At 53.8% G+C, this 285,988-nt stretch overlaps 2 protein-coding genes and 2 long non-coding RNA genes across 16 annotated transcripts; 2 read left to right on the top strand and 2 right to left on the bottom strand.

Annotated features, from left to right (window-relative positions):
- Positions 1-69,690: 69,690 nt before the first annotated feature.
- On the top strand, positions 69,691-90,838 carry LOC116743672. Its single transcript, XR_004346847.1, has 4 exons — positions 69,691-69,700; positions 70,714-70,721; positions 85,155-85,160; positions 90,713-90,838. It is a non-coding gene; the product is annotated as an uncharacterized LOC116743672 (long non-coding RNA).
- A 41,900-nt stretch (positions 90,839-132,738) lies between these two features.
- On the bottom strand, positions 132,739-143,969 carry LOC116744712. Of its 3 annotated transcripts, none has more exons than XR_004347131.1 (3): positions 141,017-143,969; positions 140,427-140,565; positions 132,739-137,201 (listed from the first exon to the last, which is right to left on the bottom strand). It is a non-coding gene; the product is annotated as an uncharacterized LOC116744712 (long non-coding RNA). The 3 variants fall into 3 exon arrangements; XR_004347130.1 differs by lacking the exon at positions 141,017-143,969 and having other exon boundaries at positions 132,739-134,560; positions 135,489-137,201; positions 140,427-140,821; XR_004347132.1 differs by lacking the exon at positions 141,017-143,969 and having other exon boundaries at positions 132,739-135,635; positions 136,192-137,201; positions 140,427-140,821.
- An 87-nt stretch (positions 143,970-144,056) lies between these two features.
- On the bottom strand, positions 144,057-248,597 carry BANP (BTG3 associated nuclear protein). 11 transcript variants are annotated; one of them, XR_004346929.1, is made up of 14 exons: positions 248,467-248,597; positions 224,203-224,341; positions 220,711-220,802; positions 216,964-217,163; positions 199,384-199,500; positions 197,819-197,994; positions 188,702-188,941; positions 181,966-182,133; positions 177,383-177,513; positions 175,848-175,919; positions 173,533-173,571; positions 152,475-152,618; positions 149,392-149,632; positions 145,145-145,281 (listed from the first exon to the last, which is right to left on the bottom strand). XR_004346929.1 is itself a non-coding variant. In XM_032613164.1 (13 exons), exons 2-13 carry the CDS (start codon positions 224,270-224,272, stop codon positions 145,249-145,251), a joined length of 1,482 nt encoding a protein of 493 aa, XP_032469055.1. In that variant the 5' UTR covers positions 224,273-224,341; positions 248,467-248,597; the 3' UTR covers positions 144,640-145,248. The 11 variants fall into 11 exon arrangements, 10 of the variants coding, with proteins under 10 accessions (XP_032469059.1, XP_032469055.1, XP_032469051.1 ...); XM_032613164.1 differs by lacking the exon at positions 149,392-149,632 and having other exon boundaries at positions 144,640-145,281; XM_032613160.1 differs by lacking the exon at positions 145,145-145,281 and having other exon boundaries at positions 149,011-149,632.
- Positions 248,598-258,109: 9,512 nt separating this feature from the next.
- Positions 258,110-285,743, top strand: CA5A (carbonic anhydrase 5A). Its single transcript, XM_032613664.1, has 7 exons — positions 258,110-258,330; positions 260,109-260,306; positions 273,936-274,054; positions 276,208-276,303; positions 276,433-276,495; positions 281,569-281,724; positions 285,494-285,743. Exons 1-7 carry the CDS (start codon positions 258,174-258,176, stop codon positions 285,710-285,712), a joined length of 1,008 nt encoding a protein of 335 aa, XP_032469555.1. The 5' UTR covers positions 258,110-258,173; the 3' UTR covers positions 285,713-285,743.
- Positions 285,744-285,988: the final 245 nt, after the last annotated feature.

Below are 285,988 nucleotides of genomic sequence, written 5' to 3'. Positions count from 1 at the left end.
AAACCCCTGGGCACAAAACATGGCCTGGTTGTCACAGTGAGGTGCTGCTTTATGCTCATCCCTCCATCCATCCATCCATCCACCCATCTATTCATCCACCCACCCATCCATCCACTTATCCATCCATCCATCCACCCATCTATTCATCCACCCACCCATCCATCCACCTATCCATCCATCCATCCACCCACCCATCCACCCATCTATTCATCCACCCATCCATCCATCCACTTATCCATCCATCCACCCACCCATCCATCCACTTATCCATCCATCCATCCATCCACCCATCCATCCATCCATCCAAAAAAAATGCAGATGAAGCAGCTACTCTGATCTACTCCCTAAACTTGCCCTGGGAGCACAAGGCTGAATGAAATGCTCCTTCCCTGTGTTCACCTGGAGCCCAGATTGGATGAGATGCGTCTCTCCCTGAGGAGTGCAGTCTCTGGGGGTCTGTCAGCACACAGCTACAGAGCATGGAACAAGCACAAAGTGTGAACACAACTGAGGGGCACCCACTCCACCCAGGGGGACTGAGGGGAACTTCCAGAAGGAGTTGTGTACGTCTTATATCCCAACTGAGGTCCGAAGCCGCTTGCAGACAGGGCCTGGATGCTATCCGTGTGGGCGCAGGACCGCTCAGAGTTCGCAGGCTGTGAACGGACGGGCTGGCACTGGTGTCCATGGTACCAGCACGGTCCGCCTCAGGTGGGTGCCCGGGGACGGAGCGTCCACGTGGAGCCAATGAGTCAGCTGCCGGCCGAGGACACTGCACTGTTTTTCCAGCCTCTGAGAGCCACCTCCTGACATCTTGTGCCATTATAAGCAGTGACTTCAGCATCTGGGGAGCGGATACAGGGGAATGCAGACAGACCAGGCCGGGGCAGGGCCGCGGATGGGGGCAGTGGATGGTAAACATTCCCGGCCCCAGTCAGCGTCTCCCCACGGGGGCTCAGTGAGCAAGTCAAACAGCTTTTGTTCCTTTTGTTTTCGCTCATTCCTTAAAGGGTTTTACTTGACTCGTGATTTCCCGGCTGGCTCCTTCTGCAGCTTAAGAAAGCAGGAGTGAATGACTGCTCTGGCTTCCTGCTTCTTGGGTTTTTTCCTTCATTACAGGAATGTGTAAACACCCTGAGTTTTTAAAGATGGGTTGCCAAACCTCGTGTGTTAGCCGAGTCCACATGCTTTTGGGCAGTGGCTGGCATCCTCACTGGGGAACTGGCCTGACCCTTCTGGCAGGTCGACCCCCACTGAGCCGTCGAGGACCCTGGCCTGGTTAGGGTGGTGGGGGCCACGCTGGAACCTCTAACCCACCTGTTGCAGGCTGAATCATGCACCTCCCCCCCAAATGCATATGTCTGACGTCTTAACCTCCAGGACCTCAGAATGTGACTGTTATTGGAGATAAGGTCTTAAAAGAGGCACTTAAGGTAAGACGAGGTCATTAGGGTGGGGCCCTAACCCAACATGGCTGGCGTCCTCATGAGAAGAGGGGATCAGGACACGGACTCACAGAGGGACGACCACGTGAGGACACAGGGAGAAGACGGCCTTCTAGGGAGGGAGCCAGGCCTCAGGAGGACCCAACCTGCTGGCACCTTGGCCTTGGACTTCCAGCCCCCAGAACTGGCAGAATAAACTTCTGTCGTTGAAGCTGCCCATCTGTGGCGCTTCATTACGGACGTGAGCCTTCCTGCCCCTTCAGCACCCCCACAAATGGGCAGCAACCCCCCAACTGGGCACGGGCATGGCTTACAGGCCCCATGCCCCCACCTTCCCCCCACCCCAGCTCCTGCTCTGGGGTGTAGCCACCCTCTCGACAGCTCTGGGGCGGGGACACGAGGGAGGAGAGGGAGCCCAGCATAATCGCACACGTAGAAAACGGGGGAGGAGGAGGCCGTGTCAGTCTGCCCCCCCGGCTGGACAGGGTGACCGCGCTCTGGAAGGACCCCCACCCTGCTCGCTGGTGTCCCCTGGCTCTCTGCCCACCTCCCTCCCCACCAGAACGCCACCCAGGGCTGCACCAGCCATGAAGGGCACACAAACTGTCCTCCCCTCCAAAGTCACAGCATGAGGGGGCGGCAGGTCCTCCGCGGCACGTCTGAGCTGCGGTGGAGGCCAGACGGAGCCATCCTGGCGGGTCGGTGATGCGCTCTGAGGGCCTGGGAGGTGGGTGCGTGGGCTGGCCGGCTGCTACGGGCGGGGGATGGGCTTCTCCACGTGGTGCAGGGCTTTCCAACCTCGGCACTGCTGACGTTTGGGGGCTGTCATGAACCGTGTCCCCCCCAAAGACGTGCTCAAGTCCTGAGCCTCAGAACCTCCCGGAAGAGGCAGGAAGGATCCTCCCCCAGGGCCTCTGCCCAACATGGTCATCTGGGACTCCGGCCTCCAGACCAAGGGGATAAATTCTGTTGTTTTAAGTCCCTGGTTTGTGGTCCTTTGTTGCGGCAGCCAGAGGAAACTCATAAGGATATAATCCTTTGTGGGGCCGTCCCCTCACTGTGTCCCGCCACTGTGTCCCCTGCCAGGGGCGTGTTGAGAAGCGTCCCTGGCCTCCGCCCACCAGACGCCAGTAGCTCTGACAACAGAAATGCGTCCAGATATTGCCAAGCATCCACGGGGCAGAGCTGTTCTGGTTGTGGCCCCGGGCAGAGGAGGAAGCTGCCCGTCAGCATGGGGGCCATCCTTCAAGGTCAGGGCCAGCCTACCTCCTCTGGAGCTGCCGAGGTTGGTTCTGGGAACCCTCCCCCCCCAGTCTTTGCCCCAAAATGTCTGCCTCTGCCCTGAGTTCCGTGTCTCAGGATGACAGTGGGGTGGGCCTGGGGACACCTGTGCCCAGACTGTGTGCCCCCCTGAGGACAGATGTCCCGCTCCCCGTGGAACCTCAGGCACAGCCTGCCCATGGGGGTCTGGCCACCTTGTATAGGTGGGGCACGCCCGCTGTGGTGACACCCACCTTTCACGAGGCCCACGGTGGGGTATGCACAGACCTCAGGGCACCTGGCCCGTCACGCCTGCCCCCACTGCCTTCCAGCCTCATCTCTGCTCCCCTCCCACCTCGCCCCTCCCAGCCATGCCAGCCTGTATCACGGCACTCAGGGGACCACCTGTGTCACAACTGCCTGGGTGCTCACAAAACATGCTGACTCCGTGGCCCCACCCCAGACACCCCAGTCAAGGAAGTGACCTTGAACTTGCATTTCAACAAGCTCCCCAGGCATCCCTGTGCCCACGGAAGCTGCAGCAAGCTGCTCTCCTTCCCTGCACACATCCTGCTCTAGCCTTCCTGTGCTCTCTACCCAGCAAACTCCTACTCATCCTTCAAAACCCATGTGAACTGTCACCTCCTCTGAATCCTTAGAGGCTCTGCCAGGCATATACTTAATTTTCATTCCGTACTCACCTAACACCTTGCCAACAGCTCTACTAAATCTTACACACTGGTGTATGGACTCTGAGTCCAGTTTGAGTGTGACCTTGTGACTATGTGAGTATGAGTGTGTCCGTGCCATGTCCTTTCAGTAGGGCAAGAGTTCCAAGATGGCTCTGGCCTCGCAGTGGCTCTGTGCGCATGTGCAGGACGCGACTCAGTGCCTGGTGTGTCACTCAGGGATTGTCACGGGCACATCCATCTTTTGGGTCGTGTCCCTGGCCCTCCCCCAGGCCCTGATGAGACGACCCAAGTTCACCTCCGATGACACACGACATCTGGGGCCCACTCTCCTGAGCCTCCCAGGTCCCAGTAAAGAAACTTCTCACAAAGTCACAGAAGCGCTTTTAACCCCTGCCACTGCCCGGTGGATACACATCCACCAGCTTAGCGTGTGAGCCGACATGCAGTGCGCAGACTTGGACATGAGTGGATGAGCGTGTGAGAGGCGTGTGTGAGCACATGTGCCTGTGAGTGCGTGCATGGCGTGTGCACAGGAAGTGCTGGTGGGAGATGTGTGCAGACGTGTGCATGCACAGCTGTTCCAGGGCTGTGAGGAGGCTGGTGCAGGCTGGGTCTGCAGGAGGAGAGGGTCCCTGCCATGGACATGCTGAGGGTCCCTGGTGCAAACCAGGAAGCGGCCACAGGCCAGGGAGCTCTAGGGCTTTCCACGCCCTAATGTCCTTCTTTTTCTAACAGGCCCAGAGTCAGCTAGAGGGAGCCTCATGGCTGCCAGGAGCCAGACAACGCACCGTCTCCCAAATGAGGAAGGGTTCACGCCTCCACCCCGCTGACAGCTCTGGAGTCTGCAGAGACCCCTCTGTGCTGTCCCGCGTTGCCCGTCCCAGCGCTGAAGAGAGTTCGTTAAGCTTTCTGGTTGAGGCCTCTGCATCCCATGGACCCCGAGCGCCAAGCTGCATTTATCACCACACCACCCTCTCAGTCCTGGTCTGCAGGGGGTGTGTAATGGACACTGAGGGCGAGTGGACAGCACACCCTGGATGGCTGACCAGATGTGGGAAACCCCGCATTGCCCCCAGCTGCCAGCTGTGACCCTCCCTCCCAGTCTCTGCCTTCTCATCACACAAGTATTAGAGGAACGTGTTGAATCTCCCCTAATGCTCCTCAAGCAAGGCCTTTCTAAATGTCAGGGCTGGACTGATTGGGCTGGGCTGGGCTGGGCTGACCAGGCGCCAAGACTCACCACTCATAGCACCGTGGGCAGCCGGGTCACCGGCCCAGGGTTGGCAGCGGGCACAGGCCTTCAGCTCCGCTCTGCACGGGAAGCAGACGGCTCGGGAGGATAGGGCAGAGGCCGGTGGGCTCCAGAACAGGCACCTCCTCCGGCCTGTCCAGCGGACCCACCCTTGGTGTACCAGGGCCTCCTAAGACCAGCCACTGGGCCACGTGGAGCCTGAAGGGATGAAGGGGCCATCGAGGACACGTGGAAATTCATGGGCAGACACCACACCGGTACATTCTAAGCCTCATCCGAAGGCAAAGCCGTACACAAAAAAATCCCGTGGTTCTCCGCACACCTGTGTCACAAGTTAACGTTAAAAACGTAAAGAATCCTCTTCTTCTTCTTAACCGCGTAAGAGGTAAAAATGAGACCAACTTAACCACTTCTCAATTTTTTCCTGGCCTACTCAACCAACTCAGCATTCTGGATTGTAACATAAACAAAAACCACGAGGACGTGTAGCAAAGCTCTGAGGATGTGGAGGACCAGATGGCAGAGTCTTGAACGCAACCCCACTGCCCACTTCTGCACCAGGTCAGACCTGTCTAATCCACCACGGAGTGTGGACCCAGTGCTCTGGGCAGCCATTATCAATCGATCCCAGCTGACTTGCAAGATGAAACCTGTCACTCATCCATCATTTGACCCAAATCATCCAAGGTCAGGAAGGGGAGGTGACTCACCAGAGGGGCTGGACCTGTCTCCTGATGCCTGGCCGAGGGCGAGGGCCACAGAGGGGAGCAGTGCCCAGGTCTGTGGAAGACTAACCACGGGAACCCTTGGCCATGTGGTCTTTACCCAACGATTCTGCTACAAAGCAGAGCACCTGGCTTTCCTTGATGAAGGACAACGGGCTTTGGGAGCCCATTTCTGGTGGGGCAGAAACGGCGGAGGCTGACCCCAAGTCCCGTCCATGCCCCGGCCCCGGCCCTGACCCTCTGTTCCTGGAGAAGATTGGGATCTAAGTGGTCTTCAGTGGACCCACAGGAAAATACCAACTTCACTTGGCTGCCCTTGGGTCCCGATTGCTCTGATATGTGCATTTTAAAGAGCTTAAATTGAGTAGAGATTTGCCAACCCCAGGAGATCAGAAGGGTGGCTGTGAGCTGCCAGGGGCCTGGGCAGCGGCCAGAGACTGGTTTGGGCTTCCCGGGCTTCTGTCCATCCTCATGCTTTCCCCACGAACATCACTCACGTGGCTCTGATCCCCACACAGGGACACAAGGGCCGATTCCGCCCTCCCTTCTCACGCCCTCTCTTCACTTCCTCACTGTCGAGCTCAATGATTATTGACGGGACAGCTGCCAGGTGCCCGCCCCGCCCCACACACACAGCAGGGCTGCCGGGCCTACGGACGCCAATAGGCCAAGACCCCTCCCGCGGGAACTCAGTCCGGTGTGGACGACAGGGAGGCGGACAGATGGCAACTGGAAACTGGGGGGTGGCTTCGTTCACAATTGCCCCAAACTAGAAGCAACCAAGGTGCCCTCCTAGGCCAATGGGTAGGTAAGCTGTGCACACCAGAGAGCGGGATATTACTCAGCACTAGAAAGATGTGAGCTGTCCGGCTGTGAAAAGACACAGGGGAAGCTTAAATACATACTACTCAGTGGCCGAATCTGAAAAGGCTGCAGACTGTATGATTCCAGCTCCAAGACATTCTGGAAAAGGCAAAACTATGAGACAGTAAAAGGATCAGTGGTGGCCGGGGGGTCAGGCCACCCGGGGGCCAGGAGGGGTGAACAGGTAGATTTTTAGGGCACTGAAACTACCCTGCTTGAGACTGTAAAGGTGAATACCTGTCATTATACATTTGTCCAAACCCACAGAACGTACACCACCAAGAGTGAATCCTAACGTAAACTGTGGACTGTAGTTAATAATAATCTGTCAACATTGGCTCATACTTATAAAAAACACCACACTAACAGAAGATGTTCATAATAGGGGACAAGGAGTGGGGAAATCCATGGTAAGTTCCCGTCCTTTCTGCTCAATCTCCGGGAGATCTAAAACTGCTCTGAAAAAGAGAATCTATTAATTAAGAAAAAAGTTGGAGGGACGGTGGTTTGCATATAGCTCACTCATCCTGTAAACCCTAACGGTGAACTTTCTCTCCTCAGATACCTAGCTGTTTGGTTTTTTCGTTTGTTTTTAATTAATTTTTATTGGAGCATGGCTGCTTTACAACGTTGTGTTAGCTTCTACCGCACAGCAGAACGAGTTAGCCATACGTATACATACATCCCTTCCCTTCTGGACTTTCCTCCCATTTAGGTCACCATAGTACATGAGTAGAGTTCCCTGAGCTATTATGTTCCCATCAGTTGTCTATTTTATACATGGTATCAAAAAATCTACAAACAATAAATGCTGGAGACGGTGTGGAGAAAAGGGAACCTTTCTACACTGTTGGTGGGAATGTAAATTGATACAGCCACTGTGGAGAACAGTATGGAGGTTCCTTAAAAAATGAAAAACAGAACCACCATATGACCCAGCAATCCCACTACCAGGCATATACCCAGAGAAAACCATAATTCAAAAAGACACATGCACCCCAATGTTCACTGCAGCACTATTTACAATAGCCAGGTCATGGAAGCAACCCAAATGTCCATCAACAGAGGAATGGATAAAGAAGATGTGGTACATGTGTACAACAGAATATTACTCAGCCATAAAAAGGAACAAAACTGGGTCATTTGTAGAGATGTGGATGGACCTAGAGAGTGTCATACAGAGTGAAGTAAGTCAGAAAGAGAAAAACAGATATCATCTATTAACACATATGTGTGGAATCTAGAAAAATGGTATAGGTGACCTTATTTGCAAAGCAGAAATAGAGACACAGATGCAGAGAACAAATGTATGGATACCAAGGGGGAAAGGGGTGAGGCGGGAGAAACTGGGAGACTGGGATTGACACATATACACTATAGATACTGAGCTGTCTGGAACGTTGACCTCCAGAACGCTAATGCAGGTGGCAGAAATTAAAGACAGGGATGGGTATCCTTTGGGCGTCCTTTCTCCCGCTATTGAAAACACCGTGATATCGTTGAAGGAAAAACAGTGTTGGATCTGACAGGGCTGGTTTCAATGTCAGCTTTGCCGTCTTGTCTGGGGTGAACGGATTTGGTCCTTGGAAGAACCAGCAGATGCAAAGACTCCACCTCCAGGCCTGGCTGGGTGGGGAGGCGTCCAGGTCGGGGGGAGGCTGTGAGGGGCCAGCGTCTTCGGGCAACACCTCCCCGGCTGCTGTGTGTGATGGAGGGGTTTGTGGCAACTCGCACGGGGGCGCCTGTGGAAAAGGAGGGAACTGGGGGCCCAAGGTGTGCTCTGAAGCCAGTACTGATAGGAGAAAATCCCCCCAAATGATCTATTTTAAAAAGGAAAGAAATGGGGGCTCGCACCCCAAGTGCCATGGACAGGGAGGAGTATGGCACGTCAGTGAGGGGCTTGAGTGACTCTGGGGCTTGGACGTGGCGAGCAGGGCAGCCATGTCACCTGTGGTGCAGACTGAACACGTGGGCCCCTTACTTCTAAGACTATCGAGACCGTGTGGCAGCACGTCGCTCAGGCCTGGCCCTCCTGTCACGCGCCCACGTCACGAGGCCCTCGACCTTCAGGACCTGCGACCTTGGCTGACCTTCTTTCCCTCCTGGGGTCCTGGGCACATGGCAGGTGTCTTCTCAGAGGGACACTTGGGCGTGCCAAGAAGGGGGAGGGAGGGAGGGCAGGTGCGAGGCCCGAGGGCAGGAGAAGTGGAGGGAAGCACCCCTGTTTTACACCCTCCTTGTGAGTCAGGCGGGATAAACTGCCCTCCGTCCAGATGGTCCAGCCCCTGTGTGTGCAGAACGGGGCTTTGCTTCCAGACCAGCGGGGTTTCTGAGGCTTCAGGACACGGGAAAGATCAACACCAGCGACGACTCGGCTTGCCCTCCCGTCGAGGACAGGGCTGTGGTCCTTTGGAAAACACAACCGCCAACTAACGCAGAGAGGGCTTCATCCAACCTCCTCCAAACAGAGGAGGAGGAGGGGCCCTGGAGGCTGACGCGGTCCCCTGGCACCCCTGGTGGACGCCCCGAGCTGTGCCCCGTGCCCAGCCTGGCTTCTCTGCGCCCTCTCCACCTGTAGGACCCGACCCCACGTCACAGTGTTCCTGGCTCTCGGGAAGGCTGGCCCCGTGGGACGTAAACCCCAGCCCATAAGTAATATTGCAAGTGGAGGGTTCTTAAATCCTTTGGCTCACTCAGGGATGGGGGAGCCAGGACACATCAGCATCTTGGAAATCCACAGGGATGCAGAGGGGCCGAGGCCTCCTCAATCACTGACCGCCCACGGGCACCCGGAGACCCCAGCAGCCCTTGGTTCCACGGCGTGTCCGAGTGTCCGCCTCTGGGTTCAGAGGTACACGGCCCCGCAGATGAACCAGCCCCCCACAAAGCCAGTGATCTCACTCGGTTAGGAAAAAGATAATTTCATGTTTCAGAAAAGCACTTAAACAGCAAAGTTCCTGCAGAAACCACACATGGAAACCCACTGACAAACGGGCCAAATCCCCAAACCGAGGTTCAGACTCGCAGAGGGTGCGCGTGGCGCCGGGGGGTGGCGGCAGGGAATGCGTTAGGCGGGGGGTCCGCCAGACGCAGCCAGCGGCAGCGCGGCACATCCCACGCCGGGCCCCGGCCGGCCGGCCCCTGCGTCCCGCCTCCCCGTCAAGGGACAGGCCCCAGCACGGATGCTGCCGAGCGGTCCCCCAGAAAGCTGTCTGTCTCCTGAGCGTCTGGGCACATCCAGGCCGCAGCCTGGCCGGGCCTCCACTCCCCCGGGAGGAGGGGGCCGATTGGAGGCTCAGGGCTGGGTTCCTGTTTCACACCCGGCCACGCGGAATTGTTTTAAACCTTCATCAACCTCTCTCATCAAAACCAAACTTTCAAGTCACCTGTCGCTGGGGAGACTAACCGCTGTACATCTGGACGCCTGTGCGCACGGCCCTTCCCTCCTGCGCAAACCTCCAGAACGAGGCCTCCAGGGCGTCCCACCACCTTGGGGCCCTTCCAAGGTGGTTGTTACCAATTTTCCAACAGGCGTTCCAGGGAGATTCCAAGAGCCAGACGGGGAAGAGAGCTCAAGGCCAGGCACCCAGTGGACCTGGACCCATCCAGCCTCATCCTCAGGGACGCAGGCAGGGAGGGAGGGAGTTAAGGACCGCTGACCTCGGTGGGGTCATCCCAGCAAGAAGGTCAGGGGTCTCCTCCCAAGACACACGATAAAACAAGCAGAATCGGGCTTCAGGTACAGAGGGTGGGAAGGAGCTGCTGTGTAGACCACCGGGGCAGCGGGAGGCGCTCGCCCAGGCTGCAGCCCGTGGCGACCTCCACCCGTCTGTCACACGGCAGCGTGGGTGGCCTGGCCAGTCTCCGGGACCGGCAGGGGCAGGGCTTCGGGAGGCTGAGCGAGCTCCCGGGTCCAGCAGAGGAGGGCAGGATGGCAGTCAGGGGGCCAGGCCCCAGCCAGCCTGCACTTGGCTGGGAGGTGGCCACGTGGGCCTGCTCTGCTGCCAGGGCCCGAGCCTCGTGCGCCCCAGCTCCCGGCTGTCACTCGTCTAAGAATGGCTGGGACACAGGTAAGTGAGATGCTCAGAGCCTAGAAGAGGGCTCGCAGGGAAAACCACGCTGACCTCGCTCAGGGTCACGCACACTGTACTATGGGCAACGTGGCCAACGTGCCGCCCGGCCGCCGAGGAGAGCGTCCCCCGGGCTCAGCACCGACCACGCGGCCTGCCCACTCTCCAGTGACCCTCTTAGTTCCCAAGAGGGCCTGGAAAGCAACAGGCCAACCCACTCCCCACTGGGGAGAAGGTACCAGACAGCCTCCTAGGTAGGTGTGGTCACGCCCCGGGTCACCTCTTGTCACGGCGAGAAGAGTACGGACCTGGATGGGACTTATTCTTGACAAAAGCGAGACCCGCTTGGGACTGAGGGCAGCTGTGGGTTCACTGCGCTCCTTCCAAACGCGGTGCCCCGATGTCCCGGGAACCGGGAGCTGGTAAAGGACCGCAGAGGCCACGTGGCAGGTGGACAAACTCCTGACGTGACGCTTCCACCAACCAACAGTATTTTGGGGGCTCAAAATCTGTGTTTTAAACGTCGCAATAACAGCTGGTACAGCCAAAATGGCCACGCATGCAAAGCTTTAATTCCACCCTCACGTTCATACTGGGAAGGCAGCGAGGCTGCCCAGACCTGGGCCGCCACCCAGCATGCTCGCTGCCCACAGGAGGGGCCGTCGAGCCTGCGAGGAGGTGCTGGGGGCACAGCCCCCCACAACTGGACGGGAGTTGAGGACAAACGTTAGGCAGCACCTCGGGGTCCCCAGCTGCCCACCGCTGCATCCCGATCGGCCACCAGGCTGCTGGCTCCCTCTCCTCCCAGAGCCGCCAGGGGTCACCTTCCCAAATAAAACTCATCCCCCATCCTCATCCAGGGCCTGGCTGGCTGGCCACCTGCCGCACCAGCTCTTCTCTGCAAACCACCGAACACACCTTTCTGACCTCCTCTAGGTTTCACGGGGAGGTGTGACGACAGTTCTGCCGCCCTCTCCCCACTGAGATCTCGGGGAAAAAACGGTAAGCGGGGCTAAAACCAGAATCACCGTTCTGTTCTCAGTAACGGCGCCTGGAACTCGGAAACACAGCCGTGAAGATCCCTCCCACTTGGAGCGCAGAGCAGGACAGGGGTGGAAAGGACCCCAGAAAGGACACGTGTGGCTGTGGACCCCTGACTCAACCAACGCAGCCCAGAGTCCTCCAGAGTGGAGCATGCCCTCAGGGGAAGGGCCAACCACCCCATCGCTCCTACCAGAGACCCACCAGGGACAGCAGATCAGGGAGTGTGTGACTGGATGGTCACTGGACCTCTTGGGGCCCCCAGAGTAACAGGAAGAAACGGACAGGGACGCCACTGTTGCAGGAAGCAGTGCGCTGGCGAGGTGGCGGGAGGGGAGACGGAAGTCCTGCAACACTACACACATACGTGTGCACACACTACCTACGCTCACCCATACCCACACGGCCACACACACACACACGCCCCCCCTCCCGCGGGCACAGACCCTGCGTCACATGGAGCTCCGTCGCCCACTTGGGAGAGCTCCTGCCAGCCCTGGGCCTGGCTGTGGGCCCTCCCCACAGCAGCAGTGGCTCACGCAGGGACAACTCCTTTCACTGAAAGACAACTGAGGGGGCTTCCCTGGTGGCGCTAGTGGTTGAGAGTCCGCCTGCCGATGCAGGGGACGCGGGTTCGTGCCCCGGTCCGGGAAGATCCCACATGCCGCGGAGCGGCTGGGCCCGTGAGCCATGGCCGCTGAGCCTGCGCTCCGCAATGGGGGAGGCCACAACAGTGAGAGGCCCGTGTACCGCAAAAAAAAAAAAAAAAAAAAAAACCACAACTGAGAACTCAGAACCAGCCGTGGGAGCTGCACCAAATGCTCACAAGCACGTGCCTGCAGGGCTCGCGCCGCCGACTCCTCTGTCCATCTGTGCGTTGACGTCGGTGTTGACGCCCTCCACGGCCAATCCTGCTGGACGCGAGGCCTCACCGCCTCGGGCCGCCTCCTGCTTCCCTCTCCTCCAAGTCCCTGCTGATCACGCCTCTTGCTGTGTGCCCGCAGAAGCTGGCCTGCCCCGCCGATGGGCCATTTGCTTCAGAAGCGATCTGTCCACGGGACGGTGGTTTCGGGGAAGGCTGGGGATTCGCGGCAAACACACTGTTCAGCCAAGGCCCCCTTGAGGAAAACAGTTCTTTCCTCTTGAGGAAAACATGGGGAAATCGGTGAAAATACTTACATCAATTTGATCTCTTTATCCTGGCTTTGACTTTTTATTTTCTTTTTGGTTGATTCATTTTAGTGAAATGCAAAACAAGCCTCTTTGTGTTTGAAGTCTCGGAAAAGACTGCAATACTCAGAGACGTGAGGGGGATGCCGTCTCTCGAGCACAGACTGCAGCTGGTTCGGCTCCCACCTAGACAGACGGCCCGCGGCCCGCCCCTCCCAGCCCACACGCTAACCGCCTTCACACGCAGCCTCAAACCCCTGTCCCACCGGCGCACCAGGACCCACTGCCGAACTCTTTATGTCCTGCCCTGAAAATAAGGCCCATTTACGATACCTGACCAGGCCAAGCCCCCGACGGGCTCTGTCAAAACTGTTCTCGGGGTCAATCTCAACTATTAAAACAACTTGTGGGGGACAAAGAAAGGCCGAAAATAAATACACCAAAACATGAATAATCATTGTCTTTGGGTGTCTTTTTGCCCATTTATCTACGTTTTTATGTTTTCCAAATTTCCTAATGAGAATGGGTTACAAAAAAACAGAAGTTGCAGGTTCAGAAAATTCAGGGTCGACCTCCACAATCCACTACAAAAACGTCTTTTCCCAGAGAGCTCTTCTCTGCTTGAACCAACCACGGAACAGTAAGAGTCAAATGGTCCCTGAGCACCCCCTGCCCTCCCCAGGAATCCTGTGACAACCACACCGGCACCGGGATCCCCATCTTCAGACGAGGAAGACGTGGCTGAAGACACACGGCCGGGCTCCCACGTGGCTCCCACGCGTGCCCTGCACCGGGCTGCAGAGCCCGGGACCGCCGGGGCCCTCGGAGACCCCCGAGGGAACAGGCCCACCACCAACACATTGATGTTGGATTTCTGCCTCCACATGGTGAGAGAATACGTCTCTGTGGTTTGAGGCCCCTCGGTCTGCGGTTCTTTGGTTCCACGGCCCCACGGCCCCACGACACCAACACACTCTCTGTCCCCATGGGCACCTGGTGAGTGAGGCGCTGGGGTCCTGTAGAGGTGCCATTACGAAGTCAGGGCGGAACCCGAGTGGCTTCTGGGGGCCTGCGTCGGCCACCTGGGCCAGGTGCGGGGAAGACGGCGTGGAGCAGGCCAGCCCGAGGCCGGGGCAGCGCTCAGCGCTCGCCCTGCCCTGCCCTGCCCTGCCCTGCCCCGCCCCGCCCCGCCCCGCCCCGCCCGCCCCGCCCCGCCCCGCCCGCCCCGCCCCGCCCGCCCCGCCCGCCCCGCCCGCCCCGCCCGCCCCGCCCCGCCCCGCCGTGCCCCGCCCCGCCCCGCCCCGGCCCGCCGTGCCCCGCCCCGCCCCGCCCCGGCCCGCCCGCCCTGCCCTGCCCCGCCCCGCCCCGCCCGCCCCGCCCGCCCCGCCCCGCCCCGCCCCGCCCCGCCCCGCCCCACCCCGCCCGCCCCGCCCCGCCCCGCCCCGCCCCGCCCGCCCCGCCCCGCCCCGCCCGCCCCGCCCCGCCCCGCCCGCCCTGCCCCGCCCCGCCCGCCCCGCCCCGCCCGCCCCCCCCCGCCCCGCCCCGCCCGCCCCGCCCCGCCCCCCCCCGCCCCGCCCCGCCCGCCCCGCCCCGCCCGCCCCGCCCCGCCCGCCCCGCCCCGCCCTGCCCCGCCCCGCCCGCCCCGCCCCGCCCCGCCCCGCCCCGCCCCGCCCCGCCCGCCCCGCCCCGCCCCGCCCCGCCCCGCCCGCCCCGCCCCGCCCCGCCCCGCCCCGCCCGCCCCGCCCGCCCCGCCCCGCCCGCCCCGCCCCGCCCTGCCCTCCGCAGGTGCGTGCACAACTCCAGCTGTGGGTCAGGCATCGTCCCAGGCCCTGCGGTGACGCACACAAGCCCGGCTCCTGCCTCACGGTCAGGGTTTGAGACACACCCACAACAAGACCTCGCCCCATCACCTGAGCAGCCACTGCAAGGCATGGGGCTCCAGAGACGAGGGAGGGGCCGCGGAGAGGAGCCTTTCCAGGTTCCAAGGACCGGAATCGCGAATTGCAACCCGCTGTGGAACTGCTTCCCAAATGTCCTTTGCTCTGAAAGCACAATTCTGACCTCTAAGGTGAAGTGAGTAGGAATGGGAAATAACCAAAGGCCAAAAGAAAGAGAAGCAAACAAGAAGAAAGCACGTGGGGCTTCCCTGGGGGCGCAGTGGTTGAGAGTCGGCCTGCCGACGCAGGGGACACGGGTTCATGCCCCGGTCCGGGAGGATCCCACATGCCGCGGAGCGGCTGGGCCCGTGAGCCATGGCCGCTGAGCCTGCGCGTCCGGAGCCTGTGCTCCGCAACGGGAGGGGCCACAGCGGTGAGAGGCCCGCGTACCACAAAAAAAAAAAATGGAGAAAGCACGTGGGCAGCGGCGGGCGGCTCCCCTTCTCGGGATGGCCGCACTCATCCATCCACCTAGACCCCGAGCGGATGACAAACATCACCACCAGCTCAGCTCCTGCTTTTCTGAGAGGACTGCCCTGGGGCGGCCGTCACAAATGACCATAGACTGGGGGTCTCAACAACAGAAGCGCGCTCTCTCCCCGCTCTGGAGGCCAGAAGTCCAAACCCAGCATCAGCGTGGCTGGGTCCTCCCGGAGGTTCTGAGGGAGGCCTTGAGTCCCCAGCCTCTGGTGGCTCCCGCGGACCCTTGGCAATCCCTGGTGATCCTGGGCTGGTAGACCCATCACCCCAACCTCTGCCTCATGGCCTCACTCCGTGTGAATTTTCTCCTTTTCTTAAAAGACCCACCCTAAAGACCACCCTAATGCAAACAACTGCAAAGACCCTATTTCCAAACAGAGTCACATGCACAAGTAGGGGGTGTTAGGACTGCACATGTCCTCTGGGGACACAGTTCAACCCACAACCACTGTCCCAAAAGACAGGGTGGAAGGTGTTTAGAACCTTGGACGTGCGCACACACACTCCCAGGAGAACCTCTGGGTGTGGTTTCAGGGATACGAGCCCCGGAGGCAGGATTCTCACAGCAGGCATGCCGCAGCCCCGGGCGCCCCGTCACCAGGCACTGACGAGCACCCCTGCTGTGCTTGCTGGGAGCCCGGCCGCCAGAGCCCCGCAGACCCCTTGGGGAGAGCACGGCAGCTCGCGCTCACCCTCTGCACCCCTTACACTCATCCCCCCACAGAGGCTGGAGCAGACGCCAGTTCCGCCTGGGGAACCTCCCCGGTCCCAGCTCGTCCCTGACCCCGCCCTGCCCACGACTCTCTTCTTCCAATTGGAAAGGGGCCCCTTTACTGGAGCCTCCCTTGAAGTGCCGGCACAGCACAAGATTCTAGGATAAGAGGGAAGGATGTGCCTGCGGTTTAGGCCTTGGGAAGACCTGGGTCCAGCCACTGCGGGCACTCGTCAGAGTGCAGCATCGGGAAATCAGGAGCAGAGCCTCGCAGGGGTGCCATCAAAGGTGAGTTTTTAAATATTTAAAGAAACTCAGGGGATCTGGGCAGGGAGCGGGGAAGGAGGCCGCGGAGTGGGGGTGACGCAGCAGGGAGTCGGGGCCCCTGTGCGGGCACCCCAGGCCCCGAGGTGGGGCGAGCGAGGGGGCCGGTGGTGCAGGCGGTGGAGCCTGGGCCTTGGTCCTGCCTCCCCTCCTGGAGCCACGCGGTCCCGGCCCAGCTCCTGAAGTGACCCCGAACAAAGGGGGAGGAGCAGAGGCCTGCACCCGGGGACCACGTGCACACGCACACCCATGCACACTGACACAGAGTCCCATACACGCTTTCTCTCTCACACACACGCTCTCTTCTCCACCCGCCCCACCCCCCCAGGACATCCCATCATGACGATTTTCCCTAGAACGCTGCACATTTTCTCTGGAACGCCCTCTTTTCTCCAGCCCATGGTGCACCACAGAGCCAGTAACCACACACCACTCGGAGCGGCAGGCGGCCCTGGACCCCCGGCGGGTCCCCCGCCCCACGCCTGCCCAGCCGTTCGCTCGCTCTGTGCCGGAACGTCGCTGTCGCTGTGCGTTCAGGACAGGGTGTCCCGCGTCTGTGTGGTGAAGATGACACGTGGACCCTGAATCTCGGCGCACCCAGCACGTCCTGTGCCTCCGGCGAGGCTCTGTCCCACCCGCGTGAGGGGCTGAGCTGGTGCTCTCTGGGCCCCGGGTCTGCGCGGCCAGCCGGGCTGGGCGGGGGCAGCTTCGGGCCCCTCTCCCACTCTCCCCCGCTCCCACCCCTCATACAGGCCCGCGGCGGCCCAGGTGCCCTTTCTCTGTCTCACGCGCTCCTTTGCTCCGCGGCACGTGGGAGCCCAGCCTGGGTTCAGGCTGTGACGACGTCCCCAGCCCCCGTCTCTCTTATCCGGACCCTAAGGTCAGCTTGTAAATCACTGCTGAGTGAATGAATGAATAAGGATGCCCCAAGGGGACGCTGACCCCATGCCCGGCTGGGGAGGCACCCTTGGGCGGCGGGAAGGGTGCCCCGCTCCGGCCAGGTGAGGCGCCTGCCGTGAAGGGCCCTGGGCCCACTCCCGTGTGGCCTCGTCCACCCCTCACCCTCTCTGAGACGGTGTCCTCCTCACCCCTTACCCGGAGCTGCCACCTTCTCCCCGACCTCACACGCGAGCAGCGCCTCGTCCACGCCACAGTGTCCCCAGGCAGGGGCTTGTGTGTCTGTGGCACGAACTGGAAAGGAAGCCACCTCCATCGCGGTACCCCACCCACGAGGCCCGATTTCCGCGGCATCTGTGCGGCGGTGACACCGAAACAGGAAGAAGCAACTCCTGTGGGGTTACTGGGTCCCTGAGTCCCGGCTCCCTCCGCAGGGCTTGTTGGCGCCAGGCTGCATGCCGCGCCCTTGGGCTCAGGAAAGGACCACCAGCCCGGCGCCAGGGTGGCCACGCGTGTCCAGGGAGTGTGCTCCTCCCGCCTCCCTCTGGCCCGCGGCCTCCGCTTCTCCAGGACAAACTTGGCCCTTTCGACTCCATGGGGCCGTGGCAGGTGCTTCAGCTTTATTCTGTGTAGCTTCAAACATGGAAAAACAAGCCTCACTCTTTCCGTTTGAAAGACAAAGACCCACGTTACAAACGACCAGGCCAGCAGGGAAAGCAATAAAGACACCCACACCACCAAGCGCTGGTCATCAGTCGTCCACAAACACTCCCCGGGCCCTGCGTCTGGGCTCGTGCGGGGCTCCCGGTGGTGGCACACGAGGCACCCACCCTCAGGCCAACCACGTGTGAGGGTGGGGGGAATGGGCAGCGGGAGGGGCAGAGAGAGAACGGCAGGGACAGAGCAGTTCAGGGGAACGCGGGGTTGGCATGCTGGGCGGGTTAGTGGGCGGGGCTTGCCCCTCCCCCACCCCACCCCACCCCCACCCTCCACCCCCGGTCTCTCCCTGAACCGTGCGCTCAGCCACCATCAACAGTGCACTGCGGCCGCGGCTTGGCAAGCAGACACCCTCCCCTAAGTTCTCCACTCGGCACCGTCCGGACCCTTCTCCACGTTTCTAAGCCATTTCCAACCACGGTCGTCGGGTGGGCACAGTGCTCAGGCGGGCCTACATCCCGCATTTCACTCGGCCTCTGGCCCGTCCCTGTTATAAACACCACTGCCTGGCGGCTACCGGCCTCAGTAAGGCGCATGCCGCGGGTTCTACCCCCTTCTCCAGCTGACACGATGCTCTGTGTGGAACCAAGATGCCGGCACCACAGGGAGAGCTTGGGTTCAGACGAAAGCTTGGGTTCGTACGATTCCCATTCGTACGTCGGGAATCACTCAGCGAGTTTGCAACTGAATCGAAGGAAAAGGAGCAGAAGTAGGACAGAAAATACTGCATCACACGGAACAGTCTTGCGTGACACTGTTTCAACTCGTGTGCAGATCATGTTTAGGGTCAAGGTGAAAAAAAGTAGTCCTGGCTGTGAACCCAGTCAAAAAAGTTTGTAAGCGTGATGTGGTGGCTTGAGTGGTGACACCCCCCTCCAAAGAAATGCCCATGTCCCAGAAGCTGTGAATGTGACCTTATCTGGAAAAGAGGTCTTTGCAGGTGTGGTTAAGTCAAGGCTACTGAGATGGGCCCATCCCGGGTTGCGGGGGGGGGGGGGGGGGGGGGCCTGAACTCAAAGTCCTTAGAAGGGAAGGGGGCGGAAGGGACACGGAGAGGCCTGGGGACACCGGGACTGGAGGTGGAGAGACGCGCCTACGTGCTGAGCATCGCGTGCAGCCGCCAGGAGCTGGGGGACAGGCAAGGAGACCCTGACGGAGCCGGGCCTGCCCCCACCTGGATCTCAGACTCGCCCCCAGAGCCAGAGAGGAGAGGCTTCTGTTTTCTCAAGCCCCCCCAGGTTGTGGTCAGCCATGGGAAATGACGACCTAGGCTCTGGGTGACCTCAGAGGGCACACGCTGGGACGCAGCAGGGCGGACAGTGGCCGTCACCTGGGCTGAGGGCCGGGCACGGTCCCCCCTGTGCCACAGTCTGGAGGGAGCATGCGAAAGGCATCCCTTCCCTCCAAGACCGCCACATTCCTGCTCTTCTACGAGGCCCTGGACCCTGGCTCTACAAGCCCTTCCAGGGGAAGTTATCCATGTGACCAGGGGCCTTTGCTGGGCCAGAGCAGGTAACAGCCCAGAGACAGCGTTTCCCAAGTGACAAAGCACTTCCTCTCACGTCATCTCGCAGGGCCCCCAACCATGGGAAGCTGGTTTTATAGATTCGGGGACGAGGAAACCAAGGCCAGAAAGAGACGGCTTCCTGAGGCTGACCCGTCCTCCCCCAAGTCCCCAGTTCTCTGCTGTGAGTCCCACCTTCCCCAGAACACATGAGGGGGCTCCGGGTCTGTGCTCAGAGTCTGAGCATCCCAGGGCCGCACACCCAGAGCCCAGCAGGCACTCGGCCAATCTGGACTCCTGGACCGACACCCTCACCAGGCCATGCAAGGCACAGCACCAGCCAGGCTGGGGGGGTCAGTGAGGCACTGTGGGCAGAGAACGTGGAAGCCAGTGTTTCCAGCTCCAGGGAGCAAGTGGGGCTGGATCTAAATGGAGACAGAGGAGGCAAGAGCTGACCTGGGAGGGCAGGCAGGCAGGAAGGAAGGACTCCCAGGGCGACAGGTTCCGGGGAGCTCGTGGCCCATGTCCACATCGGGAGCTGTGCACCGCAGGGGTGCAAAGCTCAGGCCCTGGAGCCAACAGACCCACTTCCAGTTCCAGCCCTGATCCTTAAAGTAGCCATGCAGCCTCCCTGCCTCATCTTCCTCATCTGTGAAATGGGACCATAACAGTAATGCCTTCACAGCTGTTATCAAAATTGAGATGAACACACAAATCAGTGAGCTCCTGGGGCTCCTTGAGCACTGACTGAGAACACCTGATTCCCCCAAGTCCCGTCACATCATTAAATCCTTCCACCTGGTTTTGGCTGGCCTCCAGGGCACTTTGGTGGGACAGGAAAGCAACCCTGTCGTTCTTACAGCGAGAAGTTAGGGATTCACGGCACTCGCTACGCATTACGGAACCCCCGAAGCATCCGGGCAGAGCCAAGACCCCGGGAGTACTCTATTTATGAGCAGTGCTCTGGGCTTTGCAGCACAGGTGGGGAGTGTGTGACATCTGGCCCACGTGGCAGGTATCTTCCCGTTCTGGCTGAGGGTTGCAAGCATCCAAGGGAGCCCACAGAACCCGCCTGCTTCAGAATCCCGACAGGTTCCAAGTGGCGACAGGAGCCAGCAAGATGCCATCGCTGTTGCTGAGAACAAATAGAAACCTCTGCAGACACAGAATCGTCTGCTGCATCGGGAGCTGCCGGGAATGCAGAGGGCAGGGCCGGGAAGGCGAGCAAACTCCAGCAGCTCCTTTGTCTCGGAGGCATCTGCTGATTGCAGGCGCAGGCGCTTGGAGGAGGCTGAGAATCTCGTGGCTTTGTACCTGGGGGCCACTGGAGGGGGCAGAGGGTCAGCGGAGCTCTTGGTGGAGACGTGGGGGGCCTGAGGGCCTGGCCAGTTTCCCCTCAGGGTCACGCGGTGAATTCTGGGGTTATGTGCAAATGGGATCTATGGAAGGCCCTGGGGAAGCAGAGTCACTGCACAGTTTAGACTTTAGGACCCACCAAAGGGAGGGGAAAAGAACACATCAGGCTCTCAACTGAAACCCTAGAGGACCAGGGGCATCTAGAGGGAGACCGAACTTCCAGCAGAGGGAAGGGCAGACCCTCTTAGAGGAACAAGGGGCTCTACAATGTGCCTTATTCAATGTTTATCATTCAATCAAAATTACTTGTCACGACAAAAGAGAGGACCACACGATCAAGAAACCAAGAGCAAACACAGATCTCAGAAACAGACCCAGAAGTGATCCAGGTATCAGATCTCTTAGGCAAAGCCTTGAAAAGTAACCATGCTGAATAAGTTCAACAAAACAGAGGGGGAGACGGAGAAATCTCCCAGAGGGCGTTCTAGAACTGAAGGAGAAAATACTATGTCTGAAAAGGAAGAAGACGGATTAGACAAAGCAGAAGACAGAATTGGTAAACTGGAAGACAAGTTAATAGAACATAACCAACTTGAAGCAAAAGAAAAAGTAATGAAAAATAGAGAAAAACCTGTTGGAGACAAGTGGGATATGGTTGAAAGGTAAAGACACAGTAACTGGAGTCTCAAGAAAAGAGAAAACAAATGACAAAGGAAATACTTTCCTTATTTGAAAAGATAATGAAAGGAATCAACTGTCCAAACCCTACAAAATCAGAACCATGATAAATACAAAGAAAGTTGCATCTGGGCACATCATATTAAGACCTCTTAAAACCAAAGGCAAAATCTTGGCAATAGCCAGAGAAAAGACTCATCACCTTCAGAGGAACAGCAGTGAGACTGACAGCCAGCTTCTCAGGAGAAATGATGGAGGTGCGGAGGCAATGAAGTGACATCTTTGAAAGACAGTATTGGGACTTCGCTGGTGGCGCAGTGGTTAAGAATCCGCCTGCCAATGTAGGGGACATGGGTTTGAGCCCTGGTCCGGGAAGATCCCACACGCTGTGGAGCAACTAAGCCCATGCACCACAACTACTGAGCCCGCGAGCCACAACTACTGAGCTCACGTGCCACAACTACTGAAGCCCGCACGCCTAGAGCCCGTGCTCTGCAACAAGAGAAGCCACCACAATGAAGAGTAGGCCCCGCTCACTGCAACTAGAAAAGCCCGTGCACAGCAATGAAGACCCAACGCATGTGATAAATTAAAAACAAACAAACAAAAAAATATATATATATGTAAGAAAGGCAGCATCCACCAACTTAGAACTCTGTGCCCACTTAAAATATCCTCCAGAAATGAGGTAAAATAAAGACATGTTCAGGCAAGCAAAAGAAAGAGAGTTCTTCACACAAAAGGAAAATGACCACTGAGAAAAACATGGACTTCCTGGAAGAAACAGAAAGCAACAGAAAGAGTAAATTTATGGATAAATATAAATGAATATCTCCTGAATACTGGCTGCACAAAGCAATGACTGGAGTGAATTGTAGGGTTTAAGGTAGATGCAGAATTAAAATGCATGACCACAAAAACACAAAAAGCAGTAGGGTTTAATGAGTTAAGTTATTCTAAGTTTCTAGCATCATCAAAGAGTGGGAAAGGTAATAATTTGTATTCAACTGTAATAAATAAATGTGCCTGCTTTAATCTCTAGGATAACCACCGAAGGACTAGCAAAAGTTAGTAGAGGGAAGTAGTGAAAAAATAAAATTTTTAATTGATTCCCAAACAAAGGCAAACCACAAGAGAAGGGAGAATACAAGAGATCAGTCAAAAAGAAAAAAGTATAGTAGATATAAATCCACATACATCAGTAATTCATTAAATGCAAATAGACTACTCCAATGTAAGATTATTAGAGACTAGGTAAAGATATAAACACCCAAGTCTACCTATATGCTGATTACAACAAACACACCTTAATCATAAGGGAGGAAGTTTGAAAAATCCAACTATTCAATAAGAAATCATTCAAACAGTAACGAAAATAAAGCCGGTGTAGCTATACTAATATTACATAAATGAAGCTTTAAAGAAGGAAGCAGAGACAAACAGGGACGTTTCCTCATGATAAAATGGTTAACGCACCGAAAAATATTAGAATCCTAGGTCTGTGTTTCTTCATTAAACAGTCAACAGAACTAAAAGGAGAGGTAGAAAAACTACAGTCAGTTGGGGACATTAACACACCTCTTCCAGGATCCCAGGAGTGGTCCTGGTTTCTCTCATACAGAAATGCATATTGAAATGTCTAAAAAGGCCAAGCGAAAAGCGAACCCAGGCTTCAGGGAGGGTGTCCTCCTCTTTGTCTGAAATCCCTGCTGGGAGCCAAGTGCAGATGGGGCAACCATTGAGACAACCCCAGCACGCTCTTGTCGAGAGGGGACGAGGGAGTCCTTTCTAAGGGAACACAGCCTCATTATGGAGTGGGTTACTTTTGAGTGGACACATGCCCCTGGTTTTTCATTCCTGTGCCCAAATTCCTGGCTCTTTTCTTTCAAAGGTAACCTCAGTACTTCCTCAAGGTTACTCACGTCAAGGCGTGAGCAGTTTGCTATAAAGAAGACATGGGCAGGCACTGGGACATTCTGGCCACCAAGGTAACAGCAGCACCTGAATCGAAATCTTTCCAGACATCCTCTAAACTTCACGCAGATCAAGAGCAAAACGACAGGAATTGCACACCTTCAGCGCGTCTACATGACACGGGATACCAAAAAAGTCAAATTATCTGTAGACAGAAAGATAAACGCTGGTTTCCAACACGCCTATTTCGTGAGCTCCCACTGCAGAGAGCTGGGTGGGAGGAGGAAGAGTCTGGAAAAGCTGCATGAACACACAAGTGGAGGCTGAGCTGCAAAAGCACTCCGAGAAAGAGAAAGTGCATCGTAAATGTGAAAACAGAGGAAGAGTCCTAATAAACCAGAGCCCCGACAACAGGAAGGACCCTTAGAAGTGCACGTGGGATGCGAGGAGGCGGCCTCAGAAGGCAACTCTTCTGGGGGGCTCCACGGAGAGGGCACGGTGGCACGGAAACTCAGGAGAGAAATGTGGGATCTCACAAGACATGAACACCTGGCGGGAGAACACAGCCCCTTCGCCACACTCGCCCCAAAGCCTCTTGCTGTCTGAACAAGAGACAGTATTCTTCGACTCAGAATTGTGTAAACAACTCCAACTTGCCAACCCTGCCCATAAAATGCAGATATGTAAGAAGTCTTCAGCTATAAAATGAAGAATTTGACCCCTTCGAAGGGGTCAAACAAAACAAAAAAAGGAATGGTCTAGAAGCCCAGGCTTGTAGATATTCCACTCTCATCCTGCTCAGCTACTTTCAGGGCCACCGTACAGAAATACAGATCTCTCTCTTCATGTGTGTGTCTGTGGATGTGCACGCAGACACACACACACGCTGTGAGATGGAGGGGCTGAGATCTGGGGACAAGAGTAGCAAAAGGAAAAAAAATGGGACTTCCCTGTGCTTCAGTGGTTAAGAATCCGCCTGCCAATGCAGGGGACACAGGTTCGAGCCCTGGTCTGGGAAGATCCCACATGCCGTGGAGCAACTAAGCCCGTGTGCCACAACTACTGAGCCTGCGCTCTAGAGCCTGCGAGCCACAACTACTGACCCCGCATGCCACAACGACTGAAGCCCACACACCTAGAGCCCGTGCTCTGCACCAGGAGAAGCCACCACGATGAGAAGCCCACGCACTGCAACGAAGAGTAGACCCCGCTCACCGCAACTAGAGAAAGCCCGCACGCAGCAACAAAGACCCAACACAGCCAAAAGTAAATAAATAAATAAAATAATAAAATTTATTTTAAAAAAGGAAAAAAACTATTATAACTTTAAAATAACACATGGGTCAAGAAAGAAATCTCAAGAGAAATTTTTTAATGTTTTGAACTGAATAAAAATGAAAACACAACCTAACAAAAGTTGTAGGATGCAGCAAAAGCAATGCTTGGAGGGAAGTTTACAGCATTGAATGCCTACATTAGTAAAGAAGAAAGGCCTAAAATCAATAATCTATGTTTCCACCTTAGGAAATTAGGAAAAGAAGAGCAAATTAAATCCAAAGTAAGCAGAAAAAAAGAAATAATAAGAATTACAGCAGAAATCAATGAAATTGAAAACAGGAAATCAATAGAGAAAATCAACAAATCGAAAGCTGGTTCTTTGAAAAGATCAATAAAACTAACAAGCCTCCAGTCAAGCTAACTAAGAAAAAAAGAGAGAACACAAATTATCAACATCAGAAACGAATCACTACAGATCCCATGGAAACTAAAAGCATAATAAAGAAACACTGTGTTGTTATGAAGCAGAAACTAACACACCATTGTAAAGCAATTATACCCAATAAAGATGGTAAAGGAAAAAAAGGAAACCCTGTGAATAACTCTGTGCTGTACATTCCATAACCTAGATGACATGGACCGATTTCTTGAAAAACACAATCTGACAAAACTCACCCAAGAAGAAACAGACAACTTGAATAGGCCTGTATTGCATTAAAGAAATTGAATCAGTAATTGATAACCTTCAAAAATAGAAAGCATCTGGACCTGGTGGTCCAGTGGTTAAGAATCTGCCTTCCAATGCAGCAGATGCAGGTTCAATCCCTAGTCGGGGAACTAAGATCCCACGTGCCGTGGGGCAACTAAGCCTGTGCGCCACAACTACTGAGCCTGCACACTCTGGAGCCCGTGAACCACAACAAAGATCCCACGTGCCGCAACTCAGACCCAACGCAGCCAAATAAATAAATAGAATTGGGTCTTAAGAATGTGTTAAAAAAAAAAATTAGGGACTTCCCTGGTGTCGCAGTGGTTAAGAATCCGCCTGCCAATTCAGGGGACATGGGTTCGAGCCCTGGTCCGGGAAGGTCCTACAGGCCGTGAAGCAACTAAGCCCATGTGCCACTACTACTGGATCCTGCGCTCTAGAGCCCACGAGCCACAACTACTGAGCCTGTGTGCCACAACTACTGAAGCCTGCGCACCTAGGGCCTGTGCTCTGCAACAAGACAAGCCACCGCAATGAGAAGCCCCGCTCACTGCAACTAGAGAAAGCCTGGGCAGCAACAAAGACCCAACACAGCCAAAAATTTAAAAAGAAAAAAAAATAGAAAGCATCTGGCCCAGATAGGTTCACTGGTGAATTCTACTAAAAACACATAAGGAAGAAATTATATCAATATTCTGAGGACAGAAACAGGGGGAATACTTTCTTACTCATTCTATGAGGCCAGCACTACCCTAATACCAAAACCAAACAAAGACATCGTAAGAAAATAAGTCTATAGACCAATATCTCCCATGAACACAGATGTAAAAATCCTCAACAAAATATTAGCAAAGTAAATCCAACGAAGTATTAAAAGAATTATACACCACAACCAAGTGGGCTTCATCCCAGGTGTGCCGGGCAGGTCCAACATTAGAAATCAGTTAAAGTAATCCATCACATCAATAGGCTAAAAAAGAAAAATATGGGATTATATAAATAGATGCAGAAAAAGCATTTGACAAAATCCGACACCCATGCATGATATAAACGCTCAGTAAAGCAGGAATATAGGGAAACTTTGTCAACTTCATAAACGCTATCAGAATAATCTACAGCGAAAGTATACGAGAGGAGGAGGAACCAAGATGGTGGAGTAGAAGGACGTGCTCTCACTCCTTGCAAGAACACCAGAATCACAACTAGCTGCTAGCCAATCATTGACAGGAAGACACTGGAACTCACCAAAGAAGACCCCCCACATCGAAAGACAAAGGAGAAGCCACAGTGAGACGGTAGGAGGGGTGCAATCACAGTAAAATCAAATCCCGTAACTGCTGGATGGCTGACTCACAGACTGGAGAACACTTATACCACAAAGTCCACCCACTGGAGTGAAGGTTCTGAGCCCCACGTCAGGCTTCCCAACCTGGGGGTCCGGCAACGGGAGGAAGAATTCCTAGAGAATCAGACGTTGACGCCTAGTGGGAACTGACTGCAGGACTTCAACAGGACAGGGGGAAACACAGACTCCACTCTTGGAGGGCACACACAAACTAGTGTGCGCATCGGGACCCAGGGGAAGGAGCAGTGACCCCAGGGGAGACTGAACCGGACCTAGCTGCTGGTGTTGGGGGGTCTCCTGCAGAGGCAGGGGGTGGCTGTGGCTCACCATGGGGACAAGGACACTGGCAGCAGAAGTTCTGGGAAGTACTCCTTGGCGTGAGCCCTCCCAGAGTCTGTCACTAGCCCCATCAAAGAGCCCAGGTAGGCTCCAGTGCTGGGTTGCCTCAGGCCAAACAACCAACAGTGAGGGAACCCAGCCCCACCCGTCAACAGTCAAGTGGATTAAAGTTTTACTGAGCTCTGCCCACCAGAGCAACAGTCAGCTCTACCCACCACCAGTCCCTCCCATCAAGCCTCTTAGATAGCCTCATCCACCAGAGGGCAGACAGCAGAAGCAAGAAGAACTACAATCCTGCAGCCTGTGGAACAAAAACCACATTCACAGAAAGACAGACAAGATGAAAAGGCAGAGGGGCTATGTACCAGATGAAGGAACGAGAGAAAACCCCAGAAAGACAACTAAATGAAGTGGAGATAGGCAACCTTCCAGAAAAAGAATTCAGAATAATGGTAGTGAAGATGATCCAGGACCTCAGAAAAAGAATGGAGGCAAAGATTCAGAAGATACAAGAGATGTTTAACAAAGACCTAGAAGAATTAAAGAACAAACAAACAGAGGTGAACAATACAGTAACTGAAATGAAAACTACACTAGAAGGAATCCATAGCAGAATAACTGAGGCAGAAGAACGGATAAGTGACCTGGAAGACACAATGGTGGAATTCACTGCTGTGGAGCAGAATAAAGAAAAAAGAATGAAAAGAAATGAAGACAGCCTAAGAGACCTCTGGGACAACATTAAACGCAACAACATTCACATTATAGGGGTCTCAGAAGGAGAAGAGAGAGAGAAAGGACCAGAGAAAATATTTGAAGAGATTATAGTTGAAAACTTCCCTAACATGGGAAAGGAAATAGCCACCAAACTCCAGGAAGCACAGAGAGTCCCATAAAGGATAAACCCAAGGAGAAACACGCCGAGACACACAGTAATCAAACTGGCAAAAATTAAAGACAAAGAAAAATTATTGAAAGCAGCAGGGAAAAACGAAAAATAACATACAAGGGCACTCCCATAAGGTTAACAGCTGATTTCTCAGCAGAAACTCTACAAGCCAGAAGGGAGGGGCATGATATACTTAAAGTGATGAAAGGGAAGAACCCACAACCAAGATTACTCTACCCGGCTAGGATCTCATTCAGATTCAATGGAGAAATCAAAAGCTTTACAGACAAGCAAAAGCTAAGAGAATTCAGCACCACCAAACCAGCTCTACAACAAATGCTAAAGGAACTTCTCAAAGTGGGAAACACAAGAGAAGAAAAAGACCTACAAACACAAACCCAAAACAATTAAGAAAATGGTCACAGGAACATACATATTGATAATTACCTTAAACGTGGATGGATTAAATGCTCCAACCAAAAGACACAGGCTCTCTGAATTGATACAAAAACAAGACCCATATATATGCTGTCTACAAGAGACCCACTTCAGACCTAGGGACACATACAGACTGAAAGTGAGGGGATGGAAAAAGATATTCCATGCAAATGGAGATCAAAAGAAAGCTGGAGTAGCAATACTCAAATCAGATAAAATAGACTTTAAAATAAAGAATGTTACAAGAGACAAGGAAGGACACTACATAATGATCAAGGGATCAATCCAAGAAGAAGATATAACAATTATAAATATATATGCACCCAACATAGGAGCACTTCAATACATAAGGCAACTGCTAACAGCTATAAAAGAGGAAATCAACAGTAACACAATAATAGTGGGGGACTTTAACACCTCACTTACACCAATGGACAGATCATCCAAAATGAAAATAAATAAGGAAACAGAAGCCTTAAATGACACAATAGACCAGGTATATTTAATTGATATTTATAGGACATTCCATCCAAAAACAGCAGATTACCCTTTCTTCTCAAGTGCGCACAGAACATTCTCCAGAATAGATCACATCTTGGGTCACAAATCAAGCCTCAGGAAATTGAAGAAAATTGAAATCATATGAAGCAACTTTTCTGACCACAATGCTATGAGATTAGAAATGAATTACAGGGAAGAAAACGTAAAAAACACAAACACATGGAGGCTAAACAATACGTTACTAAATAACCAAGAGTTCACTGAAGAAATCAAAGCAGAAATCAAAAAATACCTAGAGACAAATGACAATGAAAACACGACGATCCAAAACCTATGGGATGCAGCAAAAGCAGTTCTAAGAGGGAATTTTATAGCTATACAAGCCTACCTCAAGACACAAGAAAAATCTCAAGTAAACAATCTAACCCTACACCTAAAGGAACTAGAGAAAGAAGAACAAACAAAACCCAAAGTTAGCAGAAGGAAAGAAATCATAAAGATCAGAGCAGAAATAAATGAAATAGAAACAAAGAAAACAATAGCAAAGATCAATAAAACTAAAAGCTGGTTCTTTGAGAAGATAAACAAAATTGATAAACCATTAGCCAGACTCATCAAGAAAAAGAGGGAGAGGATTCAAATCAATAAAATTAGAAATGAAAAAGGAGAAGTCACAACAGACACCGCAGAAATACAAAGCATCATAAGAGACTACTACAGGCAACTCTATGTCAATAAAATGGACAACCTGGAAGAAATGGACAAATTCTTAGAAAGGTATAAGCTTCCAAGACTGAACCAGGAAGAAACAGAAAATATGAAGAGACAAATCACAAGAAATGAAATTAAAACTGTGATTCAAAATCTTCCAACAAACAAAAGTCCAGGACCAGATGGCTACACAGGTGAATTCTATCAAACATTTAGAGAAGCGCTAACACCCATCCTTCTCAAACTCTTCCAAAACACTGCAGAGGAAGGAACACTCCTAAACTCATTCTATGAGGCCACCATCACCCTGATACCAAAACCAGACAAAGGTACTACAAAAAAAGAAAATTACAGACCAATATCACTCCTGAATATAGATGCAAAAATCCTCAACAAAATACTAGCAAACAGAATCCAACAACACATGAAAAGGATCATACACCATGATCAAGTGGGATTTATCCCAGGGATGCAAGGATTCTTCAATATACGCAAATCAGTCAATGTGATACACCATATTAACAAATTGAAGAAGAAAAACCATATGATCATCTCAACAGATGCAGAAAAAGCTTTTGACAAAATTCAACACCCATTTATGATAAAAACTCTCCAGAAAGAGGGCACAGAGGGAACCTAACTCAACAAAGGCCATATACGACAAACCCACAGCAAACATCATTCTCAATGGTGAAAAACTGAAAGCATTTCCTCTAAGATCAGGAAAAAGAAAACGATGTCCACTCTCAGCACAATTATTCAATATAGTTTTGGAAGTCCTAGCCACAGCAATCAGAGAAGAAAAAGATATAAGAGGAATACAAACTGGAAAAGGAGAAGTAAAACTGTCATTGTTTGCAGATGACATGATACTATACGTAGAGAATCCTAAAGATGCCACCAGAAAACTACTAGAGCTAATCAATGAATTTGGTAAAGTTGCAGGATACAGTGTTAATGCACAGAAATCTCTGGCATTCCTATACATTAATGATGAAAAATCTGAAAGAGAAATTATGGAAACACTCCCATTTAGCATTGCAACAAAAAGAATAGGAATAAACCTACCTAGGGAGACAAAAGACCTGTATGCAGAAAACTATAAGACCCTGATGAAAGAAATTAAAGATGATACCAACAGATGGAGAGATATACCATGCTCTTGGATTGGAAGAATCAATATTGTGAAAATGACTCTACTACCCAAAGCAATCTACAGATTCAATGCAATCCCTATCAAATTACCAATGGCATTTTTTACGGAACTAGAACAAATCATCTTAAAATCTGTATGGAGACACAAACGACCCCGGATAGCCAAAGCAGTCTTGAGGGAAAAAAACGGAGCTGGAGGAATCAGACTTCCTGACTTCAGACTATATTACAAAGCTACAGTAATCAAGACAATATGATACTGGCACAAAAACAGAAACACAGATCAATGGAACAAGATAGAAAGCCCAGAGATAAACCCATGCACCTATGGTCAACTAATCTATGACAAAGGAGGCAAGGATATACAACGGAGAAAAGACAGTCTCTTCAATAAGTGGTGCTGGGAAAACTGGACAGCTACATGTAAAAGAATGAAATTAGAACACTCCCTAACACCATACACAAAAACAAACTCAAAATGGATTCGAGACCTAAATGTAAGACCAGACACTATAAAACTCTTAGAGGAAAACATAGGAAGAACACTCTTTGACATAAATCACAGCAAGATCTTTTTTGATCCACCTCCTAGAGTAATGGAAATAAAAACAAAAATAAATAAATGGCACCTAATGAAACTTCAAAGCTTTTGCACAGCAAAGGAAACCACGAACAAGACGAAAAGACAACCCTCAGAATGGGAGAAACTATTTGCAAACGAATCAACGGACAAAGGATTAATCTCCAAAATATATAAACAGCTCATGCAGCTCAATAGGAAAGAAACAAACAACCCAATCCAAACATGAGCAGAAGACCTAAACAGACATTTCTCCAAAGAAGACATACAGATGGCCAAGAAGCACATGAAAAGCTGCTCAACATCACTAATGATTAGAGAAATGCAAATCAAAACTACAATGAGGTATCACCTCACACCAGTTAGAATGGGCATCATCAGAAAATCTACAAACAACAAATGCTGGAGAGGGTGTGGAGAAAAGGGAACCCTCCTGCACTGCTGGGGGGAATGTAAATTGATACAGCCACTATGGAGAACAGTATGGAGGTTCCTTAAAAAACTAAAAATAGAATTACCATATGATCCAGCAATCGCAGTACTGGGCATATACCCAGAGAAAACCATAGTTCAAAAAGACACATGCACCCCAATGTTCACTGCAGCACTATTTACAATAGCCAGGTCATGGAAGCAACCTAAATGCCCGTCGGCAGACGAATGGATAAAGAAGATGTGGCACATGTATACAATGGAATATTACTCAGCCATAAAAAGGAACGAAATTGAGTCATTTGTTGAGACATAGATGGATCTAGAGACTGTCATACAGAGTGAAGTAAGTCAGAGAGAGAAGAACAAATATCGTATATTAACGCATGTATGTGGAACCTAGAAAAATGGTACAGATGAACGAGTTTGCAGGGCAGAAGTTGAGACGCAGATGTAGAGAACAAACGTAGGGACACCAAGGGGTGAAAGCCGCGGTGGGGTGGGGATGCTGGTGTGCTGAATTGGGCGATTGGGACTGACGTGTATACACTGATGTGTATAAAATTGATGACTAATAAGAACCTGCAGTTAAAAAACACACTAACAAAAAAAAAACTAATACTAAAAAAAAAATAATAATCTACAGCTAACATCAAGCTTAATGGTAAGAAACTTGAAGCTTTCCTGACTAAGGTCAGGAACAAGGCAAGGATGTCCTCTCTCATCGCTCCTTTTCTACGTCATACTGGAAGTTCCAGTCAATGCACAAGAAAAGAAAATTAAGAATATACATATTGCGAAGGAAGAAATAAAACTGTGTTTGTTCACAGATGACATAATTGTCTATGTAGAAAATCCAAAAGAACTGACAAAAAAAACAAACACTGCAGGGACCAATAAGCAATTATAGCAACGTTGTAGAATACAAGGTTAACAGGCCAGAGTCAAGCACTTTCCAATATACCACAACATGCAAGTGGGATTTGAAATTAAAAACACAATACCGTTTACATTAGCACCCCCGAAATGAAATACTTAGGTAAAAATCTACCAAAATATGTAGAAGATCTGTATGAGAAAAACCACAAAACTCTGATGAACAAAATCAAAGAACTAAATAAATGGAGAGATATTCCATGATCATGGATAGGAAGACTCAGTATTGTCAAGATGTCAGTTATTCCCAGGTTGATGTACAGATTCTATGTAATTCCAATTCAAATCCTAGGAAGTTATTTTGTAGATATTGAAAACTGACTGTAAAGTTCACATGGAGAAGCAAAAGACTCAGAATAACCAACTCAATACTGAAGGGGGACTTGAGGACACAGGGAGGGGGAAGGGTAAAGCTAGGACGAAGTGAGAGAGTGGCGTGGACATATATACGCTACCAAATGTAAAACAGAGAGCTAGGGGGAAGCAGTCGCATAGCACAGGGAGATCAGCTCGGTGCTCTGTGACCACCTAGACGGGTGGGGTAGGGAGGGTGCGAGGGAGGAGATATGGGGATATATGTATATGTATAGCTGATTCACTTTCTTATAAAGCAGAAACTAACACACCATTGTAAAGCAATTATACTCCAATAAAGATGGTAAAAATAAACACATAAATAAAAACACCTGTAAAGACAAAAAAAAATATTGAAGGGGAAGAAGGAGATGACCCTACCCAAATTCATGACTCACTCTAAAGCTACAGTAATCAAGACGGCGTGGTACTGGCAAAAGAACAGACAAATAGATCAATGGAACAAAGTAAAAAGCCCCATGTTAGACTCCCATAAATACAGGCAATTGGTCTTTGGTTAAGGAGCAAAGGCAGCACAATGAAGCAAACGTAGTCTCTTCAACAAATGGTGCTGGAACAACTGGACACACACATGCAAAAGAATAAACCTGGACACAGGCCTTACACCCTTCACGAAAATTAGCTCAAAATGGATCACAGACCTAAAAGTAAGATACAAAAATAAAACCTTCTAGAAGATGACATAGGAGAAAACCTTGATACAGATGACCTTGATACAATGCCAAAGGCATGATCTATGAAAGAAATAATAATAAGCTGGACCTCATTAAAATTAAGAACTTCTGCTCTGTGAAAGACACTGTCAAGAGAAGAAGACAAGCTCAGATTGGGAGAAAATATCTGGAAAAGACGCATTAGTAGACAAAGAACTCTTAAAACTCAACAATAAGAAAACAACCCGGGGGCCTCCCTGGTGGCGCAGTGGTTAAGAATCCGCCTGCCAATGCAAGGGACATGGGTTCAAGCCCGGTCCAGGAAGATCCCATGTGTCGCGGAGCAACCAGCCAGTGCACCACCACTACTGATCCTGAGCTCTAGAGCCCGCGAGCCACAGCTACCGAGCCCGCCACAGCTACCGAGCCCACCACAACTACCGAAGCCCGCGCGCCTAGAGCCCGTGCTCCACTACAAGAGAATCCACGACAATGAGAAGCCCGCGCACCACCACGAAGATTAGCCCCCGCTCGCCGCAACTAGAGAAAGCCCATGCACAGCAACGAAGACCCAACGCAGTCAAAAATAAATAAATAAATTTATATATATAAAGAAAACAACCTGTACTCAGCCATAAAAAAGAATGAAATAATGCCATCTGCAGCAACATGGATGGACCCAGAAACTGTCACGCTAAGTAAGTCAGACAGAGAAAGAGCAATATCGTATGACATCACTTACGTGCGGAATCTAAAAAAAGATGATACAAATGAACTTATTTACAAAACAGAAACAGACTCACTTCAGAAACAAACTTGTGGTTACCCAAGGGGACAGCAAGGGTCGGGTGTTGTGGGGGAAGAGATAAATTAGGAGTTTGGAATTAACATATACACACTACTATATATAAAACAGATAACCAACAAGGACCTGCTGTACAGCACAGGGAACTACATTCAATATCTTGTAATAACCTATAATGAAAAGAATCTGAAAAAGAATACGTGTACGTATACACGTATAACTGAATCACCTTGCTGTACACCTGAAACACTGTAAATCAACTCTACTTCAATAAAAAAAACAGAAATTAAAAACAAACTAAAACAACCCAATTAAAGAACGGGCCAAAGGAATTCCCTGGCGGTCCAGTGCTTAGGACTCCGAGCTCTCACTGCCAAGGGCCTGCGTTCAATCTCTGGTTGAGGAACTAAAATCCCACAAGCCGCGCGACAAGCCAGAAGAAATAAAAAATGGACCAAAGACCTGAACAGACCGAACCCTCACCAAAGAAGACAGACAGATGGCAAACAAGCATCTGCGGAGATGCTCCACGTCCTATGTCATCAGGGAACGATGAGACAACAACGAGATGCCACTACACACCTATTAGAATGGCGCAAATCCAGAAACGGACAACACCAAACGCTGGCGAGGGCATGAGGAACAGGAACCCTCATTCATCGCCCGTCAGAACGCAGTGGAGCAGCCGCTCTGGGAGATGGTGGGCAGTTTCTCACAAAACAAACCATCCTCTTATCATATGAGCTAGCAATCGGGCCCCTTGGTGTTTACTCAAAGGGGCTGAAAACTGATGTCCACATACAAACCTGCACATGGATGTTTACAGCAGCTTTATTCGTAACTGCTGAAACTTGGAAGCAACCAAGATGTCCTTCAGTAGGTGAAGGGATGAATAACCTGTGAAACATCCAGGCAGTGGAATATTGTTCAGTGTTTAAAAGAAATGATCCATGAAAAGACACGGAGGAATCTTAAATGCATACGACTAAGTGACAGAAGCCAATCTGAAAAGGCTACAGCCTGCATGATTCCAAGTCTGTGACATTCTAGAAAAGGTAAACTATGGAGACAGTGAAAAGATCAGTGGTGGCCAGGGGTTGGGGGGAGGGAGGGGTGGACAGGTGGCGCGCAGGATTTACAGGGCAGTGAAACTACTCTGCAGGAGACTATAAAGGTGGATACACGTCATTTGTCCAAACCCACAGAACGTTCAACACCAAGAGTGAGTCCTAATGTAGACTTTGGACGCGGGTGGCGATGGCGTGTCAGTGCAGGGTCATCCTCGGTAAATTCTCTGAATATGCTTGTGTGTAGAGTTTTGTGGAACCCAGGCTAATACTGTACGTGTGCAAAAAAAAAAAAGGATGGAGTGAGACTCTCAGCAGATTCTAGACGGAAACGAAAGGAGCAAACCGTGTTTCACAGGAGTGAGACTCTCAGCAGATTCTAGACGGAAACGAAAGGAGCAAACCGTGTTTCACAGGAGTGAGACTCTCAGCAGATTCTAGACGGAAACGAAAGGAGCAAACCGTGTTTCACAGGAGTGAGACTCTCAGCAGATTCTAGACGGAAACGAAAGGAGCAAACCGTGTTTCACAGGAGTGAGACTCTCAGCAGATTCTAGACGGAAACGAAAGGAGCAAACCGTGTTTCACAGGAGTAATGTTCGGGCAGGGAAAACTCACCCACGTAAGTTGTGAACAGCCTTCTGATTAAAGACAAAAAGAAATGTAAACAATATTAAAGTCTGGTTAATAGGTTTGCTTGTCACAGTGGTGTGGGTCAGCAATTTTGAAACTATTTTCTGTGTATTCTGGGATTGAGCACAGAAGTAAATACGTGGAGGCCAATTGAAGCCAGGTTCCTTGCTGTCGGAGGAGGGAGCGGCGAGCGTGGAAAGGGGGGCAGCAAGAGTGCACCGGTGGTTCAGGACGCAGGTGGAGGTGTCGGCGGGAGACGCGTGACGTGTGTGCAAACACTACGGGGAAGTTCGGATGCAGGCGTGTCTTGCCCCTTTCTCTTCTCCTCCCTCTCTTCCTCCCTTCTCTCCTTGCCTCCGTGCAGCCACTGAGAAGCCTTAGAAGCGGACGTACAGTGGCAGCAAGCACGCCCAGCACCAGATCCCGGTTTCCAGATACACCACTCGCCACTAAAGGGAGGCTTCTTGGGGAAAATGCCAGCTTGAAGGGCTGCGACAGAGGACGCCCAAGATGAGCTGGGAATGTCTTTGTTTTTGCCAGAAAATAAGGGAGTGTTTGAAGAACGATGGGAACATGTCAAAGGGACAGAGTCCCACCGGCCAAATCTGCGACAATTTAGGCGTCAAACCGTGTCAGGAATGGATTATAACCCACAAATATATAAAACCCCATGAATCCATACTGATATAAGTATACACATGAAGACATAAGTGGGAGGAAAGAAGACCTCCTCCCCACGGTAGAAACCCCGCTAGTGCATGTCAGAGAAATGACAGAATTGGAAAATCACAGTTTACGAAGTTCAGGACATTTGTACGTTCCCAAAGCATCTCACGAGTAGTTATCCATCACTATGGACAGGCAGGCTAAAGCCTGGCTCCCAAAGACACATCGGGCCCTAACGCCCTCACCTGGGCGTGCATCCTACACAGAGAAAGGGTCTTTGCAGACGCGAGTGAGTGATCTAGAGGTAAGGAGAATTTCCTGGGCCCTGACTACAATCGTTTGTATCATTTGAAGGAGGAGGCACAGCCTGGGGTGATGCGGACGTGAGCCCAGGAACACCTGGACCCCCAGGAGCCGGAAGGGGCGGGAGGGACCCCGCCCTGGATTTCTGACTCTGGCCTCCAGGACTTGGAGGGAGTCGATTCCTACTCTTTTGAGACTCCTTGTTTGTAGCGCTTTGTTACAGCAGCTGCAGAAACCCCATACGACTGCCGCCTCCCAGTGGAGAAACCTGGGGCCCCGTTCAGCAGGTGGCCAGTTACCACGACAGCGAGGGGCCCCCGGGCACCCAGTGCCTCAGGTTGGGGGTCCGGACACACCGAGGGGCGCCGCCTGCCTCACTTGCTGACATTCCCGCCGCAGACGCCCAGCGGAATCTCAGCTCCAGAGGCACCAGGCACGCCAGCGAGCGGCGTCCTACCTGTGAGCCCCCCGCAGAGCCCCCGCGTCCCTGTGTGGAGACAAGGACAGACCGAGGCTGAAGGACGACAAAGGGCCGGGCGACGCGTGTGACACTGGCTCCGGGTCGGTTCCCAGACCAGGAATAACTTCTGTTTTCTTTTTTGCTATAAAGGGCCTTATTGGGACAATAGGCAGGATGTGAACAAGGTCTGTAGATTAGATGTTAATTTTTCAATCTCAAAAGTTGAGCCGTGGTCATGGAAGGGGCTGTCCTTGTGCTGAGGAAACATGCCTGAAGTATCTGGGGGTGAAAATGAACGAAAACTTCCAGGGGAGGCGCCCAGACCTGCGTCCTGTCCTGCTTCCCCCGGGGAGCACATCTGCCCAGGACGCACGCCTGCACCCCTTCCTGGGGCAGCAGGGTCCTTACAGATGCCTGCACCCAGGGCCAGGCAGTGCCCTCACCCCGCCCCCCAAGTGTGGGCTGTGGGGACTGGCGCCCCTCGGCCACCCCGGTGCCCCCCTACCCCCCCAGGACCCTCCACGGCCCCAGTCCCATTCCTCCTTGGAACATTCTTGAGGCTTGGCTCTGCTGCGGACTTTCCTTGGTTTTCAGGCCCGCTTTCCAGATCTGTGTTAAACCCATCATTTATCTGGCCTGTGCGCGCCCCGAGAGACACCACTCTTTCCCTCCACGATGGCTCAGGAGACCCAGCTTCCTCTTCATAGAGAAGGAGGGGCGGTGCATCCCTGAGGCCCCACCCTGGCCACGGCAGGCACTGTGATGGGAATCCCCGCCCCGGACCCGTCGCCTGTTATATGCGGGGCCGGCTCCGGCTGTTCTCTCTCCTTGTGCAAAGTTTTCTGGGGAATTCCAGCATGACCCCAAGGCCCCTGACCTCACCTTTAGGATTGCCACGCCAGTGCTCAGCGCGTTAAACTGATGTGAAGGGAAAGGCCGTGACGCGGGTGGTGGACTGTTAACGGCTGCTGACCAGGGGATTAGAACCCCGAAAAACGGCTCTTGTGAAACAGCCCAAATGGGGGACTCTGGCAACAGATTTCCAGGCACAGAGATGCCCCGGGGAACCTTCTCCGGCTCCCCCCGCCCGGGGGGCCCCTCAGATCTCCCCGAGGACACCGGGAAGTAATCAGGGGCTAGGAGACGCTGACTTTGTCTCAGGAACACTTTCCACTGCGGTTTGAGGTTACGTATTCGGATATGATTTTCCTCGTTCACCATCTATTTCCTTAAAGCAACGCGCTCCCTCAGATTCTCGTGGCCAAGAGCTTCGAGGACGTCAGGGGTGAGATCGGGGTGCTGGGGAGGTTGGAGAGCAGGACAGGGAGAGACTCTGTGCTCTCAGCATGTGCTCCCCACTTTCCATGTTAGAGACCAAGGGCTGGCCCCGCTCCGGTTTCTGTTGGACGCCTGCAGCCCACCGCCCGCCAGCTACCTGGAGGCTGGGAGGCCCGTGCCAGCACCCAAAGTGGAACTCCTTCGCTTCATAGCAACTGCTCCACTGCCCATGTCGGGCTGCTCCAGGTCTGTGGGGTGACGGTGAGAAGCTGCAGGCTTCTGAAAAGCACATGGCGGGCCCTACCCCACGGCCACCAGCTTCCCAGAGCCAAGTCCAATGGAGCGGGGACCGAAGCAGAGACATCTAAACACCCCGAGACAGACCAATCGCCCCACTCTGTCTGCACCTTGTGCCTGCTTCCCTCTTACAAAGGTGGATCCTGAGCTCTGGCCAACGAAGCCTCTTGTCTGTTGGAGAAAATCCTTCAGAAGCTTGAAGCGGAACCTCTCTTCCCTCTTGTCCGCCCGCCTCCCCCTGGGGGGTTTTCTGCCTGAAAGGCAGGAGGGCACTGATGGGAGCGGCGAAGAGAAGCAGAGGGGCCGCACGCAGGCCCACAAAATCCTGCTTGGCTCTGGTTCCCAGGAACCTCAGGGCCAAAGCTCTGGTCGCCTCCAGCCACTCTGAGGGGCTAGGATGTACTTCCTAAAAAATTCTTCTTACTTAGAAATTCATACATGTTACGGGTGGAATTATGTCCCCCCCCCTCAAATACACGCCCAAGTCCTAACCCCCAGCACCTGTGACCGTGACCTTATTTGGACACAGGGTCTTTGCGGACGTGAGGAAGTCGGGACGAGGTCGTCAGGTGGGCTGTAAACCCATGACTGGGGTCCTCATTAGAAGAGGGAGGCTGGGACGTGCAGAGACACAGAGAAGGAGGCCGCAGGAGGACAGGGGCAGAGACTGCAGGGAGGCGGCCACAGGCCAAGGACGCTGGGGCCCCCAGGAGCTGGAAGAGGCAGGAGGGACCCTCCACTGAGCCTCCCGAGGACACTCGGCCCGCTGACACCTTGACTTTGGACTTCTGGCTCCAGGACTGTGAGAGGACAGACTGGTGTTGTTTGAAGCCCCTGGTGCATGGTCATTTGTTATGGTGGCCCCAGGACACTAGCACGAGGACCTGCTCGGTTGAGCTCCCACAAGGACTGAAGACAGTGTGGGTGAGACCTTGGCACACCCAGTGCCCCCAGGCAGCAGGCTGATGGCGGAGGCTCCAGGGGCACGGACGGAGATGGGTAGCCCCCAGCTGAGGCTTTCGGGCATCCGGGCCAGGTCGCAGCCCCTGTGGATGCATCCGCCTCCCCTCCGCCTCCCTTCTCGGCTCTGTGCCTCCCTGGTGGCTGACCTGACCTTCCTCTTGTTCCCAAAAGCATCACTCAGGCTGCCCTTGTCACAGGGCACTTTACCCAGCTGTGCGAGGCTGCAGCACTGCCCAGCGAGGCCCCGTACAGCGCAGGACATGTGCCGCACGCCAAGGGCCACACAGGCAGAGACACCTCCTGGGGCCGTCATCGCACACCCCTGTCCCTGTCACCTCCGCGCCCCGGGTGCTGGCCCAGGGAGACTCCCTCGGGGACAATGTGGGGCCTGAGGACATCTAAGCAGGCAGGAGGATGAGAAATGACACACGCCCCTCGGGGCCGCCGTGGAAGCGCAAGCTCAGCTGTGTTCCCCCAAGTTTCCTCCCCAGAACCGTAAAACCCGTTCTGTGCCTCAGGTGCTAAGAGGAGATGAACCTGGATCCTTCAGGGCCAGAGCAAACGCATCCTGCTGGGTGGCTCCGTTGGGGACAAGGGCACCAGGTGAAGGACGAGACATCACCTGGGGCAGGTACACAGGGCAGCTGGCACCAGCTCGCCCGGTAGAGCTGACCCGACCTCGGGAACCTCGGGGACCCTGAGCGGGGTCACGAGGGCCTCCATGCCTACACGTGGCCGGACGGCCAGAGCCCAGCCCCCAGGCTGCGGCTGCAGGCACCTCCTGAGGGGCAGCGAAGCTCCGTCCTTCTACGTGGCCTCGCCATGAGGGCTTATGGGACGTGATGCCACCCTCACCTCACACGGAATGATACAGCAGCCAATGCACACTGTGGGCCACTGGGCCCCGGGCCCCTGAGCCCTGTTAGGGGCTCCCTGAGGCTGCCCTTCCCTGGGTTAGGCGCTGCCCTCTGGGGACTCTTGAGATGCAAATCTCCCTGGAGGGGCCACTAGTTTGAGGAGTCTGGGGAGAAGGGAGGGGGTGGGGGAGATACCGGAGGAAGGCAGGGAGGGGAGAGCCCAGCGGGCAGGTGGGGTGAGGGCCAGCAGGGTCTGTCGGCCAAGAGCACAGAGCTAGCAGCTTGGGGCTCAGGCAAGAGCCCCGCCCACCAGCCGCCACGGCACTTCTGGGAATTCTTAGCCTTTCCAAGCCTCAGTTCCCTGACTGGTAAAACACGGGGCCAATGCAAGCGACCGAGGGAGCCACGCCCGCCATGCCCGCCGGGCGTCGCGCTGCTCGGGGACTCTGGAGTCCCTCTGAGACAGGCGCTGTTCTCACCCCACTGTCCACTCCAGGGGTTGCAAAACTGCGCCCACGGCCAAGTCTGACCTGTGAACTGACTGCATTTTTAAAGAAAGAAGCAGCAAAGCAAGAATAAGTGGACAAAAAACGTATTTACCCTGTGGCCCTTTCACAGAAAAGAGCTGCTGCCTGGTCCAGACGGGTGAGCTGGGGCACAGAGCAGGCTGGTGGCTCACAGGGCCAGGGAGAAGCGCACTGCTCGCCGGGGACCACTACAGCGCTGGCGCCCGCGGGCGTCTGTGGACACAGCAGGGACACAGAACTGCCCAGGCCCCTGCCCAGTGACAATGTGCTCGGATGGACTGGCCACCTCATCGCACACACAAGGGACTCACTCTGTCCCCAAGGCCAGAGCCACTGGTCCCCCTCCTGCATCTGGAGCAGCTGCTGAGGATGGCGTCAGAGGCGTGGGCCTGAGTGTGGGTGGAGGGCGCCTTCGGGAGAACCCGAGGAGCTGACGGCTGTTCACGCCCAGAGACGAGGCGTCAAGACTCTCAGAAAACTGGAAACACGTCTTGTTTGTTAGGATTTTTCTCCCAAGTCTCATCCCACACCACGGCTTTAACAGTGAGACCAGGCAGAGTAAACCGGCTGCCCTTACCCGGCCGCGCCGTGCCATCCAGCCCTCGGCCATGTTGACGACAAGCAGAGGCACGGCCGGCCGTTCAAAACTACTTCCTTGTATCGTAGGCCATTGGTCCAGTGATGGTGAGAGGGTCTCCCTGCTTAGCTCGGCGCGGGAGCAGAGGGACCGATGGGTACAGAGCACACGCTCTTCCTGGCGGGCCTTCGGTTCCGGTGACAGAGGGCGGGGAGCCACCCTCTCAATGTGGGAGCGACGGGTTCTCGGTCTCCCAGGCTCCAGGGAGGGCTCCTGTCCGAGCCCCAGAGGCAGTGCCTGGACACAGAGTTGCCCCTCTTCCCGGCGCACCCTGGAGAACCAGGCACGTCCCTGCTGGGCCCGCTCCCCGATTCTATCTTCCCCAGGAAAGCCTGCCAGGGTTTGGTGGTGCCTGCGTGGCATGCCTGCCCCATCACCGACCCCTCACGTGGCGCACGTGTCCCTTTCATCCACCTGTCATCCTCCCCACGGGCGGGAACACCTCCCCCTGCTTGCTGACAGTCCCACTGCCGGCGGATGGGACGCGGAGGGGCTGGCTGAAGGGTGTGGTACCAATGGCCAGGTGACGGAGGCGGCCGTGGTGAGCATCGTGTGTGCGCCGCCAGGGACTCAGCCCAGTCGCAGGGCTACCGGGACTGGGAACCTCCTGGGCGCTTCAGCCCGGCCCCTCGCGTCCCACGCACCCCTCTGCCCCCCTCCCTTTTGATTTTTCCACCCAAGAAAGACGAGGACTCTGAGAGCTTGCTCTGGCCAACCAAGAACACGCCCGTGGACCTGCTCGCGGGCTCCCCACCCCCATGGACTCCAGGGCCACGCAGCCCCTCACTGGTCCTGGGCCGAGGCAGCTTCCCAGGGTCAGCGAAGCAACGCAGGAAGGACGGGGTGATCGGAGGGTCTCTAAGGCCCTGAAGCCGTGCTCCGCCCTCCCGTCTGCGCCGTGCTGGAGGCCATGGTCCCTTCCCAGACATCCCAACCCGAGTGTCGCTTGGGGGAAGCAGGAGCCCTGACATCAGATCCTATTTTGCTGTGACAACCTGGGTGGTCACGGGCCGCTCACCAAAGAATGTCCAGGGACAGCAGCAGAAGTAGTCGAGCCCTTCCTCCCCAGCACCGGAGGCTGGCGGCGCCGCTCGCCGCAGCACGCTTGCAGCAGCCTCGAGGCCGGAGGCTCGGGGCGGGATCTTCCCCGGCCAGCCCCCTCCTACCACAGAAGGTGAGGGCACCCCGGGGCTGGGCGGCTTCCGGCCATGACCGCTGCTCTTGTCTGTCAGATACTTGGCCGGCATTGGCTGGATTTTTCCACTGAAAACACCTGTTTTATAATGAAAAGGTCTCATCTTTTCTGGAAGCTCCATCGTCCGCTGTCACATGGGCCTTTCGTCGCGGGGCTGTCGGATGCGGGGACCCAGGGGAGGCCACTGGGGACAAGCTCACAGGTGCAGAGCTGCCCAGGCAGGCCGGGCTGGTGCCCTGCAAGGCTCCCAGACCAAGGAGCCCGGGGCCCCGGGGCCACCGTGCTGTGGCCACGAACCCACAAGCGCGTGCGCCCGGGACCCATCTATGTGCCTGGCAGGTGCACAGCCACTAACAGGCAGCCCTTAGAACGTCATGTGCGGCCACTGCCGAGGAGCTGGCCAGGGTTCCTCGTGCAGCCTGGACCGTCCCTGCGAGGCCAGAGTGGGAAGCCCAGGAGGAGGCACTTTTGGGGGAGAGGGAGGGCCAGGCCTGGGCCATCAGGCCACAGCACAGAACTTGGTGCGCCCCAAAGGCACCAAGGGGAGCCCCTGTGGAACCTGGGCTGACACCGGTCACCGAGGAGACAGCAGTGTTCCTGTAAGTAGAATGAGCGCGATAAAGGGATGGTCCCTCTCCCCAGCCGGCGCTGGCTCGCCCCGAGTTGACATGTACAGAATCTGACCTACGCGGGCTTGTCACCATCACATCTGTGCTTCATGGCACCCCTGAGAAGCCAGCACAGCAATGACTCCTACTCTTAGGAGACTGAGACTTGGTGAGGTTTGGGGACTGGACCCAGCCCACAGAACCACTCGTTAACCACTCGTCCGGAGGCCTGGGCAACTAGCAACCCATTCTGCTCACCACCCATCCATCAAACACCTGTCAGCCCCACCCTCAAAATATACACGGGCTCTGGCCGCTTCTTCCCTCCTCCCATGCTGCCACCTGCGCCCAAGCCACTGTGGACCTGCACTGTCCACCACAGCCACCTTGAACCACAGGTGCGATTTAAGTTGAAAGTCATTAGAATCAAATACATTTTAAATTCACTTCCTCGACTGCACGAGACATATTCCAAGTGATCGAAAGCCACGTGCGAGTGACGGCAGCTGCATCCGTGCAGGTGTAGAACATTTCCACCGTGGCAGTAAGTTCTACTGGACGGCGCTGGTCGGGACACTGCTGGCGCCCCAACTGGTCTCACTGCTTCCACGCTTGAGCCCCAGCCCAGCCTCCCGTCCACCGGCGGCCAGAGCGAGCCTCTGAACACGGGAGGTAGAGACCCACGTGCACCGGCACCTCCTCGCGTTTCTGCGCTAGTGTCAGCCGCCCGAGGCTCCCCTGCCTTCTCCACCCCACCCGCAACACCATCTTACCCGGTCTTCACCCTTTAAACCACACAATCTGGAAAACACCCATGTGCTGTCTGTTCACCCACTGCCATGTGAGTACATGACGGCCACTTACGTCTGCTCTGTCCCCAGAATTGGGGACATAGTGGGTGCTCATTGAGTATTTTTTGGATGAATGAAGAAATTCGCTTTATCTAGCTTTAATGGGCGTGGTGGTTTTAAAATATGCTGTGAAATGCACGGACACTCCTCCCTTTGAAAGGTGGAGCCTAATTCCCTTCCCTTCAGTGTGGGCTCGGCTTAGAGATTCACCCCTAATGAACAGAGGTTGCGCACGTGACGGTATGTGACTTACGAGGTCAGCTGCCAGGTTGTGAGGAAGCTCAAGCAGCCCCGTGAGGACGTCCACATGGCAGGTGACCCCAACAGCGGCCAGCGTGAGTTCCCCAGGCGTGAGCTTGGAGGCGGACCGGGCAGGCCCGGCAGGCCTTCAGGTGACCACCGCACAAGCCCATCTTGACGGAGGGGCTGTGAGGCCAGAGCCACCGTGCCAAGCTGCCATCAGATTCCTGGACGGAAACTGTGAGATGGAGCACAGCTGCTGCATCTTGGGGTCATTTGTTACACGGCAGTGATAACTACCACCATGGCAACGGGCTTTGTCAGAAACGCAAAGCTGGTCGTGTCACCCCAAGACTTCGGCCCACACGCCTTCGGGAAAGACACCCGCCTTGCTTGTGCCTTGAGACACGTGGTGCCTGGGCACAGGCTGTGCGCCCAGCACTGAAAATAGAGAGAGGAGCATCTAGATGGTGGGACGTCCGTGGGAAGAGGCACCCCTGCCAGCTTCTGTTCCGCTGGCCCCAGAGCCTGCTCCCCGCCTCTCTGTACAGGAGGCAGGACCCGAGGCCACGGCTGGTCTAGGCCGCTGTCTCCCCGCTCCCCGCAGCACGGTTCACATAAAGGCCTCGAGAGAGGGAACAGCCAGCCTCCTAGATGGGATGCCCGGTAGTGCTGTCCAAGGCCAGTAAATCACGACCTGATTTACTGGGGCAGCAGCCATGAGGCTCGAGGACTGTCAAAGGCAGAAACCCAGGGACAAATTATGAACAAGATGTTTCTCCTCTAGAGACCCTTGGGACCATGACCCAGATGAGAAGTAACTGGCGAGATGTCCCCTCCAGGACCTCCTGCTGGAGGCACAGGTGGGGCTGACCCTCACTAGGCCGCACGGCCCCCGGGGAAGAGCTCTGCGTGGGGCAGGGCCGCGCCTTCCTGCTGTGAGGCCTTGGGCACCTGGCTGCCCTCTCTGAGTCTCACTTTCCCGTCTAGGATGAATGGTGACACCAGGGTGCAAAGGGCTGTTGTGAGGACCCACGCAGAGAGAGACCGTGAGACAGGCTTCGGGGTCCACGGCGCGTGACCACCCCATGGCCCTCCCCACTCCCTGTGGCATCTGTGCAGCCAGTTCCCAGGGGACCCGCCAATCCCTCCTCCTTCTGTTTAAGCCCCTTGGGCAGAGCCCAGCCTTCCCCAGTCGCAGCGGCGGGCAGACCCAGGGAGAGCTGAATTACGCCGGCCCTTCCGTCTGAGAGTCACAAAACCGTCCCACTCAGAGCCAGCCCCTTACCTGGTCCAGGCAGCAGACCTGACCCTGGACCGGCCCCTCTGAGCTGGTGGCCTACAAGCTTGGGTGCTTTCCAGATGGACCCAGGCTGGGATTCAGGGCACTCGTCTGCTAAGCACAGCTTCACACAGTCAGCGCCCCTCAGCGTGGGCCACGGCCCGCTCTGGGCCTCAGTTTCCCCCCAGACTGAAAGGGTAGGGCTGGCCTCAGAGGTGCCGGCGTTCCGGGTGCAGCCAGGCAGGTGGGGCTGAGTCAGAGCCCAAACCCCAAGTGAGAACAGACTATCGCTGATTTGACCCGAGGCCTCGGGAGAGGCTGTGGATGGCACCGTGGCCTCCTCTGGGCAGGACGGTTCCAGTTTTCCAAATCGATCACTGTGGGACCGGCTATCTGCCCGTCAAATCATCCTCTCTGGTGTTCCATCTCACCTTCCCAAACCCGCAGAGGATGTCCTTGACCAGTTTACTCAGAATATGAATCCCTCGGTAAGAGATTTCTGTTTAGATAGCTCAGGGCATGAAAACCAGTAAGAGAGTCATCAGGCCCTTTCTTGATGTCCACAGCTCTGCTCTCGTTTGAGCCTCTGTGGTACCCCAACGTCCCAGAGCAACTGTCCGTTTCCACCCTTTCTCTAAACAAAATTACACACGCCTCACCCATTCGGTGAGCACCGTCACACTACCTGTGTGTCAGGCCCTGACGATGTGCCAGGGACACCCGCCAAAGCAGCCTGACTTCCAGGATCGAACTGCAACCTCCTTCCTGGACCAGGGAGGGCAGCAGCCGCAGCCTCCACATCCACCCCCGACCAGCTTCTCGCTTTCCCAGAAAACCCTCACACCCACAGCCTCGTACCAAACCATCGGTGTGAACTAAACTGTGGATTTTCAAAAAACCACTGACCACGGCCCCCAGACAGCCCTGGCCCACCCCTCCCGGCTTCCTCTAGCTGTCTCAAGGCTGGGAGATTCGTTTGTACACACTGCAGAAATTCACACTCACCTGAGAGCATGTCCCTGCACACCTTATTTATTGCCGAGATCTGTGTGTGATTACAACACAGCCCAGCTGTGTTCTGAGAATAGACGGTTTGCAACAAGACTGCCACCACGTCTCGAAGCCTGGGCCCCCTTGCCAAACTGGCCCCTGAATGGGGCTCAGAGAGAATTACTTCCTGGGAGAGCAGCGGGGTCTCCCGAAGGAGCATTCCGTGAGGGTCCATGATCGCCTGGCTCCCTCGAACTCCTGAAACCCGACGCTCCCTCCTTTCCAAGGACAGAACAACAGGACGTTTCCCTTCGGCCGCACTGTCCTGGCACCAGAAAGGTGGATTTATGCAAGTCTACTGAAACGCTGACAAACCCCTGGACTGGAAAATAAAGAAGGGCTTAAATCTGCCCCAGAGCGAATCACAATGGGCGGGGAAGGAGGAAAGGACACAGCGTGAAACTGCAGACGTCGCCCCACGCCCGGCGGAGGCTACGTGGTGAGGCCACCCTCTCCAGCAGGAGCTGAGTGCTTCCAGACGCCGGCCGAGCACCTGGTGCCCGAGGCCACCAGGCCTGGGAGCCACAAGGGTCCTGTGGGCAGATGATACCAGTTAACAGACCATTTCTTCCCCATCCCGCTGCCTGGTGTGTGCAGAGCAAGTGACCTCTGCCAAGTCTTGGGACAACCCTGACTGGTGTCCCAGGTCCGCACCCTCCCCCCGGGGCTGGGGCGACCTGACGGGACCCTGAGGTGGTTAAGAGTGAGCTCTGGCGCTGGCCAGCTCAGTGCCATCTGCTGGCCACGTGACCTGGGCAAGTGTCTTCACCTCCAGGTCCCTGATCTCTCACCTAGAAGAGGAGGATAATCAATAACTCCAAGCTCTGCTGATTTGTGAAGGGAAACAACCAGGTAATCAAGGTCAAGAGCCGACAGAGTGGCTGGACCAAAGCCCACGGTCCACAGGTACCGACCCTCAGCATCACCACCGTCAGCATCACCACCACCAACGTCATCAACACCGTCAGCGTGTCACCACCACCATCACCGTCACTGCCGCCACCATCACCACCATCGCCATCACCACCACCATCGCCATCATCACCACCGTCACGACCACGTCAAGCTACCTTCCGAGGCCCCACCTCCAAATGCCACCCCGCTGGTGGCTAGGGCCTCAGTGAATGAATCTGAGGGGGGTGCAAACATTCAGTCCTCTCTCCTTGACAGAGGCAAAACTGACCAGTAACTCACCGCCAAACACAATCACTACTTCCTATCTGCCCATATCCCATGGGAGCAGGACCTGTTATTCCTTTTAAAATTCTCAGCTGGGCCTGTTACCGCGTCTTGGTGTTTGGGGGCTGACGAATGAATGAATGAATAAGGTTCGCCACTCGGCTTCCCAGGAGAGATGCTGGAAGAATTCTGACTTTTGCCCCAGTACATGCCTCTTCTTTTTCCTCTCCCTCAATGCCGCCTCCCCTACTCTTGTTTAGTCAGCTCCCTTGGCCCTTTCTCTCTTCTGCGACCGAACAAAGAAAAATAAATATATTTAAAAAGAGTTCAAAGTACCTTCGGATGCATCTTGTCAATTAATCTTCCCGAAACCCTCGGGGTGGTGACGTCATTACCCCGTTTGCCAGAAGTGAGACAAGGCCACACTGTCGAGGCAGCCTGTGATGGCAAATCCAGATTTTCAGACTCCAAATCCAGTACCCGCCCAACTGCAGGATGCAGTCTGGTCTGTTCACGGCCCAGGAACCCCTGGCCCCAGCTGGAACCTGGGCCGCCTTTGTGCTTTCCGGAAAGAAGCTGGCCTGGCGCCTCAGATGCCGGACGACGCTACAGCAAAAACTAAGGACACGTGGGACGAGCTGGGGCCTCGGGGCCTCTGGGGAGAGGCTGGCCAACCCTAGGACCGCCCACCTCTGTACCTGGCCCCTGAGATGTCAGGTGTCCCGAGGGTCGAGCAGCAGCCGTTGGGCCTTGGGTTTTCGGCAGGCTGGAACCTTTGGTGCGGCCTTCACGCTCCTTCATTACGGTTCGCCCAGCCCAGAGCCCCTTTTCTTAGGCCTGTCCGGCCACGGCCAAGTGCTCAAACCATGGGGGAGCACCCCTCAAGACCTCAGTGCCGGCAGTTCCCAGGGCTGGACTGAAGTTTGTGGACACCAGTCCTGCTGGGGACCTGGTACAGATATTGACAGACATTCTTTCAAAACAGCGAGTACTTCAGGAGGGCTGTTCAGATCCTGACTCCGTCTGTACAACTGGCACTTCTCTTTCTTCCCGTTTGTAACCTTCAGGCTTTTCCTCAAGCAGCCTCCCAAACACTGCTCTACTGACCAAAGGGCATCAGGAGCCCTCAAGGGGATCAGGACAGGAGCCCTCAGGGGAAGCAGGACAGGAGCCCTCAGGGGAAGCAGGACAGGAGCCCTCAGGGGAAGCAGGACAGGAGCCCTCAGGGGAAGCAGGACAGGAGCCCTCAAGGGAAGCAAGATAGGAGCCCTCAGGGACTTGCAGTCAGGTGGAGAGGACTCAGAGCAAAAGCCAACAACCTCTCAGGCAGTCGGGGCTGGGGCCATGGTCATTGCCCCCAGTCCACTAGTGATGGGCTTCCCAGCAACAGCACACACGGTTCTCTCAGGACCCCGTGTCCATATCCCGAGGCCCAGGCCCCAGCCACTGCAGACGGAATGCTCCCCCAGCAGCAGCAGACAGCCCCTCACGTCTCCCTGCCCTTGACGGCCTCCTGGACCCGTGCCGCTTGGCCATCCACGGCCCTCCCACTTGGCGGGACAGCGCCAGCAACACACTGTGCTATTCTTGGCGCGAGCCCTGACACGATGAAGGATGAGTTGGACACCAGCAGCCACGCTGATGCCAAACGAACTGATTTCACAACGCAAGGGCGACCTGCCAGGGCACCTCCACCCCAGCGAGGAGGGCGCCAGCCCCTCGTCCTCATGGTGGGTGCGGGGACAGGGGGGAGGGGACAGCACGATGGCACGTCTGCTCTCAGCGATAACACGCTCGCCTCTGGCAGCGACCCAAGGGTGACCCGCGCCTACCCGGCAGGCCTGCTGCCACAGCCAGAAGGGCACGGAGACCCTGCCGGGAAGCTGGGGTCCAGGGGGCACCTCCGCTCAGCGCACGCGCCATCCACGGCCGCTCTGGTCGGGCAGCTGCCTGGCAAGGAGCTGACGCAGCTGCAGCTCCGGCTGGGTGGGCAGGAACTGAGGGGGGTGCAGGGAGGACTTGCCCCTCCCGCCTTCGCCGTGGCTGGGATGGGGGCCCAGCTTCACCACAGGGGTGAGAGCATCTTCCCCAGACACTTGGGGAGATAGTTCAAGGCACCCAGATCCTGCTCTCCCAGGAGAACTCCTTAAACCCAGCACCTGTGCTAAGCCCACATAACTCTCTCCAGTGTCCAAGGGAACCCGCAGGCTCTCTCCAATCCTACCCTCGGTCCCCTTCGCTGGAAAGGGCCAGCATTTGGGCGCTCGTCTAGAATGATGACATTGTAATTCAGCAGCACACGAGGACATGGAAAAGAAAACGTTGCGATGAAAAAGAGACACCCAAAACACACAGCACCTCGTGCTCTGCCACCTGCCGCTGGGCATCCTCGGACAAGCTGCTGAACCTCTCTGAGCCTCAGTGTCCTCATCAGGATGGGGTTGGTCACACTCCTCCTCAAGGTCATCGAGGATTGGCGAGCAGACGTCTGATGCTCAGCTCGGCGCCTGGCACGTAGCGGATGCTGCGTTCCCTCCCTGCGTGTGATTTGAAGGCTCAAACGCCCACACGTGGGACAGTGATGACCGTGCAAACAGCTGAGGCTTCTTCCCATAAAGTTCAGAACGTCCCTGGTGTCAGAGAGAAACCCGAGCTGCCTGTACACGTGTGATTGCATGCACATGGAGCGCCTTTCTTTTTTTTTCCCAGTGCACGTTTGATGTGGTCACTGGAGTCTTAAATGTTTATAGCTGCTTGCAAACACACTTCTGCCCCACACTTAGGAGGGAACGGCTAAGTGGAAGCTGAGCATGTGTCCCGCAGCTTCGTGTGACACAGACTCCACACAGGCAGGAAGGTCATCCTCTGGTGTGGTCAGAAGGTCTGCCACTCAGGGTCTCAGGACCAAACGCCCCGAGGGTGGAGATCCTCCCGAGGCACAGCCTTCTGTGTGGTCAGCGTGTCAGCCAGGACAGCCACAGCTCCACAGGGTCCGTGCCCCGGCTGCTGGGACGGCTCTTCAGCACCCCCACCCCCACCTCTCCTCGGGTCACGTGGTCTGGGCAGAGCTGACCAGCTCCCAGAACTGCCACGTGATCCAGCCCATCAGAGCAACTGTCGCCTGCTCTCGAGGACTGGCCCAGGGGGCAGTGGCCCGAGTCAGGCCCCTGAGATGAGGTTCGGGGACACGGCTGGGAGCCCCGGAGAAAGGAGCTCGTGCCACACAGGGGTGTGGCCAGACCCTTCCAGACGCCACCCTGCTGTCATGAGGGCCGGCCCTCCTGAGAAGGAAGCAGAGCCTCGAGCCGGACACATGCTCTCAGGGCTCAGGTCAGCAGGTCCGCTTGTGCTGGGGGCGCCCAGGCTGGGTTTCTGTCCTTGCGGCCAAAGGGCCCCGAGTGGTAAACTTCTCTCCTGGCTTCCCCGTGACGCCTCCCCAGGTGGCCCGGCCGGCCTGCTGCCGCGCCTGAAAGCCCTTCCCCTGTGCCGTTTATCAGAGCACAAGGCTTGCATCCGCAAGTGCCGCTGGCTGGGCAACCTGGGGCTAGTCCCTCCCTCCCTCTGAGCCTGTCCTTCCTCTCTCCAGGCCGGAGTGCAGCTGCCTGCCCCTCTCGTGGAATCCTGGGAGGGTCAGAGGTCATGGACATGGAAGCACTTCCCAACGGCAGGTCCAGGCTAGGCCAGGGACCACGGAAGCCCCTTCCAGCTAGCAGGGAGCCAGCAAATGAAGGTGAGCCCTTTGGCCCCATGTGAGGGGCTGGTCTGCGGCCCAGAGACGTCAGGTACTAATCCCTCAACCTGTGGATGCCGTCCTACATGGCAAAGACGCCACGGGTGTGCGTTAAGATGAGATGCTCCTGGATGGCTTGAGTTCAGTCACAAGTATCCTTAAAAGAGGGAGACAGAGGGAGAGAAGAGGAGGCAGGGATGGAGGGATGCAGCTCGGAGCCCCCGGGAGCTGGAAAAGGCAGGAAGGACACCCCGGAGCCTCTGGAGGGAGCTCGGCCCTGCGACACCTGGATTCGGGGGCTTCCGGCCTCCAGGTCTGGGAGAGGACAAATTTCTGTTGTTTAAAGCTCCAAGTCTGTAACAGAGGCAACAGGAAACGAATACTCCACGGAAGGCAAAGCACGACTGCAACAATTTGCAAAATCCCATTTACACGTTTATACACACACTGCCCTCGCTCACGCAACCCCGTCGCTCTCCCGGGCTCTGCACCAGCCTCACCTCGGCCTCCGTCTCAGCCCTGCCAAATCCAACAGGGTTGCTTAGAAAGCACAGTTTTGCCTGTGTTCCTCCCAGCCTAGAGCCTTCAGTGGCTCCCTGTTGCCCTCAGGACGACGACTAATCCCAAACATGCATCTCACGGCTGTGTGTGATCTCATCCTGATCTACTCCAGCTCAATCTCTGCTACCCTCTCCTTCCCCGCCCTCCTCGCTCCAGCTAACACGAGCCTCTGTTCATCTCACCAACATGTCATCTCTTCCACTACGCAAATCACAAGCGTGAGGTGCGCAAAGCGCCCAGCATGGCGCCCAGCATGTGGGGGCCGTGGGGGGGTGGTGTCAGCGCTGGTTCAGCCACTACCCAGGCAGATGCCCAAGGGTCCCTGTTTTCTCCTCTAAAATGTGTCGGTGTTGGACCTGAAATTAGGCTTTAAAGTCTTCCCCACTCTTGTGAGTCTATGCTAATCAAAATGTTTCAGACCAAGAAACAAAAAGACAGACGCCCAGAAAAGTGGGAAGGTTTGGGCCTGACGTATCCAGATTAGCTACATACGTGGATTCGGACCCACCCACCGATCCGAAGCCTGAAGCCCCATGTACGAGCACCCATCTCGCAGCACAAAGGATCAAGATGACGAAACAAGACGGAAACGTCGAGGCAGGACAGGAGGGGGCCGGAGTCAGGGATGGCGCACGAGGCTCTCAAAAGTTCCCTGGAATCTGCTTCCCTCCTGGTTGGTTAGTATTTCTGTGGCTGTTTCTGCACTGACAACTAGTACAGGGAGGGATTCCCCGCCCCCAGGACCCAGCCCAGTGCCCTGCACACAGCAGGGGCACGATAAACCCGTGGTGCGTATGCCCAGTGCTTCCGAGAGGAGCCCCAGGCCTGCGCAGGTACGCGCGTCCACGTGGCCCAACATCCCTCCCCAAGTCAATTCCTCCTTGACCTCACGAGACCTCTGTACCCCACCTACTGCTTGGGTACGGCGTCCAAGCGTTACCACGTTCATCCTTCTGGTGCTATTCTGAGAAGTGCACTCAGACGTTTTTGCTGTCAGAGGTGACGGGGCAGGTATACAGCTTAGAAGGTACAATTGAAGGCGTGCCCTGCCCCCGATCTTATCCACGTTTGCTGAACCTCCAGAGACTTTAAAAAGTGCTGCGTTGGGTTTTCGTTGCTGCGTGCGGGCTTTCTCTACTTGAGGCGAGCGGGGGCTACTCTTGTTGCGGAGCACAGGCTCTAGGCGCGCGGGCTCAGGAGCTGTGGCTCGTGGGCTCTAGGCACGCAGGCTCAGTAGTTGAGGCGCACGGGCTTAGCTGCTCTGCGGCATGTGGGATCTTCCCGGACCAGGGCTCGAACCTGTGTCCCCTGCATTGGCAGGCAGATTCTTAACCACTGCGCCACCAGGGAAGCCCGCCCTTCAGGGTTTTAATAGAGCATCTTCCCCTCACTGGGGACAAGGTTCAGGAAAGAAGGGTCTTCCTTTTCAAATGGGAAAATGAGGCAACACCTGGCTTACAGAGCATCCATCCTACAAGCATGTGCAAAGACTGCTAGAGACACGGGACATGGGGTCGCTGCTCCAGGGAGCTGAGGGGCTAAGCCAGCACTTCTCAAACTCTGGTAAACACAGGAGCCACCTGGGGATCTTTTTAAATGTAGACTTTCGCGCAGGAGGTCTGGGCAGGGTGAGGGTCTGCATTTCGAACAGGGCTCCTGGGGAGGCTGAGGCTGCCAGCCCAGGACAAGTATCAGTATCCCCGCCTCCTGAACCAGAAGCTCTGGGACTGGGATCCATGCTTAACGAGCCTCCAGGGGTTCTGGTGCTCTGGCAGGTTCAAGCACCAAGGGATCCAGACCATGTTCAGCAGACGTCTGCCCGGGAGCTGCCACCTCCTCCTTCCTGCACACGATGACATCATTAAAGAAGCATGCAGTGTGTCCTTCCTACCAAGTCACACAGCCTGAGAATCCTTCTCAACACAGCAGCTGGGGCAATCCCCGGGAGTCAGCACTCAGGATGACAACAGACAGTCTCCCACGATGTCACAGATGCTACAAAGAGACATGGGACCTAGGGGGAGGGAGCCAGTCGCGGTGCTTGGGGTGAGGGAGATGTCACGGAATTGGTGAAACAGGAACGGACACTGGGAGGAGGGAGGACGGGGGCATTTTCAGGCTAATAAGGTAGGCACTTGGGTGGGACAGCAGCTTAGGAGGCAAAAGCGGGGCGGGGGGTGTGTAATGAATGCTCATGGTTTGCTCGGAAACAGTGAGTGTGAGACAGCTTAGGGCCAGACCAGAGTTCCAGAGTGAAAATGGGGTCACGGAATGAGAAATGGTGGGAGAGGCAGAGCCCAGCAGGCTGGGGGCCGTGATCCCAGCAGGAGGGTCTGGGAAACAGACCCCAGTGGCTGCCCCTACCCCTGCCTCCCTGCCCAGGCTGCTTCCTGAGACCCTGCGAGGGGGAAGAGAGACCGGGGACGCCACGGGAGGAGGAGAAAGAGCATGGAAGAGATTCGAGCCGCTCCAAGATAAACACTCAGAGAAACCGAGAAAGCCAGGACCGCTTACACTAGCCATGGGAAAAAAATTAGCATCAGGCACTGCGTTTTAATAAAGCATCTGTCTGGTTTTGATTTCACAGATGTAAAAAAAAAATGCAGGCAATCTGGAATTAAGTTGGACTACTTCAAACTTCTTCTATAAACCACATTTGGGATTCGCTCAGCATTTCTGAGGTTCAATTTACAGAGACTTCTTCAAGTCAAAAAAAAGCCTAAATAAACTCTGGGGGGGACGTTGTCAGGGTCGTGATTCATAATCTGTTTCCACAAAAAGCATTATCCACAGAGTGAGGCGGGCTTTCCTTCATTATTCTAATCGGCATAATCTAGCCTTGTTCTAATTACAGAGAGGCTGTGAATTGCTGCATTTAGAAGACCTGTAGGAGATTTTCCGATTTTATCAAGGAGAACTTGGTTATTAATAGAACGTGTGGGTTCTTGGGTGGAACACGAGCCTGCACAGCGGGCACAGAGGGTGCTGGGGTTCCGGGGACCCCAGCAAGACGGGAGAGGCCGTCAGCTTTGAGGGTCTTTCGTGGGCAACGCCGGGCAAGCACGGGACCGCTGGGCGTCCACACCCCTCCACGTTCAAGGGCTTTCCCACCAGGAGTGCTGGACCCCCAGCCGCCTCTCGCGGGAACGTGGCGGGGCCTCAGCAGGAGCTGATCCCCCCACCCACTCCTCCTGCTAACGGAGGGCGCTCCCCATACCCTGCCACCCCCCAGGACGCCCCTCCCTACCGTGGGCAGTCCAAACTCACGTGGACCGTCCAAAGTCCAGGGTCCCCGAGGGTCCGTCTGACCAGCAGCTACTCTGGAACCCACCCTCCGCTCGGTCACGGGCTGCTTCCTCGAATCCTTTGGCCAATGCACCGCCGGCCCGACCAGCCCCGGGCGGGCCGACCCTCCAGAGAGGGCACTTTGCTCCCTCCATCCACCTCCCAGCAGCTCCCTCACCCGGGCCGGTGCGTTTGAGCAGCCGATGCCATCTGGACTGAGCTACCTCTTCTTGGGAAAAGGGGGAGCCCTGCCACATTTCGGGGGTACTGGGGCTCGCACTTATTGTTTAGAGCTATCGTCTGACTCTTCAGCCCCTCTGGTGCTCTCCGGCAGAAAAGGCTGGTGCCAAAAACAACTCCGCAGCGTGTGACCCAAGCCTGGCTCACCTCCCCGCAAACAGGTCGAGTGGAGCCTGCGGGTGGGGCAGCCCAGACCCTCCACACTCGCTACCCAGGCTGGCTGGGGAAGAGCAACTCTTGTTTCCAGAGGCTTCTGGCGAAGCCTCCCATTACGGGCTGATTTATAAGGAAAGGGGATAAAGAGGCCAAGTTTGCATACCCGTCAGCACGACCCAGTTTGACAAATCCAGCGTCCCAGCGGGAAAGAGATGCCCTTGGACGTGGGGGCCTGGAGGCGGCGCTGGTCCTCCCAGCAGGAAGGTCACTGGGCCAGGCTGGACTCCTCCTCCCGGGGCCCCAGAATCTGAGATACTGTCACAGTCATCATCGTCAGAATAACGAAGAGCAACCACAAGCGCGTCTACTTTAGGTGGAGCGATTCCTAAGAGTTCAGAATACTCGTGCTGTCTCACTCACGCCAGGGCAACCCCAGGGAGTGTGAGCCTGTGTGTGTCCACACGTCTGTGTGCGTGTCTTGCGTATGCACCAGCGTGTGTACGTTTGTTTAAGTGAGCGTGTTTCCTGGGTGTACTCGCGCCCGCGTCCCAGCACAAGCCCAGCCAAGGCAGGCAGGAGCCGAGGGCCAGCGAGGGGGTGTCCCCTGCACACAGCCATCAGCAGCATTTGCTTATGGTAAGATTACGGGAACAGCATCACGGGGGTCTAATGCCTCCGGCACTTTCCACACACCCGTGAAGGCCGTCTTTGTGGTCCTGGAGCTTTTTCTTTCATCACTGGTCTTTCTTCTTGTGTAAACAGTGGCGCTTTATCGCAGACTTGAGAGGTGCCCGCAACCTGAGATGGGGAGGTGACGGGGCGTGGGCCCCGCCCGCTGCCCAGCACCACTGCCCAGCAGTGATCAGAGAGCAAACAGCCCCGACACCAGAGGAAACCGAGACCACGAGGCCAAGAAAAATTGCCTTTTTCTTTCCAGTCGCCTGCTAAGATAGCTTTCCAGTTGGCTGCGCCTTTGGCCGCGGCGGGGGGGGGGGGGGGGGGGGGGGGGGGGGGGGGGGGGGGGGGGGGGGGGGGGGGGGGGGGGGGGGGGGGGGGGGCGGGGGGGCAGAAAGAGTACGTTAAATAGCCGGTTCCTCCCACTTTCCAAAGGGATCTTCCAGCGGCAGGCAGGCCGCCCGTGGCTCTGCTGTGACTCCGTCATCGCTCTCCCCACGTCGCTGGGAGATCTGGGCCCTCTGCCCCGACGCTGCCGGGCCGGGGACACGCCAGGCTGTGGAGCCACCCCAGCATGGCCCAGGTAGCAGGATGCGGAACTGGCCTTCTCCTGATGGGGCCGTGTTAAGCACTGCGGGATTGGTCAGAGACGTGAGGCCCTCCCTTTGGGGGAAGGCAGCACTGCCACCTGGGAGGGGGTCTTCCCGGCTGTGGACGCGAGGCCAGGACAGGTATCTGCCAACCTGGAGCCTGTGTGTGTCCGCCTCACCTCCACGTACTTCGGGCTACTCAAACACTGGCTTGCTCGCATCTGCTCTCCCAGTACACCCGTCATTTTGTCATTTTGTCAGCCGGTTACCAATCACCACCTGCCTCGGTTCCCTTCACCATTTCTTGTCCTGGCCCCAGTCTCCACTAAGCCTTTCTCTATGGCTGCACCTGGCACAGTGGCACTACAAGGTCGAGTCCTATTTTCCCATATGGCACCCCTGTATGCCCAAGAGCTGGACAGGACTGGGGCGAGAGGGTGGGCATCTTTGGGAAAACGAGTTTGCTTACTTATGGGTGAGCTGTCAGGGGCAAAGTCAGCTGGATAAATCCTCAAATGTCTGGGTTCCTTCCCAAATGCTGTGGACCTCTGACCCCCGTGCTGGAAAGCCCCAAAAGAAAGTCTCACAAGCTGGGTCCCTTTTGCCCTCAGCACCTCATTCAGCGTCATAGGAGCAGAAGAGGGGAAGGGAACTGGTGGGAAGGAAGTGCGTCCTCAGGCAGATGGGATGGGAAGGATGGCTCCAGGCAGAAGTATGAGTACCCGGGGGAGTTGGGGGCTGGCATCTCTGGGTTTGACCTCGGTCTCTGCATCCAAACGGTATCCAGTTAAACAGATACCAAAGGCGGCTGCATGGAGCCAGCGAGGGACGTGTCACTTGGCAAGGGCAGAGGCGGGTGGGCCAGCCTCACCTCCCTGACCCACTGGAGAGGCGAAGGCAGCAAGGAGCAGGGAGCAGGGTTTGTGCCAGAAACTTGGCCTCTGCTGCTCAGCTGCTCCCAACAAAGTGGCTCCTTCCCTCCTGCCTCCGGAGGGGCTCCCCCTCTGCCTGGAGCACCTCCTCGCATCCAAGCCCACAGGGGCCCCTCCTCCCATGGGACGTCTTTCCTGTCCCCCCCCCAAACAGACAGGTGGGCTGCAATGATGGGATCCCCTTTTAACTGAGCACCTACTACGTTTGGCAGGTCCTGTGCTGATGGCTTTACACATTTTAACTAAGTTCTGGCTTCCTGAGGCATAATTTACATGCAGTAAATTCCACCACCCCTTTCAGACGTGCAGTTGGATGACCTGACAAGTGTTTCTGGCGAGGCTATCCCTCCCCGGCAACACAGACACAAAACACTGGTCCCTTAATAGACGGTCCCTCACCTAGCGCTGGCCCCAGGCAACCCACCTCTCTCTTCTCTGTCCCTGTGGTTTCACTGTTCTGAAACATTCTGTATGTGGAATTCCACAGCACGCAGCCTTTGAGTCTGGTCTCGTCCACTTGCTACAATACCCCTGAGACCCGTGTGGTTGTATCAGCATCCCGTTCCTCCTTATTTCAGAGTAGCTTCCGTTGCACGGACGGACTACTGTCTGTTCATCTAGGCACCAGCTGACAAGCACTTGGGCTGGTTCCAGCCTTTGGCTACTATGAATAAAGCTGTTATAAACATCTGTGTGCAGATTTTGGAGGAATGTAGGTTTTCATTTCTCCCCAGTAGACCCCGAGAAGCAGAACTGCTGGATCCTACGTAAAGGGTACGTTAACTATTCAGGCAACTGTCAGACACTTTGCTGACGAGACTGTGCCGCCAGGTGAGACGTTCCTGCTGCACCACACGCCCGTCAGCGCTTGGTACAGTCTGATTTTCTCTACCTTTCCTTTTTTCAAATTTTCTTATTTTAGCCATTCTAGTAGGTGTCTAGTGGTAATTCACAGTGGTTTAACTTCGATTTCCCTAACGAATAGTGATGTTGAGCATCTTTTTGTAGATTACTTCATGTATTATTTCAAATCTTTTACCTGCTTCTCACTGGATTAGCTGTCTTAGTACTGAGTCATAAGAGTCCAGTATTCTGGACTTTGTCAGATTGTTTCACAAGTACTCGCTCCGAGTTTGTGGCTTGTCTTTTCATTTCCTTAAATGTGTCTTTTATTTTATTTATTTATTTTTATTTTTATTTATTTATTTATTTTGAGGTACGCGGGCCTCTCACCGCTGTGGCTTCTCCCGCTGCGGAGCACAGGCTCCGGACGCGCAGGCTCAGCGGCCATGGCTCACGGGCCCGGCCGCTCCGCGGCATGTGGGATCTTCCCGGACCGGGGCACGAACCCGCGTCCCCTGCATCGGTAGGTGGACTCTCAACCACTGCACCACCAGGGAAGCCCCTTAAATGTGTCTTTTAAAAGCAGATTTTAAATTTGATAAAGTTCAATTAATGAAGTTTTTCTTTGGTGGTCATTTTTGGGTATCCTAAGAGTCTTTGCCTAACAAATTATCACAGAGATTTGTTTCTGTTCTCTTCTACGTGTTTTATGGCTTTAAAATTTTACCTTTAGATCTATGACCTTTGTAAGTTGAATTTTGTATATGGGCAAGATGTAAGTCAAGGTTTATTTCTCTCTTTTTTGCATATTAATATCCAGTTGTTCCAGTACCATTTGTTGAAAAGACTGTCTTTGTTCCATTGAGTTATATGGGCACCTTCGTTGAAAAATCTATTGACCATCTGTATGTGGGTCTATATCTGGACTTTATTCTGTTTTGTTGATTTACATGTCAATCTTTATGACAATGTCACACAATTTGTGTAGAATTGGAATTAATTACAGAGGCATTATAGTAGGTCTTAAAATCATATAATGTGTCTTGCAACTTTGTTTTCCTTTTTCAAAATTGTTTGAGCTATTTAAGTTCCTATACATTTCCATGTAAGTGTTAGAATTAGCTTGCCAATGCCTACCAAAATAAGTCTGGTGAGATTTTGATTGGAATTGCACTGAATCGATAGATCAGTTTGGGGGGAATTGGTATCTTAACAAAACAGAGTCTTCCAATCCATGGACATGGTATAGCTCTCCAATTATTTAGGTCTTCTCATAATTTTTCTCATCAATGTTTTGTAGTTTTTAGCATACAAACCTTGAATATATTTTGTGAGATTACCACCAAGTATTTCAACTTTGTGATGTTACTGTAAATAGTATTGCCTTTTAAATTCAATTTCCAATTGTCCATTTCTAGTATATATAAATAAAATTAATTTTTACATATTGACTTTGTGTCCAGCAACCTTGTTAAATTTGTTAGCTCTTGAACTTTTTTTTTTTTTGGCAGACCATTTGGGATTTTCTACATAGATGATCATGTTGAATTACACATAAAGGTGATTTTGTTTATTTCCAATTTGAATGCCCTTTCCTTTTTTTTTTTTTTTTTTTGGAGTGACTTCACCAGCTGGAAACTCCAGCCCAATGTCAAATAGAAGTGACAAGAGCAGACATCCTACCTTGTCTCTAATCTTAGGAAGAAGCCTTCAGTCTTTCACTGTGAAGTGTGATGTGAGCTACAGGTTTTTTACAGATGTTCATTATTTGTCCATTATTATCAGAGCCTGAGGTTCTCTTCTACGCCTGATTACCAGTTTTTTTTTTTTTTTTACAAATCAATAATGGATACTGAATTTTGCTAAATGCTTTTTCTGTATATATTGAGGTGATCATATGGTTTTTCTCTTTTAGACCACTGGTATGATGAACTACATTCAGTTGTTTTAAAATGTTGAGTTAACCTTGCATCCCTAGGGTAAACAGAATTGGTTGTGATGTGTCACTCTTTTTATATGTTGTTGGATTTGATCTGCTAAAATTTTGCTAAGAATTTTTGAGTCTATATTTATGAGGGATATTGGTCTGTAGTCTTCTTCACTTGCAATATCTTTGTCTGGTTTTGGTATCAGGGTTATCCTGGGCTTGTAAATTGAGTTGGCAAGTGTTCCCTCATCTTCTACTTTCTGGAAGAGTTCGTGTAGAATTGGAATTGTTTATACCTTAAATATTCGGTAGAATTCACCAGCTACCAGCTATCTGGGCCTGGAGTTTATTTTTGCAGGAAAATGTTTAGGTACGAATTCAAATTTTATATTATATAGAGAGCTGTGTGTGTTATCTAATTCTCCTTTAGTGACCTTTAATAGTGTGTGTCATTCAAGAAATTTGTTCATTATATGTATATTATTAAATTTATTGTCATAATGGTTAATAAGTCTCTTATTGTGTGCCTTACTATTGCAGTTTATGTCTGTAGGATCTGTAGTGATGTCCCACTTTCATTTTGGATATTGGTAATTGTGATGGCTCTCTTTTTCCCTTGATCAGTCTGGCTAAGGCTTTTCAATTGCTATTTTGCTCAAAAAACCAGCTTTTGATTTTGTTGATTTTCCTCTACTATTTTTCTGTTTCCAAGTTCATTGATTTCCGTTCTTACCTTTATAGTTTCCTTTCTTCTGCTTACTTTGGATTTATTGCGTTCTTCCTTTTTCAAGGCTCTTAGGGGTGGAAGCTTAGATTACTGCTTTGAGAACTTCTTCTTTACCAACAGGTACAACTAATGCTATAAATTTCCCTCTAAGTACTGCCTTACCAGCATCATCCTATAAATTGTCATATGTTGTGCTTTCTTTGGTATATACATATATCCATCTATCTATTTATTTATTTGGCTTTCTCAGATCTTAGTTGTGGTGTGCGGGCTCTAGAGCATGCAGGCTCAGTTGCCCTGGGGCATGTGGGATATTAGTTCCCTGACCAGGGATTGAACCCATGTCCCTTGCATTGGAAGGTGGGTTCTTAACCACTGGACCACCAGGGAAGTCCTGTGCTTTCTTTTTTGTTCAACTAAATTATTTTCTAATTTCTCTTGATTTTTTGACCCGTAGGTTACTTAAAAGCATGTTGTTTAATTCCAATATTTGGAGTTACATATTACTGACTTTTAGTTTAACTCTGTTGTGGCCAGATAATATACTTCACATAATTTCACTTCTTTTAAATTTGTTAAGATTTGTTTTATGGCCCAGCATACTTTGTGAATGTTCCGTATGCACTTGTGAAAAAATGTGTGCTCTGCTGATATTGGGAAAATTGTCCAATAAATGTCAAGCAGATCAACTTAGATGATATTACGATTAAGGTTTCTACATCCTTACTGATTTTGTACTTGCTCCATAACTTACAGAGAAGCATACTGAAGTTTCCAACTATATTTGTGGATTTTTCTGTTTCTACTTTACTTTTTGTTTCACGTGTAGATGAGGGCACATTTACAGTGTTCTTTTTTTTTTTTTTGGGCAGTACGCGGGCCTCTCACCGTTGCGGCCTCTCCCGTTGTGGAGCACAGGCTCTGGACACGCAGGCTCAGCGGCCATGGCTCACGGGCTCAGCCGCTCCATGGCATGTGGGATCCTCCTGGACCGGGGCACGAACCCGTGTCCCCTGCATCGGCAGGCGGACTCTCAACCACTGCGCCACCAGCGAAGTCCCCAGAATGACACTTTTATTACTATAAAATGTCCCTGATCATCTCTGGTAACTTTACTTGTTCTGAGGTCTACTCTGTATAATGTTAATATCTTTACCCCAGCTTTCTTTTGATTTGCATTTTCATGGTGTGACTTTCTCTGTCTGTTTACTTTCAATCCACTTATGTTTTTTAATGTTAAAAAAACTTTTTTGAGAGAACATATAGCTGTGTCTTATTTTCTACACAATCTCATCTCTATCTTTTCATTGGGAAGCTGAATTTAAACCTATCATCTTACTATTAATTTTCCAATTTGTCTTAATCTGTTCCTTTTAAATTTTTGTCACTATCTTCCTCCTTCTATTGGATTGAGTATTTTTTATGATTCCATTGCTACAACCTTATTGATTGTACCTCTCCTTTTAGTTTTTACTGGTTGCCACAGGGCTTAAAATAGATGACTTTAACGTATTAAAGTCTGTCCAGATAATATTAAACCACTTCACATATAGTGAAATAACTTTACAACAATATATATGTTCTCGTTTCCTCTTTCCATCCTTTGTGCTATTGTTGTCGTATATTTACTTTGACCAGCTATAAACCCCACAGAACAGCACTATAATTTTTGTTTCACATGGTCTGTTTTTGTGTCTGTTTTTGAAATCTTTACTGAGCATAAAACTCACCCGTTTAAAGTGCACAGTTCCAAAGGCCAGAGGTTCTCAAACTGTGTCAGAATCACATGGAGGGCTTATTAAAAGGCAGATGGCCCGGCCCCTCCCTCTAGAGTTTCTGACTCAGCAAATGTGGGGCTGGGCCTGAGAATCTGCATTTCTAACAAGTTCCCAGCTTACGCTGATGCTCTTGGTCTGGGGCCACCCCCCACCATGAGAATCACTGCTGTAAACAAAATTACTAACACAGGTTTATCAACCTAACTTGAATGATGATATATCCATACTGGAAGGATGGGGAGAGGTGGGTTGGGGTTTAAGGGAAAAATTCTGATGGCCCATTAAGTGGTCTGATCCAGTGGGTCTGTGGGAACCCAGAACACCTGGTTGTGAAAGAGAAAGGGCATCCTCCGGTGACAGCGCTCAGCACCCTCTCTTTGCCCAAGGCAAGACTGCAATTCTAACCCAATAATTACTTTTAATGAATGAATGTTTTCTCCTCCTTTTCCCCTGATGTGGTCCATCTCCTCTTCAAGCAAACCTAACATGTGGGGAAACCTCAGTCTACCCAAAATATTAGTTAGCCAATGAATATTTGTTTTACAAAACTTTTTTTTTTTTTTTGCTTTTCCAACATAGCAAGTCTAAACACCTCCTTTAAAAACAAGAGTCCAGGGTATACTGAAAACAGGCAGAATGATGACAGAAGTTCATCTCACGCTCTACCCTTTGGTGGCAAAATGAGGAGCCCTCTTGAGGGTAAGAAGCAGGCAATGACGCTCCTTTTCTGCATCAGTGCCCTCGGAAGGGCCCAGCGCATCAGCGGAGCGGATGCCACTCAGGGGCACGGCTCCTTTCACCCCAGCCTTCAGAGTCCAGTTTATAACGTGTGGCGCCCCTTCCGTCCTCTCCCCCAATTCTCACAGCCCAACCCCCGAGCCCCTCTCACCAGAGCCCCCCCAAACCTTCCCCCTCTATTCTCCCAGCTGTCACCCACCCCCCGAGCCTGGGGCCAGTCCTCCCTTCCCATCTCCAATTCTGCATCACGTGACAGAGGGAGGGGGTGGGGGAGGTGGTCTCGAGAGTTCAGTCACTGGAATAGGACTGAAAAGTCACAAAACTCCTAGGAGAGAGAATAAAGCGTCACATTCCTCTGTGGCCTACGTTATAGAACAAGGAGCTTTCAGAAGCTGTTGATCACAAGAGTCAACACGGGCTCCATAAGAAGTGAGCCAGGCAGTGTTTTAAAAGTGGAAAGAATTCGGTGAGTTTCACTTTGATGCAATATAAAAGCCTGGCTGCGTCCTGACAGTGACTGGCCTTGTCAGGAGTGGAAGCGGGGTATGAGGGCACATCCCCAGGCTGCTTGGGATGCCAAGTGCCAGGAAGGAGAACGGACACCTCCCCACTCCCAGGGTAACTATAGAATACGTTGCTTCCTGTCGAGGTAGTGTTCTGATTTCGATGGACTCACGTGGCAAGAAAAACAAGTTCATCTGCCAGCGAGGAGTGAGGCTGGGGAGAGGGGAGAGAACAAGAGGGACAGAGGAAATTCCACACGTTACAAAAAGTTGGGCCCCTCCGTTCCTCAATAAATAGTGTTTTAATTTGTTGTGATTAATTCAACGTTTCGTTTTAGTTATGAAAGTTGGGTATGTGTGGCTTGGCAAACACGTTCAGCTTAGCCCCCCTTAATCCACTCCCATTTTCTCCTTCTCTCCCTGGAACTCCCCCCACCCCTTTTAACCCAGATGAGTGAAGGAATAAATTAGCCCGGAAATGTTTCTGCTCCAATAAAACATTATCACCTGTCAATCACCAGCTAAGTACAGGAAGGCGTCTCCTTTGCTTTACCATTTCTATGGCCTCGGAAAAGCGTGCCGGGTTCCAAAATTAGAACTTCTTTGGCACAAGCCACATGGCAATGAGCCACGCCCTATTCTGCCAAAGCTTTTAGGGCCACGCATGAGAACCCATCATTTCACCATCCACGGTCCACATAGGTATTTCACGTCATATGTGTTTGGATTTAATTGACTCTTCTTTCCAAAGCCGCCTTTTACCCAAACTTACTACAAAAGCAGATGAGTATGCGAGATGACGTGCTGGTCATTTGCGAGTTGTGATAGATGCTGAGATGGCCTTTGGGCTGACAGGTCTGGAACGAGCTGCAGCAGGCAACTGAAAAGCCCGCCAGGGGACAGAGACGCAGTGATAACAATAAAAGATGTGCCCACCTTAATACTGGTATTTCCCTCAGCTTTTTTTTTCCCCCCCAAATCTTTATTGGAGTATAATTGCTTCACAATGGTGTGTTGATTTCTGCTGTATAACAAAGTGAATCAGCTTTATGTATACATATGTCTCCATATCCCCTCCCTCTTGTGTCTCCCTCCCACCCTCCCTACCCCACCCCTCTAGGTGATCACAGAGCACTGAGCTGATCTCCCTGTGCTATGCGGCTGCTTCCCACTAGCTCTCTGTTTTACATTTGGTAGTGTATATATGCCCATGCCACTCTGTCGCTTTGTCACAGCTTACACTTCCCCCTCCCCGTGTCCTCAAGTCCATCCTCTAGTAGATCTGTGTTTTATTCCTGTCTTACCCCTAGGTTCTTCATGACATTTTTTTCTTAAATTCCATGTATATGTGTTAGCATACGGTATTTGTCTTTCTCTTTCTGACTTACTTCACTCCGTATGACAGACTCTAGGTCTATCCACCTCACTACAAATAACTCAGTTTCGTTCCTTTTGATGGCTGAGTAATATTCCATTGTATATATGTGCCACACCTTCTTTACCTGTTCGTCTGTTGATGGACACTTAGGTTGCTTCCACGTCCTGGCGATTGTAAATAGTGCTGCGGTGAACGCTGTGGTACACGTATCTTTTTGAATTACAGTTTTCTCTCAGCTGTTGTTTTGAGTTCCAAGTTCAAGACGTTTTGGAGCAGGACCTGCTCTATTGTTCTGTGGGAGAGAGGGCGATGGGTGAAGCCCGCCGCATTGACTCAGGGCACCACCACCTCCACCACCCCGAGTTCGGTTGGAGAGGTTCCGGCAGTGTCTGGAGGGTACTGGACGGGCCGGGGCTTGCTCCTCGGCGTCCCAGGGCAGATCTCCTTCTCCGGTGCCTCTGCGCCTTGACTGACAGGACACCGGCTCCCCAGCCAACTCCCTTGATGGCCCAGGCCCAATTCATCATGTTCTCTCTGCTGCATCTCTGGGTCCTCGGAGAGAAATGCCAGCCGCATCAGTTCACCCCAGCATCTCCGAAGACAGAAGCACCCAGGGGTGGAGCACACGAGGCCCTTCGCGATGGTGGATGTGAGCCTGAACTCACGAGCGTTTGCACAGGCTGGTCCTAATAACACAGGGTCACCAGCAACTGTAAGCATTTGACAAGGTGCAACTGGAGCCAGGTGCCAGGCATCTCTAGCCCACCAGGCGCAGACCTGCTCACCCCCAGGAGTCAGGGAGGCAGAGCAGGAAGTGGGTGCATCTTTCAAAGGCAAGAAGGGCTCTGTTCAAATCCTAGCTCCACCACTTACCAGCTGCCTGGTCTTGGAGAATTCTCCCGACCTCTTTGAAATTAATCCCCTCATGATCAGAAAACATACTCTGAAGGGTTTTAATCTTCTTAAATTTACTGAGATCTATCTGAGGTCCAGAATGTAGTCCATCTGGATGAATCTTCCATGTGTGTTCTACTGCGGCTGGGTGGAATGCTCTGTAAATGCCAATTAGGTGAAGTTAACTGATAACGTCTTTCAAGTGCTCTGTGTCATCACTGATTTTCTACTTGCTCCCTCATTCGCTGGGGGAAGGGGGCTTGGGATGCTTCCTGATGTGTCTGCTTTGCTGGGATATGGTCTCCAGTTACCCAGTCAAACACTCATCTGGGTGCTGCTGGGAAGGGATTTTGCAGATGTGATTACAGTCCCTCATCAGTGGACTTTTAAGTAAAGGAGATGACCTGGGTGGGCCTGGCTTAATCAGTCAGAAGACCTTAAGAGCTGGGCTGAGGCTCCCCCAGGGAAAGAAGAAATTCCTCCCCTGAGCAGCAGCGTTGGCTGTGTCTGCACCCACGTCAACCTGCGTTGCAGCCTTGGACTTTTCAGTTTCTTGACACAAACACACCTCTTGCGGGTTCTGCTCCTCTGGCTGGACGCTAAGCCCAGGGTATCGAAACCGCCAGCAGTAACCGTGATTTCCCTGTTTCTCGTCTCGTCTCTATCAGTTTTCATTTCATGTATCTTGAAGCTGTTACTGGGGGTATACACATTCAGCATTTGTGTCTTCTTGATGAACTGACGCCTTTATCTTGATGAATGGACTTCTTTGTCCCCGGAAATACTCTTTGATGTGAAATCTACTTTGTCTGGTGTTCGTACGGTCACTGCAGTTTTCTACTGGTTACGGTTAGCAAGGTACATCTTTTCCCGTCCTCTTACTTTTAACCCATTTGTGGCTTCCTACGTAAACTGCACTTCTTGTAGGCAGCGTTTACTTGGCTCTTGCGTCTTTATCCTACCTTGCAATCTCTGTCTTCATTTTGAATGTTAGACTATTTACATTTAATGTAATTATGCTATAGTTGGGTTTAAATCTACCTCCTTGTTCTGGGTTTCTACTTGCCCCATCTGTTCTTTGTTTTTCTTTCTTATTGTCATGTCTTCTTTTAGATTAATCAAGGGTTTTATTTTAATGATTCTCCTTTATTCCCACTATAGGCTTATTAGTTACCCCTTAATTTTTTATTTTTACTGGATGTTCTAGAGGTTATAATAAACCTCTTTGGGACTTATCACAACCCACCTTCAAGTAATATTATTCCACATCCCATTTGATGCAAGAACCACTCAACAATATACTCCTACGTCCCCCTCCCATCCCTTGTGCTATTATCGTCACAGATTTTACTTCCTTGTAAACTATAAACCCCCAAATACACTGTTATTATTCTTGTTTTAAACAGTGAAATACCGTTGCAGGAGACGTAAAAAACAGAAAAGTATCTTTTACATTTACCTATTTAATTACTATTTCTGGGTCACTTCACTGCTTTGTGTAGACCTAAATTTCCATCTGCGATCATTTGTTTTTCTGTTGGAAGAACCCCCTTTAACACTGCTTGTAAATCGGATTGGCTGACAATGAATTCTATCACTTTTTGTTTGCCTGAAATAGTCTCTATTTTATTTCCAATTGTGAACTGCATTTTCACTAGCTAATAAGATCACTGTTGACAGGCACCTCGCCTCCCACCGCCCTTAGCACGTCAAAGATGCTTCCCCATTGTCTTCTGGCTTGCATGGTTTCTGGCAGGAAGTCTGCTGTCCATCACGGTTCTGTTCCTCCGTCCACGGTGTGTCGTTTCTATCTGGCTGCCTCTAAGAGCTCCTTTTATTACTGGTTTTCAGCCATTTGTTTATAATGTGCCTTGAGGTGGCTGTCTCGGTGTTTTCTCAAAACAGGCTTCATCTGGCTCCTTGGATCTGGGGGTTTCTAGTTTCCATCAAATTCAGAAACCTTCTGGCCGTTATTTCCTGGTTCTGTCCCTGCCGCTTTCTCTTCCTAGAACTCCAATTACACACAGGCTGGATGACTGGATGTCATCCCACAGGTCACCACGGTTCTACTATTTTGCTTTTCACGTCTCTTTTCTCTCTGCTCTAATTTGAATCGTTTCTATGGCTTCAGACTCGCTGATCTCTAAATCTACAGCGTTTACTCCGCTGTGTACTTTTCATATCCAGCATATTTTTCATTTTGGATGATTAAATTTTCAACTCAAAGATCCACGGTGACATTTTGTATCTTTCGTTTTGCTTCTTATTGCTTACTGTTCTTCCCTCTTGAATGTACGGAACGTATTTTTAGTAGCTGTTTTAACATCCTTGTCTGCGAATTCCATCACCTCTGCCACATCTGGGTATGTTTCTATTGGCTGACTTTCCCCCTGGTTTCGGTCTGAATCTTCTGTTTTCGCATGCATGGTTAATTTTGACTGAATGCCAGACATTGTGAAGTTCACTGTTGCTTTCTGGTTTTTGTGGTGCTTCCTTTAAATAGTCTCGGATTTTATTTCTGGTGTGCAGTTCTGAGTCATTTGGAATTAGTGAGACTCTTCGGAAGCCTTTTCATCAAGTGTCATTAGGGTGGGTGCAGAACAGACTTGGGCTAAACTACTTCCCGCCATTATTCAGAAAATACTCATGAGGATTCTACTAATGCCCAGTGTACTCTACGGTCTTTCCATCCTGACTGGTGTAAACACAAACTATCCTAAGCCCTGTGTGAGCTCCAAGGACTGTTCTGCTGCTCCTTTGGGCAGCTCTTTCCCCAGCCATCTGTCCTTCCCTCGCATACACGCACACATCAGCCACGACCTGGTGGGGCCTCTCTGCAGCTCTCTCTGCCCCAGCACTCTGCCCTCCAAGTCTTGCTAATTTGGCTTCCCTGAACTCCGAGCTCTCTCTCCTCCACTCAGTGAGACCACCTCTATTTCACTTCCCTTCCCTCCAGTGAGCCAGTGCAGTCATGGGCCCTTGTTTGTCCCTTTCACTGTCTATCATCCAGCGTGTGAGAGCTGTGCTTGGTACATTCCCTCCGGCTTTCTGGTCATTTACAGCAGGAAGGTAAGTCCCATGCCTGTTACCCCACACTGGCCAGAATCAGAGGTCCAAACCCAGAAGTCAGTAACATTTTCAGAAGAGGTTTTTGCTCTCATGTAGAGCTGGGTTTTTTTTTCATTTCCACATTTTAAATAGAACCCCCAAGATCCATTCTTCTCTACTGTCATTATCATTTCATGAAATAACAGAAAGAATACCATCTCAGGATAAAGGGTATTTCTCCCCAGAGTAGGACAGCTGTGGGTCTTACCCCAGTTTATAAACTCTCTGCAATTTCCTTATTTAACCACAGACTTGAACGTTTCTTCCTAGGCTGACAGTGAAGACAATATTTATTAGAGATGATGGAGATACCGTGCTTGGAATAGGAGTCAGGAATGTGGTTTATTATTATTAGGTGTGTGTATGTGAAGCAGAAACCGTGAGCATGACCTTCGCATGTGTCTTCCTGGCAGAGTCAAGGGCAGATGTTCTGCTTCGGAAGCCAAAGTGACACAGGGACAGGTACTTGTCACCAAGACCCAGGGCAGCGATCTCTAAAGCGGGCTCCACACACCTCTAGGTGCCCCCAGGCCGGCACTTCATATCAATATCGTATTGCATTCTCAAAGGGACCCTGGAGCAGGTGGCAGGTGGCCCACCACCATGAGAGGTGGAGCTAGGGTGAACCTGGGTCTGCCAAGCGTCAGGTCAAGGTGGTTCCCAAATACCAGCTGTTCACGTACCTCCCTCAAACGTTTGGCAAATCTCCGCCATACCTACCTGTTATTCACTTAACGTGTTTCTTTAACATCATTTCTAAAAATATCTAAATTTATTTTAAAAAGAAATTTACGTCACTGCCACCAATGAGAAATCAGTATCATTTGCTTTTTAAAGAAAACCCTCAGGGACCCACGAAAATCATACACCATGATTAACTTCTAGCCAGACGCTCCTGCTTCCCTGGGACTTTCTCATTCTTCATTAAAGAGAGAGACCAGCAACTTCCGGAGAGGTACTAGGGTCATATTAACACCTAACTGAGACTTTCTCTTAGACATAATTGGAAATTTTGAAAAAGATTCTGCAGCGCCCAGTTAAATTTCGCTGAAAGAACACACCCCGTTTTTCTCTGCCCTTTAACAAGAACAGAACTAGAGCAGAGGCAGAGACAGCACACACCCACCAGGAGCAGTGGGGGTCAGAGGTGGACACTGTCAGATGGAAGATGAAAGCCAAGTGGAGAGAAGGCTGGGGGGGGGGGTCCCAGTGATGGAGAGCAGAGTTGAGGAGCTTGAGAAAGACGGAGGCCCTGTTCAAATAGAGAACTTGCCACTGGCTCAGGAAGTGAAGACCCCAGGAGTCCCCGCGGGTGGGAGTGTGGGCTAAGATGGGAGCAAGAGCCCTGGTTGGACCCCGTCCCCTTTCCTCTCCACCCCCAATCGGCTGAGATCATCCTTCTCCCACCCTGGCAAAGGCAGGGGTTGTTCTTGAATTGGGGAACCCAGGCACAAGTCAAGATGACGGCTGGCTGCCTCAATCCGTCAATCAACCACCAGGCTGCCCGCTGCCTGCCACGCCCAAGACCTGCACCCCCCTCCTCCCACTCACCGGCGAGCAGCTGGAAACCAGAGGACCCCCTCCAGAGAAATGGTCCTCTGGGGAGCTGTGAGCACAGATACTGACTTTGGGAGTCCTCCTGTGAAACTACTGGCTCCTGGGGTCACTGCCCTCCTGGGAGGCCCTCGCCAAGCCCGGCTTAATTCGGAGTAACGTGCGGTCCCGCTCACACCCACTCTGAGAATGGAGGTCAGCCATGGACCCCGGACACTGAGTGGAGACCCTCACAACAAAGACAGAGATCAAACCCAAAGGCTGGGAAAGAAGCAGACGGCAGAAAGAAACAAGAACTCTCAGGAAACAGAAAACACAGGGAGGAGAAGAAAGCTCCAGAGAAAGCACAGCTAATAACCATCAGTAAGGGAAAGATGGTGTATCGATGAAAGAAGAACAGGGTGCCATAAGAAAGGAAGAGTGATTCAAATAATAAGAAAAAAATCTTGGAAATTTCAAACATATTCGTAAGACAAAACCAAAAGTATCATGGAAAAGTAGGAAAAAATTGTTTGAGGAAACTTCCCAGAAAGTTGAACAGCTAAAGAGAAAGAGACAGATTGAGAGATTAAAAATAGGGAGGAGAGGTACGAGAATAAAAGGACCAACCCAAAAGGCCCAGGACCTGACCGGGAGCTGTTACGGAACACACAAGATGGAGGCAAAATAAGACTATTGTAAATTAAAGGAACAGGAAGAGAAAATTTCCCAGACGAGACGGGCAGGAACCTTCACAATGAAAGACACTGCCAAGTTCCCAGGCAGCTCCTAGAAGAGACCCACACTGCAGCCTCACACCATGAGATTTCAGAAGGGAGGGGGCCTAGAAGTTTCCAGACACACGAAACACGTCACAGAGGATCAGGAATCAGGTGGCATCTGTTTTTTCAATGGCAACCCCAACACCCTTTAACATTTGGAGGGAAATTATTTCAAACCCAGGATTCTGTAGTCAGACAAGTTATCGAGTGTGAGGGCAGAATAAGGACATTTCCAGACACACCAGTTCTTAAAAACTTACCCACCGTGCACTGTTTCCCAAGAAGCTAGGAAGGGAAGGCGAACACCAAGATAAGGCAAGATGTGAGACGCGGAGAAACAGTGCTCCCAGCTGTGGCCCAGGGTGGACAGAAGCGTGGGGAGGAAACCTCCTCAAACAGTGGAGCCGTCACCTGTCCGCAGGGCTTACCACGTGGAGAGAATCTTAGGGTTGAGATAGATGGCTTGGAGAAGACACGGGGGACCAGACGCAGAACACTAGGCTTGTAGGAGAGAAGTGTCTGTTAACCCCAGAGAAAACAAAAGGTCGACGCAGAGAAGAAATGTGACTCCAGCACGTCGTGCAGCCTGATGGGAACGTGACTGACACTGTCCATAACCCTTCACACGCTACATACTGCTTTAACCAAGGGTCGCCGTTTAGCTCCACGAGGACGGGGATGCAGAAGAGGCTGCAGGGGGCGCAGGGTGGGGAGCTGTGCGTGAGAGATAAAGGGTGTTTAAAATGTGAAAGATCAGGAAGTAGCAGTAAAAGCGAACTACTCAGAGCTAGTGAAAACTAATCCGAAGAAACAGCTAACAGAGAGAAGTGGGAGCCCGTCTGGGAAAGAGGGTTTGAGGTGGGAAGAGAGGCAGGGAATGGTCTTCGGTGGAAAATAACGTCCTATTGGACTTTCAACACCACGTGGGCGGAGAGCTTTGGGGGGGAAATTACGTTGAAAAACAAAGAGACAGGAAAAGAATGGAAAGGGACTGAGTTTCTCACGACGGCCATCACCTTCCCAAATCAAGTTTGCCTTGTTTGGCCCGCAAGGACCATCTACGAAGGGGTCTTGATTTTCCTCTCCGTGAACACTGTACATGGTGAGCTGGCCAGTGGGCACTGTCCCTGGGAAGCCCGCTTCCTCTGGTTTCTGGAGCAGACCTGGAGCCCACCAAGTGGAAAGTCCGTTCCCCCAAGGGTGACAAGGACCAGGAGAGCCACCAGCACCAGCAAGCGGTCCCCCCTCGAGAAGATTCTCAGTTTGGACACAAATGACAAGTGGGGCAACTCAGTCCGTATTGGGAGGGGCTGTCCCAAACACTGTGGAGTGCTGAGCAGCACCCCTCCTCCCATGAGACGCCAGGAGCACCTCCCCTCAGCTGCAAAGTCAGAGTTGTCTCCACACACTGCCATGTATCCCCGCGGGACAGCGCTGTCAGATTCAGCAAATTAACATATAGGACGCCCAGCCCAGTCTGTATTTCAGATAAGCACTGAATCATTTCTAGTATAAGTATGTCCCGAGCAATATTTGGGATATACTCATACTGTTTAAAAACCCTATCTGTTCGTCTAAAATTCCAAAATTCAGCCAGGCATTCTGGATTTTACCTGACACCCCTACCTGGTGGGCAAACGTGCCCCTGCTTAAGAAGCGCAGCTCTGGAACAAGTCTTTCAATTCTTCTCATGGCACGTCTCCATCTGTAAATAATTTTGTCCGCTTGTTTACAGAGCGTACACACGTGCTATCTGATCACTATATTGGCCGTGCTGTTCAACACATATACACAGCGAAATTTTAAAAGAATGGTATTCAAAAGTCCAGAGAAGTTTTGATATTTTCTTCTCACACCCAAGGGTCCCCTTGCTCGCCTCATTTGAGAAGGCACGCGTGAACCCACCTGACACTGCGTGAGCATGACCTCCAGGGGCCACCTGCTGACGCCCTGGGGGTTTCAGAGAAACTACCGCCCTGTGACACTGGCCTTCACACTGGGATAGGACCACCGTTACCAGCCCTGATTCCCCATCACTCACGTGCCTGTCGATTCAGCAGGTGCTCACAGGGCCGCGTGTGCCGAGGGCTGTGTCCCAGGATCCAGACCCGCAGACCCTCTGCGGTGCGGAGGGGTGACCTCCTGGATGCGGGACAGACCGTAAATACTAAATACATCCCGGCGGGGCCGTGTGCCATGGAGAGAAGTCAGGAGGGAACAGGGACAGAGGTGCTCGAGGAGGTGGCCCTGGGGCAGAGCCCGAGTGGAGGGCGGAGCCGGGCAGCCTGGAGGGGTCTGGGCAGAAGGTCCAGGGTGGCAGCCAGGACGCCGGCCCCAGGCGGGAGGAAGACGGGGCTCTGAGGGGTCACAGGACCTCTCTGACTGCTTTTTGGAGAACAGACTATAGGGTGCGGGGATGGGGAGACCCATTAGCAAGCCTCCGCCGTGGTCCAGGTGAGAGAGGGGGGCTCGGACTGGCTGCGAGCAATGGACGTGATGGCAAGCTTCTGCATCTCTCTTAATAAAGGCGCCACAGGACCTGCTGGGTGGCTGCATGTGGGTGCGAGTGCGTGGTCCAGGATGACACGAAGGTTCTCGGCTGAGAAGGCGGAAACGTGGCATTGCCTGTACAGCTCAGGAGAGCTCGCGGGAGGAGCCAGATGGGGCAGGGGCCGAGGCTGGGATGGGAGGACAGCAACGCTAAATGGTTTTCCAGAAAGGATGGCTCACCGTGTATGAGCCACCTTCCTCCACCACAGAAAATAAAAACAGACGTGCTTGTGAAGGTAACCTACAGGCTGGCAAGGTCGAAGATGGATTAATGTCGGTTGTCCTCATCGCTGATCTCTTCGTGGTCGTGGTGGGGAGTGAACAAGGACGGAAGGGATTTGCTGAGTCCACGGGCAGGGGGGCCTGGCGGCTGCTGTCCCTGGGAATCGTAACGACGACCACGCGATGGGCGTGTGGCTGGCACGTCCCTTCCCACGGTGACCTTGGCCTCCATCCTCACAACAGCCCCAGCGAACAGCGTAGGAAATGAGGCAAAAGCGGGGAAGGGACTTGCCCAAGGTCACACAGCGAGCTGGTGGCCGAACTGAGACCGGGACTCGCACCCCGGCTCCCGGACGGTGCTCCCCCCACCCCATCCGAGACCATGGAAGCCCATGGGAAGATGCTCAACGTACAAATCAAAACCCTGGCGAGGGGCCACTGCACGCCCACCAGGACAGCCAAGCTCACGGACGCTGACAACCAGGCCACGGGAACTCCTGGGCGTGGCAGTGGGAGTGCCTCGCGGGGCAGCCACTTTGGAATGTGTTCTGGTGCTTTCTCACGTTACATCTACCCCACTGTACAACCCAGAAATCCCGATGAATACACACAGAGCGCCGACTGGAGGCCGGGGAGAGACAGGCAGAGACGCCAGCCCGGGTGCAAGGGCTCCTGGCAGCTCTAAGCGCGGCCCCGAGAACCAGAATCGCCCAGACGTCTGCGGCAGGTGGACGGATGCGTCTGCATCACGGAAAACCACCCAGCAGTCACGAGGAGCACAGGACTAACACCTGTGACAAGGCGGCTGTCGGATGCATTGCAACCAGGGAAAGCAGACAGACCCAAAGGGCAGGTCCAGTCATTCCGCTTCAGGGACGTTCCAGAAAAGGCAAAACTGATCTCCAGCGACAGAAAGCAGATGCGGGCTGCCGGGGGCTGGCGACGGGGAGGGGTCGACCACAAAGGGAATTCTGGGGGGCGACGGGATGGCGATGGGAGCATTCTGTATGTTGACTGTGGTGGTTGTGCAACTGGACGCACGTGTCCACACTCAGAACGGCACAGTGAGAGGGGTGGATTTTAGTGATGTCGATTATATCCCAATAAACCTGGCTTAAACAACAACACACATCGGACCACGTCCCTCTCCTGCTGCAGACGGGTCAGCATCTTTTCATTACTCTTGGGATACAACACACGCTCCTCTCCTCGGCCTCTTCACCCTCCTCCCAGCCGTCCCTCCCGCAGGTCTTTCCGGTCCTCAGGGATCCCGCACACTCTACTCCCCGCCCCTCCCACACCCTTCCTGCCCCAGCCTCAGAGCCTCGTCCCACCACCTGCCGGAGGAGGCTCCTGTCTGGCGCTCATGAGTCTCTCCCTCCATCGCGAGTGGCGATCGCATTCCCACTTAGCCGTCTGCCTGGTAGTTATTCGTCTCCCCATGAAGGACACACGCAATGTCTCTTTCTCAGCACTGATGCCCGGCCCTTGTTACAGCTCATCACACAGTAGGTGTTCAATGAAAGTTACTGAATAAGAGAAAGAATGAGTGAACAACTAAGTTCTGGAGACAAGAAACACACGAAGTGGCTTCTCTACACCCCATTCTTTGGCAAAAGAAAACTCTTATCAAAAAGGACGCAGGGCAAGGTAACACAGCCACCCCTTGGGCCATCGCGCGTCAGCGGCGGGGACAAGTGACGAGCCCTACCTGTCGCTGCGGCAGGTCCCCAGATTCACGGCTCAGAGCTTGTCGTCAGCCTGAAAAACAGAAGGGAAGGAAACAGTTACTAGCTTTGCTGGAGTCTAGGCTTTCCCAACTGCCTGGCTTTGCTCAGCCTAAAATCAGCAGAACATTTCAGCCAAGTCTGGTGCCTGCTTCACCACCAGAGCTTCTGAGTTTCGGACCAGTCGTCAGTCTGCTGAAGGCCAGGTTCTCTTGAGGCTTGGCTCGAACAACAGGGTCAGTAAGAGGCTTATAAAAAAGATCTGAAAGGCTATCCGCGCACCAATTAGCTCTTACAAAACTGTATCTTGATGAGCACCGAGCAGATGAATCAGCTCCACGTGGCTCCCTTTCCCTGGAAACACCCTTGGGCCTGAGAACTCAAGCTGGCGGTCGGGAGAGGTGAGGCCGGGGAGGGGAATCTTTGGGGCCCGGCTGCTTCACAAGTTTTGCCAGATTCCTAGCGGAGGGAGGGGGTGAATAGTTGAGGACATCTGGCTGATATAAAAACACGGCTGGATTCATCCTTCCTCGAAGCAAATATTATTCTCATTAAAACATAATCAGATCATCTTTTGGGAGGAGCCATCGTGGAGGAGGGCAGCACAGAGAACCCCTCTGGTGACATGCAGCCGCGCTCAGCGGCTGGGCTGGGGTAGGGAGGCCCAGGCACCGCCCACCCCCCCCAGTCTGGTCCCGGCCCAGCATGGCTCCCTCCACCGGCTGGTGAGACTCCTGACCAGGGTCCTGGCTCCCCGCCTCCAGTTGGGTCTCTGGGACAGGAAACTGCCTTCCCAATTCTCAACGAGGGCCGGGGCGGGAGGTCTCGACACGGAGACATCCCACAGCGGGAGGGCAGGGCGTGCGCTGCCCGGTCAAACGCCAACAACAAGGCTGTGTGAATTTGGTAGACGCGGTTACCACCTACAATCAGCCACCTCCCAGCAAGGGAGATGGCTCTTCGTAACGTGGGTTGGCCCCACCCAACCAGTTGGAGCTCTTAGGAGCCAAAACTGAGGTTTCCCAGAGAAGAAAACAATTCTGCCTCGTGACTGCAACAGACACCCTGCCAGGGTTTCCAGCCTGCTCACCTGCCCTACAGGTTCTGGACCTGTCAACCCCCAATCCTGAAAATAAAAATCCATTTCTCTCTCTCTGCAGACAGGCAGATTAGGTGGATAACTGACAGACAGATGATAGATATCCTCTTGGTCCCATGTCTCTGGAGAACCCTGGCTGATACACAGAGACAACAAAGATCTGCTAGCCCTTGGAGGCTCCTCGCCCAGGTGGCAGGGCAGACTGGTAGTTAAAAATGCTGACTCTCGGTTTATATGAAGTCCCACAACAGGCAAAACGAATCAATGATGAAAAGATTAGGACATTGGCTGCCACATCGGGGTGCAGGCAAGGACTGACTGGGGTTGGGGCACTTTCTGGGGGGATGGGAAATTCCACGTGCTGATAAGGGAGGGGTCCACAGGTGTTTGCTTACGTTAAAACTCAGCGAATGGTACACCTAAGGTTTGTGCATTTCGCTGCATGGAAAGTTTACTTAAAAACATAAATACCGAACTCTAGCTGGTGAAACGTGAGCCCGAGTGTTAAGGGGTGAAGCGTACTGGAGTCTGCGGTGGCTGTTTGAAACGCGCACGAAAATAAGACGGATCCACAGATGCAGAGAGGGATGGAGAGCTGGATCAACCGCTAGTAGAGCCCATGCGGCACGATGCCAACGGTGGGATCAGGGGGTGGGTCATGTGGGTGTCCGTGATAAAATCAGCTCAGCTTTCCCGTGCGTGTGAATGGTGGGGCCGGCCTGTCTGCGGCGGGTCCTTACCGTGCTGAAGCCCAGCTGCAGAACCGATCAGCTGTCTTCACCTCTGCGCCTCTGTTCCCCCAACTGAAAATGGCGCGCAATGACGGCACCCACTTTCAGGGCCGTGCGAAGGTTAAAAGGTAACGTGCGCAGAGCACGCGGCCAGCCCTGGCACGACAGCGAGCGCTCGGCATCACCAGCCGTTCTTAGCAGCCGTTTCTGCTTGAAACGCTGGGAACCAAGAGGCTGAGATGTGACCTGGTAGACGGCTCCGAGTCCTGACGCTCGAACACTTCTGACCACTGGACTCCTGAGTGAGCACCACCCTGAGACGGTGACAGGACGGGGAGGCAGACCACGGCAGGAACATCCGCACTCCATGACCTTTGACAAGCGCCAGGGGACATCACGCCGGAGGCTCGCGGGGACCGGGATGGACAAGTTACGGTCGCCTGAGGCAGTGAAAGCCACGGGTTTGCGGAGCCCGGACCGGCCGGAGCGTAGGCTGCCATGACAGGCGGCAGGCAGCCTCCTGGGGGAGTTATTCAAGGTGGGTAGGACTTCAGTGCACGGACATGGTCCCAGACTGGATAAAAGATGCCCTGTGATGCAAGGTTCTGGTTCTGTATTCCATGTGGGTACAGAATATAAATATGCTTGATTTTAGAATGTGGTCCTCGTCAGAAGATTCTTCCACCGGTCCAGAACATTCCACAGTGAAATGACAGCACTGCTCCCAAAGACCCCCGTACCAGGACCACGGCGTGTGACTCCTCTGGTCCTCCTGTGCTTTTGCAGGGAAACACGTCAGCATCCTTCCGTGAGCGAGCCTGCTCTGTGATAATTGCGCTTCACTAAAAGCTTCCCGAAGTGAAGTTTGCTGGCACCACATTCACTGAAACATTTGAAGCTCCCAGTGGATTTTGAGTAAAATGCACCCCAAATGTAAAGGGCTCGTTTAACAATTAAATGCCACCGTGGACCACCTGATTTACTAAGGATCCCACAGTTCTGAGCCCGACGGATGAGGACGGCAGGGAGCCCGGGGAGAAGGGCGACCGCCCCGCTCAGCTTGCTTTCGGCTCTTCCGTTCAGCATCAGCGGCATCACACAGGTTTCGCGGTCCAGTCGCTCCACTTCTTTCTTGTGAACTCCGAGCGCCTCAGCTTCTCTCGCGATGGGGAGGGTTTTCTGATGCAGTTGTCACTTGCCGGGCAGCATCGTCAATTCCAAGCATACTTCTGCCCCGTAGACATCTCAGTCAAAATCTTCTTTTCAGCATGATGTGTGTTCCGCCAGAATCTGAATTTGTATTATTGCTGCAAAAATAAATTCTTGTACCTTCAACGCTGAACTTTTAAACTGGATCTGAGAGAGCCTTTGCACTATTTCCTATGCGGCCCGCTGCCCCGTCGCCTGGCGGCGTGGGGGCTCCGCGTGTCCCACGGGCCACTGGTGGGGATGGCACAACACCCGGAACCAGAGGCTGGCAGGGCAGCAGGCTCCACACGTTAAAGACAAATTCATTTTTTAAATCTTTAAATCCCAGCTAGATTCTCTTGCCACCCAGATCTCCGGCCCGATGTTTGCTGTCTTTGCTTCAAAGGGAGATTTGTGAAAGTCGGAGACACGACTCGTCAGTGGCTGACCCAGTCTCCCTCCTGGTCACACCGCTGTCCGTGACCAGGGACAGAGAACGCTGGGCTTGTGTCTGTGACAACAAGAGAGCTCCTGCACAACGGGAGACATGAAACATCCCCTAGAATATGGCAAATAACTTTGAATTACAGGAAGAACGTTAAGATAAACATTTAGAGGCTCTGATGGAATGCAGCTCCGTTTCGAAGGAAAATGAAACACTGGAAAAGCAGGCTCAACTGCTGTTTTCATTTCCAGAAGCTGCGTCGGATGCAAGAACCACGTGGGGGAGACGTTCTCCCCGCTCCCCGCACCCCAGACCGCGGCTCCACGTTCCTGACTCACCCTCTCCTTTCGCAGTCTCTCTCTGGTCCCCCTTCCAGGCACTAGCGCTTTGCGGAGGGTGGAGGCCAGTAAACCGGCCTGTCGTCCAGAAGCTCTGAGAACGGTGGGGGGGACACCCACGCCCCTCACCCAACAGGCACCCCTGTGCCCGTGTGGGGACGGCCAGTCCCTCCTTCCGCAAGTGTCCGCAGGGCGTGTCCAGGGAGGGTAAGTGCCCAGCCGAGCGTCACGCTGGAAAGCGCAGCATACCATCCTTCCCCTCGGCCCCAGCCCAAGCCATCCAGGGCAGCCCAAGGACCAAGGACCAGGCCTCCCAACAGGCAGGGTGGGGGAGCACAGCACCTGCAGAGGAGCGGGCACGGCCACGTGGACACACCGCCAGGACCGGCTCCCAGGGCTGGGGTAGGAGGCAGCAGAGGGTCTCGTGTCTTACCCTGAAGGAGGAAGGAGCCGGACGCCTCTGAGCAGCTGAGGGAGGTGCTGGAAAAGTCCCTCATGGCAGAGGGGGGGAGGGGTCCCAGCGAGCAGAGGACACTGCGCCCAGGTCCTGGGGTCCCCACTGGCCACCAGCACTCAGCAGTGACCAGGATGGCCAGTCCCTGCCCTTGTGGGGATGTGCAGTCACATACTGACGCTGCAGACACAGGGGCTGCGGGGGAAGAAGGCGTGAGCGGGCGAGAGCCGCTCCGTCTCCGTGTCGGGCGGCTCTGGTCGGGGAGGGCTGCCCACAGGGAGGATCTGGGCATTTCTTCAGTAGCCCCACTTCAGACCAAATCAGACTTTCCCGATAGCACCCACCCACTGAGGCGCTGCCCATCCCCGAGAAGGTCTGCATGGCGTGGTCACCGACAGCAGGTTTGGGGGACCTCGGGCGGGGGATGACGGAGGGGGAGACCCGAGAGATGGGCACTGCCCACCCTTGAGGGGACAGCACTGCCCTGACGGGAAGGCCAGAGGTTGTAGGGGACAAGTCTCGACAACCCCATGAGCGGCAGCTGAGATGGAAGAGTCCCAGCAGGACACGATCTAAGGATTTTGCCAGGATTTTGTTCAGGAAGTGGAATTTGGGGCAAAGGGGACGCCTGGAGTAAAGAAGCAGCCCAGAGGCACCACGTGAGCTGCGAAACGATGAGCCGCCATCATGCACCCAAGCTCGGAGGTGGTGCTCCATCGATCCTGGGGTACAAAACATGCTGGTAGAAAGAGCTTCCAAACCCCAGGCCCTCCGGACGGACCACGGGTGGTGGTCTCTGCTTCATCCCCCAGCCCATGGCAGAGCGACACGAGCGTGGCCCTGAGCTGGAGGTGGCCGCAGACGACACCTGTGTGCCGGCTGCCTGGTGCCCTGGCACACTTCATGGGGGATTCAAGGAGCCGGAGGATAAGCCAGCCCCGCAGCGGAAGGAGAGCCCCACAGCTGCTCTGCGGGCAACGGGGGCCCAGCAGGAAAATCTGGGCCCAGCGGCCTCCCTAGAAAACACTGTCTGGGGCTATGTTTTCTCCGAGCCTTTGTTGCTTTATTACCAAGGACGCTCTTCCAACTCCCTACCCCTCACCTAAGATCATCGTCCATGTTTGTGAAAGGTCAGAGTAATTCTTTCCATCCCCGCTGCCCAGGTCACGGTGGCATGCCAGCGAGACAGGCTGCGAGGAGGGAAGCGTCACCCCCAAGCTCAGCGATGGCCACGCTGCCCCCGCCCTCCCAGCCTGTGCCTCTTCCAGGGTGAACGCCCGGCTCCTGTGTCCCCGTCATCACCGATGCTCTGAGTGCCTGCTGGGTGCCAGACCCTGGATGAAGGCTCCTCGTGGGAACTGATCACTGAACCTTCGTGATAGCAATATTACGCAGGCATTAATCTTTATCCTCAGTTTAAGACTCAAATCTGACACTCTAGACCCTCATGCGTACGGTCCATTGGTTTTCAACAAGGGTGCCAAGACCATTCAGTAAGAAAAGGACAGGCCTTCCCTGGTGGCGCAGTGGTTGAGAATCCGCCTGCCAGTGGAGGGGACAGGGGTTTGATGCCTGGTCCAGGAAGATCGCACATGCCGCGGAGCACCTAAGCCCGTGCGCCACAGCTACTGAGCCTGCGCTCTGGAGCCCGCGTGCCACAACTACCGCAGCCCGCGCACCTAGAGCCTGTGCTCCGCAACAAGAGAAGCCACCACAAGGAGAAGCCTGTGCACCGCAACGAAGAGTAGCCCCCGCTCGCCACAACTGGAGAAAGCCCATGCGCAGCAAGGAAGACCCAGTGCAGCCAAAAATAAATACATATATTTTTTTCATGCTTTAAAAAAAAAAAAAGACAGAGAACCAGAGTGTTGATGAAGATAGGGGGAAACTGGAACCCTCAAGCGTTGCCTGCGGGGATGTAACAAGGGGCAGCTGCCACGTCTGCGAGCCCCTCAAAAGGTCAGACGTGAAGCTACCATATGACCCCGCAATTCCACTCCCGGGCATATACACGAGAGAAGTGAAAACACGACCACACCGGGCTTGCCTGCTCTGTCACCTCCTCTGGACTCACACCTTCACATAGTTTCTCCCTAAGTCTGGATTTCCTCGTCACCAGTCATCTGGCCCCACGTGCTACCCGAAGCATGGTCCATGAGCCAACACCATCAGCAACACCTGGGAGCTCGTCAGTGGTGCAGAATCTCAGGCCCCGCCCCAGACGTGCTGGTCAGCATCTGCATTGTAACTAGATCCACGGGGAATTCATGTCTCCATTAAGGCGCTGCGACTGGATCCCTGAGGCTGGCTGCTTCATCCCTCCCGTGTGAGCGGGAGACATCTGGTCGAAGAAAGCACAGGAGGCCTCCTTGCCTCAAGAGTAAGAGGCAGCTGCTACCACCGGTCTGAGGCCAGAAGGAGCAACTCATCACTGTGGATCAGGAGCCCTGGAGACAGGCTGCCTGTCCTACACGTGTGCCGTAGGGGCTACAGCCACAGAGACTCTGCAGCACTGTGCTGGAGGGGACTTTAAAAATCACTGAGCCAGCTTCCCATCTCCTCCTGGAGACACCCTCAGCGTCCTCAGTGGGGTCATCCACATCCCACAAGGTAAGCGCTACCTCACCTGCCGCCCTGCTGCGTGGCTGAGCAGGACCAGTCATTCTGGAACTCAGTCCCTCATCAGGCAGCAGTGACAGCACTCTGCCTACCACTCCAGCTGCCTGCCAGAAGCTGAGATAAACCCTCTCACGGAGGAGGGTGACACCGTCCTAGGCCTTGAGTTATCTCTGTATTCTTTCATGTACAATACCCAGCACACAGTCAAAAATAATGTGACATATCAGGAGACGGGACAACATGATCCAAGATCAAGAGAAACAATGGGCAACAGAAACAGAGCCATGCATTATGGAAATGGATCATCAGAGTGTGAACGTCTAACAATCCCTTAAAGCACTCAACAAAATGAAAGACAAGATGGAGAATTTTGGTACAGTAGAAACTATAAGGAGAAGTCAGAAAAAAAGTTCTAGAACTGAGAAATATAATAACTGGAATTTAGAACTTAATAGATTGTATCTAACTGAAGAAAGAATGAGTGAACTGGAAGATAAATCAAAGAAACTTTGCAGACGAAAATAATAACTTTTTAGCTATTCCGGCGAAGGTATATTGGTACGCGATGCGGTTTACATCTGCATCTCCCTAACGAACGATGACATTGAGCACCTTTTCACATGCTTATTGGCCATCTGAAGATTTTTAAATGAAGGGCCTATGCCAAACTTTTGGGTATTTAAAAAATTAGGTTATTTCTCTCTTTCACAAATATTAATATTTATTAGCGTTTGACAACTCCCAGATACATATTTTAATTTCTACGGTAATTTAAAAGAACAAGAAAGGTATTTATAACTATCAAACTAACAAAGGGGGGTATAAAATAATAAAAATAATTATTTTAAAACGGCAAGAAAGGAGAGAAAAAGGGACACTGAATAATCAAGACAAATAAAAAACACACAGTAGGGCTTCCCTGGTGGCGCAGCGGTTGGGAGTCCGCCTGCCGATGCAGGGGACGTGGGTTCGTGCCCCGGTCCGGGAAGATCCCACATGCCGCGGAGCGGCTTGGCCCGTGAGCCGTGGCCGCTGGGCCTGCGCGTCCGGAGCCTGTGCTCTGCAATGAGAGAGGCCACAGCAGTGAGGGCCGCGTACCGCAAAAGAAAAAACAAACAAAGAAGAAAACAGTAACTTAGATAGATGGGAATGTTAGATGAAATCCCCAATACCTTAATTATCACGTTAAATGTAAACTGAAAAAATGCTCAAATTGAAAGATAAAGATGGTATCTTTTGTCAGTAGGAAAATGTAACTTTTCATCCAAATAAATGACTTTCTTGGAAGCATGTTGTTTTGTCTTTGTTCATCTCCCACTGTCACTACACAGGGAGAAGCAACCTGCAAATCCGCTCTCATTTAGCTGGAAACATCTGATAATTATTGCTGATACACTGTTTTGGTTTGCCACTAAAAAGTCAGTTCATTCTGCTAGACAAACTCCCTTTCTAACAGAAAGGTTATCGCTTCTACTTGTCAAGATCCTTTAAATAATGTGTTTTTAAAATCAGATCTGACATCCTTGCAGTTTCTCTTTACAATTCTCACACCTCAGTCCATCCTTGCCTCTAGAATATTGGTTAATGTCTCAAGTTCTGCCTAGTTTGAGTCCCGACATTTACAGGACTCAGCTCAGGTCGAACAATTCATTTCACCCCCCGGACCTCAATTTCCTCATCTGTAAAATGGGAGGATGGTCCCCACCTCAAAGGGTCGTTGAGTGGATTAAATAAGCGAAAGCACACGTCTCACGTAATGGACACACGACGAACGACAGCCCTTATTATCACTATAACAGGAGGATTTTATCAGCGCTACTCTCCCATCCCCTTCTTGATCCGGTCAGCTCCTCTGTAAAGGCTCAGAAACTACTGGGACTCCCCTGGTGGTCCAGCGGTTAGGACTCCCTGCTTTCACTGCAGGGGGCACGGCTTCAACCCCTGGTCAGGGAACTAAGATCCCACAAGCCATGTGGCTTGGCCAAAAAAAAAAAAATTAGAAACTGCTCCTGTGAGCCCCATCCCAGCCAATCACCTCACCTTACACACACACACACACGAGTGCGCAGCTCTGACTATCACAGTCCTGTCCTGCAGACAGGGCTTTAGATGAATTTAACTCACCCCACACTGGAAACAAAAGACCCACGACGGCAGGAAAGGGATGATACTCTTTCCTCCTCGCTGACTCAACGCCATGGAGTCTCATCTTACACGTGAGATTTTAAAGCCGAGTCACAGCTGTGCAAAGTGTCCCCTGGCACACGAGTTGGGTGTACACACCCCTGACGCCAGGTCTTGCCCACCAAAGGTGGAGACCCACAGGGCCAGGCAAAGGACGGACCCAGAGGAAAGTGTACAAGCTGACGTGTGGACTTTCGAGCTGTTCCCCTTTGGAGGGGTCCGGCCAACCCCAAGAAGCAACAGCGGCAGTGGCGGGAAATGGTTCGGGGATGAGAAGCCCAGTGTCCTGCTCACCAGCAAGACTTTGCCGTCCGTTCCGACGCATGTTCCCCGTCCTATGGCACAGAACAGGTGTGGGGCTCGTGGTGAGGACGGAAAGATGCAGAGCTGTGTCCTACGACGGGGTAAGTTCCCAGCTGGGACTCACCTGTGTGTGCCTGGCGGGGGCTGTGGTGCAGGTGGCTATGGAGCGCTACTGTGTGAGGCATAGGACAACCCTGAAGGTACAGGATGGGTCAGACGGTCTGTTTCTTCCAGTACATTCCACTGCCTTCCTTGAAAACCAGTGGGGACTGGGCGTTTCAGGGGAGGGGTCTCTCCACCCTTCACCCCTAACATGTGGCAGAGGCTCGTCCACGTCTGTGGTTCACGGGAGCGATAAGGAAACAGAAGAACAAAACCCCACAAAGGGAGCTCCCAGGAGCACACGTGCCAGCCTCCTGCGCGCTCTGGGTCTGACCTCGTGCTGAGAACATCAAGGTCAGACATGGTCCCTGGCAGCCTCTTCCACGTCTGCGCAGGCAGCCAGGTCGCTCTGCTCCATCCGACCGTCCGCGGTGCCCTGAGCCACCCTCCGTCGGCCCCCGCGCTCCGCTGTCACACTCCGCACCCTGCTCTGTCCCTAGACGGCGCCCCATGGCAGGTGCCCACGTTTTAGGCGCTCTCCTTCCTTCCCCCGAGCAGGGCCCGCAGCATCCCCTAGGCCCGGGGCCAGCGGCACACGTGAGGCAGGGAGGCCTCCCCTTTGACACAGGCCCCCGGGTCTCCCACACGGCCAGCCCAATGGCCCGACAAGGTGTCAGACTGACCCTCCCGGAGAGTCAGCCAGGCCCGGGAGGGGCAGGAGTCATGTCTGCAAGCCCGCAGACCACCTGCGCTGCGGAAAACGCACCCCATGGCGGGGCAGGCGGCCCCCCCCTTCTCTCGGCATCAGAGCTGCCAGTAAGCAAAGCAGAGCCAGGAGGGGCCAGGTGAGCCCGTCAGATTAACAAGGGTCAGAAGGGACTTGAACACACAGCGTCGGCCAAAGCACAGACCACCTCGAAAGCGGGCATCTGAACGCCAATGTTTAAAGGGTGCCTGGACGCAGCAACCACACTGCTAGGTGTGTGGGTACAGACACTGCTTGAAACCTAGACCAAGCTGATTACATCCCAGGGGGCTCAGGGGAAAGGTTTCGGCCAAGGGTGCAAGCCCCAGCCTCCCGTCCCACACCCGCCACGACAGCGAGACGTCCCGCCTGGGGAAGGCTGGTGTGGCCGAGCCGGGCCAGTGCCCTGTGCCCTTGCCCGGGTTCCAGAACGGCTGGCGCACAGACATCCTCCACACGCGGGTCGGTGGGAGTCCCAGAACGAAGTCCTTCTGGTGGGAGGGCCTGGACCCCCTCACGCTCCCCAGCCCAGAGCGGGATGCTGGTTCGGCCGCAGATAACCGGCTGGGTGAGCGGACCTGGGCACCCACAGCGCCGGTGCCTCCCCAGCAAGAAAGACAGAGGAAACGGCATTTGGAGCAAGTCCTCGTGACAGAAACTTGGCCCGGGTCCAAAAGCATCAGTGAAAACCCAAATGGTTTAAGTCTGGCACCTCATCAGACGGCCGTTTGTGTAGGAAACATGTGGCGAAGGTTCACAGCAAGGCCCTGCTCCCAGCGCGGCGCGCAGATCTCTAGAAGCTCAGGACTCCCAGAAAGCGGCAGCTTCTCGGGAAGTGAAGTTGTTTTCAGGGAAGGGAAGGGATTTACCAATTGTTAAGTAGTCTGGCATTTTAAGAACATCCAAAAACTGAAAAGAATCCATCCAGAGACCCAGGTTGACGCTGATTGTTCTTTCCGGTAAGCAAGGACAGTCGGGATAAAGCATCTGGAGGGTGCCCAGCCCCCGGTGACTCAGTCGGGGCTGGCAACAACCACGGGCCGGGAGGAGACCGGCTGGCAGATCCCAGCGCACCGGTGCTTAGGGGGCCATGCCGCCACCAGCCGTGCGCATCCCGCCTCGGGGGCAGCGGAAGTCCATAGCGGCCCAGGCCCCATGGGCACCGGGAGGGGGAGACGCCGTCGAGGGGACAGGACCCTCAGAGACCCTGTGGGGACTGGAGAGCCGGCCCACGAGGCCATACGTCAGCTCTAGAGCAAAGCAGTGCCTGGTGGGGAATTTTAGCCAAATGGTTTTTTTTTTTTTTTTACCACATTTAAAAATGAGATTTTCCTCATGCTGTAGTTTTCAGAATTGATTTTCCATCAAGGTCTGAGCCGCCTGCCCTCCCCTGCCCACCACCTAATGCCCTTGGCCCCAGTTCTCTCTGAAGTCAATTCTCCGCTGGGTTCACCCCCCTCCCACCCCCGCCCCCAAGAGCTGGGGAAGCAGGAGTTTTCATTTTTCACTGCACAAGGGCACTGAGAAAGTCTACGGTTGGTGCAGGAAACACACCCTTGACAAAAGTGCCCCCCGCCCCGAGCAAGAACGTGTCTCCTGGGTTTCCAGCGTCCCTCAGCTTTGTCACTAGAAGCGGCTTCTGTGCTTTCACTGTGACCACCCTGCGGACGCCCACACTTAGGCGTTTAAAGCGGCTCCCGTGCTTTCACTGTGACCACCCTGCGGACACTTAGGCGCTTAAAAGCGACGTGCTGCTTCCTGCCCAGCGCTGGGACCCACCTCCGGTGAACTGAAGCTTCTGATTCTGAAGTGGCCAGAACGAGGGTTCTTCCGGAACGGCGGGCTGAGCCGCTGAGAACGTCTACCAGAATTCAGGTGGCTGCACCGAGCACGTGGGCGGTTTGCTGAAGGATTATCCCAGTGAAAGACGAGGGTCCTTCGGGTCGGCACCAGGGACCACATGGAGGATGCCCGGGCCCTGGAGCGACAGACACGGTGAGGACAAATGACTCCAGCCGGGGCAGATTCCACCCGCAACCCAGAGGAGGGGTCTCGTCCGGAGACCAGTGTCCCCAGGGACCTCCCAACACTCCCAGAGGGGGGCGCCCACTGTGGGGCTGGCTCGAAGCAGGGCACTCTGTGGCCAGTCCTGCTTCACGGCTCCATCGGGGACACGCACACACTTGCAGTGTGTGCTCCGGTTTTGCGTTCTAAGGTGTTGCTAAGTAACCGAATTAATCTGGCTGAGAGACACATGGCCCTTCCAGGCCGACCCAGGTTCCCTGACCAGTTCTGCGACGCACTCTAGAGGGTGGGGAAGAAATAGATCTCTCCTTCTCTGTCTTCTTTTTGATGTTGGATGATCAGAAATCTCCAGACTAATTTCCGTCTCTCTCATAAACATCGTGACAATTAGTTGATTTCTTGCTCCATGAGTTTCTCTTTTATTTAGGAAAAGAAGCTGGCAGTGAGGCGCGGGTGACGTGTCCTCACTCGGCATGACCTACGGTGTCAGCCGCGGGGGGCGGGTGCCGTGTCACCCAAGCGCCACGTCCGAGAGCACAGCTCTCACCGCAGGGTCTGCCCCGGACCAGCCCGGCCGCGTCCCCCTCTGGGCTCTGCGAGCCTCGCCCTGCAGGCTTCACTCTGAAGGACGCTGGTCCAGGGATGAAGCATCAGGTCCGCGCTCTGGGGATTAGGGAGTTGTGAGCGCTCTGTGAGCACTCTCCCCCTGCATCTGAAGCCCACCCGCTGGCCGTGACCGTCTCTGGGGCCGTGGGACGCGGACCCTGAGCCTCTGCTCTCAGCACCTGCATTACCCCGTGGGGTGCGGTCCCGCGCTCCCTCGCAGAAAAGGCATTTCTCCAGCGGGGCCGACTTCACGCTGTTGCTTAAATGTGGCTGCTACACGGTTAACGCCTTCCCGCCCTCGCCCACCACGACCAACCTCCTGCGGCCCCTCTGTCCCCACTCTGCACCTGTGACAGCTCGTAGCTGAGGGTCCTGCACCTGTGTGTGCTGGTTTGTCCCACACTGGACCCAAATCCACGGGGCGGCGGGGGCTGAGCTGTGTGTGTGAACGCTCGCTCAGGGGACGTCTGCTGAGGTGGGGTGAGGGGGAACCCCGGGCCCCGAGAGGCCCCAGGGGAGGCCAGGCCGGGCTCACAGCCCTGAAACCCACAGCAGTAAAACAGCTTCTGGGGCCAGGAGGCAGGAGGGGACGTGGCAAATTAGGAGTGAATTCTGGAAGGACTCCTCTGACAGCTGACAGGGAAGGTTTTCCCCCACGTCACAGAAAATGCTAACTGTCAGATAAACCAAGAATCCAGCTCCGTCAAAAAACTGAAGTAGAATGTCCCTATGATCCAGCAATTCCATTTCTGGGTACACACCCAAAAGAACAGAAAGCAGGGGGTCAAAGAGAGGTTTGTACCCCCACGTTCACAGCAGCGTTATTCCTAACAGCCAAGAGGTGGAAGAACCCGAGGGTCCATCAATGGATGATGACAAACAAAATGTGGTCCGTCCACGACGCGGAATATTATTTGGATTTAAAAAGGAAGGAAATCCCGACACATGTTACAACACGGATAAACCTTGAGGCCATTACGCTAAGTGAAACAAGCCAGTCATAAAGGACAAAGCCTGTACGAGTCCACTTATGTGAGGCCCCTGGAGTAGACAAATCCATAGAGACAGAAGTAGCAGGGTAGGTGCCGGGGCTGGGGGAAGGGGAGGGGAGGAAGCGTTTCATGGGGACAGAGGGTCATTTGGGGAAGATGAGCAAGTTCTGTGGGCAGCGGTGCTGGTGCTGGTCACACAACAACGCGAGTGTACCTGGTACCTCAGAACCGTGCGCTTAAAAAGGGTGTGGACGGTAAATTTTATGGTATGTGTATTTTACTACAATAAAAAGGAATAAATAAATAAACCAAGAGTCCAGCAGAGTCCTCCCCCTGAAGCCTGGCTCACTGGCCTCTCCTGGGGACTGCGGGTTCCAGACCTGGAAACCCACACACAGCTCCCACGTGGGCCCCACCCTGCTGCTATGAACCTGCTCACGTGGGGATCTGGGCAGGGGTTTCTGCTGTGTGGTCAGAGGGCCACCTACAACAGAGTCGTCTGGGGCCAATTTACAATGCAGATTCCCGGGCACCGTTCCAGGCTCTGAATCGATCTCTGGGTGAAGGGGGCGCAACTACTTATATTTTAGGAGGCCCCGCACACGGTTCTTGTGGCCACGTAAACGTGAAAAGGCACAGAGGGCGGGTCTGGCCTTCACCCAGAGGCTGCGGATCGCCCTTCAAAACACTGATTCGCAAACCAAAACCCAGCGAAAAGCTCTGACTGAATTCCAGAGAGGGAAGCCACTTGAAACTGATTTTCAAGAGCACCTCTTGTAATGTTTCACGGCCCCAGATCTCCACATTGTAATAACCTTCTTTTAAAGGTGTTAGTCTAGACGTGACCCCCAAACAGCCAGGAATCGTGAGAATTTACAGAAGCAAGGCGCTTGTCCACAGGGACCAATAAAACCCTGCCCTCTCACTTGCCGGTGCAAAGCTGGAGCCCACGGAAGGCCCCGAAAACCCCAGTCCCCGCTGCCAGTGCTGCTCCCGGGCTCCCACGGTGGCCCCAAGACCCAGCTCCTCCCTGGGGAGTTTGCCGCCATGCTGTGAAACGTGAGGTCCACCCCGATCAGAAGCGAGTCCACCCGGCATCCTGCCAGCAGGAGGGAGGCAATGGCGGTGGGCAGTGGTCAGCCACCCGCAGCCAGCCTTGAGGGCCACGGCCAGCCCTGGGGATGCCGGCCAAGCAGGCAGCTCACCAAAGACAGCATCCCTCCCTCCCCTGCAGAGCGCGCACCACCTGGAAATCCCAGGCCCGGCCAGGAGCAGGCGGGCCCTGGGGGCCAACCCTGCGGTGGAGCGAGAACCAGGCCCAGGGGGAAGGGGCCTGTCTGGTAGGATGGGGCAGCAGTCACACAGCCCGGGTTCCACCCCAGAAGGCCATCCTCCCGGGCGCGCTGTGCACAGAAGAGTGCGGGAGCACCTCTGACAGCCCCCCACCCAGGCCCCGGGAGACCACCGGTGTGGAAGGCGGCTGCTTCCCTCCTCTTCTGTCCAGGAAACGAATGGTTTGGGGACCCACAGGTGTGCCAGGGTTTGGGGGGCAGCAGGTATCTATCCACTGTGGAAGTTCCCTGGGCCTGCTGTCACAAGTGACCCCAAACTTGGTGGCTTAGAACTCACATCTATGCTCTCACGCGGTCTGGGGCCGGAAGTCCTGAAATCGAGGTGTCGCAGGGCTGGCTCCTCTGGAGGCTCCGTGGGAGGGGCCTTCCTGCCCCCTTGCAACTCCCAGAGCCTCTGCATCCTCCACAGCACAGCCAGGGCTGTGGGGCCTCCAGCCTCCCTCTCGCAGGAGGTGATCACAGATGATCCAGGGGAGCCTCTCCATACCGACATGCTTCATCTCCTCTGCATTCTGCCGTGCGAGGTCCCATCCCCAAAGGTTCCGGGGCGCAGGACGTGGACACCGCTGGGGCCATTCCTCATCCGACCACCCAACACACGGGGTGCTTCTCTACGCCTGGGACGGCCCTAGGGACACTAAACACAGCGGCCCACTGAATCGCCGCTGGAGCCCCGACTACAGTTCACCGCGGCTTGTCCCTCGAGCCCCCGACCGGCCCTTCCATCCTGGCAGCCCGTGAAATCTGCTCCATCGCTGCGCTCAAGGATCCGCCCCCGAGACACAGCCTCTGGATGGCCCCTCTCCCACTCACAGGGGCACCGCCTGGGCTGACGGCCACCCCTTGCCTGTCCGGGAGGATGGGGAGGGGCGGTAGGAAATCACCTCCGTAAGCCAACAGCATAAAAGGAGACCCCCCACTCTGCAGGGGGCCAAGAGCTGCCCAGCCCAGGGCAGAGGCCAGGGAAGGGGGTGGAGAGCCCTACCCTCCCCCCAACAATCACGGCGGCGCAGGAGGTGGACGGCACAGGCCTTCCCCAGCCTCTTCTCAGGCTCCAGTCGCCCAGCGTAGATTTGTGGCCAGCTGGGAACTTTCCGCCATCTCAGGGCACCTCGTGACAGCAGGGCCGAGAGTCCCGTTGCAAAGGCCTGTTAGGAGTCTCCCTCACAGCGCCCCATGACCTCCAGTGCTTGCTCCACGTGGGGCGCCAGCCCTGCCTCGGTCTCCCCGGCATCTTCCCCGTGGCAGCGGCTGGGCCCTGGAGGCCCCCCAGGGAGAGGAGGGTGCAGAGGCCTGGCCCGGTGCGCTGGCTCTGTAGGGGCCCCGGGGGGACCCAGAGCAAGGAGTCAGGAGCAACTGTGGCCCCTCAGGCATCTGGGACATGAGGCCAGCGAGCCCCCTGCCCCAGCCTCTCCCAGGAGGTCAGCGGGTCCCTGGCGCAGAGGGGCCGAGCACGAGGCCCCAGGGGTCAGATGGCAAAGCAGGTGCTGCCCGAGAAGCCAGGATCTCGGTGCGTTACTCTGGGAAGGGCAGCTGGGATTTGCCTCCAGACAGCCCAGTGGGTGGGGAGCGGGGAGAGTGGGGTACGAGGGGGCTGTGAGGAGGGACGCGCAGCTGGGTGGTGGGTGCACTTGTTCTGTGAGTGCGAGTCTGAATCTTACCCAAACCACTGCTTCCTTAACTGCAAGCGGCTGGACTGCACATCAGGCCTTCTCCCCTGCAACACGACTCACTGCTGCCCCCGGGACTCAGGTCACTCAAGGTTTAGAAAATTCTGTACTTAATCTCTAAAAAGGCAGCAATGGCATTTAACCAATGCCTGATGTGAGAGGCTCTAGCCCGAAAGTTAGGGACATAGCCAGACCATAATATAAAAAGTTCTGCAAAGTCTGCTATGTGGACTCCAGGTTTCATTCCTTCAGCTTTGCCTTCCCATGAGAACAAGTGGGTTTTGCTGGGCCACGCGGACAAGCACAGAGGGCTCAGAAAACACACAGCTCAGAATCTGGGATCAGAGGCAAAAATTAATCTAAAACACTTCCAAGGCAGCACGTGCTACATCTGTGATCATATCTGTCCTTGAAAACAGGTAGAAAAATGAGCAAGAAAGGACTTGAAACATAACAGAGAAATGGTCAGAGCAGGCGGAGGGATGAGAGAGATTCCACCTCCCTCTTCAGAGCCAGGCAGCTGGATTCATCACATGTGACCCTTTATCTTCTCTCCACCTCCCCAGGACACAAGAGAGCTAAGTTGACACCAAGTAAATATCTGGTCATATTATATTCTACTTGCGGCAACACTGCGTGATCGTTGAAGCTACTCACAACCCAGTGGACAAACAGACACAGCTGCAGCTGGTAGCACACCACAGCTCCCCAGGCTCAGGACCCGTCCTGGACCACCCCAGAGAGCACCCAGGCTACGCACCCAGGGGTCCAGCCTCCCCCGCCCAGAAGGTACTGCAGCCCAGGTGCACCGTCTGAGAGCTCTGTGGTCCGACCGTGGACCATCCACCCTTGGCCTTATATCACTCCTCCTGACCCAAGGTGTTTGGAATCCTTTCCGGGAGCACAGAGCTTTCGTTCCACAATCACAAACCAAACGTAAAATGAGAATCAACCTACAGAAAGCAACACCTTGGCTTAAGTTCTTACTAAAGTGTAAATGACCGATAGCCGACTCCTCAAGGCCCAACAGACGAAGTCTGGGCTTCCTTCTATGAAAGCCTTCAAGGCCTCCCCCACCCCTTCCCTACCCATCTCTGTCATCTCACTCCTCTTGGCTGCAATCGCCTCTCCGTGCATCTCTCTCCCCAAATACACTGGTGTTCTGCTTCGAACACTTTGCTGTTTCTCCAGCGCCCGGCACATAGCTGGCTCTTGGTAAATGTTTGTGATGGAAAGAAGGGAGGCAGGGAGGGCGGGAGGCCCAGGGCCGGATGCTATCGGAGGCCTTGGGAAGAGTCAGGCAGTTAAAACCCACACAGAAACAGCAGCGTCCTTGCTCTGGCTAAGGACACAGACTGTGTCACTGACCCCAAACTGTGCGTAAGGAGGGCCGGGATCACAGGCCAGCGCAGGCGTCACAGCCCAGGGACAGCTCCTGGGCCACTGGCGTGAGCGCCGCTCGGTGGACCCAGGCTGCGGGGGGAGGCCTCGCGCTCCTGGCCGGCTCTGTGCTCCCCTCCCCTCCTAGCTCTTGGCAGCTCGGCGGGCCAGGCATATCTGCTGGGGTTCATTTGCATCCACTTTGGAACAAATGGATTTCTTCCATATTTATATCATAGAATAAACAGAGATTTTCCTGATCAAAGGCTGCCTGGGTCTGGAGACGATTACCAGGAGTGTTTTCCCAACTGAGTCACACGGCGCATTCGGGACACTAACCCTGTCTGTTCCCCGCACGTGATCCAGCTCGGTACCCGTCAGGATCCTCCTGAAAGGAACAAAACTTCACACCCGTGGGGGCTCGCACTCCCCACCTGGAGAGCGAACGGAGCGCCTGGCTGCAGAGTCAGAGCAAGCATGCCCACCGCCACCACGCACGTGCCCGCCCCTCACGGCCAGAAACAGCAGTCCACGACGTAAACAGCAGGGTCGTCCCCCCATAAACAGGGGCGGAGCCTGCCCTGGCGACACCCGCCAGGTCATGTGGCCTCAAGCGAAGGAGAAGATTCGAAGCCACGCCAGAGACCGCAGCCCTGCTCTGGGTCACAGGGAGACGAGTGAGGCTGGTTTACAGAAATGTTCTGGGGATGCATTTCCATCAACAACGAGGGGGCGGGCACAGAGTCAGTGCACGGTGATTTGGGGGGACAAAACGGAGGAGAGGAGGAGGGGCCTGGAAACCCAACCTCCACTCAGATGGGGGAACTGCCGGTAACAGTCGGGTAGGGGGATGGAATTCGGCCGTTTGCAAGCTGTTTCCCGGCACATCCCAGGAGCGGGGAGCGGGGAGCAGATGGCCTGGGGGAGGCTGGGCTACTGACACATCTGCCAGGACGGACGGCCGGCTGGGCCAGGGTGTCCCTCGGCCCTGATGGACACTGTCCCCACCCCTGGGCGGCGCCCCAGCCCCCAGCCCAGGTCTGACTCTCGGTGCTGATTTCTCGTCACTTTCTAAGAAGGAGCCCTCAGGCTTTACCTTCCACATGCCCTCAGATGCGTTTGTATTTCTTCTTCCGGAAAATGTCTTTTCGGGTCCTTGGCCCGAAGGATTATGGGTTATTTTCATGTTATCTATAGAAGAGCTGGCCTGAATATATACATCAGATATCTGTGCGCCACACTTGATCTGAATATCTATGTCTGTATAAGCGTCCTCTTGCTGCTGTAACAAATTCACCAAACTTACGAAGACGACGGGAGCTGATTCTCTCACGGTTCTGGAAGGCAGACGTCCAAAACGGGTCTCACTGGGCTGAAATCACGGTGTCGCAGGGTTGGTTCCTTCTGGAGGCTCCGGGGCAGAATCCGTCTCCTTCCTTTTCCAGCTTCTGGAGGTGCTGCATTCCGTGGCTCGTGGCCGTGTGCCAGCCTGACCTTCACTTCCATGGTCACGTCTCCTTCTCTGATTCTGAACTTCCTCCCTCCCTCCTGTGAGGACCTCGTGATGACAATGGGTCCACCCTGCTCCAGGATGACGCCATCTCAGGAGCCTTAACTTCACCTCATCTGCAAAGCCCCTTTTGCCACATGAGGTGACCTACCCACAGGTCCCGGGTATCGGGACACAGGTGTCACTGGGGGCCTTTGCCCCGCCTATCCCCCTGCCTTCTCCACATGCTCCAAATGCGTCCTCCTGGTCTGAACTTGTCTTGCAACTTCTGCGTTCGTGTCTCTACTACATGACAGTTTAACTTTTTACATCACTGAATGTGTTCATCTTGTCCTTTACGGATTTGGAGTTTGGGGCAGCGTGGCTCTCCTGTACCACAATTACGAAAATACTGTATTTTTATTCTAATCCTCTTATATACTGTTTTGATATTTTGCCATTTAATCCACATAGGCTTTATTTTGTACATGAGGTAGGGCTCCAACTTTATTGTTTTCCAAAAGGTGGATTAATTGTACTAGCAATACTTTTGAATGATCCTTTCCTCTGTCTGAAATGTTTCCAAATTCCTAAATTCTCATTTAAAGGGCCACATGCTAGCTTCTATTCATTTTCTAAACCCACTTACCTGTCTCTGCACAGTGCTTCTGAGTTAGCATCGCCTCGGGTTGTATTTTAATAAGGAGGACGAGGAGGGCAAGGCCCCTGACTTTCCCCAACATCTTCTCATCGCCTCTCTCATATCCCATCTACGCACTGTTAATCCCAGGAGCTGTCACTGGACTTTCCCGCTCCAGCCTGTTTTCTAAGCAGTTCTGTCTTCCTTTCCACACCTCTTTCCTTTTTCTCTCTTCCGTGTCTTCAGAGCCTTCTTCCAATGAGCTACTTTTCTCACTGGCTTGGCTAGAGTTTTTTCAGTGTAACGTACCCAGTGAGTTCTTTTATTTTAACAGCTACATTTTTCATTTAGATAAGTTCTGCAGGTTCAATTCCAAATTCACTTCTCCTGTTCTGGTCTTTCATTCTGACTCCTTCCTTTAGAGTTCATGATTTTAAAACAACGTACTTATTTCACTTCGTTCTATTATTTCTAGATGACACAGCGCCAATCCTCGGTTGCTTAGTTACTCATTTCCTAGCGTGGCTTTTCACTACGTGCCCATCTCGGGCAGGAGGTGTTTTTTCTGAGGGTGTCTGGGGACCCTGCGTTCACCAGCCCCCTGGTCCCGGCCTCCGTCTCACCCAGGGTCTCGTCTGCTTGGTTCTGGGCCACAGAGACAGTAGAAACGCGGTCCCCAGACGCACAGGTGCTACAGGTTTGAGCTTACTTTTCGGGGCAAACCTCCTGCTCTACTCAAATCCCTGGAAGCTTCTTCCCCACGGGGAAATCTACTTGTCTATTATAAAGTATGAAACAATGGTTACGTTTTATATAGCTCTCTCCACACCAAACTAATAACAGTTGAGAAAAATTTTATAGACATAATTCAAATAAGTCACATCAAAATCAACTTCTGAATTTGAGTTCAAATCTGTGGAGAAAACTGTAGGCCTATATTCTCTGGTTCTCAACTGTGTTTAACGGTTCTACCTTTTAATCTATGTGAATTGTTCTCGCTAGCACTGAACTTGTGCAAAAGGGTGTCGGCAGCTCTCACTGCATTTTTTAAAAAGGGAGTGGTGGGGCTTCTTCACTTCCGCAGGAAAAGGGCAAAGGTTCTCAATCCACTTTTTATGACGCTGCAGCTCTTTGGCGCTTCGAGCTTCCTGGGAGGCTCCACTGTTCACGCCAGCTGCCCTACGACACGCGTGGTTGTAGGTACCCTGGTTGTGGGCGCCCTGATTATCAGGGATAAGCAGACCCACACCGAGGGAGCCAGGCTCCCAGCCAGGCGACGCCATCCTGGGCAGGGAGCTTTCGCCAACAGCAGGCCTCCGGGTGGCCTCGGGGTGGCCCCGTTCCAGCTCCACCCCACCTGGGGTGAACTCTGAAGGTGTCACTGACAGCAGTCAGACCGGCCTCAAATTCTTCTCACCAGATGCCATCGGAGAGGGCTGGAGCCACACACAGAGCGGCCGGCAGGCAGCGGGGGCTGAGAAATTCCTCAGCAGACATGCACTCGGGATAAGGAAGCTTTGGGAGGCGAAGGAGGGGAGACACGGGGATACCACCCAGGAGCCGAGAAGGTCCCTCCGGGGCCCTGCCCTGAGGAAGGCCCACGGCCCGTACTCCAGCCAGCCGCCTTCCACCTCCCATACAGGCGGGGGGCCCTGGCCACCTGCACCTCCTCCAAGACACGACAGCCAAGCAGCCGTCAGGCCTGACCAAGGGAGCGGAGAGCCCGCCACCCCCCCACCCCCCCCCCACCCACACCCCCACCCCGCCGCCAGAGCAGGGGCATGGCAGACCCCACCCCACACCCCCGCCCCGGGCCAGCCGAATGGAAGCCGGGGCAGCAGGCTTTGTAGGAATGACTCGGATTCCTGTCTGAATGTTAAATGGCCTCACTCCGGATCTGCATCTGCGACCCCACCTCCAGGGCCGGATCCTAAGGCATTAATAAGATGTTTACACAAGGATGGATAAGTAAAGATGCTCACCACCACCGGGGTTTGTAGGAGAAAAAATCCGAATTACCTACACCCATCAATCAGGGATCTATTATATAAATGCCGACGCATCCAAGAAGATCCCCTCTTGCTCCTTCACTCCATACCCCAAGCCCACCCGGCACAGAGGAGCCAGCTACTGTCCCTCAGGGTCTGCTGACAGGATGAACACACAGAGGGAGGTGGCCTTCCTGGGACGCCATCACCCCCCAGATGCCCCAGGAGACCTCAGCTGGAACCGACCGCGGGGCGTTGTCCCCAGAGCGCCAACCGTGCCCTGCCACCTCACAAAGGGCCCATCCGCCCCAGGTCACCTCCGTCCACGGGGTGCCTGCTGCGCGGGGCCCTGCCGACCTGCTGACGTGTCTTAATGCACTCAATCCTCCCTCGCTGGGGCCGCCAGGCAGCCTTCCAACCTCACTTACAGAGAAACTTGGGCCGACAGGCTGGAAGGTCACTTGTCAAGGACACCAGCAAGTCTCCGCTCCAGCCATTTCCATCTGTCCTGAAATTTGAATCCACTCTTGCAAGATAAAGGTTTGTCACCACCGAGAACATCCAAAGAAAGGAGATACGGATGCTTTAAACGATTCCAAAAATGCTTTGATAAGTGGAAGCCGAGCTAGGGTGGGAGAGCGTGTGGAATCCGGGGGCCGACCCTCCGCCCTGCATCGTGCAAGTCCTGACGAGTTTGTGAAACGGGGCGGACACAGCTCAGGAGGCCTGGAAATGATCCCGACACCAGTCACAGAGACACCACCGAGCTCAGCACGCGGCAGACCTGCGGGCGGCAGGTCTAAGCTGAGCCCGTCGGCCACAGCGCGGAGCTGCCATACCCACCATCCACGGTCCTGCTCTTTGGTTCGTATTCACAGCCAGGAAGGGAGTGGAGCAGGGCAGGGAGGTGTCTGAGTGGCCCGTGGCTACTGGAACAAACAGTCTCGAACTTGGTGGCTTAAAGCCACACAGTTCGATCCCCCGAAGTCAGGGGGTCGGAAGTCGGACCCAAGCCTCACGGAGCTCAGCCAAGGCGTCACGGGGCTGGTTCCCTCTGGAGGCTCTGGGGGGTCAGGGAGGGTCTGCATTCTTGCCCCCTTTCAGCTTCCAGAGGCTCAGGGCCCCTCCCTCTGTCCTCAGAGCAGCAGCCCCCAGCCCCTCTCTGACGCTCCCTCTGCTCCCGTGACCATACCTCCCATCCTCTCAGACCTCCCGCCTCCCCCTGTAAGGGCCCTGCGGTTGACACAGACCTACCTGGACACTCCACCTCAAGGTCCTTAACTTAGTCACACCCGCAAAGACCTCAGGGCGTATCCACGGATTCTGGGGGGGTGTGGTCTGGTAACGGACATCCTTGGGGTCCATTACCCCGCCAACCACAGGAGCAGGACCTCCTGGGCCGGGCGCCGAGGGAGAAGGCCAGTGCACAGGGGGCACTGCCTCGGGGCTCCGCACAGCGCCGCCCGGCAGGCGCTGGTCCAGCCCCCGCAGGTGCAGGGCTGAGATTCAGGCAAACCCAGTGTCCACGGCCACAGGGCCAGGGAGCCAGAGTCTCTTCCCGACACGATGCCGCTGCCCCAACCGAACGCCCTGGCTGGCCGCACCCGAGCGCGAGGCCGAGACGGGACTGGACCCCAACTCGCCCTCTGGCCGTGCTGTGACCATCGCCACCGCTAACCGCCAGCCCGGCCTTTGAAGCTCTTCAAATCCGTCCGGGAAGAACAGACACACACACACACAGAGACACTAGAGGTAACAGTCACATTTGTGAAGCACCTGAGTGGTCACTGCTTTCAGCCCTGATTTCACAGAGAAAAACCCTCTGGGAAAGGCCACGCCGTTCACTCAGGCCGCCAGGAATGGGGTGATGGAGGCCGAAGGCCGGCCGGGACCCCCCACTCTGTGTGGAGCGCAAGGGCCGGCAGAGCGCCGGTGAAGGAATGCTTGAGAGGTGGCGGCTGCTGTGGCCGGGGAGGCCCGAGGTCAGGGCCAGGCGATGGCGGAGGGACCCCGGGGCCCTGAGAACCTCCCGGCTCTGAGCTGGGACGGGAAGCAGGCCGTGGTCCTGTGACATTACCACAAGGCAGCGTGAGCTAGCTGACGTCATCGGCAAGGCCGGTCCGCGGAGGGTAATTTCCAAAACGTGGCCGAGAGGGACTGAGAAGCATCAGAACTCCGGGCCACGATGCAACGCAGATGGAGGGGCTGGACGTTTCCTCCCAGCTGACGGGGCCCCTCGGGGCCCAGGGCAAGCAGCACTGCCCTCAGCTCCCCTGAGACGGATGGGGGACAGGCGCACACTGCGTCCTGCCTGGCCCAGGCGTGCCACGTGTGGGCAGCTGGGGACACCCGCCCCCAGGAGGTCACAGAGGTGAATCTGACCTCAGCTGTGTCCGGGGGCGCACACGTGCCCGTCAGCAGTGGACAGGGCAACGGCTGGCCCCCGTCCCATGCGCCCCCCCTGGAGGGGGCGCCCACCGAGACACCCAGCGGGGACGGCTCTGCGTCCTATTTCCGCTTTCCCACGCCCCGCCAAGCACAGCTGCCCCCAGCGCCCTCGCCCGCCGAGCCTCGCCAGCCTCATCCCCCAGCATCTGCAGAACACTTGCGCCGGAGGGGGAAATGTGAAACCACGCTTGCCCCAAAGCTAGAAGATCCAGGAAGGGTGGTTAGGGGAGGGCTGCGCCCCCAGAGAGGGGGGTGCGGGGGGGGCACTAACCAGCCCCCGTCTGCGTCTGGACGGGTCGCAGGCTTAGCCAACACTCCAAGTCTTTGTTTTGTTTTGCTTTTCATTTTTTCAACAGTCTCTGGCAGAGAAAAGCGGTCATTTTTAAATGTATTCAATGGGGGAAGATGACGTGTGTCAACTTTTCACTTTACAAAGACTCGACCCCGGATGGCCCAGACAGCTCCCCAGCAAGCCCTGCCGCGATGCCCGTTGTGAAAACGCAGATTTGTTCAACACGATTGACGTATTAGGGAACAGTCCGAAGATAAGACAGATCGCCCGCTTTCTCATGCACGATCTCGCCCTCCGGAAACACTGGGGAACTCGGACACCCCGCTGAACAGAGCCTGGAGGGAACACAGACGCGCACACGCCCCAGGCCCGCGGCCCCTGTGCTGGGCACACCCACCGTCACCGCAGCCAGCGCCCCCACACCTACGTCCCCTGCAAACTCCCGCCTCTGCCAAGGGCAGGGTCACCAAGGCGGCTATGTATGCACCCACTGAACATGGGAAATGGTGCCCTTTTCACTGAGTTCTCATCTTTACGTGTCAGTGATGGAGTTTTGAGGGCTATGCCCCCAGCCCCATCTTTCCCACGAGCCCTGTGGTTTTCACTGTGTGACTGTGCAGGACATGGTGATTTTTAGGAATCCATGTGTTATAGTACAGCAGAATCATCCGTGTTACGTGGGATGTGCAGTTTTTCCAGGGAACGCCCTTGCCTACTGCACGGATTTGGATTGTGTATGACCGTGCGGCAAGGACCAGACTGTGGCGAGCTGTAGCGCACGACCCCCTCACCCGCCCGTTTATAATAGTCCTTTCAAGTCAGACTAGCGTTCTTCACTAAAAAGAAAGCTACAAAGATGTCTTCCTGCAGCATGTCTTCCTGGTTTTGAGTATAAGAATTCAGTTACCAAATCGGGAACTTTTTCAAATCAAGGACCAAAGAACTTAAGGACTCCCTCAGAATAACTTCAACGGCTGGTTAATCAAACCCTTCAATGGAACAGGCGTTGATTCATCACCTGAGTTCTAAACACCAGCCACCAAACCAAGCAAGACTCTAGAGTGAGAAACAGGCGCTTGGACAAGTTGATATCATACAACGCAGCGCTCTCAACAGTAAGTACGCGTCCAAGGCGGGCCCACCTCCCCTGCCGAGACGCACATCGCGGCTCAGAGGAGGAAGGACCGAGAGCAACTGCGGGTGGTGGGGACCTCCCGCCCGCCAGACGCCACCCACAGCTCATCTGAGGAGCTGGTGGAAGTCCCCAGACAGCCCGAGCTTGAGCCCATCCGAAGGCGAGGGCTCCGAGGCTCAGCGAGGGTTGGTGACCTGTGCAAGCGTGCACAGTGAGTGGCGGAGTGGGGTACGGACGCAGCTCTCACTGCCAGTGAGGTCTCCTCGGGAGAAGCGCAGGCACCGTTGGGGCGTTGGGGGCTTTTCATTAACTGACTTTACTCTACTCAGACGACAGGCGTAGCACAGCGGGCGTTTTAGGAGCAGAGGTGTTTCACTTGCTCATCCCGGTGCAAGGCCTCCCGTAAAGAGAACGGCTCCCTCCATTCTTCACCCCGTTACCTGGTGGCCCTGAATGAAGCCTGAGCGCTGTCGGAGCGGCAGTGACACGCTGACAGCAGACAGCCTGCGTGCTTTTACTGCCGCCCCCATCTCCCTGTCCCGGCCGCTGCGTCCTCGCAGCCTAGGTGAGCAGAGCCAGGACCGAGTCATAGGAAGCGGGCAGCAAAGGCCCCTGAAAGCCCCTGGCAGGGGTCCCGGCTCCTCCCCCGGCAGTCCTGCGAATCCACGGTCCAGAGGGGCTTGCTCAACCTTGCGGAGGTGGTGAAGAAGTGGTGAGGGCCGACGTCACACCGGGGGCAGACACCTGGACAGGTGGGGGCAGAAACCCCTGCTCCGCTGGGAAAGGTCCTCTCGCCTGGGCTGACGTTTTCACACCACAGAGGGAGCACCCTTGCTTAGAAGCTCAGATTCCGCAGGTGGAGAGAACATTCCAGAGGAGCCGGGCCAGCTCGTGAAGTGGGGCAAGTGCAGCAGGAAAATGGGTGAGTTCCCAGAGCATTAATTTCATTGGAGGATTGGAGGTGAGAACAGGAGATTAAACTGCTCAATTATTTTAAACATTAAATATGGCTCTATGGTGGGATTAAATGTAAAACTTCAAAGAAGTGCCAACCTACAGAGCGCTGCACCAGCCAGTGCCCCAGATCGCCATCAGGGTCAGTGCCCAAGCATGGGCAATAATGACCTGATCCCCACGTGCAGACTCCAGCGTGTGGGGGGTGCCTGCCCGCTCCTTCCCAGGACACACACATCTTAGCATGAAATTGCAATTCATACAGACGAGCTTCCTGCTTATATGTTCTGGAACGTGTTTCCAGGGGAGGCATTTGGGAAGAAACTCTGATCGTCAGGGTCGGAAAGACCCCTTTAAGACCCATTTATCCTCTGGTAACTCAGGGGTAAGCGTTGCTTCAAGTAACAAAGTTTTCCTTCTAAACACAGCTCTGGTTGTCACCAAATCTCATCTTCTTCGTCTCTAGTATAGAATCCAAACCAAAGGGAGACCCATGGGGCTTCCCTGGTGGCGCAGTGGTTGGGAGTCCGCCTGCCGATGCAGAGACACGGGTTCGTGCCCCGGTCCGGGAAGATCCCACATGCCGCGGAGCGGCTGGGCCCGTGAGCCATGGCCACTGAGCCTGCGTGTCCGGAGCCCATGCTCCGCAACGGGAGAGGCCACAACAGTGAGAGGCCCGCGTACCGCGCAAAAAAAAAAAAAAAAAAAAAAAGTAGACCCACACCCACCATTAGGCTGAATCCATCTGAATCCCACACACAACAGTTTGGGGAGACAGGGTGACCTGTAGGCCCCTCCTACTGCAGCCCAGCATGTACCACTTTTCATACTTCAGTCTTTCTAATCTAAACGCACAATTACTGCAATGTCTGAATACACCCTGTCCTATAGCTCACTTCTTATCTTTATTTGTAAGTGCCAATACAAGTACTGAGAAATCAAACTTGACACTGCTGTGGCAAATGAAAATATCAGAATCAACTGACTACACAGAAAGTAACCACAAGAAACACTGAAAACAGGTGAAACAATTACATTCTAGCTGGATCCTGAGGTCCACGTGGCTTCATCACTGAAGTCTACCAGAAATTTAAGGAAAAAAATAACATCAAAATAACACAAACTGGGACTTCCCTGGTGGCACAGTGGTTAAGAATCCACCTGCCAATGCAGGGGACACGGGTTCGAGCCCTGATCCGGGAAGACCCCACATGCCACGGAGCAACTAAGCCCATGTGCCACAACTACTGAGCCTGTGCTCTAGAGCCCGTGAGCCACAACAACAGAAGCCACGGCAATGAGAAGCCCGCGCACCACAACAAAGAGTAGCCCCCGCTCGCTGCAACTAGAGAAAGCTCGCGTGTGGCAACGAAGACCCAGTGCAGCCAAAAATTAATTAATTAATTTTTAAAAATCACACAAACTCATTAAGAAAATAAAGAGAGAGGGAATGATCTCTTATCCACATTATGAGGCCTGTTACTCTGATACCAAAACCAGACAAAGACATTACAAGGAAACAACAGACCAAGACCCCTCACGAGCACAGACACAGAATTCCTTGGCAAAATATGAACAAATCATTTCCAGCAAATATGGAAATGACAGCACATAATTAACAAGTGAGGTTGTCCCAGAAATGCAAGGTTGGTTTTACATTCAAAAATCTATCAACAAAATTCCCCAGTTCGAGCAGAAAAAAGGAGACAATAAGATCCTCTCCAAAGACGCCGTGAAAGCTTTTCACGAAACTGAGCAACGAATGACGATAAAAACTCCAAGCCGATCAGAGACAGAATAAAACCTCCTCAACCCGATAAAGGGCATCCATGTAAAATCCGGAGCACACACTGGCCTTGATGGTGAGACGCTGGACACTCCCCACTAACGTGAGGTACAAGGCAAGGGCATCCGCCTGCCTCACTTCCACTTTAATGCTGGAGGTCCGGGCCAGAGCAGAAGGGCAGAGACAGACGACACGGGGACACAGGTCGGAGAGGAAGAAGTCAAACTTCTACTCTCACAAACAACAAGGTCCTACTGCACAGCACAGGGAACTGCATTCAGTCTCCTGTGATAAACCAGAATGGAAAAGAATATAAAAAAATGTACACATGTGTATAACTGCACTACTTTGCTGTACAGCGGAAATTAACCAAACACCGTGAATCAACTATACTTCAATTAAAAAAACCGAACTTCTATTCTTGGGCAATGTGAATGTCTACCTAGATAACCCCAAGGAATGAAAAAGGAAAAATGACTAGAACGAGAATTGAGCTGGGCCTCAGGATAAAGGTCAACACCGAACATCGGATGCATTTCTCTGTGTAAGTACAAGCAACCGGAAATTGAAGAAGCAACTTAAATGTCACTTACGATTGAACCTTAAAATGCTTCGAGAGACATTTAACAAAATGCGTTCTAGGCCTGACGACGAAAACTTAACAAAATGCGTGCTAGACCTGCCGATGAAAACTACAAGGCATTACTGAGAGAAGTTACAGGAGACCTAATTCAAAGAAGAGGCAGACTATGTTAGGTTCATGGGTCAGAAAAGTCAATGCAGCAAGATGGCAGCTCTTCCCAAACCGGTCCATAGAGTCAACCCAATCCCAGGCAAGGACAAGCAGGTTGTTTTTGTAGAAACTGACAGACCAGTTCTAAAGTTTACAGGGAAATACAAAGGATCTGTAACAGCCAAAACAGCTTTGAAAAAGAACAGAAGATGGTATTTAAGGCGCACTATGAAGCCACAACAATCAGGACAGGGTGGTATTAGCTCAAAGACAGGTATCTAGGTCAAAGGAAGAGACTCAGAAATAGACCCACATGTAAATAGTCAATTCATGTTCAAAAAGGTACCGAAGGGGCTTCCCTGGTGGCGCAGCGGTCCGCCGATGCAGGGGATACGGGTTCGTGCCCCGGTCCGGGAGGATCCCACGTGCCGCGGAGCGGCTGGGCCCGTGAGCCATGGCCGTGGAGCCTGTGCTCCGCGACAGGCGAGGCCACAACAGTGAGAGGCCCGCGTACCGCCAAAAAAAAAAAAAAGGTACCAAAGTAATTTGTGGGGGTCAAGGACAGTCTTTTCAACACACAGTGCCGACACAAGTGCATATTCATATGAAAAAAAATATGAATCTCAACCTTTACTTGAGATCATACACAAGAATTATCTTGAAATGGACCACAGATGTAAACATAAAAGCTAAATTAATACAACTTCTGGATGAAAACATACGAAAAATTATTCATGACCTTGGGATAGACAAACAGTCCTTGGAGAGGACACAAAAAAAGCATGAACCATAACAAAAATTGATAAATTAAACATCATTAACTTCTGTTCTTCAAAAGATATTATTAAGAAAATGAGAAAGCAAGGCCAAGACGGGGAGAAACGTATTCACAAAGCACGTATCTCATCAAGGATTTGTGTCCAGACTACATACAAAACCTTTCAAAACTCAGTAATAAGAAAATATCCCAATAAAAAATGAATCAGAGATTGATGTAGACACTTCATCAGAGACTGCTGATGGGCTCATGAAAAAATGCTCCAAATCATTAGTCACTAGGAAAACGAAAATTACAACTACTATGCGTACCACTACACACCTATTAGAATGGCTAAAAAAAAAGTTTAAAATGGCTGACAGTACCAAGTGCTAGCGAGGATGGGGGGCAATCAGGCATTGGGTGATCGTGTGAGGGGCACCCTCTCTGGGCTCATGCAGGACTGGCCGTGGGGGACCCCGAGAGTGGGCACCTCACTCACTCCAGCCTCCTCCCAGCCCTGACCCCTGAACGCGGGCACTTTGCTGGTCCAAGTGCACAGCAAGCAGCCACGCTGGAAAACACCCGGGCAGTTGCTTATGAAGCTAAGCCTACACTAATCTAAGACCGAGCAATTCCACTCCTAGGTTCTAGCCCCAAAGATGAAAATGACAAGTGCACGCAGAGGCTCGTACGTGGAGGCTCGTGGCAGCTTTATTCATCACAGCCCCACACTAGAACGAACCCAAACGTCCATCAACACGGGAACACACAAACATCCGAACAACCCCCCACTGCTGACAACCTCCGCTGAACAACACTGCACGGGCAGATCTCAGCAACGTTACGCTGTGAACGCAGCCCGACGCGCCAGAGGTACACACTGGATGGTCCCATTTACATGAAATTCTAGCTAATCTGTGCGAGGAAGCAGGTCAGGTGGGGCGACGTGACTGGGCGGATGAAAGCGATTTATCTCGACGGTGATGTTGGTTACACACGTGCAGACATTTGTCCAAACTCATCAACATGTAAAATTCAAAAGATTAAACGTATTCCACATGAGAAAATTAAAATTAAAAAATTAGAATTTACAAGGACTCAGGAGAATCTTGGAGGGTTCCCACTGGCCAAGGATGGATCTGAGCATCAAAAACGTAAAGACTGCGATGGATGGAAGCAAAGCAGCATACGAACAACCCTGGAGTCGTAGCCACACTAAAACACACGCGGGGGTCTCGGATGGTGCCAGCTCATCAGGGTGAACGCTTGGCTTCCCCCTCCCTGCGTCACTTACCAACAGGATCCTGCATGAAGCAGGAGAGTCCTTCTCTGTAAAGAACCATCGCTAAGACACGCAGAAGGAATGACACGCAGTCAATCCCTAACGCAGCCTCGGACACAGGCTCACTGACCCGCCGCTGAAGCTCCAGGCGGAAGGCAAGTAGGGGCTCTTCCAGTGGACCAAGGGGCCCCGATGTCCCAGCCCACCGGGCAAATCCACACTGAGGTTCGCTTTAAGGACTCGGGTAGCAGGAGTGGGGTGGGCAGGAGAGGGAGGAATTGATGAAACAAAATTGCAAAATGTGGATAATTAATTAGCGGGGGGCGGGGATTCATTTATACTATTTGTTTTATTTCTGTATGGGACTGAAAAAAGGGAGGGAAACGGCTGTGATGCGGACGAGAGGCCACTCCATCTCTTTACACATTTTAATGAAACTCTAGCAGCCAGTGGAATAAGAAAGAAGAGGCGTCTTTTGACAAAATAAAGCCTGAATTATAAAGAGCAAACTTGACCAAAGCTGGGACCTAGCGTGTTAATATTTACATAGTTACATCAGAACTATGCAATTTGGAGTTGCAACTGCTCTGCCAATTAGGGATCGGGAAGGCAGGACTCGAAGGTTACCGAACAGCAGACAAAATGATTTATTATTCTGGGGTCACTGGAATAAAGTATAGATATGCTTAAATATTTCTGGAATTTCACCTACTCACTCTCACACAGGCCCAGGGCCAGACTGGAGCAGACAAACCAGCACCACGGTCCACGGCCAGACAGCAAAGGCCGCGCGGCCAAAGCCGGATTCCTTTCAGGGCCGATTTCACTCCTCTGCTAACAATGTCCTTCTGAGCGTTGGATGCATTTGCCCGTCCAGTGGCCATAATCAACGGTTTTGACATTTTCAGCCTGTGACGTGGCGTTCGATGCGTCAGCTTAGGTTCTATCTTCTGCCTGACTCTGGACAAACCTCTTAAATTCTCTGAGTTTGTCTTTTCTTTCTTTTTTGATCTTTGCACTAGGGTTAACTTCTCGGAGAGCTTTGATGAGGACGGGGGTCCTAGTGAGGGCAACACGTAGCGCAGCCCCGTGCAGGACACGCAGCAGGTGCCAGTCAACGACGCGAGGGCAGAAAACACCCGCACGTCATCACGGGGCTTTTCCAGGACCTCAAAGGGCAAACTCCCGGGTCTGAGGTCCAGGCGAGGCCAGCCCAGGCTGAGGTCACGTGGGCGCCACGGGAGACCACGTGGGCACTTCGGCCTCTGTCACCCGGACAAGGGTCCCCGCCCACAAAGCCCCTGAGACACATGACAGAGGTCCACCCTCCAGCTCCTCTGCCCTGTGGCTTCTGCCCGCCAGGAGCCAAGTGGAGAGGGTGCGTGGGAACCATCTGTCCTCGCCCACGAGGCCCACCCGCGGCTGTGGCGGCTCACGCTATCTGGCACACTGGGCCCCGCCAGCCCCGCCAGCCCCGCTGAGCGCTCTGTGGATGCAGCGCGGCGCCTGCCCCGGCTGGGGGAGGGGGTTCTCGCCTCCACTTCCAGGCTCAGGCCTGGGACACCCAGCCTCCTGCCACTGATGAGTTCTCAGGTGACCCTAGTAACTGACGTCCGGCCGCGTCCCCCAGCCGCCTGAGGTTCAGGGGAGCCCCTCAGCTTCCCTTCGCAGCCCTGTAGCTAGTGACGCCTCCGGAAAGGGCCGATGACATCACCCCGTGAAATGGAAACAAAGCTCAGAGGCACGAACGCGCTTATCATCTGCCGTCTCTGTGACTCGCGCGAGGCAGAGGAAGGGGCCTGCAGCCCCCTTGTCGAGCCCTGGAGAGAGCGCACGTCCAGAGGCACCGCCAAGGAAGGACGGGCCCCGGCCTGTTCCACCCCCTCGAGGACTGTTCCGTCCTCAGGAACGTCAGGCCAACCCGGCGCTCTCTGGGGGCGGGGAAATGTGCCCACCTGCCCGGGGCTCGCCACCCACGTGGAGCCAGCTTTGCCGGTGGCTTCTCCCTCCAGAACCCCATGTGGACGTGGGGGCCTCCTCAGCTCTGTCGGTGGGAGATCCAGGCCCCCGGCGCTGTGAGCGGCCTCCCCAGAAGGGACTGCTTGCCAAGCTGCGAGCGACTTGGTCAGGACAGGCCAACCAGGCGGGCTCCCCAAGCCGGCCAGCCGGCCCCCACAGGATGCTCAGAAAAAGCTGCAGGCGCCCACACCACTCACGCTCGGTGAGCTGTCCTCCCTCGCCCGCGTCCACTCTGATGTTTCCCAATTAACAAAGACCAGGGTTTGGGGAGTGGGGTGAAGCCTACTTCCTCAAAGTGCTCCGCACGTGTGGGGAGACGCTGGGAGCAGCGCACCTGCCCCGACATCCAGGCCCGCTGGCCGGCCAGCAGCTGCCCTGGCGGGTGGAGGCCGCCGGGCAGAGGGCAGCTCCCGTGCCTGTGCCTCCAGCTCCACGGCCCCCAACCGCCCACCCCCACCGTGGATGGCATCCAGGCCCGGGCCCTGGCCCCTGGCAGTAGCAGGCGTCATGAATCTCTGCACACGGTGGGAGGGACTCTGCCAGAAACTTGGGTGTCTGGTTGCTTTGAGCAATTGGCTTGGAAGGGGAACAGGTGACCAAGAATAAAAAAGATGATTGCCAGCAGCCGGAGGCCATTCTCACTACGCACAACAGCGATAACGCACCGCGGGCGCCCGTGTGCCCGGGTTCGGGGCCAAGGGAGCTTGCTCGGAAGGAGGACTGGGCGGGGGGGGGGGCGGGGGGGCGGGGAGGCGTGGAGACAGGAGCCAGGGCTGTAAGTTTTAACGGCTCCAGCCAAGAGCTGACACGAAAGCACGGCTGCACCGCGTCCCCCGAGCCCCACGGCGTCTACAAACCTGAGGCACGTAAGCCTCTGCAGAGCCTTTCCTCCCTCCATCTCTTTCCTTCACACTCAGGACAACTTGGGGGCTGGGGGAACGTCATTACCATTCAACAGTCACCAGTGTCACGAAACCTGCAAAGACTCTGAAATGGAAAAAGTCCCGTCTGCCTCTCCGCCCTCACTGCCGGCGACGCTGCCAGCCCTGTGCCCGCAAGGGGGTGATCCCGGCGCAGGGACTCTGGTCCACAGAGAGGCAGGTGCAGCAGCGGACAGCTCAGCCCACGTGTAAATCCGCAGACGCTCCTCGCTGGTGCCTGCGTGTGTAGTTCTCTGAAACCTCTGAAACATGGGCAACATCTCCCTGTTTCCCTCATCTGTTAACGAGTTACATAAAATCTCTGACATGCGTGCATTTCGTACTGTTTACAGCCCGAGTTTTATCTTCTTTTTGAAATGATCCTTCTCCACTGGGGTCTCACTGCCAGGAAATGGCCGGGTGTGGCTCTGAGCCCAGATCAGCCCACTCGGTACAGAAGAAAACAGGACAATGAACCTATCTGGTGCATCGGTAGTGGGCCGAACATCTGTATTTCATTTAATCCTCATTCTTCAGACGAGGACGCTTATGTTCAGCGTTACATAGAGATTAAGTGGAAAGTGAACCAAACGCAGACTGTGCTCCTCAGTCCATTACTGGCCCCAAAGCAGGCCCTCCACCCTGCATGGCCGAACACTGGGTCCTCCCTGCTGGGGCCCTAGCCCCAAGGCCTTCACCCCTCTGAGCCCGGCTGTGAACGGCCCTTGAGGAAAGTCCGAAGGCCTGAAACACCGCCCAAGCCTCTGGAGAAGCCCACCCGCCCCGGCCCCCGCAAACCCCGGAAGAAACACACCACCTCTGAAAGCTCTAAGGCAACTTTTTAACATAGAGGTGCTGGTAACAGCCATCTACAGAGAAAAACACGTCTACAGGCGTGACTGCCTAGAAAAGAAAGACAGGAGGGAGGGAGGGAGGCCGGCCTCTCGCGGCCAGTTGTCCATGGCCTGGGGATCTGGCTCCTGGTCTGCGGCAGAAACACACTGAGACTTTAGTTATTAGAACCCATCCTGCATTCTCGAAAAGGTCCCAAACTTCAGTGCTATAAACATCACCTAGGGGCGTGGCTTAAATATGCAGATTCCCGGTTCTGCCCATAGGGACTCAGGATCTGACTTTCTTCGGGGGGGCCTAGCAATCTGTATTTTCGATGAGCAGGCCCTGTCGTTTCTGAATCAGCCTAACCGGGGGTCCATCTGCCGTCCCCAGGACGGATAAAGAACCCCGTGACCTTGCGTGGGAAAAAATTACATCTTCATTTAGTGAACTGGAGCGTTTCCTTCAAGTACAAACGTCGGTCTCAACGTGGGGTAGAATCTGTGGCACCTGGGCCTCTGCTGCTGGTGGGATCGTACGTGCTCAGCACTGCATCCAAATCCAGGAGCTGCTGGGCGGCCACTCAGCTCCGTGAGGAGCTCACACCTCACTCACCGGATTCACTTTGTTGGGAACCTGCCCCACGATGGAGCTGGGCCCCTTTGTACGTCCAGAAGAGAGTTGTTATTTTACACGTTTAGAAGTCTTTACTCCGAGATGGGGTCCATGGCACCTGGGGGTTAGGGACCCTGGTCTGAGCCAGGACCACCAGAAGCACAGCCGGGGAACGAAACTCCTGGGTGGGTGAGGGAAGGGAAACCCCCCCGGGGGCTGCCGCTGGTACAGGGGCAGGGTGGTGCCCCTCCCCCACAGGAACGTGGCAGCACGGCGATGGGAGGGGCGGGAGCCGGCCCTGAACAGGTGCTGTGTCCTTCCTCCTCTCATCCGGGCCACTGTCTCTCAATCGTGATGCTGGGACAGGCGACCAGGTAACAAGACGCCATCCACAAAGGCCGGTTGCTACTTAGAGAGAAGGAGATGCTCACCTTCGATCAGGCTGCAAAGGAGGGCAGAGGCCGCTGCACCCCAACACGCAGCCTGTCAGCGCCTGTCGGCTGGAGACTAGGGCCCAGAGAGGTCAAGGGCCCGACTGGAGGTCACACAGCAGGAAGTTTCAAAGCTGGGTCTCTAAGAGGGTTTCAGGCCCCCCGAGCGTGCTGCCTCCCCCTTCTCTAAGCGGCCTCCCGTCCACAGCAGGACACGTGCAGAGCCTGCGGGATAGCCCCTGGGCTCACGGGGCCTTCCCTCCCTCTGACACCTGTCGGTGCTCCCGACAGACAGGGCTTGTAGAGGCTGGGAGACCGCTCCGGTGGCCAAGGACCCACAGGCACCGCTGCGCTCTCGGGCCAGACCGGCTCCGCACTCCCTTGGCCTCGGCTGCCTGAGGAGCCCGGCCTCAGCACAGCCCGTGCCCCGGGCCGGGTCAGAACTTGGGGAGGACAATGGCTGCACCCCACCGAGGGCTTCCCGGCTGAGCCACCGCTGCACAGACACACCTCACCGCAGCCGCCCTCCACGAGTGGAGCTGGGTGACCCGGGTGGACCCAGACTCGTCCGCACTGAGGAAGGAGGGTGACGAAGACCCCCAGGACCTGTGGCAGCCGGTCCAGCCGTGGGGAGTGGGCCTCCAGAACCCACATCTGGAGCGTGTGGCCCCCAGAACCAGTGGCAGGTTCAAAGCCCCGCTCTGCCGCTCACTGGCTCTGTGACCTGGGGCTAGCTGCTTTACGTCTCTGCACTCCCCTGTCTTCTGTGTCTGGCACACCGGAGGTGTTCAGCAAGTACCTGCTGGCTGGACACTGAGAGTACATGTCGATGGGAACAGCCACAGACGTAACTATACTACACCACCTTCAAAATGCGCCCCCTCCCGGTCCGCGTGACAGCTTGGTAGGTTACCCATTACCGAGGCTCAGAGAGACAGGGCTCCCCTGGGGCTCAGCAGGGTCAAGGCCTTCCCGGGAAAGTCCCGCCTTCCCTGCGGTCTGATCAGCCTGCGTCCCCAGAGCCCCCCCCGTGACGCAGACGCTGGCTGTCCAGAGGCCTTAGTCACTTCCCCAAGTTAAAAAGATTAAAGGGGCAAAAGAAGAACTCGTGGTGCTTTTTCTTCGAATCTCCCCTTCTTTAAAACGTTCTTTCTTTCTTTTTTTTTGGCCACGCTGCATGGCATGCAGGACCTTAGTTCCCTGACCAGGGGTCAAGCTGGTGCCACCTGCAGTGGAGGGGCGGAGTCTTAACCATTGGACAGCCAGGGAAGTCCCTAAAACGTTTAATTTTTAAATAATGATACATTCACAGGAAATTGAGCAGAAAGGTGCAGGAGGTCCCGTACCCCCTTCCCCGTTCCCACCGTCCCCGCGTTAGCAAGCTGCACAGGTGGAAGAGGGCATCATAGCTGCCAAACCAGGAGGTCCGTACAGGCCTCGTGCGTATTCAGATTCTGCCAGCTCTACGGGCACACGTGTGTGCGTGTGTGCACGTGTGTGCATGTGTGGAAGCAGCTCTCTACCCACAGAGTTTGTTCCTTTTTATTGCCGACTAGTTTGCCACGGTGTTGAAGGGCGTCACAGTGGTTTCCAGTTTGGGGCTGTGAGAAGCACAGCTGCAGTGACTGTTCCCGTGTGAAGACAGGTCTTCATTTCTCTGGGATAAGTGCCCCCAGAGTGTCATCGCTGGGTGGCTCCTTGAGCTTTAGAAGAAAGCACAAAACTGTTTTTTTCCAAGAGCTGTACCGTGTTGCATGCCCCCAGCAACAGACGAGACCCGGCTTCCCGGCATCCTCCCGGCACTTGGTGTTACCCCTGTCTGGGCTGCAGCCATGCTGGCAGGTGTGTGGCGGTATCTCACTGGGGTTTCAGTTTGCATTTCCCCAATAGCTAATGATGCCGAACACCTTTTCGTGCCCTATGTGCCACCCGTACCTCTCTGTGATGAAGTTTCCGTTCATGTCTTTTGCCCATTTTCTAACTGGGTTGTTTTTCACTGTTGGCTTTTGCGAGTTCTAGACCCAAGTCCTTTGTCAATTCCGTGGTTGGCAACTGTCTTCCCCTAGCCTGGATCTCGTCTCTCCATCTTCTCCACGGAGTCTGTCACTCAGCTGAAGCTCTTCATTTTGATCAAGCCCAGTTCACGGGTGTCAGCACATTTCTGACAACCCCTGGAGGGGCTGTGCTTTACATGTCAGTTCTAAGAACTCTCTCCCTGGCCCGGGTCCTGAAGATTTCCTCCTATGTTTCTTTTTTCTAAACTTTTGTCCTTTTCTGTTTTACATTCAAGTCCACGACCCATCTTGCATTTACCTTAGCATGAGGTGCACAGTAGCTGGACGTCCAGCTGCTCCAGCGCCAGTTGGTGAAAAGGCCGTGGTCCCTCTGGGGAGCCGGTCAGCTGGGCACGTCTGAGTGGGTCTGTTTCTGGGCATTCTTTTCTGCCCCATTTTCTGTCCTCTGTCTCTCCACTGACGCCATCCTGTCTTGATGGCTGCAGCTCTGTAGGTAAGTGTTAGCAACAAGTAGAGTGGTTCTTTCCACCTTAAAAATCTAGGTTCTTTGCCTTTCCACATAAATTTTAGAATAAATTTGTCCATATCTCCCAAAATCAATTCTGGGTTTTTATTTTCTCCTTTTTAAAAATAAGCATTTGCAATGATCTACACTCATGGAGGCATGTTTCCAAATCCCTGGCCAACGGTGCCCCAAACGTTTTCCCAAAGTCTCAGTAGATGTGAACACAACGTCCTTGGCCACCAGTGTTTACCACTTAGTAAGTGGCCTCCTGGGTGGCCCTCCTTTGGGCCAGTGCCTCCTGCCCCCTTGAGTTGGCCCCTCCCCCAGCAGATTCACAAAACCAGAAGGAGCCTCTCCCAGCAGCGCCGTTGGTCCTGGGAGGAGCACGTAGCAGGCTGCGAGGAAGCACTCCTTACAAAAGTGGCTGGCCACCTGCGCTGCAGCCGTGTTCAGATGGCTGTGAACAGCCAGCCTCACCCGGGGCTCCTGAGCCAGGAGGGCGGGGCGGGGCCCGAGAATCTGCATTTCCCAGGTGATGCTGCTGCTGGCCTGGGGGCCCCACTTTGAGAATGCCCGCATTACATGATAGACTACTGTCGCACTTTTTTTTTTTTTTTTTTTTTGCGGTACGCGGGGCTCTCACTGTCGTGGCCCCTCCCGTTGCGGAGCACAGGCTCCGGACGCGCAGGCTCAGCGGCCATGGCTCACGGGCCCAGCCGCTCCGCGGCGTGTGGGATCCTCCCGGACCGGGGCACGAACCCGCGTCCCCTGCATCGGCAGGCGGACCCTCAACCGCTGCGCCACCAGGGAGGCCCCGCTGTTGCACTTTAAAGTAAAGCCTGTATCGTTCATATTATTTAAAGGAAGGGTGGAGGAGTGAGGAAAATGCTTTCCTGCAAAGTAAGTCTAATTGTAATCATACGTTGGCAACTCGCAGAGTCTTCCCTGAAGGAAAAGTCACACGGTGCAGAACACATGACATGAAGGCAGCTGTCACACGTCACACAAGTGGCAGGACTCAAGTCACACGCACAGAGGGCTCTGTGGTACCAGCTCAATTTGTTCTCCTGTTGTCCACTCAGGGCTGGAAGGTTACCTGTTCCCCGAGCTGACCCGGGTCGGAGCCAGGGACAGCCAGGCCCTTCGTACAGCAACAACCACGCACGACCTGTGTGGGATGATAATGCCCCAGAGACGTCAGGTCCTTGTCCCAGCACCTGTGATGTGACCCTACCTGGAGAAGGGGACTCTGGGTGTGACTGAGCTGAGGATCTTGAAGTGGGGAGATGACCCTGATTACCCAAGTGGACCCTGAGCGCAGTCACAGGTGTCCTTAGAGATCCGGCACAGAGCCGGGGGAGAGGCCAGGTGACCACTGGGGAAGAGGCTGGAGTGGTGCGACCACAAGCCCAGGATGCCTGAGCCACGGGAAGCTGAAGAGGCCAGAGGGAACCCCCCGCCCAGAGCTGCCAGTGGGAGCGCGGCCCCGCGACACCTCGATTCCAGCCCCGTGAAGGGGATCTGGGGCTTCTGGTCCGAGAGCTGTGAGAGGGCACGCTCGCTGCTGTAACTCCCCAGGTCCGGGGCGATTTGCCACAGGACACTCACACCGCATGTGGGCACCTGCATGTCTTATTTAATCCTTACGAGAGGCCGGTGAGGCGGCAGAGACCTCGGTCACCATTCGGCACAGGAGAAAACCTCTTCCTCTAAGCTCAGTCGAGTAACTGGCCCACAAAACCCCAGCCTGCCTCCAGAGCCCCCACGCCCCGCCACCCTCCACTCTCACCCACGTGCCTCCAGAGCCCCCACGTCCCGCCACCCTCCACTCTCACCCACGTGCCCAGGGCCAAATTCCCCTCCCGCACAGCAGAGCTCCCCAGGCTGCTCTTGGGCCACCACTTCTGTGGCCACAAGCCCACGCTAGGACATCCCCACCCAGGAGGGCAGATGCTCTGAACTCAGCCTGTCCTAGAGTTTACCCCCAAGGCCTAGAGCAGCTAGGGACCATGTCTTCAAGGAGAAAGCAAAATGAGAAGATGTCTTTTGGAGACAGCTGTCATGCTCAGGGCATTTTATTATACTGTGGCCACCAGACACTGGACCACAGAATAGACAGGAAGGGGTATCAGTTAGGATGGAGCAGAAATCCAGTGGCAGGACGGGGCCTGATGCCATCAGGGACCCAATTCCTCTCTTTCCACTCCACCATCCTTAGCGTGTGGCTTTTGTCTTCATGACACAAGATGGCTGCTCCACCTCTGAGCATCACATCTGCCTTCCAGACAGGAGGGGGAAGGGTAAACAGTGCTCGCAGGCTGCGTCTGTCCCTTCTAAGCAGGAAACCCATTGCTTCCCTAAAAGCCCTATGAGGAACATTTGGCTATCACCTCCTTGACCTGAGCTGCCACATGACCAGCCCTAACCACAAGGGAGCCCACTGTCACCCCAGACAAGTCGGGGTTAAATCAAGAAGGGAGGAGAGAAGGGATGATGGCGTGTGCCAGAAAGGCCTGACCACACACACGGCTGCACGCGGGGCCGTCAGTGCTTTAGACGCCAGCCTCTCTCAGGAGGTGACCGCTCCACCCGCTGGGACTCACGTGATTAGCACATCATGCCTGTGTTCTTAAAGATCCTTAGAACGTTTTTTATGATCATGAAAATAATATATATTCACTGTAGATAGATGAAAAACTACAATAAAAATAATCCAACCCACCAGGAATAAATACCGGGACCGTTTGGGGCTTGCGTACTCCCATTTGCCGCCTTTGCACACTGCTATTTTAAGTGTGGCTTCGGCTGAGTCATGCCTTAAACACAAGAAAAGGCAGTGTGGTCGAAACAAGTTTGGGGTTTCAGGTAAGACAATCCCGTCTTCACCCGGGATCCATCATCTGCTGACCCCGTGACCTTGGACAGCGTTTTGGTTTTTTATCTCTGGTGGCGTCTGTGTCTTCACCGGCAGAACAAGGACCGGGTACGGTGAAAAGTATAAACAGTGCAGGTCGAAGCCCTTGGAACAGGCGTGTGGAGTCGATGGCGGTGCCAGTGCAGGGCTAGGGGGGGCCTACTAATCCTCCAAATGGTAAACTGGGATTTAGCTTTTTTGTTCAGTAGATTTGATTCTTCCAGGTGTACGAGGCTCGTGCAGACAGCTAAGACCCTTATCGAAACCGGTGCACAAATCCCTCCCCCAAAGCAGGAAGGGGTCTCTTCTTGGTTGTACATTTGTGCCCCCAAATCCAGAACCCTGCCACAGCGGACAACCTGAAGCCCAGAGCCCTTTTCCAGCCGTGCCTTCTGTCCACCCTGACTGCCCAGGAGGGGTGCGTCCTGCCCAGCAGCCTCGAGGCCCAGGGTCCCAGGAGCTCAGTCCAAGCTTCACGTTCACCGACCCAGCTGCTCACCACTGTTCTCTCCACTTGAAGGTGGGGGCCAGGCTGGGCCCCGCTGTCAGGAAGGGGCACCTCTTTCGTGTCACGCTGACAATCAGGGACAGTGGGGTCTGCGTCGCAAGGCACAAGTCCGGCACGGAGCCCGCTGTCCGCCCCCCCAGCCCCGTGGCCGAGCAGGAACGTCCCACGTTCCTGGAGAGGCCAGAACCTCTGCCCAGGGGACCACGACGGCTGCGCGGAGCAAACGCATCCCTCGTTCATCCTGTCGCGGCCCTCGCCTCGCCTCGCCCTTCACCCAGCAGACAGGGGGGTGGGGGCGGGGGTGGTGCCCACAGGGCTGGCCCTGGACGCGTCCCAAGAGCGGCCCTTTGCTGACCGTTTACAATAGGCCGGAGGCCACGACAGCCCTGCTGTATGGAGAAAACCAAGGGCCCGAGGTCACAGTGCAGCGTCCCGCCAACACGCTGGGCTTCAAACCCAGCTTCCCAGATGCCTGGTCCCCTCTCCTCGCCTAGGGCATCGCCAATCCCGGGGAACCTGGCCACCCCACCACCAGGTGCCACGGGAACCGGCTCTAAGTAAAAAGAACGTCTCTCAAGGTCCCCAAAGGCAGCAGCCCCGCCAGCCCCACTGCAGGAGGTGGTCTGACGTGCGGGCGGCAACAGGAGGTTTGCCTCCCGGTTCACTGCAGCTCCTTGGACCCCAGTGTCTCTCCTGGGGCCCCAGAGAGACCAAGGCAGGCGAGCACGTGAGACACAGCCCTACCTCTCCATCACGGCTGCACCAAGGTTGTTGAGAGGTTGGCACCTGCCCAGTGGGTCCCTCCCAGCTCACCTGGGTCCCTCATGAATAACACGTTCAGGGTGAGCTCGCCAGGAAAGCCCAACCTGCACAGCTACCTATCCTGGTTGAAGGCCTCGGAGGGTCCCCCCCGCTCGAGACCCACCGCTCTGCTTCCCACCTCTGACGGAGCAGCTGTCTCTCCTGGAGAAGGTATTTGCAATGAGAGGCTTTTAAGAGACACACAAGGATTCTTAGCCGACAGCTGCCGCTCACAATAGGAGAACATCTTTTCCACGTTGGCTGGCACGGAGGCAAAGGGACGATGGCCTGAAAAGAGCCCAGGAGGCCGGGCGCCAGGCTGGGTGACCTCGAGCAAGTCGGGTCCTGCAGGTGGAACCGCTCGTTCGTGACACACACCCTGTGAGCAACCTGCATCAGAACCATCTGGGGACACCCAGGGACACTCCCGGAGCGTCCTTCCCAGAACCAGAGGGTGAGGACCCAGGGGCTGGGGGAGCCCCCAGTTCAGCCCAGCCGTGAACCGGAGGGGGCTCTCAGAGTGTGGACCCCGGACCAGCGGCAGCAGTGCCTCCTGGGAGCATGTGAGAGATGCAGGTTCCCAGGCCAGCCCAGGCCTGCTGAATCAGACACCCCACGCTGTTTTACCCCCGCCCTCCCCATGGGTTCTGGTAAGCGGCGTCGCACCGGGTCATTCCAGAAGGGGCTGGAGTTGGACGTCCTGTGAAAGCCACTTCCCACCCTAAAACTTTAATGTTCCATGCGGTTTCTTCCTTGGAGGGTTTGCATTTCATAGCTGAGTGGCGAGGACAAAACAGGATTGTAAACAGGGGATCCAGGCCATGTGGTGTGCGCCTCAGGGACACTGTTTTTATAGCAGAGGGTTTTCTCGATTCGCCCCACGTGGGTGGCCACTGCGCGGGACACCTGCTCACATTCACCAGATGTTAGCAGGTAAGACGTGAACTCGCTGATGGAGCCCCCGTCCCGGGGGCTGGAATGGAACGCAACACCCACATGGCCTGACGGGCCCAACGTCAGAGGCTTAGTCCCCAGCCTCGTATGAGGACCCCATGGTTATGCCCGGCTCACCTGGACGATCCACGAAACGCTCCATCTCCAACCCCTCACCCAACCACACCTGCAAAGTCCTTCCGCCGTGTCAGGTCACATATCCATCCGCCCTTCTGGGGACCAGGATGGGGGTGTCTTGGGGGCCACTTTCCAGCTCCTCAGAGTCACCTCATCTCAAAACAGAAAGTCATAACCCGCCCTCAGGGGCCGAAGAGGGCAGAGGCATGCGGGACACGCACCCACCCACCGTGGGCCTGGCGACGTCCACCTGGCAGGGGTGGCACGGACCACGCTGAGGTCACCCTGCCACATGGAGAGCGGCAGCCACCTGGGGTCCCCTCTCCTGGCTGGTAGCGACCTCCTCACCCCAGACTGCACAGGATAAACACCTCCCAGGCACTTAACCGGGACGGGACCAGCCTCAGGCCAGCCTTGCCCACCTGCCTGCACGCCGCAGAGCAGAGGAAACCGTGGGTGAGGAAGAGGTGGGGTGACACCCCAGGACAACCTCGCCAGCCCAGACAGGGACAGACTGACCACACCCTCCCCGCTCTGGTCACATCTGCTATCTGGGTTGCTTTTTAAGGGGAAAAGCCGACCTTTCAAGAGAAACGAATTAGGCAAATAAAGGAGACGCATAATGAAGGGGACACTGAAGGAAAGCGCTGGGACCTGGCGGCGAGCATCCAGACACCCGACCCCCCGAGATGGTACACGGGTTCCTCCTCCGGCCTCATCCGTGGGCATCTGCTGTACCCCCTGTCCCTCCGTCGGAGGAATACTCCTCAGGACCCCCATCTGCCAAGGACTGTCTGTTAATTATGAGCAGGGGAGGCGCCGGGGGCAGGACGGAGCGGGGACGGGCTCGTAGCGCCTCTGCAACGTGCTGACCTCAGAGGTGCGGGGCATGTGATGGGGGCTGGAAGCCGGCCCAGCGCTGGCGCCCATCCACGCCGCTCCCTCCACGGGGACCCACCGGCCAAGAAGGAAACGCGCTGTGCTGGCCCAAACGTTGCCAGATGTGGTGAGGCAAGAGATTCTGGTTATTAAATCCTCAATTACTCAGAGGGGGATGACCTGGAAGATGACTTCCTCATGGACTCCCGAAACCAGCCTGCTGGGCCTGGGCCCAGGCTCCGCCTTCCTGAAACTTGGCCTGGTCTGCGCAGCTGGGCCTGAGGACGTGTCCTTCCGTCCACACACACACGGGCTGGTGTAAACACTTGCCTTCTGAGTGTGCCCGGCCCTGACTTCCAGGATCCAGGCTTCTCCCTTCCAACCAAATCTGCACCAACCAGAAGCCACCACACAGCTCACTGTCACCCCTTCCCCAGCCCATGGCAGACATCATCAATCAATCACCAAAATTCCAAAGCCAGGGCTTTGGAATCCTTTACAGCACAGCGCTTCAGGCAGGTCCTCAATACTCTGTCCACCTGAAATGACACATATTCACTTATCTTGCCTGAGATGGCTGTTTGCTTTCAAATACGCACTTCATACACTATTTTGAAAATGTCCCCCAGGGTCTCCCGGAAATGGCTTTTACACTTGCAACGGTGGAAATTCCTCTTCACGTCCAAGTGGTGAGGGAAGCCAGCAGGGTCCCACGCATTTATGGTGGAAGGTGTCTGGGCTGCTAGCTTAGCAAATCTGGCCACAGGCAGCCAGGGGTCCACAGCCTTCTGTGTTTACTTGTCATGACATAGAGAACAGGGCAGAACATAGGATCTCCACAAGAAACGTGAAGCGGTGCCCTGGATGAAGCCCGAGCCTCCCCCTGAGTCTCTGGATGTCTTCGGAGGCTCTGGCGGGAAAGGCTGGGGTCTCACCTAGAGACTCAGGCTGCCACGTGGATGCACCTTGAAGATGTGATGCTGAGGGAGGAGGCCAGACACAAAGGCCAAATATTATCTGATTCCGTTCAGGGTAAACGTCCAGACCGGCAAATCCACAGACACACTGAGAGGGTTAGGGACTGCCGGGGGCTGAGGAGACGGGGTGGCTGCTGACTGACGGGAACGGGGCTTCTGCTTGGGGCGATGGACACGCTCTGAAACTGTTACGGTGAGCTGAGCGCTGCGCCACTCCACGAACACCCTAGAAACCACGGAACTGTCCTCTTTAAATGAGTGAACTGAACGGTATGCGAGTGACAGCTCAAGAAATCTGCTGCGTTTTCTTTAAGATCACATCTGGGGGGCAGATGACCCCTCTCCGCACAGCCAGGCTGCCGGGAGGCTCAGAGCTTCCGGCCAGGTGGCCTTGGCAAGCGTCTTAACTGCGCTGAGGTCCAGCTTCTGTGACCATAAAATGAGGTTAACATAACTCACCCCGCTCGTCTATGGGGACTCAACGTGAGGATGAAAACCCACGACAGCAGCGGCCTGGCGCGCAGGAGACAGGAAAGCCGGTCCCTCGGGAGCAGAGGCCTGATCCCAGAGCCAGAGCTAAGGGGCCGCTCTGACCACTCCTGAGGGTTGTGCCCGGCCCTCGCCCACCCGGGAGGCAGGGCCCACAGCTCCCACGGGCTGAGAGCCGCTCCCTGCAGGACAACGGGAAGCAGACGCCCACACCCATCCATAGGCCCACCTGGCGCGTGTGGAGGGGGTCTGGGGAGGAGGGGCATCGCCCCAAATGCGGGTGCAGGGTGCCCAGCGAGGAGGGTCTCAAGCGGGTCCCTGGGAGGGAGGCGGGGCAGGCTCCGGCTGCCTCGGGTAAGGGAGGACTCAGCCGGTTGGGGGCGCAACAGAGTGGGGCCTGCACCCATGTGGAGGGGTTACTGCCCCCCCAACCAGCTAAGGAGCGAGGGGCCTGGCGGAGGGGTCAGAGTCCAGCCAAACCCGCAGCCCTGCTGTCCGCAGGCAGACGCGATAGCACCCGAGGCCGGTGCTCGGGGCGGAGGAATCGCAGACTGCGGAGACGGAGCCTCGTGACCTCGCCGGCAGTCCGGGCCCGGGTCTGGGGAGGCGGACGAGGGCCCTTCCTACCTACAGGGACCTCTGCACTCTGGCGACTTGGGACACCGTTGCCAGGAAAATCAGAACCGTGAAGTAAGCACTCACCCTGAAGCCTGGCAGTCTTCCCCCCTTGAAAACTCACGCCATGGGACTCAAAGCCCAGGGGACAGATCCCAGCAGGCAGCGGTGGGGACGAACACACTCGGCTCCCGGGAGCGAACACGCCAGCCGCGAGTGCCCGGGCCTTGGGCTCACCCGCCCAGCACCTCATGTCTGTCTTTTCAGCTTAAACCGAACTCCCGGCCTGGAGGGACCCTCTTCTCGGAGTCCAAGCCGGGAAGACGATGGGGGTGCCCGACAGCTGACACTTCCACATCTGGAAGCCTGACCACCGCCAGGTTCAAACCCGAGGGGAGCCCAGGGCATCAGAAGGCCCCGAGTTCTGACCCCATCCTCGGCGGGGCAGGAAATCCTGCCCATGTTTTCAACAAGCAGGAAGCCGCCCCCGCCCTGTCTCTGCCACCACTCAGGACGCGGGGAGACTGAGTTGCCACCACATGGCAAGGGCTTCCCGAGATTCTACGTCACGCCAGATTCTTGCACAAAGCAAAGTGACGCTTCAGGAGAAGCCACCTCTGAGGCTGGTCTCTGGCCAACCTCATCCACCTCCCTTCCTGTTATGCCACTTGAGCCCCGCCCAGAAATCCCGTGAACAATCCAGGGCCTTCTCCTCTGCGACAGCGTTTAGTGGATACAGGGCCCTACGGAAGCACACGCGGTACGTGGCAGAAGGGCCAAGAAATGCTTCCTAGCGGCTCGCGTTTCCGTCTGTTTCCCCACTAGATCACGTCAGTGCTGAGTTCATATCACCATTCCGGGCTCTCTGAATTACCTACCAGTAGACGGTAGACACAGATCTAACCCCGTTAACTGCTGGATTTTAAACACACACACACCAAGTTTTCACATCGTAAGACGCCTCCAGCTGGGCCTCACCTTCTGCCTAGTGGGGGTTTTCCAGGGTAGCACTCGGGTATCGTGGAGAATAACAAGGGAAGGGGCGAACGACTGCAGCACAAAACATGGGACTTACTATCGGAACCCTGGGATTAAGATTTCTGCCCCTCACTAGCTATGTGTCCTTGGTCAAAATCCTCAACCTCAGTTTCCTCACTTGAAAATGGTAGTTGCAAAATGAAATGAGATAAGAAGAAATAAAAGCACAACGCGGCCTTCCCTGGTGGCACAGTGGTTGAGAGTCCGCCTGCCGATGCAGGGGACGCGGGTTCGTGCCCCGGTCCGGGAAGATCCCACGTGCCGCGGAGCGGCTGGGCCCGTGAGCCATGGCCGCTGAGCCTGCGCGTCCGGAGCCTGTGCTCCGCAACGGGAGAGGCCGCAACGGTGAGAGGCCCGCGTACCGCAAAAAAAACTAAGAATAATAAATAAAATAAAATAAAAGCACAACGCACAGGACCTTTGGGAAGCTGTGTATTATTATCAGTGTTACTATGTTGTTATTACTGTTACCATCCCAGCTCTGCAGGCAACAGGATTGCCAAGTCTCATCCTTCATGTTTCCCTTACCATTTAAGAGGTGGGCTTTTGTATTTTAATTAAAAACAAACAGATAAAAGAAACCAGAACCCACGGGGGGCTGCCATCCTTCATCGCTATGAAGGCCCGAGAGTGAGGGCGGCGGGTGCATCTGCGCCTGTGGACGACCCCTCCCGGGGTGGTTCAGAAAGTCTACGCACAGAAACTGCGACTGTCACTTTTGCTGGTGGCCTGACCGTATAATGGGAAACAGACACATCAAAGCACCGGGAGGCGACCTGCTTTGAAACTTGCTCAAGTGAAACCGTTATGAAGAGACTGCTGGCCCCGTGTCTGGTAAAATGGCTTGTCACCCATAGTGCAGGCTTGTGACAGGTTATATGCCACCGCGAGCCCCCCATTCCGCCCGTGCTGGGTCGGGGGACCCAGCCCTGTCTCCACACTTGCTCAGAACAGCCTTAATGAGATGCACATTGAGCAGAAAGTGTCGCTAATCGGGACTGTCTGCGGCACATCCGAGCTTGGGTGGTGAGACAGAAGACTGTCACTGGGGACATATCACAGAAAAAAAAAAAAAAAGAGAATAAACTGGGCAAAGACTAGAAGGCCCGAAGGAAGGAGGGAGACCCTGACTGCGCCCTGAGAGCAGAGACCGCAGACACATCTCTCCACGCCAAACTGATCTGCCTCTGGGCTCTGGCTTTGGGTCCAGCACTTGAATTGTCAACAGGAAAGCAGAACGCTTTGTTTTGCCATAAAGACGTTTCCAAACTGCATTTGTTGCCACGACTTGGTTGTACGCCTGCACGCATTAATAACAAGAAGAAGACACAGAGAGCCCTATCACCAGCACATCCCACCTCCTAATGACAGCACTTCATTTCACACCCCGCTGCTAGCCGGCGGGGACCCAGGGGGCCTGCACTTACCCCGGAGGCGGCCGAGGCACGTCTGCCGCGTGTCCTGCGGGTGGCGTGTGACGAGAAGGCTGTTGACGTGTCCTCCCCTACTCCGCGGGCCCAGGTGCCTGCGGAAACCGCAGGGTGGCTGGCGCTGCCTCTCCCCGGGCTGCTTAGCTCTCAGCTGGGAAGTCTCAAGTTCCGGACGGTCTGGGATTCCCTCTCCCCTCGCACACACTTAACCCTGCTCGTGCCTGCCGAGGCGTGGTTGGAAGAAACCCAGTCTCGTGTGCTCCAGGACGAAGGAGCGGCGCCTGGTCCCCGGCTGGCTTCCCTCCTGCCTCTCCTTTGTAAACTGAACACATGTGCAAGGAGCCGGAAGATGCTTCTCTGCAGAGCGGGCCCGCTTCTTAACTCTCTGGACTGTTTCCCCGGGCAGCGAGGGCGCACCTGCCGGCAGGGATTTCTGGAGACGTCCACCCCGGGGCTACCAGCCCGCAGGTCTCTGGGGGGCTGCCTTTCGCCGGGCTCCTTTGGGGACTTCCCTCAGAGCGTGGAGCGGCTCAGACCCACCCGCAGGCTCGGGAGGCTGGTGGGAGCGGGGGTCGGGGCGGGGGCGGAGAAGCGTGGCCGGGCGGACACCAGCCTCCCCGCTGGTCCCCCTCGGATGCTCAGCGGTCACGCTCCTTCCGGGACCGGCGTCCTCGTCCAGCAGCTGTCCACAGCACCCACACGCACACACCAGTGACCCCAGGGTGGGGAGGGGGGCTGTACGTGCCCGGGGGTTGGGGCGAGGGACGCCTTTCCTCCGAGTTGCGCCCCTGAGGTGCCCATTTTGTACTCCCACCGCGGCGCCCTCGACTCTCGTGAGCCCCCAGGGAGACAGAGCCCGAGAGCTTAACACGGCCATTGTTGATGTTGACCCGAAGCGGGTCCTGAAGCCCTACCACCGGCCAGCCTGGGATTCCACTGCCGAGGCAGGAACGAGAGCCGGAAGTGACCCCCTGAGGGCCAGCGGCCGGGGAGGGGCAGAAGTCCCCGCCCCTGAGGGCCCCCAGGCACGCTCACGCACGCATGGCACGCACGCTCACGCACGCCCCCCCCACGTGCCCACGCACACGCTCACACACGCCCCCCCACGTGCCCACGCACACGCTCACGCACGCCCCCCCCCACGTGCCCACGCGCTCACGCACACGCTCACGCACATCCCCACGGCACGTCCTCACGCACACACAGGCGCTCAGGTCCTCCCTCCCGGCCTGACCACGTGGACCTTGTGAGGCCCTTGTTATTATGCTCCCCGGTCACACGAGGGTCACGTGACCCTCCCAAAGTGTCTCAGGAATCCTCCCTCTTGACTAAGACCCCTTCAGGAAGGACCCTCAGTAGCCATTAGATGGGGAGCCTGAAAAGATGCGTCCCCGATCTTGGTTCCGATTCCTGGTTCCAGAACTCATCTGATGCCCCACGAGCTCCAGTCCACAGGGGGCATCCCTGGGTTCTCCCTCAGTGGCTCCCCCTGAAGTGGCTTCTGCTCCCACGTGGAAGAAAGGGGTGAGACCCCCCTGAGCCCCCACACCACGGTGGAGAGGCAACGGTGTGTAGGGGCCCTGCTGGGCTGCCCCCTGCAGGCCTGCAAGGCCTGTGCTTGCCCAGCCTCAAGACCAAAGAAGGAGCCCGGAGTCGGTGACAGAGACATCAGTGGTTTCATGGGTGGCAGAGCTTACGTGTCTGAAGAAAGGTCCTGGAGCAACACCCCACCGTGTGCAGTGGACAGTGGGCAGGACGATGTGGCAGCCTCCAGCGGGGAAGGGGAGGTTACCAGTTACAGTGGAATTGCCATCAGGTGGGCTCATTAGTTACCAGGGAAACCAGCAGAGGGGCGCGTCCCTCTCCTCCCCTTGATGAGAACAGTCACCAGCTGGCCTGGGGCAAGTATGTAGGAAGGTCAGTCAGGTACGTCGGGTGTAGGTGAAGCAGCCGCTGGACATGCAGGTCCATACAGGTCGGACCCTGACTCTGGAGCCAGCTGCCTGGGTTCAAATCTGATTCCACCAGTTACTGGCTGTGCTGCTTGAGGCAAGTTGCTTAACCTCTCTGAGCTTCAGTGTGCAAATCCACAAAATTCAGATGATAATAGTACCTCTCTAGTGGGGATGGTGTTCAGGATTAAATGACTTTTAACACATGTAACATTCTCAGAGGTGCTATTACTAGAACTCAAAGGAGAAATTCTACCGTCCCCTGGTCCTGACACAGGGCTCCTGGGAAGCCCTGTAGTTCCAGCACATAAGAGCAGGCCCCAGGCAGTGAATCTGCCGACACGTATCCGCAGCCCTGAAAATGCTGTGAACCTCTAGGGCAGTCACTCCGTGGGCACTCCTCTATGGAAGAATTGCCATGTCCAGGAAACATGTTACAAGGATGCTAACGGGAAACGAAAGGCCCCCAAATAGGGGGCTGGTAAATTAGGAAACATAATGACACAGGTGAGCATGCAGCTCACGGGGTGATGCTTGAGGGGCTGCTACCTTGTGGGCTTTATATCTGAATATATATTTTTACATGTAATTTTAATAGGATTAATAGATATTAATATATATATATTTAGAAGTCTATCTAGAATAGACAAAATGAGATGTCCAGGATGGAGGGCCAATGCATTAAAATAAAATGATTAGAATTTTTAAATCATCTTAACTGATGTCTAAGACATTAAATGCTGAATCGGGGCGGTCGGGGAGGGTGGAGAAAAGAAGAATGAATAAACTGAAATACCCCCAAACTTTAATCTTCGAGTTTTGTACGATGAGCAGGACTGCTTCTGTAATCAGGAAACAGACATTTGCAAAACAAAAAGCCAACCCTGGGGCTTCCCTGGTGGCGCAGTGGTTGCGAGTCCGCCTGCCGATGCGGGGGACGCGGGTTCGTGCCCCGGTCCGGGAGGATCCCACATGCCGCGGAGTGGCTGGGCCCGTGAGCCACGGCCGCTGAGCCTGCGCGTCCGGAGCCTGCGCTCCGCAACGGGAGAGGCCCGCGTATCACACACACAAAAAAAGCCAACCCTGACCTCTCCCTCATGTTCAGTCACAGGCTCTTCCTTTGAAATGTCTCTCTTGTTGCTCCCACTTTTCTGTTTCTGCTCTTCTCTGCCTGACCAAGCCACCTCCCTCCTCCTCCACCCGCTGTCCCCTGCCTGGTCTGCGAGCCCGCAGCATCCTGGCCCATTGTCATGCTCACCACCTAGGGTCTGCTGGTGTCCTTGCCCGAGTTACAGATGGGAGCCGAGGCTCCCAAAGGCTAAGTGACCTGCCCACGTCACCAAGCTAACAGGTGGGAGGGCTGGGACTTGAGCCCAGTCCCTTGGCCTGTGAGGTGAGGAACTCCCCCGTGGGGACCAGGGCGAAGGTGCCGAGTCCCACGTGGGGCTTCCCTTTTGGAGCTTGTCTGGGAGTTGCCCTTGGGGGCGGTGGCCTCACGATCCATGTCACAGTCATCCAGGTGTCCCCATCATCACAGGGAACATCTAGGGGCGAGTCTGCACCACCCCGCAGAGGAGCAGAGGGACGTGGGCCCTAAACCAGCAAGGGAACATCACAGGTGTCCAGGAGCGGTGAGTTTGGGCAAAGAATTCCAACACGGTGGCTATTTCAGGGTGAGTATCCAGGGAAGACCCCTCTGAGGAAGGGGCAGGAGGAACCTGGGGTGGAGCCGGCCGAGTGAGGGACCTGGTCAGGGTGGCGAGGCACCTGGCCGGGCTGCTGTCCACCCGTCATTGAATCAAACGCTCATCTGGGGGCTGGGGTGAAGGCACCTGGGGATTGTGTGTAACCACTGCCACCAGCCGACTTTAGGTGAAGGAGATCCCCCTCCGTGATGTGCAGGGGCCTCGGCCGCTAGGCTGAAAGCCTTTTGGAGAAATTGGAGGTTTCCTCGAGGAAGAAGAAATCCCGCATCTGAGCTGCAGCGTTAGCTCCTGGCTGTTCCCAGGTGCCAGCCCCACAGCCGTCTGCGCCCAGCCCTGTAAGAAATCTTTCTGCATAAAAATGTCCTACGACTTCTGTCCCTGGTAGAACCCTGCCCAGTACAAGACCGAACCGGTCACTGAGTGTCAGCTGTCTGAAGGGACCTCATGAGTTAGTAAAACGTGGGCGTCCCCGTAGTGCCTGCTTCCTAACGAGTTTCGCACAGTCGGGCAGCTGTGCTCCAGGCAGGTAGGGCCTCTGTGGTTGTTTACAGAATCAGCGAACTGCGCTGTCTGTGGCCACTGCTATTTAAAGAGCCCAGCTGGGCATCCTGCCCTCCGCGCAGTGTTTCCTGGGGCACTTTTTCCTGTGGCAAAATGCGATTAAACAAAAATCATCTCAGGTTAGACCACTGTTGTCCAGAAAAACCATTTCCTAAGATGTGGACTGCCTGATGTGTTGGAGTCTCCTTTTTAAACCAAGTGCTTGCTCTATGTTGTAAACAAGGCCTGAAAACACTTTTAAGCATCAACGTGGCTGACGTGAACCAGCTGTTTCAGCCGCGGCTGCATTCAGAACAGCCGGGTAGATCTGAGCTTCCTGGCACCCGATGTGTCCCAGACGCTGAGCCGGTGTCGGGCTGGGGCCGGCACGGGGGGCTTCGAGCTCCCGCCGCTGCTCCCAATGCATGGCCGAGGCTGAGCGCCTCTGGTCTACCCACAAGAACTGATTTAGGCATTTCAGAGGAAGGTTTTTCCTTCGTGGGGCAGACACCCCCTGCTAACAGCTTACCCAGCTTTGGGGAGGAGCTGAGACCCAAACCTGGCCTCCCAAGTGGTGAAACTGCTAGTCTGGTTGTCACGTGAGGGTGTGCCCCGCTTGTGGCCCTGCGGGTTGGAGTGGACCCTCCGAGCAGGTCACTGATGCTGACGGGAGTACAGTTACCCCAGGATGACTAAGAAGGGACCTGGGCAGGAAATTGAGAAGGTTTTGTCTGTCCTGGGTGTAGCCCCACGTCTAGGTTCTGTGCAGGTCTGGGTGCTTGTTCCAGTCACACCCCCTACTGTGTAATTAGTCACCCCCAAATCAGTGGCTTCTCTCACACAGTCGGTCGGCCAGGCCTCTGGGGAGGGCTTGGCTGAGCAGCCTTTACTTGGGCTGTGACATGCAGCTGTGGTCCTGTGTCAGCCGGGGCCATGGCATCATCTGAAGGCTGGACTAGGGTGGGAGGGGCACTTCCAAGGTGGCTCCGTCACGCGGCGGGCACGTTGGTGCTCTTAGCCAGAGACCTGTGTTTCTGCAGGTGGCCCTCTCCGTGGGGCTGCCTGAGCGTCACGACACGGCGGCTGCCGCCATCCAAGAGGCCAAGTCAGAAGTCAACCCCATCAGCTCCGCCCTACGCCATTGGCCACCTGGACCAGCCCTGATTTGATGCGGGAAGGTGATGCTGACCAAGAGGCAGGGATCAGTGGGGTCATCGTGGAGGCTGACCACCACAGCGCTGTCTTAAGAGAGAGGGTTCAGAGAAAAGCAATGGGAGGGTCCAGGGAATCAGATTAATCAACCCGAAAATGACCACATCAGATAGGAGGGTGATCAGCATTAAACCGTGGAAGGTGGGCTGATGGTGAGCTTACAGAAGGAGCCAAACTCACCATCTCTGGGCCGAAGTCTTAGACTTCCCCCTTCCCGTCCGGGGCTGTGACCATCACGTAGCTCCCTCAGCAGCAAAATGGGGACGGTGGTGGCGGCTGACCCCCTTCTACACCCACCTGTTAGGAGTTCGAAGGAGTAACAGGAAGAATAATGAAGAGTGAGGCTGCTGTCATTAACCGCTTTACTGTGCTATAATTCACATGCTGTACGTTCCACCAATAGGAAGCCCGTGATTCGGTGGTTTGGGTCTGCCGTCACCACGACAGACTCGTGAGGCCTTTTGACACTTGAGAGGGTATTTTCGGGCACTGAAGAGAGATGCCAGTCGACGTGGCTAGTTCAGCAGGGAACTCCTTGCCCCGGAGGTACTAGGAACCATGAAGTTCAGGCTGAAAAGGACCTCGGTGGGAAGACGGGTCTGGACGCGTCAGGGCGGAGCCACCTGTGAGTGGATATCACCAGAGAATCCGCTTCGCTCCCGTGATGCTGGCGTGAAGCCTGGTGGCCTGTCCCGAGGGGCCTCAGCACCACAGTCAGAACCTGCTTCCTGAATCCAGCGCCGAGTTCACGGGCCGACATCCCTACCCACGTTCTCTGGCTCTGTGGGGAGAGGGTCCCTGCGGCCGGGGGCATAATTCCGCCTTCCCCTCCTGCAGAGGTTTCCCAGACCCTGCAGCTCACCCTGGGACCCGTCCAGCCCCGCAGGGTGGGGAGCTTGGGGTGTAATGTCGCCCCCCGATCCGACCCTCCTTTCCTTTGTGCTTCTGGCTCCAGCCAGGCCGTCCTGCAGCCAAACCCGCGAGAAGGGGCCGGCGGGGGGGGGCCCTACAGGCCAGAGCACCGGCGGGGGACGGTGGCGCAGCCCGGCGGGCCGGCCAGGCACCTGCACAGAGGAAACGGGCACTGGCCGCGTGACTTTCCTACCGATCGACGACATTCGGTGGGAGTCAGGGTGCGGCTCTGGCGGCCCAGGGAAAAGGGACGTGAGCACGGGCTGACGGTACGTGTGGATTCGGACTCACTTCTCCCGGCCCCTTTCCGCAATCCTTGGCAAGGCCAACGAGCAGAAGGCCCCGTGGGCCCCCGAGCCAGGTCACAGGGTGTCCTCCGGAGTGGAGAGTTGGGGGCTCCGTCGTGACCCCAGGAAACAGCAAGTCCCAGCCACCCCGGACGCAGGTCACGGGGTTACCGCTCTGACCACTGGCCTGCCCTGGCCTAAGTGCAAGCTGTTTTGCCAAAACACTCCCTCCTCCCCTCCCCAGCTGCAGCCTGGGAATACCCACCTCGCCCTCTGCCCCCTGGCCCTCGGTCCGGAGCCAAGAATTCCGTGACAGACGCCCAAGCCATAGTTCACAGAATCACTCCCCACACTGGACACGGAGGCCTGCTCAACCTTCTGCCAAGGTCAGGAGCTGCTGCAGAAATCTGCTAGGAGGGCCTCGAGGACGGACTCTGTTCTGAGTTCCGCCCGGGTCCAGGCTTCCCGCTGAGCCCAGGCTGCTCCGTCCATCAAATCACAGCCTCGAGGGACAGCTTCCTAAGGCCCACAGAACCCTGCCATGGACCGAGTGAGGAACTCTGTGCGTCAGTAACCTGAACACACGGCCCGGCTGGCAGGGGAAGCGAGCCGGCAATGGGGAAACTGATCATGAGATAAACACGGATATAAATGTGTGAGTGAGTGCATTTGTGCGAGGGTGACTGTGAGTGTGGACCTGCGTCTGTACAAGTCCTAGTTCTGTCCACTGAGAGGGCTGGCAGCTGTGACACCCCAGCAGCAAGGACCCAGGGCACCCCAGCACCCAGATCATGGTTTCTAAACACCAGCTTCCACTGACAGTGGCTGGGACTCCTTGGAGAGATGGCCGACTCCAACCTGGGCAGGAAAACACCAGATGCTCCTGGAACATCTTGAAACACCAGACGGCCAGGAAGCTGTCCAGCGCCCCCGGGGGCCCCCAACGTGCTTGGAGCCAGCTTGACAGGGTGCCCTGACAGTAACAGACTACCGCCTGTTGAAAAAAATTGTAATTCATGCGCTTATACTCAGATGAATAGACAAGTAAGTGGAAGTCTGAGGAAGCATGGGATGTTTGTGTAGTTTTAAAGTGCTTTCCTACAAAATAGCTACTTATAATAAAGAGGGAAGGGGTAACTCTGCAGGGGAGGCTGATGTCGTTTGCACGGCCAGTAAAGGGATGGATCGAACCGCCCTCCTCCGCCTGTGCCTGGAGTGCACCCACCCTCCCCGGGTGTGGGGCTGACCCGTCCACAGGCCCAGCTCTGCTCGTCCCTCCACCGGCCTCTCCTGACCCGAACGGAGCCCTCCCGATGTCCACCTCCTGCTCTGCTGCCCGAGGCCTCACACCAGACGAGGGCCCGGGCTGGAGGGACTGCAGGGCCTCCGGTCCGTGGGGGTGGGGTAGGGGGGTGGTCAGCAAGGAGGGCCCCCGGGACCATGGGTCTGAGCAAGGCCCCAAGGGACAGCCGTGTCCCAGCGCTCAGAGCACCCACAGGGGGCCCCGGGCCTGGTCTGTCCACCACCCACTCCTCCACAGACGCTGAGTGCAGGCACCAGGGTGAGAGGGCGTCCCTCCACGGTGCCTCTGCCCTGTTGCCCGTGCTCCACTGTCACCCCGTCGTCCCCACCGAGGAAAGGAAGGGCTGCCCCGTGGTGGGAAGCCAGCTGTGCCCAGAGGGGCTCCCAGCCTTGTGGGGGGGGAAATGGGGGCCTCCAGGGCTTTCTGGTCTCCCACCCCGCCCCCTTTTGCTTACAATAACTCCCGCACCTGACATCACGGGTCCCGCCTCCACCCACCAGATGCCAGTGGCACGCCCGCCCCCAAGCTGCAACCCCGCAGTGTTTTCAGACATTGACCAGCATGTCCTGCGGAGTCAGGATCACCCCGTTGAGAAACTCGGTTTCCTCCTATAACTCACCCTTGTCCCCTCTGTTCGCTGGCAAGGCTCTGGCACCCGTGGCTTGTGGGTAAAACGACTCCACCAGCCCCACGTGAGTCAGGGAGGCCGGGATGGGGGCTCCCGCAGGCACGCAAGCGGTCCGGGTCCTCTGGGGCCTGGTCGCAGCTGGAGAAAGCAGCACGGGAATAAAGCAAACTGTAGTGGGTGCACGAGAGATCCATCTGCAGGGCTCGTGATAAACTCCAGCAAAGACCAGACACAGGCCTGCAGTCAGCTACACCCACGGCACTGAGATCATCCTTGAAAACAGCAAGGCCGGGGGGAGCGGGGCCGCGATAAGCCGGGTCCGGGCTCAGGGGTCCTGGAGCTGCCCCAGGCCTCGCGGCCCGGCCGGCACGAGGTCCTCACTAGGCAGGCCGCCCGCGGGTGGGCGGAGAGAGCCTGGGGCTCCAAGGAGCGGCCTTGACCCACACCCACCAGCCTGGCCGGGAGCCAGGGCCCCTGTGTGGTCACACCCAGAGGTCCTCTCAGGGAGCAGGGCCAGCACAGTCCCCCAGGGGACAGTGCACAGGGAATGAGCTGAAGACCAGCCTTGCCGCCCACATCCCAGGCCAGACCCCTCGTCCCTCCCTCTGGGCTCCTCAGCCACCAGCTCCCTCGAATCGGGGAGCTGGTGGCTAGATGGAGAATAAATCCAGGTTTCGTGAGGCCAAGAGCTTACGCAACTTTGTGGAGTCCTTTTCAGGAAAAGCAGTACAAAGTCACGGACACCAGACCGGCACAGTGGTGAACACTTGGTTCCTGCTCCGCCGGTGCCGCAGCGGTGGCGGCATCCCCACGTCACCACTGGGTGCGTCGGGCCCGGGGGCGCTCAGACTCCCCCGGGCGCCGCCCCTATCTACACCCAGGACGGCTAGCGGTGCTCAGTTCTACTAGAAGAGACAGCAAACCCGTCAACACACCCCACTAAACCCAGACGCTCCGTATCCCCCGCCTGCTGCCCCAGAACAGGCCCCAGACGAGCCGGAGCCACCGCAGCGCCCGTGCCAGGAGGGGAGGGGTGATGGGGGGTCGCGCCGGTGGTCATAACCAAATGCAGCTACGACGTCCCCGTGCAAACTTTACGGAAGGTCACGGCCATGGGAGTGCATGGCGAGGGCCCCTCCCCGGGCCCCAGGAGGCTGGAACTGGGGTGGGGGTAGGGGGCCCCAGTGGGCACCTCCCAGGGTCAGGCAGGGGCTCAGGTCCGGCCAGGCAGCAGGGGCGGCTGCAGCCAGTCCTCCCGGCTCTGCCCACTTGGGCTTGCAGCCTGGTTCCAGGGTGGCGCAGCAGCCGACTCCTACGGGAACCTCAGGCCGCCCACCATCCCCCCACTCCCGGCTTCCTCTGGGCATCACGGCCCCTCGGCCCCCTGCCCGTCCTCCCGAGAGGGCAGCTGACCTAGAAACGCAGCCTGGGCGTATGGGTCCTACGGCCTCATGGAACGAAGCCAGTGGTAAAGCAACACGACCAGGACAGTCACGACCACCGCCTGGCAGCTGTGCCCCCAGCAGTGACCCTCACTCCTGGCATCTGCCGGCAACACTCGGATCCAGGTTTCTCTGGGCGAATCTCACTCCTTGTAGAGCCAGCCAGGGGCCGCCCGCTCCCCCGGGGCCGCGGCATGTGGGTTTCCAGGGAGGGAGCAGCGAGGGCAGGTGGACGGCAGGCTCTGTGTGCTCTGGCACCGTCCTAGAAAGCGGGAAGCGTGGGTGAGTGGTCTTTGACGCTGTTGGAAGGGGAACCAGAGCCTGACCCATTTCCACGTTTTCTGGCAGAGAAAATGGACAGAGAAGAGGCACGGCTCGCACAGGCCCTGCTCAGTCTGTTATTCCATCGGACTGGCAGGGCGGCCGCCGACTCCTTCCCGTAAACCAGCTGCTGGCCGCTGCCCCCAACTCCGCTCTGGAGGGTCGCCAGCCTTCTCAAAAGCCCCTGGGCGCCTGGCACGCGTCCCGTACTCTGGGTGTGTGTGTGTTGGGGGGGTCACTGAGAAACCTCAAGGCTGACCGACCAGCCCTGCGCCCGAGCAGGGGCCGCTGGGGGCTCTGCTCTGACCCCTCCTCCCGGCGCCCACGGTCAAGGACAGGAACAGGCTTCCCGAGTTGGCCACCTCTGGACGCGGCAGGAGGAGCTCCCCCCAGCTCCTGTGTGTGTGGAGCTGGGCCCTTCACTACCCTCCACCTGGCACAGTCCGGAAAGCGGAACCCAGGACAGGGTTACTGCCCGGTGACTTCAAGTGGCTGGGCCGTGTGGGGTGGTGGGGGACAGACCCTTCTGAAAACGAGACTCACTGGGGGGATGAGAGGAGGCCCATCCAGGTGAGGAGGGGTCCGAGCTCTAAGCCCACGCAGGCCAGGCCAGAGCGGCAGCCTCCGAACTTCCTGACATGTTCATTTGTGCTGCAACCAGAGGATGTGTGTGGGAGGGAACGGGAGCGGCCGGGGTTGGGTAGGGGGGGACACTTTCAAGGAAGATACGTGCTCCCCGAGCCACGGCCACACCAGAGCACGTGCCGACGCCAGACCACGTACAGCCCACCTCAGGAGACCAGGACAGCTGGCCAGAGGACTAACCCTCCGGGAGGCCCTGGGAAAGCAGGTTGGGGTATGGGGCGTGGGGAGCGGGGCCAGAATGTGGGGCGGTGAGAGGCGGGGGTCAGGTCAGGGGCCGGGTGCTCTCTGGGCCTGCTTCCTCCTCGCCTGGCTGAGATGGGGGGTGATTTTAATGCACAGTCAGGATTCCGTGGGATGCAGCACAGAGAGCGCTCAGCACATCTGAGGCTCTGAGGCTCTGAGGCTGAGTCCCGGTGGCTGACCTGACCCCACGGTCACCTCCAGTTCGGAGCCCCACGCAGACACTGAGAGTGTGGGTTTCTAGCTGTGCTCCGACACTTGCTTGGCGGTGACCCCTGTGCTCGCTTCCCTTGATGAAACAGTGAGGCTTTGCCAGCAGTGAGGGCGGGAGGAGCTGGAACAGGCCGGGGAGGGGAGAGTGGGCTCGCCAGGCAGAATCACGCGGCCCCTGGGAAGCGCAGGGTGCTCCCCCGCTGATCTGTGCAGGTAGGCGAACACTGGGATTTTCTGTGTGGGCTTTTGCTAGATGAGTAGGAGTTCAAGCGGGTTGAGGAGGGAAGAGAGGGCGTGAGGGGCGAGGCGGTCAGCGGGTTATGGCTCCCGACTGGGTGAAGGATTCCTGGGCTCAGGAGGCCAGGGGAGGGGGCCAAAGCCCAGGAGACTCCAGGGCCAGGGCAACAGGGCGCCTTGTCACCCACCAATGGGGACAGGTCTCCCTCGGGAGGTTTGTGATTTTCCCCCGTAAACATCGTATGAATCTTTGATTGGATTTATTTCTTGATATTTTACGGCTACTTTAATGAAGTCTTCTTACAGTTTCATTTTCACGTGACTGCTGATGGAATGTAGAAATGCAGGAACACTCTGTACAGGAAGTCCCCTACATAAAGCTTCAAGTTGTGAATTTTCAGAGATGCAAACATGCCCCTGTACGCCAGCTGTTGTACCGTACTACTGTACTTTTCAAGGTACTGTACTGTAAAACTAAAGACCTTTTATTTTTTGTGCTTGTTTTTTATGTATTATTTGTGTGAAGAGTATTATAAACCTATCACAGTGGAGTACTACGTAGCCGATTGCGTTAGTTGGGCACCTAGGCTAATGTGTTGTACTTATGAACGTGCTCTCAGAAGGGAACTCGTTCGTATGTAGGGACTTGGTTTTGACTCCAAACCTTGCTAAGCTAACAGCTGCGATAACCTGTCTTTGGAAATTGTTTGGAATTTTCTAGAACACAACGGCATCACCTCAAATGATGACGGCTTTGTCTCTCCCTTTCCACTGCTGAAGTCTTGTTTCCTTCTCCCCCACGGCTTGGAAGGCCTTCAGCTCAACGCTGAACCGAGTTCCTGGGGTCAACGGTGAGCCTGCTGCCGGCCGGCCGGGCTTTGTGGAAAGCCTTGAGCAAGGTGAGGAAGTTCCCTCTTATTTCTAGAATGCTGTCTTGGTTTTTTTGGGGTTTTTTTTAACATTTTGAATAGAGGCTGAATTTTTTTTAAAGGCTGGCTCTGCTTCTGTGGAGCTAATCGTGTGACCTTCCCCCTTAATCTCTAAATGTGTTGTGTCACAAACCAGGCTGCACTCCTGAGCTAAAAACACATGGGCACCAAGAAAACCTGAAGGATTTATTGTGTTCACGCTTGTGAATTCACATATTTCGTTTAGGGAGCTCAGCCCGGTTCCTAGAAATAAAATAAAACCTCAAGCCCGATGTGTTTTTGATTATTCTATGAAAGTCGTACAATGACGCTTTTGTACTTCGAGAAAGTTTTCAGGTCACTGTTTCAATTCTCAGTGCTCCTCTTTCTGAACATCGTAAGCAGACCGTGTGAGAGCCTGGGATAAGTCCGACACCCGTGGTCCGCTGTTTATGTTGGTTCCGTCTGTGCTGCCTTCTCTCTCGTTTGCTTATTCCTGATTGTGTGCTGGGTAGTGAGTGCGCACGACTGCTTGTGGACTGAATTCCATGCTATCTTCCTTTCACAAGGATCGTGTTTGCTTCACCCGGCAGTGGGGACACAGCAGTGCAAGACCTCGGCAGCCCAGCGTCTGTACCCCAAGAGGAGCCCCCGTCCTGTGCCCCCTTCTTTCTTGCCTTCTTTCGGAGCCATTGGGTACTTTTCCTCACAGCAACCTCCCCCCTATTAGTCTAGAAGCTACAGATACTGTTCCTAGCCTTTTAATGGATAAGGAAGGACAACTTAACGGCCTGAAGCCCAAACTACTAGCTCTCTACCATCTTCCCGAATACTCCCTTCATCACACACTACTTCTGTTTCTTTCTTTGTAAGCCCCACAGACATTACTTTCTCCTACGCAGCCGGTTTTCCGGACAACTCACATTCACCACTTTCTCTGTGCTTCCTTCCTCCCCGAGTCTCAGATCCTCCATCTGGCACAACCTGCCTTCCGCCAGAAGCGTAGGTTTTAAGACGTTCTAGTGCGGGCCTACCGGCAGCCAACTCTGGCCCTTTGTGTGTCTTATTTAGAAAGAAGAAGAAGAAAAAAAAAAGCTTTCAGGGTGAAGAGTGACAAGGAAACATACAAATCACGGCACACCTTCGCACAGCGCCAGCGCACCCAGATTAAGACACGCGGAGATGCCAGCCCCCCGGCCGCCCGCCTCACCACTGCCCCTTCCTCCCTGGATGATTCTAACGCCAGGGAGGAAGGAGGCTCGTCCTGCCCCCTCTTGAAATGGGCATAAACGGGGTCACAGTCCTGCTTCTGGCCCCACCCGTCGGTGTGACGGCAGGACTCCATCCACTCCCGCGACTGTTGGCGTCCCGTGGGAAGGGCAGGCCACGGGAGGCACCCCGTGCTGCTGTGAAGGCTGCTGGACCACCCGCCCCGGGGCGCTCTCCCCAGTAGGGAGTCTGCGTGCTTCCGCCCAGCCCCACCCCCGCCTCGCGGGATGCCCCACCCGCACACCCCTCAAGGTCGCTAGTCTTTCGGATCCTGGTGATTCTGGAGCCTTCTCATGGTGGTTTTGACCTGACCACTGGAGCACTTTCTCAGACGTTCGTTGGCCATCCGGAGGTCCCCTTGCTGTGGTCTGTTCATGTGCGCGTGTCTTTTGCCTTTCTTCGGGCGAGTAGCATGGGGGCAAAACTCACTAATCATTAATAATTCGGCCGCGATGGATGAATGACCGTTATAAGCCCCGCTTCTGCAAAGGATCAGATGGTTTCCCTCCTCCACCCCATCCCTCGTCCCCCGTCTCCCTAGGGGCACCCGCGCTTTGTCCGTTTCAACGTGGACTTGTCTGTCTCTATTCCCTTCCTGGTAATAAGAAAGCTGATTATCTTACAGGTCCAGATTATGTCCCTCATTGGCTGGAAGGGGGGCAAACACCCACCCCACTCGTGGCTGCTGGGGTCAATGCTGCTCACACAAGACGGAACGTGAGCCTCTTTTCTGTCCTGTGCAAGACGTTGATAAAGACTGCTGTTCTTCCGCTAACACTTCCGAGCACTTAACGGTGAAGCCATCCGGGCCTGGAATTTTCCTTGTGGCAAGTTTTTAAGTTATAGGTAGGATTTCGTAAGGATAGGCGCTATTAAGAGCGCCATCAGGGGCAGTATAGGAGTTCCCAGGGCTCATCCCCTCCCAGGAATGTCCCTTTGAACAACCATCCACACGTGAAAATGCTTCCCAAGAGCTAAGGACTCCAGGTGAGGGATTACAGCACATGGGTGGAGCAGAGAAATAAGACAAGACACGATGAGGAGGGTAGAAAAGACAGTTTCACATTACCCATCCCCGCCTCCCCTCCCCCAGGCATAGGCTGTCCAGCAGAGAGACACCCTCCCCACTGGGGAGGGCGAGTGACATGAGCGTCCAACTTTACCCCGGACTCTAGCACCCGCAGGTGGCTGCAGGTGTCCGGCTTGCCCCAGGGAACCCAGGCGCCAGGCCTGCCCACCGGCTGACCAGGTAGCAGCAGGAAGCTGCCCAAGGACTCCAGCAGCGAGCCCATCTGCGGACACCATCCCATCACCCACCCGGGTTCCTGGATGGGCCGACTGATGAAGGACTTTCCCTGCCAAACCCAGTCTGTATAGTTGGAACAGGTGCCTACTTCTTCTAATGTTCAGACACCAACACAAGGCCACGAGATCACGAATAACCAAGGAAACAAGACACAAAAAAGGGAACTAATACATCCAAAAAAAAAAATCTTTATAAGAAAGAAAGGGAACTAATGAAACTACAACACCAAAAAATGGAGATCTATGAAATGTCTGACAGAGAATTCAGAAAAATCCTCTTAAAGAAATTTAGTGAGCTACAAGAAAACACAGATAGACAACTAAATGGAATTAGTAAAACAATGCGTGAACAAAATGAGAAGTTCAACAGAGAAACAGAAAACAAACACACACCAGCCCTCCACCCCCAGAAACCCTAAAGTTTAAGAATACAGCGACTGAAACGAAGAATCTGATAGAGCGGTCCAACAGCACAAAGGATCTGTGAACCAGAAGGCAGCCCACTTGAAACCATCCAGCCAGAGGCGCAGAAAGAAAAAAAGAGTGAAGAAAACAGGTGTGAACTATAGGACACAGTTAAAAGAAACAGTGGGTACAATACTGGAACCCCAGAAGGAGAGAAATAATGGCAGAACTTCCCAAAGCTGGAGGGGAGATTCAGACCTCCACGTTCCTAAAGCCCAGAGATCGCCCTAAAATTTCAACCCCAAACTATCTTCTCCAGGACACAGTACAATAGAACTGTGTAAAATGAAAGCCAAGGGGAGAGTTTTACAAGCAGCAAGAGAAAAAAGAATTCCTCACATACAAGGGAAGCCCCGTGAGGCTATTAGTGGGTTTCTCGGCAGCAGCTACGCAGGCCGGTGGGATGATATATTAGAAATGCTGCCAACAAAGAACACCCAGCACAGCCGTCCTTCCGAAATGAAGGGGAGATAAAAGTCTCTTCCGAAGAAATAAAAGCTGAGGGAGCTCCTCACCACTGGACCTGCCTTACAAGAAATGCTGTAAAGAGTTCTTCATGCTGAAATGAAAGGATGCTCATCAGTAGCATAAAAGCACAAGAAAATATAAAACACGCCAGCAAAGGCAAGTATACAGTCAAACTCAGAACACTCTAACACTGCAATGTGGGGGTGTGCTAATCACTGAACTCTAGTATAAAAGTTAAAGGGCCAAAGTATTAAAAATGACCTATAGCTGCAATTAATTTGTCAATGGATACACACAAGGATACACAAGGTAAAAAGGTGTAAATTGTGACTTCAAAAAGATAAAATGGTCACTTCGTTAGAAAGCAGAAACTAACACACCATCGTAAAGCAACTAGACCCCAATAAAGGTATTTTTTAAAAAAAGAAATAAAAGATAAAATGGGAGGGTTAAAAGGTAGAGTTTTTGTATATGGTCAAAGTTGGTGTCAGCTTTAAAAGGACTGTTGTTAAACCTACAGGGGATACACAAAAGATGAAGAAAACGGAATCAAAGCACACAGTACAGAAATCATCAATTCACAAAGGAAGACAGCAAGAAAGGAACAAGGGAACTACAAAACATTAAGAAAACAATAAGATGGCATTAGTAATTCTTCATTTATCAATAATAACTCTAAATGCAAATGGATTAATTCTCCAATCAAAAGTCACGGAGTGGCTGAACAATAAAAAAACAAGCCCCAAATGTGTGTTGTCTAAAAAGAGACTCACTTCAGCTTTGAGGACACACACAGGCTCCAAGTGAAGGGATGGAAACGATATTACACACAAACAGGGAACAAAAGACAGCAGGGGTAACTATACTTACATTTTTAAAAAGTTTTGACTTTGAGTCAAAACTGTAACAAGAGACAAATAAGGTCATTAAATAACGATAAAAGGGTCAATTCATCCATTTATCAAAAGGATGTAACAATTGTAAATGTATACAGTACTCATGGTGCTGATATATATTTTTTAATAAATTTATTTATTTGTTTGTTTGTGGCTGCATTGGGTCTTTGTTGCTGCACACAGGCTTTCTCTAGTTGCAGCGAGCGGGGGCCACTCTTCGTTGGCGGTGCGCGGGCTTCTCATTGCACTGCCTTCTCTCGTTGCGGAGCACGGGCTCTAGGCGTGCAGGCCTCAGTAGTTGTGGCTCGCGGGCTGTAGAGCGCAGGCTCAGTAGTTGTGGCGCACGGGCTTAGCTGCTCCGCGGCATGTGGGACCTTCCGGACCAGGGCTTGAACCCGTGTCCCCTGCATTAGCAGGCGGGTTCTTAACCACTGCACCACCAGGGAAGCCCGGTGCTGATATTTTAAAAAGATAAAATTGACAAACATTTAGCTAGACCAGCTAAGAAAAAAAAAGAAGATTCAAATAAATAAAATCAGAAATATGAGGAGACATCCAACTGACACCACAGAAATACAAGGGATTGTAAAAGACTACTATGAACAATTACACGCCAACAAACTGGATAACCTAGAAGAAATGGATAAATTCCTAGAAACATACAACCTACCAAGGCTGAATCATGAAGAAATAGAAAACCTGAACAGACCAATACAAGTAAAGAGATTGAGTCAGTAATCAAAACTTTCCAACACAGAAAAGCCCAGGACCAGATGGCTTCACTGGTGAATTCTACCAAACCTGCAAAGAAAAATTAATGTCAATCCTTCTCAAACGCTTCCAAAAAACTGAAGAAGGGATATTCCCAAACTCGTTTGCAAGGCCAGCATTACCCTGATACCAAAGCCAAATATACCACAAGGAGAGAGAACTACAGACCAATATCCCTGATGAATATGGATGCAAAATTCTCAACAAAATTCTAGCAAACCAAATTCACTAGCACATGAAAAGGGCCATACACCATGACAGTGATCCCTGGGATGCAAGGATGGTTCAACATACACAAACCTATAGATGTAATACACCATATTAAGAGAATACAGATAAAAATCATACCATCTCAATAGATGCAGAAAAAGCTTTTGAAAACTAGAATATCCTTTCACAATAAAAACTCTCAACAAATAGTTATAAAAGGAACATACTTCAACATAATAAAAGCCATATATGACAAACCCATAGCTAACATCATACTCAATGGTGTAAAGTTGAAAGCGTTTCCTCTAAGATCAGGAACAGGACAAGACAAGGGTGCCCACTCTCACCATTTCTCCTCGATCTAGTATTGGAGGTTCCAGTCAGAACAATTAGGCTAGGGGGAAAAAAAAAAAAGACATCCAAGTCAGAAAGGAATAAGTTAGTCTCTGCCTGCAGATAATATGATCTTATATATAGAAAATCCTAAAGGCGCCACCAAAAAACTGTTAAAACTAATAAACAAATTCAGTACAGTTACAGGATACAAAATTAACATACAAAAATCAGTTGTTTCTGTTTCTGTACACTAACAATGAACTATATGAAAGAGAAACAAATAAAACAATCTCAATTACAATAGCATCAAAAACAATAACTTATTTAGGAATAAATTTAACTAAGTAAGTGAAAGTTCTGTACATTGAAAAATTATAAGACATTGATGAAGGAAACTCAAGACACAAACAATTGGAAAAAATATCCTGTGTACATGGATTGGAAAAAGTAATATGGTTAAAATGTCTATACTACACAAAGCCATCTACAGATTCAATGCAATCCCTATCAAAATTCCAATAGCATTTTTCACAGAAATAGAAAAAACAATCCTGAAATTCTTATGGAACCACGAAAGACCCGAATAGCCAAAGCATACTTGAGGAAGAAGAACAAAGCTGGAGGTATCATGCTTCCTGATTTCAAACTATATCACAAAGCTATAGTAATCAAAACAGTATGGTACTGCCATAAAAACAGACACAGACCAATGAAAGAAAATCAACATCCCAGAAATCAACCCACACATATACAGTCAACTTGTATTTAACAAGGGAACCAAGAATATTCAATGGGGAAAGAACAGTGTCCTCAATACATGGTGTTGGGAAAACCGGATAATAACATGCAAAAGAACGAAATTGGACCCCTATCTTACACAACTCACAAAAATTAACTCAAAAGGGATTTAACACTTAAATGTGAGACCTGAAACCATAAAACTCGTAAAAGAAAACAGAGAAAAAGCTCCTTGACATTGGTCTTGGCAACAGTTTTTTGGATATGACACCTAAAGCACAAGCAACAAAAGAAAAAATAAACAAGTGAGGCTACATCTAACTAAAACACTTCTGCACAGCAAAAGAAATAATCAACAAAGTAAAAATGCAACCTACAGAAGGGAGAAAATATCTGCAGACCATCCATCTGATAAGGGGCTAATATACAAAATATATAAGGAATTCACGTAACAGCAAAAAAAGAAATAAATCAATTGGAAAATGGGCAAAGGACTGGAATAGATACTTTTCTGAAGAAGACACACACATGGCCAACAGGCACATAAAAAGAGGCTCAACATCGCTAATTATTAGGGAAATGCAGATCAAAACCACAATGAGCTATCCCTTCACACCTATCAGAACAGCTATTATGAAAAAGACAGAAAATAATAAGTGCTGGCAAGGATGTGGAGAAAAGGGAATCTTTGTGCACTGTTGGTGGGAATGTAAATTGGCACAGCCATGATGGGAAACAGTATGGAGGGTCCTCAAAAAAATTAAAAATAGAGCTACCATATGATCCAGCAATTCCACTTCTGGGAATATATCTGAAGGAACTATAAATTTTTCTCTAAGCACACCTTTCGATGTATTCCATGAGTTTTGATATGTTGACCTGTCGTATTTAATTGTCAATTAGAAATACTTTTCCACTCTGATCTCTAATTTGACCTTCTTCCTGGTCTGGTGTGTGGGTGACTTGAATAAAGTTCAAAAGAGCAGGTGGGAAGAACAGAAAGCATGGCCCGTGACCGCCGTATTCCGTGTTGTACACGTCGATTAGGTCAAGTGCACTAATCACGCCGTTTGGACGTCCCACACCTTACCGAATTTTTTTTTGTTGTGTTTTTTCTTTCTTTTTTTTTTTTTTTTTTTTTTTTTTTTCTGTGGTACACGGGCCTCTCACTGTTGTGTCCTCTCCCGTTGCGGAGCACAGGCTCCGGACACGCAGGCTCAGCAGCCATGGCTCACGGGCCCAGCCGCTCCGTGGCATGTGGGATCTTGCCGGACCGGGGCACGAATCCATGTCCCCTGCATCGGCAGGCAGACTCTCAACCACTGTGCCACCAGGGAAGCCCTGTGCTGTGTTTCTTAAACGTCTGTTATAAATATTGACTTTTTTTTTTTTTTTTTGGCTGTACGTGGGCCTCTCACTGCTGTGGCCTCTCCCGTGGCAGAGCACAGGCTCCGGACGCGCAGGCTCAGCGGCCATGGCTCACGGGCCCAGCCGCTCCGTGGCATGTGGGATCTTCCCAGACTGGGGCACGAACCTTTGTCCCCTGCGGCAGGCAGTCTCTCAACCACTGCGCCACCAGGGAAGCCCATAAATATTGACTTTGATGCCTTACAATTGTACAGCATCTTGATCCTTTCTCTCCAGGGCAAGGAAAGGGGGCTTTACAACGACTTAGCTCCTTTCCTGCCTGCCCCAACCTTCAGAGCAATCTTTTCCAACATTTTATCGTGAGGCAGTTTACACGGAGTACTAGATACACCTCCTCGTTGTTGTATTTGCTCCCCCGCCCCCCAACCTTCTGCTCTCAGAATCTCCTCCTGGGTCCATATTCCCGCTCTTGAAGAAAATGTCTTACAACTTCCTTTATAGGATGGAATCGTCTGCAGGTGACACCCTCTTTTTTGTTCCTGTTTTTTTAAATGTTGCCCAACTCTTTATTTTTAATAACCTTGAGATATAATTCATATCCCCAAAGCTTCACCCCTTCTAGTGTGACTTCTAGTGGATCTACAGAGTTGGGCCAGCAGCACCACTAATTCCAGAACATCTTCGTCCTCTCCAGAAGAATCCGTATTTGCCGTATCAGTCACTCCCTACCTGCCCTCCCCCAGCCCAGGCCACTGCTCATCTGCTCTGTCTCCACGGATTTGCCCATTCTGGACGTTTCACATAGATACAACCACATAGTATGCGGGCTATTGGGTCTGGCTTCTCTCACTCAGCACGTGTTCAAGGTTCATCCACCTTGAAACCTGTGTCAGTGCCTCCTTCCTTTTACGGCTGACCTACAGGGCTGCTGGGTCGGTGGGCCCCATTTTGTAGGCTGTTCCCAGCCTCCGGCTATCGTGAAAAGCGCCGCTATGAACGTTCGAGTGCACATTTACGTGTGGACATACGGTTTCGATTCTCCTGGGCGTACACCTCAGAGCAGAGCTCTGGGCCAGATGCCAACTGTCACAGGCGTTCTTGAACAGCTGTTCTACTAAAGACCCGACTGCGTGCAGAGCGTTTTTCCCATCGCGCCTCTGCTTCTGATGTGCCCTCCCCTCCTGAGGGTGGTCCGTCCTTCCTCTCTGGCTGCTTCTGGGTTATGCTTGTCTTCGACGTTCTGCGTGTGTCCAGGCACGGCCTCCTCTGTATTTCTACGTGAGATCTGTTCCGCCTCCCCAATCCTTTACGTGTCATCTTCCTTCTATTCTCTCCTTCTGGGATTCCAGACACACGTTAATTAGACCATCAATACGGCATGCTCCTTCAGACACGACTTTCTCTAAAGACCCCCCAGAGCTGGGACTTTCTGGGGCTGGAAGAGGCCACGCCATTCAACAGCGCAGCTTACTCGTGGGAGCACCCCAATTCTGAAGGCTCATGCTGCCTCGAGGGACACCGTGCCTGGAGACACTCCATCGTGCAGCCCCCCGCACCCCAGGCTCCGTCACAGGACTGCCGGGACAGCCACGCCCCTTCCTCTGGAAGGGCCCACACAGCTACGTCAGGGCCGCCACAGGCCCAGGGGCCATCTCCTAAGAGGAAACAACGCGACAGCCGCCGTGGTCATAAATCCATTTTATTCCATTAGAAATGCACAATCACAGTGCTGACAGCACCCCCTAGAAAAGTAGGTAAGCAGCGTTCCCATCAAAATCGTTAGTCTTCTTCTGCAAATACCTATTCTCATCACACTGAGCAGAGCACACAGCAAAAGGCTTCTGCTACTCCACTTTTTTTTCAATTTTGTTTTTTGTTATAAACACCATAGCAAATTAAAAAAGCTGTTTGAACAGAGAAAAATATCGTAGTTCTTGATTTCCCGCGTGTACTTAACGCGACCACGCTGTGCTTCCCGCTCCTTCCCCGGACGCGGCGGGGTGATCAAAAGAAACAGGGTCTTCAGGCGGGGGCGGCAGGGGCTACTGTCGTCTTTATTTACCGGGGCGCTCTCCCCGAGGATGAGGCACTCGGATGCACTTGAGCAGAACGTGTGCGGGCCCCCTCCCGTGCGAAGCCGAGGGACGGGTGCGTGTGAACGGTGCGGGTGACCGGAACCAGCGCTGAGCGGTGGCTCTGGCTCGGGCCCTGTCTGGTCGGCGGCCGTCCCCTCACTGGATCTGGATGGCCCCATGCTCCAGCTGCATCTCGGACTGCAGGGTGGGCTGCAGGGCGTCGGCCGCCTGCAAGAGGGGAGAGGGCGCTTTCTATCAAAGGGCCCAGTGTGCGCATCCGGGCCACTCCCTGGTCACGGGCACCAGCGGTTTTCAGGCAGAGTAAACACACACCCGAGCTGGAGGGTGAGGCTGGCGGCCTGAGTGTCGCCCCTGCTCTGGGAGAGGATGCTCCCGGCAGCTGTGACAGATCCAGGGCCACGGTCTGTCTCTGTGGGGCCCTGTCTTGGCCCCTGCTCCCCCCACACCTACCCACCGCCTCCCACATGTGCCCCTCAGCTCCAGCCACCAGCGCTGCGTCCCCATTCCCACTGGCCGTGCACTCCAAGTGATCAGCATATTCACAGTTTTAAGGTAGTTTAAAGGAAAAAAACACCATCTTGGAATAAGTCACTGACCATCCATCTCAGCCACCAAGAATGGGCTCCCAGATGGAGATCACTTGGGGGGGTTTTCAGACTCCCCTAAGCCGCTGGTCAAAGGCAGCACCAGACTCTCAGAGGTGGGCTCCGTGGCTCCGCTGAGGATCTGTAGCTGGAGGGGCCCGGGGGTGGGGTGGGGTGTGGTGGTGCACGGAGGAGGAGGTGGGGAAAGCCACACGGCGGGGGCAGAGTCCTGCGGGGCCAGCGCTCCGCCTACGACTGCAGCTCAAGGGGAAGGCAACACGGCATTTTCGTAGCGGGGGTGGGGTGGTGGGGGCGGTTCCCCACCCATCTGAGGACTCACCACAGGCCTCCTCCGCGCTGTCCCGAGGCCACGAGACGAGCTGGGCTGGGCACTCAGGAGGCCCACACTCTGGCGGGGAGCCCTGCCCTCTCCCCTCACCCTCAAAACGCGGCAGGAGACTGGGGCCCCAGGCAGCAGCGAAGCACAGCACGGCGGAACGGCGCCAGCACAGACGGGGTGCCCTCTCCCCTGCCCATGGCTGCTCTGGGGAACGGGCCCACCCCTCACACAGCCTCTGGGGCTCGGGGGGCTCGGGGACCTCGGGAGCCAGACCCATCCTTCCCCAAGCACCAGATGAGCAGTATGACCCCGTTCCGAGCAGCAAACTCTGGAAGGAAACCCACAGGAGGGCGGGAGGCCTCCTGCTAATGAAGAGACCATTGGGAGACCCCTCCCTGTGCGTGAGGCGGGCGGGGGCCCAGGGAGGGGCCTGGGCCCCAGGGACCGAGCTCTTCTGCGGGGAAGACACCCCAGAAAGTGCACGTCCCCCTCTGATCTACTGCTCTGTGTGCTACGTGGTCCCACTGGCGGGAAGTCAGGCGCCGGGAGCTCAGTGGACATGGCTCCCCTCGACAGTGACATCTGCACGAAGACCACAGACCTGGCCCAGGAAGACGTGCCACATGACACGCACCCCAGATTCAAGGCACACACTCTGAGTACCCCCGTGCGTGTGAAGCAGCAATGACGTGGCTGTCAGACCCGCCCAGCTCGGACGGAGCCCCAGGGTCCTTCTTTAGGACAGATGTCCCTCGTAAGCTCGTCCACCCCCCCGCTCCAAGTTCTGTGGGCTCTCTGTCGGCCTCATGCCCTCTCGGTCAATCTCCAGAGTGGCACATGCCTCTCTGATCACTGCTGCACAAAAGCACAAGTGTCCAGGCCGTGGCTGCTGCCCACATGGCACAGTGGACAGGTCTGGGGAGAGGAGGGGGCTGCACCTTCTCCAGGACACACGTTCCAGATCTCTGGGCCAGGTGGGGACTTGTTGTGAACCAGGGTTAGGTCCCCACAGGACCGCTGATCACCCAGCCAGCCACCTGGTCACCAGGGCCACCTTGGGCCACCTGCCTGGCCCTGCTGAGCCGTGTTCCTCAGCAACTACCAGTGGGAACAGGACACGACACCTAGGACGGCGACCAGCGGAAGCCAGGAGGGGAGGGGGACTGCGTGGAAACTCAGGGCTTTAATTCTAAGCGTCAAGGCCCACGGCAGGATACGCGCAGCTCATCAGTGCTGGGCAGAGGAGGCGGTCCAGGAAGGAGGCAGGGAGGGGACAACAGGCTGAGGTCACAGCGATGAGAGCGCCCCCGCCCAGAGGCGCTCAGCAGTGAGTCAGAGAGTCAAGCCCACGGCCCGAGGTTTGAGGGCACCCGTGTCACCCTGGCACCAGCAGCCTGAGCTGCTCCAAGGGCACCCTCTCCAGACCGCGCCCTGACAGACCTTGATCACACTGCCCCCAAACAGGCTCAGGCACGAGCACGGGGGCCCAAACCTGGCTCCCCCATACCCAGGGGAGGCCACAATGCTCGCCCAACCAAGCACACCCACTGGGGCCAGAGGTGCGAACGCTTCGAACATCTCGAGCAGCAGCCCCCCTGCCGACCTGACGGCTCAGAAACTGTCCAGATGGAGCCCGAGCGCTGCTTTTCTGGGGCCCCCGGGAGAGCGCAACCGCGAGCAGCATGGGAAGAAGACCGCAGCCCAGCGCAGCAGAGCTCGGCCCACCAGAGGCTGCCACGGGGGAAAAGGGCAGAGGCCACAGGCAAGGGCTGCAAAGGGACTGCCCGTGGCCGGCAGGCGTGCAGACCCTGGGCCGGCCCTGCCCCAGCCCGAGGAAAAAGGAGGTCTCAGGTACACTTAATTTGGCCTCTAAATTTATAGGTAAACATTTGCATGAGACAAGAGTTATCTCAAGAAATTGTTTAAGGCTGGTATCTGGGCCAAGAAGTAACCTCTCACCTTTACACTTTCAGGCACTTACAAGACACGGAGTCCCAAGCGAGCGCCTACGTCTACACCATGCACCTCTCATGGATCACTTACCTTCCTCGCGGGAGAAGGCCCAAGTGTGTTCACTACCTGCAGGAGGCCCAGGCCCTGTCCACTTCCCAAAGGGAGGACCCACCTGGGCTGCAGTGGTGTGGTCGGTCACCGGTGCCAGCTGCACGTACTGGACCTGGATGTCGCTGCCCTGGAGCGGCGAGCCGTCCACCCCCGTGGCAGCAGGGTCCGAAGAAGCCACGGCTATCAGCTGGGCCCCCTGCAGCACCTGCAGACACAGAGCAGAACCGCGTCAGCACAGAGAGCGCCGGGGGAGTCTGCCCCGTGCTACCTGGACCGCGGGGCGGGGCACCTGCTGACAAGGGTGCGCCGTGTGGACATGCACGGCAGGACCAGGCTGCTCCACTGCAACTGCAAGTCACCTCCCTCAAACATCCAAGTGCTGGATGCAGAGAGGGGCTTTTAGGCCTTACAGGAAAAAATACCCAAAGAGCGAACTGAACGCAGGGATGTGGCCAAGGGCGAGTCTGAGATGGAACAGGAGCTGAAGCACCTGGAGACCTTCCCAGAGTCACCGCTTTCTCAGGTTCATGGAAAGGGGAGCCTGAGGGCAGCCAGGAGGACAGGCAGATGGCCACAGGGCCTCGACTCTGGGGCAAGCAAGACACATTCACTCCGGGGAGAAGCGGCCCCCAGACAGTGGGCCACTAATCGAGGCTGAGAAACAAGCAGAGATGTGCACGTGAGTCACACGGCCCCAGGCTCCAGAGGGAGTCGAGAAGGGCTGTGTGTGGAGAGGACACAAGCTGGAGGGTGAGGCCCAGGTCCCGGGGGGGTGTTCGAGCAGCCTCCAAGGAGACAGATCACGGATCACGGACCCCCGTCCTGTGCACCATGAACCCACTTGGACTGTGCCTGGAGGGAGGGACAGATGAGGCCCCCATGACGGGCTCTAGGTGACGTCATCACTCACGAGCACCCACACCAGGCCCACCGCGCCCTGCAACAGGCAGGCAGGCGGACTGGTGCCTCGAAGCCCCACAGGGAGGATGGCGAGTGGGCGGGGGCCTCCGAGGCTCTGCGTTCACGGGAGTGAGCTGCCATGAGCTGTGGGGCTTTTGCCTTGGGGCTGCACCCCCACCCCCTCAAATTACACGCCCACTGGGCCACCTCCTGGGGGCGCTCATCAGCTGCCCGGGGCGGGGCAGCCGAGGTCGCGCTTCCTGACCAGCCCCCGGCCTCCCACACGGGGTCAGAGCCGAGGGTGCTGAAAACACACTGCAATCTCAAACGCGATTCGAGTTTTTGATGAGCTGAAGTTCTATTTCTCTAATAACGAATCCATCAGTGGAAGAAAGCAGGAAAATTCGATTTTCAGAATAAAAGACAGAAGAAAGTCCTAACTGGTTTTCCTTCTGTGTCTGCGGAAGCCATCTGCAAACACAGTTTCACATCTCGTAGCTGCCGGCTCTGCTGGGCAGAGTGACGGCCCAGAGACGGGTATGTCCCAATCCCGGGCCCCGGGACCTGGGCCGTGTGCCCTGACAACAAGGGCACTTTACAGATGGGGCTGAGCCGGTGATCAAGGTGGGAACGGAGTCCTGAAGCATCTGGTGGCCCCGTGTCACACAGGCGGCTCAGAAAGCAGAGAACCTTCCCACATAACAAAGCGCGGACACCACGCAGATTTGGAAGATGGAGCAGGGGCCACCAGCCAAGGAATGCAGCACCTCTGTCTCCCCGGGATTCTCCAGAGGGAACCAGCCCTGTGACCCCTAAACTTCAGCCAGCAAGGCCCGTGCTGGACTCATGACCTCCAGACTGTGAGAGGACAAACTTGCGCATACTCCACCAGGTGTGGTCACGTGTCCCCGCAGACACAGCCCCACGTAGATGGCCACGCTCATCTCCTTGGCTTCCTCCTTCCAGGCGGGAACCAGCTTCTAGGTCCCCAAAGAGCTGACCTGACAACAATGGCTCTCTGTAAAACACCACTCTGTCCTGTATTAACTGTTTGTACTAATGAGCTCACGAGAGGTTTTAAAAAATTGGAGAAAACCGACATCCCCTCTATTATTCATTTTCTCTTCCCCAGAACTTACCCACCACCAGATCATTCATGGTCAGAAAGACAGGCATGGGCCTGCCCAGTTCTGCAGCTCTGCCACCCGGTCGCCAGGGAGCAGCCACCCCCTGGGCCCCGTGGGGACGAGAAGCCTCGGGCAGCAGCCAGTGTGGCCCCAGCAGGGCAGAGGGCAGCGGAGCTCAGGGGCCACCCACACTCAAAGCCCAGCGCCCCCTCCCCAGGAGGCCAGGAGCGCCTCCGCTGGGGTTCAGTCAACCTCGTGGCTTTTTACGAAAGCACAGCACGTCCCAGGAGGGCCTCCCGCCTACACACTCCCAGCAGGGACAGAAAGTCAAAGGATCCAAGCTGGGAAGCCAGCAGGACCTGAAGACAGGGGGACAGGAAGCTGAGTTTAGTCATTTTCCCAAAAAGAGCAAAAAGTCAAAAGCCCACCCAAAATCAGAGCCACGACACGTTTCCTTACTCTGAGCAAACCGAACAGACGGGCCTGTTCCTATTCTCACAAACTACGTGTCAGGACGAGGGCCCCCGGGGGTGACCTCCATGGGGGCGGCTCTGCCAGCCGGGCCGGCAGTCCCCCACCCCCCGGCGCACCCACTCCCCACTGGCCCGCGCCCCAGCCGCCTGCTTGGCCGTCCAGGCTGCTGGACCACCGCCCCCTCTCCACTGCTGATCTCCCCTCCCCTAAGGAAGGGGCCGGCAGCGGGGACCAGGGACTCCCGCGCCCCTGAGGACGGGGCCGGCAGTGGAGACCAGGGACTCGCGCGTCCCTGAGGAAGGGGACGGGAGCGGGGACCAGGGACTCCCGCGTCCCCGAGGAAGGGGCCGGCAGCGGGGACCAGGGACTCGCGCGTCCCTGAGGAAGGGGCCGGGAGCGGGGACCAGGGAGCGTCCCCGAGGACGGGGCCGGCAGCGGGGACCAGGGACTCGCGCGTCCCTGAGGAAGGGGCCGGGAGCGGGGACCAGGGAGCGTCCCCGAGGACGGGGCCGGCAGCGGGGACCAGGGACTCCCGCGTCCCTGAGGACGGGGCCGGCAGCAGGGACCAGGGACTCCCGCGTCCCCGAGGACGGGGCCGGGAGCGGGGACCAGGGACTCCCGCGTCCCTGAGGAAGGGGCCGGCAGTGGGGACCAGGGCCTCCCGCGCCCCCGGGCCCCTCTGAGCCCTGGCTGCCTCGGCCACTGTGCACCTGTGACTCCAGACTCAGCTCATCCCACGCAACGGGAACAGGGGCTCCACGATGACACGGGTGGGAGGGGTCTCTTCTGTTCACTGCCGGATCCCCATCGTCCAGCAGTGTACCTGACGCTCAGTAACTATTTCTGAACTAAGTGAAGACCATGCCGATGTGGACGAGGAAAGAGAACGAGGAACAGGGGGGGAGTGGAGCAGAGCTGGTCCCGAAGCCCCACACTCAGAAGCGTGTCCGCACGCCCTTCGCCCTGGCTCTCTTGTGGTCCACTCTGCCCCGAGCCTGGCAGCTCTGGGGGAACCTAAGAGACTCAAACAAAAAGCTTTCAGAAGAAAACAGGAGGAAGGAGGGGTTAAGTGTTAAGGAGAGACCTTGTCAGCTGGAGGATACAGGCTGGTTACGATGCCTTTCTCGCCAAGAGTGACAGCTCTGGAGCTGTGAGCGGGGAAGAGGCAGGAAGAAACACACAAGCCAGGCTCACTGCCCGCCTGCTCCATCCACCCACCCAGGGCCTAGGGGCCAGACGTAAGGCCAAGCCCCTGGCACCCTGTGAAGAGACGCATGCACATCCCCGAGCCGGGCCCTGGAAAGGCAAGGTCAGGCTAGGGCATCTGGATCTCCAGGCTGGTCCTGCATCAAAGCCGGACACCGAGAACCCAAGGAGCGGGTACGCACACGTGCTCTGCAAACCTCAGAGCACCAACCGAAGGCCGGCGCAGCACAGAGGGCTCAGCGCAGTCCTCGCTCATGGTGGGCGTGGCGGGGGTGGTGGTGCGCGGAGCACAGACACATTACACTGTGAGATTACAGCGAGCAGCTGACGGAGGCAGACAGAACGTACGAAACGGACGTTGGCTTTTTCTCTCAGTCTGAATCTAGCCATGTAAACCGTCTCGAGGTAACTAAAAGGCCTCTAATGACCAAATCCCAGAGAGCGGCTGGCCTTCACCAGACACTCCCCAGCACCCGCTGCCCACGCGCGCGGGGCCCCCCACGCTGCTCCCTCATTAAGGACCCACTGCGTGCGAGACACTGTGGGCAGGACGCGACCCCAAGGAGCCTACATTCTGGAACGGTCCCCGGGCTGTGAAGGGAAATGACTGCTTCTCAGGAGGAGCAGATGAGAACCGGTTGGCGTCCAGATACGCAGCTGGGGGGACCTGGGCCCAGAAGGCCCGGGGACAGCTAGGGAGAGAGCTGGGGGAGGTGCCACAGAGGAGGGTGTCACGGAGGGCCGAGGCTGGGGGACACAAGCTGTGAGGCTGTAGCCCGTGCTCCCGTCACAACCTCACCCCCGCCTGCAGGTCCTGGACTCGACTACAAATGTTAACTATTGCAACGTCGTCACAGTTCTGTCACTGTCGTACACGGTGAATTTAAAGTCAAATCTAAGACTATCTTTTAATGGAACTTATGAAGTCGTGGAACCTATTTCCGAGTTCGGCCTGCCCTCTGGTTCTGGTGAAGAGCCACCACTCCCTACAAATGCAGGTGTGCCGTGCACTACGAGTGATCACTCCCAGCCTGGGGGTAAATAAAACGCAGGAAAGTATTCTCAACTGGGAGTTCGTTCAAAATGCCATGGCCTTTCAACGCTTCCACACCGGTTTGGTCTTGATAAGCGACTCAGGAATGAGTTGAACACTTAGCGCTAAGCGGGCATGCGCGTGGACAGAAGGGAAAGACCTCCCGGGCCTTTCGTTATCGCCCCCGCCCTCCAGGCTCTGCCCTCCCCCGCTCCCCCCAGAAAAGTGCGGGGAGGGGGTCTGTTCTTCAGGTGGGGCGGCAAGGACAGCCAAGGGAGACAAGCGTCTCCATGGAAAACGGGCTCCGACTCCAGTGGGCAGGAAGGGGCCCGCTTCTCACGTGGCACTCGAGCAAGGGCGCCGCCAGGCTGGGAGAGGCCGGCGGTGACACGGCCTCCAGGGCTGCTCCACCCACCAAAGCCACCTCGCTCATCCGCGGTTTCAGTTACCCGCCGTCAACCGTGTCCGAAAATAATAAATGGGAAAATCCAGAAATAAACAAGTCCTAAGGTTTGCTCTCGAGCTGTTCTGAGCACTGTGATGAAGTCCCGTCCTGACCTTTGTCCTGCACGTCCCACCCGTTAGCCACTTAGGAGCATCTAGGCTATCGGCTCCACTGTCTGGGGATCACAGGGCTTGTGCTCAGGACACCCTTCTTCTACTCCGCAGTGGCCCCGAAGCACAGCAACAGTGACTCTGGCATCTGGATGTTCTCTCACTGTGCCTCATTTGTAGAAGAAACTTCAGCGCAGATGCGTACGTACAGGAAAACCCTAGTACGGGTCTGGTGTTACCCGTGGTTTCAGGCATCCTCTGGGGGTCCTGGAACACATCCCGCAGACAAGGAGGCACGACTGCGGCGCCTTCCTGCGGCCTTGGGAAGGCACCACCGGAGCCTCGCCTGGCTTCCCTCCACAGTGGCACACGGGCCCCAGGGGCCCCCGCACTTGGGCGGGAGGGTCACACGGGCCCCCGCTGTGGGCCCCTGCACCAGGCACCTGTCCCAAGTGACCGGCGGGTACCCGAATGGGACAAACAGCTTGCTCGGCGAAGCCGTCCTGGACACGGACCCACAGCAAAGCCCTGTTGGGCTTTGGTGGACGGGGACCCCAGCCGCCTCCAACTCCGGCTTAAGAATACGTCTTCTCAAAAGCAGAAGAAGCTTGGATGAGAGAGCGGCCGCGAGAAGGAGTCAGAAGGCCGGCTCTGCAGCCCCCCACCCCGCCCCCCACCACTGCTCAGGGCAGGAGCGACCCCACCACCACCTGGAGCTGGGACGTCACAGTGCAGCCAGCAGCACACCCGGCAGGGACAACCCCACCGAGGACAATCCGAAGGGCCTCTCCCGAAGGAGGGGCAGGAGCAGACGCCCTGGAGGCAGGGCGCTTCTCCTGAAGGTAAAAGGAGCGAGAGAAGCCAGGACAAATAAAAAGCGCTCTGCGGGCCCACCACACGGGCACCCTCGGCGGCGGGGGGCCCCCGTGCGGCTCCTGACGCACACAGTCAGGCTGACCTGGATCTCAGCTGGTGACAAGGACTCCCGCTGCGCAGAGTGGCAGGATCCCTGCGGCACCCGAGGCCGCTGGACACCCGCTGGGGGTCCTCACTCTGGCAGGGGGACGGGGGCGGCCCCAGAAAGAGCACAGAGTCAGCCCGCGGCAGAGGTCCTGCCGGACAGTGAGGGCCTGGCTCGCCTGGCTCCCACTTCTCCCGACAACGAGCCGCGGCACCTTCCTGCGTCCTGCTCATTTCTGTTTGCAGCCTTTCCCAGCAGGCGGTGGGGGGCAGAAACATCTAACTGGAAAGCAGCGAGCTCCCAGGACAGTAGCCAGAAGCAGCGCCTCCAGACTTCCAGGGCAGCTGCCCGCGGCTGGACCGGGCGAGGGAGCCGGCGGGGCCGCGCTCCCTCGGAGAGACACGCATGCACCGACGCGGGTGCAGCTCGCGCCACCTGGCCGGCCTCGGTCACAGGCTTCCCTGGTGTGTCTCTGAAGCAGAGCCCATTATTTTCAGACCAAAGAAAAATGGCACAGTGTCCAAATCTGAAGCCGCCGACTCAGGGAATCCTGGGTCTACAAGCACTGTTTTTCTGGAGTGCACACATCTGGTTTTCCTCTATATTCTGTCAGTTCTGAAATGCTGTTTGATACCCAACTGAGATAATGCAAAACTGGTGCAAAGCCTAAAATAAATGCAAGGAGCCCAAGGACTTTCCAGTAATACTTAGAAACAAAACTCTCAATCCAACCAAGAATACACCCAGACACGCACACACACACACACGCACGCTCACACACACAAAACACAAAGCAAAAAACCCTCATGCACTCCCAAGACAGGCACCGAGCACAGCTTAATTAAGTGCGTGGCCAGGAGAAGGGTGAGACCCTCACACCTAAGGCCTCCGGGAGAAGCCAAGGTCACTGACCTGTGTCTGCATTTCCGCCTGAACCCAGCTGGTTACGGTAATATTAGCACTCAACCAGTGGACTTTTCCAAACCTGGATGTTAATTCAAAGAGCAGCTTCCCCCATGACAGAAAGATGAGGAGGTGAGAGGAAGATGCCCCAAACCGCCAACCGGCCAGGAGACCCCACGGCACAAAATCTATTTTGTACAATTGTACAGCAAATGTAATCTGCTTCCTTGGATCCCACTTGGAGTTCCTGCCCACGAGGGGCACGGCCAGACACAAGCACAACTGGCAAGGAACCCCAGAACACAACAGAACCAGACCAAACACCGCTCCCTGGGTGTTCCTGGAGCCCTCGGCGCGAGGCCTGGCCTGGAGACTCCTCACAGGCCTCAGGGCTGGAGCCAATGGATGCAATGTTTTAGAAAAGCACGCTACGGCCAGGCCAGCAAGCTGGCGCTTCCAGAGCTGACAGGCCAGCGGTCAGGAGCCAGATTTGCAGCTCGGGGCGGTGGCTCCCGTCAACACAAGCAGCTTCTGCCCTCTGCTCCGTTCCTCCTTCCAGCATCGGGCGTGAGCCTCAATCACACTCCGGAAGAAAGGAAAACAAAGCCTAAAAATGTGATAAAGCAAAAGCGGAAGTCTGGAGACGCGCGTGGTATTCAGCCCATCATTCCAGAGAGGGCGGCGCTCCTGGGAACAGATCTTAACCATGTGTCTAAAGACCTTCCAGTCGAGTGAGGTGGGGGTGACGGGGAGTGGAATAACTCAGCCACAGTCAAATCCAGGGCCTCCACTTGCCCGTGGGCTCCAGGCCTCTGGCTTCTAGAAGGCTCAGGTGGGGGTGGGTAGGGAGCGGGTAAGACAGCGCTGCAACAACAAAAAAGGTGTTAATTAGCATGTACGTGACCTGACCTGACCTGTCCCGGGGAAGGAAGAGCTGCCCAGCCATCGGCAAGGAGCTGAAACGCCAAAACACCGACACAGACGCTGCAGCTGCCGTCGCGGCCAGGAAGCAGAGCGCAGGCCGGGGTCGGGCTCCGGCCGGCCTCCCTCCCTGCTCCCCACCCCCCGACTGTGTGCTGGACTCCCACTGTTTCTTTATTTAATTTGGAAAACTCACCCCACAGAACCACAAAAATTATCGGCGTGTTCACTGTGATGGGACGAAAGAAAGAACTTCCAGAAAGAGGTGACGCAATTTTCCTACTGAGTTCCAGTCAGCAGGGAGCATTTACCAAAGGACCCACCATGCAAAAGGCCACTGGGACCCAACTCCACCCCCGGGGCCATGTCCTCCGCTGGAGCCTGCCCGCCTGAGGCCGCGTCTCAGAACAATCCATGCTGACGTGAGGCACACGAGATTACTGTGTGGTCAAGAAGGTATACGGGGACCAAACAGCCCAAATCCCCGTTCTGCATCCACAGCAGAGCTGCCACAGGTCCAAAATCCTTCCTGGGAACAGACAGGGTGCTCTGGACTGAGTGTCGAAGCCCTGATTCCCTGCATGATGGGGTGCGGGTGTGGAGGTGGGGCCTTCAGGAGGCATTAGGGTTGGACGAGGCCACGAGTGTGAGGCCCCTACAAGAGGTCAGTGCCCTTCTAGGAGGGAGAGAGACACAGGACGCCGCCCACAGGCACACCAAGGAAACCACGTGGGGACATAACAGCAAGAGGGTCCTCGCCAAAACCCAACCGCACGGCACTGTGGTGTCGGGCTTCCGGCCTCCAGGACTGTGGGGCACACATCTGCCGTTTCTGCCCCGTCCATGGTACCCGATTACAGCCACCCAACCCAGATGGGGTAGACAGGAGACAAACATCCCGGCCCCTCCCTGCGCCCTGCAGAGGGGAGCTTGGGGCTACGCTCTGAGGCAGGTGTGCCATCCGCAAACACGCCCGGGCTCACAAAGAGAAGCTCGGTTCGTGTGTGACAAGTGCTTGTCTACACCGCACGTCATGCTCAAGGGCCAACTGACGGACACCAGGAGTCACAAACGGTATAAACGTTTAACTTCGGGTGTAAAGAATGCCTTCCAACTTCCTCTGAGTGAAAAGACACCTGAAAGCAACCCTCCACGCTCAGCCAATAGGAGCCTGCCTCGGGGGAGGGGTGGGCCCCGAGGGAAGGGCACGCCCACATTTCACTCTACAATGTGTTTAGCCAGGAGCCGGTGCGGGGCTGCTGTCGCGCACGCACTGGAAACGAGACACCACCACGTGTGACTGCTAACGAGAGGGGGCTGGACGCGGGGAATCTCACAAATCACATCCCACAGCTGCGGGCTCCAGCTGCACCCCCGGAGAGGGAGCATCCAGCACTGAGGCTCCTTCCCCCATGCTCCCTCACTGGGTAAACCCATGGAAGCCAGTGGACGAGGGCGCCTGGGGAGGATGGAGCCAGGAGAGCCCAGCTCCCACAAGGACCGGCCAACAACCAGGGACATGTGTCTGCGCCTGCCCCGCCACACACGGGGGAAAGAGGGCATTGAGGGCTGCCGGCATCAGGGCCAGTGGGTTTGCATGGAAGCAGCAGGACAGGCCGGGGTCCTGGGGCCTCGGCCCAAGAGCTGCAGTGCTGGGCACTGGGCACAGATGGCCTCTTGTTTGTTACCACGAGTGACCAGGGAGGAAGCTGAGACTCAGAGGCTAACTTATGTGCCCAGGACCGCAAGGCAGAAAGAACGCAACCAAACAGAAGAGGCTCTGAGGGCGGCTGTCCCAACTCCCTCCAGGCTGCCCCAGTACAGCACGAGGCCAGGTCCAGTCACGTGGGACGGGAACGCGTCAGAAAGAGTCAAAGAAGGTTACACACAAATCAGACAAGAAGAAAGCTCGAAAGCCTCATCTGACTTTAGAAATCATTTCCCTTTAAAACAGAAGGAAGAGCACACACTCTCAACCTCTCTCCACCGGCCTCTGCGATGAAGAGGCTTTGAGCCCTTCGCTCCATCTCCTTGGCCGACTTGTCTCCTTGCCAGACACCTGCCCTTCTGGCATCATCCACCTGGGGGCATCTATCTTCCGGCTCCGGGGGCTCCGGGGAGCTCAACTCAGGTGCCGGTGGAGCACCGCCCTAAATGGAAGAGAATTCTCTCAAAAAGACCCACCTGGCGGTGACATCACAAAGACCTACTTCCAAGGAGCCCCGCTTTCCCTCCTGTTCGCCGTGCCCGGTTTACCCGAGTGCCCCCCGTCCCCTCAGAGCCTGGTCTAGACGGCTGACGGCCGCGGCCACGCGTGTGGCCTGGGAGGCACCTGTCTCCCCGTCTCCCCCTCCGCACCCGCCCTCGCTAGGTAAAGCATCTGCCGGCAGGCGGGGCGGCTGTCACTGGGCTGCTGGCCCACGCTGCCCCCTTTCTCAAGGGCTCCGCTCTAAAGCTGGATGGCCACATCAATGTGCATCTTTCGCCACAGGAAGGCCACGGTCAGAGTCTGGGCCGACCTTCACCGGTCAGCACGAGGGTCGTGTCTGTAGAGCAAGGGGACAGCGTGGGAACGTTACGTGGGCACGGGGCTGAAAGCAACAGCTCAGCGGGCAGCTCTGAAGCCGGGTATGGGGCCACCCGAGGAGCTGTCTGCTCATTTTACTTTGGCGTCAGCAAGAACCATCGCCTGGATTCTTGAAATCAGTGACTGTTTGCCTACACACGAAAATAGTTCTAGATGAGTCTTCTACCCTGAATGCCTGTCATCCGCAGCGTGCCTGTCCGTTCAAGGATCCTTCAGCCCCTCCCTCCCTCTTCCTCTCTCACACACCTGACAGGGCTGCCAGGTGCTACCTTCTCTCTCCAGTCCAAGCCCAGTGGCACATCACACGGACTGCATTTCATTAGGGGGCCGCAAGTCCTCAGAGAGATGTAAAGAAAGACGGTAGCGGAGTTTTTGCCAGTACGTCTGCAAATGTTCCCTCTTAGTCGCTGTGTGAGAGGGAACTCAGAATGAGGAGAAGCCGTCCCGATTCCTCGGGACCTCCTTGACCAGAAATCGACCTCTGCTCTGGAGCTGCATGGAGCCCGACCATGAGCGTCCGTGCCGGTTCTGCCTCGGGTGGTGTCAAATTTCTGAACACAACGCCCACGGGGCCCAGGCTGGGGGCCCGTCCGCGTCCTCCAACTCTGCCAGGCATTCCAGGCCCGCCGGAGCAGCGGCCTTGGCCCGCACCCGGGCGCCCTGATCAGACTGGGCCTGTGATTTCTACACGAAAGATTCCTCACGAACACACAATGAAGCCAACGGTCACCCTGAAGCGCACTCTCACGGGGGGAAAAGTGGGACATGACATTGTGCTTGAAAGGTTTGTCTTCTGCAGTAACTCTGCCGAGTGGCTCAAGGGCTCACTCGTGTCCCAGCCCCGTGCGAGCTCTCACGCCGCAGGCCCGTCTGGTGGCCCCGGCCCCCCGGCTCAGCTTCCTGCAACTTCCACCACGTCCTCCTGAGACCTCCAAGCCCTGGAGACCCGTGGTGCCGGGAGAGCCCAGCGCTAACTCCGGCACCCTACCCGCCCAGATCCACTGTCTAAGCTCAGACGCCTCACACGGTACAGCGACTCCCCTCTGGGCTGCAACCACCAGAGTCCACACGTGACTCCACCTAGAGCACGCAGAGCGAGCCTCCAGTCTCTACAACATGGACGGCCAGAGCTCCCGGGGCTTGCTCGGGGAAAAGCCGGGGCCTGGGAAGAACAGGAGGGAAACGTCCCCACGGGTACTTTCCATCCCCTATTTCTCTTACCGTAAGGAAGTGAACCATCTGGAAAAATGGCCAGCACTTCACGGGGCAGCCCCATTACAGGGCTGGCCTTCCACCCACCCTCCTCCACAGCTAGAAATCCAGAAAGCAAATTCCTGGTGCAGGAGTGGTAACTCGGTTCCTTCCAACAGACAGCAGCTGCCCTGACGGCGTCTGGAGTACAGTTGCTGGGGTAAAGAATCCTTAGCTGCTCTGCACCCAAACGCCAGGGACACTGGTCCAACACCAGGCATGGGCTCCACTGCCCGCTGCACGCACGCCCCTCACGGAAAACACAGACGGTGACAGAAAAGCTTCAGGAGAGCCCAGAGAAATCACCAAACCCTCCTTATGCAGAAAAAGTTCTACAACTTAGGCCTCACTAAAAAGAAATTTGGAATTAGTCAGAAGTCACAATTTTTCAGCCTACTGAGCTGTAAGGTTTAGGTAAGTAGTGCTCCGGACATTTCCAAGTTATTACTCATGACAAATCATCAGTGAACGTATGCCACATTTTAAAACGGCTTAAAAATAAAAGTGTATCAAAATGCTTTCAACTCACATGCATATCTTACAGTTAACTAATGCTAATTTGAAATAATTACTATTGTATTTATTCACCAACAAGGAATCACTGAGTACTGACAACTGATACTACACTGGGTACTGTGAAGAACAGAAATGAACAAAATTTGGATCTAATAGCATTGAAGCTATTTAACTTAACATTTTAAACGTATATTTGAAAATGATGAAACTCATCAAAAACGATTCTCGAATTTTAAGGCTTGTCACTCTTCCCTTGCCTGTCTGGAGTCAAAGCCTTTGAGGCGGGGCTTGACCAAAGGGGCTCAGGGCCGTGGGCGATGCGTCCAAACAATCGCAAGGGCCTTTGGGGTTGGCTTGTAAAGCTACTCAGCCTCAACTGACATGAGCCTCCAAAGACATCGTGACTCTAATGACCTACAATACTGGAACCGTACACGTAAGTAACCACATGGTGCAACTTCTTCTAAAAACGTCATTACAATATCCTTCCCAGCCCAAACCTCTGTCAACCTCCTCCGGGCCTTGTCCGACCAGAAACCGTCTTGCTCGTCACAGCTCCAGGGACAAATGACAGGCGTGGATTGCCCCGCCAGCGTCACTAACTGGTCATCCTCAGCCACGCCTAAAACTGCCTTCCCCGCTGCCCACGGGCCCAGGAGGTGGCGAACGGGGAGTCCTGGGAGTCGGGAGCCCCTCCGGCAGCCCCAAGCCTCCGCTGGGGACCAGGATTCCCAAGGAACGGAGTCCCGACGGGGCCAGCTGCCCCGGGCAGGGCGACAGCCTGCAGCGCCACACTCAGCTTCCGCGGCCGGGCAGCAGGAGACGCGCCGTTGTTTCTGTGACTCTTCTAGGGTATTTTTGGGAACCACTCAACACCAAACTCCCTCCACATCTGGCCTTTTCTCATTTAAACGATATTTTCCACCATTTCTGGTAGAGAAGGCTTTTCCATGAGGGGTTAATTCCCTGAGCTACCTAGGTTCTCCAAGATGTGTGTCTGTGTTTTGGAAGGAACCTATTTTCTTGAAGGGAACATTTTTATTAGAAGTGAAGTGACAGTGTGAGGGCTTCCCTGGTGTTGCAGTGGTTAAGAATCCACCTGTCAATGCAGGGGACACGGGTTCGAGCCCTCGTCTGGGAAGATCCCACGTGCCGTGGAGCAACTAAGCCCATGCCACAACTACTGAGCCCACATGCCACAACTACCGAAGCCCACGTACTTAGAGCCCGTGCTCCGCAACAAGAGAAGCCACCACAATGAGAAGCCCGCGCACTGCAACGAAGAGTAGCCCCTGCTCGCCGCAACTAGGGAAAGCCCGCACACAGCAACAAAGACCCAATGCAGCCAAAAATAAAAATATAAATAAATATTTTTTAAAAAAGAAGTGAAGTGACAGTGTGTACCATCTGCAAGGCTGAGACTGCTCTCCTGGCGTGGCAGACCACTAAAAGTGGACTAGAGTCCCTGGGAATGGCAGACACTGTTTCACTGCTATAGATTAAGGCACCCTACACACACACCACACACACACACACGCACTCACACACAGCCCTTCTCATCCACCCCAAAAAAGGCCTACACTCCAAAAAAGTCCTACACATAAAATGTTGGATACTTCCCACCTCTTCTAATCTTTTTCCCAGCTGGGTTTATAATGCCTCATTTTATGGAAAAAGTTCCGAGAGCTACTGAAATTTACTTTTAAGCAAAGTATAAGGATGGACACAAATGCCAAAGAACTCGAGAGAGGTTTAAGAGTCTCGAGAACACCAGGGCTATTTAGTTACATACTGGTGAAGTTATCTCACAGATGCAGGAGGAGAGTAACCTGGACACATCACCGTGTTGCCTTTTTAAAACACATGTGACCCATGCATGTGTGTGTTTCTGTGTGTGTGTGCTTCTGTGCGTGCGTGTCTGTGCGGCATATTCATTACTGCAGAGACGGGCTTTGCCAGAACACACACAACTCCCAGGTTTCCAAGTGTCCTGACGTCGTTCAGCCTACAGACAGACACACAACTTTTTTCGTACGCATCTTAGATGACGTTAACCACAACTGTAAAAAAAATAAAAATCTACCAAAATGCGCATCTAGTTGAAACAGTACTAAACCATTTCGTGATTCACAACGTAAGCACCATGACTAAAGCTCCAGTCTTTAAAGATGCCCCATGTGGCTGAAAATCTCCCAACTATGGAGAAAAAACTGACCCAGATTCAGATGTCCCAACAGATACGATGTTGCCTGGCAATGGAGCTGGGACCAAGTGAGCGTTCACATCTCACTAGATCTGAATCGCCTGGATCCACATGCCCTCTGGAAGCCGCTCTGAATCTTCACAGCTCTGCCCCACACCTGAGTGCCTACCGAATGCACAATGCGACAGGCAAGAAACAGAGCGTGGATCTGCCCCTTACCTTTCTCACACACTCCTAGTTTGTTACCTCCCCCCAGTAAAACTCCTAAGGGCCAGGCGGAGGGAGCTCTATCACTTTAGCCTCCACAGCACGAGGCAGAGAAGACAGATCACAGCTCACAAGCATCGAAACTCGCTTGAAACATCCCTTCATGGTGGAGTAGGGGGAGGTAACGCTGGTGGAGGCAACGCTGGTGGAGGTGACAGTGGCTGTGCAGTCCTGGTGGTGGAGGCGACGACAGCAGTGATGACAGCGGAGGGGGAGGTGACAGTGGCTGTGCAGTCCTGGTGGTGGCAGTGACAACAGCAGTGATGACTGTGTTCTAGAGATCTGGAGCCAAGGCGGGGGCTTGAGGACTCACATGAGAGTTGGGGGCTGCATCCATCCTGGACTTGACCTCCCTGCACAACCCTGGAAGAGGCACCGGCTACTGTCCCCACGTGTAAAGGAGAATGACATCCCCTGGTTCACATCGTCAACAGCAACACAAGGCTGGGGTGTCAGAGGGAGCGTACGTCCAGCTCCAGAAAGGAACACCGGCCCCGTGGGCAGTGGGCTGGCTCCTCCCATGGCTATGGCAGCCGGGGAGGCCGGAGCATGACACTGGAGGTGCAGGGGGCCCCAGCCTCCTCCTCCTGGGTTGTACTCTGACCTTTAGTGACAACTCGGTATTAACTAAAACAAAGGCGCCAGCGCCCTCCCAGGGGCAGGCCTGCCCTCGGGTGCTGACGAGCCCAGGAAACAGAGGCGCCGCAGACACAGTGGCCAGGGGACCTCGCGGTCAGCCAGCAGCAGCCTGTTCGCTCGAGAGCACTGCTTCTTAGTCACACGAATAAATGTTGCGGTCTTTGCTTTGTTTTCTTAAACTCCCCCAAAACCAAGATGAACAGAATGCAAAACTTAGAAATCGTAAAAATCTAGATGTAAAAAATCTCAATTCTTTAAATGCAGAAAAGGACATTTTAAGACTGTTCTAACAGTTCAACAAAAATTTAACAATACACAATAATCATAAAAAATGCACCCAACTTTTACCATCAGCCAAGCTGCCCCAACGAAGCACACAGTTAAAAAGTGTCAAGTGCTCGATGCAGATTTTAGGCCACTCGGGTGGGTGGGCTGAGGTCTCGATGCCAGCACTGACAGACTAACTCCCAGCCCACCAGCCTGAGCAGGGAGGCTCATTTCCGGGGCTCGTGGTGCATGATTCACCCAGTAACCGTCTCCATGGAAATCCACCGGGCCTCTCCGGGCACTCAGGCAGGCCCCTGCCTCCCCATGAAGGACACAGGCCCTGCCCTTCAGGAGCTCACGATCAGGCCACGCTGGGCCCAGAATGGATGCCGAGAGATGTCACAGCCCTCTTTGCCAGCAACATCCTGTGCATTCAGACCACGGCGTGGACATCCCACACCGCCCTCAGGAGCGTGGTCACCGTGGGGCCTGCACGTCTGCACCCCAGCTCTCAAAAGCGGGTGACATCCGCCCCGCGGACCCTGCCACCATGCTGTGAGGCCCTGGGCCACTGGGGGAGCCCTCATGGAGAACCGACGGGCTGGGGGGACAGCCCAGCTCCAGGCCCGGGAGGGATCCCTTGGACAGGGCAGCCCCGAGCCTCCAGACGACCCAGTGACATGACGTGGCAGAACCACCTCCTCCCGCTGGGCCCGGTGAACCCCGAATGGTGAAGGGTAATAATTTTTTTTTTTTTTTTTTTAATTTATTTGTCTTTGGCTGTGTTGGGTCTTCATTGCTGTGCACAGATTTTCTCTAGTTGTGGCGAGCAGGGGCTACTCTTTGTTGCGGTGCGCAGGCTTCTCATTGCGGTGTCTTGTCTTATCGTGGAGCACGGGCTCTAGGCGCACGGGCTTCAGTAGTTGTGGCACGCGGGCTCAGTAGTTGTGGCTCGAGGGCTCTAGAGCGCAGGTTCAGTAGTTGTGGCGCGCGGGATTCAGTACTTGTGGCTCGCAGGCTCTAGAGCGCAGGCTCAGTAGTTGTGGCGCACGGGCTTAGTTGCTCCGTGGCATGTGGGATCTTCCCGGACCAGGGCTCGAACCCGTGTCCGTTGCATTGGCAGGTGGATTCTCAACCACTGCGCCACCAGGGAAGCCCCAAGCATAATAACTGATTGTCTTCTCTGGCCCCAAATTTGGCGGTGGGGGCGGGGGTCGTACAGCAAGGGATGGCTGCAACCAGGTGACGATTAGACCAGCAGCACAGGGACGCGCCCCAGTGCTCACAGTCTCACAATGAAGCTCGTGATTCCCAGCATGCGTTCGTCTACACAGCTGAAGGGTGACTGGCTCGGGACTGGCTCTAACCGGGGCAGATTCAGAGCCAGATGTCTCTGTGCCACAAGGCCAACGCCAACGCGGGTCCCCAGTCCTACGGTCTCACTGCCAGCCGCTGTCCCCTGAGCACGACCGAGCCGAGATGAGGCGCTCACCCCGCTTCCCTTGAACTCACGCACGCTGAGCAGCTCAGAACGCTCAAAGCAGAACAGCCAGGAGATGGAGCAGAGGCAGCGCCTCGTCTGTGTCACTGCATGTGTCCCCTCGGGATCTTCCTGAACTACCCAGATGAACCCAACGCGGGGACCACACTCGTGGACGTGACAGACACGCTCGGCCTCACACCCACTCCCTCCTCAGCAGTGGTGTTCACTTGAGGGGCCAGACGTGAAGCTCTAAGTGAAACAACACACTTTGATGCCTCAGACAACCCGACCCCCAAGGAAACAGTGACCTTTAGAGAAGTGAGAGGGAAAGAATACAGCACACGCACACGTCCCAGGAGACGTGTGGCTTTGACATGAAGCGCCTGTGACCCCACAGAGCCCCACCACGGAGCAGGTCCTGCCCGGATCCACACCCCCCTCCCGCCAGGAGGATGCCCTCCGCTTCCCCACCACCATCTGCCTCCTGGAAGCCAAGGTGACACTGAGAGCATTTCCAGAACAAACGTCCTCTTTCGGCCACTTCTTTCCTCCAATTCTCAGAGTTCACCTCCCGTTTAACGTCTGTACTTCCAGATTTAGTTCTACAACTGCACTGCCACCTCCTAAACTGAGTAAGATTATTTTGCCTTTCCTCCAACTGATTAGAGAAATCAGAAAGATTATTTTGAGTTGGCTAAATCTTCAACCACATCCAATTCATCAGAACCAAAGCCTGTACCTCTTGCTGTCTAAACTGAATATCCAGATATTCCCTTTAAAGACATGGCCACGTTTTTACCCAAAAGTCACCATGCAAATTCGGAGAGCCCACTGTGTGGGTCGCAGGTGATTTCTGAGAAGCCAGGAGGCGCTGTGGTTCCATGGGAACCAGTCCCCGGTCTGAGAGCATCACCCTCGGCCTTCCCTGCCCTTCCTAAGCGTCAGATCCCTGAGGTCCCAGCACCTGCTGCTACCAGCACCCGGGGACCCCGCTGACTGGGGTCAAATTCAGACGGTTATCGACAGTACACAGTCCTGCGGTGTGAAGAGAAAGCACCCCGAAATTGTCGTGCATTACTGCAAAGTCACCCGGCCCCGGCCGTGAGCAGCTGAAGCAGGACAGAACCCATCGTGGTGCTTTAAGGGCCTGGAAGCGAGCAGAAACCCTCTGTGGACAAGACAGCACCGTGGTGGGGAAAGGTGGGTGTCTGGGAGGCAGGGAGGCCCTGCCACGCGCCTACGCACGTCATCAGATGGGAACGTCCCCTGCACGCGGTGGGGCTGTCCCACACCCCACCCTGCTGCCCCACGCACGGCCAGGAGGAGTCGGGATGGAACCGGTGAGGCCGCCTCTCGAGCCCCGAAGGCAGACTCGCACCCACGGTGCACCTCTGAGCTCTAAGGAGGGCGGACAGACCTGGAGCCAGAGCCGGGTTTACCTGGCCCACCGGTGAGCTGGGACGAGGGAAAGCCGGCCGGGGAGCAGTGGCCCCAGCTCGGGGTGTCCCCTCTCTCCCCCAGAGGGGAACCCCTCCTCCCCTGGAAAAGCTCCTCCAGCAACCACAGGGTGGGGAGAGCAGCTCACCAAGCACCCACTGGGGTCCAAGGCCCAGTGTTTGTTGGCTGGACTCAGAGAGGCCCCACTTTGGAGGCTCAAATTCAAACCTTAACGGTTGAAAGGGGCCCCATGACCCGATTCCCCAGCGACGAGCCCAACTGAAGTGACTGCTCCGTCCACAAGCTCTGGGGCCTGCCTGCCAGCCAACAGCGCAGGAGGCTAACGGCACTGTTCCTGCAGCCAGGCCCCTGCTGCCCACATACTCACGACGGCGGGCAGACGTGTCCGCTCCTTTCAAAGAGCAGCATCTTTTTGCTTGAACACAGACCCTCACTCCCCCCCCAAAACAGCCTGCGTTTCGAGGGGCAGAACATCAGGCCAGCACAGCCCTGGAGGCAACCAGACTCCAGGCGTGAAAGGCAAACTGTTGTGTGATTGAAGGCGAGGATTTATGGACAATGCGCGGAAAGGTCTCAGCGGAAGGACAGACGCTGTGCTAAAGGGACACAAGGCACAATTTACTGCTCCCTAAACATGTTTTTAATCACATCATTCTTAATTAATGCACCAAACCAGGTCAAATTCTAACCCTGTACAGTTCATTTAAAATTTTAAAATATCTTGCTAAGGTTAAAAATGTCCACATAACCTCACAAACCTCTCTAACATCTAAAGCGGCAAAGCCAAGAAAGCACGTGTTGCCAGAGTGAACCCGACATGAACCTCGCGTGCGGCCTTGTTGACCGATGGAACCCTCTGGGGACTGTTCTGTCTACACCCGGCCAACTCGACGTCCGGGTCAGGGAGAGGCATCTCAGCACCCGATCATGACTGTCACTCCACTCGACAGGGACTGGGTGAGAAGTGTGACTGGGACATTCTTCCAGTAACCGGAACCCGTGCTCTCAGCCCAACTGGAGCTTCACCTCTAACCCCCGTGCTCTCCTCTCCACCGCCCTCATCCCTCCACCCTGGGTTTGAGTGCCTAGCCTCACAGGGCCTACCTGGGGGTTGGGGGGCACCTCAACCCTTAATCTGCTCCAACAGACGCAAGCGGCAGATCGCGGTATGTGAGGCCCAACGTGGGCGGCGGGGCCCACGCTGCAGTGTGGAGAAGGCCGCCCTCCCGCTGGCAGAGGCTGGCTCGACGCCCCTGCGCTGCTCCCCGCTGTAACCGACCCTCCAGGACAGGGCTCCTCTCCCTACACCTTCCCCGAAAGCACAACGGAAAGGCAAGCAAACACAGCTGCCCGGAAGCGACACCCCTCCCCAGGCTGCCGGGTCACCTCGGGCCACCTCATCAGCAGCAGCAGAAAAAAACCAGAGCACAACTCTGGGAAAGCAGAGGTTTTGTTTCAAGGCTCAAGTGACAAAGAGCCCCCAGCTTTCCCGACCTGGAGTAAGAGCCCTGAGAAGGATGCTAAAGAAGAGGTGTAACTAAGGTTAAAACTCAGCGCAGCTTTTAAAATGCTGCAACTCTTTGGCTTTTTGCCAAGGCCGCCATTTTTATATATTAATACTGCTTTAGGACTTTGATTAGAACCTCGTGAGCATGTTCAAGACGACACTCTCAACGGAGAAAGTCCAACCTGAACATCGCACTCGTCCCAAGGCGCTCCGAGGGCTCAACGGGAAACCCTCGGGGCGTGATGTCCCTTGGTTTCGAGTCCAGCAACGCACACCCCGCGTGACCGTTTGTGGCAGACACGAGGCCCTCGCCGAGGACGTGGGAAGCGCACACAGTGTGCCAGAAGGGATCGTGCACGCGGCTCCGAGAATAGTGTCTATGGTTATCTTGGTAGTGACTGAGCTCCATGTTCACGATCCCTAAGTTACGTTCTATAAAAAAGGAAGGTTGTCCAGACTCTCTTTCATAATTATTCAGGTTATAAACATCTCTTTAACAGAAACTCTTCACGAGGACGTGAAAACGTCAATCCTCGAATTCACCAGCAATGTCACTCCATCTTAGAAAGCAAATCACCCCTAGAACGCCTCAGCCGGGCGCTTCACTCTGTAGACGGTTCATATCAGGTGAGTTCAATGAGGGCTTCAGGGTCTTTTTCTCAGGACCAGAAAAAAAGGCAGTGGTTGGAGTTGGACAGCAATGAACGGGAGCGAAACCTGCCTTATTCTAACAGACAGCTGCTGCACAAGTAGCCCAGGGCCCCGCCGCCCACACGCCCCAGCCCCGTGTGTCTCCATGTGTCCCCGGGGCCAACGCTCCCGCTCCTGCCACGCTGGGATCCACCGCAGGTGAGCACTTACCTGCCCATCTTGTCCCACGTGGTGTATCTGTAGATTGCCCTGCAAAATGGATGAATAACGGTGTGATCAAAGACAACAGCTTCAAGATGCACGAGACAGAGGCAGGAACATCCCCAGGCCATTCGTGAAAACCAGCAAAACCATTAACATCAATTCCAACATCGGTCCCTTGTAGCCGTAAAAATCCCAAAATATCAATACTTAAGCTGAGTTTACAGGTGCTATTTTTTCTTACAAAAACAAATAAAACAAACCAGTTAAAAAACATTGTAGCCATCCCCCAACCCTGACCCCCAAATGGAAATGTCTTTTTTCTAACTCTTCACTTTGAAACGATCTCAGACTCACAAGAAGAACCAAAAGTAGGACAGAGAGGTCCTGCGTCCCATCACCCAGCTTCCCCTTTGGGACATCTGACACATCATGGAGCATTATGGCAATCAGGAAATCAACGGGACGTGATGCAATTAACCAGACTACAGGCCTACTGAGATCTCACCAGCTGGAAATTCACTTTCATTTGTTTAAAAAAATAATAGTTGTTTTAAGTCTCGTAGGCGTTGCTAAATGTCTCTTTACAGATATCCTCATTTTGACAAAACAACTACCTAATTTTTAAGTGAACAAAGTAAGGTTTCATTGTGATAAGAAGACTAATTGCATATTGTAACTTATTACAAAGTAACCATTACGCTATCAGCAATTTTTTCTAATTCAGTGCATTCAATTCCTAATGGAAGCAAAAAAAAAACCCCACCGGATTATACAGAGGAGGAATTCAGTGAAGAAAACTAAAAAAAAAAAAAAAAAAGGGCAAAACTGATACTAAAAATTGGAATTCAGTAAGTATTCTAATGAATTTTAGCAGAAACAATATAAAAGCGGATGTACATTGATTTCTCCTTTTCCAACCCTAACCATTTTCCTTCCTTTCAAGGGCCGCCAGCAAGGCAGGCGTGCTGGTAGACGGCCGGCCCTCTGTGGGCGTGGCCTCCCCCTCACCTGTGCCTGGAGAAGGGAAGCTCCCCTGCCCCCAAGGGGGCGCCTGCGCTTAGCTTGCTGCCCACTCCCCCCCCCAACCCCGCAACATGTTGCTCTGTGTGAGCTCACAGACACCCACCCCCAGCCCGCTGGCCCCGCAGGAGGCAGGCGGAAGCCCACTCCTTACCTGCGGTCAGGCCTCCCGGGACCTGCCCCTCCCACTCCCCAGCCTCTGTGCCCTGCTCCCCTTCACCGCCCCCCCCCCCCGCCCCCGCTAGCCTCCCCACCCCCCGGGCACCGACCTGGCCGTGCGCCCCACCTTCCCATGGACACACCTGTCCCGTCATCTGAGGACTCACAGGGATTTGTCCAGCTCGGAGCCGTCCCCTCAGAACCCGCCCACCTCTTCCCTCTCTGACTGTGAGGCTGGGGGCTGGGACTGAGAGATCGGGGGCACTAACGTCACCCACTTAAGGAAAGCAGCCCGGTGCGGCCGGAACACGAGGAGCCAGCAGGCACCGCTAAACGAGTCCCAGGCTTCCCCGGGACTCTCCTGAGACCAGGGGCCGACAGCCCCTGGCGCCGATGGCTGGAAGCAAGCCCGGCCCTCAGCTCCGCCCACATGGCACACGTTGGGGGGGATATCCAGGGAGAGCACTGCTCCCAGGCGGGGACAAGGTGCAGGAAGCCACGCCCCAATCTGCGGGCTGCAGCCCTGTGCCCCGGGCCTGACCCGCCGACCTCGCCTTTGGAGGGTCAAGCTGACCTTCACACACCAAGCCCCCTGGGCAGGTACGCAAGCCAGGAAGGCCTCCTGCCTCTGTCCTTACCGTGGAGTCACAGTAAAAGGACACCAGTGGGAAGAGGCCGGGATGGCGGGACCGCAGGCGGCTGAGGCCGAGTCAGAAAAAGCTGCGCCGAAGGTTCACAGGACCTTCACGGGCCCTCTCACCAGAGTCCCACCTCCCTCAAGTCCTGCGCTGGCCCCACGTGCCAAGAGGAGCCAAGGACACGTGAGGCCACAGTCTCAGGGGCGGCCCCCTCATGCTGCTCCCACCCCTGGGGCTGCAGAGGGCACTTCAGCCAGGAGCAAAAGCCTCCATATAGCAAGTGTTCACAAAGAAGCCCAGATGGGGCCACGGGGCGGCAAGGGCAGGAAGGTGTGGAGGGCAGGCAGGGCCTCGGGTCTGTGCCCCAGCAAGTGGGAAGCAGGCGGTCTTTGCTGGACACCTGTGTCACCTGGGGATGCCCAGCTGTCAACCGCAAAGGACAAAGGTCAGAGTGCAGAGGGCCCGTGGGCGCAGAGCGGGCCCTGGGCTGGCAGCCAGACTCACCTCGCTGTCCTGCGTGATCTGCACCTGCTCCCCTTGAGGCACCTGGGCGATGTGGAGGTGGCCCTGTGGGATCCGCAGAAGAGAAGACACCAAGAAGCATCAGAAGAAACAAGAAACGCTCTCCGAAACGTTTGTTCCTGATTCTCCACTCGCAGTTCAAGAAAAGACAGCTAAGGCCTGAGTGGCCGGTATCACACACGCATGGTGTGAGCTTACTAAACACCCTCTTGAAGTTCTACTTTAAGGACATAACACAGAAAACTTTGCAGTAATTCTTAAAGGGGCAATGAGGCCTAGGAAAAATCTGTTAAATCTTTAAATGTTACTAAACAGGCAAATTTAAGAATGTGAAGGACATACAGGAAAAAGGAGAAACCACAATTTTCCAGAGGGACCAGAAACCTCATGGACTTTCAGACAGGGTCCCTAGTGACCTGGGGGTGCTGGAGGCTACACAGCAGCGTGACTAGGAGGGTGGGTGGCAGTTGTACACGTGTCTACACAGAAAACACGTCAGCCAACTCTTTTTAAATCAAAGAAACACATGACTACTTAAACAGCTGAAGTAAACAATAAACGTGGTTCCAAAGTATCAGACTCCAAGTAAAATGCATTTATGTTTGTAGATACAGGCAGACAAATAATTCCTGTAAACCTTAACTTAGCTCAATGAAATGAATATCCATTATCTTATTTAAAATTCTACCTTAATCAAAATGGACCTGAAAATAAACTACTGTTGAATTTTCTATTGCTTTCATTTTACTACATCTATGTGAACCCTCTATCACAGTTATCTCTTCTGGAATTCTTTCAAAGAACTTCGTTGCTAACGAGATTAGAGTAACTGCTTTTGTGACTGTCAGCTAAACAAAGAATCCACTGTTTATAACTGTTCCGTCTCCCTTGGAAGAAGAACTCTTTACAATCCTCCTCGGTGCTCTCGGGAAGCCCTCCCTTTCCAGACAGCGTGCTGAGTGCAGCATCAAACCAAGGCCGCCTGGGTCAGAACCAGGTCTCCAGGAGGCAGCCCTGCAACGAGGCCCACGGCGAGGAGGCTGGGTGCCTAAAGCATCCCCAGGATCCCCTGGAAGTTCCTGCCCCGCTCTCCCACGAAGCGTCGGGAGGAACGTCCACCTGGGCCGGCAGCACACAAGGGCGACTCGTCACACAATCGAAAGAAACTACACAATGACTAAGGCCACCAGCTCTCTCCGCTGGCCGCAGAACGAAGTTATTCTTCTCCTCTCAGTAAAGGGTGCCCATGCTTCTGAACTGAGAAAATATCTGTGATACATCTTGATGTCTCCCAGGAGGACCGGCAGAAGCGCACAGGCCGGGGAGCCGCGAGGGGCCGGCAGAGAGGTCTACGAGATGTAGGAGGCCTACCTTAACTATTTCTACTTGGACCCCATCCCAGGCTGTCAGCGGGATCCAGAAGTGCAGGGAGAGCTGGTCGCGGCGCCCCTCCCCCCCGCTTCCCAGCCGTGCCCTCCCCTTCCACTTGCAAAGGCAAACTGGCGAGAAGTACATACTACTTGGACCTGTCCGTCCTCCCCGATCTGGTGGATCTGGACCTGCTGGGCGTTGGCCAGGGCGTAGTGCAGGGCCTGGGGCGGGGGCTGCTGCAGCTCACTGGCGGGCGGCGGCGTGCTCATCATGGTCTCTGCGGGGAGATGCACACGAGGCTGAGCTGCCATCCTGGGGCTGAGCCCACCTCCGCCTCCCTCTCTCCCCAGCCACACTGCCCACGGAAATGAAGGGAGAGCCTTCGTTCCTGGACTTCCAATGTGCAGTGTCGTGAGCAACAGCTGTTAGACAGCGGGCCCTTCTCACCTGTAGTCAGCGTCTAAAGATCCAGTGACCCACAGACACAGATGGTTCCCACCTACTACGTAAGTGAAGCTCCTCAGATGTAGTGACAAAAACGGAAAACGAAAAACAGGAAAAAAGTGCATACTAAACTCTGTGTCGGACCGGCGCAAGGTAGGGACCATGGATAATTAAAGTAACTTGGGGGAGGGAGGGACTTCCCCAGGGGTGCAGCGGTTAAGAATCCACCTGCCAATGAAGGGGACACGGGTTCGAGCCCTGACCCAGGAAGATCCCACAGGCCGTGGAGCAACTAAGCCCTTGCGCCACAACTACTGAGCCTGTGCTCTAGCGCCCAGGAGCCACAGCTACTGAGCCCATGTGCCACCACTACTGAAGCCCACGTGCCTAGAGCCCGTGTTCCGCAACAAAGAGAAGCCACCGCAATGAGAAGCCCGCGCACCGCAACGAAGAACAGCCCCTGTTCGCCACAACTAGAGAAAGCCTGCGCGCGCAGCAACGAAGACCCAAAGCGGCCAAAAGTAAATAAACAAACAAAAAACTAACTTGGGAGAAAAGTTCCATCCACTCAATTAAAGGAACACTTCCAGTCAAAGTTTACTTTCCATGTTTAACCCAGAATGAGATACGTTTGTTTTCATGTGTTGTGTATTACTTTTAACTGTAATACTATCTCAATCAGAAGAATTTTCTTATACACTTAGAACATTAGGACTCAGGGAAAAAAAAATTTTAAGTTTCAATGTATATACGTATTTTTGTTCTAAAGAATGGATTACTCAAAAAGACTTCTAAAGATAAAACCATATTACATTAAAATGAAATTCTGCGAGAAGTGGAATGCTGATATGAATGGAAAGAGGAAAAAGATAACATGTCTGATTCTTGAAGAAAAGAATTTTCCTGCATTTTTTAATAGCTTAATGGTGGGTATCAAATTGACATGGTGTAGATTCCACTGGCTGCCTTTTAAAAAGTTACAGTATAACAGTATTAAGATGTTAATACTTACGAAATTCAAGTTATTGAATTTACCATGTCATCAATAGCTCCCTCTAATTATGCAACATGGAGACTAACTTAAATCTATGTTTTACAATCAATACTGATATCAAAGTGCAGTGCAAAAAACTGCACCTGTTACTTGCTTGTGGTCAAGGATAATCCAAGAGATACGGCAAGTGACCCCAGGCAACGACTCACGCTGAGGGAGGACCACGGCCCCCCGGCAGTGACACGGCAAGGGCAGCCCCTCCAAGGCCTCGCCTCCACTGGCGGCGCTGCCCCATGTCCAGAGAGACGCACAGTCAGGAGCTGGTTCTCTGCGACCCTAAGGTTCTGGGCCCTACAAGGATGCTCCCCAATGAGAGCTGCGGGGAGAAGCGCTGGGGGCGGAGGTTTAAGCCACCTTAAACTCAAGCACATACGAAAGTTCACATGGTGTGGCCAGACAGCAGGGTGAGATACAAACATTTTAATAAACTGATGTTTTTAAAATCCCTTGAAGACCAGTGATGTTGTGGTCTGTGTTCAAATTGGCAGTACTAGTTCAGCTTTAAATAGACCAGCCTCGGCTCAGAATCTCACTTGTAGCATCTGCCTGCCGATACTTCAAAGGAGAACACGGCAACTCCAGCTGGAATTACTACCAATTCCAAATTAACGGAATCCTGGCTAAATTACATGTTCCTGGATTATGTCTGTCACCAGAATAGCCTTAAGGAGCAGATTCGCTGGGTCCGGCCGCGAGTCCGCAGGAAGGACAAGGACGAAATCCCAGAGGCCCTTTACCCAACCACCCTGTGCTGTATCGAGTTTGGGCCAAGTAGGCAGTACGTTCAAGCAGAAAAAGATCCAGTCAACAGAAAGTTACAGAACAACGTACTTCCAAGAGTTTGGTGAAAGAAGAACGTGGTCCGTGCTCCTCTCAAAACTCCCAGGGCTCCAGCACCCGAGGAGGGGCCGCCCTCTGGCTTCCAGCGGACCGCCCGAGAGCAGTCCAGACCCATCCCAGAGCCCGGAACTCGCCCCCCGTGCTTTCCAGACACACAGCACCTGAGGCAAAGGGGCTGCGATGGTGCCGGCCTCCCTCAAATGCTCCTTAAAAAGGCACACCTTGACCCCCCCCCGCCCCGACGCAGTGCCCCCTGCTGCACAACCCAGGCACAGAGACCCAGGTGGGCGGAGGCAGCAAGGTGCCGGGTGGCATCACGGTGTCCGTCCTCCGAGGCCCATCGGGACGACACAGAGGGCCCCCTGCTCCTGAGAAAGCGCCCGTCACCCTGGCCATGGACGGTGCTGCTGCAGTCAGCAGACCTTCCCAAGCCACCGAGGCCGGCCAGAGTCCATTCCGAGCCACACGTCCTGAGGCTCAGCGCCTGCCCGGCCACGGCACTGAAGAGCCCCTCGTGGTGGCCATTCACCACCCGCAAGAGGCCACGGGACCAACAGCAGCACTGAGAGTTGCCAGACCCACAGCCTGGGGACCCCCCTGGTGGTGCAGTGGTTAAGAATCCACCTGCCAACTAGGCCCGTGCACCACAACTACTGAGCCCGTGCGCCACAACTACTGAAGCCCACGCGCCTAGAGCCCGTGCTCCACACCAAGAGAAGCCACTGCAATGAGAAGCCCGCGCACCGCAACGAAGAGTAGCTCCCGCTCGCCGCAACTAGAGAAAGCCCGCACGCAGCAACGAAGACCCAACGCAGCCAAAAAGAAAAAGAAAAAGAAAACAAAACCCACAGCCTCTTAGGAGGAACCCTGACACGTTTATGGACAGAAAGACAGAGGAACTAAAGACACGCAACTACCATTAAACTGAATTACTGTCATTCAACTGAAAGAAACACTAATAACTGGAAGAAAAACAAAACAACAAGTGAGCGAGGGTAAAGACAAAGCATGACATCACCAGCCTGCGATGGAGATCAACCTCAGGGGCAAAGGCCACCTGAGTCCCCAACCACAAGGTCAGAAGCGGATGCAAGGTGGCCAGCCCAGCAGTCCAAGCACAGCTTCAGGACCCAGCACCCTCCTGCTCCAACATGGGCCGGACAGGCTTGGGGCCTCACGCAGCTGCTGGCTGGCAACGCCGAGCCTCAGACCACCACCCAGAGGCAGGATCTGAACTGAACACAATCCCGAGGGGCCCGCCTGCAAGTCAGCTCGTCACGTGTCCCGGGCACCTCCAGAGGCGGGGACGCGGGTTCCACAGCCCACCTCATCTGATGGGGACAGGCACTGAGCACGGCCGTGCTGACCAGGTGGCCCCGGGGTAAGACGGCAGATCCCCGGCCACGGTGAAACCTGCGTCCCTGGAGCCACAGTCCCCACGCCTACCCTCTTAGGACCACAGAGCCAGTCCGGTTCGCCAAGGAGCCACCCCCAGCGGGGCCCCAACTGCTACCTAAGTTCCCAGGACAGAATCCTGCTGGTGACAGCAAGGCCGGGCTCCTCACCGAGAGACTCTTCAATGCAGGCCCCGCACAGAAGCTCTGCTCAGGGCATGACCTGTCTGGCCCATGAGAGTCGGCTACCCGCAGCTTGCATGATTCACATGGCAAGCTAAGGCCAAGTATCTGATAACCACCAAACCACCGAGGAAAACCGCTTCCTGAGGTCTGGCTCAGCAAGATTCATAACCCTGTAAGGACTCCAGGTGACCTGGTTTGTCACCGCAGCGCTTCCAGAACGAGAGCTCCGCCCACCCTGCCCGCTGCTGCCCCTGAATCCCGGTCCCAACCCCGGTCAGGGCTCAGGTCTGAGAGCCACTGCCCAGGGACTGTCCGCGGGAGTTAAAAGACCATTTCTGTTACGACGTTTTGAGACATCTTCGGTGACAAGCGATGCTGGTCTCCTTGTCACTCCTGGTGAACTTTCCCAGCTGTCCTTCCAATGCCTGAAAAGAAAGCCTAAGAGCTTCCCGTTCTTGAGGGTGAGTATAACCGAGGCTGCGTCCTCACCATGGCAGTAACGAGCACGACTTAGGCTGCACCCCAGCCTTCGCCTGCAGACGCCACGCAGATGGTGACAATGACAGCGAGCCAGCGACGTGCTGGCCCACCAGGCAGAGGGAGCAGCGCTCAGGGCGGCGTCCGAGGTGGTCCCGGCCCAGCTCCTGCTGCTGCTGGGCCCAGGATGCCCTCCACCTAGACAGCTGCCCTGGGAGCTTCTCGGGGTCCGGCCGAGGCTCCCCGCCTCTCACAAGGCACGTGCAGGCACAGAACCACCGTTCTCACTCTGACCGTCCCCGGGGCCACCTGCCTGGGCCACCCTGCGTCGTACCTGAGGCGCCGTACGAGGACGAGGACGGGGTTCTCCTGGAGAAGCTCTTGACGGCCAGGCTCTGGCCTCGCTGTTTTCGCCGCCAGGCCGTCCGACATTTGGAGTCGATGCTCTGTTTGATTCGATACCAGTCGGATTCCGTGATTCCAAATTTATAGAAGAGGTGACCTGCAAGAACACACCCGAGGGGAGGCTCTGTGAGGCACGGGCCTTCCGCGCGGCTGGCGGTCAGGGCGCAGCGCCAACAGGAAGCGTGACGGGCGAGAGCCGCCTCAGGCCTGCCTGTCATGTGCAATGATCGCTTCTCATTTATTCAGCTTTAACCTGTCTGACGTGATTCCACCCCCACCGGATGGAGTCGGGCAACAAGCTGGAGGTGAGGGTTCGCACAAGCGTCCTGGATGCCCCGCGCTCCAACCGTCCACCCTGGTTTCACGCACGGCCTCTAGGGTTCTGAGGCCGAGATGGAATGCCAGCTCGTTCCTCCTTGCTCATGCCTGCCTGGCTGCCTCCTTCCCTCCTCTCAAGTCTGGGCTCCAGCGAGAGCTGAGTAACCCTCCCCTCAACCAGCCCACTTCACCCCAGAGTCCTCCCACCGCCAACCCCGTCCCGGCGCTCTAACACTTTAGAGAACTTGGATACTGATGGCGTTTACACCGCTTCCCCCACAAACACGGGGATCTTTGTTCTCCTCATCCACGCCTGCCAAGAACCCAGAATGTCCAGGCACATGACAGATGCTTACACATTTGTTGCCTAAATGCTGGTTACAACTTTCTTCCACTACTACTTGAGTCTGAGGCCTACGGAACTTCCCTTGCCTCTCTGTCTGCCTCCCTCCATCAGAATGAAACTCCCTAAGGGCGGACATAATCCACTCCCTGGGGCCCCACCGCATGCCCAGCCCGGCCCAGCCGAGTGGGCATCACCTCCACTGGACCGCTGGCCGCAGAGGGCAGAGCAGCCCTCTGGCACCCTCGCTGTCCGGCCCTGCGCCACGGCGAGCTCTCAGTGCGGGATGTGGGCATCTGAGACCACTTAGCAGCAAGGAGGAAACCGGGTGGCAGATGGAGACCCCTCCCTGCCAGCCCGCCCAGCTCTCACTGGACCACTTCACTTCTCCCTTGTGCTGAATCAACAGGGAGTAACGGTCAGGAACACGGGAACCACAAAAAATGCTTTTCAACAGGGTGACCTCCTCTCTAGCTGGTCATGAAGCTTCGCTGATTAACGGGAAAATAAATGCATGAAATTCAAAAATTTAATAATAAAAAGATTCAGCTCGGGGCTTCCCTGGTGGCACAGTGGTTGAGAGTCTGCCTGCCGATGCAGGGGACGCGGGTTCGTGCCCCGGTCCGCGAAGATCCCACATGCCGCGGAGCGGCTGGGCCCGTGAGCCATGACCGCTGAGCCTGCGCGTCCGGAGCCTGTGCTCCGCAACGGGAGAGGCCACAGCAGTGAGAGGCCCGCGTACCGCAAAAAAAAAAAAAAAAAAAAAAAAAAAAAAAAAAAAAAAGATTCAGCTGGAAAACTTGCTGTCTTGGCTACTAAGAGCACCCAGTTTGGAGCGCTGCTGAGAGCTCCTTTGATGCCCAATCCGTAAACTCTGCTCTGTGGAGAGCACAGACCATCGGAATAATCAAAACAAAGGAAGCCTTTGTTTTCTTAACTAGTGTATTAAGTTTCTTTTGTCTTGGAAAGACACTTAAGTTTTTTGTGAACATAGCCTAAGGCGTTTTTGACTCCAAACAGAAAGACAACTAAAATGTCTGTCACCTTGATAAAAAGAAATTGGGATAAGGAGGGGTAGGGTTTACAGGATCAGAGAAGATCAACTGCAAGGTAGCCTCAGCCCCACTTTGTCCTCCTGCAGAAAAGGAAGCACATAAAGGAGGTGGCACCTCTTTGCTGGTTTTCAGGTCATCTCTAAACTAACTGGAGTCATCGCAATATTTACTGAGACGGCTCCATGCCGGGTACGGCTCTAGATACAGGGTGGGGCTCACAAAAGTTCTGGCCAGTTACCCACATGAGTGACAAGAGAACCCGACTACCAACTGTAGTTACCACAGAACTCAAATACTGACTGAGCCCAACTATGAGAACAAGAACCGTATAGTCACAAGGGGACCCGACCACTAACTACAGCTCTCCAGTCACAGGAGGAGCCAACTACCCACTACAGCTACAGAGGAGCCCGAATACAGGCGAAGAAGTGGCGACCACACGCGTCCAACCACCTCATTAGGTACCTGCTCCGATACAGAAGGACACCCTGCAGGCCACCCTCAGATCCCCTCGTGCCTTCCCACGCAAGGAAAACACCTTCCGAATGCCTCTAGGGATTAATGAGATCATGCAAAATTCCAAAGCTTGTGAGTAATGGAAGAGAATATATACAACACACACGTGGGCACATAAGCATAAGAAATGAGCGAAAACATTAATACTTAAATTCAACTTTGTAAAAACCAACCTGCCAGTGCAAAACCTGGCTTACGTCCTTCGAAGAAAAAACGTACATTCGTAGAATTGTGCATTAGCCATTTTCAAATTCTTCTAAGACGTCTTATTACATAGTTCCTTCCAACAGTGACTTAAGACTCCAGCTCGACGGCAAATGCCCCCGGGAAGGCTGCCAGGAAACACTAAGGAAGGAGCCAGCAGCACCGATGCCTCCCCCACCGAGCCGTGCCGCAGGAGGGCACAGGGGGCTCGGCTCCGCCCCCAGAGCCTCATGGGTGGGCTTCCTCTGACTTTGCTGAAAGCGTTCTTCAACTTTTCTGCCTGCCCTGAGCAACCTCAGCTGAGTGAAAGGAGGAGGAACCTCTTACAATGAGTGATAAAAAGATTACTTTGAATTAACTGGTATTTCACACTTGTTGAAGCATTTTATCTCAAGTCATTTGATGCTCCTAAGAAAACCTCATGAAATAAGAACGTCAATCTCCTCACTTCAGCTCCAAACCGAGTTATCAGTGAGGAGTGAGAACCAGCCTTAAAATTCGGGCCTCCGGCGCCCACCCAAGTGGAGAAGAAACGGCCACAGAAAGCCCAGCAGCGCCTCCCTCTGCCCAGACAGCAGCGGGCGCCCGTCCGCAGACGAGCCACATAGCCCCCCAGCAGCCCGGGGAGACTAATGCGCTGCTCCCAAGTGCTGCCCGGGCGCCCCCCGAAGATCTGAGCGGGTTCCCATCCCTGCTGACCACCTCCCCCTTTCCAGGACGCCCATCGCTGACACTGGTGGTTCCCGGCTCTCATGTGAGCCCCACGAGGGGCTGAGATGCACCGCAGGAAGGACAGACAAGAAAAAAGGCGCGGGGCTTGGAATCCTGTGTACTCAGGGAGGGGTGTGGGGTGGCGTGGGGCTTATCGGTCACAATGGAATGAAAACCAGGGCACTGCTAACATAGCCTCGAGTTCCAGGGAGAGGGAAGCAGAAACCTGAGTGCTGGCAACTGACTTCTTCACGTGACGGTCTCAGCTCCCGTGTGGGCACCGCGGAGTCCAGCGTCCAGGCCACAGAGCCAGGCTGGCCCCCTCTCCCCATACACGGGAGCCGCAGGCGCTGGGCACAGCACCATGAGCGAAGCCGCTCCTCGGTGATGAGGAGAGCCCGGTGGCCGCAGTCGGCAGCTCCAAGGTTGCTGTGAGCCAGGGCGCCCACTCGTGTCCGTTCTCACAGGCTCCGTCCCGCCACCAGCCCACATGAACCACGACTTCCTCCCAGCTCCCAGAGACACATGCTGGGCCCAGAGGAGCCTGATCGCCAAGGTTCCAAAGAACCCAGGCCCTGCGTACTGTGCCGAAGTGTCCCCCAAAATTCATGTCCGTTCCAGGACCTGGGAACGTGACCTCCCTTGGACACAGGGTCTCTGCAGACGTGACTAATTAACAGCAGATGCAGTCGCGCTGGGGTACAGCGCGCTCTAAGTGCAGGACGACTGCTGCCCTCAGGAGAGGAGACACAGACACACACACAGGAGCAGATGGCCGCGTGACGATGGACACGGAGACTGGAGTTACGCTGCTACAGCCCACGAAGGCCACAAGCTGTGGGCCTCTGCCAGTGGCAACACAGACTCACCCGTAGCCCTGTGAGGCAGCGCGGCCCTGCCGGCGCCACGGTCTCAGCCCCGTGGCCCCAGACCCGGACAGGGCACCGTGTTGTCGGCGGAGCTCGGTACGGCAGCCCCGGGCAGCCCGCCGCACGCGAGCGAAGCCCCGGCAGCAACACCATCTCTGTCCCGGGGGTACTGACCCGACGACAGTCCTCCGTGGCCATGTGACTCCTCCGTCTGTGCCCAAGCTGCTGGGGGGCTCGTGGGATCTCACCACGTCGGCGCCCCCCTCACAGACGTCTTCAAGGACCTGTCGACGCTGGGGAGCGCGTCCACCTCATCTCTGTTCTCATCAGATCAGCCAGGCGTGTCCCGCAGCCTAAGCAGACGCCTATGTGACCCACCAGTAAAAACCCTAAGAACTAAGGCTATAACATTCTCAATTCGAGGGGGAAAAAGGCAACTGCTACATTCTTAGGTCACATGCCTCATGAAAGCATGGCCAATTTTTTTTCAGTTACAATAATGACCTACTTTTGCACAGAGCACACGAACTACACGGCTGGTTATCCAAATTTCTGGGAGGCCTGTCAACCCTTGGGAACCCTGAAGAAGGTGGCATCCCGCACGACTTTGCTCTCCCTCAGTAACCTCGTTCCCTCTCTAGAAGAAGTGCCTATGTGTTTCAAAATGCTGATTTTTTTTCCCTTAAAAAAGAAAGGGAGGAAAATACTTCTGACACTCAGAAAAGAAAAATGTAAGTCCAGTCTTGTCCACAGCGAGGTGGGTGTGGCTGGCGGTGGCAAATGTATTCTCTGGGTCAGGAATTCCTCTATTTTAAGGACACCCACAGGCTTCCCCTGCCTGAAAAAGAAACTGTAGGGACTTCCCTGGTGGTCCAGTGGTTAAGACTCTGCGCTTGCAATGCAGAAGGCACGGGTTCGATCACTGGCTGGGGACCTAAGATCCCACACGCTGCACGGCGAGACCAAACCATTAGAAAAAAGAAAGAAAAAACTGTAAGCTAAATGTAGAGGGCAATTTGGGCTGCTTACACACAGCAGCTGTCCGCACGGCTCCCCGCCAGCCCCCAGACACCCCCCACCCTTCTCCAAGGCACAGGAGCCTCCGCGAGGACGCAGGCAGGCCGGCCTCACACAGAAACACCCTCCGCCCACCGCGGGCTCCACTGTACGCACGACCGCCCCGCCTGTAACTCAGAAGCTCGGGGAGTAAACCTACCACCCGCTGCCAGAGAACCGGTGACCCCTGCAGCACGCAGCAGCCATGGTGGCCCCCAGGTGACCCTCAGTCCAAGCCTGACATTCCGGCTCACGTTTCCAGAACCCCTGGCACCAGCCGGCGCGCTGTGAGGGTCCCGGCTGGCACCGTGCTCTAGGGCGGGGGCGCTGCCTGCCATGAAAGCAACATTCTTTTGGAACACGGTCACGCCGATCCGTCCGCATTGTGAGAGCGGCTGCTTTCAGAGCCAGGTAGGCACGACCCAGGCCTCACAAAGCCTAGAACACGGACGGCAAAGCCCTTACGCACCTGTCAGTTGGCCTGGGCTCTGCCCACCGGGCCCGGCTTTCCTCCCCGCCGAGGGCTGACCTCAGCGCGTCCCACGGGTGGGTTCTCAGGAGCCACCCCACGTGATTCCCAGGCTCCGAGACACACACGGGGACTCGGAATGGCCGGGGCCATGAGCTGGGGACCAGGAGGACGAGCCCCCTGGGGTGAGACAGGGACTGGACGCCCAGCTGAGTACCTGTCGGGAAACCCCGCAGCCAGGCCACACCCCAACTTCCACCAAGGTCAGCGTGCAGACACAGGAAAGACAACTCCGCCTGTGCATGAAGGCTCCCGGAGAGCTCCTCTCCCTGCTTCTCACCGTCCCCACCCAAAGGCCCGGGGATCGCCGTCAGAGCTCTGTGTGAGCAACGAGGTCCCCCGGGCAGGATGGCACCCCTTCTCTATTGTGAGATAGTGAACTCTGGGTAATTGGTTTTCCATTCCGTTTCGCTAACTTAGACTCTCCAGCACCAGGTTTTTCAGACGTGACCACCTAACCCTTCTGCTGGAAGCCTACGTGCTTCTTGTGTGTCTTTATCGTAAGCCGTGTCGAACACCTTCTGGGTCGGGCGGGCTCTCGGGTGAAACCAGGCCAGCGGGTGCTGACGAGCAGGAAGCGGGCACACCGCACCCCTTCCAGATGTCACCCGGACGATGCCGTCACGACAGACTCCAGCCTGCGCCACCCTCACAGCCACGCGGGGGATCCAGATCAGCATGAGGAGGTCCCCAGCCCCCACCAGCGACGGCAGCCCAGAACCCCAGCCCTCTAGGACAGGGACGAGGCGGGTGGCCTGCCCGCCCCTGGGCAGCCCGGGACAGGCCGCTGTCGGCGGAGGGTAGGGAAGGCTCGGCTCTACCCCTCCTCCCTCCTCGAGGGCGGCCCCAGGTCAGGGGAGGCCAGGGTCTGAAAGGCCCCCACTCCGCCGTCTTTGCCACGGGCCCGGCCCTGGGCAGCCCTTCCTAAAGGAAACGTTCAATCCGCAAAGTCCTCTCTTGGCCCCGTGCCCAGGTCTGACCCCGAGCCCCCTCCCCCCGACAGCACGGTCCCACCCTCAGCGGAGCCCTCCCGCAGCCGGCACGGGGTGGCGGCAGACACTCACAGCGGATGCCGTAGATGGTGAGGGGGTCGAGCTGCTTCTTGCCGTGCTTGCCCTGGCCCGAGAGGTTGGAGACGGCCTGCACCTCGCGGTGGAAGAGGTAGTCCAGCAGCGTGAGCGCCATCTTCTCGGCCGTGCGGCAGTTGGTGCTGATGTGCAGCATGTCGGAGGGGATGATGGCGCAGCGCACCCGCATCTCGGGGTTGTTCTCGTCCCCCAGCCACGTGCCATTGGGGTAGTCCTCTGCGAGAGAGAGGGGTCTCAGTGAGCTCCAGCCACTGCCCCCGCTCTGTCTACCTCCAGCGAGGCAGCCCGGGCCGTTCCCAGGACAGGCAGGGGGCCCACAGAGAGGAACAGGGCAGCTGGCGCTCCTCCCGCCCAGGAGGAGAGGCGGGAGACCCCTGTCTGCGAGCGCACCGGCACCCCGCCAGCTCCGTCTGGGATGAGGGACGATTTGGGAGGCACACAGCGGGCACTGGGCCTCCCGGCTACACCCTGACCAAGTGGGCCAGCGCTCCCCACCCAGCCTCCCTCTCTGTCACAGCCTCCCAGGATTTGCAGGATTGACCACGTGTGTGAAAGGGCTTGACGGTTGTCAAACAAACATCAACTTTAAAAAGCCTTATCCTTTGGCAAAAGGAAACTCCACTTATGATCACAAATCAAGAGAACTCTTGACTCTGCTTGGACACCTGGTCGCTTTCCAAACGCTCCCTTCTGATCCTAACGTGGAGGCAAGTTAAGGTGTGAGAGGCGGCCCCTGAAAGCACCAGCGCTGGGCGGCGATAAGGGGAGAGTTAGAGCCTCTAAGAGGGACGCAGCTTCCTGCCGAGGCCGGCGGGCCTTTAAGCCGTGTCCCAGCCAACAGGGTCATCACTGTTTCAAGATTTCTCACGTGATTTGTTTTGAAATGTCCTGATATTTACATTCTGGCCTCTACGCGCAAAGAAGGCCCCACAAGGGCAGCCAGCCCCACCTGGCTTTGCCGCAGGCCTGGAACAGAGCACGAGGCCCAGAGGCCAGCCGGTCTGTGACTCGCACCCCCTGCCCTGCCACGCCACAGGCAGCCGCTCCCGGCCGGGCTCCTGAATCACAGGACATCCTCCGACACCAGGCGAGGCTCTGCAACCCCGTCAGGACGACCACGTCACCGATGGGCCGGGGCGGCCGCTGGAAGGGCCAGAGAGGCTGAACTCCTGACTTCAGCTAAGGACAGAGAACAAATCACAGATCTGATTTTTGGAACTCGGAATAAGAGATAAGTCAGAAGAATCATTTCTCAGGAACACGGATGGTTTAGAAGTGAAGAGGTAGAGCTATGAGCACAGGCTCGGATACGTGCAGTTTTCTCGCCAGCAGCCACCTGTTACGTTCACCTGCCTACAGGAAAGCTAGTGGACACGCGATCTAAACGTGGATGGAAAGCGACTTTTAGAGGCGCTGTCTCTCAGTCATCCCTGGAATGCCAAGAAGGCTCCAGCTCCTGGAGAGTTGATTAGTTTACCTACAGACACTGGGCAATTCTATGCCTGGCACTGGGTCTAGTGCTCAGGATCTAAACCCTCAGCGAATGTAGAATCACAGGCTTAATTACACCAAACAGAGTGGAAGGACCACCCTCCCTCTACCTGCGGCCATCAAGCCACAAAGCAAATAGAGGGAGGGACAGGGAGGGGGGTGGGAGGGGAGGGGCAGGCCGCTGCAGGAGGGGCGCCGCGTTGGACACAAGGACAGTGGGCTGCGGGCTCCACCCCACCGCCACGGGGCCACAGAGCCTTGCGCTTTTCTCAGAAACAAGTATCATGAATTCTACAAGGCCGGCTCCCACGTTTAGATAATATCTTTAAAGCAAAGTAAACGCTGGGCAGGAGCTCAGCATCATTTTCCAAACCGCGAGTCAACGTCTCATCAAAGTGACGCTGAGCGTGCGCGGAGGTGGCGGGATGGCCGTTCCGTCCAAGAGAGAGGCCGGCTCGGCTTCTCCACCACTGACTCCGACTGAGAGCCGGCTTCCCCGGGAGCTGCCCGCACACGCGCCCCCTCCTCGGCTCCCCAGCCCCGGAAGCATCCTCTTCGCCAGAGCCCTCGCACATGCAACATGACAGAACCAGAGGCTGTGGGGCTGGGGGTTGGGGGTCAGGGACAGAGTCCTGCCAGCCCCCAGCAAGGGGGCCTCGGCTCTCCGGCCGGGGCAAGGAGCGCCCCACCTGTCCAAGCCCCAGACCTGGCCCTACCGCTCCAACAGCGATGCGCCAGAGCAAGGGCCACCTTCCTTGCAGACGCCACCCCGGACAGCCTCAGCCTCCCAGCTCCAGCGACAACCGAGAAAGGCGGGGCCGCGCCACGCCATCCCACGCACACAGCGGGGTCACACGTGGGTAAAGGCAGACACTGTCAAACTGATCCAGGGGAAAGGAACGAAAAAGCGACCTCATCTATTAAACTTAATTCTTAGGAAGGCAAAACACCAAGTTAAACGAATGAGAACGCTCACAAAGGAAAGCCAAGCCTCCTGTTTACGTAAAGAATGATCACCCTCAGACAGATCCGAAACTCCCCAGTCTTCACGGACGATCTCTGCGAGCTGTGCTGCCGAGGAGAACATGAAAGGGCCGGACGGGCTCAGGGAGGAAGCGGCCGGCTGGCCACCGTGAGCGGGAGGGCGCGCGTGGCCACTGAACGGGCTCTGCGGGCCCGCGAGGGCCGTTTCCTCGCCCAGCTCCCTGCTGACACGTGGCCACGGATGAACGCCCAGCCCCAGAGCTGGCAGACGGGCCTCCAGGAGTATTACCAGGACATTCTGGAGGAGGAAACATGGCATTTTAAATTCCTACAGAAGTTATTATCTCAGGGAATATTGCTCCCCCCAAAAAATAAATTAGTCTAAAAATTAACTATTTTCCCTCCCTAGCACTCCAGAAAATAATGGCTTAAACATCTCTGGTAACAACATAGGGAATTGTCCAGAAAGTTTCTTTCAAACACCTCAAGATTTTGCAAGGCATTTTATAACCTGTCTACAACCTAACTTCCTTAATGCTGTGAGTCTCAGGTGTGTGGTCATCTGACCAGCAAGAAGGCCGAGCTAGGCGGACAAGAAACACAGCCTGCAGCAACTCTGACCAACACAGCCATCGCCGTGGGAACAGAGGACCCCTCCGGGGGCAGGGAGGACCAGGGCTGCACGGTCACTGCCGAGGCACTCCGGGGAGACGGCAGCGCCTCCGCGTTCCCTGGCCCAGACGCTAGGGCGCACAGTCCTCACCCAGGTGCGCGGACCACACCTGCTGACTCCGCCCCAAGTCACCTCTGACCCGACCCGACAGCCCGAGCCCAGCCTGGGCCCAGCTTTCCACCAGTGACGATGAATCACGTCTTTGAAATGTAAAACAAGACCGAGCACCAGCCCACATAAATATCTGAGAAATTTGCCTTTTGACAATTCAGAAAGGATATATTTATTTTACTAAAATAGCTTGGTTCAGTTTTGGCATCTGAAACAATAGATTCTAATGGCTTTATTTAAAAACTACTAGTTGGGTCATAAGAAAAATAAACTTGCTTTCTATTCCAATCACTTAAATCTTTAATTAAATTAACTGACATTTCTAAAAACGCTATTCAAAGAAAAACCTTCAGCAGTAGCTTCAACTTTCTTACCAAACAGTTCAGAATACAAATACTTCTTGTGAGGGAGGGTCTATTTTAGTTCTAGGAAAATGAAACGAACAGGAGAAAGCCCCAAGACGAAAAGGATGGCCACAGTCTCAGGGTCGCCAACTTGACAGAGAGATAAAGCAGCTACCTGTGTCATGCCTCCCCTGCTCCCCACCCGCTGACACGCATGCATACATACATGTGTATATACAGAATACACACGTCCATACAGGCACGCACACACACGCACAGGCACACGTCCCGAGGTAGTTGATACACACACCAGCACGTCCACTGACACCAGGGAGCCTTGGTTCCGAGCCACTCGGCTGGGCCCGGGCCTAGGCGTGGGAGCTAATCGCGTGGGGCAAAGACAGGACAGTATCTACTCCACGCCTCCTACGTGCCAGGACTTCACATGCCTTACTGCAACTCAGGGACTCTGAGAAAACGCGACACAAGGCGTCACCACTCCTCCAAAGCAAAGGGCAAACTGCGAGTCCTCCGACAGCAGCCTGCATGCCCTGCACACACGTCACGCAGGCTGGGAGGTCACCGGCACTCCAAATGCCACCCCGGAACCGAGCCCAGCCCAGCGCCCGGGCTCTCCAAAGACGCCGGTGTTCTCTCTCCAAAGACGCCGGTGTTCCGTCCAGGGGGCCCCAGAAGCCTCTAAGTCCTGTGCGGGCAGCTGTGATGGAGGGAAGGGCCCCCAGCATGGGCCACTCGGACACTTGCTGCCTTGGCTCCCAGACGCCCCGGGCGCCGGTCCCCCTCAGCAATCACTCACAACAGGCTTGGTCTCTGCAGCCACGAGAGGGGACCACCAGGGAGGCGTTTCAGTCTCCACCCAAGGGATGGTGACGACGCAGGCTCTGAGGTGAACGGGGTGTCCACACACGGCCCAGGGGGTCACGTGAGGTCAGGTCCTCGAGGCCGACTCCAGCACCTCTGGGCCAGCCTCAGAGGACACCTTGTGCCCACGAGCAGGGATCAGGCTGTGTTTTCCATTGGGCTTTTATAAAGGCTGCCCAAGCTGGTTACGAATTTCTCTACATGTGCGGGCTGGCGGTGGGGGGGACCAAGTGGCCCTGGGAAGGGGCTCAAGGAGGCTTTCCAGAACAGGCCCTGTGGGCCGCCTCTCAGCATGGATCACACTCTGTCCTCAGAAGCTGTCGCCTGTTTCTGAGCCCTTCTGAATTAAGGTGTTTACACCCTGACTGTGAGCCTCATTCAAGGGTGACACCTGCAGTGAATCGGTAACACTCCAACCAACCACAGAACCTGACAGCTTGCCTTCCTGGCTTTAGACACAGTAAACTATGTGCCTGTAGCCCAAGCACCTCTGCTTCTTTGGGACTGACGTGACATCTTTAAGCTATGGACAGATCGACAATTTGGGGTTTTTAAACTGGGAATTCGAAAGCGTTAGGTTACATACAGGATAATGCTGTAGGGAAAGGGAAAAGACGAACGTTTCTGGCACTGCAGCCAATTCCATCCCCCGAGGCTGGGCCTATCCCACAGAACCACGTGGCCACATCTCGACGGAGCCCAGCCTCTTCCGGGGAATCCGGCCCGCTGAGCACAGTCGTCATGAGCTCAACTGTGACAACAGCGAGTGTCCAAGGACACTTGGCAGAAAGAGCGGGAGCGCTGGGCAGAGACGGGGTGTCCCTATGCTGGGTCCCACATGCCGACCCGAGACTCGGCGAGGGATGCTGTGATGCCACCCTCCGGCCACTCTTCTCTGATCTGGGATCAGTGACCATTCACTACGTGGTCCTGCACAAAGACCCACTGACGTTGTTACACTAATCCGCTTTCTTAATCCTGCTCTTGTCAGCAGCCTACTTATGACGGCTGCTAAAATGTGTTTTAATGTTACCAAATACACAAAGAAGTTATGCAGGGACTTCCCTGGCGGTCCAGTCGTTAAGACTTTGCCTTCCAATGCAGGGGGTGCAGGTACGATCTCCAGTCGGGGAGCTAAGATCCCACATGCCTCGCGGCCAAAACACCAAAACATAAAACAAAACCAATATTGTTAACAAATTCAATAAAGACTTTAAAAATGGTCCACATCAAAACAAATCTTTAAAATAAAAAAGAATTTGTGTTAAGAAAAGTTCATATAAAATAAATTATGTGAACAAATTCTCAAGAAATGTTTCTGGCTAAATTTCCTCCTTAGCACACGTACAGCTGCAGTTTCGTGAACACAGCAATTTGTACTGATCTTGTTTCGTAGCCCACAGCCCAGCAACACCCCGGAGAAGGTGCTCCGGGGTCCCCGTGCTGTACCTGACAACCCTGCTGAATCACCTGCTCCTCCCAGACTTCATCTCCCTGCCCTGCCCCCACCCCAGCACAGATATGTGAGTGTCTCTATCTATTTATACTCACAGATACGTGAGTATAGATCATTTCACTGACTCGGGGCTTTGCAACATATACAAGGCTGATTTCTGACAACAATTCAATTATAACAGAAGTACTTCCCTATTAAAGACAAGTACCAAACGTTTTACATGCAGGATTAGTCAAGTTCTGTAAGAATTATCAAATGCATAAATGGCAGGAATTAAACTCTTTATTAAGAATCTAACTAAATCCCTTCATTAATGCACAGATCCCACTTTTGGTCCATTTTGGCTAATCTGTTTCTCTGACTCAGTTCACCAGCTTAATCTTTGAACGATGAACCCCACACACTTTCAGTACTTCCCAAAGATCGGGGTAAACGAAGGCCTTGTGCCGGGGAAGAGAAGGGCGAGAGCTAAGAGCTAGCCAGCGGCTCACGGCTCCCCACCGTCAGCGTTTCTCTGATCCAAACGGAGCTGGTGCCGTGACAGCCAGAACCGCCGATTAACGCACGGGTAAATCCCCTGGCACCGCTCCAGTATAATAAAGATCTGCTAGGGGACGGCATGCCAATTCGTGCAGACGATGCGGAATTCTTAAGAAATAGCCATTCTGAAACTCTGTGGTTCTCTGCAATCAGGCACAGAAATACTTTTATAAGAAGAGAAGAATGTCTGTCTATGTGCAGCCCTGGGCTCTTATCAGGAAGGAAGATGACTCCACCTAAGGCCGAGCCTCCAGCCCTTCAGCGCCTACACCTTATCCCCATCTCTCTGATAGGAAGTAGCTGACTGGACGCTCCCTAGTCGAGCAGGCTATTCTGGTCCCGGGAGGACGTGGGAGGGAAGCAGCGAATCCGACTCTCAGTGCATCATAAATGTCACAGGGTGTTGGCCACATGACGCCACCACGGGCCCGTGCGAGACGTTCACAGATTAGCTCTTTTGCCCACATTTACGTGCACACACCGGCGGTCTCTGTTCCATCTTCCCAAACCCCGTGCCAACCGAGGTGGCTCAACCTGACATTCTCAGAACGTAGAACTGCGGGGGGGTGGCGGGGGGGACACCCTCCCGAGGACAGTGGCAGCAAGCTTGCACTCAGACACACAGAAAACCTGTACTTTTTTCCCTACAGATTTTAATACTAATAAGCTCAAATTCGGATCCCTTTTTGTAAGCTCACATTAGAGTCAGTCTGCGGTCCCCCCTGAAATATATTTCACATTAATCAGATCACATTAGGGCATACAAACTTAAATGATGACATTTTTGGTTTTTATGATAACCCCAGACTCCCCCCAAATTATCCAATGTCATGTTTCAGAGCTGAGGCCGTTTAAACCAAACAAGTTAGGCCTGAAGTCCACAGCTAGACCTACAGGAGTATTTACCCAAAATCCACATGGAAAAAGAATAAGAACAATTAGCTTTCTCTGCAATTGTTACAGATGTAATTTTCAGTCGATATCCACTAAGATGAAATCAGGAGCAACCCTCTTTTCCTCAAGTCTAATGAGTAGAGAGACTAGCTGCCCTGACCCAGCAATTCCACTCCCAGGTATCAGCCCAAGAGAAATGAAAACACGCACAGAAACCTACACACAAACGTTCAGAGCAGCACCGTTCGTGACAGTCAGAAAGTGGGAACAACGCCAGCGTCCATCGGTGGGTGACGGATGGGCCGTCATCCGGCCATAAAGAGGAATGAAGGACTGCTGCATGTACAACAGGAGGGCACCACGTGATTCCACTCGTATGAAACATCCACAACAGGCAACCCCACAGACAGGAAGCAGATCAGAGGTGGCAGGGCTGGAGGCTGGAGCACGGGGGTACTGCTGTGGGGTCTCTTTGGGGTGGTAAAAATACCCTGCAATTAGATAGGGGTGATGTGCACGCTCTACCGGCACGTCTGCTTTAAAATGGTCAGTTTCATGGAATGGAAATTAGACCTCAATTTTTTTTCTAAGTTGCCCAGTTTGCTTTTTCTCTGTTCCCTGCTCTGCCATCTCAACCCTAGCGACTTATGTTAGAGGTGAATGACGTTTTAAGGAAAACATTTTCAATGCTTCAGATGTGGTAACAAGTCTAACAGGAAAATCTTTGTAGAAAAATCTATACTGTGCTCTTAGGAAAAATCAACCACTCAGACGGAGAAGCAGAAACATCTCACCAGCCCTTCCTAGTTAACAAATTATATGCTTGAGGACTCGGTGACACGATGCTACATCTGCCCAGTTCCCTCCTCTCTCTCCGCACTATTTTGGGAAACATCGGCTCAGCCCTCAAGAGAAGGACAAAGCTGCCAGGTGGCAGGAACCCTCTGGAGGGCCTGCCAGGCCGCCACCCGGACCCAGAGCCAGGTGAGAGTGGACCCCAGACCCAGCAGGAGAGAGGATGCTCCCCCTATATCACAGTGGGCAGGGGCAGCGTGGACTCAACCTGGACGTATGGCCCCTCTGAGTCTGCGTGAGGCCCTCATCAGAGACACAGGACAGAGCTGTGGTCAGACAAGTGAGCCGACCGATAGCTCTCGAGTTACAGCTCTCCATCATCGGAAAGCCTCCAGAGCTAGATTCAATAAGCAAACCTGACTGAAAACGATTATGTGACCCTGCATCAACGTGGAGAGATTTCTACTACGCAATGGGGAAAAGCGAGTTACAAAATCGTAACTCTAGCGTGTATGTTAACGTAGAAAAAGCCCAGAAGGTTTCTAGAGATCTCTGGATGAGGAATGTCTCCGGTTATTTGTCCTTTCTTTGTCATTTTCATATCTTATCATCTTTCAAAAACAATAAACATATATTACTTTTCTAAAAAGCAGGGGAAAAAATTACAGCTGACACCGGAACAACGTGAGGGGTTTCGACCCTCCATGTGGTCAGGGATCCACACATAACTGCTAGTGGGCCCCCCGTGAACGCAGTGCCCCCATATTCACGGCTCCCCGTGTGCAGACCGTACAACGCTGTAACATCTACTACTGAACAGTCCACGTGTCATGGACCCGCGCAGTTTCAGCCCAAGCTGTTCAAGAGCCGCGGCACACCCATTACCGTCCACGCGGAGGAGAGGAGCAGCTTCGAGGACGCACCTTCCGAGTTCAGGGTGATGAGGGTGACGTTGTTGCCGATGTTCTGACTTCCTGACTGTCCACAGTTGGAAACGGAGTCGCTTGCCTCGGACCCGCTCTCCCCGTCCTCATTGTGGCTGTCCTCCTGACCTGGCACCTTCACCACGATGGTGTTCTGCCGACGCCCGGGCACCGCGCTGCGCGGGAAACAGAGACACCAGCAGTGTGGTGAGAGCAGCACAGCAACACGCAGAGATGGTTCTGTACCCCGACGTTCTCCCCTTCACGTCTCAGAGAAGCTACCTCTGCACACGCACTGGGCCACCAGCCTTCCCTCAGCTCTTTCTACTCAGATTAATAGCAGGAGACAGCCTGTGGCTCCAAGAAACTGTATGAAACTTGAAACGTTTAAAAAAATGTTTACACCGCAAAAGAAGTGAAATCACAACTCGCTGTGACTCAAGGCCTAGAACGCTCCCTTCTGATCATGGAGGTGACGTCAAACGCTGACGTTTGAATCAGGGTGAGATTGAGGCCGTGTCAAAGGAAAGGCTGAGTGAGAGAAAGTATGTCTGCAGACCCAGACTGACTGCACCGATCCACTCCGTCCCGAGAGATGTCCTAGAAATGACCCGGCCTGTGAAGACGCAGCTCTCACTCCCAACTAGCCCACTGACAGAAACCGCTCGAGTGGGCTAAAAAAGCCAGTCGAGGATCTCCTGGGGGGCATCCTTAGCACCACAAGGGACCCCGATACAGCGCAGTAAGGCACGGCCAGGAAACCAGAACACCAGCCAGCTCCGAAACGGGCTCCATTACCTGGAGGCACGCTACTGCCTTCTGAATGACCTTTCCGACCGCCTTCGAGATGCTGCCGCGCACGGAGAAGGGGAAGCAGCGCGAGGTCCCTGCTTGCCGAGGCAAACCCCGGAGGGCTCCATCCCGGGGGCTGGACCTCGCTAAACGCTCCGGACCTGGCCACGACTCCGCCCTCGCGGGCACGAGGCACACGGACCCTCTGCTGCTCTGCCGGCCCACGGCCTCGGCCCGGAGCGTCCGCACCCACCTCCCGCGGCCGGGCTGCTTGGGGTCTGGGGCCCTGCGGACCTGGGCTACAGCCAGGTAGAAGCGGGACCGGCCGCAGGAGTGCCTGCGAGACTCGCCGGGAAGCAGCGCGGTGGGGCCGACGCCAGCGGGGCGCCAGCACACGAGGGGCGATGGTGCCCTCCACGCACTCCCGCTTCTGACCCAGGGTACAGCCAAAGCGTCTCCAAAGAAAAAGGGGCGGAAAAGGCACCACCTCGAAACGCCTCCGCCACTTCACCAACCAGAGGGGACGTCGCCGACCCGACATGCTCGGACAGACAGACAGGTGGGAGTGAGGTGAGAGGGCGGGATCTGCGCATCGTGGTGGGCACACAGGGTACCTCCCGCCGGCACGCGCGGCGGCGGACACAGGCCGGGCCGTCCTCCCCAGACCCTGGCCGCGGACAACCCCGGGCCCAACGACACGGGCGCCCCAGGACGCCGCCCTGTCCCCGGGGCCCCAGCGGTGGCGGTGAGAGGTGGGGTGTCGTGCTACTGACTTGCTAATGATATTTTCCAGGGGATCCGGTGCCCTGCCGCTCAGGGGGTCTTCCATCTTGGCTACAACGGCGTTCTGCCGATCACTGTTGAGAATTACTGTAGTCTGGGGGACGACGCTAGGGAACAAAAGAATCACAGAGAAAAGAAGACCTTAACACGACAGCGTTCATTGTCAGAGCACAGAGTCATCAAAAGTCAGCGCCCACGCCCCGAGCTCCAGAGGGGAGGCCCCGGCAGGGCTGCGCTACGTGCACGAGTGACACCGGGCAAAGTGCGAGCCGGGGCTGGGCTTCTTAATGGAGAGTCTAGCTCTGCTCCTTGTTGGCACTGTCGGGAGAGTCAGGTTACAAATATTTACATGTTTACGGAGAAGAGACAGAGGTGTCACAGCTGTCACTGCGCAGGAAGGTTTCTGAAGGAGCAGGTCTGCGTGGAAAACAGCTTGAGACTTACTCACTGCATCCGAGCGAATTCCCATCTGCAATCTAGGCTTTCGTGACCACTGTGCTTATCAGTTCCATCCCAGGATGTGGGTGTCATGCACAGAAAGGGGCGAGCACCCGCGGAGGGGCTGCGGGGGAACCGCCGGGCACTGACCTCTGGGTTCTGCTGGACCAGTGCAGGAACCACAGCCAAGGGTCCGGGGACTTTGCTTCGAAGGAAACGATGCTACAAAAGAATTGTGCCCCGCCGGGGGCTCTTTCCAGAGGGAGACATGTGTTTATTTATTTTTTTATTTTTTGAGACACGTGTTTAAACACGCGGGAGCCAGTGGCTCGTCTCTAAGCACAGTCGTCAAGATTTTTTGCTCATGAACCTTCCAGCCCTCAGCACTTCCCGCCGTGCTTTGTGCAGAAAGAACAGGTACTCGAGATGTACAGCAGTGTTACCTGAGAGCAATGTCATGCCTGGATCTCTCTCTCCAAACTCCAAGTCGGGGAAACCCTGCTTTTACAGGAGGAAAGCCCATGAACCCAAAGGCACCCATGAGAAGCCGGCCCCTGTCCCAGCCACACCCTGTTAAATGTCCCCAAAAGCAGAGGCACAAATGGCACCGTGTCACGCGGAAGTGAACGGCAGGACCACAGGGTATTTTCCTAAAAAAGAAGCATAATCGCCTGCATTTCACTCAAAGGCATCAGCATTTTCTCAGCCGTGCTACTTAATCATCAGTGACCCCTGAAATAACCCACCAAATCCTGACCACCTACCCACAGCTCAGGCACCACCAGCGGCCAGGTGGCCTCTGACTTGGTACCGAGGTCACACACAGGGTACCCACACGAAGGTGTTCCCTCTCACCCCGATAGGACATCACGATGGACATGAGCACATTCAAGGTCTGAGATGTCTGCCGGAAATAAACAGGTTACAATGGATTCACGCCAACGACCGGCAGAGTGGTTAGACTAAACACACCTCTGTTTCCTAAAGGACCTTAAGACCAAGGAAATGCTGGTCTGAGACACCCAGCTTCAAGCTGGAGCACAGGGAGCCCCGGGGCACCCGACCGTCGGGGGCCCCTCGGTGTGCAGATCCCGCAGGGCCTCAATTCCCAGATGCCCTCCTTCCAGAACGTTCTATGTCCTAAAGATGATGCCCCAGGAGAGCACCTCTGGCCAATGTGGTTGTTCCCTTTCACAAAGCCTCCCCGCAATCACATTCAGGCACCCCGTCCATCCAGACGTAAGACAGCAGGCGCTCTGCGGGGGGTCACTCCTTACCACTCGCCTCTGACAAAGCGCACGGAGGACCTACTTAGGGTTTCAGCTCACAGATAATCAAAGTAATCTGTGATGACAGACCACTAAGCTTGCTGGCACACACCTGCAAGAAATGAGGACCTCCTTCATCTTCCACAGATTTATTTATGTAAACAAAGCTTCTCAGAACTTCAAACGATAAAAACTGAAAACAGAAATGGAACCAACGTTGAACCCTGCGTCATTTTAAGTGATAGATTACTCATAACCCTCCAGAGATTCAGGAATTAACTAACACTAAAGCCCCATCCATCGCAAGGGTAAATTCACAACACTGCATTGTTAAGAGTTAACTATAAACTGGTAATAATTTACCCTGTTTTGTTCAACTGTGTGCTAAGAACTGTAACGAGACCTCAATCCAGAAGAGCTTTTTTCTTAACCCTCCAGGCCTCCCGGTTACAGGAAATACATTTTTCAGCTTCAATTTCCATCCGTATTTCTGTCGCACAGGAGTGCACCAGCCTGGATGACAGGATAAAATCTTGTGAAGGAAATGAAGTGGGAAAGAAAGTTCAAAAAGCAAAAGGGACGATGTAAAAGTTGACGGTCCAAAGCTTATTCATCAGGGGACTTGTTTTTAATGGATGATGGTATTTAGATTATAACAGAAACATTTAAGTGAGCAATGAATCTGTTTTTAAATACCAATATTAATATTCCAGAAAATACACCTTTCCACTAACGCAATTACGTCAACCTCAAGTTGTACAACTTAATATTTTGTTTTTCAAAAATTATGGAACATCCACATCACATTAAGACAGCAGGGCTTCCCTGGTGGCACAGTGGTTGAGAGTCCACCTGCCGATGCAGGGGACACGGCTTCGTGTCCTGGTCCGGGAAGATCCCACATGCCGCGGAGCGGCTGGGCCCGTGAGCCATGGCCACTGAGCCTGCGCGTCCGGAGCCTATGCTCCGCAAAGGGAGAGGCCACGACAGTGAGAGGTTCGCGTACCGCAAAAAAAAAAAAAAAAGAAGAAGAAGACAGCAGTAGTTATCCTGAGGGTCCGTACGGGGCAACTGTCACAGCACGTCAGTGTCCTGCCAAGGCCGAATCACAGCCCCAGGTACCCAGTCAGACACGATTCTGGGTGCTGCTGGGAAGGGGCTTTGCAGATGTGATAGAAAGGCCCAGGTGGTTGATGTTAAATTACTCGAGAGACAGATCACCCTGGGTGGGCCTGGCCTGATCGGGTGAGAGCTTTAAAAGGCAGTTTAAGGGCTTCCCTGGCGGTCCAGTGGTTAGGACTCTGCGCTTCCACTGCAGGGGGTACAGGATCGACCCCGGTTGGGGAACTAAGATCTCACATGCTGCGTGACATGGACAAACTAAATAAATAAATTAAATATTTAAAAAAATAATAATAAAAGGTTGCATGACATGGACAAACTAAATAAATAAATTAAATATTTAAAAAGATAATAATAAAAGGCAGTTTAGGCTGTCCCCGATCTTGGAGACTCCAAACAGCTCCTGCCCATGGGGTGCCACCTGGTGACGATGCCCCCTGCCTGTCCACCTGCCACACAGACTGTGCGCGTGCTTGGCTGCCTCCACAGCCGTGTGAGCCAATTCCGAGTGGGAAGCCCCTTAGAGTGGGTGCTGGCTGTCCCCACACACACCCCTCCCACTGCTTCTGCTTCTCTGGGAATCCTGTGTAAGCGGCAGCGTGACACCGAGGGCAGGAAAGCGACACTGGGACCCTGCTGGCACCATCCCCGGGCCTCGTTCAGATCGCACCAGTCTCCACGTGCGCCTGTCAGTGCTGCCTCCCAGACACGCCCACCCTCCCTCCCCGGCGCACCCGCTAACCTGCTCCCCGTCTACCGCTTGGACGCTCAGAGGATGTCACAGAGGTGGGAGCACGGGGCGTGTGACCTCTGAGACGCCTCTGCTGACGCCTGGGAGTCGGCCAGGCCCAAGCATGTGCCTAGGGGCACACCCGCATGTTTAACCTTTCACCCAGACAGGGGCCTTCGGGGTGTCTGCAGGTTTGGTTATTACAAACAAAGCGGCCATGGCCATTCATGTGGAGGTTCTGTGTGAACATGAGTTTCCATTTCTCTGGGATAAGTGCCCAAGAACGTGCTTGCTGGGCCACACGGTGAGGACATTTTAACGGCGAGAAATGCTTCCGATCTGTTTCCAGAGCCGCTGCCCCGTCTTACACGCCTACCAGCAGCGGCGCGAGGCCCGGGGTCTCCGCGTCCCGCCGGCATCTGGAGGGCCCCTGCTGTGTCCAGCTGTCTCCTGTCCTCGTCTCCCTGCTGGCTAGCGCCGCTGAGCTCCTTTTCACGCGCTTACTCGCCAGCCGCCTCTCCTCTCCGGTAAAAGAGCTGTTTCTGCTTTCTGCCGACTTTCCCATTGGATTGTTTGACTTTCCACTGTTGAGTTTTGAGAGGTCTTTATTCTAGACATTCCACTAGTCCTTTACCAGATATGTGGTTTGCAAACAGTTTCTCCTGGTCGGTGGCTTCTTTTCAGCTCCTAACAGGTCTTTCAGGGAGCGTAAATTTTTAATCTCGATTGAGTCCACTTTCTCTTTTATTTTTCATGTATAATGCTTTTGGTGTGACGTCTCAGAAGCCGCTGCCTAGCCCCAGGTCCCAAAGGTTTTCTCCTGTGTTTTCATCCCAAAGTTTTACAGTCTTACATTTTATGTTGCAATCTGTGATCCATTTTAAATCAATTGCTGTTCAAGGTGTGAGGTTTCCACCGAGGTTCATTTCTTTCATTTTGCCTGTGGAAACTACTCCCGCACCATTTGTTCAAAAAGCTGTCCTTCCTCCATCAAACTGCTTTTGCACCTTTGTCAAAATCTGGCCGGCATATTTGTGTGGGTCTATTTCTGGGCTCTCTATTCAGTTCCACTGATCACTTTATCTATTCCTCGGTCATTCCGGTTTTTAAAACTTCATGTGCTCAGTTCATTCTTTCACAGTCTTAAACCATTATCTATACCTTTACTTAGAACTGTATGTCAGTTTTCAAAGTTCCTGTTGAATAAAAACTTAACCAAAAGGGAAAAGGGAAAGGCCTAGACCCACAGACCATCCTGATTGCTTTAATTCTAAGATGAGGCTAACGTGCAAGCTGAACATTCATGCCTAATTCTGAGATTACGCTACTTACACACAAGCTGAATACTCTGGCCTAAGGACATCAGCATTCAGAAGTAAAGCGCGCCCTACAGCTTGTGACCTGTGACCACGTGCCGAGGGCTGCCCGCCCTGGCGGACAGTGACTGTGAGCGCAGGGCCCCCACCACCTCCGTGGGGCAGTCACGCGGGGGCCGCCCCCCTCAGGCAGGACTGCCCCAGGGCCCCGCGTGAAACAAAGCCTCAAACCTGGAGCGGGCACTGTGGTACCTTCCCCGCACAGATAGCCAGCAGCCCGTCCAAGATCACATAGCTACTCAGTGGCAATGGCAGGTTTGAGCCCAAAGTCCTCAAGCGGCAGAGCCAATGTCCTTTACCAAAGTCACTGAAGCCGGACCTGCACCCCACGACTCCCTGGGCATCAGAATCTCCTGGGGAAGTGGGGGCCCGCCCTGGAGAGCCTGGACTTCTCTTTTTTTAACAATTCCCCCAGGTGATTCTGATGGGTGTCCCTGGTTTAAAACAACACCAAGCACAAAATCCCCGCCCACTGCTCCCAGTAGCACCAGCTTCCCCCAGAGCCCGCCCGGTCCAGCCACTGTGCATGTGACCTTCCGTCTGCTTTGTTCAGCGATGCATCCCGGCTGCCTAGATGAACGCCCGGGACACCGGCAAGCCTGTGTGTTCAAGGAGCAGCCTCAGATCTGAGGGGCAACCTCGGGCTCACTCGGCTGGTCCACACTGTGAAAAAAAAGAACAGAGCAGGCGTCCATAGACGCGAGGCCCAGAGCACAGCCCAGGATGCCGTCTACACTCAGGGCAACCTGCGTCCTGAGGGCTGACTGGGTGCGCCCAGCAGGCACGAGGCTGGCTGACGTCGTCGGACACTCGGTGAATGATTTCTCAACCTCCCGGGGATCACGGAGCACTAAGCACTCACATGCGTCATCCCCTCACAGCAACCCTCGCTCACGATTTTTACCCTCCTTTTACTGATGAAGAAACTGATGCTTAGAAAGGGTAGAATCTGCCCAAGGTCTCATCACGTTCAGGTGACAGAGCCTGGATTCAAAGCCAAGAATCTCTCGTGCCCTTTGCCACTTGTTGGTGAACAGCAGGAATAATCCTATTGCAGCTACTGCTACCACTTACCCTTCCAGTGTTGGGGATTTTAATGGTTTTATTTTGATGGATTTAAAACCAAATATCTTCAGCTTTCAGAGCTGTCCTGCGAAACATTTCCAAGTTCTCTTACAAAGCGGCCTTCAACCACCCCTGAGTTTCAGAAAACTGCTTGGTGAGCAGGTCAGAACGCCCTGTGCCGCTGTCCCAAAGAACCGACTCCTCTGCCCCTTGCTCATCAGTCCCACCATGTGACCATGGTTTGAATGGACACCGAGGCTGCCATCAGTGAACAAGCGGCCACGGACGTGGCTCAGGGCAGGCGGGGCAGGTTGGGCATGGGGTTAAACCCCACCAGCACTCCTTAGGCTCCCTGGAGGAACGGGGTCCCTCGGGAAAAATCAGGTCTGTCCAAGCAGCACAGTCACCCCTTATTTCCAGTTTCCAAAGAGCAAAGAGAACGTCCACAAGCTCTGACTGTGAGTTCTCTGAGCAAAAGCTCATCCGGGAGAGGAGACCAGCCGCCACCCGCAGCAACGCGCCGTGGACAGCAGACGCTCTAGGGCTGGGGCCGGGCTGGCGCGTCCCGAGCGTCCACAAGTGGGCGTCCACACAGGTTGGGGGCACTGCCGTCTTAGGAGAAACTTCTAACCTTCCCAAGACAAGCCTAGGCGACTTAAAATGCCCAAAGGCGAGGCTGCGTGGCAAGGGGGCCGAGCCACGGTGCCTGCACCAACTCCCAGCCGGCAAAGCCAGCCTCCAGTGTGACCTGCGACCGCAACGGCGCACAGCAGCGCGGTTCACACAGAGCTGCTGCCTGCAGCCTGTGGTGAAAGGGACGTTCGCGCACTGAGGTGTGGGCGCCACCCTGGCTCACACCTGAGTCAGCTTGACTTTGCGGCCTAGCGGACACTCACTGTACATCTGCTTTAACCGTTGAAGAAAAGGCCACAGTGATCAGAAGCAGAGAGTGTCCACACGAAAATAACATGAAATGCCTCCCTCCCCGGGAGGCCAGGGCTGCTCCTCCTTCCGCGATAAGCCTCCCTTCCCAGGAGCCAAGGCCACGCCGACTCTGTGCGTGCTTGTCTGTCCCGTGGGAACCCTGAAGGAGTGTGTGTGTCCCTGACCCGTCTGATGTTCCCTGTTCTGACGAGATACAAAACTGTGCTGAAAACCCTGCTTCCTGGAGCAGTCTTCTGTGCTATAGTCTTTAGTTTCACTCACGTAAAACTCTTCTCTGTCCATATTATAGATTGTTTATTGATTATTTTCATCAACACGTGAGTGACGCAGTCAAGTTGGGCATGATTTCTGCTCACACAATGATGCCCAATTTTGTTTTCTGTGGTTGGGGAGGAGTTCCAGCCGAATATTAAAAAGTGTGTGGGGCTTCCCTGGTGGCGCAGTGGTTAAGAATCCGCCTGCCAATGCAGGGGACATGGGTTCGAGCCCTGGTCCGGGAAGATCCCACATGCCGCGGAGCAACTAAGCCCATATGCCACAACTACTGAAGCCTGCACGCCACTACTACAGAGCCCACGCACCCGAACTACTGAGTCTGCGAGCCACAACTACTGAGCCCACGTGCCACAACTACTGAAGCCCGCACACCTAGAGCCCGTGTTCCGCAATGAGAGAAGCCACCGCAATGAGAAGCCTGCACACTGCAATTAAGAGGAGACCCCGCTCGCCACAACTAGAGAAAGTCCATGTGCAGCAATGAAGACCCGACGCGGCCAAAAATAAATAAATAAAATAAATCTTAAACAATAAATTAACACAAAAATAAGAATAAAAAGTGTGTGGAAAAGTATTTGCCTCCCTCTCTCCTACCATTGAGCCTCACTACAGTATATCTGCTGACACCGAGCCTTCTGCAATTCAAAACTGTCACTCATCCAGCTCAGTTTGGGAAATGTGTATAATATTAATTTTCTGAGTTTTGTGTAACCCTCTACTGACAGAAGCAAGCTCACAAGAATCTCGAGTAATCCTCTTTTCTGCTTATGAGAATATGCCAACAGGAGGGTAAGGCACATAACCTTGGCTTTCCAGTTATAGTTCTGCCTCACATACAAGAACCGGGGTCCTAATAAAATATGAAATTGTGTCCCACGTATTGTACTTACAAAAAGAAAATTGTTTACTTTTTTTTACCAGGGTCCTAGAGTTTCAGTAAGAGCAAAATAAGAGGGGTCGGGGGGACACTCCTCAGTTAAACAATAAAACCAGATGCCCCGAGGTCCTCACACCTGAGAGGCAGGTAGGCTGGGGTCCACCATGACCCCCCTGCACCTGTTCTGGGAGATGCCGCACAGCCAGGCTCCATTTCCAGGTGCCTTCCACGCAAAGGTAGCCCTGGGACAAGTGCTCACGCATCCCAGAGGCCTTAGGGAGTAGGATGGAGGGCATGGGGTCTCAGGTCCCTGCGGGGAGAGCAGTGGGGGGACCAGACATGCCACTTGGCACCAAGAACATAAGCAGAAGGCACAAGTCTCAGGGTTCCTGGGCTGTGGCAGTTCACGTAAACCAGCCAACAGCCAAGCATCTAAACAGTCGCTAACATGTGTCTTAAAGGGTTTATTTCTCTAGCTTGCAGGTTAAAGATGAAAAGGTCATAAAAACCAGGATCCACAAAAATACTCTCAGGGATAAGAATAAATTAGCACTGAAACTTTGTCTCCAATATCAAAGGGGATGAGCAAAATACAGTGTAAAACCAACTCCCCCGAAATAACCAACTGCACCAGAGAAATGGGGTAACCTGCTGCCACGGACGTCAACCCCCAGCTGCCTGGAGCCAACAGGACCCAGAAGGCGTGGGATCCACCCCGCCCCCACCCCACAGTAGCCACAGCGCCCAGGACAGGACGCTGCAAGCGCAAAGTCACAGCCCCGAGGCAGCAGAAGAGCTGTGCGTCCCTTCTTCTTCCCGAGGAGCTGTAGAGACACCTGCTCACAGAAAGGCAGGCCTGGGAGTGGGGGACACCCCGGGCAGCCAGACCCTGGCACCCACAGCTCCGTCCCCAACGAAAGGAGAGAGGACGCCTCTAGGACTAGGCAAGGGACGTCTTGCACAGCCCGGAAGGAAGCGGTCAAACCAAACAAAAGACCCACAAGCGGGAGGTGGGCGTCAAAGGTCACCAGAGCCACCTATGAGCACTCCCGACGGCCAAAGCTGGGACAGTGTGAGGCCAGTGCCTAAAGGGGCAGACGCTCCCTGGAATGTAGCGCGGGACTTCTGCTCCCTGAGCAGGGCTGGTGCAGGGGCCGGGGAGGACAGCGCCTGCGCAGAGGTCAGGCCTGACGCCGCTCAGCCCCGTGACCCGCCTCCACGCCACACAGACAGGCCACGCCGTGCTGCACCCCAGCGGAGGCGGTGGGAGGCCTTCACCTCTGTGACCGTCCTCCCCAAGCCACCAGGGGCACCCCACGAGACACCTGACCAGCACCCCCAAAAGCCATGCAGACAAGGGGCTGAGTAAGTGCCACAGGCCGGGAGCCTGAGGAGACTCAGTAACTGAATGTCACGTGGACCTACAGTGAAGAGAGAATATTATACAAATAAACTCCAGAGTTTCAACAAACAGGAAACCTCCTGAGGGACACAAATCAAACAACACCGCCTCGAGAAGTTCCACGTTTATTAAAGTTCTGCATTTATTAAGGAGATGGAATTCATAATTAAAACCTAGGCCAGATGTCTTCACTGGCAAACTCTACCAGATAGTTAAGGAAGAAATGAAACTAATCCTATAGAAACACTTTCAGAAAACAGACGATGGGGCTTCCCTGATGGCACAGTGGTTAAGAATCCGCCTCCAATGCAGGGGACACAGGTTCGAGCCCTGGTCCTGGAAGATCCCACATGCCTCAGAGCAACTAAGCCCGTGTGCCACAACTACTGAGCCTGCGCTCTAGAGCCTGTGAGCCACAACTACTGAGCCCACGTACCACAACTACCGAAGCCCGCGCGCCTAGAGCCCGTGCTCCGCAACAAGAGAAGCCACCGCAGTGAGAAGCCCGTGCACCGCAATGAAGAGGAGCCCCCGCTCGCCGCAACTAGAGAAAGCCCGCGCGCAGCAACCAAGACCCAACGCTGCCAAAAATAAATAAATTCATTCATTCATTCATTCATTCATTACTTCTTTTAAAAAAACGGACAATGAGCTCACCTTCTGTGGCGAGCATTATCCTGATAACAAAACAGATAAAGACACGTCAAGAAAGAAAACTACAGACTATTACAATCCACGAACAGAGATGCAAAAATCCATAACCAGATATTAGCCATCACTCCAAACACATAAAAAGGGTACTACCCTACGATCAAGTCAGGCTTATTACGACAGAAATGCAAGGCTGCTTTAGTATCCAAAATCAATCAGTATAATCACCATAGCAACAGAATCAAGGAGGAAAACCAAATGTCATCTCAAGTAGGTACATAAAAAGCATGTAAACATTCAACGCCTGCTCAGGACAAAAACTCTCACAAAATAAGGAATCTAAGGGAAATTCTTCAGCCGGATAAAGAGCAGCTATGAAAAATGTGCAGCTAACATCACACTTAATGGTGACACGCTGGATGCTTTCACTCCAAGACCAGAAATAAGGTAAAAATATTTTTTAAAAAGTATACACTGAAATGGAGATCCTAGCCAGTGCAGCAAAGTAAGAAAAGGTACAGAACTTTGATAGGAAGTAAAACTTTTTTAAAACCCTACTGAAAAGCTACTGAAACAAGTGGATTTCGAAATAATTCTGGATAAAGGTCAGCAGAGAAAAATCTACTGTATTTCTATATACTGCCAATGAACACGCAGAAGTTAAAACTTAAAACACAATACCATGTATTAGAGCATCTAAAAGTATGAAGTACTTAGAGATAAATTTAACAAATGCATGTAAGAGCTTTACAATGAAAACTATACGACACTGCTGAGAGGGATTAAAGATCTGCGAATATGGAGAGGTATACCTTGTGCGTGGATCAGAAGACTCAATGGTGTTAGGATGGAAGTTCTCTCCAAATTGTCTTCAGATTCAACACAACCCCAGTCATGAGGCATGAGCTATCCTAAAACTAGAGAAGTACTCCAAACCATGAGAATGTGCATGGCCTATTAAAACTTCTGACTATATCTGCTTTGGTTATTAGACTGTATCTCTAATCTGTAGTCATGAGGTTAACAATCCCCTAAATTGTACGTATGTAAACTGTATGTTTTCTTTGATCGGTAGCCCTGACACGTACAGGGTATCAGGATTAGGCCACCAGAAGTGTGCAGCTGTGAAAGGTAACCCACACCAGTCAGGAAAAGAAGTCATACGTACACAAAATTAAATGGAAATCGCAAAATGCAAAATTCGATAAGGAAAGGATGAAACAAATCCCTCACGGCTAAAACCAAACCATTTCTTCACAATTCAAACAACCCTATCTTGTCACAGTCCAAAGCCTATGAAATGCTGTACTTTCTTTCGACCTTAAACTCTGAACGATATGACTACCCGGAGACGCTGGGGCTGCACCGCCAGAACCGAGACGCCCAGGAGGAGGCCCCTCTCTACCCAGGAGCCATGAGAGCTCAAAAAACCAGAACAGCCTTTCCATAAACATCCATCAACGTTTTTATTTTTTTAAAAAGACCCTCTGGGAAATAAAACAAAGAATCAGCAATCAGCGTATTAGAGGGAATTTAAATAATTTAAATAACTTTTTGATCAAATAGTTCAGTTCTCTGTGGGTGAATAACCAGCTTAGAGGAAAAGAAAGAAGAAAACTTTCCCCTTACACGTAAACTTTCATCTTACATGACACATCTCTCTGAAAGAAAAACTTTAAAAGAAATCACTTTTTTTTTTTCTTTCAGTTTTGAGTATTAAAAGAAGACTCTCGAGACTTCCCTGGTGGTCCAGTGGGTAAGACCCCGCACTCCCAATGCAGGGGGCCCGGGTTCGATGCCTGGTCGGGGAACTAGATCCCACATGCATGCCACAACTGAGTCCGCATGCCGCAACTAAGAATCCACATGCCGCAACGAAGAAGCCCGCATGCCACAACTAAGAAGCCCACAGGCTGCAACTAAGAGTCCTCGTGCCGCAACTAAAAGATCCCACATGCCTCAACGAAGACCCGGCGCAGCTGAAATAAATAAATAAATATTAAGGGGGGGGAAGAAGCCTCTGATTCATTACAATTGTTTTAAAATTATAGGAACACACTAAAGCTTTAAAAGAAATGTTTAAACTTTTAAAGCTAAAAATTTGTTATATGTCAATAATATCTCAATAAATAAACCATTTGTACATTAAAAAATAAAGAAAAGAGGGACTTCCCTGGTGGTGCAGTGGTTAAGAATCTGCCTTCCAATGTAGGGGACGTGAGTTCGATCCCTGGTTGGGGAACTAAGATCCCAAATGCTGCAGGGCAACTACTGAGCCGGCATGCTCGGGAGCCCATGCACCACAACTAGAGAGCCCATGCACCACAACTACTGAGCCCACGCGCTCTGGAGCCCATGTGCCCAAACTAGAGAGACGCCCGCAGGCCACAATGCAGAGCCCGCACGCCACAACTAAGACCAGAAAAATAAATATTTATATATACGTATATATATATATATACGTATATATAAAACAAAAAAAAGAATAAAAATCAATTGTTTTAAAAGAAACACAAGCATTTCTCCAGCTAATCAGTATGTTCAGTTCATGAAAACAAACAAACCTGAACCAGCTGGCTTGGAGTCACTCTCAGTAAGTCTGGCTCCACAGGACCCCGCTGGGCAGCAGGGACAGGTCCCTGGGTTCCCACACTGCACATGGGCACTCGCACTGGCCTCCCAGAGGGCATCTACCAGGACAGCAACCCAGGTGGGCCTGCACCCCAGGCTCAGCTCGGTCCTACCTACTGCCCGTCCTTCAAGTGGCTGTGCCTGGCCTCAAAGCTCAGAAAATGGGGTTTTACATTAATCCATATAAACGTCCCCATCCACACACTTGATCCCATCACACCACACAATTCAATGGAGGCCGCTCCTGAAATGCTCACGGGGGCACGTAAAGGGTGAGCTGCCACGTACTGAGTTGTGCAGCTCGTCACAGAAAGCTTCGGCGCCCGCCCCTTCCAATGCCAGCGCGACACAGCTTTAGGGTTGAAACCTCACATGGCTACACCTAGGTTCACAATGAGGCAAAATCCCAATTTATGGCTCACTCGCAAGGAGGAAAAAAAGCAGTCACCGAAAAGAAGTCAAGTCCATTTTTCTTTTTCCCAAGTAGAACGCCATTGCTGAATGAAACCCCATCCAAGTAAACTTACAAACATGTTTATCACAATGATTAAGCTTTAGCATCAAAGAAAAAGGTTTTCTCTCTTTCCTTCTCTTCCTTTATCCTGAATTTATTTAAAGGATCTCATTCAGACGTAGAATCTGAAAAATCTGGATCCAAAACGCCAAAGAGGGTTGGCAGCAGTCCACTGCCTTCTGTGCTCTGGGAATTCAAGAGAATAAATAAATAATTCTCAGAGCTGAGAGCAAAGTCTAGTCCAGGCCAGTTTTAATTAGAAATAACCCACAGGCGAGTGGATTTCGGTGCATCCCACAGCTGCTGGGCTGCTCTGGGCCAGGTGCGGCCTCTCCGAGTGGAGAGGCCAGTGACGCTGCAGTGGACAACTCCTCACCCACCATCCAGAGGCCTCGTCACAGCCGACAAGCCCCTCAGGGTCGTCCTCGTTTGTCCTGTGAGATGACAGACTTCCCAACAACACTCACAGCCAGTGCCAAGTGGCCTAAGGAATCTTAAGTTATTTTTTAAAGCACGTGATCCGGATATAAAGTAATCTGCGATTTATATGCTTCTAACTGTTATTTTAAGTATCTGAGGTACAAAGTACTTGTAGAAGTACTTTATTACTCGGAATGTTAACCAATTTCTCATTGTTTTCTGGAGACTTCCTTTTCTGTGTTCTACTACCCACACTTAAGATACACATTTCTCATTTACTTATGTGCTTATAAATTAGTCATTTTCTAACTTAAATATACACTTTTTTCATTGATATACTAGGGTTGAATTCTTGAGCTTTACTTCTCCCCAAATTTTCTTGTTAACAGCTTTCAATGACTGGCAATTTTTATTTCTCATTTTTAGAACGTTCACGGAGGGAAATGCCAGACTTAGTATCTTCTTTGAAAATCATTCATAAACAACCTACTCTAAACTATATCGAAGAAAACAAAGGAGTGACCTTTCCTTCTATTAATCTAACATTAACTTGTGTAAGTAATGGTTTTATTAACGATAGTAATAAATCTGCTGCCAACATACAATAAGTGTATTCTATAATGGGTTGATTTTATGTCACAACACGATCCTTTAAAACCAGAAAAGCTAACTGAGTTGGATTAACTAGATTATACACCTGAGTCTGTATTAGAAAACTTTACTCTGATTTCGCCACTTGTCAATGCACACGGAGGTCTCTCCACGATGACAGCTTCTCCCCAGCGGAGGGAAGCGCTCTGGGGTCCCTGAACGGGAGAGTCGCTAACACGCCCCACGAGCCCCGCCGTCACCGGAATGCTGGAGAGAGAAGGGGCCTCCCTGCAGTCTGGAAGCGCCTTCCCCCAAGCAGCCATCAGTGCCATCCTCAGACGGGACGTGGCCCACGAGTCAGGCCGCGCTCAGCAGCAGGCCGGGCATGGCCATGGTGGGTCCATCACTGGCCTGCAGGAGAGGACACGGCTGGTGGTCCCTGCAGACCTGCCCTTCTCCCCCATCCTCCTTCTGAAGACGGGCAGACTGGAAACAGTACAACTCTGTGACTCAGCCCGGTCACCCCATGGTGTCAAACGAGGACAACCTGCCCGCCGAGGCCCGTCCTCCCCGCTGGACCTGACACCCAGGGAAGCCCCAAACGAGCGGCCTCGGGGTCCAAGCACAGCTGCAGCGCCACCTGCAGCCCCGAGGACTCGTCCTCGTCCGCCCGACCTCATGGAACGGCCACAAACCACCGACGGTGCAGTATGAGCGGCACATCCCTGGGTCCTGAAGACGACCTCTTCCCGACACAGGTGACAAAGGGACACGCCACCAGGAGAGCCATCCTTACTCAGGGAAGGAAGCCTGTCTCTCTCTCGCCTCATCTCTTAGAGCAACAGTCCTCGAGGGCGGGGCCCGGGGGCGCACTTGGTTATACCTGAGACCCCACGGGCTTGGCGGGCAGAGCCAAGGAGGCTGCCAGCCTTCAGGGCATGAGACAGCCTTCCCGACAGAAACCTTTCCCACACAGATCCCACAGGTCCCATTCGTGGGCGTGAACAACATGCTTCTAACTCTGAGCCCAGAATCTTACTCCATTCTACACTCACACACAAAGTATTTTTGGATCGTTTCAACGTAAGGCGAATTTTCCCGGAATTTCACTATTGTTTGAGTCTAGAAAAAACTACACTTTGCTTTATGTGAAACTTCATCAAGAACTGCTCATTTTGAAATATTCCACCACCAACTGGTATCTCAGTCCCAGGGTGACAGCCCTCCCGGCTGCCAGCTCTGACATGGGAGGTTTGGTCCTATTCACTAACTCCTTATGTAGTTCCCCCAGCCTTTTCCATATCAAAATATATGTTATTTTATTATACATGACCATCCTTTTATTTCTCCTTACATTATAATTAAGACATTACATTAGTTTTTAAATTATATTTTCTAAACATTGCATTTTAAGATATGAGGGCATTACAAAAAAATTATTCTTTGAAAAAGGCACTGGCTGGGACTTCCCTGGTGGCACAGTGGTTAATACTCTGCGCTCCCATCGCAGGGGGCCCAGGTTCGATCCCTGGTCAGGGAACTAGATCCCACATGCATGCCACAACTAAGAGTTTGCATGCCACAACTAAGGAGCCCACCTGCTGCAACTAAGATCCAGTACAACCAAATAAATAAATAAATAAGTAAATGGACAACCAGCTTCTTTAAAAAAAAAAAAAAAAGGGTACTGGTCCTGGTAGGTCTGAGCCTCACTGCCTGCAGAGAGGACACGCTCCACAAATGTTCACTGGGAGAAAAGATACGGCTGACCCATCAGGACAAGGTATAAACACAGGGTGAATCACCACGGACCAACAGGCCTTCCCTTTGGGGACAGAGACCCCTGGGGTCCCCCACCCCAGCTGGAGAGCAGCTTTCGGGGCCACGCAGGGTCTCCAACACCCCAGGACACTTCTGAGAGTTAAAGGAGGCCCACACTGCAGGCGTCATCCACGGCTGTCCCAGGCAGACCAGGACAGGCAGCCACCTTGACACGAGGCACATACTTGAGCACCCTCCTCAATCCCACGTGCCCCAGGGCACACGCGGGCGGACCTGCAGACGGGGCATCAGCCTGGCCGTGGCTCCCCCTCCTCTGAGCCCCACCGCCCTCCTCCGTAGACACACGGAAGAGAGGCAGCAGTTGGCCCAGAGAGCCACGACAAGACCCTCGGTAAAAGCCCCGAGCTCTCGCCAAGCGCAAAGACAGGTGTTGCCATCGTCACAGTGAGACTTCCTTGTAGCCCGCCGTGGGCAAGGATAAAAAACACCAGTGGAGGGCTTCCCTGGTGGCGCAGTGGTTGAGAGTCCGCCTGCCAATGCAGGGGACACGGGTTTGTGCCCCGGTCCGGGAAGATCCCACATGCCGCGGAGCGGCTGGGCCCGTGAGCCATGGCCGCTGAGCCTGTGCGTCCGGAACCCGTGCTCCGCAACGGGAGAGACCACAACAGTGAGAGGCCCGCGTACCGCAAAAAAAAAAAAAAAAAAAAAAAAAAACACCAGTGGAACTGATGGAAGGAGCCGCCCACGACCTGAGCTTCCGCTCATCTCAGCAGAGCCCCTGACGGTGCCCCGGACCAAGGACAGGCAAACAGGTCAGAGACAGAGACACCCTTCCCATCGGCCCACACTCTCCAGAAGCTCTGATTCAAACGGCACCTGAACTACTACATGTCACTACAGTTAGGCTCTAGATAGAAAAACAAAATACAGGCACAATAAAAACTATAGACAGAATGGAAAGTTTGATATACTCAAATGAAATGTATAAAAAGCTACCTATGGGGCTTCCCTTGTGGCGCAGTGGTTGAGAGTCCGTCTGCCGATGCAGGGGACACGCATTCGTGCCCCGGTCCGGGAAGATCCCACATGCCGTGGAGCAGCTGGGCCCGTGAGCCGTGGCCGCTGAGCCTGCGCGTCCGGAGCCTGTGCTCCGCAACGGGAGAGGCCACGACAGTCAGAGGCCGGCGTACCGCAAAAAAAAAAAAAAAAACAAAAAAACAAAAAAAACAAGCTACCTATGAAGAAAAAATTCTCTCAAGACTAGCCAGATGGAACAGAAAAAAAAAAGAAGAAACTAACGTACAGCTTCAAAGCTCCAGTGGGCCAATTCCAAAGGAGAGATGCACCAGCCTGGCTTATGTCAAAAAGAAACTGTGAGGACGACCCCAGTCGCCCCGCAGAGGCCCCGTGTTTCTTTCCAGTCTGACTAGGATCCCGCCCTGAAAGCACCAAGGGGCATGGGCCCGGGGAGGAGGTCCTTACCATCGCACTTTGTTGCAGGTCTGGGTGGCGCCGAGAGGAGAGCCCGCCACCATGGGCACCTGGATGGGGCTGTGCTGCTTGTTGGTAACCAGATCCAGTTTCTCTTCCAGTGATTTACATGTGGCCTCCAGAGCCTGCAGCTTGGCTTCAATGCTATCCAATCGCAAGCAGATTGTCTGGTTAATGGAATACAGGAATGACTGCAAGTGAAAAAAAGGAAAGCTTCAGGAAGGACATCCTGAACTCCAAGGAGATGATTCCAAGGAACATCAAACAGCTATTTCCCAGACTCAGCTGTATCTATTCCCACAGAACACTCCCCGCACTTAGGCCAGAAGCATTTCACCAAACAAGCTCGACCTTGTGCACTCACAATGTGACTACTTAATCGGGCTTGCTCTTCTCTGTGTAGTCGCGATTCTTAGTTACACTTAAGCCCGTATAACACGAGATGTAAGTGGACGCTACAACGCAAGTTTCTATTAATCAGTAAACTTACACATAAAACTGGTCAGATTCTACAATGAAAACAGATGACATCCAACATCAAAACGGCCCGGAAACCCGTCTGCTCGTGTTACACTCCCCCGAGCCCCACCCCCAAGGTGAAATGTGGCAATGACTCTCCCGCGCGTGGGAGCAGCACGCCTGCCACCTAGTGGCCACAGAAAGAGCAGCCTCGCCTTCCACTGCTGCCACCCAAGTCCCGCCGACCACAGGGACGTGTGTGGCTCCAAAGGCAAGGAACGGCTCAGACAAACACCGGACAGGAAGCCCGCCCCCTCCCACGGCGGCTGCTCCAGCCCTGAGTCGGCAGGGGCACAGAGGGAAGCAGGCTGCTGCCCCCGCTGGCCTCACCAGCTGATACTGGGAAACGGGCGTCAGCCCAGAGCAAGCCCCTGGAGCATCCAACCGCCCAGCTCAGCAGTGAGGGGGGCAGGGGGGCAGCAGCTGAAATAGTGAAGAGTTCGTATTTTACCTTGTCTCTCTCCTTTTCTGCCCTTGACTTCAAAGGGAAAAATGCCCAGAGTGCCAGTCACATCAGCAGGAAGGGGACAGACTGCGGAGAGCAGACGGGCACGGGGGCCATTCGGAGCAGACCGGGACCCCAGCGCACGGCGGCACGGAGGCCGGCCCCTCTGCCCACTGGCCGCGGCTGACCCACTCCGGCGGCCGCTCCCCTTCCTCATGGGAGGTGACCCCACAGCTGAGCCACGTGGCCCATCACACCGTGCGGCTGGAGTCAAGGCCCAGGAGGCGAGGAAAATGGATACTCTTATTCAGTGCTTTGAACAGACTGAGCTGATCTTCTGAGGATATTAAACACATCTGTCTAACTGCCCGGTCTGAACAGCAGCAAGGGCAGCAGTGGGGTAAATAAAACCCACACACTGTCCCAACAACCTGCTGTGTCTCAAGCAATCACCCCCCTGACAAGTCCCATCGCGGGAGAGCTAACACATACGGGAGAGGACTAAATCCCACACCCTCCGCTGACTCCCCCACAGGAGGACGGGCCGTGGAGGCACGGCAGACCGTGCCAGGGTCATGTGGAGACACAGCGTGGGCGGCCCATCCCGAGAGTGACATCGAGGCAGCGCCCGAGGCCCACCCTGACCTAAGACGTCGTGACAACCACTAGCCGCTGGCTGAAGTCTTGAGATAAAATCACTGATGACCCCACTATTTTTTATAATTTGAAGACATCAACCATGCGGCTCCCAAATTCCCTAAACACAGTGAAACCTCGTCGTCTTAATCCTGAATTAGAAGTGATTCTGCCCGGAGTTTGGACAGACATCACCGTTAATACACTAGTAACACAACTTCACAAACCAATAAAACAAAGGAAGGCAGAGAACAGTACTTTTAAATAAGTCTTCTATATACAAGGGATATTAACCAAAAATCATCCAAATCTATTCCTTTTAAAGAGCTCTGAGCAACCTAAGTGTCCATCCACAGAAGAATGGATAAAGAAGATGTGGCACGTATATACAATGGAATACTACTCAGCCATAAAAGGAAACCAAATTGAGTTATCTGTAGTGAGGTGGATGGACCTAGAGTCTGTCCTACAGAGTGAAGTCAGTCAGAAAGAGAAAGACAAATACCGTATGCTAACACATATATATGGAATCTAAAAAAAAAAAGGTTCTGATGAACCTAGGGGCAGGACAGGAATAAAGACACAGACATAGAGAATGGACTTGAGGACACAGGGAGGGGGAAGCTGGGGCAAAGTCCGGGAGTGGCATGGACATATATACACCACCGAATGTAAAATGGATAGCTAGTGGGAAGCAGCCACATAGCACAGGGAGATCAGTTCAGTGCTTTGTGACCACCTAGAGGGGTGGGATAGGGAGGGTGGGAGGGAGACACAAGAGGGAGGAGATATGGGGATATATGTATCCATATAGCTGATTCACTCTGTTATACAACAGAAACTAACACAGCATTGTGAAGCAATTATACTCCAATAAAGATATATTTAAAAATTAAATTAAAGTAACCAATTTAAAGTGAAAAAAATAAAATAAACAGCTCTGGCAATCTGGTGAGCACACTTTTCCTAGCACACGGGTGCCAGGTTCAAGCCGGGGCCCGAGGCCCTGCTCGCCGACCAGGGGACGGGGCTGAGGCGGGGGCGCTTTCACTGCACCTCATCCACATCTGACTGCTGTGCTGTTTACCACACACGCCTCTTTTGTGATAAAATTATAACTGCATTTTATTTTAAGACATAATGTGGGGTTACTGAAGCAGCAGCCCTCTATCCATTAGTAGGAAATAGAAATTTAACTGAATGTGTCTTTAAACCACGCCACGTATCTTTAAGCTCACGCTGCTTCTCCTTGTTAAAAAGATGAGCCAGATGTTTCTAAACACAGCCCTATAGAAGCAGAGGGTATAGGAGAAGTCGCTTTGGTTCTCTGCACTGCTGTCCTAACTTCTCACAGGTGTTTATCTCTGTGGCTCTGCAAACTGCAGACCAAACAAGCAAACCCAAGAACCAGCCATCACCCACGACTGACTCTGTGGTTTCCCAGACCCCATCCAGCAAACTTTAAAATTTAGGTGACTTAAACGACAGGCACAAAAGTGCTTCATCACTAGTAGAAAATATTCGCCACAGGAATTGTGCACTTTCCCTTTGTGCACGCTAGGTCCACGGGTCTACGGAGGAAGAGGCCTCATGTGGCAGCGATCCCAATTAAACCATGTGATTCTTCAAGGGAAAACGTCATGCCTTTATGCATTCGTGGGGGGCTGAACAGTGACTCCCAGAAATGATACGTCTACATCATCACCCCCAGAACCTACAAATGTGGCCTTTCTTGGAAACAGTATCTTTCCAAATGTAATCAAATTAAGATGAGGTCATCCTAGGTTAGGGTGGCCCTAAATCCAATGAGACTGCCCTTATAAGAGACAGAAAAGGAGAGACACAGACAGGGAGGAGAGGCCACGTGAAGACGGAGGCAGATACTAGAGGGAAGCGGCCACGAGGCAAGGGACGCCTGGGGCTCCCAGGAGCTGAAAGAGGCAAGAGGGACCCTCCCCCAGAGCCTCTGCAGGGAACTCAGCCCTGGTGACAAACTGATTTCAAACTTCTGGCCTCCGGGACTGTGAGAGAGTAAATTTCTATTGTTTTAAGTGCTCCCCGCTCCGCCCCGCACTGTGATAATTCGTTACGGCAGCCCCACATAAGATACAAACAAAAACATACATTCATATTTTTACCTTTATAGAAGGATCCTGGCAATTGATCTCTAGTCGCTGACGTTTCAAAGCTGGTTCATCTTCGTCTGTCACTACATGATTCTCCAGTACAACTGAAAATTAAAGGCAGAGACAAAAAAACTTTAATTCAAAAGGTTTTACAGAGCTGTTTAATATTAGGACAGGAAACAGTTCTGACACCTTAAAAGTGTAGAGGTGTCACCTTGAGGTGACATGAGAAATGGCACAACCGGCTTCACATTTTACTTTTTACAGATGTAACTTAAAATTCTCAGTCAGGCAGAAAACAGGATCTCTCCCTAACCTCAAGAAAAACTGAGATACCGGATACATTTTCTCGCTAATGCGCCACTGAGTTGACCCCAACACCAAGACTGCAGGCTTCTCACTCAATGCTCTATCCGGCTACCCTTTTCTGATAGAATCCAATCGCTAATAATGATTTCTTCCCGACTTTAAAATAAAGTCTTGTCAGCCGGCCACCTCATTCCAAAATCAAAGCCACTCTCTGAATATTACAGTTTCTGAGGTGCTAATCATCAAACTTGTCTCAAACGTAACACGCTAAGTTACAGGGAAAGCTGTTCCCCCGGCCAGTGTGGCTGAAATCAAGGCCTCCCACCAGCACCTTCCAAGGGGTCTTCAGGGCTTCTCCACGGATGAGCAACTCGGCCCAAGTTCAAGGCCGGCACCACATGGTCCCAAGCCCGGTGCCTTTACACCTGTATGTGCCAGGTGATTTGTCGCAAAACTCTAAAATGTAAAGATGCTGAACAGACCTGCGACTCTAACGTGAACCTTTCAGGGGTCCCAGGCGAGACCAGTAAGCTGGTTTCCAGAGCTAAGTTGTCACCCAAAGCTCTACCTCACAGAAACCAGCCACGGGCCAACGATGCCAGAAGCACCCTGCTAACCAGAGGGCCCGGCATAGTACACTGTGTCTCCACACCTCCAACACCTCCATAAAATGTGTGGGAATGAATTGTCATTAAGGTAAAAAAGGAAAAATCCGTGGCTACAAGTGCAAAACACAGGTTCTCAGAACCTTCATCAAAGCCTACCTACTCCCACTGGACGTTGGTAATTAAGAAAGGACTGGGAGGACGGGGAGACTCCGGCAACCGCTAGTCTGATCCTTTTAACTTGCTGAAATCCAGTCCAGAGAGGTTAAGCGACTTGACCAGGGTCACACAGCTGGCTTCCTGTAACTACAGGAAGAAGACTCCAAGCCCTTGGCAGAGCGAAGCACCTCAGGCTGTAAGCAAAGGGCAGCAGAGTAGATGAGGGAGAGGAGACACAGCCCGTGGCGGGGACAGGGGCACACACCTGGGTTCCGGCGCTCACTTTCTACGGGCCGCGGGGCTGCTATTTACTTTCTTCTTGGTCCTTTTTTACTTTGTTTTTTACCATTCTGCGTGCATTACTTTTAAAATTAGACAAAAGAACTCAGTGTTCATTTTAAAGCCATCACGATCACCTGCAATGACAGGCCCGATGAAATTTACAATCGTATGTGTGTGCAGATGGGCAAAGACACTGCAGCCATGTGGTGAGTGCGTGCAAAGGCACAAGAACCTAAGCATTTTGATTTTAAATGGAAATCAGAAAAAAACGGAAGGACATACATGCCAACAATTTAAAAGCAGTTCTATCACTAGGATTCTGGGAAACTTATTTCTTCTACTTGCTTGACTATACGTTTAAGTTTTACAAAGTTCACATTTTAGAAATGAGGAAAAAAATCATCTCAATCTTAAACCCGCTCAGGACAATCGTGGGGGAGGCAGCACAGTGCTTGCCGGCGTTGGGGGAGCCCTCTGGGGCCAGAGATGGCAGGCCTCCTGTCTACGGAGGCCTCAGGAAGCCCTGCACACAGTAGGTGTTCACTACACAGCCACAGCTATACTTCCCAGTTAGTTAAGGAAGCCACGTGGAACAACACCAGGACCCGAAGTGACTTCTCTAACCCTTCCTTGGACTGTAATCTACAGAGAGAGAAATGGCGAAGTAAACTGTCAGAACGTTGATAGTTCTAAAAATGCTTAACATTTATATAACTGGAACGTTTTTCTTTTACAGCATTGCAGTGTGAGTGTTTTCTAAAGAGACGGTCATCCACCCACCAAAATATGAACAGCTGTTTTTAAAACTGTGATGTACAGTGACAGCGCTGCGTTTTTTCTAGGTCACTGGTTTCTGAGGTGTGGCACTAAATGAGGTCAAGGCGTCACATTCTCGCTCTAAACAAACGGGGTCACTTTCACAGAGAAAACGGGGGTTAAACAGCTACATTCAGACACCCTGACTTGGCTCAAGGATCTGGCAGGTCTTGATCTTGCCAGTTACCAGGTGACAGTGCCTCTCATAAACAACTCAGAGGCAAAATGACAAAAACTGACTAAAGAATAGCGTTCGTGAAAGGGTGCCCCAATCTCTTTGTGACTGCTTGTTCAATCCCCAGATCACGTGCTACCCACCCTTCCATACATAACTCATTTCCCAGCGAAGCTTTTTCAACTAACAGAGCAAAGAGATCACACAAGATAGACATCGTCATACTTTCTTATGAGATTTCTGAAAATTCTCTTTTCTGTGGGGAAAAAAGTTAGCATTTCAACTCTACTATTCCAGAAGGAATAAGCAGACAACCAAGACGCTATGTGATTTAACTGTGTGTGCTTGTTATTTCAAACTTAACAGAAATATAAAACTTGACGAAAAAAAAAAAAGGAGGACCCTTACTAAGAAATCCTTTTATAAAATAAAGTGCTAACAAAGTATTTCATAGGTGAAGTCATTCAAGATGAAGTTCTTGAAATTTAGAGTTTCCCTTATAACGTGTCTAATATCTAGTTAAGGTTCCAAAGTAGATGGGTGCCTTTAACGTGACTAAGGAAAATTACCAGCCCTGGCAAAAGGGCAGGAAAGTCACCTCACAGAATAATCGGATAAAGTGTGTCTTTACCAAAACTCTGAACATACACAGCAGTTCAGCTTCTGGGAACTCACCCTACGAAAGTATTTGCGGCAATACGCAGCGAGGACCTTTGTAGCAGGGTGTACTTAAAAGAAAAACAGTGTTAACGATGTCAACGGCGTCCCCAGGGAAGAGGTGGATGAAGGAGGGAGCAGCGTGCATGGAACACCTCGCAGGTGTCCACGTGCAGGGCAGACTGTCCACAGCAGGGGAAGAGGCCCAGATGTGACCACAGGGGGCCTTAAAGGGGAGTCAGGGGAGCTGGGGGCAGGGCAGGAAGAGGGGCCGAGGCTGGACAGCCACGTGTGGTGCAGAGGTGGGCCGAGGAGAGGCGGAGGGACCACCAGGATGGGCATGGGGCTGACAGAGCTCACACACTCTGGTCCGGGTTTTTCATACAGGGCACGCACCGCTTTTTCTCTTGCTTTACTGAAGGGAGAGGAAACTTATGGAAGCGCTTTGGGGCTTTTACAGACTCGGGGGAGCGCCGGCTCCCTACTTCCCGCGCTCTGTACCTGGGTGGTCGGGACTCAGCTCCTCCACGGCAATCTGCACCACATCCGCCAGGTCCTGTTCTGACATCATCCAGGACGAGAGGAGAGTGGCCGGTCAATGGGCAGGAACCAGACTCACGAGGCACGGGGTTTCTGTCACCTAGAAACAAAAGCCAGGATAGCGGAGAGGGAGATGAACGAGCCCGACCTTGAAACGCTGGAAACTGCTAGCCACGTTCTGTATCCAAGAGGACACCAGAAGCCTGTGGGTTTTTAAAATATAGGGTTCTTCTTGCCCCAAACCACCAAAAGGTTAGTGTCCTTTGAGAACTGAGAAATGGCCCCCGAACATTTCTCGCTGCCTCTGTCCTTCAGCACCAGACTAGTCCCCACCTCGCCAGTCCATTCCCACACCGCCTCCTAAGTCACCTTCCTAAGACAGCTAGAACGCATCACCCCAAGCCAGACGTCCCTGGGTCCCCTTCTTGCCCACGGAACACGTCCTGTCCCTCGCCTGCCCCTGCCGGCTCTCAGATCCACTAGACACACCACACCCCGGAGAGCACTGAAAACATACCTCCCGAATTTTACCCAAACGGACCCTTCCGCCAAGGCTGTCCCCTCGCCCCATTTCCACTCCTCGCGGCGCCCTCCCCTCAGGCAGGCAGAGAGCGGCAGCTCCTGGGAGGACTGAGCCCAGCACCGGCCCCCTGCCCCAGCCCGGGGCCTGTCCACCACCACCCTGCCGCCGCCGAGATGGCACCACATCTGCAACGCAGTGCGTTCCTTTCTTCCTGATCCTCAAACACTCCAATTAGGCCTAGACACACCTTCTCCAAGACAGAAATGAGGCCACTTCACTCCAAATACGACCCATCAACACAGCGGTCTAAATGCAGTACTTGCAAACAGGGTGCCTGGAGATCAGGAATCAATGCCACCATAATACTTTTATCATTCTACACTTTATATTTTAATTACCTATAAACAAGTATTTATGAAAGAAGTAATCTATCTTCCCCAACTGGACTGCACGTTCCCTGAGGGCGGACAGCGGGCACCCAACTCTACAGCACAGCGCCTGCCCCGCACGTGCCCACCCCCACCATGCCCACGCAGGGCAGCTGAATTAAGAGTTTCAGATCACCTAGCCTCAATCAGGAGTCTACTGACAGCTCCTTTAAATGGCTAAGTTCCAAAGGCATAAAATTAAATTCGCAGGTTCCACACATGTTCGTAAATCCTATAAAGCCAGATTTAAATTCTACAGCTTAAACGGTAGCAGCGCCAGGATTTCTTAGGGACAGCCATTTGCAGAAGGAGCCAAGCTCCTGCCTTAAATTTCCCTTCACAAAACGAACACAACACCTTCATGTAGGTGCAATCCATCAAATGGCCGAGGTGTGTTACCGCCATTTAGACACCTCACGCGAGACTGAGGAAAGCACGAAAGCACCAAACGTCCCTTCCAGAGCAGACGCCGATGACAAACAACTGGGGCGGGGACCGCAGAGGTACTGCCGGCGAGCCCTTCAGAAGTCCAGCTGGGGAGGGGTGGCAGTGACAGAGATTTTTAATCTCTCAAATGAGGACAGCGAACCCAGGTCAGGGTCTGTAACAAGCTGAGAGATCGGGTGTTTCCTGAAGAGCCCCAAAGCATGAGCGAGTGGGCAAACCACTGACAGCACGAGGTCCTCAAGGGTGCAGCAAGGAGGAAGCAGGGGTCAGCGAGAAGGAAAAATCGGGTCTGCTTGGGAACAGTGGCTGAACCCAGGAGGTGAGCACCACTGGGGGCAGACAAACGCCCAGCATTCTGGGCCACGGACGCTCAAAGACTACTCATCCAAAGCTCCCTCCTGCGCTAAATACACTGGAAAGAAATGACTAGAATAGAATACGAAGCATACAGGACAGGGAGAATGAGAGTCTAATTACGGGGGGGAGAGGAAAACAGCAAGGAGAGCGCAAGAAAACAGCTACCACATTTTTTACAACTTTCTAAAAACAACAGAAAATAGAGCTCTAGGACACGGAAATTAGAAAAACTATTCTAAATCTAGCCTTCCTTCCATATATCCAGGAAAATCAATTCCACAGAAAATTAACAAAAGAAAATATTGAGGTCAAATCTCATGCCAAGGTGATATATTTTAAAAGTGGATAGGAGTAAAGTAGCATCACTACGGACAGTTAAAGCATGCTAGAAAGACATGTCCCTAAGAGATGAAAACTCTATCTTAATATTTCAAAACAAACTAATATTCATGAAGGAAATTATATAAGGTATCACTAACCATAAACCAGCATTAGAAAAACTCAGAAATGAGGGGGGAAACTCAGAAAAGATTAGAAATAAAAGGAAAATAATTTTGGAAATGAAGGCTAAACTAGAAGGAATCCAAGAGCAAGTAAATACAATAAACTACACCGTAAGAAAAACAAAATGGGGGCTTCCCTGGTGGCACAGTGGTTAAGAATCCGCCTGCCAATTCAGAGGACGCAGGTTCGAGCTCTGGTCCCGGAAGACCCCACATGCCGCGGAGCAACTAAGCCCACGCACCACAACTACTGAGCCTGCGCTCTGGAGCCCGCAAGCCACAACTACTGAGCCTGCAAGCCACAACTACTGAAGTCCGCGTGCCTAGAGCCCATGCTCCGCAACAAGAGAAGCCACTGCAACGAGAAGCCTGCGCACCGCAACGAAGAGCAGCCCCTGCTCGCCGCAACTAGAGAAAGGCCGCATGCAGCAATGAAGACCCAATGCAGCCAAAAATAAATAGAATAAAATAAATAAATTTATTTAAAAAAAAGAAATGAGGGCTTCCCTGGTGGCGCAGTGGTTGAGAGTCTGCCTGCCAATGCAAGGGACACGGGTTCAAGCCCTGGTCTGGGAAGATCCCACGTGTCACGGAGCAGCTGGGCCCGTGAGCCACAAATACTGAGCTCTGCGCGTCTGGAGCCTGTGCTCCGCAGCAAGAGAGGCCACGACAGTGAGAGGCCCGCGCACCGCGATGAAGAGTGGCCCCCGCTTGCCACAACTAGAGAAAGCCCTCGCACAGAAACGAAGACCCAACACAGCCAAAAATAAATAAATGAATAAATAAATTTATAAAAAAAAAAAAAAAAAGAAATGAAAGAAAAAGATTGAAGAAAAAGTAGCTGACAAGCAAAGAGGATGCAACATATGTTTAATGGGGGACTCTACAAAGAAAACCAAAGGAAAGCGATGAACTGGAATACTACAAGCAAATCCAAAAAACCTCTTCAGAAATGAGGAGAAAACATTTGAAACTACTTATGAAAAAGACACACCATAAACCTGGGGCAGGGCAGGCAGAACAACCAATACCAAGACACATTCTAGTAAAACTATTTAAAGAAAAAAAGAAAAGTTATTTTAGACATCTAGACAAAAATACTGGACACCTTAAAATAGTGGGGGGCAGGGCAGGTTATCCAACTACAGCAGAAGAAGGGAGACTCACACACACAAGACACTAGAGGAAAGTAACGGGAGCCTTTACACCCAAAGTGAGCTTCAGGTACACAGGCAGCAACTTATGCCAACATACAGCACTCAGAGAACAGCGCTCCCAGAAACCCTTCCTGAAGAAACTGCTGGAAAACAAGATTCAGAAAACCAAGGTCACTTGGAGAGACAACATATGAACTGGTCAGTGGTGAGCAGTCTACGTTTACATGGAGAACCGAGACTAAAGGAGAAAGCAGTCTGCAACGGCTCTATGCTCCGACAACGGAGATACAATTTACCTGCTTAGAAATGGGGAGAAAAATTGGGAGAATACACACAAAACAAATTTTAACAATTTTAACAATCACACTGAGTGGTGGCGTTGGAATTCCCTCCGAGAATTTTCCATGCGCAAATGAGGATCTACAGGATATTCCAATTCCGTCACTCCCGATGTCCTGACAAGCAGATCCAGAGGTCGGGCAGAAGAGGTCTCGGGGCTGCGGATTTGACTCCGGGCATGTATTGGAATTGGACATATGAACTCAGGTGTGTGTGCAGAATCCAGGAGCTGAATCCAGTAGCAGCGTGTCTCCCTACAGCCTACACTGTGAAATACCGCCTCTCACCAAGAGATGAGGGCTTCCTGGAGAAATGGCTAATTCCACATCTGAGGCAAGGAATATGCAAGATAACATCTTGTCATCCCAGATGTAGGGAAGCGATCAAAGACGTCAGGGTTGTACCAAAAGGACTCAGAAACCAACTCAAAGATGCTCCTCCTGGCAAAAGGTGGGAAAAAATGACCCTCAACAAGGATAACCACGTCCATGGGCTGAAAGAGAAATATTTTTACATTCATTAAACGGGGGGGGGGGGGCGTCAAAAAGGCCCCTATAAATTAAAGGAGACTTCAATGACAACAACAAACAGGCAAAACTATGATTTTCTCTATTTGTATTATATTTAATAAAAAGGTTTTTCTTAAGGCAAAATTCAAACAAAGTGGAAAACACTTGTTACACATGCACCAAAGAGCTAATTTCCTTCTTTCACAGCAACAGAAAAAAGACCAATAAAGCTAATCAAAAGGAGGATAAGAATGAGAGTAAATTCACAGGGAAAAAAGTCGCAAAGCTTTTCAACACGAGAAGACACGACCTCTCAATGCAAATTTCAACCAGCCGCTCAGTGTGACAGGCGTGCTAGAGGCCTGTCAGGACGTGGGCGCTCTCGTGCACGTCTGATGGGAGCTTAGCTCTGAAGACCAATAGGCAACAGGCATCAAAGTGCTGCTGCCCGGCCTGACCTTCCCACCAAGGAATCCTCCCAGCACAGAGAGTCACACGTTTGTGCAAATATCTACCCACCGGAGAAACAAAACAACCAAGGCATTGCTTTTAGCAGCAAAAGAATGGATGATGCAACCTGAATGCTGTTTTAAAAAAACAAGTCTGGCACAGCTGAACAATGAGAGACTAGGCAACAGTCTAGAACAGGGGTCCCCAACCCCCGGGCCATGGACTGATACCAGTCTGTGGCCTGTCAGGAACCGGGCCGCACAGCAGGAAGTAAGTGGCGGGCGAGCGAGTGAAGCTTCACCTGCCGCTCCCCATGGCTCCCCATCACGCACATGACCGCCTGAGCCATTCCCCCCACCATCTGTGCAAAAATTTGTCTTCCATGAAACCGGTCCCTGGTGCCGAAAAGGTTGGGGACTGCTGGTCTAGAAGGACCAGTCAGAGCTCTCTAAGGAACAACTCCCGAGATGCAGTATTACATGAACAAAAATGGGGCAGAATGTGTACAACGCACTTTAAAAAAAAAAAAAATGCTAGACACGCACACAGTATCCCTGGGGCACAAAGATGAAAGGAAATTGTATTTGCCTTTTTTTTATCATGTACATTTATCAGCTTTTCAAAAGTAAAAATACTTTTTAAAAATGGTCAGACCACTAAATATTGAGGCGTCCACCGTGAGGAAATCCTCACCTCCGACCTCCCTCATATGCAGTATGACTCTCAGCCCTGGCACCCGTTCAGCCTCACCCGCAGCCCCAGGACTCAGAGGCAGGCAGGACCTGCCGGGGTTATTCTAAACCTGGGTCCTCTGAAGGTGACCTCTGAGCAGGTTAACTGTGGTTGGTACAAAGACCAAAGCCACTAGGGCCATAACTCGGTCTTTTTTCCAAACTAAGAACCAAAGCAAGGACTATTAAAGGGGTACAGTGGACTCCTTCATGAAGGCAGTGGCCCTCAGTTAGATAATACCACCCTACCCACCTTTGAATTGATGGATTTAAAACGTTTTAGGTCACACACTGCTTTCAGGATCTACTTTTTAAAAACTGACAGATCCTTTTCCAGGAAAAAAGCACAGACGCAGTCCTGCCAAGTTTCAGAGCCTCAGAATTACCAGAGACTGCTGGCTGCCTACCCCAGTACCTGCTCTCCCTGGTGCTCAGTGTTACAAGAATCCGAATTCACAGGGCACGGGGCCACCAGAGAGCACAGCCGCTGCTGCAGCACACCGTGGCCACGTGACCCACTCTGGCCAATGGGGTGTGAGCGCAGACGCGGTGCGGGGCAGCTCCTGGACCTTTCCTCCTTCTTGCCCTCCTGCTGCTGGCCTCCTGGACTGCCTGCCTCGGACTTCCTTTATAGCAAAGGAAAATCACCAACCACCTGCTCTAAAAACAACACATTCTGGAACCTGCTGCATGCAGCCAGGCTTAACCTCCGTGACTCACCCTGAAGTCCATTCATGGTGGCCCTGGGGCCACACGTCCCAGGTGAAATACCTGTCTCTCACAAATGGCTGGTGGAAAGTTCTCAGGTGCCCAACTCAAGCTTTTCCCGATTTCTAGAAGCTCCGTGTGTGACTTAAGAAAATACTCCGAGCTCACCATAAAATCCTGAATCCTACCCTCTTCCAAATGAGGACACCACACAATTACCCAAGCTGTTTACTCAAAATGACTCTACTGCCAGGATAAAGAGTCATTTAAAATTCTGCTAACAGTGAACGTACGAACAGAAAAAATTAGGGCAACAGGCCCAAGAAAACTAGAACAGAACGATGCATGTGGATGCCAGTTTGGCAACTGAAACTTGCCATTTCTCAGAAATCCTGGAGACAGTCCAGTCTTAATATCGTAAAGGAGCTGGACTGCGATTACTGTTCAATAATGTATCTAAACAGCAACGACTACAAGCCTGTGAAGAGAGCATCTTCCAGGGTGCCGGCGGAAAAAGAGCCCACCGACCCAAATCAACCACCCAAGTGCTCAGCCGCAGGGAACTAGTAAAGTAAATGACATGAGACACCGCAGTCATTCATGTGAATGGCAAGGTCTCCAGAACACAATACTAACAGAAAGGAGTATAAGAGGAAAATTGCATGTATGTGTAGTCACGTGCCCGTGTGTAGTCACGTGTCCGTGTATGCAAATGCACACGAGATGCTCTGGAATGATACACACTGAACCAAGGTGACACAGGAGGGAAAAGGTACAGATAAAACAACCTGACCTTCATCCTTTATCCTTCTGGACTGCTGAGCTTTTTTTTTTTTTTTTGGCTGCGTTGGGTCTTCGTTGCTGTGTGCAGGCTTCCTCTAGTTGCGGCGAGCAGGGCTACTCTTCATTGGGGTGTGTGGGCTTCTCACTGCAATGACTTCTCTTGTTGCGGCGCACAGGCTCTAGGCACACGGGCTTCGGTAGTTGTGGTTCGCGGGCTCTGGAGTGCAGGCTCAGTAGTCGTGGTGCACGGGCTTAGTTGCCCCGCGGCATGTGGGATCTTCCCGGACCAGGGCTTGAACCCGTGTCCCCTGCGTTGGCAGGTGGGTTCTTAACCACTGCGCCACCAGGGAAGCCCCTGGACTGTTGAACTTTCTATAAGTACATGTTATTTATTGTGCTCATTATTACTGTTTTTCTAAAACAGAGCAGTAAGTACACAGATGAGGCCAAGCACATCAAATCTGGATAAAAATTAGGGAGCCTTCTTCAATCCTGCCTTAAATCCACCTCCCAGCCTACAGCATGTGAGCACCCACAGCCATGACCACTCGCGCAGGTGCCGTGACGTCATGGGTGGAAGCGGGGGCACGCCTAGCTCACCGTGGAGGGGCCTCGGGAGTAGGCCATGCCAGGCTGACCTCCCTTTACAGATGCCAAATACACGGGCTGAAGACAGTCCTCGGAGGTGCAGGAGCGGCCCGATGAGTACAAGGGACAGAAGACCCTGAAGACAAGTCTCGGAGAGCAATCGCGCAGGAGACAGTGGGAACCGCCAGCACCCAGGCCCAGCAGCATCCCCGTCCCATCAGATGGGGATGGGACGGTGCCCCAGCCGCCGCCCCGCCTCTGGCACCAGCTTCACGTCCACCTGAGCAGCAAGGCCGAGTCCACACACCATAAAGACCAGCAGGAAGCGGCCCAGTGGTGCCCAGTTAAAAAGCTCAACTTCCAGAAACAGGGCACCTCCAAGAAAATAAAGATCATTCCATTCAATCAGATCCATGTGGATATAGATGGAGTAATAAAATTAATGAAAAGCCAGTAAGAAGTAAGCAAAGAAATCAACTTTTATTAAACTGAGACATGGGAACAAGACTCCGCTTACTGATTTTCCCCAAGTCAGTGTGGCGTGGCAGGGGGATACTCAAGGGACAAATAGGGAAGAAAGAGAAAACATGACCATAAATGAGCAGCCAGGTACTAGATCATCGGAAAGCACTGATTCTTAAGAAAATCCAGGCCACACTGTTTCTTCTTCAAAACAGCCCCCCTAAAAATGTTTAAGTTTGAAATTAGAAGGTCAAACTAGCCTCAGATGGCAGGTCCTTCCCCTCTGAAGTTAACATGTTTGATTAGACAGGCCACTTCTATTCACCTTTTCCAAAATATATAAACCTCCTCAAATACAAACCACCAACGCAGGAAACGGAACTGGCCGGATTTAAATTGACCCCACAGCACCACTGTCCTACTTCAAGACACACTGGCCTCAGGACCCCCTTCCCCATCTGAAAGTTAGTGAGCTTGTACTCGTGGACGTGTGTCTATCAATATCACCATCTCTGATATTAGAACAGAAAATGTGTGAATACTTTATTCATTTAAAAATTACAAAAATCCATACATTACATATTAACATACAAAACTTTTTTTTTTTTTACCAAAAATAACTACTAGAGGGGCTTCCCTGGTGGCACAGTGGTTAAGAATCTGCCTGCCAGTGGAGAGGACACAGGTTCGATCCCTGGCCCGGGAAGATCCCACGTGCCGTGGAGTAACTAAGCCCATGCACCACAACTACTGAACCTGCGCTCTAGAGCCCGTGAGCCACAACTACTGAAGCCCGCGCACCTATAGCCCACAAGCCACAACTATGGAGCCTCTGCTCTACAGCCCGCTAGCCACAGCTACTGAACCCACGTGCCGCAACTACTAAAGCCCGTGCCACGTGCTCCACAACCAGAGAAGCCACGACAATGAGAAGCCCGCACACTGCAAGGAAGAGTAGCCCCAGCTCGCTACGAGAGAAAGCCCGCCTGCAGCAACGAAGACCCAACACAGCCAAAAATAAAAACAAATTAGTTAATTATTTTTTTAAAAATAACTACTAGAGTTTCCAAAACAACAGCAGTAAAATCTCAGCAAGAAGAGACGTGGTTTTGCATTTTGACAAATCTCCTTAATGTCAGACTTACTGGAAAACAACTGGGTTCTCATATCTATTACTGCATGAAAAAGAGGGCAGTGCGTCTGAACAGCCCGTTCAAGATAACTGCGGATATTCCTCTGTAATACAACACCAAACCTCAACAAGGGCTTTCTTTCTCCCCAGACGTGAGCTGCAATGTGGAATCTAAAACTGTACTGCTGAACTTTTTGTTACTTTATCACTTTAAAATCTGTCTTTAAATGGACATTTACCCGGGTCTGATTTGGTCATTTGGAAAAATACTGGTTCAGTGAGTTATGCAGACCTTCCGAATGTTGTTACTTACAGATTATCTGAAGCAACACATTCCTTAACATCAACACTGATCTCATCAAAAAAGTCCCGGGGACTTCCCCGGCAGTACAGTAGTTAAGACTCAGCGCTTCCACTGCGGGGGCACGGGCTCGACCCGCACTCAGGGAACTAGGATCCCGCATGCCGTGCGGCACAGCCAAAAAAGTAAATTAATTAATTAATTTTAAAAAAAGAAAAAAGAGGGGCTTCCCTGGTGGCGCAGTGGTTGGGGGTCCGCCTGCCGACGCGGGGGACACGGGTGCCCAGGAGTGGCTGGGCCCATGGTCCGGAGCCTGTGCTCCGCAACGGAAGAGGCCACAACAGTGAGAGGCCTGCGTACCACAAAAAAAAAAAAGAAAGAAAGAAAGAAAAAGAAAAGAAAAGTCTTAACGTATTAGGAAGCTGCCAGGTTCACAGTGGCAGATACAAGCTTTCTGAAATTCCAATTCTACTTGGAAGTACAAATTTTACCACTGGCAATAGTGTTAGCTGCTTTCCTTGCAGTGACAGGCTAACTCTGTCCGTTTAGTAAGAAATACTGGTAACGTGTCAATTATTCCGTTATGGTGGTCCATGAAAAAAAGCGGCCAGTTCAGCTAGCAACCCAGGTAACTGCAGAAAGGCCCATCTTCCAGGCAACCTCCCAACTCCAAAACGCATAAGTGCTTTCCACGCACTTCCTGTTTCGTTACACAGAGTATGAAAAAGGGGCGCTCAGGGCTGAGATTTAACAAAATGCATGATTTTTACTGCTGCATCAAGGACCTTCTTAGATGAGAATGGCTTTTCTGAATTGCATGGCAGTAAGGAATCCAGCGACAATGGTAGCTCGGGGACTCGGTCCAAATGTTAACAGGCAAAAAGAGGCAAATGACCTCTTGACAGTCATGAAAACTATTTTGACCTCAAATACCCACTGGGAATGCCTCAAGGACATCCCTGGGGTCTGTGGACCACAATGACAACCACTGCCTTCAGGAATTATATCTCTAGAAAGCAAGCATAAGAACCACACACACATTAAAGTGCATTTCAGATAATGTCTGCTATAGAATGGAAACCATGAAAGCAATTAAAAGCAACTTTTACTTGATTTACCAACTGCCAATGATAAACGCAAATACGACGCAGAGGCCTGCATATACCTCGCAATGAAAGTCTCCGTTCCTACGTAGATACGCCCGTATTTTAATTCCTCTCTGGTAGCTCCTAAATTATTTTTCTGATAACATAAAATACCAAATCTGCCAAAGATGCAGGACTATAATAATGTACAGGGACCGTAGGCTTAAACACCTTAACCTTATTTCTTAGTTCCGTGACAAGCCTTAATGAGTGTCTATGGACTACGTATACAATTAATATCAATGATCTTATTGCATTTATCCATACATTCTTCAAAAAACAACCCCCAGGCTCTGTGCTAGACACACGCTGAAGGGAGCAGAGCTAGCCCTGCCCACAAGACACTAAGGCAGTAAGTCGAAGCAGTGACACTGGGGGTATCCTGGGGATCGACTGCCCGCCAGGGCTGACGGCGGACACCGGTGGGGGGGCTGCAGCAGCTACCCGGCCGGGAGGACCGGGGCACGCTGCCCAGAACCGGCGGAGAGCTGAGCAATCGAAGGACGAACGAAGGGGTCAGAGATGCCGGTCTACTGGCCAGACTCTTGAAAAGTCCACGGCATGAAACAAACTGGCAGAGGCTGCGGAGACCTGCCAGTGTAGGTAGGTCCAGGGGCAGGACAGGGAGAGGCAGCCACAAAGAATCTCAGGGGAAACCTGAGTATGGACCGTATCTTCAGTGACTCGGAATCACTGTTCCTGTTTGTAGGTGCAGTTATGTAAAACAATGTCCTTGCTCCCAGGACACGAGTGCTCAAGCACTGAGGGGTGAAATGAGGTGACCTCTGCAACTTACTATCAAACGCAGGAAAAAAAAAAACAACGCAACGTGCCAGAACGTCGCCCCGTCGTGCACCTAGATGCAGGGTGTACACCTGTGTGTCCACCGGGCCCCTCTAGGAAGTGCCCCCTAGATTCCAGCGAGGAGACAGCCAGGATCACGGATTCAGTCAACAAGCTCAGGTGAGCTCGGAGAGCCAGCGCCCTGGAGGCGGACACCGTCCCGGCCACGGCCATGTACGACGTAATGGTGGAAAAACAGCCTGTACCACCTCTGCTACGTACCTGCAAATCTCAGGTGACTGCAAAATAACTGTTCTAGAAAAAACAAAAATAATAAAACCCTCCAATCCACTCTGCCGCCCGCCAGCTGCCATCACGTCCCTCCAGAGCCAAACTCCTATAGCACATTCTGGAACTCTCGCCCACGCCCGTCCGCAAACACGATCCCTTCCCACACCCTTCAGGCCCCCAAACAAAACACTGGTTTCCAAACTCACCGTCGGACTGGACAAGAGCCCTGAGAACGACTCCCACCGGCCTCCCCGCTCAGCACTTCTCCTCGCTCAGAGCACCCTGGGGTCCTCCTCCTCCCCGGGGTTCACCCCTGGCCCCACCTACGCTGGGCCCTCCAGCGGCACCAGGTCTGAGCCTCACGCCGTGGCACCCAGAGCCCCTTCCGGGAACCAGAGCCCAGAAGCACGTGTCCTGGGGGCACACGGCAGGCCCTTACAGGGAGTGACACCCATGCCCCCAAATCTCCACTGCCGCCCGGACCCCTCACCAGTGATTTCCCTGGTCCAGTATGTCAAGCCACACTATGGCCATTTGACAATAAAATCCGCTCCCGCACTTCCAAAGCTGAACTCTGCCCCCATCCCTACTCTTTCCCGAGAGCACCGCTCAAGGAGATCCCACCAAGCCCCCCAGAAAGAACCCTGCAACTCCTCTTTTAACTCTCTCTGCTGTCACCTCCAGTATCCGACCATCACCAGGCCCGGGGGCCCTGCCCACCTGCTCCTTCCCACCCAACTCCTCTCCCACTACACCTGCGCCGCTGGGCTCCGCTTCCTTGAACCCGTGAACCGGCTTCCCCGTCCCTGCCTCTGGTCCCTGGCGATTAGGTGTCATCTCTCTGTAACCCACCCTCAGGTGGAATCCACGGATCTGTCCCTTCATCCCTCCCAAAGCCACACACGGTGAGGCGGGAAGCCAATCCCCTCCCATCCAACCTGCGGATGAGTTCCAGGCTCATCCCTCCCAAAGGGCTGTCGTCACAGCGCCCGGCTTGGCATCACATCTAAACTCTACCTGCATTTCAGGCCTCTCCCAGTCCGGCTCCTGCCTACCTAGATATGACCTCATTTCATTCACTCACTCACTAGACCAAGGGCTGGCCCCGCGGACCAATTCCAGCCCTCCACCTGTACAGCCCATGAACCAAATCAAAAGAAGAACAGTATGTCCTGACATGAAATTACATTACACTCAAGCATCAGTGTTCACAAATAAAGTTTTATTGGAACACAGCCGCAACCAGCCGTCTGCACACTGGCTGGGGCTGCTCGGGGGCTGTCACAGCTTGCCCAGTGACTGACAGCCTCACTCTAATGTAAAAACCTCTGCTCTGCGCGCTGGATCATCACGTCACAAACGCCCTGCTGGGCACGTGGGAGCGACCCGTAAATCCTGGGCAAGTGAATAAAGAAACGACCTTGAGGTTCACGTGCTCCGTAAGCACAGATCTTACTGAACTTGTCACCGGCCTGGCAGCTCCTTCAATCCTTCAGCTACAGGGACAGAAGAGATCTTGGTTGTAATCATCGTCCCGTTAAAAAAATGAAAAGGTAAAACATGAAACATTTGGAGACTACAGGCAACGCTCTCTCCTACACTTCACTTCACTTGTTGCTGTGTTTTCTACAGTTAACGGGGGAAACATTCAGAGACGTGAGGACAAATTAGATGACAGGTCAATTTTTTTACCTCTACAGAAGAAAGTTATGTTGCAAAGAGCCACAACACATCACGCTGAATTCAGGGTGAAATTTAAAATTTTTAAAGTCATTTTCCCACTTACATGTGCCCAAATAAGAAATATTGGCCCTAAAATTATAAGAATTCAAACTCAACATTGCAAACTGTCTAAAAGCATCTTATAGAATTTAAAATTGTCAATAAAATATCACTGAATAACAAATAATCTGCCAAACTTACAACACTAGATAGCAACAGAATCTACCACAATTTACTTTCTGAGAAGTGCAGGAGAAGAGTCACCTCCCTGGAGAGAACAAGAGGCTGTCTTAAGCCTGATGACTGTCAAGGGCGGCTGCTGGGCCAGCTGTGTGGAGTTCACACTGGAGGATTCCTCACAGTAGAAACACACATTTATCAAGGGTCCTTGCGTTTCTAACAAGTGTATACTTTACAACCATACCCAAGCTTTTAACTAGCAAGTTGTACTATTTAAATCACCTCTAAGCTCCTGTCCAGTTCTCAAATTCTAAGATTCTGTGACATAAGTTTATCACAGACAAAACTCTGACTACATGCAAATTTCTATCAATTAAATCTGCCCCATATAAACTGGTAAGCATAAAAAGATACAGGGCCTGGTGGGTGAAGCTGATGATAATAATCATCATTATTATAGGAGCTACCATTCAATGGATCCTAAACACATCTTTGCATTATTTCACTGAGTCTTCACAACCTTGGATGTAGGTGCATCCCCGTTTCACAGAGATAGGCCCATCGCCTCACCATAAATATTTATTAAGGCAACATGAGACCGGAGAGCAGGTGGGGTGGCGGTAGGGGTAGGCATGGGGGGCAGGGCCCGGTCACTCGGTAACGCACTTTGCATCGGGCTAACTAACCCCACTGTCATCCATCACCACATGTTCCCTTTGCCTCCCCTGAGAGCAGGGCTGTGCATCCATCCATCCTTCAGCTCCCTCCAGAAACTGAAATCAGTTCATCACTCATCTGCCCTTCCTGTTTATTCCCACGAACTGCAAGGCTTGGAGAGGAGGGTGGTCAGCCGTCCAGGGTAAGGATGCCAGTGTCCTAATCATTTTCCACCTCGAAATTTCACAGAAACCAAATAATACTAACAACCATGTGGCAAGATGTTAAGGAAAGCTGTAATCCTAGCCAGGAACATAAAAAAAGACGAACACCCAGCTTGAGCAGTCATTAAAACAAGTAACGAGGACAGGTGACAGATGCAGGGACCACGGCAGAGGTTTCTGACACACAACTGACATCAGGCAAACACAGCCCCTCAGAGGCAGGGCCCATAACCAAGGAGAACGAAGTAATCTGATCCACAGCAGAAAATGGACAAAAGTGTAAGGAGCCCGCCAAGGACGAGTTGCAGATGCTGGCTGACCCCTGCACGGCGCTGGCATGGCTCGGTGGTGGCAGACACAGCCCACGCCACTGTCACCTCGGGGGCCAAGGAGCCAAGTTCACAGTCTCCATTTTACTCAAGATCATAATTCTCAATGTGTAATTAAAACTTAGTCATGGGGACTTCCCTGGTGGTGCAGTGGTTAAGAAACCGCCTGCCAATGCAGGGGACACGGGTTCAAGCCCTGGTCCGGGAAGATCCCACATGCCGCGGAGCAACTAAGCACGTGCACCACAACTACTGAGCCTGCGCTCCAGAGCCCACAAGCCACAACTACTGAGCCTGCGTGCCACAACTACTGAAGCCCGCGCTCCTAGAGCCCATGCTCTGCAACAAGAGAAGACACCGCAGTGAGAAGCCCGCGCCCCGCAACGAAGAGTAGCCCCCGCTCACCACAACTAGAGAACGCCGGCACACAGCAACGAAGACCCAACGCAGCCAAAAATAAAGAAATTAATTAATTTTAAAAAAACAAAACAACTTAGTCATGGAAAACAACTTCCTATAGAAACTGCACTTAGAACCCAAAAATTACTGGGCCTGAGCTAAGACTGATGAAAAGTTCATGCCATTAAAATGTCCATGTAAAGCACGTATTTACAAAGATACTTTAACCTTTTCAAAGCCACATGCGTAGTCAAATGCCTTAATCAGGCCAGAATGCCTCCCTCTTACTGCTCCAGAACCCCAGGAAGCTGGTCTGAAACGTGACGAGGACTCTGAGCTTCAGGCTGCAAATGGGCAAGGAGGTCCAAGTACCAAGAACGCCGTGTGCCAAGGGTCTCACACATGCTGAGATGTGCGCCCCACACCACCGCGGGAGGGAAGCCGTGCGTGGCTGCCCTGCACGCAGAGCAGACACTGCCAAGTCTGCCCCAAAGCCAAGCAGCCACAACACTGCTTTGAGCTGCACAGGTCCACCGATAGGCAGGTGTTTTTCAACAGTAGACATTTCGGTACTGCACAAGCCGCAGCTGGTTGAACCGAAGATGCAGAGCCATGGATTCGGAGGGCTGACTACAAGTTCTATTCAGATCTGCCACTACGTGCAGGGTTGGTGCCCCTACCCCCACACTGTTTAAGGGTCAACTGTACTTTTGTAAATAGATGGGTCCAGCACTGAACAGCAGAAGCCCTTAGAAAATAACCCTTCCCCAGCCCAACAGGACTACGTAGACTGCAGAGTGACCTTCAAGAACTTTTATAAACTTAGCAAATGACACCACGTAAGGTCATACTCATTTCTCATCCACAGCTCTAGCACATCATAATCCCACCGCATCCACAAGTGCAACCAATGATCTGGGCAGACTTTAAAAACAGCCCGGCATTCTGCCTCTTACCTCTACTGTCAGTCTTTCCCATCCCTCTCCCAAACAGAATAGCAGAAGGAAATGATTATGCAAAGTGCTTGCTGTCAACAATAAATACGCAGACTTTTGATGTCACTAAACTTGTAATTTGTAAGGAGTATGGTGCCAATTTATGATAATGTCGGTAAGGGCAAATGTTCTTAGGGAAAAATACATCCAAAGTTAATAAAGGAGTCCTTTTTTCTTTTGCTAAAAATGGACGTTATTGGGATAATTAATAAAATCTGAACTAGATCTGATGCTTAGATAACACAGCTGCATCAATGATAGATTCCTAATTTTGAAAATTGTACTGTGGTTATATAAGAGAAGGTCCTTGTTAATAGGAAACAGCCATTTAAGTGTTTAAGGTTAAAGGGACTTCATAGTTTAAACTGTTCAGGAAAAAAATAGAAAAATATACACACACACAAACACAGAGAGCTGCAGAGAAGAGAAAGGATAAAGCAAATATAAAATATTAGCATCTGAGACTCTAGGACAAGCCTACGCCATAATTCTTTGTACTATTCTTGCAACTTCGAAGCCTGAAAAAAACCCAAATCCAATTCCTATGAAGAGATGCGGAGGCTATTCTTCCAAAGAACGGCAGTGAGGACGGACAGACGCGTTCTCATCTGGAGGTGCTTCGCTGACGCCGATTATACTTCGCGCAGATTTCCCCAAAATACACCCTGCTGACGACCCCAGGCTCCCTGAGTCAGCAGAGGGGCGCAGCCGCTGGCGGTGGAGCGGCCTGCGGGAAAGGGGCCCAGGGGGGGCACCTCACCACCGGCTCACTCTCGCCCAATTCCCCTGCTTGACTTCTTTCCCCAGCTTGCATGAGCACTTGCAGCCTCGAGCCACACACTACGGTCGGAGGGGCAGGTCCAGCCAGCGGTAGGTTTTGGAGATAAGTTTTATTGGAAAACAGCCACGTCTATTCCGGCCTTTCCAAGGGCAGAGTCGAGCGGTTGGGACAGACCCCCAAAGCCAAAAATGTCTACTCATATGGCCTTTGACACAAAGTTTGTTCACTTCTGCCCTGCAGCCGAGCGTTTAACCACATCAGCGGCATCTCCAGACTCTAGAAACTGCCTGGAGACTGAGACAGGGGAAAAAGAGACAGGAAATTTTGTTGAAGAGCAGCGATGGTGGCCTCCTGAGAGGCGCTCCAGGATGGGCTGGCTCTGCCGGCTCCACCTCCTGTTGGCCGGAAAGAGCGATTTCTGTTTCAGATCATAGTGGATCCATGGAAATCCCAAAGAGGCAAAGCAGGCTTCCTGAGCTCTTGAATGATCCCTGGAGAACTCGGGAAGCAAGCTGAATTGAGTGTTTTTTTGTTTGTTTTGGCTGTGTTGGGTCTTCGTTGCTGCGCGCGGGCTTTCTCTAGTTGCGGAGCGCGGGGGCTACTCTTCGTTGTGGTACGCGGGCTTCTCATTGCGGTGGCTTCTCTTGTCGTGGAGCACAGGCTCTAGGTGCGTGGGCTTCAGTAGTTGAGGCACGCAGGCTCAGTAGTTGTGGTGCACGGGCTTAGTTGCTCCACGGCATGTGGGATCCTCCCAGACCAGGGCTCGAACCCGTGTCCCCTGCATCGGCAGGCAGATTCTGACCAGGGAAGCCCTGAGTGTTTTATTAACAGCTACGCACAGAGGGAACCCCAGGCAGTACACGTTTGCTTTCATCTTACTGCACCCCTTCAGCTTTCTTTCTCCCAACACAGTAGGACTGCATTTTATACGAACCTGAATTATGCAAATTTAAGTTATACAGCTGTAAAATAATCTAATAAATATTAAACCGTCGCTTCACAAAATACGTGAAATTAGTTGAATCCTGCAAATCTGAAAAATCCACAAAATGTTGCAGTCAAAGCCAGTTGACTGCAAACTATGTTTGCCCACTGACAGCTGCAGCAATTCTTCACTGGTAAACAGGATGCCCGGCATTGTCAGATTCAGTCAAAATCATGGGTGGAGTGAATGACTTGGCATCTCCAGGGAAGCTCCCAGCATAAAAGGCAGCTTAACGCCGCACTCTGCTCCTGACACGCACCCCTGGCTCCAGCCCACCAGTTCACAGGACAGGTCCCGTCCTGCCATCCACCTGCCAGCGCAAGTGCAGGGCCACTCTTGGTGGTGACAGCTGGAACCGCAGCCTGAGTCATCCCCCCCGACCCAGGAAGATCCAGGTGCCCGGGGGCTGTCACCACACTCAAGGGACACAGTTCACACCTACAAGGAAATGCCAGCAGCACACGCACCGAGTTTTCACTGCCAGCTTTATCCAAACCCATTGCTACTTCAGAAAGGTTTAACTTTGCTTCAAGTCATTTGATGACTTTCCACCTTGAAGAAAAAGGAAAAATCACTAGAGACCAGAAGCAGCATTCTTTGCAGCACAGAACGTAAATCTTTATTACAAAAGGTTTGTCAGTACAGGGCTCTGCCCAAAGCCACCCAGCGCAGTGCCGGCTTCCTGACACCACTCCGCCCGCCCCATCCCTACCTGGGCCCTTCCTGCCAACTCACTTTCTCCTTCAGAGCATTACCTGCACTCATTTACTCTAGATGCTAACACAGAAGGACTCAGGGCAAGGAAAGGGTAGTCGGCTTCCACAGACCCTCCATCCCACCTATCTACCTTTTCAGTGATGTAATAAAACCTATTCTCATCTCTTCACCTTCTCTGGCCTTTTCTGGTGGGTTTTATTCTTCCATCACTTATGCATTGTCAGCAATCCGACCCTATGGGTCACCAGTCATCACCACCACCATCCCCCCTCCCCAGCACAAGGGTCCTTATAAAGACAAAGCAAACCTTACTGTCCACCCCACCACAGAGGCAGATGATCCAAAACATTTAATCAAATCAGACAGTTCTTGGCTATGGGTAGATGTGAAAGATGCAGAGAATTTAATGCAAAATAGGAATCAATTCCACGTGACTTCCACAATGCTTCGGGTGTACTCTCAGCTAGTGGCTTAGGAAGTTAAGGTTTCCATCGTGTTTTCATTCAAGAATACCCACAGGTCTCAAGCAATGGCAGGCTCTGGGCGGTCATCCCAAGCTCAGCTTCCTCTTAGACTTCGTCTGCAGCATTATGATGAGGGCGTGCACTGGGGGGGTGACAGGCGTCAAGCGCGATCCCCCTGCTCCCTGCCCTCTAGAACTGAAGAGGGCCCCCTCTCTTCCCAGGAGGCAGGCCGGGCACAGCCCCGGAGAGTGGACAGACAGAGTCAAAGGCAAGACAGATGGCATAAAATGAGATCATTAGCTAAAGCTCTCGCTTTTAACTGGTTTCACAACCTACACAAAAGTGAGAAACCTAAGGGTTAAGTAGTTTTAAAACTACTCCGAAAGGGAGGGATGATGCTAGGATTCTACTCTTCTGTGGACTTAAATGAGCTCCAGGTACTATCCTGGAACAAAACAAGTGTAACTTTTTAAGAGCAAATTTCCACCATGTGATGCCGCCCCCAACCCCCCCAGCGGCTCTCAAATTTGCCAAAAATAAACATTTCAGAATGGTTCAGGGCAATTCCAGTGAACAATTCATTATGCAATTGTTTTTATGACCATCACATATGTGCAGTCAGAGAACACAGTAACGACCTTTATTTCCCTCTCCTAAAGGGAGAACTTTTTACAGCTTTTTCTAAGACATTCTCGTTGAGAACTTTAATACGTATTTTCCCCCAGAAGTCTTTTCTTCAAAATGAGAAAATGCTTGTTTTTTCCAGATTTAAATAGCTAAAGTGGTAAAGTTACATGGACATTTTAAAGTCAGTGTGGCACTGTCATGTAATATGTATACTTAACTGTACAGCTAAAGTTTTCAGAATTTATAGCGTAGATGAAGGTCATAAGGAAAAACTAAGGCTAGTAAGCTGTAAGTGGTGTTACCCATAAGCCATTTAGGCAAACTCCCCTAGACCCTGTGCCAGGGACACCCATTTACCAATCCACCAAACAAGGCCTGTGGTTCTTTATCTCTTTTCTCCTTGACAACCATCTAACACAGGAAGTACTTCTTCAGCAAGGTGCATATGCTACACCTGGAAGTCCTTTAAAGTGCAAATTCTGAATCTTTCCCTATCTTTCAACACCTGGGGTACTTCTGAGGCGCACTAGTCAAGATTTTGGCACATGTGCCTCAACCTGGGTTTCGTCATGGTTAGACTCTGGGTATGCATTTCTGTCTCAGTGCATATCAAGAAACATGATATCATTATGTCTTATTACTGGTGATGCTGAGCTGCTATCTGCCAGGTTTTTCCACTGTGAAGTTACTATTTTTCCCTTGTAATTTATAAACATCTTGGGAGAGATACTTTGGGGCTGTGTAAATATTACAGATTGGAAGAGACTTAAGGAGACGTGACAACTAAATGCAGAGAGGGATCCTGGATTAGCTCCTGAAAAAGAAAAAAGACGTTAGTGGAAAACTGATGAAGTTCAGCAAAGTCTGCAGTTCAATTAACAGTACTGTGACGATGTTAATTTTCTGATTTTTATAAGAATATTTGATAATCTAAGATGTCAGCATTAAAGGAAGTGGGTGATGGGCATAGGGAAGCTCTCTAAACTATTTTTGCTATTTTTCTGTAAGTCTAAAGTTCCTTCAAAAGGAAAAGTTTACTGGGACCTCCCTGGTGGCGCAGTGGTTACAAATCCACCTGCCAATGCAGGGGACACAGGTTCGATCCCTGGTCCGGGAAAATCCCACATGCCATGGAGCAACTAAGCCCATGCGCCACAACTACTGAGCCCGCGCGCCACAACTACTGAGCCTGCGCACCACAACTACTGAAGCCCGTGCGCCTAGAGCCCGTGATCTGCCACAAGAGAAGCCACCACAATAAGAAGCCCGCGCGCTGCAACGAAGAGCAGCCCCCCGCTAACCACAACTAGAGAAAGCCCGCGCGCAGCAACGAAGACCCAACGCAGCCAAAAATAAACAAATAAAAAATTTTTTTTAAAAAGGAAAAGTTTACAAAGCTCCAGATTCTGATTCCGTATGTTGGACAGGGCCTGAGAGTCTGCTTTTCTCTCAAAAGCCCAGTGATGGTTATGCTGTGGTCCTTGCTGTGGACCACTCCACTAGCAAGGCCCTGGAAAACACAGCTGATGTATTTCACTGCTCACAACTTTCAGAGGACAATCAAGTAAATGCACCAAGGTTACACTTAGAGCACTGGAGTCACTGCTTACCTAGAGGCAATCCTTAAACTCCGGCCCAGTGACACAGAGAGGAGCTCACTGCAGAGTCTAAAATCACAACCTTTGCTCTAACGCTGTCTGTGCTTGGCCTTCCCCAGACGAGCCTGGCGCCCTGCAAGGCTGCGGAGCCAGAACGGCCGGCAGGAACGCACACCACCCGCCCACAACTGCAACGCAGCGGCGGCCATGGGGACCGTGATCTGGCCACCCATCCCACAGCTGGTGGGCAACCATCACCGCGGGGCAGGAGAGCAGAGCAATGAGAACAGACTCTGTACTACCTACTCACAGAAAGCGACTGGCCCCACAGGTGAGCTCTGCTCATCCCATTAAAATGACTTTTAACATCGTATAATAAACCCACAAGAAAGAATGTAAGACAACAGGCAAGAGATTTTGCAAATTTCTGGCGACCAAGAGGATTTAATGGGGGGAAAAGGAAATAGCAATCTGCAGCACACAGGAGTGGATACAACCGAAGGACGGCTCTAAGCCTGTGGAAGGCGAGGACCCCATACCCAGGATCCTCGGTCGAGGGCGAGGGCTGTGGCTGCCCACATAAGTCAGATCCCTATACAGAAGAGCTGCACTACGGCCCTCCCTACACCAAATGGAGCAGCCCCAAATCAAAGGGGTCTTCCTTACGCTGAAAGGCCCATAGAACATCTGTCTTCTGGCATTTGAGGTCCCAGCACAATAAAAAGTTCCCAAACACCTGAAGGGAAACCTGCACATTTTCAAAATCAGCCCCACAGGGGACTTCCCTGGCGTTCCAGTGGTTAGGACCCCACGCTTTTACTACAGTGGGCCCGGGGTTCAGTCCCTGGTCGGGGAACTAAGATCCCTCAGGCCGCGCAAATGCGGCCAAAAAAAAAAAAAAAAATTCAGCCCCACAGACTCAGATTTCTCTGCCTCCTTCCTCCTGCCTTAGACAACAATAATTACCAATATTTGAAGAGTACTTGCCACACAAAGTAAGAAGCCAATCTTTTTAAAAAGAAGAAAACAGCAAGTGACACTAGAGGAAACAAGAGAACTGAACAAATCCTTAATAGTATATCCTCAAAGCCAAGGACATAACGCATTCACCAGACGATACGTTATTACGAAAAAAGAACAAGTCGGTCCTCAGAAATTAAAACTCTGTAGAAATAAAAAAAATTTAAATAGGACTGGAAGATAAATGGAAGCCCTATCCCAGAAACAAGAATAAAACGACACAGGAAGAGGATAAAGACGGGAGATTCAGAGAGTTAATCCAAGATGTCCATCATCAAACTAACAGGAACTCCTAAAAAACAGAAGAGTAAAAGCAGACCAGGCGAAATTCTCAAATGATACAAGAGAATTTCCAATTCCAGAGCTGAAGGACACGTCCCCAAAGTCAAAGAGCATTCATGGTGGGACTCGACATTTTCGGGGCACTCTAGAAACGGCTGAACACCAAAGAGGATCCTCACGAGTCACCCAAAAGGAATAAGGCTCCTCGGCAGAAAGATTTCATTGAAATAAAGAAGGCCAAGATTAAAACGTGAGACCTGAACAAACGCAGATGTATGGTAAAAGAAAACACCAGGATGATACCTGGGCTGGTCTAAAGAGTAATCAGTCCACACTAGAAAAAGGACAGAGGGCTGGGGAAAGGGAAGGTTGGAGAGATCCAACACCATCCTTGAGAATTTAAAACGAGGTAAAGAATCAATGGGAACAGAAAGTGCAAAGAAAAAGAAAGGCCATCACAAACAATAGGAAAAAAAGAAAAGGCTGTAGAGAGGGGAAACGTATTAGCTGGCTGTGAAGCTATATGCGCCCGACAGGGACAGAAGAGGCGAGATAAGACACGAAAAGCTAACTCATCCTGTCGTAACAGCAAGGCAAGAATGCATAAAACCAATACAATGCCAGCTTATTATTGAGAGCTACGGAGAACTTCCTCGGGAAACAACAAAAAGATATCAAAGAATTTGAGGAGTGGAACTGAGAAGTGGGGCAGGGGGCTTTGCTTCTCATGTTAAGTCTTCCACTAACATTTCATTGGGTACGATTCTTTATTAAGATATCAAGTATGTGTGCAGCTTTTTAAGAACAGGGACTTGAGACAGATCGCGTTCAAACCTGGCTGTGTGTCCCGGACAAGTCCCGTACCCTCCGTGAGCCTCAGTCACCTCCCCGTCCACCCGACTGGACCGCTGTGCCGAGAAACGCTGCAAACGCTCGGCAGGCCCGGCCGCAGCGCAGGACCCGCACATGACAGCCGTTGGCTACAAATTAACGCCAGTGGTGACAGAATCCCACGTCCCAAGAACACACGCTTATTTTAATTGCCAGACAAAGGAGAACTGGAGCTGAATCCACGGAGTTAACGTTACAGGCGGTTCAGGCGTTCCGAGCACCGACTAGCGGTCCCCACGGACGTCCCCCTCAACTCGGGCCCGCCCCGGGTGAACCTGCCGCCTCCCGCACTTCCGCTCCGCAGCCGCGGTCCCCGCGCCCGCAGCCTCCGGCTTCCCGGGGCCTCTCGGAGGGGCTGCACCGCAGCAGCAGCGCGACCCCGCCCCGCCCGCCCCGCGGCCGGACGCCGCTCGTGAGGGGCAGGTCCCGGAGGAGAGGCCCGCGCCGGCGGGGGCGGCGGGGCGGGGGGAGGGGCGGCCGGAGCCGGGCGCTGAGGTGCGGCGGACCGGCGGCTGACAGGGCTGACGCGGGGGCGCGCAGGGCGGCGGGCCGTTGGGGCCGGTCCCCGCGTCGGGGGGGCGGGGGCGGCGGCGCGGGCGCGGCGGCCGGAGGAGGGCGCAGGGAGGAGGGAGGAGGGGAGATCTCGCTCTCGCTCTCGTTCTCGCCCCGCGGGAAGGGGGAGGCGGAGACGCGACCGGCTGCGGGAGCTGCAATTACCGTGTGGGCTGCGGAATTCTCGTGGTGTTTGTCGAGGAGATGCGATAATGGCGTCCGTCCTCGCGAGAGAAGCCGCCGCTCTGCGCAGGCGCTGCGAGTCCCTCCCCGCGGCCCTCTGCCTTGCACCGTCTGCGCAGGCTCCCTGGGCGGGCGCGCCGGCCGGAGGGCGGGGCGCAGGGGAGGGGCCTGCCGCTCGGGGCGTCTCGCGCGCCCTTCGCTGGCGCTGGTGACCGCCGGGCATGCGCACGCGTCGTGCTCCCGGGCCACAGTTTAGGCCCCTAGGCTTCTTTCTTCCCCGTCGCGCGCTCGGGCTCCTCGCTAGCCCCTGAGAAGTCGCATCGCTGGACCGTTGGAGGAATTTGCATTTTCTTTGAGGCCTGATGAATAGGAATTAGCTCCCCGACGACTACATATCCCGGAGGGCCCTGCGCGAGCTTCGAGCAGTGCATTCTGGGACTCGTGGTTCCTGCGTCTGCGCCAAGCCTGCCGGTACTTGTGGTCCCTCCGCCCTCCGCTCGCCCGACTGCGCCCGCGCATGGAATGGTGGGACTTGTAGTTCACATGCCGCGGTCGGCTGCTCCCGGCGAGGCTCTAGCTACTGCTCTGGCCGTGTTCCCCCGAGTAACAGCAGGTGTTCAGGGGTCCCTAGGGCCGTCACAGGCTCGAGGGCACACTCCTGGAAAAATATATATTAATTACACGTGATGTATATTTTATATGTAATTGATGTTAGTTATGTATCGTGTATAATATAGGGACTGTTATACATGAAAAACATAGTATGAATTTGGCTGTATTTATAGAGCATAAAAGTGCGTTTGTGGGTACTCGTAGGAAAAAAATTCCCAAACTATAGGCAGTTCCCAGAAATGTTATTCCTGCTTACTGGTATTGCTGGGATTACCACTGCTTTTTCATTTTTCTTCTTTACACTCGCCTCTGTTTTCTGAGTTGTTTACAACGAGATAAAATTCCTTGGATCCTCCAAACACGAAACGGTGGAGCTATTTTCATTCGGAAAGAAAAACGCTGTACCTTTAGTTTCCTGCCCACTTCTCTTTCGCCAATAATAAAACCGTACTCAGGGCAGTAACCAGCTGTGCGGCCTTGGGCAACCTTGTTGCGTTAGGGGCTCTTCAAGAAATAGCCCTCAGAGGTCTCCTGAGACTGGTCACTGGATTCCTCTGCAGGAAAAGTGCCCTAAAGAAATTCCAAAGAACCACAGAAGGTCAGCGCTTGGAAGATCCTGATAATGGAATGAGATCTGTCCTGTTCAGAGGAGAGGAACAGTCCAGAGAGATTGGAAGCCTTGTTCAGCAAGGTTACATAGCTGGAAAGAGATGAAAGCGGGGTCTGGAAGCCAAAGCACCTGGGTCTGGAGTCCAGAGTCCGTTTGCAGTGGGAAAAGGGTTTCTGAAGCCAACCGCAAAAGTCCCGGGAGAGCCGTGCTTTCTGTCCCCACTTCTGTCTCAATTACAACCAGTCTGAACACATAACTCTAAAATTCTTGACAAGGATTCATGAATGTCTGACGAGAAAGCAGATGAACGTAGGGTGATGTTTTTCACGCTATTTCAGAACATCACCAAGTCCTCATCTACAGCTCCCTTCCAGGCATGGGTTTGCCTGCTCCTTCCTTTCCAGGCCACTGCTAAGTCATCGGACGTCATTTTTAAGCTGATCAAAATGACAATTGTGCTTAGGCTGGAGTGCTTGACTTTTCCTTTCTGTTTTTGGTGTTTCACGTTTATTTACTTTTCACTTTGCTGCCCAGGAAGCTCGAATACACGAAGGTGTGCAGTACTGACAGCTGATTAACCATGGTTTAAAAGAAATTAAATAGCTAGAAATTATCAAAGACAACTGCCTACCAATGAAAGTTGACTTCCCTACCACAGGGGACTCTTCTCCTTGCCATCAATCCTTACAAGAATCCAATCCAGGGGATTACCTGGTGGTCCAGTGGTTAGGACTCCACACTTTCACTGCTGAGGGCCAGCGTTCAATCCCTGGTTGGGAAGCTAAGATCCCACGAGCCACACAGCGCAGCCAAAAATATATATATATATAAAGAATCCAATCCAAGTTCCTGGAGTTAACTAGGCTGAAGTCTCATCACTGGGGGCTTTATGGAAAGACAGGGAGGTGTACCCTGGCCTGGATGGCACCAGACATGGGGGACCACGTGGATGTGCGTGTACCAGGCGTTTGCAAAGATCTCAAAGGCCCCTTCTTCAAACCGTGCAGGGCCCACTTCAGGCACACCCTGGAATCCTTAGAGGGCCCTGTTCCTGAAGATGCACCCAGCATGGAGAAGAGTGAGTTATTTGTGAAGCCCTCAGTTGCCCAGGAAAAGCCTAGAAAACAGTATAACTCCATAGAGCAGGGCTGTGAGAGCAGGCCTGACGTGGGCTTGGAGTCCAAACTCCCTGTGGCAAGTTGGCTGTCTCCTCTGGGAACTGGCGTTTCAGACTCAGAGCTCGTGAGGCTATTGGGAGGATTCGATGGAGCAGAGTTTGTAAAGGATTTAGCAGAGGGTCTAACTCAGGAAATGATCATATTACCGTGTGTTGAATTACCTTGCCTTGGCCAGGCACATCTTATAATCCCTTTTCATTGTGAAGAACATGAATTTCAGAGAGGTTAAGCAACACGCCCAGGGTCACACAGCCATGGCAGCTTTGAGGAGGAAGGTCATGAGCTATGGCGGGAAAGGTACTTAGCATGTGGGATATGCGGGTCCTTTTTGGCCAGGGGACAAGTTTTGTTTCCATCCTAAAATAACGGGAAGCCTTTACAAGGTGTGGGGCAAGGGTGGATATGATGAGATTTGCATTTTCAAAACTCATTCTGGCGGGAGTGTTGGAAAATGAGTTGGGGTGGAGAGGAGGGGTCCTGAGTGGACTTGGGGAGAGCGGTTGAGGCTGTGGTGGGGGTTCAGGCAAGAGACGGCGGAGGCCTGAACCAGGGTGGTCACAGTGGAGACGGAGAGGCGGGGAGACCGAATCAGGAGATTCCGAGGGGTGACGTCAACGGGACAGGAGCACGAATCCGATCCTGGGGCAGGGGTGAGGGAGGGGGGCCTCTGGATACCTCCTGGGCCTGCAGATGTGCGACTGGGTGGACGGATATGCTACTCCCTGAGCCTGCACTGAACAGTGCCTCTTTGTGCCTCATCCACCCAGGGGACCTCTCGTGTAGTTCCTCCCCCATCCCAGACACCTGGAAGAGACCTGGTTTGGGGGTGAACCGGAGTCCTGGGGACAGAGCTCAGAGGATGATTCAGGGGGAGTGGGAGAGAGCAGCAGCCAGCACCCCCTGCAGCCCCACCGCTGCTGGCGGGGATTCCACCCAGGCCAGGACAGACCACTGCCACACGTTCTGGGCCGTCGAGAAATGTAAGGAAGTGCCATCAGCAAAAATCCCCTTAATGTAGAATTAACCATTAACCATTTTAAGGTGCACGATTCAGTGGCACCAGGTGCACTCACGATGTTGTGCAACCAACACTACCTTGTTCCCGAACCTTTTCATCACCCTTTACCCGTCATGCCCCTTCCTTCCTCCCCCCTCCCCCCAGCTCCTGGCAACTGTCTGTCTGCATATGTGCCTGTTCTGGACATTTCGTATCAATGGCATCACACGATATGTGGCCTTTTGTGACTGGCTTCCTCCCCGTAGCGTGGTGTTTTCAAGGTTTATCCATGTTGTAGTGTGTGTCAGCATTTTGCTCCTTTTTTTTTTTTTTTTTAGTAAATTTTATTTTTTAGAGAAGTTTTCAGTTCACAGCAAAATTGAGCAAAAAAGTATAGATTTCCCACATACCCTGTGGCACCTCTCCAACTTACCCCGCATCAACATCACCTCTCGACCCAGAGTGGTGCATGTGTTACAATCGATGACCCTGCACTGACACGCCACCATCACCCCGGTCCAAAGTCTACATTAGGACTCACTCTTGGTGTTGAACGTTCTATGGGTTTGGACAAATGACGTGTATCCACCTTTATAGTCTCCTGCAGAGTAGTTTCACTACCCTGTAAATCCTGCGCGCCACCTGTCCACCCCTCCCTCCCCCCAACCCCTGGCCACCACTGATCTTTTCACTGTCTCCATAGTTTACCTTTTCTAGAATGTCACAGACTTGGAATCATGCAGGCTGTAGCCTTTTCAGATTGGCTTCTGTCACTTAGTCGTATGCATTTAAGATTCCTCCGTGTCTTTTCATGGCTCAACGGATCATTTCTTTTAAACACTGAACAATATTCCACTGCCTGGATGTTTCACAGGTTATTCATCCCTTCACCTACTGAAGGACATCTTGGTTGCTTCCAAGTTTCAGCAGTTACGAATAAAGCTGCTGTAAACATCCATGTGCAGGTTTGTATGTGGACATCAGTTTTCAGCCCCTTTGAGTAAACACCAAGGGGCCCGATTGCTAGCTCATATGATAAGAGGATAGTTTGTTTTGTGAGAAACTGCCCACCATCTCCCAGAGCGGCTGCTCCACTGCGTTCTGACCGGCGATGAATGAGGGTTCCTGTTCCTCACGCCCTCGCCAGCGTTTGGTGTTGTCCGTTTCTGGATTTGCGCCATTCTAATAGGTGTGTAGTGGCATCTCGTTGTTGTCTCATCGTTCCCTGATGACATAGGACGTGGAGCATCTCCGCAGATGCTTGTTTGCCATCTGTCTGTCTTCTTTGGTGAGGGTTCGGTCTGTTCAGGTCTTTGGCCCATTTTTTAATCATGTTGTTTGTTTTCTTAGTGTTGAGTTTAAGGGTTCTTTGTACATTTTGGATAACAGTTCTTTATCCGGTGCATCTTTTGCAAATAGTTTCTCCTTCCGTGACTTGTCTTCTACTTTTCTCGACAGTGTATTTCACAGAGTAAAAGTTTTAAATTTTATTGAAGTCTAGTTTATCAGTTATTTCTTTCATGGATCATGTCTTTGATGTTGTATCTAAAAAGTCATTGGCAAGCCAAAGGTCATCTAGGTTTTCTCCTGTGTTGTCTTCTAGGAATTTTACAGTTTTGAATTTGCATTTAGGTCTGTGGTCCATTTTGAGTTAATTTTTATGACAGGTATAAGGTCTGTGTCTAGACTGACTTTTTTTGCATGTAGACCTCCAGTTGTTCCATCACCATTTGAGCACTGCCTCTGCCACTTCCTAGCAAGGGGACTTAGTCATGTCACTGCTCTCAGCTTTGGTTACGTCGTCTGTAAGATGGAAACTAAGGTAGGACCCTTTGGAATACAGAAAAAAAAAATAAATGAACTTAATAAAAGAAACTTACTGATTCACATAAGTGAAAAGTTGGGAAGTGGACTTCAGGGTATAGGAACAGGAATTGTTTGGCTGAAGCAATGTCATTTTCTCTGCATGTGTCTGTCTCTGTCTCTTTCTGTCTCTGTCTCTCCCTCCCCACCCTTCCCATCTCTGGGCTCAATTTTCTCTCCATTCTTGGGCAGGATCTCAAAAAGTGTTCCCAGCAACTGCAAACAGTGCCTATGTGAGCAGTTTCATAATCCCCAGGGAGAGTCAGGGCTTCTCTCCCCATAATCTCAGCAGTTCCCAGGGCTAACACTGACTGGCCAGTTCAGGTTCCCTGTGAACCACTTTCCCTCCAATTGGCCAAGCCTCAGGTAGATGGTGGGGTGGGGTGGGGGCTGCCGGCTGGTTGGGGAGAGGGAATATCCCAGGGAAAACCCTGGTGCTGTTACCAAAGGAGAGGGACCAGGCGTGGGGCAGACATCACAGCATTTGCCCCAACACAGGTCTCCCTGGGCTCTTGTGAGACCCGGAGGAGTAGCCGAGCGTGAGCTGTGACGTTGACACCAGCATCTGTCTAGCAGAGTGGAGGCTCTTTTCTCCCAGCAGCTGTTGAGTCACACTTTCCGGAAGAAGAGGCTGAGTGCGTCTCAAGGGAGGAGGAAGCGATTCCCTTGGGCTCCCAGGCAGCCCTGATTCATTGCTTTTCATTTGTCCCAGGACGCAGTGCAGTGAAGCCAGGCAGGTGATGACCGGGGCAGCGCTGCTAGTTTGACGTCCATGTAAAGACAAAATTTCAGCTACAAAGCATCCCCTCAGGCTCTTCAGATCGGGAATCAGCAGATCTATAAAATCAATAAAAGTGTCTGCCGAAAATCATGGTATAAAAAATCCAGTGGAGAAGCCAAAGAAATTACTGTGAATAACACATGTAGAAACTTCCGTGCGTTTTCAAGATTTTTGCCCAATGTGAGTTTCTCTTTCTTTCTTTCTTTCTTTTTAACTAGAATATAATTTTTTTATGAATAGCGTATGTAACTTTTGGGATCTTAAAGTACTTTGGAGAGCATTTGGTTGCATTTAGGAGTGAATTTGAATTTCTATCATATAAGAATAAAGCACTGGCAGTTCCCTGGTGGTCCAGTTAAGACTCCGTACTCCCACTATAGGGGGCGCGGGTTCCATCGATCCCTGGTCGGGGGGGCTAAGATCCCACATGCTGTGTGGTGCAGCCAAAAAGAAAATAGAAAGCAAAAAAAGAAGAAGAAAGCATTATTTGAAAAGAGTAATGCCAAGAAATTTGAAGGGTCTTATAGAAAGGGGAGCTCCAAACTTTTTTGATCACACACTCATTTCAGCAAAAAGATTTTGAGTCTGCCCCTCCGATGCATGTGTATTTATGTATGAATTAGATCCGTGTATCAGATACTAATGTACTGTGTACTCTATGAAACATATGAAAAATAGGAATTATAAAAGGTGAGAGAGGAAATAAAAATAGAAATTCCAGTCTTTTCCTCCTGCCCTTTGACGGATGTGATCGGGGAGGCCTAGCAAGTCCAAAATCTGATGGAGTGGGTCAGCGAGCTGGACACCCAGGAGAGTGGTTCGGGGCCCAAAGGCAGAATGCCTGCTTTTCCAGGGGGAATCAGTCTTTGTTCTGTTAAAGCTTTCAACGGATTGGACGAGGACCACCCATTACGGCAGGTATTCTACTTTACTCAAAGTCCACTGATTTCCATGTTAATCACACCCAAAATAACCCACCTATCCTGAAACATCCAGAATAACATTTGACCCAGTATCTGGGCACCACGGCTCAGCCAAGTTGACACAAAATTCACCATCACAAATCCACACGAGGAACTTGCAATCCCCGAAGAGAATTAATTGCAGGTCATGTGAAGCTCACTAATTACTGCGTGTTTTATGGGCAAAAGGAGATAGTCAAAAATGAGAAGATGTTGAGTTGAATAAAATGAGGCTCTTTGCTCACAGTACAAGGTGAGTGGGTGAGAGCAGGACTCAGCACAATTTCCTGGGCGAGCAGCATCGCATGGATTGGCAGCGTCAGTGCCTTTCTCCTCTGACCCACAGACATCAGACCTAGGAATTCCATTCAGAGATGTTCAGTGCAGTGTTATTTATAAGACAATAAAAAGTCCATCTGTAGGGAGAGTGATTTGATAAATTATGGTATATCTTGTTGTGGCCTCTCCCGTTGCGGAGCACAGGCTCCAGACGCGCAGGCTCAGCGGCCATGGCTCACGGGCCCAGCCGCTCTGCGGCCTGTGGGATCCTCCCAGATCGGGGCACGAACCTGTGTCCCCTGCATCAGCAGGCGGACCCCCAACCACTGCGCCACCAGGGAAGCCCTTATATGGTTTTTTTTTTTGCATTACGCGGGCCTCTCACTGTTGTGGCCTCTCCCGTTGCGGAGCACAGGCTCTGGACGCGCAGTCTCAGCGGCCATGGCTCACGGGCCCAGCCACTCCGTGGCATGTGGGATCTTCGCGGACCGGGGCACGAACCTGTGTCCCCTGCATCGGCAGGCGGACTCCCAACCACTGCGCCACCAGGGAAGCCCCTTTATATGTTTTTTTAATGGCAGAGTTCAGCTCCTACTGTAACAGCAATTGAATTGATGTCTGAGCCAGCCATGAGGATGTCTGGGACGAGCTGGGTTGGCGGTACTTTGTGAGTGAAGAAGGGCCCTGCCATGTGGCTGCAGGGAGCAGGGAGACCCCAGACCCACAGAGACAGCCAGTGAGGTGGTCTCCCTAAAGTAGGGAAGCTGAAGGCAGCAGGGCAGCCCGCCCACAGTGCTGAGGACACGCCCCTAAGAGCCAAGGGGGTCCTCGGTGTGTCAGCTGATAGACTTGTGATGCCAGGACCTGCTCTTTCAGGGCTCAGCCAGCGCCTGCAACTTGGCGCTCGGCAGCAGGTAATGGAAATGGTACCATCTAAGCACTTTCTTTGCATCAGTTCATTACAACTGATAATGAACACGACAACATAACAGAGTACGTGCTAGTATTTCCCCACTTTACAGATGAGGAAACCGAGGCAAAAGTCAATGAGTGAAAGAAATAAAGAATGAATGAATGAATGAAGCCACCCAAGGGCTGGTACATTTCTAAAATGACTCCATGGGAAGAAAAGCGTATACATTCCAGAGTTGGTTTGTTTTGTTTTTGTTTTTGTTTTGCGGTAGGCGGGCCTCTCACTGTTGTGGCCTCTCCCGTTGTGGAGCACAGGCTGCAGACGTGCAAGCTCACAGCCATGGCTCATGGGCCCAGCCGCTCCACGGCATGTAGGATCTTCCTGAACCGGGGCAAGAACCCGTGTCCCCTGCATCAGCAGGTGGACTCTCAACCACTGCGCCACCAGGGAAGCCCCACAGTTGGTTTTTGTGGCTTGCAACCCAGGCAATCAAACTCACAGGCCCGTCAGAGAACTGGATGGAAGCTGCAGACCAAACTGTGCATCCCATCAGTGGGATCCTCGGGCCCTCGTGAGCCCACAAGTAGACTCAGTATTCAGGACCCCTGTCCTGTGGGGTTTCCAGATCTAAGAATCCAGGATTCCAGGATCAATTATGCTATCCCTACCCCCTTGATGCTTATACTTTCAACCTCCCCGCCCCCAAATTTACACACCTTTCCATCCGAACACTGATGTCTCCGTTTCCCAGGTAGGAAGTCTCTGGGGGAATAAACTGCTCTAGAGTCCAGAGCAGGTGTTTTGTTTTCTGGCATCTGAAGTACAAGCTGTGTAGCTAAGGCGACCGTCTCATTGATTGTCCAAATGTGGATAGTTTGCGCACGAAAGGGGCACATTCACATTTATGCTGAGGCAGGAGGCAAAGCCTAGGAGTATCCCGGGCCAACCAGGACACGCTACTTTGGGCAGAACGAATTCCTATCAGATGGTGTCTGTTTTGTGGAGAGGTGACGGGCTGCTTCCCAGGAGCCCTGGGCAGAAGGGTCACTTGCTCCCCTGTAGGTACACGCAGTGTGGCTCCGTGCCTGGTCTTGAGTGCCCCAAGGCTGGAGGGCTGCGCAGCCCTGAGCCAGGGTCACGCCCAAGATCAAGGACTTTGCTCTGGTCTCTTTGTTCCTGTCTGCTCCCTGGCCTGGCAGCAAGCTCTCCGCAAGCTCCCCTAACTCCCTGGTACCCTCACTCCGCTATTTACCGGGTCAAAGCACAGTGACCCGAGGGACTGGCCACAGCGAGCGCCCTTGTCCCAGTGCACCCACCCCTAAGCCAAACCCCGTGTCATCCAAGAAGCCGGGTTGAAATTTAACCATCAGGGCTTTGGATGAGTTTTTACAAAAGAGGTGTGTCCACCCCAGTCCTCGGTTGTCTAGATTGAAGTGAGGGCAGTCAGTGAGGAAAACCTCTCTCTGGTTATTGGGTCCCCGGGGAAGAGAAACGATGCTCAGGCTCCTGGGGTCAGGCAGGAGTCATCCGAAATCCTCGGGTCTCTTCGTCCTGGTCAAGCAGATGTGGGGGACCCTCCGCAATCACTCACTGACGCTGGAGCGATGGTGCTCTCAGGGTGCCTGTGCACAGACAAAGAGGAATGATGCTTGTAAGTAGAGCCTCCAGATGCAATTTGCTGTTTGTCTCATTTTATGGTGTATTTCAAAATGGGAGACGGTCCGGAGCCGGACAGCTTGGCTTCTGATTTCCACATTGTCTTTCCCATGGGAGACGTGGGCCAGTCCTTAACCTCAGATTCACAGGGCCATCAGGAAGGCGAGATGCTCGGAGCAAGGCAGGTAGCAAGGGCCCCCCCCAAGACGAGCTGTTATTACAGCCCCCACGGAACAAGCCATGCTGCCAGTCATTAGGGCTCCAAACACCAGCAGAGAACATCTCAGCAAACATGGTAACTAGGTCGGCAGCCAGCTCGGTCCAGAGACTGCCCTGTGTCAGCCTTGTCCCGGTGGCGGTGTCCTTGGTGCTCTGTGCCCTTGGACTCATCCCTCCCTCTCTCTGGGCCTCAGATTCTTCCTCTGTCAGATACAGGGGCTGCATGGACAACTAAGTTCACCTCTGACGTCAGTATTCCACACTTTCCAGGTTTCGGTGGTTGGAAGAGCCTGGGCTTCGGAGTCAGTCTCCGGGGGTGTGTGCTCTGGTGACTTTTGTCAGAGGTGAGAGCTGGTGGGTTGCTTCACCTCCCCAAGCCTCAGTCTCCTCGTCTGTAAAATGGGGTGATGAAATGCCACCCAGGGCCGCCTGAAGATGAAACGACGTGAGCACAAAGCCTGGCACATACCGGGCTCTCGGCAAACACTCTTAGCTCTTCCCAGTTAATCCGTTGGTCCACACCTGAGGCTGATGCCAAAGTCCCCGTCTTTCCGCTGTTCTAAGCCTCTCGTTTCATGCTCCCACCAGCGCTGTGTGATAAGTACCATTGTGATCCGCCTTTTACAGGTGATGAAACTGAGGCTCAGAGAGGTTAAGGAACTTGCCGAGGGGCACAGAGCCACAGAGTGGTGAGGCCAGGACTCCGGTCCACGTGGCCTGATGCTCTTCATGGTCACGGAGTATAAAGGAGGGGACAGGTGCTGAGAGACAGTTGTGAAGACGTCCACAGTGACGTGAAGAAACCCGAGGTGAAGACCCACTTTGTACTGAGCGGTACTTTTGCTTTTCGGAAAACTCTGTGTATGTTTCTGTGAGCTTGGAGGAAAGCGTCAGAGGCTGTGCTCTAAACCAGCCCGAGGCAGCTGCCTCTGGGAATCGGGGTGCGCGGGTCTTTCTACATGAGTGCGGACCCTTCCCTATGGTTTGAAACTTGCAAGGAGTCTGGGTGGGGCCTGAGGTTCTGCATTTCTAGCAAGCCCCCAGGGGGGCTGCTGGTCCGCGGACCCCACCTTGAGTGCTGGGTAACTGAAAGAGCGGGGATTGGGAGTGACAAGAGTTCTATTCCAGACCCTTCCAGGCAGGGTCCGCTGTGGATCCTGGGACTGTGGTTTCCTGCTCTCTGAGACCTGTAGCAGCCCCCCAGTCCACAGTCCTCCACCGCCTGCCTCCCCGGGGCTGGGCTGGACCCCCAGGCGTGACTCCCTGTGACCACGCTGTGACAATGAGCACAGATCAGAACCAACTCGGCGCAGCGCAAGGGCGGGAAGGAATCGGTTCCTGGGCGTGGTCCGCGGAGGAGGTGGCGCGAGGGCCCCGCCCACCGGGGGCGGCGTTAAGAGGCCGAGGGTCTGGTGGCCCCGGGCTCCACGCTGGAACAGGTTCCCCCGTGCTGGCTCCTCTGGGACCGCGTTTGCAGGTTTCTGTCGCTCCCTCTGAGGCTTTAACGGCGCCCACGCACCCTCAGGGGCTCCTCTTCCCTCTCTCTGCCCCCAGTGCATGTCCTCTGGAAGGGCCCGGCCTCGGTGCCACGGGGGGCCCGGCAGTCTCCCATCAACATCCGCTGGAAGGACAGCGTCTACGACCCCCGGCTGAAGCCCCTCAGGGTCTCCTACGACTCGGCGGCCTGCCTCTACGTCTGGAACACCGGCTACCTCTTCCAGGTGGAATTCGACGACTCCACCGAGGGGTCAGGTGAGCCTGAGCTGGGGTCGGGGCCCTTTGCTCCTGTCACTCCGGAGAGTGGGTCACGGGGTCGGCAGAGAAGCGGTCGAGGCACGGAGAACGGCCGAGGCTGGCGGTGGGCAGAGTGATGTTCACCTTAAAGCTGGTGATGCCGACCAGCTACGTCACATGTCACTGGGGACAAAACTGAACGGTGAGGGCCTCCCTGGGGGGTTACATTCCAGGGCCTGGAAGGCAGAAACAGTGAGCTAATAAAACGTACATTGCACTCAGAGGGGAAAAGCAGAGTGGGGTAGAGGAGAGAGTCTCCGAGGTGAGGAGGCCTGCAAGGAACAGAGGAAGGATGGTGGCCGGGCGTCCGGAGCCTGGGAACCTCGCTGGTCCTCGCTCAGAGTGAGACGGGGCAGTGACCTGGCTGATGTCCAGCTGCTACAGGAGGAAGAGGGGAGGGGAAAGTGGGGAGTAGGGATGAGCGTGAGGCTGGCTGGGGGTGTTGCCAGTGGCGGAGGGCTGCGGGGCAGGTGGGCAGGGAGGCGGGTCCCGGCGTCCTGCCAAGGGCTGTACTCGCACCATCTCGTTAAAGCCTCACTGGGGGGAACCCTCACCAGTGCTGGGTGGATACGCTACAGGTTTGGGAAGTTTCCTTCCACTTCTGTTTTACTTGTGGGGACTGGCTGCCGGATTCCATCTGGCGTTTTGTCAACTTTTTCTGTTCTGCCTCTGAGAGTCGGGAATTTGCAACGGGTGGGGGTGCCTACGTGACCAGCCCCCACTGAGAACCCTGGGCACCGAGTCTCCTATGGGCAACCCTGGTGGGCTGCACTCCACACGTGTTGTCACAGCTCGTTGCTGGGTTTCAGGGTGTCGCTTGTGACACCACCAGAGAGGACTCTGGAAACCTGGTCTCCTCCAGACACTCTCTCTCCCTCTGCTGTTGTTGCTTTTGCATCCTTTCGCCGTGATAAGTCTTAGCCGTGCACGTGACTATACGCTGAGTCCTGGGAGTTGTAGGGAACCACAGAACCTGGGGACGCCAGACACAGCCCCCAAACCCAGGTCCTCTCCAGGAAAGCCCTCGGTCCACTTCCTCCCATATGCCCAGTCGTCTTGTTCACTAACCCATCGCCCCAGTGAGGATGTAAACTCCACGAGGGCAGGATCACTCCTGCTGGACACCACAGGTGCTCGGTAAACTGGTGGATGAATAATGAATGTAAAGTTAAACGTAGAAACGAGTCAGGCAGAGGGACTGGACAGCAGTTGAGGCCCAGCCTGAGCCGCCCCAACTCTGATGGACCAATGGCTGCAGCATGGCTCGGAGACCCCTTTTTCCCTGTGGCAGGCCCTGTGAGGTGCTTCACGCACACCGTGGCTCAGAGTTTTCAGGGGTCTCTTTCCTCATCTCACACGTAAGAAGGAGCCCATGTTTCCTGAGCACAGCCTACGTGCCTGGAATGGCTCTCACAGTATCCCTCAGGGTTGCTTCTCATGTAGGGCTTGCCAAAGGCAAGTGGACAGGAACCCCAACTCTGGTTGACGCAAACCAAAGCATCTTCTTGGAAGGATAAGATTACCTCAAAGAAGAGAAGGGAAAGTTGGATGTTAACCAGATGTTAACCAGATCTTTTTTTTTTTTTTAAGATTTATTATTTATTTATTTATTTTTGGCTGCGTCGGGTCTAAGTTGTGGCACGTGGGATCGTTCGGTGCGCAGGCTTCTCTGTAGTTGTGGCGCGCAGGCTCCAGGGCATTTGGGCTCTGTGGTTTGCAGCATGTGGACTGTAGCAGAGGCTCGTGAGGTCAGTAGTTGTGGCGCGTGGGCTTAGTTGCCCCTCAACATGTGGGATCTTAGTTCCCTGACCAGGGATCAAACCCACGTCCCCTGCATTGTAAGGTGGACTCTTTATCACTGGGCCACCAGGGAAGCCCCTAACCACATCTTTAAAAGCACAGGGACCAGGCCAGCTCAGGGATCTGGGGAGCAGAGGTTTATGCCTTTATTTACTTAGCGTGCCAACTTTTTTTCTGCCTTTGTTGATCTGTTCCCAGCCCAGATTCCCAAGGAGCAACTAAAATTGTCCTTTCAGGTTTAATACGGTTTGTATTAATTTTTTTTTAATTTTACACAGCAACTTTAAAAGATTGAATAAAGAATAATAGTTCCTGAACTTTTAATTGGTTGGCTAATAGTTGTGTGAATATACGAGTCATTTTGAGAAAAACAGATTTGGATGTAGATGCGTTCCTATCGAATCTATACTCTTCCTATATAATTTTTATGTGTAGTCGAGGGTCTTACGGACATTGTTACCGAATGCAAGTTCATGTGCCCGACAGACAATGAGACCAAACAGTACCGAAATGTCGGAGTTTGGAGCAGAGAAAGGTTTATTGCAGGGCCAGGCAAGGAGACAGGTGGCTCGTGCCCCTCAAAAAACCCCAAACTCCCTGAAGAGTTTCAGCACAGCTTGTTTAAAGGCCAGGAAAGGGAGGGGCGTCCCAGGGGATGTGATCAGCTGGTGCACAATTTTCTGATGGGTTGATGGCTCTGGGAGGTCCCGGGGCTATGTGCTCAGCATCATCAATTAGTTCATTTCTTCCTCATTTAGTGGTGGTTTTTAGCATCTGAAAAGCTCAGGAAATATGCATGAGATACTATTATCTGGGTACTTCAGAGAGGAGGTAAAGCAGAGGATCTCGGGGAGAGGTCTGTCCCGGGAAGGCCCCATAGGGTCCTTCTCAGTTACAATATCTCTATCACAAGTTCATTTTCCTTTAAGTCAAAAAATGTGAAAAACTTCGAAGGTTACTTTGGACTTTTGTATGTGTATGGTTAAGATACGTTTGACGAATTCAGAGTCCCAGGGGAAGAGGACTGGTGGCTGAGCTTGGAGTCACCCTGCCCCTTGTCGGCGGAACAGCCAGCACCCTGACCAAGATCCCCACCAAGATCACACACCCAGGGACGTGCTGGTCCGGGGGAAATCGTGGCGCTGTTTCTAGAAGGGGGAAGGTATGCTGGACAGACAGACATGCAAACACCCCCTTTCAGAAGAGCCCCGGTTGGATGAACAACAGCACGGCACAGACAGACGCCGCCATGGAGGGTATGAGTATCCTCATTCTTCTCTTTTTCTAAAGATCTATTTTGTTATTTAATTTATTTTTGGCCGCATCGGGTCTTAGTCGTGGCACGCGGGATCTTTCGTTGCGGCGCGTGGGTTTCTCTCTAGTGGTGACGTGTGGGTTTTCTCTTCTCTAGTTGAGGTGCGCGGGCCCCAGGGCATGTGGGCTCTGTAGCTTGCGGCACACAGGCTCTCTAGTTGAGGCGCGTGGGCTTGGTTGCCCCAAGGCATGTGGGATCTTAGTTCCCTGACCAGGGATTGAACCCGCGTCACCTGCATTGGAAGGCAGATGCTTTACCACTGGACCACCAGGGAAGTCCCCATCCTCATTCTACGTGAGGAGGAACAGAGGCTGCAGGTGGGGCGGGGGGAGTAACGGTGGAGGGGAGGCAGGGGGCGCCCGGTTCAGGCCCAACTCCTGCTGTTTCTAAAGCCCACGTCGCATCACTGCGTCAACCGTGCACTGACACGTCCAGGCACAGCTGGGTCAGAATCCTCCCTCTCGCGGCTCTGCCTCCTTCTGGGGGGATTTGTTCCAGGCGGGGGCTTCCCAAATGGGGCGACGAGGGCGGGCTGCGGCACGGGCCCGCTTCCCAGTAGGGCGGCGCTAAGGGCGGCGCCTCTGTCCCCACGATCGCTGCGTTGGCCCCAGGCTGACGGCCGTCACCCAGCTTCGGTCGCTCGTGTGGGGTGAGGCCATCACAGTGACAGGCTGAGCCCGCCTGGAGCAGAAGAGGACCGAGAGGGGAGGACCCCAGGGGTACGGTCCCCAGGAGAGAGGCACGCTTCCCGTGCTCTCCTGGGAGCTCCCACCTGGCAGTTGAACCTGAGCTGACCCCGGCATCCCCCAATCCCGGTCGTTTTCAGATTCAAGGCCTTTGCGCCCTGTTGCAGCCAGGCCTCTGTGCTGACCAGGTCCTGACCCCCGCTTTTTCGCTCCTCCAGCACGTTCTCAGTCGGGTTCCAAGGGCCCCTCCCCGCCCTGCCACAGACCCAACGAATTCTCTGGGTGTCTCTCTGGCCGTATAAATTATTTGGATAATCCCCCTGGGGCTCACGTCCACACAGGCCAATCTGGTTTTACTTTACTTGTCATTTTCCCCAAAGCCCAGTTTCCTCTTTCTTTCTCTCCTGCTCAGTTTCACATGCCCCACCCACCCACGCCCATCTCCAGCCTCTAGCCACCTCTGTTCAGATTCTCTGTCTTTGTTCACCTCCAATGGAAATTGGAAGGTGCCGGGAGCAAAGGAAATGGAAAATGCAGCTGAGAGATGGGAAGAACTAAGAAAAAGTTTTGCAGTAAGAAAATGAGAATCGTGAGACACTCCCGTAATTTTTATTTTTAAATTCATTGACGGAAACGGAAGGCCTTGGCAGCAGGAAGGGAAGTGAGTGGAGAAGGTGCACGGTGCAGAAGTGACTTTGCACAGTATGTGACCACTTTGGTCAGGTCACACCAACAGGTGAGCGCAGGAAGGCTGAGCAAACCAGATCGGGGAACTGAGGACATTAGGGTTCCAGGGGGTGAGGGATGGGAGAGCTCAGAGATCAAGGCCGGTCAGCAACAGCGACGATGAATAACAGAGGTGAAGGCGGCGGCTCTTTCCAAGGAATGTGAGACTGAAGGGCAGGGAAGGAAGGGCTGGCAGAGGGTAGGAAACAAGAAGGAACATAGCGCCGGCTCCAGACAGACCCCGTGGTCACACCCCGCAAACCCGTCACAGGCGGGGGCCCCTTGTCCCAGCACCCGAGCGATCCTTTTCCTAAGGAGTGACAATGCCGTTTCCACCCGATGGGCAGTGTAGGTGCAGAAAGTGGCGTGGAAGGTCAAGGACCAAAGGCCACAGATAGATCCCGCTGTTCCGTGAGGAGACGCCTGTGTTCTCTGAGTCAGGTCCTAGGTTACCACGAGCAGTGATGTCGTTACTGCGGCCAGGTGCTTTTGAGTGCCCGTTACACGACAAATCAATCTGCAAATCGGGGTACTTTTTTTTTTTTTTTTTTTCCCGATACGTGGGCCTCTCACTGTTGTGGCCTCTCCCATTGCGGAGCACAGGCTCCGGACGCGCAGGCACAGCGGCCATGGCTCACGGGCCCAGCCGCTCCGCGGCATGTGGGATCTTCCCGGACCGGGGCACGAACCCGTGTCCCCTGCATCGGCAGGCGGACTCTCAACCACTGTGCCACCAGGGAAGCCCCAGGGTACACTCCTGAAGGCATTTCATTCTCACAGTAACTCCAAGAGACGGGTTAATATGCCCATACATGGGAAGAGGACGTCCGTGTCCAACATTCAGATCAGGGCTGTTTCCAAATCCCACTCCCTCCCCGCCATCCACAGAAAAGAAAAGAAGCCAGGAGCCCAGGTCTTGCTGGCACTGGAGTGCCTGAGTCCCAGGAGCTCAGATGCCCCGCTGTTGCTCTCCCCGCCCGCTTAGCCGCATGGACTGCGGGAGCCGCCTTCCCTGCTAGACCCTCCTCCTCTGGGGGCGGCTCATCTTCCTCCTGAAGGGCTCAGGGGGCGGGGAGGACGGTATGGTGGTCAGGGCCCAGCTCTGCAGCAGAAAGAGCTTATCAGCCTGGTAGTATAAGCTTGTTTCCCTAACCTCTCTGACCCTTAGTCTCCTCCTCTGTCCACTGAGGTCAGACACCCACTCCGAGGGAGGATTAGAAGAGGCCCGAGGGAAGCACTTACCTCCGAGCGTTTCAGCCATGATAGCTTAGCTTCACCTGCTGGGGCTCCTCCCAAATAAGACCAGAACAAGACACAGCTGTGCCCCTCTCAGGCCTCCTACTGGAGGGAACCCAGCACCGGCCAGGCCCGGCCCGGCTTCCTCTGACTACGGAGGACTCTGTGGTTGGTGACCCCATCCATCGGCCGAAGGAGGAAAAATGGAAACTCCAAGCCTGGCGCTACATGTAAGCAGCTTTCCCGAAGGGTCACTCACTCTCAAGGACCCAGTGGGCACAGAGGTCACGGGCCTGCTAAGTCTCCTTCCAACACCAAAGTGGATTTTAAGCCATTTGTAAAGGGTGGGCCAATAATGGCCTTTCATCCTCTAAATGACAACTAATAAGGATGCCCAGCGCCACTGGGACAGGGTCCTGAGCGTGAGCTTCATGGAATCGGCAGCGGGCGTACACAGCAGGGCCCGGTGAGCGGCCTTCGCTCCTGGAGTGAACGCATAACTGCAGGTCAGTATGATTTTAAAGTTCACAGACTTCACGTCCATCCGTTGGGGAATCTTCACCCAAGAAAACTGACTCCAGCACGAAAGCCAAAAGGGAGACGCCGGAAGAGTTTGGGGGTCCCTGCTGGAAAGGCGGGCTGGAGATGGGGCCGGGAGGGGGGTCGTGAACGTGGCAGCAGAACTGCTTTGCCATCTCCCAGGACCCTGCGTCATCCCACGCAGGGCCCAGGGCCCAGGCGACCCTTCCCCCACGGCTCAGGCGGGGGGCCTGCAGTGGGCGTGAGCAAGGGGGTGGCAGGGGGGGATGCGTTCCGGGAGGGAGCCCTGTGCTGTCAGGAAGGTGACCGTGGCCGCTCGGTCCACGCTTGTTTCCTGGGACAGTTTTCACTGCACATTCGTTCATGGGCGTTCTGATTCCTAGAACCGTGTAGTTTTCATCTTCATTCCTTGCCTATCCGCTGTCTCTCCCCTCAGGTTCTGGGCGTGGGTATCTTGGGGGGCAGAGGTGTGATTTGGAGGTTGGGTGGAGTGTGCTTTCCCTCACGCAATCTGTGGAAATGATAATCCCCACCCAGGAAAACACTCCTCCCCCGACGGCCCCTGAATCCATGTCAGTCCCTCCCCGACCCCACACCCCAGCCAGACCAAGGTCACCAGTGCATCGCACCTTCCCTCCCCCGGCCTGGCCTCGACTGCTGCTCCCTTAGGGACACAGGGTCCTCGTGACCAGCCCTGCAGCTGCCCTCTCCTCCTCCCTCTCTGCATCTCCCTAAACCACCAGCTCTTCTGCCCCGGAAAGGGGGCTGCCAGTCTTGCGGGGCAAGCCTGAGGCCCGTCTGGTGCCAACACACCCCTACCACTCCTGGGGGCTCGTCAGCGTCGTGGGCAGCTGTCTGAAGAAACACCCCACTTACCGGCATCGGTTGGGAGGTGGAAGGTGGACGCTCGTAGGACCGTGTGACATCCCTACCCGCCGTCGCACCCAGTGTGGTGACCCCGTTCTCCCTCCGTCCATTGCCAGGAGTGCCCCTCACCACTGCTTCCGCAAAACCACCCAGGAATTAGCCATTCCTGCCATGCAAGGAGCTAGGATTGTAAATCTACAATACGGCCGCGCAGTAAGCACCCACTGTGCCTGGTGGCACGTTAGGTCCCAGGACCTCCCCAGACGCAGTCTCTGCTCGCAAGGAGACCTCAAGTTAGGAAATGCGGGAAAAGGTGCATTGAAGGATAGACTACGTCAAGGACGGGGATGCAAGTGTCGCCCCCAGACCCCACCTCTCTAGGCAGACATCCATTTCTAAAGACTGGAACATTCAAAGTCTGCTGACGAAGGCTCCCCTACGTGGCCACTGCCGGCACCTACCCCTTTGCCCTCCGACCCGTCTCCCTGCTGACCTTGCGCTCCCGCCACTGGGAGCCTTCGCAGGTCCATCACAGTGGCCTGCTCTGTCCCTCCAGGCCTCTCTGCCTGTTGTCCCTTCCCGCCTACAGCCGGACCTCCTCTTCCCTCTTACGGCTCAGCTGAACCCCTACTTCCTCAGGGAGGCCCTCTCTGATGCCCCGCACCCCTCAGATCCCCGTAGAGCACCCCGTCCTTGCCCACATGTCCACGACTCACTGCCTGCCTGCCCCTGGGGAGTCCACGCTCCGGGAGGGGCAGGGCTGCCCCGTGTCACCCTCTCCACGCCCAACAGTTAGCCGAGGCTGTGGCACATCGTAGGAACTCAATAAACATTTGTTGAATGAATGCATGATTTTTCCTTTTTACGCTTTGTGGCTGGCCGAGCCCCTTCTAGAGGACACTCTCTTAAGATACATTTATCCGGGCTTCCCTGGTGGCGCAGTGGTTGAGAGTCGGCCTGCCAATGCAGGGGACGTGGGTTCGTGCCCCGGTCCAGGAAGATCCCACATGCCGCAGAGCGGCTGGGCCCGTGAGCCATGGCCGCTGAGCCTGCGCATCCGGAGCCTGTGCTCCGTAACGGGAGAGGCCACAACAGTGAGAGGCCCGCATACCGCAAAAAAAAAAAAAAAAAAAAAAAAAAAAAAGATACATTTATCCCTCAAAGTCTTTACATGCAGGTCCTATCTTGGGAGTAATAGTGGCTATTTCCGGTGACTGCAGACCTCTGCTTGGATGACGAGATGGTGATCATGATGAAATAACCAGAATACGGTCGTAATAACAGAAGGTCCTACCGCTGGTTGAGCTCCTCCTGGGTGCCAGAGGCCGTGCTAGGGAGCGCTTGGTAAGCGCTGCTGTATCTGATGCTCACCACGTTCTCATGGACCTGGGGCCATCGTTATCGTTTTACAGACATCAGGCCTGAGGTCCAGAGAGATAGGACCACCGTGTGGCACACGCCGCCTGAAACCAGGGGCTGTGCTCACGTGTGCCTGGCTTCAAACCCAGAGCCGATGTGTGGTGGTCCCAGAGGTTAGCTCCCCAAAAGCAATCTGACCTCCCTCATTTCTGGATTTGGGGGTACTGCGGGTGGGGTCATGCCCCTCAGGCACCACCAGCGCACTGGCCGCCAGCTGTGGCTCCCGCTTTCCTGGAGAGAATGACAAAGACCTCCCTAATCCAGAGAAAGCACGGAGAGCCTTCGCGCTTGTGCGTGGAGTGTCGGAGGGAACGTTGGTTAAATCCTGGAGGGGCACCAAGAACAGGCTGCTCCTCGGCACCATCGAGTCATTTGCAGTTTGGATTAATTAGAACATGTCAACCTGCTCTTGGACTTATTTTAAGCCTTAAGACAACCGTGCCTGCCAACAGCCTGCGTATCCTGGTCAAAGCACCAAACTACAAGTTGACGGCTGTTACCAGCGGCTGTTGTGAGGACAGAGACAGTAGGATCTGGGCTTGCAGTCAGCCTCCAACATCTCTGTCCTCGGAGATGCAATTCCCCAGTTACATGTCGTGACACACCTGCTCCCAGAGACTGCCAGGGGGATGCATGGCCTCCGGTCTGTGAACAGCCCTGCGGATGGCAGAGTCTGGGGGCTGGTGAGCTAAAGGCCCCCTTGTCACAAATTGGGCTCGCCTGTTTTCTTTTTCTTTCTTTCTTTTTTTTTAAAATTAATTAATTAATTAATATATTTTTTTCTTTTTGGCTGCGTTGGGTCTTCATTGCTGTGCACGGGCTTTCTCTAGTTGCAGCGAGCGGGGGCTACTCTTCGTTGTGGTGTGCGGGCTTCTCGTTGCAGTGGCTTCTGTTGCTGGGGAGCACGGGCTCTAGGCGTGCAGGCTTCAGTAGTTGTGGCGCACGGGCTCAGTAGTTGTGGCTCGCGGGCTCTAGAGCGCAGGCTCAGTAGTTGTGGCTCACGGGCTTAGTTGCTCCGCAGCATGTGGCATCTTCCCGGACCAGGGCTCGAACCCGGGTCCCCTGCACTGGCAGGTGAATTCTTAACCACTGCGCCACCAGGGAAGCCCCACGCCTGTTTTTTTGAAGGGAATTACTCTGACACTGGTCATTATGAAAGGTCACTGAGATTATTTTATCCAGGGCCGCCGCCTTAAACTGGACTCCTTACTTTCCTGGCGGGAAAAGGTGAGCGTTTGGCTTGAACCCTGCCACGAAAGTCGAGGGGCTGGACCCAAGCAGGCCTGAGGTGGAGTTGCTGGGGGACCTGGGGCAGGTGATTGACCCCTCTGAGTCTCAGTTTCCTCATCTCAAAATTGGGCCAGTCAGCGTGTAGCGGGCACTGGGTGAATGCTGGCTTGTCAGTTAGTACACTCAGAGCTCATGCTGACTGTCCACAAGGCGCTGGCGATCACGGGCACCGACAGATGTGGGTGCACAGTGCCCAGGACGCAGGAGAGGCTGACCCGTGAGAACAGATGAGACCCTTTAACTCATCCCATCGCAGAGATGTGCCATGGCTGCCGGCTTCCGTCCTTTGGGTGCTTCCAGAATACCGGGCATTCTGCTGAGAACTTTGCATTTAATCCTGGCAACGTCCCATGGAGTAGGTGCTAGGACCCTCCCCATTTTACAGGCGGGGAAACTGAGGCTGGGAACAGTTTAGTAACCGGACCGAGATCGCCGCGTTCGGAGGCGATGGCGCCAGCACCGACCCAGAGCGCACCCCCGACCACCTGCAGAAACGGGGCACTGTTCTCCGGTTTTTCAGCAGAGATGCTGGCACTCGGCTAGTGGCTGTCTTTGCCCATCCATCTAATTTTAGAGACGTCGTTCCAGAGAGTCTTCTGTCCCTGACTTGAAAGATGCTCGAGATGTACAAGTCTGACGCCCGAGCTTGTACTCAAGCAGCTCCTGTACAGCTGATGCTGTTTCTCTCCTGAAATGCGTTTGAAGGAGGGAGGCTGAGGGCATCACAGTGCCCGGTTCCGGGTGCACCACCGATCGGCCGCAGGGCGCCACTGCAGCCCAGCCTGTGGCACCAGGGCTCCTCTGGCCACGCCTCCCCTCCCTCTTCGCTTCCCCCCTGAGATGCTCGAGCTGTGCTTTCCTCCTTATCTGCATCTGCAGGTCACAGAGCTGCTGAGGGGCAGCAGCCTGCGAGGTTTGCTGTGAGTTTGCTTGGTCCCAGCTCAGGGTAGCCCCCGCCCGCTTACGTATGACCAGGTGTCAGCCTGCAGTCGGAAGGAGAGGCCCCACCGAGAGGAACATTCCTCCCTGCAGGCCCGATTCCAAAGCTGACCTCCGTCCACATTCTCTTCCTTCAACGGGCAGCTGTCTTTGGGAAGCAGACAGGAGGGAGTCCCCCTGCGAGAGGCTGCTTCTTGGAGAATTCTGGGGGCAGCTGGATGCGGGGAGAACGTGGGGCCCTGGTCCCTGGGCTCCAGGCCTGCCCTGAGGGTGACCCTGGGAAAGTCTTCACCTGCCGGAGGCGGGGGCGATGCTCGTGCCCGGCCCCCTCCCTTTCCCTGCTCTCTGTTGGTGGCCACAGTTGGGAGTGGTTTTTCTACGAGGTTATTTTTGGCGGGGTCTGCCCGACACCCAGCTTGTGGTGGGGTTTTGCCTCGTGCAGTTGGTGTCGCTCTTTCTGGAGACCTTGTGTGGTGTCTACACATCAGAGTCCTCAGATGCTTGAGCTGGGAGGGACCACCAGGACCACCTAGCTAGGAATCCTTGCTTTGTTATTACATGAAGGAGAGCCCAGTCCCTGAAAAGTTAACGTGGCGTGTGGTCACCACCATCATCGTCATCACCGTCTGACTGCACTTTATGAGGCCATCCTGCCAGCACTGCTCATTTCACAGGTGGAACAGCTGAGGCTCTGAGAGGCTGATCCACTTGCTCGAGGTCACACAGCAAACGCACTAGTCAGTGCATTCTGGCGGTTCCAGGTGTCTGCTGGCCAGGGCTCCCACCTCCCCGTCCAGCATGATACACAGTGCCAGACAGGAGTGGCACAAAGATCGCACTGCTGGTGTTTCAAGCTTCTGTAATTTCCTCAGATGATGTTTTGTACTCAAGGCACGGGTTTGGGCGTCAGACCTGCCTTCGAATCCTGGCTCCCGTGCCTGGGATTACTGACAACCTCTTTAGCCTCTCTTAGTAAATTCAAAAACAACACAAAACTACAGAGGTCAGTGGGCTCATGTATCCTCACCCCTCAAAGGAAAACAATCACCCCCTTGTATTCTCATTCACAGTAAATCCAGTAAAGTCTTGTGATTTGAACCCAACAGGGAGGTTTTCTATCCACCTCAGCTTCTTGCCTGCAGAACGGCTCCTCCACACCCGTGGACTCAGGCTTCATGATTTACTCTGATTTTTTATACTTGCGGGGGGATGAGATACTTCTCTGTATGTTTTTCAAGTGAGATATAATTTGTGGGTGTTCAGGAGAATAAAGCCATAGAGCCTCATGACGAGATGCCCGTAACGACGTTCTAGACCAACACTTTCAAGTGAAGACAGCGAGAAGCTTCATGACTTGATCGAGGGCAGAATAATGGGCTGAATCTGTTTTTCCAGTTTATAGTTCAGTGCTTTCTGCTACCAGTACCTTCAATGGCAAAAACAAAGCAGAGGCACCCCTACCAGTCGTATTTGACACTTTCAGCAGCAGCCGTCACGTCACTAAGTGTCGTCCCTGCTTTTGCCGCATGGAGGAGCTGATGCAAGCAATGCCCACCCCTCCCCCCACCCCGGGAACTCACGCCGCCGCTGTGCCAGTGTCCTCCAGACCTGTCCGAGGATCCCAGTGTCACACTACGCTCACCTCGAATACAAGCGGATGTCCAACCGTTACCATTACGTTTGTAGCACTTGGTGGTGGAAATCTGTTAGCAAAGTGCAGCTGAAGACCGGAAGACAGGCTAAACCCTGTGCATCAGGGCCCCCCCCACCCCCCCCCCCCCGGGAGCTCATTCAAATGCAGGCTCCCAGCCGTGGCCCTGGACCTCTTGGGACAGCGCCCATAATCCCACAGTTCAGAGCAGATGCCGCCATGACAGGTGCTCAGGGATGATGAGCCTGTGTGCATCACGCTAACAGCTCTTGGGGATGCTTCACCAGGAATTCAGGGTGACTTAGAAAGTGGTCATACAGTGAGGCTAGACCGAGCAGGGGCTGCCTGGAGATCAGCCCTGGTGGAAAACGCTACACCTTATTATTATTCTTTAATATTTATATATTTTTAAATTTGGTTGCACCAGGTCTTTTCTGCAGCAGGTGGGCTCCTCAGTTGCAGCGTGCAGCCTCCTTAGTTGTGGCATGTGAACTCTTAGTTGCGGCATGCATGTGGGATCTAGTTCCCTGACCAGGGATTGAACCCGGGCCCCCTGCATTGGGAGTGCGGAGTCTTAACCGCTGCGCGGTTTGGGGACCAGGGAAGTCCCCAAAATGTAGTACTTTATATCTCAGAATCTGTTTATTTAAACAACTTGCTCATTACCTATTAGCTTATGAAATTATTTGGTGATAGAATTTTATCTGCTCTTCTGTCATTTGAAAGACATCTCTTTTTTCTTTTCTTTCTTTCTTTTTTTTTTTTTAAATTAAAGGAAGGTCTGGAAATCTTATAGGACCCGCGTGGCACGCATCTCCGAAATGGTTTTTCTTTGCCTTCTTGCCGCCTGCAATTGGCTGAGGCCCCTACTGCCACCAGGTGGCGGCACTGGCACCCGCCTCGCTCAGGTGTTTCCTGTGCGCTGCCGGGGGCCCGCCGGGACCAGGTGATGGGGTCAGGTGACAGGGCAGACAAGGTCCCACGTTTCAGTTTGTGGTTTCAGCAGAACATCGGTCTCTTGAGAGCAAAATCGAGTAACCCCAACGTAGTCAATGTCACAGCAACCCCACAGTCGGGCAGCTAGACTAACACACCATTTCCACTGCTTCACCTTCCAGGAATTAGTGGTGGCCCCTTGGAAAACCACTACAGACTAAAGCAGTTCCACTTCCACTGGGGAGCAGTGAACGAGTGGGGCTCAGAGCACACGGTGGACGATCACGTGTACCCAGCAGAGGTTCGTAGCAGCTAATGTGTGGGGGCTTCCCGCGTGCCGGGTTCGATGTCAGGTGATCAAGCATTCCGGTTGCTCAGCATGGATTTCCTGGGACACGGGACCCTTAGTGCTCAAACCAGAACCACTGGCCACCCCACGCACTCAACCTCACGACTCTCCTAAGGGGAGGATACTGTGAGCACTTTCAGTGAACAGGAGAAGAGACAGGTTCTGCGTGGTATTGTAACTCGCCAAAGTCAAGCAGCTGGGATTCAGGAGCAGCGTCTGTGCTCTCAGCTCTCGCTCAGCCATGCGCTTGCGGCTGGTCGATGGGAGGCGAGAAGCTTCCTGTCCTTCGAGGCATTCAAGATCTTACACTGAGAATAGAAAATCTTTACAATAGAAATTATCTTAAAACAAGGTGATATTTGCAACATTTCAAAGTGGGAGTCAGTAAAGAAAAGGAGTAGAGATAAAGGTCAGGAATTGGATTTGGGTGGTTATGGAGTGGTAAGTAGTGCCTTACTGGTGTCCCCCAATATTTTATTATGAAATGTTTCCAACTTACCAAAAAAATGAGAGAACTGTATAGTGAGAACCCGTGAGGTTACCACCCAGGTCCTGTGATTGACGTGTGCCAAATTCACTGGTTGCACCTCTGTCCACCAGCCCTCCCTCTGTCCACCCACCAGCCACCTGGATTTTAGAGGTATTTCAAGTTCTGGACTGTTCTTGTCACCATTGTTACGGAAGTAATACTATGGTTAAAATAGACCGACAGTCCAGTCAAACCAGAAGGTGAAAATCACCGCGATCACACAGCCAGAGGTGGCCTCTGGGGACAGTTGACAATTAGGGAGTTCCGTTGATTGTCATAATTACACACATTTTGACAAATGTGACAAAAATGAAGGAACAGCGGCTTGCAACACACCTACTTTCAGTAAGCCTCATTCCTCTTAGTAACTGTGCACCTGTACCTCGGTTTCTAGTGAGCAGCTCTTTCAATAGAGAAGTCTGCTGCAGTTCGCTTGTTTAGGAGAGGGGGCGGAGCTTGGGACCCACCAGGGGCTGTCCGTGAGCCGGGTGGGCGGGGGCTGCCCGACTGTCCCGGCAGTGCCTCCGGCCCATGTTGGAGCGGGCCTTTTCCTGTGGGGTTTGGGAGGCCAGGCCAGCCCCACAGGTGGGGGTCCATGAAAGAGGAAGGCTGTGGGCGGGACCTCAGGCCCAGCTGTCCCTATTTCTGGAAGACCACAGGTGACAGTGGATGGGGGGTTGAGGTGAGCTACGGGAGGGCAGGGGGAGGCCACGCCACACTCACGGTCCCTGGTGTGCGTGGCCAGGAGCACCGAGACTTGTTGACAGTGAGGTGCCACCTGGAGACATGTGGACCCCGCCCCCCTGGCAGGGCCGCCCGGGCCCTGGAGTCCAGCAGCCGCATTGGGGAGGGTCTTGCTGACCACGAGAGGCTGGAGGACTTTCTGGGCCGAGTCCTTGTGGACTCATGGCCTGGGTCACCGTTCAGAAAGGCCTCCACCACCACGCGTGCTGGAGCAGGGCCCTTCCTGGTTCTGAGCCAAACGCAGTGTCGGCCCACGTGCCCTCACACAGAACCCAGGGGTCCTGGTTCTGCCTCTTACTCACCAGGGCCCAGGAAAGCCCATTCCCCCAGCCTGTTTCCCCGCTGTTTTAAATCCTTGTCATCTGGTCAGTAGTGATGCTGACTTGGGACTTAGGAAAACCAACGGAGGGTGTGTGAAGAAAGGACATAGGTGAAGTTCAGAGGAGGGTGACAGATGTAGAAAAATGTCATTTGGGGGGCGTGCTTAGGTTCAAAATGATCTGTTGTCTATCTGAAACTCGGATTTAACTGAGAGTCCTGTATCGGATCTGGCAACCCTCATTCAAGGCTATCTGAGCAGTAGCAAACAATCCAACCACCCATTTCTGTTTGACAAAGTTAAAGCGAGCCTCCCTTCTCTCCCCCTAGAAATGCCGAGGCCCTGCTTTCTGGGGTTTGAGCGAGCTTTGGCCAGGGGAGCCGGCCTGCAGCCGTGGGTGGATTCATTAAAAGCATAAATCGGGCACATGTCAGCCACACAGAGGGAGGAGCGGCGGGTTAAGCTCTCTCGGCTACGCGGTGATGGAGGGAATTCTCTTCTTCTGGGTTCCAGCTGCATCTAGTTCACTGGAACGCCGTGAAATACCAAAACTACACAGAAGCCGTGATGGGAGAGGACGGCTTGGCGGTGGTAGGCGTGTTTTTAAAGGTAAGCCTGCTGGGGTGCAGCTCTCCTGGTCAGATCTGCTCTCTAAACGAGGTCGGCTTAGAGTGACGTGTGCTTGTCACCCTGTCCCCTGCCCCGTCACGTGACGGCTCGGCGTGCCGCGCTGTGCAGCTGGGGGCCCGCCACGAGGCACTGCAGAAGCTGGTGGCAGTCTTGCCGGACATAAAGCACAAGGTAAGCTACGTATTTTGAAATCAACGTAATTGGAAAAGCGACATTGCTTAGAGTGATGACTACTTTGCCAAAAAAATAACCCAAAAAAGGAAGCAGTTGGGTGGAAAGAGCGTTGCAGAGAGGGTCTGAGTGCAGTTCTGGAACTGGGACTCCCTGGAGCTGATTCCAGCTGTGTCTCGAGTCGGCTCACCGACTTCGAGGTGTTCCTGCAATTCTCGGGCCCTCCCTCCTCAGCGTAATGGGGTTTCCCAACATTCAGCCATTCAGGCAGCATCTTGGAGGTTTTTGCCTGTCTGCCCACCTGTGGTACTATTAGTTACTTAGTACTTTTGATGAAAGTGATCCACTTTTTAAAAATCTTTAGCCTTGTCCCAGGCAACAGCATCCGTTTGCGATAATGTTTGTTTTAAAACCAATTGAAATGGGGGCTTCCCTGGTGGCGCAGTGGTTAAGAACCCACCTGCCAATGCAGGGGACACGGGTTCGAGCCCCGGTCCGGGAAGATGCCACGGGGCAACTAAGCCCGTGCGCCACAACTACTGAGCCTGCGCTCTAGAGCCCACGAGCCACAACTACTGATCCCGTGTGCTGTAACTACTGAAGCCCACGTGCCTACAGCCTGTGCTCCACAAGAGAAGACACCGCAATGAGAAGGCCGTGCACCGTGACGAAGCGTAGCCCCCACTCGCCGCGGCTAGAGAAAGCCCACGCGCAGCAACGAAGAACCAACGCAGCCAAAAATACATAAATAAATACTTTAAAAATAAAAAAAATAAAACCAATTGAAATAAATTCTCAACTATCGACATTTAAGAATGTCCACCTGCAAGCCACCTGGTATCCTTAGGGTCAGCCCCATCCTGGGAGAACAGGGAGACGGGGCAAGGGGTCCTGCAGACGCACCCATCCTGCCCAGCTCCCCTGCACACCTGGCTGCACTCAGCATAGCTCCGAAGGACAGCAAGGCCAGCAAGGTAGCTTTTCTCCAGTATCAGCTGAGAGAGGGCTTTGATGGAGAAATGGAAATTCCTGAAAACTGCAGTTATTTGTTCAGCACCAAACAAAAGAATTCCGAGGGCAGGAGTCACCCGTGGTCCTTGGACGTGGGGACGGGTGGGTCTCCGACCTGTCTTAACAATGGCGAGAGCGGCTCCAGATGGGAGATGGGGGCCAGCCCTTCCTCGGCAGCTTCACAGGGGCTGTTTGATCTGTGTGGCACCCGCCCCTTGATGTTGACCTCCTGGGACCAGACCAGATCACCCCCCCGCCCCCGTTGCCCCGTCTGCCAGCTCAGGAACTCAGCAAGGTCTAGGTGCTGGGAGCATTCATCTCCTCCCTGGTCCACAGCCAGAGTAAACCTGGACGTTTCCCTGGTGGCAGCCACCCCCTCAGGGCATGGTCTCCACCGCTTGGTGGGAAAGAAAGAGCTGCTATGAGGTACTGTGTGCTAAGGGGTCTGTTTGCTTCCCCGAAGGCTCTGGGCAAACTTGCAGGAGGAACGGTGTTGGCAGGGGATGGAGGAAGCTGCTGGGCCCAGTTCTGGTCCTGATGCTGCTCCCGGGGCCTCAGTTTCCTCACCAGAAGGATAAGAGTTAGAATCTTAAGAGAGTAAGGTCCCGCCTCAGAGGGCAGGGATCTGTGTCCCGTGGGTCGGGAGGGTGATCGGCTCAAGCCATTTGTCACAGTCTGTGCTCCTTACGGGGTTCCCCCAATGTCTGGGTTGATTTTTAAAGTTTTCAGCATCAGGAGACACCTCTGTGGTGTCCAGCTCTGTGGGATGGGACAGACATCCCGTAGCATCTGGGTTTGCCGCCATCTAATCACGTGGCTTTCGGAAGTTCTTATCTTCCTTTCTTTATCGTGAAACAGACGTAAAGGCTGGTTCTGAAAATCCAAGGTGAGAGCCTCAGAGGACGTCTGGCACGTCAGTGCCTGTGGGGCTGGGGTCTGGGGGCAGGAGGGGCATTTATCTGTCGCCGCACGCCCGCAGGTACTTCCTGCCTCTTGTCCCATGTGCGTATGTGACCTGTGTCCTTCAAGAGTTTGAGTAGACCACACGGTGGAATATTACTCAGCCATAAAAAGGAATGAAGCTCTGACACCTGCTACAACAGAGACGGCTTTTGAAGGCATCATTCTGAGTGAAAGAAGCCAGACGCAGAGTTCTCTGTATTATATGATTCCATTTCTAGGAAACGTCCAGAATGTGCAGATGGGTGGGGCCTGTGGCAGGGTGAGGGCAGGTGGGCGGGTTAGGGGGAATGACGGCTAAAGAGTGTTTACTGGGCTCTCTTCTCTGGAGTTCTGTTTTGAGGTCACGAACGTGTTCTAGAAGCGACAGTGCTGAGGGTTCGCGTGTCCGTCTGTGAATGTACGGACAGCCATAGCACCGTGCCCTTTAGGTGGGCGGGCGCTGCGCTTCGGGAGGCGTGTTTCAGTCATGCCGTTTTAAGCCGTCAACTAGGCACTGGTTACAAGGTGGAGCCCGGCACAAGGTGCTTGGCGACCATCTGGCAGAGAGTCAGTTTACCCCCTTCCAGCTGCCAGAAGATTAAACACCACCTCCCCGTGGCTGAGCGGTGAGTCAGCGACCGGGGACAAGCCGTCAGTGGCTCCTTGCTTTTGCCTTTGAGGGCCGGGGGGAGGGGCACCCAGCAGCAGGGAGCCTCCTTCCTCCGGGACCCGAGAACAGGTGCCTCGTGCTGTCTCCCAGCTTGCCCCGCATGCGGCTGGGCCCCTGGTTCAGGCTCCGGTCCGGCTGGGCACTGGTTGGTGTCCTGCTTCTCCCAGGGCTGCCCCGTCAGCCTTTCGGCTCGCTCACTTCATGGGGGGCCGGGTGGAGGCCCCGTCCTGGGCCCGTCAACCCAAGGGACCTCTCTGAGCCTTTCCCCTCTGAGCAGAAGCTGTCCAGGAGCTTTGCTTCCAACGAGGCAGAGACCAGCCAAGAGGCCCTGCTTTCTGTCCACAGCATCCAGAGAGCAGCCCCCCAGCCCCTGCCTCTGCCGGTGCGTTTCTTCGGGGGTCCCCAGCCCTGGGCAGAAGCAGGGTGTCCCCCCCGCCCCCCTCCCATCTCTCTCTTTTTTTAAAAAAATAAATTTATTTATTGGCTGTGTTGGGTCTTTGTTGCTGTGCCTGGGTTTTCTCTAGTTGTGGCGAGAGGGGGCTACTCTTCATTCCGGTGCGCGGGCCTCTCATTGCAGTGGCTTCTCTTGTTGTGAGGCATGGGTTCTAGGTGTGCGGGCTTCTGTAGTTGTGGTACATGGGCTCAGTAGTTGTGGCTCACGGGCTCTAGAGAGCAGGCTCAGTAGTTGTGGCGCACGGGCCTAGTTGCTCCGCGGCATGTGGGATCTTCCCGGACCAGGGCTCGAACCCGTGTCTCCTGCATTGGCAGGTGGATTCTCAACCAGTGCGCCACCAGGGAACCCCCCGCATCTCTTTGAATCACTTCCGCGTCTCGTGCTCATTCCAGCCCTGCGGCCTCTCTGCTGCTCCCCCAGCCCATCAGGCCAGACCCTGCCTCGGGGCCTTTGCACTGGCCATTGCCTCAGAGAAATCTCCTCCCCTTCACCTCCTCCGGGTCTTTGTTCAGACGTCACCTTCTCAGGGAGGCCTTCAGGGCCACCCCTCCTAAAACACCAGCCTATACTCCCCACATCTCTTACTTCACTGTCCTACCTTATTTTTCCCCATCACATTTATCGCTGTGTAAACTACTAGATGTTCTACTTATTTGTTCCGGGTGCCGTCTGCTCTCCTCCAGTAAAAGTGAGTTCCACGAAAGTGGGTAGTTTGTCTCTCCTGTAGCCCCAGCACCTAAGATAGAGTCGGGTTTACTGTGGGTGCTCAAGAATAGCTCTGAGTGAGTGAGTGGTGGTGGGACCCCATCAGGGTCATTAGGAACTGAGAGGCAGGTTTCTCCCTGTGCTTCTCTAGAGCATGGAAACCAAGCAAACATGGATTCTGAACATGAGGCTCCCAAGCAGGACACGTGCTGACGGAGCAGCCTGGAGAGCTGGGCTGACCCAGTCCATCAATCCCACCCCTCGCTGATGAGAAGGAAAATTCTGGCACGAGTCAGGGAATTCGGCCAGTGCAGGGCATCCCCCTGCGCGTTTGTAATTGCCATGGCTCTCACGCTGGGGAGGTCTGCCAAAGAGAGGATCAGCTGTCTTAAAAGTGTAATGTTTTCTGGTGCAGCCGCTATAGAAAACAGTCTGGTGGTTCCTCAAAAAATCAAACATAGAATTACCATGGCATCCAGCATTTCCACTTCTGGGTATATCCCCCAAATCATTAAAAGCAGGTTCTCGAAGAGATGTTTGTACACCCATGTTCATAGCAGCCTTATTCACAACAGCCAAGAGGTGGAAGCCACCCAAGTGTCCATCGATGGATGATGGATGAACTAAATGTGGTCCATCCACACGGTGAATATTACTCGGTCTTAAAAAGGGGGGCAATTCTGACATAGGCTACAACATGGATGGACCTTGAGGATATTGTGCTGAGTGAGATACGCCAGTCACAAAAGGACAAATCCTGTATTATTCCATTTATACGAGGTCCCTAGAGGAGTTAGATTCATACAGACAGAAAGTAGAAGGGCGGGTGCTGGGGGCCGGGGGGAGGAGATGGGGAGCTGGTATTTAACGGGGACAGAGTCTCAGTTTGGGAAGTTGAGAAGATTCTGGAGACGGATGTGGTGATGGTTGCACAGCAGTGTGAAGGTACTTAACACCACTGAACTGTACATTTTTAAGTGGTTGAAATGGTAAATCGTATGCTGTGTACGTTATTTGACGTCAGCTTTTAAAAGTGGGATATTTTCACAGCCAAGGTATACAAAAATGAGTAGCCTTAAAAGAAAAACTACAAGCCTGTGGTGGGCATCCCTGCTCAGCGTGGAAGGGCTACATTCTCTTGTTACGGTTTCCAAATGTGACAGCCGCGACCACAGCCTTTATCTCGGAGACAAGCTCTCCTCCAGGCCACATCACTGAGATAAAGCCAAGCGTGGTGCCCCCTTCCCCGGCCTCCTCCACCCACCTGAGAGCCTGCGGTCTCCTCCCCCAGGACGCGCGGGCGGCCCTGGGCCCCTTCCAGCCCTCCTGCCTGCTGCCCGCCTGCCGGGACTACTGGACGTATCCGGGCTCCCTGACCACGCCTCCGCTCTCTGAGTCGGTCACCTGGATCATCCACAAGAAGCCCACTGAGGTGGCTCAGGACCAGGTGAGTGGCGCCTGTATCCAGCGCACAGAACTGCACGGGAATCCCTCCGGTTTGGTGGCTTCACTAAGATAGTGTGGACAGGCATCCTAGAGTTTCGTGCTTTGGTACCTTATAGATGTTCCTGCACAAGAAGAACCTTCCAGTTGAAACAGGAGCTCTTGCAGAGTGAGCAGAAGTTCCCCATATCACAGGTCTTCTTCTGACCTTGAGATATTGGTGGTGAGAGGGACACAGAGACAGAGAGAAACAGGGAGACAGAGACAGAGAGACAGGGAGAATCAGAGAGACAGGGAGACAGGGAGGGAAGGCGGGGTGAAGGGAGGGAACTGAGGCAGGACAGTTATATTCAGCACCTTCTAATCTTAGTGGTCAGCCTCAGGCATGGAGAGCCTCCCCGATGAAAAATGCTTGGACGAGGCCAGTACTTGCTCTTTGGTCTTCGTTGGGGTAAAGAGACTTTAAAGAACAGAAGTGACATAATTGGGACATGGGTCCTTGCCCATATTGGGACCTCCGTGGGTGTTTTAGATGAATAAGTTAACCAAGAAAGGGATGTCATAGGTGAATGCTGGAGAGCCGTGAAAGAAGTGGGGTCACTGAGGGAGAAGAGAAGCTTTTAGAGCCTGTTCTGCTTCTTTGGCTGATAGAGCAGGAGGAAATCAAGACCGCAGAGGGTTTTCTCTCATGCTGTGCTAAGAAGTTATGGAACTATAAGTGCCCAGAGAAAATTCCAGAAAGATTGTATTAGTCAGCTATTGCTACAAAATGCTGTGTAACAAACCACCCCAAAACTCAATGACTAATAATAAGCATTTATTTTCCTGCTCAAGGGTCTCTGGGAGCTGGGAGAATCTGTTTTAGGCCATCGTTAGGGGTTGGGTTGGGTCCAGTGTCTCTCATGCTTCTTGGACCAGTGGCCACCCAGGGCTGGATTTCATGGCACGTGACAGAAATGCAAAAGACAAGCCAAACTGCACATGCACATTTACAGCGTCTGCTTGCATCACGCCCGCTCACCTCCTGTTGGTCAAAGCAAGTTATGATGGCCAGGCCAACGCCAGTGGGGCAGGGAGGAGGTGAGTGTCTATTTGCTGAGCAATGCCCTAAGCTGTCACACAGATGTGCACCTAAAAGTTAATCCTGGTTGTCCTATGGTCACAGATCTGCAGTGGTTCTTATTTTCTTTCTCATCCTTATTTAAATATTCTATTTTTTCTAAAATAAGTAGATATTACTTATATACTTTTTAAAAAGTTAAAGTATCTTTTTCTCTGGAAATCTCCAGAATCTAGAGAAAGTCTGTCTAGGGCACAGTTTAGGGATGACAGATATGCAGCAAGCATGCTCCACTGTCCCATCCTCTGTCCAGGACAGACATTTCTAATCGATCACAGCAGCATTCATCACCTCACCTTCAGCTCTGTGTTTTCTGAGGGCTCTTGATGAGTCCTTGGAAGTCCTTCCAGCCTTTCAGTTCTGTGAAACAGCCTCTAATTTTATTTTATTTTATTTTTTAAAATGAATTTCTCTGTTTTATTTATTTATTTTTGGCTGCATTGGGTCCTTGTTGCTGCGCGCGGGCTTTCTTTAGTTGCGGTGAGTGGGGCTACTCTTCGTTGCGGTGCACGGGCTTCTCATTACAGTGGCTTCTCTTGTTGCGGGGCATGGGCTCTAGGCATGTGGGCCTCAGTAGTTGTGGCACGCAGGCTCGGTAGTTGTGGCGCACGGGCCTAGCTGCTACGCAGCATGTGGGATCCTCCCAGACCAGGGCTCAAACCTGTGTCCCCTGCATTGGCAGGCAGATTTCCAACCACTGTGCCACCAGGGAAGTCCGCAGCCTCTAATTTTAAAGTCATGGGATGGGGCTTCCCTGGTGGCAGAGTGGTTAAGAATTCGCCTGCCAATGCAGGGGACATGGGTTAGAGCCCTGGTCTGGGATGATCCCACATGCCATGGAGCAGCTAGGCCCGTGCGCCACAACTACTGAAGCCCATGCGCCTAGAGCCTGTGCTCCACAACAAGAGAAACCACCACAATGAGAAGCCCACGCACCTCAACTAGAGAAAGCCTGCGTGCAGCAACGAAGACCCAATGCAGCCAAAAATAAATAAATAAAATAAATAAATTTAAAAAATAAAGTCATGGGATGATGCTATTTGTTTTGAAAGGCTGAAGGTGGAATGTGGGTGCACATCACCCACCTTTCCCCCAAACCAGAACTGTTACAGACGTGGTTGAAAATGTCCCTTGCTGGGACTTCCCTGGTGGCACAGTGGTTAAGAATCCGCCTGCCAATGCAGGGGACACGGGTTCCAGCCCTGGTCCGGGAAGATCCCACATGCCCCGGAGCAACTACTGAGCCTGCGCTCTACAGCCCGTGAGCCACAACTACTGAGCCCGTTTGCCACAACTTCTGAAGCCCACACGCCTAGAGCTCATGCTCCACCACAAGAGAAGCCACCGCCATGAGAAGCCCACGCACTGCAAGGAAGAGTAGCCCCCACTTACCGCAACTAGAGAAAGCCCGTGTACAACAACGAAGACCCAATGCAGCCAAAAATAAAAATTAATTAATTTTTAAAAAGACTTTAAAAAAAACATTAATTTAGTAAAAAAAAGAAAAGAAAATGGCTCTTGTCACCAAGACCCCTCTGTCACTCAACAAACGCATAATAAACACTTATTAGATGTCAGATGTTGTAGCAGGAGAGGGTGGGCGAGCAGGAGGGATGGAGGGGTGACAGAGCAGTGACCATAGTCCCTGTGCACTGCTACCCAGCAGGAAAATAGAAACGTAAGTCAATAGTTTTAAGGCAGAGTGGTGGGTGAGTATTACACCAAAATCCAGAGCAGAGCCCCCAACCCTCCCAGGGGGCTGGGGAGGTAGTGTGTGCACCCCCTGGATGGCAGGGACAGGCCTGCCAAGCAGGCTTTTCTGAGAGTCAACAAGTGGTGAAAACAGGTGCACACGAGTGGGCAAACCTGCTTGAGTGTCTGGAAGAGCACGCTCCACACCCTACACAACTCCAGGGGGCGCTCCCTCAACGATGCAGACCTGACTTGCTCAATAGGTGGTCACTATGCAGATATAATCCCAGTTCTGTGTTTAATTAAGCGTGAAAGCTATTCTCACAGAGCACATAGTATATTCTGAGAACAGATGTGATGATACATAAAAAATGGTCTCTTAGTTCCTGGCGTGCAAAGTGAATCAAATGTTACATTAGCATTTATAGTATATAAACTGGTTATCTATTGCTGTGTAACAAATAGCTCCAAAATTTAATGGCTTAGTAAAACAATAATCATTTATTGTTTTACTAAGCCATTTATTATCTCCCAGGGTTGCTGTGGGTCAGAATTCAGGTGGTTCTGGCTGAGGATCTATCTCTTTGGAGTTGCAGTCAGATGTCAGCTGCAGTTATTTGAAAGCTGGGGCTGGAGGATTCATTCCCAACGTGGCCAGCAAGTTGTACTGGCTGTTGGCTGGGAGCCTCAGTTGCTCTCCGCGTGGGCCTCTCCAGAGGGCTGCTTGTGAGTCATTGCAGCACGGCGGCTGCCTTCGCCAGAGCAGGTGGTCCAGGAGGCCAAGGTGGAAGCTGCCGTGCCTTTTCTGACCCAGATTGGGGTCACCTCCACCATGTTGCATTGGTCATACAGGGCCATCCCTGATTCAGGGATGCAAGGGGACCACACACGACACAAGGGACATGGGAGCTGGTTCACACCCTAGCTGCAGCCAGATTACTCTGCTTGCTCTCCGTTCCAGCTGGCCGCGTTTCGCTCACTCATGTTTACTGCACTTGGTGAAGAAGAGAAGACGATGGTGAACAACTACCGCCCACTTCAGCCCCTGATGAAGCGGGAGGTCCGTTCATCCTTCCAGCCACTGAAGACGGTGCAGGACCCTAAATTCACTACATCCAAGCTAACGGGTGGACCTGACTTTAACAGGAGAAAGTATTGTTTCCCAGGCTTCGTGTTCTGATCACATGTAACCTCTGAAATTAAAAATGGAGAAAGAGGTCGCAGTTTTAGTCAGTGTACTTTGCAGTTGCAAGGAAAAGAATCACTTCAAAGAAGCTTAAGCAGGAATCCCTCTGTGTTCCAGTGGGTAAGACTCCACGCTCCCAATACAGGGGGCCTGGGTTCGATCCCTGGTCGGGGAACTAGATCCCACATGCATGCTGCACTAAGAGTCTGTCTGCCTGCCACAACTAAAGATCCCACATGCCAGAGCAAAGATCCTGAGTGCCGCAACTAA

Source organism: Phocoena sinus, chromosome 19 (genome assembly GCF_008692025.1).
Source record: "Phocoena sinus isolate mPhoSin1 chromosome 19, mPhoSin1.pri, whole genome shotgun sequence".
NCBI lineage: Eukaryota > Metazoa > Chordata > Mammalia > Artiodactyla > Phocoenidae > Phocoena > Phocoena sinus.
Note: the sequence above shows the minus strand (reverse complement) of the source record. Positions and strands in the feature narration are given on the sequence as shown.

What these genes read in the sequence shown, in the direction of transcription:
- BANP (XM_032613160.1), bottom strand. Translation starts at nt 224,272, where the DNA reads ATGATGTCAGAACAGGACCTGGCGGATGTGGTGCAGATTGCCGTGGAG. An exon ending in GCCAGGATCCTTCTATAAAG is followed by an intron (nt 217,164 to 220,710) that starts GTAAAAATATGA and finishes TTTCACTTGCAG; the next exon opens with TCATTCCTGTATTCCATTAA. An exon ending in CACCATCTACGGCATCCGCT is followed by an intron (nt 182,134 to 188,701) that starts GTGAGTGTCTGC and finishes GTGTTCTTGCAG; the next exon opens with GTCACCTCTTCTATAAATTT.
- CA5A (XM_032613664.1), top strand. Translation starts at nt 258,174, where the DNA reads ATGCTCAGGCTCCTGGGGTCAGGCAGGAGTCATCCGAAATCCTCGGGT. An exon ending in CGACTCCACCGAGGGGTCAG is followed by an intron (nt 260,307 to 273,935) that starts GTGAGCCTGAGC and finishes TTCACCTTCCAG; the next exon opens with GAATTAGTGGTGGCCCCTTG. An exon ending in ATCACGTGTACCCAGCAGAG is followed by an intron (nt 274,055 to 276,207) that starts GTTCGTAGCAGC and finishes TCTGGGTTCCAG; the next exon opens with CTGCATCTAGTTCACTGGAA.